This window comes from Nelumbo nucifera, chromosome 2 (genome assembly GCF_055504915.1).
Source record: "Nelumbo nucifera cultivar China Antique chromosome 2, China Antique-T2T, whole genome shotgun sequence".
In the NCBI taxonomy this organism is placed as follows: Eukaryota; Viridiplantae; Streptophyta; class Magnoliopsida; order Proteales; family Nelumbonaceae; genus Nelumbo; species Nelumbo nucifera.
In genome coordinates this window covers 61,218,881-61,507,238 of record NC_142650.1, presented here as the reverse complement: position 1 = coordinate 61,507,238, position 288,358 = coordinate 61,218,881, and the positions used below count along the sequence as shown (strand labels likewise).

At 37.9% G+C, this 288,358-nt stretch overlaps 5 protein-coding genes and 1 pseudogene across 12 annotated transcripts; 4 read left to right on the top strand and 2 right to left on the bottom strand.

Annotated features, from left to right (window-relative positions):
- Window positions 1–45,906: 45,906 nt before the first annotated feature.
- Window positions 45,907–57,372, top strand: LOC104586921 (serine/threonine-protein kinase D6PKL2). 2 transcript variants are annotated; one of them, XM_010244314.3, is made up of 3 exons: window positions 45,907–46,355; window positions 47,153–49,172; window positions 56,387–57,372. In XM_010244314.3, the coding sequence occupies exons 2-3, from the start codon at window positions 47,365–47,367 to the stop codon at window positions 57,234–57,236; spliced, it is 2,658 nt and encodes an 885-aa protein (XP_010242616.1). In that variant the 5' UTR covers window positions 45,907–46,355; window positions 47,153–47,364; the 3' UTR covers window positions 57,237–57,372. The 2 variants fall into 2 exon arrangements, with proteins under 2 accessions (XP_010242616.1, XP_010242617.1); XM_010244315.3 differs by having other exon boundaries at window positions 45,984–46,355; window positions 47,376–49,172.
- A 7,650-nt stretch (window positions 57,373–65,022) lies between these two features.
- Window positions 65,023–69,354, top strand: LOC104586922 (uncharacterized). Of its 2 annotated transcripts, none has more exons than XM_010244316.3 (5): window positions 65,023–65,304; window positions 65,449–65,584; window positions 65,698–65,765; window positions 65,884–65,970; window positions 66,064–66,289. In XM_010244316.3, the coding sequence occupies exons 1-5, from the start codon at window positions 65,134–65,136 to the stop codon at window positions 66,160–66,162; spliced, it is 561 nt and encodes a 186-aa protein (XP_010242618.1). In that variant the 5' UTR covers window positions 65,023–65,133; the 3' UTR covers window positions 66,163–66,289. The 2 variants fall into 2 exon arrangements, with proteins under 2 accessions (XP_010242618.1, XP_010242619.1); XM_010244317.3 differs by lacking the exon at window positions 66,064–66,289 and adding an exon at window positions 68,035–69,354 and having other exon boundaries at window positions 65,031–65,304.
- A 683-nt stretch (window positions 69,355–70,037) lies between these two features.
- On the bottom strand, window positions 70,038–85,192 carry LOC104586923 (neutral/alkaline invertase 3, chloroplastic-like). Of its 2 annotated transcripts, none has more exons than XM_010244318.3 (7): window positions 84,838–85,192; window positions 83,280–84,071; window positions 74,869–75,034; window positions 74,550–74,761; window positions 72,253–72,746; window positions 71,916–71,964; window positions 70,038–70,799 (listed from the first exon to the last, which is right to left on the bottom strand). In XM_010244318.3, exons 2-7 carry the CDS (start codon window positions 84,009–84,011, stop codon window positions 70,452–70,454), a joined length of 2,001 nt encoding a protein of 666 aa, XP_010242620.1. In that variant the 5' UTR covers window positions 84,012–84,071; window positions 84,838–85,192; the 3' UTR covers window positions 70,038–70,451. The 2 variants fall into 2 exon arrangements, with proteins under 2 accessions (XP_010242620.1, XP_088754309.1); XM_088898183.1 differs by having other exon boundaries at window positions 70,634–70,860; window positions 84,838–85,125.
- A 12,322-nt stretch (window positions 85,193–97,514) lies between these two features.
- Window positions 97,515–158,142, bottom strand: LOC104601384 (histone deacetylase 9-like). Of its 2 annotated transcripts, none has more exons than XM_088898187.1 (14): window positions 157,985–158,142; window positions 156,135–156,247; window positions 155,901–156,018; window positions 144,546–144,620; window positions 144,250–144,469; window positions 144,076–144,124; window positions 121,085–121,177; window positions 120,868–120,976; window positions 120,663–120,712; window positions 120,496–120,586; window positions 112,024–112,094; window positions 111,497–111,595; window positions 98,145–98,211; window positions 97,515–97,814 (listed from the first exon to the last, which is right to left on the bottom strand). In XM_088898187.1, the coding sequence occupies exons 1-14, from the start codon at window positions 158,118–158,120 to the stop codon at window positions 97,732–97,734; spliced, it is 1,374 nt and encodes a 457-aa protein (XP_088754313.1). In that variant the 5' UTR covers window positions 158,121–158,142; the 3' UTR covers window positions 97,515–97,731. The 2 variants fall into 2 exon arrangements, with proteins under 2 accessions (XP_088754313.1, XP_088754312.1); XM_088898186.1 differs by lacking the exon at window positions 144,076–144,124 and adding an exon at window positions 137,971–138,034.
- Window positions 158,143–162,580: 4,438 nt separating this feature from the next.
- Window positions 162,581–274,348, top strand: NRPC2 (nuclear RNA polymerase C2). 4 transcript variants are annotated; one of them, XM_088897649.1, is made up of 40 exons: window positions 162,581–162,696; window positions 162,780–163,234; window positions 163,452–163,516; window positions 163,680–163,761; window positions 163,962–164,083; window positions 164,221–164,313; window positions 167,691–167,763; window positions 168,905–168,995; window positions 169,105–169,157; window positions 173,202–173,266; window positions 175,798–175,903; window positions 175,994–176,104; window positions 178,959–179,018; window positions 180,613–180,651; window positions 180,752–180,802; window positions 180,888–180,986; window positions 194,727–194,786; window positions 194,863–194,955; window positions 204,239–204,340; window positions 204,434–204,544; window positions 204,668–204,784; window positions 208,335–208,451; window positions 208,535–208,615; window positions 220,447–220,551; window positions 220,646–220,726; window positions 220,823–220,954; window positions 221,076–221,120; window positions 243,207–243,284; window positions 243,842–243,981; window positions 244,100–244,184; window positions 246,147–246,271; window positions 246,354–246,489; window positions 246,582–246,712; window positions 247,905–248,030; window positions 248,124–248,179; window positions 256,401–256,471; window positions 258,168–258,252; window positions 258,335–258,438; window positions 265,242–265,370; window positions 273,728–274,348. In XM_088897649.1, exons 3-40 carry the CDS (start codon window positions 163,500–163,502, stop codon window positions 273,776–273,778), a joined length of 3,423 nt encoding a protein of 1,140 aa, XP_088753775.1. In that variant the 5' UTR covers window positions 162,581–162,696; window positions 162,780–163,234; window positions 163,452–163,499; the 3' UTR covers window positions 273,779–274,348. The 4 variants fall into 4 exon arrangements, with proteins under 4 accessions (XP_088753775.1, XP_088753777.1, XP_088753776.1 ...); XM_010244320.3 differs by lacking the exon at window positions 162,780–163,234 and having other exon boundaries at window positions 162,590–162,696; XM_088897650.1 differs by lacking the exons at window positions 162,780–163,234; window positions 265,242–265,370 and having other exon boundaries at window positions 162,589–162,696.
- Window positions 235,494–236,365, top strand: LOC148802263 (protein ZW2-like; annotated as a pseudogene).
- Window positions 274,349–288,358: the final 14,010 nt, after the last annotated feature.

Genomic DNA, 288,358 nt, shown 5'->3' with positions numbered 1-288,358 from the left:
TTCAATCCAAACATTTGAACCATTGACCTACAACTTGAAGGCAAAAATAGTTCAACCTTTGGGTTGGTTTTAAATTAATATTTAATAAATTAATAGAACAATATTTAATTAATATTTAAATTAGTTATTTAATGCTATAATTTTTAATAATTGATTGTTAATAATTATTAGAAAAATTTATGGTTTCCTCTTCCTTACAAATTTTTATTGGTTTCCTTAATGTATTGTCCCAACCCCACAGTACCCCATTATTTTGTGATAGATTCCCCCCCTTGTCCTAACTATACAAAGATATAAAATTTATGAAGTTGAGGAATCTATAAAAAACCTTAATTATTATATTATTGATTATTTAATTTTAATAATTAATTTTATTATTTTATTAAACATAAAATATAAAATAAAATAATTTTATTGAAATTAAGTAATTAGAAAATTTATTATTATTTAAAATGAATTATTTAAATTTAATAAATATTAATAATTTTTATTATAAATAATGTAGTATAATTAAATAATTATTAAATAATTTTTAATAATTAATATTCATTATTCAATAGTTGATCATTTTAACTATTATTTTTTAATAACTTCCAGTTATATATTTATTAAAAACATTATTTAATTATTTATAAGTTTTATCAATTTATTTATTTTTTGATCATTTTATATTCATTAATTCATTTTTAATTATTTTATTAAATAATTAAAGAATCTTTCTCATATCCAGGGTTAAAACAGTCAATTGCTATTCCAAAAAGTCAGCATTTAGGTTTCAGAATAATATCGTTTACATTCAGATATTAGAACTAAGAAATGTTCTCCAACTTCAATACGCCCTCTTAAACCAATTATTACAGTACTTTGAGATGTTAGGCCTCATTGGAAACGAATAGGCCCTAACAATTCAATGAAAAGGTAGGTCACCCATGTTTTAATTTTGAAACAAAGGGAGCACATATCCATGTTTCATTGGATGATAGTGAAAATTTGTGTTATCATGTTAGCAGCAGATTTGAGCTCAAATTCTAGGCATCAACTATGTTTCATTTGCAAATTCATCAAAAAGGTAAATGAAATCTACTCGTACGAGTAGATTCCCACGTGAGAGCAACCAATTTCCTATTAATAAATATATATAAGATAATTAGATATATAATTATGTAATTATATAAATATATAAAGTTATTATAAATATTGTTAATAACTAGATATCGAACTGTTTGAATGGCTTTAACAGTTTTTTATTTTTTGTCAGAACGGGCTGATCGTTTGGTTCGAATAATTGGACCATTCGACCCGATAACTGAACCCTTGATCAGTTCGGTCTTCGAGTCAGTTTTAAAATTATATAAATATTGTTAGATATATATAATTATACAAATATTGTTAGATAATTAGATATATATATATATATATATATATATATATATATATATATATATATATATATATATATATAATTATCTAATTATATAATAGTTATCATAAATATTGTTGATAACTAGATATCGAACCGTTTGAACGGTTTTGACCATTTTTTATTTTTTATTTTTTGTTAGAACGGGCCGATCGTTCAACTTGGTTTGAATGGTTGGACCGTTCGACTTGGTAACCGGCCCCCAGACTGGTTCGGTTTTAAAAACCATGATGTTATGTCATTTGAGCGTGTGACTCATACGACCTGAAAATGTAACCGTTTTGGCCACTGGTTTTTGGGTCGACGGTTCGATCGTTCGGTTTGAATGGATGGCCTGTTCTAACAACAAAAATAAAAAAAAAAGGCAAAAAACCATTGAATGGGTCAATGGGTTGATGGTTCAACCACTCGGGTCAATGGCTCGTTAACTGATTCAATGGATTTTGGCCAGAGATAGGGATTGGGGTAAAACAGAAGTGGTTGCATGGACGATTCCCAATTAAAAATATAAAAAATGGACGACCTGTTCTGATAACAAAATTACAAGCAAAAACTGAGTGTGTGAGGTCCATTAAGCAGTACCATACGTGTTATGTCACTCGAGCGTGTGACTCATACAACTTGAAAATGGAACCGTTCTGGCCACCGGCTTTCGTGTCAACAGTTCGATTGTTCGGTTCGAACGAATGGCCCATTCTGACAAAAAAATTAAAAAAAATAAAAATAAAAGACAAAAAACCATTGAACGGGTCAATGGTTTGACAGACCAGGTCAATGGGTCGTTGACTGATTCAACGATTTTTGTCCAGGGACCGAGATTAGGATAAAACAAAACTAGTTGCCTGTATGGTTCCCAATTAAAAAAATAAAAAACGGCCAAAAACCATTAAACAGGTCAACGGGTCGATGGTTCGACTGCTCAAATCAATGAACCGTTGACTGATTCAACGATTTTTTACCAGGAACCGGATCAATGAATCAACGGGTCGATGATTCAAAAGTGGGTCCTCTGCTAGTAGTTTTGTATTTCAAAAGTGGGCGAGTGAATGATTACCAAGTTTGTTTCACTTGCAAGTATTTTTGTTTTCTAAAACAAAATCAAATGTCACGTTAGGAAAACAAATATATTGTTTTTATTGATAGTTTGATATGCTAGTTATTTTTGTTTTATAAAATGAAACCATACATATTAGCAAACTCTCCCTAAATTTTTGAGAGGGATTGTTTTATGTAAAATCTATGGAGCATGAACTGCACCGTGAAGCAAACAATGTGGGCTAGTGGTAAAATGACACATCATAACTGTAATCTTTATCATAATGTTGAAGTCATAACGGTAAGATCCCCTTGTAAAACATGAACCAATGAAGAATAATTACATCATGTAACGTTTTTAATGTGATCAGTCCAAATTTGGACTTAATGAGCAACAAATATTTGTAAATGCACTGTAATTTGATTTTTAATATATATTAAAATAAAGAAGTCTCTATTTTTTTCTTATTCTATATCATTTTTGAAACAACTAATTAAACATTCTCCTTTCCCCTTTCCGTCCCTTACATTAAGCCAAGCCACTAAGGGGCCTATCTTATTAGGCCATGCCATCCTTCATCTCAACACTTCAAATTGTAAGAATCTAAATATTAAAAATATTCTAAAATCTCATTCTCTCACACATTTTCAATCACCTAAATCATCTCTTCTTCTACAATTTCTACTAAATTATTTCTCATTCACCTCAATCTTCCTCCTAAAACATCTCTTTATCTATCTTACACGAGGTTCAAAATATCGATATGGGGCATATCGGGCTATATCGGTATTGTTCTTTTACTTTTATTTTTTATTTTTTTTAAACCGGTTCAGGGGGGCCGGTTTAAAGCTCCTCCACCCCCTGAACCGGTCAGAACCCCGATACACCCTCTGTAGAGGCATATCGGGGAGCTCCCAAAACGATACGTATTGGCTGATATGGGCCAATACGTGCCGATACTTTGAACCTTGATCTTAAATGCCCAATAAACCATCTAATTCTAACATCTCTTTCCCTCCTCCATCTATCTATTTTTATCTCTATCTGTCTCCTCTCCACCTTCTAAATACATGCATTTAATTTTTCATCAATTTATTAAAATATTAATGTTTAAGTTAAAACTTTTTTTTTGAAAACAGTTTAAGTTAAAAGTAATAATACTAATTAGAATAATATTATTAATAATGTTAATAGTAATTAATTATTGGTAATTGACATTAGGATTTTGGTAATTATTAAATTGGAAAATTTTTAGAGAATTTTAATTATATTCATAATTTCCATAATTATTAATAGTTTCCGTAACTATTGGTAATTTACCTTGGTTTTTGGTAATTATTAGGAAATTTTAATTTAGTGATTTCCATAAAATAATTTTCATGTTTTTTGTAATTTAAATTAGTAAAAGTTAATTTTAAAAAAGTCCAATTTATTGAAAAATTTTGATATTTTCAATAATTAACCATTCATAAATCTAAAACTTTTTGAAAATTAATTTATTCATATCCATAATTAATGGTTAATTACTAAGTTAAAAATATCAATTTGTTTTGATATTTTCAGTAATTAATTATTTGAAAATATTAATAGTTATTGATATTTACTAAGAATTTTCAATATTTAAATATTAATTTATTGTTTTTATATGAAATTAATTATATATTATTATTACTATCTGAAATTTATAATTATTACCTGAAAATTTCTGTAGTTTTCAGAAAATTAATTTTCAGTAAATTTTATTGATGTTTAGGTAATTTACAAAATTATTGATTTTGAAAACTAATTTCAGTAATATAGAAGAATTATTTATTGATATTTTCATTACTTTGGTGTTTGGTAATTGAACCCGCTTGACCAGTAGGACTTGTCTCATGCAACTTGCTCAGCTTCATGATGAACATTAATTTCTTCACTTTCTGCATGATGAACCAACTTGCTCAGTTTGGGAAGGTTGCAAATATAAGTATGTACTATGCAAAACCTTGTATTAATTTGCACTGTAGATATTTGTATTAATACTCTTCCTAAATTGATCCCTATATATTTTGCAGTGCAATAGATTAAACTATGAAACGGAAGGATGGGTAATCAATCTGCACTAGCACACCTTAATCCTTTCTTCATTCTTTTGTTTTCATAAAGTGTTCACAGTGAATTCTGTTCAATTTACTTCATAAATCTAGTGGCTTCTCAAAATGACTCATAACGACATAACCTGAACTTGATTGGCAAAAGCAACTGATTTGATTAGAACTTATTTAACTCATTGGGATAAAGAAAAAAAGATAGATTCTCCTTTCAATTTTTGAAATTTACATGGTCAATTATAGATCTATAAATTCATTTCACTAATCAAATTCAGGGAGAAATTAATGTATCCTTTTTTTTTTTATGGTTTTCGAACTTTCGCTGACTCGGACGGTCGGACGTTCAATCTGAGAATCGTTTACGCAATTGGTTCCATTTTTTCCAATCCGGTCCTTAATAAAAAATCGTTGAATCGGTCAATAACCCGTTGATTCGGGTGATTGAATCGTCGACCCATCAACTCATTCAACGGTTTTTAGTCGTTTTTGTTTTTAATTATTATTATTTTTTAATTTTTATTGTCAAAACAGGCCATCCATTCAAACTAAATGGTCAAACCGTCGACCCAGAAACCGGTGAATAGAACAATCCCATTCCCGGATCATTTTTTAAAATATTGTTTTTTAATAAGAAGTGCGTTACTCAATTCACCTCGATTTTTTAATCGTTTGACCTGAATTAAGAATCAATTCAGGATGAGTTAGGTTAAATTTTTAATCTTCAGGATTTGTTCTTTTAAAGTCCTAAAGCACAAAACCCCAATTTCAGGGTTTGTGCTTTGAGGCGTTAAAAGTGCTTTTGGCTTTAGAGTGCTATACTTTTTAAAATTGACTTTTACCAAATTCTCAAAGCACTTTTTGGTTCATTTTTGTTTAGCATGGACTCAAGCTCAAAAAGAAAAGCTTATTCAAGCAAAAAAAAAAAAAGGATGATTATCCAAATGGATCCTTAGTTTGTTATTTGTAAGCAGGTTTTGCGAGCTAGAAAGTTACTTTAGGCTGTATTTACCATTCCTTATTTTTGCAGTTATGCCAAATGCAGCCTTATTCTGAAAATTCATAGTGTTGAGAAGGTGAACTGGAAGAGTACTTGGATATAGACCTAACCTTTCACATGTTTTGCACAAAATGGTTGCTTTTAGACTTGAACTCGCATTCACACATTTGTCAGCCTAAGTTTTTGTCATTCCATCTGATGCAATCTAAATGGGATAGACAAATAAAATACTGTGACCAATTCATAAAGGATCCGAACTCTACAGAAACTGCTAATATATATAAAGACAGAAGAAAATAAATGACAACCACCTCAACTCCAAGTTTCAATACATCCAAACAACAAAATTCCCAAATTGAAGAATCTGCTGGTTCTTGTCCATGAAGATCTTCAGCCTTTAATTTCCCTAGGAATGCCTACCATAGACTGAAAAAGGAAAAAAGAAAAAAAAAATCTGTTTCACTAACCTGTAAAACACAGAAATAAGTTACTGTTAAGCCAGTTCACGGCTATTGGGTGCTGGAACAAACACGGAGAGACTTGGGGACCGTTTGATAACTGCTGAAAAATTGTTGAAATGAAAGACTTATAGCTTTGTTGTTTAGCTGTTAAAATAATTAAATAATAAAATTTTTAAGGATACGGTGACACCCAATTTTAGTTTCAGCTATTAAGGAGCACATAACTTCATTAAAAATTTATTTCACTAAGGTTCAGTTTGGAAGGAATATAAATATAAATCCGTAGAATGCAAAACCTTGTAATTTGTATTATTTTATATATATTTACACTTTATATATTTGTATTTGTACTCCTTCTAAATTGAGTCTAAAAGCAATAAGTTTTTCAGTTCAACATCTTCAGCTGTTATTACACTGTTCCTGCATATACTACAACAAAAATATATCTTTTCTTACCATCTGGTGGTGACTCAGTTGATAAGGTCACTGGCTGATTGTAACAGTGACTTGGGATCAAATTCCGTCGTCAATGGGATTATAACTGTGTGTTTAACGCATATAAAAAAGGGATTTTTTTTGTACATAGCTGGCCCAGCAAACCGTCCGTCTTCACTTGTGAGGTTACATTTTAATTGATGATTTACATTAATACAAATCGATCTAAATAAAAGAAAAAGTCCAGATCTGTTATTCACAGGACACCACAGCCACACATCGGGAATATCTCTCCATAAATAATAATATGAGTATGGAAAATGTTCCTATGTGTGGCTGTAGTGTCCTGTGGTAGGAGTGGGCAGTGTTCTTATGGGTAGCAGATTCGAGCACCATACAATTAGATCAGTAGTTGGCAGCCTGATTGTTAATGGTGCAAAAGCATGGGAATGCAACCTATTTGAATGCAAATTCTTATTTATTTTTATTTCAGATTTTGCTTTAATTTTGTTTTTTGCATTGCAAAAATAGATAATAAAACTTAAAGTAATGTCAAGTCATCAGTGAACCAAAATTTGCATTCTTCTCGCTTGAATTCTCATGCAACAAAATTTCCTCCTTGTGTCATTATCCAGTCATCTGTTTATGGTCGATTAGCTGAAGCTTTGTACAAAGGAAGATCAGCTTGTATTAGATTCAACTTCCTTTTCTTTTATACTCCAGATATTTGCTTTTAGTGATCAATCATTCACTTTCTTTGTGGGTCCTGTAGCTATGGGATAAAATAGTTCAGTGAGGCCCCATGCAGCTGACAAGCTTTAAGCATAGACATTGACCCCGTTTTTGTATGCCTTACGGATTTAATTGGCTGAGGCTAATTCAAAGGGGGGGTTGCTGAACAAATTCAATCAAAACTGCTTTCCCCCTTTTTAACAAATATAAAAATCAAATTTAATTGAAATCATTCAGCAATCCAATCCGTTATTGTCTTCGAATCATTTGCAGATTTGCTTCAAATGATATAGGGCATGTTTGGTTTGCAGGAATAGGGGTCTGGAATTAGAATCGGAATGAGTCATTTTCATTCCAATTCCAACTATTTGGTTGGGTCGAATTAGAATTCTTCCTGGTGGAATGGCATTCTCCCATTTGGGGGGTTGCTGAACAAATTCAATCAAAATTGCTTTCCCCCTTTTTAACAAATATAAAAATCAAATTTAATTGAAATCATTCAGCAATCCAATCCGTTATTGTCTTCGAATCATTTGCAGATTTGCTTCAAATGATATAGGGCATGTTTGGTTTGCAGAAATAGGGGTCTGGAATTAGAATTGGAATGAGTCATTTTCATTCCAATTCCAACTATTTGGTTGGGTCGAATTAGAATTCTTCCTGGTGGAATGGCATTCTCCCATTTGAGGGAATGGTCATTCCCTCATTGGGAATGAAAACTCATTCCAGTTAATTTCAATTCCTGTTTAAATCAAACAGACTATGGAAATAAAGCATTCCAATTCTGATTCAGATGAATTTTGATTCCAATTTTGACCGTAAATCAAACGGACCCATAATTCCTTTTTAGTTTAAACTGCGTGATTTATAGTATTGTTTTTTTTCTGTGGGAAACCTGCTAATTAATGACCATGTTTCCCAAGAACTGAAATTGCATATAAAGGAAAAGGAAACAAAAGGAGGGAAAAAGAAAAGACGAGATTCCATAACGCTTGTAAACTGGACCCTAGTGTCACAACAGAGAAAAAGAAAAGACTTGATAGCATGTTCCACTTTAATCTTGCACAGAAATCTTTCTAAGCTTCCTTTTTAATGTCCCAACCCTCAGTGCTCTACTGAGATTTAAGCTTTGTTGTTTCATATCTTTGCCCTTAGGGCTCAATATATTCACAAGTGACTCAAACATATGTCTCGTCGTCACTTATCAACCGAGGGCTGGCTTGTTGGTGTGTTAATTGGTTTGTTCTAATGTTGATGTAAAATCAAATCTCGCAATTAACACTTTGGAGGAAAAAGGGGTTAGGAAGAAGTTATTAATTAATGGTGTATGATACCAAATACCTAAAAAAATGTCATCACTTCATCTTTCCATCCATTCTTCTTAAGAGACTGGATCTGCTCCTCACATGTGGCACCTCACACACGCTTCACACGTACATCCTACCATGCATTGAGAACATCTCCCGTACTTATAAATTATTTTTCATGGGATATATTCTCAATGCATAGTGGATGTGTATGTGAGATGCCCAAGTGTGAGGAGCAGATCCCGTTCCTCTTCTTAAAGCAAATACCACTATAAATAGGAGTGCAACTTAGGTGAATTCGAATTAATTCTAATGTCAAAATTTGAATGGGCTCAGCCAAATCCCCGAGCCCATAACAGTGTAAAATGTTAATTCAGACCAACCAAGTAAGGAGATGTTCCTATTACACACTAAGATATACATGTCGGGTGTATTCTGTGGGGCTCCAATGTGAACTCAGTTAATATGCCCTACAACCACTCTGATTACTCGCTTTGCGTGCAAGGCTGACGTGGAACGTTATTATTAATTAAACAGCTTCTAGCACAGTGATGAAGTGCAGCTATTGGTAGATTGTAGCTTTCACATGGACTTGTAATTCAACGACACCTTTACAGAGTCGTATGTCACAGGCCTTATCCTTGGTTTCTCTTGATGGGTCGGACCCCCAGGAGGCTGTCAAGAGCTGACAAGTGGGAGGCTGTGGAGGAGTTTAGCTGGGCTTTCGTTTTCAAAAAGCTACAGTGAATAAAAAGACAAGAGCTTTCTTCTCTTGCCGAGTAAAGCTCCTTCTTGTCGGTTTTGTTTGTTGGTGTTGCTTGTAAGACACAACACCACTGGGGGTCTGGGGGTCTTGTTTTTCTTTTTTCCACGTAGACGCTAGTCTGGTCCGGTCTGTTTCCACTGTCGTACTTTTGAGAAGAGTGGATATTTTCTTAATCTAGTGTGGTCCTTACTGGGATGTCAAGGAGATTGATAATTAATGAATTCGTTATTTCTTTTTCATTGGTTTTCTTTTCTTGAAGCAAATTTTTTTAAGTGGTTTAGTTGCTATCTTTGTTGTTGTTGGGATAAATCAGTAAAGAAGTTTATTGAGGGGCTAATTATAGTGGCATGAGGCAGAAGACAGAAATTAGGGCATTTCGTCTTTCAAGTGGTCCAAATTGCTCTCGAAAAAGTGGTGAAGGTGACGACCCTTTTTGGGCTGGGAGTCAAGTGAGGGTCCATTTGGCTCGCAAGAATAGGGGGTTTAGAATCAGAATTAGAATGGGCAACTGTTTGGTTGGTTAAAATGGAATTCCAAGTCTCATTCTGGTGGAGCGGCATTTCCTCATTTGAGGGAATTATCATTCTCACTTCCTCCTTGGGAAGGGAACCATATTCCTACTAGCCCTAAAAAATGCAATCTGGATCTCCTATACCCACAGGAACAGGAACCAACAGCTGTACATTGGGAACATCTCCCCATGCAAATACCAGAGATGTTCTCAATGTACAGCTGTAGTGATGTATGAATAGGAGATCCAAACACTAAAAAAAACACAAGTGATTTAAAACACCCCAAACCCTATTTTTATCTTTACCCGACTTCGATATTTCTTAGAAATTGTGTATTAAGATGAAATTTAATTCCAATTCTTGACCCCATAAGGTTGTATTAAGATGAAATTCCAATTTCAGGCCTAGCCCATAAAGAATTTACAACTTGAGTCCGGATGAACCGGCCCTAACATCTAGACTCATTTAACCGGGTTGGATGTGACATGGTGAGATGTGGTCATCTCACCGTAAGATTGGGATCCACCATGTATTGAGACGTTTGGACATAGATGATATTGGAACACGTTGAAACAGTTTTTTATTGAGAGGAGACCCGGACTGGTTTTATCTGCATGGCACATTAGTTTGCAACATTGGTCCAAGATGTAGAGCACTTTTTATAGGACATGGTTTTTACCCATGAATCATGTTTTTTAATCCATTGCTATGGTCTTATCAAGATTTCATCTTTGACAAGGATTTGATTTCATGATTTTAGTGATGGAGTAAAATCATGTGTCACACAGGGAGAGGCATGTTGACAGCCATGCCAGGGCTATCAAATGTAAGTAGCCAAAGGAGTCTGGATCTAATAGGCACTGGGCACAGCGTTGTAAGCACAGTGACTGAACACAATAAATATTTTTCACCTGTATTCAATTTTTTTTATAAGGAATCTAGATTTCCTACTCATTTTTTCTATCTATACTTTATCCGCCTGAATTGCAGCAGCCACACATCCTCATAGAGTAGAGGGCAGGATATCCAATTTATTTTTAAAGGGTAGACTGGAGGTATTTTAAAAGACAAGTGTCAAAAAAAACTTCCAATTGCTTTATAGTGTGTGCCTACCCGATCCAGACCGTAGCCAAAATATGATGTGTTCCATAAATTTACATCTCCCGCTGTAGTTTTTTGCAACCCTAACTACTTTCTTTCTTTCTTTTTTCCTTGGTAACGGTGGAATTTGACACCAAATCTCTCCACAATCAGTCAAAGACCTTACCAACTGAGCCAGTTGGCACCATCACGTTTAATGCTTTAATTGGGTGGTCACAAGGAAGTATTGCGACCACAATAGCATTGTACTATAGTGTACATATGCACGGTTGCAACACTTCCTTACGAGTTATGACCCTCCAATTAAACATGGGCATGCCATGTGATCTGTCTAATGTAAGGAAATTCTTGTGTCTGCGTATTCTATCTTGAATCCTTGATGGTTGAGTTGAACCACCAAAATTGTTTTGTTTTTTGTTTTATCAGATGGAGTTGGGGATAAGTTGGACCCAAATTTAATTCCTCCATATTTAAATTCGATCAAATCTTATTCGAATTGAATTTGGATTGTAATCATGAATTGAATAGCATTAATAAGTTAAGCTAAAATGATTCTTTCAAATCAACTTTACTAAAATCGAATCGAAGCAGATGATATCGGATCGGTTAGGGGATGATCCATGTTCAATACAAATACAATTTTAAAGGGATCAAATTTGAATCCATTTGCAGTTGTAGATAATAAAAAAGATAGAGAAGATATATGAAAAGGAGAAGACCATGTTTCGTTCAATTCTCATTATTTCTCGTCCTTACCCAAAATAAAATTTTCAATGGACAAGAATGGGTAATACCACTATGAATCAGACATTTTTTTCTACAAAAAGAATTCTTTTCAAACCAGCAAGTACCCTATGTTGTTCACTTTCATTCCTAAAAAAAAGTTGTATTAGCAATCATAAACCATTGGCCTAGGTCTCCAAAATTGTCGGCATAGATGTTTAATGGTGGATGGCCAATGGTCAATGTTCGTTGGCATAAGTTTCCGCAGCAGTCCGCCAATAAACATTTATAGTAGTGATTTTGTAGACATAGGCTGGTGGTTTATGACCGCAACTGTTAGTAGGCTATGATTATGAGCATGATGGGACATTATTATTTTTCATGCTGCTGCCCGTAGGCTACCTCAATTTTTGTATTATGAGTTGATTTTTCATTCTAAAAAAAAGAATGAAGCCCATGGTAGGGCTGTTCATAAGAAGACCCAACTTGACCAAGCCGATCAATCCGGACTGACCCAACCCGAGTCGGCTGGGTTTTCTTTAGCACCGGTCGGTTTTGGGTTGTAAAAAATCATAAACCGATTGTTCGGGTCAGTTTCGGTTTAAACCGAAATTGACCCGAACCGAACCGACTTAATAGTTAGTAGTTACAATCTACTTAGTTCCTACTTAACTAAGTTGTCTCTATCCTAGTTACAACCTAACTTAATTTCTAGTCTTCTAGTTAGGAATGACATTAATGGCAAGTATTGTAAGACAATTAGACAAGGAATTTTTTTGGAAAAGTTTAAAAAAAAAGAATCAAAGGATCCTAGTTTCTATGGTCTTTTACACCAAATAGGCAACCAATTACAATTAGAATTAAGTGTCATTTTTTACTTAGATTAGAAGGTTTCTTGAAATATACAAATTTCAGTCTTCTTTCTCTAATACAGTTTGACTTTCTATTTTCTTGATAACTTGATTGGGGGTGCTCCTGCTTCACAAAGTTATTGGCCTGTTTTCTCTTAATTTATGTGCTTTCCTTGCTAGATGATGTTGCTAGCTACTTCTCTAACGCCCAATCTACCAAATTATTACCATGGTTGAACTTAGAGACGAAGCCGATTCAAACCGACCCAATCCGACTCAAACCGACCAGGTCGATTTTACTTAACACAGGGTCGATTTCGGTTTCAATTTCAGGTAACCCGACCAGGTTGGGTTGGTTGGAAAAATCTCAATAAACCAACCTAACCTGACCCGTGAACAGCCCTAGCCCATGGCAAAAATTTTGTATCCATATGTTCTAATGTTATTAGTTCTTACTCAGAATGAGCATTAATTAAAAAGAATGAGGCCTTGAGCAGTGAATCAAACATGGCTGAAATTACCCAAGAAAGGATTAAAATCTCAGATCATCCCTATCAACACTAACAACCCCAATATTCTTTTTATACATCAAACGTAAACAGGAAAATTTACCCCAAAAAGGTGAAAGTAGGAAGAATTGGCATTGTATTTTTATAAAAATGGGTGTCAATTTTTCAGAATAAAGCGAAAAGGTTTTCTGAGCAGATTACCTAAACCACTTGATTGGAAATGTTCAATTTTGAAATCAGGGGAGAGATGATCTAGCCCCTATGGACCTTGATTTGAAAAGAAACCCCTTCATTAGTTGAGTCCATATCACCTGCCAACAAAACACGTTTCAACCCTTTACTAACATGATCTCACACCACACATCTCATACATGGCGGATCCCACTTTTATGGTGGGTCCTTGTCTTATGATAAGATGTGCGGTGTCAGACCAAGTTGGTAGAGGGTTGAAATGCATTTTGTTGGCAGAACTCAACTTTCATTAATAGTGCTTTCACCATCGTTCTTGTCATCGTTTCCTTTCTTCCTAAATGATCGACTTTTTTTTCCAAGTGTAATCCCTTGAATAAGGACCCAGCTGGCAATATCTATTTTACTTGAACTTAACCCGTAAATAGAGGCAAAGCTGATGGATTTGCTAATTTTTTATTGGTTCATGTTTCACAAAATATACTTTCATGTTTAATAAGTATTTACCATTACATTCAATCAACAACACTTTTTATTGCACAGTACAATAAATGCATACATCATAAATTTTATCTATAACTTATACGAGATTACCTAAATGCCCTCCTATTTGATGTTAGAGGATGATATGCACAGCTTACTTGTCCCTCGGTTTGGGCACATGTCCTCTTATTTGCAATATTTGGGCATTCATCATTCGCTTGATATTTTAGCATGTGATTCATTCTCCATCACATTGTTAATTATAAGAATTATTTGCATGGAATAATGGGAAATAAAGATGGATCCACTTGTATATATGACTCATATAAAGTGCAAAGGAAAAGGAGCCATCAAGGGCCTCATTGGTTCTTTCTGGTTAAATGGATTTGGATGTCTTGATTGAACCTGTGCCATTATGGGCTTTCTCATATAAAAATAAATAATTATTTAGTCAGTATTCGAATCCTTGGATCGATTAGTTTCAATCCACACTACACTCAAATGTAATTCATTTAAAATGTGGTGTGGATTGAAATAAGAAATGTAATCTCAGAAGCTTTTATCCACACCAAAATCTCGTAGATCAATCCACACCATGATAGGTTGAATGATTACTATATAATGCAACAGATGCCTAGAATATTTTATTTCAAGTTTTGCTAACGATACACTCACACCTACCCTGAGTATGATGTAGAACACCTCAAAGTGCGATGTAGGGTCCAGTAAATTCATATATACCACATCTTAATAAAGACCATGGTATCAAATATTTCCTTATTTAGTTATTTTAACATATGTTCTAGGATTTCATCAAACTTGTTTTTTGCATTATCTCATTTAGTTTATAGCAGTAATATGATTGTCCATATAGCTTTGTATAGGGTTAAAATTGTGATACTGCATATGCTTGTGGCTATAATTAACTCTTTTTTTACAAGCTCTTATGTTGCCAATCGAGGGGTGGCCCAATTGGTATGTTAGCTAGTTTATTTTAGTAGAGACGGGGATTCGAATCCCGCTATTATAAGTGTGACGGGCATATCACTAAATGCCAAAAAAAAAAAAATTATTAATATAGTTCCTGGTTATCTGAAACTGTTATATGTACAGATTGGGCAGATAAAGTAAAAGAACATGTATTCTAATTTCTCTTCCATAGAATAATTCAGGTGATGAGGATGATGATGATGCCATTGAATCAATGGTGAAACAGGATTCTTGTAGCCAGCCCCATATAATTGAGATGAGGCTTATATGATGATGATGGTTCTGAATGATAAAAACAAGGTGAAAAGGGTAGTTATAACGGTGAAATTGATTGATGTGATGATTATAGTGTTGGTAATAGCAGAGTTAAGGGATGAAGATGATGGCGGTGGTGATGGTGATAATCAATATCCAATGGGCCCAAATTATAACCAATTGCCCATTCTTCTAAGTTTGGCTACAGTTCCATGAAATTATTAGATTTGGGCCATGTTTGGGAGTGCTTAAAAATAAGTGCATATTTAGGTGGGAATCACACCATTAAGCACTTATTGGTGTTTGGGAAATAAGCCCGAAATAACTGCTTATTTTAAAAATAAGGGCTTATTTTTTAAGCCTAAATTTTTAGCTTTTTTTTTTAAGTTATCGTATAATAAGTATTAAGTACTTACTCAAATTTGTTCTTTCACAATTATTCCCGATAATTTTTTTAGAATACCAATTATACCATTCTACAAAAGCAATTTTACAAAAGCACTTTTATAAAAGTAGTTTTATGAAAGCAAAGTACTTTTACCATTTTACGAAAGCACTTTTATGAAAATACTTTTATAAAAAAAACTTTATAAAACACTTTTATGAAAGTACTTTTATAAAAGTGCTTTTACGAAAGCACTTTTATAAAAGTGTTTTTACAAAAGCACTTATACGAAAGCTTTTTTATAAAAACACTTCTATCAAAATACTTTTATTCATTCACTTTGGATTGGGTATTTTGAAAATTTAAAAGAAAATAAATGACAAAAGAGTCACAAGTGCTTATTGAAGAAAAAGACCACCAAACGCCCAATATGAAATAGAGTGCTTGCTTCTTAAAAAAATACTTGAAAAAAACTGGGTGCCAAATGCAAATAAATGATTATTCGAGTAAGCACTTGTTTTTTAAGCATTTATTTTTAACATAAGCACTCTCAAACATAACCTTGATTTCCCATTCTTAGAAAACTTGGATCAGGTTGAATTGAGCATCAGTTAAAATTTGAATGGGCCCAAGCCCAAACCAGAGCCGGATATGGTTGAAATTCTTCCACTTGGGTAATCCGGCTAAGAAGAAACGAACATTTTCGGTAAAGGAGTTGCACCAACTTAAAAGATATCCAAAAGATCATGCATCTAGATTTCTTGTAGTAAATTTTGATTGTAATGGTAGGATGCTAATATCTTATTCAATTATACATTCACTATATTAGGTCAGGTAGATAAAGACAAAAGGACATATGTATTCTCATTTCTCCTGTAGGGAATAATTTAGATGATGATGGTGATGAATAATAACAACAAGATGAAGAAGGTGGTTGTGATGGTGAAATTGATTGAGGTGGTGATAATGGCATTGATAATAATACAGTGTTGGGGATGATAAACCAGCTAACGCAGCAGCTGGTTTGGGTGCGGGAATTGAATTTGTATCTCTGTTGGAATAAACCAGCCATAAGGTAGCAGCTGAGCTATCCCTCAGTTGGCGCCAAAATAACCAATTGGCTTATTATCATAAGAGCCCAGATCTGCTACTCACACCTACCCAGTTATATATAGCTGCACATCGGAAACATTTTTTATACAGTTAGCTGTATGTTGTCATTCATGAGGAGAGATGTTCTCCATGAGTGACTAATATCTTGGGGTAGTATGGTGAGTATTCTTATGGGGTAGTATGGAGAGCATTCATGAGGGGAGATATTACAGAAAAGAAATGCCGTGAAAAGAAGAAATTTAGTAACAATTTTATGAAATTGATTTGATTTCTGAAACAAAAGGGAAGGAACCAGACAATTCAAAGAATAGAGCAACTCTAAAAATTATCAAAACTTGTTCTTCAAACAGTGGGTTGAGGGTTGATAACCCAAACCGCCAAATAATCAGCAGCTTAGTTTCTTTCTCTTAAATGTGTGAGGAACCCTAATTTGCTCATTGTATATTCTTTAAAGATTCCAAATGTTATTGATAGTTGTCCAAAGCAAGGTTAAAGTTTCGATACAGTCAGATACACCAAATTGGGTGTATATGTTCAAGGGGACGGTTAAAGCCCTAGCTATCCCCTGAAACAGATCTTACCCCAAAACTCCTTATATTTTGTCTATCGGGAATCCACTGATACGATACGTATATCGGCTGATACATAACACAATTTTGAACCTTGGTCCAATTGTCCAAAGTGGCTCAAATTACCAAACATTTTAATTGTCCAGAGTGAAACAATTTAAATTGTGCCATTAAAATGAATTACAGAAGTCCTAATAAAGACTTCATCATAGGGCCTCTTAATACATTAATTGTAGAAAAAGATAGGGATAAAATGATGGTAAATGAAATTTTTTATTTTGGAAAATGAGAAGAAAGAAATGTACGCACAATGGTAGGGGTGTTAACAGTTTGAACCAAACCATGGGCTTATTTTTGAAACTGAATCGAGGTTATCGATTTTTGGAAAACCGGTAACCGAAGCCGATTGGTTAACTGGTTGACCGGTTCGGTTAACCATTAGTTTAGTTCATTGATTTTTCGGTTTTTTATTATTTATAATATATATTATAGAAAAATATATAAATATATAATAAAAAGACTCGAAATATATATAATATTATATTTTAAATAATAAATATTATAAATATATATTTATATATAATACATATTTATTAATTTATAATGTATAAAAAATATAATATAAATATAGTAATATATATAGTAATATATATATATACAACGGCCGGTTCGATTAATCACTGGTTTTCTATTTTGGTTAACCAAAATCGAATCGATACCTTCAGTTTTTTTAAATACTGAACTGATCGGTTTGGTTTTGGTCGATTTTTCTATTTTTCTTGCTCACCCCTATACGATGAGGGTAGCCCTTCCCCATGGGGTAGGGATCCATTACCAACAAAATCCTCCCAACATTGTCCCAACAGACCACTGCAACCATACATTAAGATCATCTCTCTTGTCATTCATGAAGAGATGTTCCCAATGTACGACTGCAATGGCTAGTTGGGACACTGTTGGCACCCTGTGTTGGTAATTGATCCAAACTCTTCCCCAAACATTAGAAAAACACAAATAAAAAACAGACAATTTGGAATGTTAGAACAAGCTACAGTCTTACTATGGCCCAAGTTAGCCAACCAGTCTGCGACACTGTTAGCTTCCCTAAGAATTGGGGAGGATTTGATCTCCCTATGAATAACAATACAATGTACGAAAGATGTTCCTAATATGCGGCTTAGATGCATTGTGAGGTTGGATAATCGATGGTGGATCATCACGCCCTTCAAACCGTTAATAACAAGCTTTGAGTCACCTTATAATAATGCTTTTCCTCCTAAACATTCCCGCGACGATAGGCTTCATGAGCTGCCCAAGCTTCTGACGGGGAAACCAGGCCCAGCTGAGAAGAAAACTAAAAAAAACTACCTCTAGCTCTTTCAATGATCATCGACGACGGCATGCAAGCGCTGATGATGAACGAGTTTGTGCAACTCTTGGCTTTCCTTACCCTGGAGACAAGGTTGGAGCCACGAAGATTTGTCCAACTTTGTCTTAAGGCCCGGAAAGCCTGGGGGCTGAGCCCAGGCCTATATAGAGTTGGGTTTGGGCCTACATTTCACGCCTCGTGTACAGGCCAAGTTAGAGCTGGGTTTACATGGAGATCCTTATAGAATAAACTTGGCCCCGGTCCCACATGGGCAAGATTGCACATGCAGTCACGTGCCGCCCTTTGGAAATTAGTAAGTGTCCCATTGGCTTTATCATCCATGCTTCATTGCTTTATGATTGTTTTTCCTAGCCATAGTCCCTCATTTGCTTTATATATACCATACCGAGTTATCTCTAGTTGAATTGAATAAATCTCTGTTGTTCAAAGTGAGAGCTACAAGAAATTCAAAAGAAATGGCCAAATGGGTATCACTGTTTTCATCCCTGTCTTCTGATTTTCCCCCATTTTTGTCTACGTTCTCTTCTAAAGGTGGTGAAAGGGAAAAGAGAAGACCTGAATCTAATTGTCCGTCCCTAGTCTATTGCGCTATATTTCTGTAATTTTATTTTATAGGCAGGAAAACAACACTTTAAAGTATATATTTATAATAGCCTAGAATTCTTTCCTCAAGTCCCTTTTATCAAAATTAGGTCTCTTATAAACTTTTGCTTTTAAGCTTTCGGCTGTGGAAAATAAAATTAAGCAAAAAAGTGTTTTGAGTGTTTGGTAACAGTATACCAAAAACACTTTTAACCCCATAGAGCAAAGCCAAATGCCTGTTTGGGAGGGCTTCAGTGTAGCAGCTTTGGTTGGGTTTCACACAGAATGCCCATAAGCAATGTTTAGTGAAAATCCTGAAAAGCCATAATTATCCTGCTGCGAGAAAAAAAATATGGTTCTCCAATGAAGTTTCTCGTAGTGGCTTCTCCAAAGCAGTTCAATCATAGCTTCAATCCTCCCAAATGACCCCTAAAATTGGGTATCGTATTGTGCTTTTGGGCTTTAAGGGCCCATTTGGGAGGGTTTCTGCGTTATGTCGATTGAGCCATGATCGTTGAACACCTGTGTTTCAGACAAGCTACGTTTCTTGGGTTTGGAATGCCAATATTGACTTTTGAGATTTTCGCTAAACACAGCTTTTATGAATTCCGTGTAAAACCTAGCTCGAAACTTGAGAAGCCGCATCCTAAAAGCCCTTCCAAACCCTGAAACTTATCCAAATTCAACTTAAATTTGATCAGTGGGTTTTACTGGGGCTTTTTCAAAAGACACAAAAATCAAATCAACCATGTGGGGAGAAAAGCTCCCCAACCTATTCTTTTTCTGTTTGCCCTCGACAGATAGGTGTGGCAAAAGTTTGTTCTCTAAGCAAGCCTTTGCCAATCTGGGAAACTTCTTTACAGGTTGAACTCCTTTCTCAATTGGAAGGCTTGATCCAGAAATAATTAGCATCTTCTCTAAACCTGTTCTCCCCAGTGGGACACCTTGAATTATAAGACGTTAAAGGTAGGCTGCAACTTGCAACCAAAAGTTAGAAGGAAATCATGACATGATGACCTCCTTGCATGGAATAACAATGGGCAAAGCGGCATTTATACAAGCAAGTTCAAGACATTCGGACTTGGCTGTCTGCTTGCAACCGTAACTAGGTTCCGATGGGTCAAAGCTCTTACAGGGTTTCTATTTGTATCTCCAAGAAGCCAGATGTGCAACTCTATTCAGATTAAAGTTAATAAAAATTAGAAGTCTGGTAGCTTTTGCCACTATCAATTAAGGAGTGAACACAAGTAAAAAATAGTCTGTAACAAGGAAAGCAATTGAACTTCGATCTGAGTTTAAAACTTAGTCTGTTTGAAGTGCATATCTGAACTGAATACAAATTTTGCACTCAGTTCAGTTTTGTATCTTGTTTGTTTGTAACATAGTTTTTTTAAACCATCATTGATCTGAATGGTTGGACCATTTGGGCCCAAAAATCGTCCAGACAACCAGTTCTATTTCACCCCTGACCCAGTCTTTTTCCAAAAACTGTTGATTTGGTCAGCGACTGCTGACCCAATTGCAATGGTTTTCGGCTGTTTTTTGTTTTAATTATTTTTCTAAATTATAACTAGTCTTCTGTTCAGACCGGGCGGTCTAACCATTGACTTGGAAATTGGTGGCCAAAGTGGTTCTAGTTCCGTATTGTTTTTAACAGATTGGTTTGTAGTTTTATCTGATACAAAATATGTGATTTATTTATTTGTCTCGTCTACACTTAGTGTTCGGGCGGTTACTAAGCTGGCCCGCCACGTGGTTGACTCCGTGGCCATCCTCTTAGGGCCACATCAGCATCATCACCCAAAACCGCGTGAAGGACAGGTGCGGCCAGAAAGGAGTGTCTCACACAAATAAGGAAGCAGTCTCCGTTGAGGAAGAGGGAACCCTCCAAAGACCTTGGCCGACAACCCCAGAAGCCCTATTCAACCAGAACACGAACATCCAACTATAAATAGGCACGCCATGCTCAAGGTAAGGGACTTTTTGACTCACAACTCAATCAAGCACCCTTCTTGCATTCACTTCGGTCTTGACCAACCCACATACCTTGGTTCGTCTTGACCGACCTCTTTACCACTCACTAACTTGAGCATTAGAGTGTCTACCCAAGGAATAACTCATCTGGCCTCTGACTCTTCCTATGATTGCAGACTTCGGTGCGCGGTTTTGTCTTTCCACTACGGCCTCGTCCAATTGGCAGGACTATTTGATTGCAACTTCAGTTTGGAACACCTCATATCAGACATCATGAAATTGGCACTGTCTATGAAAATAATTCCTCAAGCCTCTGATTCTTCTTGTAATTACAGATTTTGGTATACGTATTCATCCTTTCACCTTGATTTCGTCCAATTGACAAGACTGTAACTTTAATTCGAAACACCTTGAATCGGACAACATCATTTACTAGTATTACAATGATGTTGGGTGGGCTGTTTTTAATTTTTAAGGTAACAAGGCACAATCCGTTCATCAATTGCAAGGAGAAAGATTGAGAGAGGGCCCTACAATCTGACAGCACAGCGAATGCTTTCCAACGTGGATAATTCAATGAGATAATAATTTGCAAAGCATCACTCTCCACGATGATATTATATCCATTAATAAAGAATTAGCAGATTTCATGGCCTCCAAAATAGTCATAGCCTCCATCTCTTTAGGGGATGAGCAGCAACAGTCATAGCCCGTCCAACAGTGAAGTCATCCCAGGGGATCAGCTTAATGGGCAGGCTGATTGTGCTTTTATCGAATCTATCTCATACTACATATAAAGGATAAAATCAATCTATAATTTGGTTTCATGAATGAAATATATGATAAAAATTCAGATAAACATGGATGACATAGTAGACATATGAATTGAAAATATGCATATATTAACAAATATAGCCCTTATCTTATATTTAGGGCGGAGCCAGCATAAGTTAAGGGAGGGCAAAAGATAAGACTGAATTTGGAGAGAGTATAAATACAAATATGTACAATATTTATATATATAAAATGCAAAATTTTTCACTCTACATATTTGTATTTGCACTTCTTTCACGGTTCAGTTTGGAAGAAGTACAAATGCAAATTTTGTAGAATGCAAAATCTTGTATTTTATATTATTTTGTATGTATTTACATAATACATATTTATATTTGTACTCCTTCCAAACTGAGCCTAATAAACAAAGATCATAAAAGTCAAAGGTTAATAAATATGAATGGGCACCAAAATATAAATGAATTATGAATAGGGTTTGTGGGGATTTTTAAGGCATAGAGGGCCATGGCTCCTCTCTGTCACTCCCCGGCTCCACCCCTTCTTACATTATGAAAATATTTAAAAATTAAAATATTCTTAGTTTTCATCCTATACTTCAAAATCCACATTATTAATGTATTACATACTTTTTATGAAAAATTTTCCTATTGTTTATATTTTCGAATAAAAATCTATATTCATCAAGGACTCCATGTGCGCAAGGATGGGGCTGTTGCTTGTGAGCAAGAATTGCAGGAGAATGGGAATGAAGAAGTGTATGAAAAGTATTTCTATCCAATCAAAAAGCTCGTTCAATTGGATGGATATATATTGTTCTTGATAGCATCTTCAATTTTAGCATGGAGGAACCATGTGGCCGATCTGAACAGTAGTCAGATGGTGGGACACCTGAATTGATCATATGTTTATTGTCTGATACGTACTAGAAGTTGAAGATTTGAAAAAGAAATGACTTAAAACTAAAAAGGAATGGTCCAAATGAATGAAGGATAGAATTAGAGCAGATCCAGGACAATTTTTGTCGCTGGGATTTGAAAGATATTCAGCTGGCAACACGTCCAAAATTGCATCACCACAAATTAAGTATCGTATTAATATTATTATTATCTACTAGCGGCATATATTTGCTTTATTACTTGGGGCATTGAAATGATACAATACCCAACTTGGGTGGGCCCAACCCGACCCTGAACCTACTTCAGGCCCGGGCCCAATTTGAATACATATGGGCTGTGTTTGGTTGAATAGTTTGGGTTTGACCTAGAATTTGCACTGGGTTCGGGCTTTAGTCCCAAATTCTAGGGTTATCGGATTGAGCTAAAAGCCTAAAACCCAACACAGCACATCCAACATGCACTAGATATGTCTTGTACCTTGCTCTAAGGTTTTTAAAAGCGGATCGGATAGAGAATCATTTTAGGTCCGGTTCCCGGGTCAAATGGTCTTAATGGATGGTCAATTATAACATAAAAAAAATCAAAAATTAAAAAACAGCCAAAAACCATTGTCCAAATCAACGGTTCGACTGTCTGAGTCAGCGATTCGTTGACCAAATCAATGGTTGTTGGCCAAAAGATGATTTTGGGGTGAAATGGAACCAGTCAAGTGGCAGGTTCTCAGTTTTTCCAATCCAACCATCTGGTCTGGTCTGGTTTTGGAAACACTACTTTGTACAATACAGTTGTAAGATACATGCACATAAATTATAGTTAGCAGTTTAACAGTGACTTTTCTTTAATGGTATCTTTGGTTGTTGCGACAGGGATGAGAAAATAGGAATAGCATAAGATTCTTATTTTCTCTCGTTTGTTTTGGTTGAAACAATAGGATGGGACAGAACTTACATCCCAAAAGTAGAGAAGCGGGATCTCACCAGATAGGTGCGACCCCGGTTAGAAACGAAAACAATGAGAAGTCGGTGAGAAAAAATGTCGAAGGCGACATCTCCATTCAAATGTCCCTACGATCAAATCTCCAACCACAATCTCCATCTCTGTTTCACATTTTTTGGACATTTTGTATTTTTTTTCTCTGAAAATGTTTAATCTCTGGTGAAGACATGTTATCTCCTCCATTTTCTTTCATTGAACCTTTTCTTTTTATATTTTTTTCCTCAAAAACCTCATTGTTTTTCTTCCTAGCTAAGCTTCAGAACCCCAAGCGCCTAAGAGTCCAATCACTGTTCTTCATCTCCAACGAAGGTAAGACCTATCCATGCTCCGTTTCTCTCCATAAACTATTTTTTGTATTTTTTCTCTAAAACTTCATTACTTTTTCTTCCCATTCATGATTTCTTAGCCTTTCGACAACCAAATATTGGTAGATCTGCTTAAACCTCTGTTCTCATCGTTATAGATCTAACAAGTTTGTAATTTTTTTCATCATATATTGGTTAGATTTCTTAGCCATCCCTGATTTCTTGGCCATCACCATCGTTGCAGATATGCTAAAACCTCTATTGCAGATTTGTTATCATTGAACCTCTGCTATTAGGTAGAACGATTTATTATTGCAGATCTAAACCTTGCTAAACTTCTGTCATCATCATTGATCATGGTTGAACGGGAATATAGGAGACAACCATGGGTGTTCATGTTCTACTGTTGTTAATGGTTGAAGAGGAATGAAATCAAGCATTTTGCAAAAATTTCTCAACAATCAAACACGGGAAAACAAATTTTGTAGAATAATTGGTCTAAGCAAATGCCAAAATGAGAAAATAAAATTTCCTTTCTCATCCGTAAGGGAGTGTTTGGCAATATGTATTTCAAAATAAAATAATTGCGTTTTAGCAAATTAAAGGCCTGTTTGATTGGTATTGGAATTGGAATTGGAATGGTCCATTCTGATTCCAACCATTTGACTAGGTGTAATCAGAATTCGATTCCCATTCTTGATGGAATGGCATTTCCACATTTAAGAGAACGATTGTTTCTTCCCTCTCCCTTGGGAATGAGATCCCATTCCATTTGGTTTCAATTTCGATTCCTATCTGAACCAAACAGTCTATGGGAATAAACCATTCCGATTGAGATTAAGAGGGAATTCAATTCTGACTGCAAACCAAATGGACGCTAAGTATTTTTTGCTGGAATCTAACTACAATGCATTTACTAATATTTGATGTACATTAAATCAAGATTTCAACCAATCACATTAAAAATGTCACATAATTTACTTAATTTTCATAAATTCACATTTCACAAAGTATACTTACCATCAAAATTTTTTAACACTTTTTGCTGATGTAGCAATTATTTTTTGTTTAAAACAACTAGTACATCAGAAAAAAAATAAAAATAAAAATAAATAAACAATACATATAGGCAGGAATCATTACATCACCACATCAACAAAGAACAATAGTAATTAGCATTGTACATCACCTCGTTTGCCAAGAGGTACCCAGATCACCATCCTTTTTTTAATTACAAATAATAATGGCAAAGCTAAGTGCTTAATAAATTTTTCTTAAATATAAACAATCGTTCAGCCACAAGAGATTTAATTATATAAAATTGAATCCAATGATGCATTTTAAAAATTTTATGCCTTGTTAATCAAAATTTCAATCAATTTATAATTCTACCATTCAATGGATGGGCCTAAAGCCCAGCCCAGGGACAACAATATCACAGTCATGCATGGCAGCCCAGCCCATGTGCACCCCTACATATAGGGTCCGGTCAGTTTTTATTTTATTTATTTTTTATTGCGACCTTTCCAAACGACGATTGCAACGAAATTGAAACCCTTGTTTCATACTCAATCTATTGATGTTACCTGAAATTTCCATGATGATTATCACCCTTGTTTAAGTTGCAAAAGACACTCCTTTTGTGATTTTTCTTTCCTTCGACACAAAGTAACAATGCTTTAAGATGGATTAAGCGTTCTCTTTACTTCTGAATGAAAGAGGGTGGAAACCAGAGAGGTTGGTTAGTAGAGATATCAAGGCTATCCTTCAGAGAGTTAGAGGTTTCAATTGGTGGGGTATATCCGAAAGAATCGAACTTATTGAACCCAAGGGTGTTGATGGATGAGTTTTGGATTGGATTCCATCCAAATCAAAATCAATTTGAAGGATTGGACAGACCAACAAGACATATTGAATTGGACCAGATCAGACTTAATGATCCAAAATATTTATTAGATTGGATTGGACTTGATCCATTCATAATGAATTTATATTGGATTGAGTTGGATTGAGACAATATCCGGTCTATTGATAGAAGATAAGAATATAGGTGTCAAATTGCCAATGGACCAGGTTTGGATTAAAATCAATTTAAATTAAAACAAATTTGAGCAGATTGAATAGTCCAGACATTGAATTTGACCAGTCCAAAATGATCCAAAATATTCATTGAATTGGATTGGGCCTGGTCCATTTGATTCATATTGGACTGGATTGGATTGGACCAAATCCAGTCCAATTGACATATTTGAACCGATTATGCTGGTTATTAATAATTGAATTTGGGACCCGTTCTTTCTATTTCGAATTGATTATATAGTTATAACATATAAAGAATTCCTGATTTTCTTACATATTTTTTACATTCCATGTTTAAAATACTAATTTTATCAACATATCAACGGTAGTTATTGATGTCAAGTATAATCAGGTCTAATTGGATCAGACATAATTATCCCAATTAACAATTGATGTGGTTTTAAATTAATAATTTATTTGAGACAGGTCCACTTTTTCCCAAATCAGACTGATCCATCAACAGCTATACAAGGGAACTTTGTTGCTTCCATCCCAGAGGACCCTGACCAATAGTTGTGTTAACATCTCTGTAAACTAATAATAATGCTCCAGATGCTCTTAATATTAAAGCAGATTTAAAATTTCCCCTGGAATTGGAGCCGCTTTGGCCACTGGTTTTTAGGTTAGTAATTTGATCGTTTGGTCTAAAAGATTAAAAATAAATAAAAGTTAAAATTATTATTCGGATTGATTAGATCAATGATTCAACCACCCAATTCAGCAGATCGCTGACCAAACGATAGTTTTTGTCTTTTTAACAAAGAAACGGTTCAGGAATAAAATAGAACCAATTGTCTGAACGATTTTTGGGCAAAATGATCCGACTGTCCTGATCAATAACACATTTCAAAACAATGTATTAAACGTTCCTGAAGCTTAGCCACCCTCAGGGGCGGAGCCAAGTATAAAGTTGGGGTCCTTTGGCCCCCCAGGAGACCTTTATAGTAATACAGTAATAAAGTGGATCCTACTTAACCCCCCCCCCCCCCCTCCCCCTTTCAAAAAAAAAATTAAAATAAAGCAAAACAAAACAAAACAAAAGGTCCATTAAAATGTTAAGGAGTGCTCTCTAACTCTCTAATGCCCTTCCACTTATCTCCTAAAATTATTAAAAAAAACATTATTTATTTTTCTTTCATAAAAAAACCCATAATAGACCAAAAACCTCCTATCCTATTTCTCTCCAAGCCCTATCTATTCTCTATCTCATTTTCTTATTTTTGTCAAGAAAATAGACGATAAGAAAAATTAAGTCAATTACATTGAAAATTAAATAATACTTACGGGAGAGTTGCCACAAAGTCTATAACCAATAGATATATTTAATATAATTTTTTGATTATTATAAACCAAAAATATATATCTATATAACTTGGCCCCAAAAGAAAATAGCTGACTCCGCCACTGTCCACCCAAAAGAAAAAGAACATCCTTAAAAAGCAGCCAAACATATTCCTCCGCAAATTGAATGTTAGGTGCCAATGTGGGTTCACAATTCACATCGGAAAAGCCATGTATAGGTGTTATTTTAGGAGTTGTTTGAGCCTTTGAGGCGTTGGCGTGTAGTTGTAATCTTTAGATCGATAAAAAAATAAAATATTGGGTGATTTATGGGCCATTGGGCTCCCTATCTTTCCAAAAGTTTTTAATGCATTCTCTGTGTTCTGGCCTCATCATAATAGAGTGGGCCCCCATAAGCTTTTAAGGCTTGTGCAGTGGCCCCCCAAATGAAGCAACCGGCTATGCCCCTGGCCACCCGATTAACGAGATCTACTGATGACACCATACGTTCCGTACACTGAATGATTATTGATTTGTTCTCGATTAGAATCCTGGAAAGCTCGCCTGACAACAAACACGACACGGGTCCTGCTCTGGTTTTCCAGCTCAATCTGGATTCTGGACTCTGGTGGTTTAAACTTAAATTAACCTTGAAATAAGCGGCTCACGGTGTCCGGTTAAGAAAGTATTCCCTTAACCCCTTCCAGTTTAGCCCGGTTAAACCAAAAGGTCTGGCTCGGTTTAAAACATTAATTGTTGTATATCTTCGAGCGAATCGGGTTGCCTGATTTGTTTACATCGGGTTCGGAGGTTCCAGACCATTCAAAATTGAAAAAAAAAACAAAAAAAAAAAAAAAAGAAACCCATCCCACCTAACCCAAGTTATAGCGCTAATCATTGAATATCCCACCTCCCACAGTCATACGGTCTACATCGACGAAGAGATCGCAAGGTCAATGTGCCGCGTATCTCACTACCACGTGGTAAGTTGATAACCCTCTATTGCGTTGACAATACTGAGACTGAGATCTTGAAATTTGTTTGTAAAGCTTAGCTTGGAAGGATGTTTAGGATAAATGGATAATGCTTAGCTAAGGAGCAAAGAGGGAAAGCCTCACTCAAGCTCTCAAAGCGACAATTATTTTAATTTTAAATTTTTAAAGGAATTTTTTGTTTATTGTTTCGAAATATTTATGTTGGCGTACGTCAATAATAAATTATTGTATATATGTCAATAGCTTCTCCTCGTGTTCCAACACTAATATATTAAAATAATATTGCCGAAGTGGCAGTGGCGCCATATCCCTTGGAAGTTGAACCTCAATTCACGAAAATGTACTTTAATTTCACACTGAATTACAGAGATTACCTTTCTTTAATCCCGAAAATGAAATAGCATCATTCCATAATGAAAAGGGTTATGCTTCCGCGTGGGAGCACAGTTCATTCTATGAGGTGTAGGGTATAGAAATACTCAGCCTCTCCTCATGAGCCGGATCTGAAGGTATAAAGTGGGACCTGGGGTCGCAAGGGGTGAAACTTGGGCGGGTTCGGATTGGCAATTTGTAAATATTACTTCGGAACAACCCGAGTTTCACTCTAATCACACGTACAAGGAAGGGGTGCAATTCGGGCGGTCCCGGGAGACTACATGCACATCCTACCATTCACTGATAACATCTCCCGTACTTAAAAATTATTATTTATGGGAGCTGTTCTCAATACATGATGGATGTGCATGTGGGATGCCCAAATGTAAGGAATAGATCTCATTTTATGGGTTAGATTTGAATTTTTGGTCTTTATGTTTGGTTTAGATTCAAAATTTTGGGCTTTTTAATTTTTCACACTGAACTTGAGCCAAGCCTTTAGGCAACCCGAGTCTAATCAGAATGCATCCAATTTTAATTCGGACTGGGTCCAAATTTAATAACTCGGGCTTGACCCAGGCTCAACCAAGCTAAACCTTGGGCCAGCCTACCTGACTTCCAGTCCTAATACAAAGGGGTTTGTCCGGTCACAATTCATTCTTTTATCAATTATGTACCTTAGTTGAATTACACATGGCAACCGCTGTTTCCGCTGATAAACTCCAACTAAAATGCTTTGCCACATGTCCTAAAATAATTTTTTTATGTATTTTTTTCCAAAATTAAAAAAGAAAATCAAATTTGGATGGCTATTATTTGCTTAGAGGAAAATGTCCAAAACAAGGTACATTACATGGCTAATAGGGACTAAGGAAGTGACTGCATGACCAACCCAAATTTCAAAGGGGCCCTACAAAATGGACAATTCAGGTCAGCCATGTGACCTTGAGCAGCAATGACGACTGCCCACGATGTCCTAATCTCTCAGTCTCTCAGACACCATTGAGCATCATTTTATCTTCTATCCACATGCCATGAAAGTATGGTCAAACCCTACCCTAAGATTGAATTGCGTCATGCCTTGTGAGAATTATGAGTTAGAATAAATTCACTCAAAACTTTGAGGGTCCATTCGGATTACAATTAGAATCGGAATTGAAATCAGAATCAAAGTCCATCAAATTTAGAATTGAAACGGTCTATTTTCATAATTCGTTTGATTTGGACAAGAATTGAAATGAGAATTGAGATCAGCTGGGCATAAAATTTCATTTCCAAGAAAAGGGGAACGATTGAAGGTATAACCATTCTCTCAGATGGAGAAATACCATTTCACCAAGAATGAGAATGAGATTCTGATTCCGCTTAATTAAATAGACTCTGATATATTTGAATTTATGGAAAGACCGCCTGCCGCCATGGCCCATAGTATGTTATTCTCAAAAACAGAGGTCAGACTGGAAGCAATTAAAGCTTATAACAAGTTGCTTCAGAGAAATTGCAAGAATGGTGCCATGGTAGGATAAAGGACAAATGAGAATCAAGATTTTCTTAATGGAAGCAGACAGATTAGGTTAGGTGAGACCGTGAAGGTCAATACCGATTAATGTTTTGATGTTTTAAGCCTATTGTTAATCACAGTCACAACCTTGATTTGGATTGAAAAATTATTGGTCCATTTCCGGGGTATTGGACAAATTTGATGATGTAGTAGTTGTTTTTTATTTTCAAAAACAAAACCTACTGTATTGTGGAACGATCTCGTTTATTGGTTATCGTTTTAGTATGATATTTTTGTCATGATGATTTTGTGAATTGATCCGTTGACTCGGATGGTTGAACCACGGAACTATTTACGTAAGGGTTATTCATCTCGGGACAGGAGTATAAAACACTGGTACTGATGCGGCTTAGAGTGAAGATGCCGAAACGATACGGCTTCAGGAGGAATTGTCACAGTAGGCGCAGGGGTGAAGATGCCATGCTGATCTGCCAAAATAGGTAAAGCACTTATGTTACTTGATCTAGGTTTAAAGTTCACCTTACACCGATCTCACACTATGTTTCAGCTGTACATTGGAAATATCTTCTTATGAACAAATATTTTTAAGTACAGAAATGTTTCAGTCTTTTAGATGCAAATCCAAACTCTTTACGGGTGTCTTTATTTATGTTTAAGAAACTTTTATTAATTTTAATTAAAAGATAAATTATCTAAAAATCACTATAACTTTTTAACATTTCTTTAAACTTATCACGACTAAAGCAATTTCTAATGCATTGATAAATATCAAAAGCCTCCTCTGATTCCTACCAATAGGGCATTCACTGAATGTTCATAAGCCCAACCTTCAAGCACCAGCTGAATTAGACCGAAGAGCTGTAATAAGGCAGCATTTAGCAGCAAATTAATATTGAATATATGAGTTGGTGTGCATAGGAAACCATTAATTGATCAACGAATAACAACGTTCATTAAAACAAAAAGAAAAAACAACCACATGATTTTAGGCTGGTCCTTGGATTCTGAGCCATCGAAATGTGCTTTGGGAATGGCGCTTTTTCCTTTTTTTTTTTCTCTAGCAATCATGAGACATATTTGTATGGTTTAAATGCAAATGAGGGTCCCAAGATATGATGCTGAGGACAGGCTGGGCAGCCATAAAGCATCCTAATGCCTCTAGAAAAATTAATCGGTTCATCGCCCATTGGTTGTGTGAGAGTGATGAGAAGGGTCATGCTCATAGCTTAAAAAGTAAGTAGTTAGGATCTGCTCTAGTGCTCTATTAGGCCACTTCACTTCTTTTGTTGGAAGTAACATCAATGAAATTGAAGATAACAATGTCTTTAAACCAATGTTTTAAAAACCGACTCAAAATCGCAACTGTTTTGGCCATTGGTGTTTAGGTCAGCACTCGATCATCTTGGTTCAAATTAGATGAATCGTTTTAATTTAAAAAAATAAAAAATAATTAAAACAAAAAAGCTTAAAATCGTTCTGGATTGAATAGATCAACGGTTTGACTATGCGGATCAGCTGATCGCTGACCAAGTCAATGGTTTTTTGTCAAAGAACAGATTATGGGTGAAATGAAACCAATTGTTTGGACAGTTTTTGGCCCAAATGGTCCAACAATATAAGTCAATGATAGTTCAAAAACCATGGTTTGAACTTTGAAGGGTCATATTATCCCGTGGAGTATCAAGAGCACCACCAAAGACCGTTATTTTGTTTGAAATAAATGGAATCTAAATATTCAATATTCTCATGTCTTCAAAAAAGCTAATTCTGCAGTGGATTGGTTTGTTAATTTGGGTCATGTTGTGGGTTCAGATGCACCCATGAATCTAAGAGAGTGTTCAATAACATGGTTTAAAAAAAAAAAACAAAAAAAACAAAAAAAGAATCAATCAATTCAAGGGGTGTAGGTGGTGTGGTAAGGCTAAGTGTGGTGGTTTCCTCAAAGGATGAAGGAAGGATAGGAGCAAGAGTAGGCTACGGATTTCTATCAACAGAGTTGTGTGTTTGTTTTGATTCACATCCCCTTTTATAAGGGGAGATCCCGAGGCTCTGAAGGGAAGGAGCCAAAAAGGATTTGACTCTTATTTGGAAAGGGGACCTTCAATTCGGTGTCGGTTGTCAGGGGGACACTGTTAGGGCTTCGTCATGTGTCGACTGTCAATGTCGTCGTGGGTGTTTCTGTGGTTCTAGTTTGGTACCTTCATTGCTATTGCAGTCATAGTGAACAATATGTACTTACATGGGGTGTTGACAACATGGTCGGTTGTTTTTAAAAAAACAAAAAACAGCTGCCATGTCAGCAAAATTAATATAATTGCTTTTGTTTTTAAAAACAAAACCAACTATATTGTGAACACCCTCCTAATCGGTCATTTTTACTTTCTATGTTTTAGTGATTGATGGGAGGGCTACCCCTATGCAAGGTTTAAAATATCATCACGTATTGGCTGATATGTATCGTATCGGAGCCTTTCCGATATGCCCCTACAGGAGGTGTTTTTGGGTCAATGAATGGTTCAGGGGGTAGACCGGCCCCTTTGAACCAGATTCGGAAAAAAAAAAAAAAACAATACTGATACAGGCCAATACACCCCTACGTATCGCCATGTATCGATATTTTGAACCTTGCCCCCATTTGTTCTTTCAAATTAAATTGAGGTGATTGTATCACATGTAGGTTCAGACAAACACCCCCTAATTTTTATCAAGTTCGAGTTCGACTTTTGTCAGGACAAGTTGATGCTCACATCATTCGAACAACCCCTTGCAACCTTGAATTGGAAATATCTTCCATGAAATAAATCACATAAATATAGAGATATTCCTAATGTAAGGCTGTAAAAGCTATTGAAGCTGTCCTGACTAAAGCCGAACTCAATTTTATCATCTCATTTACACTGCCAAATATAACTATTTTTATTATGACCCAGGATTTTTTACTCACTTTTCCTATCCATTCTTTACCCACCGTGAATTATAGAGATGTATGGCTCCGATTCACGACGAGTAGAGAGTAGGTAATAAAAGTTAGTAAGAAATCTCGAGTGTTTTATTGTGGCAACATACAATAACCACAAGAACTTAATGGCCCCACACGAGTGCTTGAGGCCAGGGGAATAAGATTAATAAAAATTGAATTCCTTTAGTTCTACTCGTAGTATTTGGCCGATCATGACACACAAAGCTAGACCTGTACATGTAGATCCCACAGGTTTTGCAGAGCATTTGAAGTTTTGAACTGCTTATGTCGACAGACATTGGAGGTTCGAAATTTGTCACGACACAATTATGAAAACACGAGCATTCGTAGTAATGGCAGGTTGGATGGGTGTGAAGTGAATTTTCACTCCAAAAGTCCTAACTTTTACAGCACGGCATGTCACGTGACACCACTGATCACTACTGATCCTTAATTTTAAATCCTTAAGCAGCTTTGGATGCTTTGATTCTGTGATGATGTACTTGTTTTAATCTTGGGGTCCGTTTGGCAACGGTTGAAGTGGCTAAACTATTACTATATTTTTCTATGAATAAATTATTAAGTAGGTTATTGGCTTTTTAAATTGCTAAATAGCACGTTGTGTTTATTACTATGCTGCCAAAATGTTTTATGGACAGAGTGTAATAAATACACTACAGGATAAAGCAATAAATCATTCAATACAGCTACTTTAGTTATTATAGAATGGCCGCTTAGTTTTTTTATTGCATTGAAATGGTGTTTTTTCTAGGGGTGTACGTGTTCATAAAAAATCGAAAAATCAAACCGAATCGAGAAAATCGAATTGCAAAATGTTGTTAATTGAATTGATTGGTTTGATTTTGGTTTGGGATTTTTGAAAAATCGAAGGACTGGTTCAGCTCTCGGTTAACTTACAAAAAACTGACGGTTAATCGAATCGACCGGTATATATATTTGTATGTATATTTTATATATATTTTTAATATATGTCACATATTTTCTATGTATTATATATAAATATATATTCATTATATATATAAATATATACTTATATTATATTTATAATGATTTATTTATAAATATATTATATATTTTTCAAATATTTATAATATATTATATATCATTTATTATTTATTTATTATATAATATTATACATATATATTATAAATATAAAAAACCGAAGAACCGAACTGGTCAAAATCCAAAATCGGTGAACTAGTTAACCGGTGGTACCAGTTCGGTTTTGGTTTGGAGAATTGGAAAAACAGGTACCACCGGTTCGATTTACAAAAAAGTGCCATGATTCTGTTAACCGAACCGTGGACACCCCTAGTTTTTTCTTTGCTATTAAGGCTCAGTTTGGGAGGAGTACAAATAAATATGTATAGTATAAATACATACAAAATACAAGGTCTTATACTATATATAGAGTGCAAAACCTTGCATTTTGTATTATTTTGTATGTATTTGTATTGTATCCTTTGGGCTGTGCTTAAAAAGATACAAATAAAGTATAAATGTGAATTAAAAAGTGTACCTTGGTCCATATAAATGTAAAGGTAGGTTAATTTTGCATTGACAAATTTATCTTATAGGTATTTAGACTCTATTTGTACTGTTTCCAATGGCAGAATTAGGCTCAGTTTAGAAAGAGTATATATACAAACCTTGTATTATATATATATAATTACAAAATACAAGGTTTTTCATTAGCTATAACAGATTGCAGGACATTTATGCAAGGCTTCACTCGAGTATAAGTAGGGATGGCAATGTCCTCCATCCCCAACAGGGACCCGATTTCTCCAACCCCATCGGTTAAGGTGGGGATTGAGGTCCCCGCCCCAACCCAACCCCGATTATATATGTATATATATTAAATATTATTTATAATTTTTATATTATTTATATATGTCAAAATATATTTAAAACATTATTTATATTTTAAAAATTTTATTTATTTTTTCAAAAAGTACTATTAGTTAAAATCATTTTGTAACTCGGATCCCTGCAAAGAACCCATCATCGTTCGAGATCGAAGATGGAGGATAATTATCCCCCATAAAAATTAGAGAAAGGACAGGAATTAATTTCTTCGGAGACAGAAAATATACTGCTCGATTTCGAATTGTTTAACTTGGTCTCATTGCCCTGATTTCTCCGTCTTCTTTTGTATATAAAGACCATGGCTTATGGTAGTTTATGTTGAATGGAATTTGCCTTAGTGGCTTCAAACAAAAGAAAAAAAATACGGGATAAACTTATGCCTGGGGAAGCGCAATTGCTACTTGCTTCCTTCTGAACTTATTAAATGCATGTGAAAGTAAATGCTCCCATTTGTCCAAATTCAAAGTTCTGTCTTATGGTATTACATAATTCGCTTTACAAGGGTCAATGGGAGTCAAGGGTGGGGACAGAGCAGGCTGATCATGAGGTCCCACTGGCTATACCATGGAGAATTTACAATCCCCTAGGCTTAATCTCTCACATATTTTGACCATCTCAACTTTTGGGTCATTGACGTCTAAATTCATAGTTAAAGTTTATAGCATTATCAAGGTTTTTAAAATCGGATTGGACAGGGAATTATTTTAGGACCAGTTTTCGGGTTGAGCAGTTTGAATGGACGGTCTGTACTGATAAGAAAGTAAAAATAATAAAAAAAATAAAAAAACAAGGTTGATAATTCAATTACATGGGTTAGTGATTTGCAGACCAAATTAATAAATTTTGACCAAAAAATAGTTTTAGGATAAAATGGGTGACCGGTTTCAGTTTTTTCGATCTGGTCCGGTTTTAAAAATATTGGTACCTACTAATCAAAATCTTAATTCTAGTACTACGCTTGGTGTACAAAGAGTAACCCTTGCTTGACTAGGTTGAAAATTAATGTGGATGGAGCAATCAATCCAAATTGTCTTTCAAAACTAATGGAATTAACATTATTGGTTTTGAAAATTCATCAAACCTCATCCTATTAAGTGAATACAATTTGTATATGATTTGATGAAATATGAATTTAATCCAATCCAAATTGATATTATCTGATTTGATTGATAATATTTAAACACTTATATATTTATTGAAAATTTTAGCCGACCCCATATAGTTTCGACTAGGATTAGATAATAGTGATGATGATAATGATAAGTTAGGAAAACTCTTCATTACTTCTACTAAACATGATGGGCTTTCTAGTTTTAAAGTTCATCCATGAACTTGGTTTGGAGCTGAGTGATCCGATTTGGTTAAGTAGGGTACTTTTTTTTAGTTATTGGCATGTTTTCAGCGATCATCTTAATTATAACTCTGGTATAGTTTGGATAAAAAAGTGTTAATAAAGAAAAAGTATATTTATATGTTGTTAATGACAAATGTTAATGAAGGTTAATAACCTAATAATGGATATGACACTAAAGCGGATTAGGATTGATGTAGCCGACCCCATATAGTTGGGAGATATGGCTCAGATGATGATCTTTGCTATATATTACTTTTAATTATTTGTATTTAAGTCCAAATCATCATGTGAAAAATCATAGTCATCATCGTTGTTATCATCATCATCATCATCAAAGTCTTATCCCAACTATATGGGGTCTGCTACATCAATCTTAATCTGCCATTCTGCTCTATTTAATGCCATATTCAAACCATAATGCAAAAGAAAAAAAAAATCTAATGCGTTAAAAGGAATTGATTCTGGTCGAAATACAAACTCGGATAATTGTTTGAATGTTAATTTTGCAATTTAGGCTGTGTTTGGTTGCAGTGCTATTTTATTTGCACTAATACAAATGCATGGAAGTGCAATGCAAATTCTCATTTAATTTTATTTTGTGTTTTACTTTATTATTATGTTTCATGTCTTCGTTTACTTCATTTGTACTGCAATCAAACAAAATAATCTAAAAGTTGAAACAAAAATGGGTCAGAATTTACATTCAAATCATTTGTGATGCCATAGTTTTGGTGCAAATTTATGCATTGCAACCAAACACAGCCTTAAGGCTCTATTTGGAAAGAGCGCAATTACGAATGGATCCTATGCATATTTGTATTTACACTAAAACTGAATATATTTACATTGGCACTTTTCTCAAATGGAGCCCTACCATTTTATTAAGGGAACAAACATATTAGCCACACTGTTAGAGAAGCCTAAGACATATAGATCTTTCTTTCCCACATGACAAATATGGTTGGGGACCAAAGAAACGACCTAATATGTGTTGGATTTTAATCTCATAAGAGATTAAATTCAATGGGTTTGATTGGTCAATTATATGAGAAATTGCACCTGCACACTTGATTGAAAAATCAGTTTTTCTCTTACAAAAACCCAGTTTTGAATTTGTCCGACATTGGATAATTATAAGTTTTGTTTTCAATATTTCAATAGGAGCTGATTTACACTCCTTAGAATTAGTAGATGAGAGTATGGGGATTCGATACCGCGCAACGCGCGCGCATGCGTGTGTGCGGCGCAATGAGGCGCTTTGCTCGCACCCGCGTGGCTCGCGATGGGCGGCTTTGGTTTTGGTGCGATGCTAACCGTTGATCACCGTTGATGAGATCAACGGTCAAAATTCGATCGGGTGTGATCAAGAGGCACAATTCAAAATTAACAGTCACTAACTGTTAACTAGTTTTTAAACAATCACGTTTGAAATTGTGACTGTTCAAGGTGTCTTCTCTAAACCAGCACCTATCTTTTCTTCATACCTCTTCTCAATTATTTAAGGAGCATGAATCAGACTCCAAATCACATAATTTCGAAATTCACTCACTCTCTCTCTCTCTCTCTCAGTCTGGTCTGCTACAGTCTCACAGAAGGTTTCTCTGGAGACTCTTCAACTTTGCTGGTTGTAGATTCTCGCCTAAGGCTCTGTTGTATCCTGGGAACGAATTTGCCTATAACCCAACAACAAACTCAGTAAACTGAGTGGGGGCAAATAACGTTCTAAAGACAGTGTCTTCAGACGCGCCTCAGAGCTTTTCCTCCAAAGTTACAGTGACCCCATCTTCTCCAACATTTTTAGAACGTTATCCTGTAATGGAGGCGGAAGCAAGCATGACTTCGATCAAGATGATGAACCAAGATCTTGTTTGACTAGACCAATTCGATGGAGCAAATTTCAGCCGATGGCAAGACAAGATGATCTTCTTTCTGACCACACTGAAGCTATACTATCTGCTGGACCCGAATCTGCAATCTCTTCCTGAACCCACTGACAAAGACTCAGAGAAACTAAAGAAGGAAAGAGCAAAACGAGAAGATGACTCACTTCTGTGCCGAGGACACATACTGAATGCTTTATCAGACCGGCTCTACAACTTCTACAAGGAACTTACATCTCCAAAAGAAATCTGTAAGGCCCTGGAATTCAAATACAAGGTGCAAGAAGCAGGTACGAATAAATATCTTATTGCAGAATACTTTGACTTCACCATGAACGACCATAAACCTATACTGGAGCAAGTTCATGAACTACAGGTGATAGTCAACAAAATTCGATCCCTTAACATCATCCTTCCTGAATCTTTCCAAGTGGGAGCAATCATTGCCAAACTTCCACCCTCTTGGAAGGATTACAGGAAGAAGCTTCTACACAAGGCTAAAGAACTTACCTTGGAGCAAATTCAGCAACACCTTTGTATTGAAGAAGAGTCTCGAATTAGAGACAGTAGGGATAAGACCCTGATCGGTATGCTGAACTCTAAGGTCAATTTTGTGGAGAACGGATCGAAGAAGACTAACCCTGCATTACAAGTTAGGAAGAAAGATGAGAACTTCAAGAAGAGCAACAATAAGAAATGATCATGTTATGTTTGTGGAAAAAAGGGGCATTATGCCCGAGTCTGCCGACATCGGAAAGGTGGAACCAAGTCTGCAAACATGGTAGAAGACAATCTCGTGGCCATGATTACTGAAGTCAACATGGCAGAATCGTCTTCTGGATGGTGGTTTGATTCAGGCGCCACAGTCCATGTTTGCAAGGACAAGTCATTGTTCAAGACATATGAAGAAGTGATTGATGGCCAGGAGGTACAGATGGGAAACCAAACATGTGCCAAAGTTGCTGGAAGAGGCAGCATAGAGTTGAACTTCACCTCCGGAAAGACACTGACTATCCTAAATGTTCTACATGTTCCTAACATTAGAAAGAACTTGGTCTCAGTAAATCTTGTTTGTAAGAGGGGATTTAAAGTTGTCTTTGAATCCAACAAACTAATCCTATCCAAGAATGGGATGTTTGTTGGAAAGGGATATGGTTGTAATGGTATGTTCAAATTAAGTATTAATGAAGGAAAAATTTCTGCTTATATTGTTGATTCTTTCTCTTTATGGCATGATAGATTAGTACACTTGAATTTTAAATCCATAAAGAACATGAGCAAACTTGGTATAATTGCTTACAGTAATGAATCAACTGAAAAATGTGAAATATGTGTAAAATCTAAAATGGCTAAAAAACCTTTCCCTTGTGTTAAGAGAAATTATTAACTTCTAGAACTAATCCATTTTGACATCTGTGAACTTAATGGTGTATTAACTAGAGGAGGTAAGAAATACTTCATAACATTTATAGATGACTTTTCTAGGTACACCTATGTCTACCTTATGAGAACTAAGGATGGAGCTTTTGACATGTTTAAACTATATAAGACTGAAGTTGAAAATCAATTAGAAAAGAAAATTAAAATCCTTAAAAGTGATAGGGGTGTTGAATACTTTAAAAATGAGTTTAATTCTTTCTGTGAAGAATTTGGAATAATACATCAGTGTTCTGCTCCCTATACCCCTCAACAGAATGGTCTGGCTGAAATGAAAAATAGAGCACTTACAGAAATGATAAACTGCATGTTGTTAAAAGCTAATACACCCTTAAACTTGTGGGGGGGAGCACTGCTAACAGCCTGCCATTTACATAACAGAATTGTTTTTAGAGTTAGTAACAAATGCCCATATGAATTATGGACAGGAAGAAAGCCTAATTTAACATATCTAAAAGTGTGAGGGTGCTTAGCATATTATAGAGTTCAAGATCCTAAAGAGAACCAAATTAGGACTCAGAGCTAAGAAAAGTATGTTTGTTGGATATGCAAAACATAGCAAGGCATATAGGCTTCTAAACTTAGAGTCCAACATAATAATTGAAACTAGAGATGTTGAATTCTTTGAAAATAAATTGTGTTATAAACCTACAGAAAATGACAAAGAAACTTAGATCTCAATACCTACTGATAATAATGAGATTGAAAGAGGAAATGACACAACTGTAACACCTACAATAGGACTTAGAAGAAGTCAAAGACAAAGAACAGAAAAACACTTAGGTTCAGATTTTATCTCTACTCAATCAATTGTATTTTTGGTGAGGCTGATAGAGAGAAGATTTTAAATAAGATACCTATTGTCCTAAACATTGAAAATGATCCAAAAACCTATAGTGAGGCCATGACCTCTAGAGATGCTGCATTTTAGAAGGAAGCTATAAATAATGAAATGTATTCAATAATGTCAAATAACACATGGGGTAGTAGATCTGCCTCTAGGATCAAAACCAATAAAATGTCAATGGATGTTTAGAAGAAAATACAACACTAATGGAACTGTATAAACTTTTAAGGCTAGATTGGTAGCCAAAGGATTTAGTCAAAATGAAGGAATTGATTACTTTGACACCTATGCACCAGTGGCTAGAACAACTTCTATTAGAACACTCATAGCATTAACATCCATTTATCACTTATCTGTTCACCAAATGGATGTTAAAACCGCTTTCTTAAATGGTGATTTAAATGAAGAGGTTTATATGAAACAACTATAAGGATTTGTTCATCCTGGAAACGAGAAGAAAGTCTGTAAACTGGTGAAATCACTATATGAATTAAAACAAACACCTAAACAGTGGCATGGGAAATTTGATTCTTGCATTCTAGCTTTTGGCTTTAAACATAATAGTGCTGATAGATGCATCTACTCAAAATTCACTGAAAATTATGGAGTAATTGTGTGTCTTTATGTTGATGATATGCTTATTATGGGTACAAATATGGTTGACATAAATGAAATTAAAAACTATTTATCCTCTGTCTTCAAGATGAAAGATTTAGGAGAAGTAGATATCATCTTGAGAATAAAAGTTAAAAAGCATAGTAGGGGCTATGCATTAAGCCAATCACATTATATTGAGAAAGTACTTGAGAAATGTAAGCATTTAGGATTTAAAGAATATAGCACGCCATATGATTCTAGTATAAAGCTAGTAGAAAATACTGGTAGAGCAATTGCACAACTTGAGTATGCTAGTGCAGTAGGAAGCTTAATGTATGTTATGCTTTGTACCAGACCTGATATTGCATTTGCAGTAAGTAAACTCGGTCGGTTTACAAGTAATCCCAGTGCAGAGCACTGGAAGGCAATTGGGAGAGTTTCTTGGGTATCTCAAGAGAACCTTGGAACTTGGATTGTTTTACTGTGATTATCCAGCTGTAATAGAAGGGTACACTGATGCAAGTTGGATTACCGGTAATGGAGATAATAAGTCCATATTTGGATGGATTTTTGTCCTTGGTGGGGGTGCAATCTCTTGGGCATCCAAGAGACAAACTTGTATATCTCACTCGACCATGGAATCCGAATTCATAGCCTTAGCGGCTGCTGGAAAAGAGGCTGAATGGATTAGGAATTTATTATTGGATATAAAACTTTGGCCTAGTCCTATGCCTCTAATTTCCATTTACTGTGATAGTGAGGCAACTCTGTCAAGGGCCTACAGTGGTACCTACAATGGTAAGTCCAGACATATAAGTCTAAGACATGAATTTGTTAGGCAACTGATTGAGGATGGAGTCATCACTATAACCTATGTGAGGTCAAGTAAAAATTTGGCTGGTCCTCTTACTAAGGGCTTGGCTAGAGAATTGGTAAGAATGACAACCAAAGAGATGGGATTAAAACCCTTTACTTAGTCACTTGTAATGGTAATCCAACCTGAACTGAAAACCATCAGTATTGGGTTTAATGGGTAACAACAAGTTACATCAATGTGACTGTTAACACTGACATTGAGAAATTTCCCATCACAACATAAACAACGTTGTCCGTTATGATGAGAGATTGAGATAAACTCTTAATGAAGTTCTGAAATGTGTCAAATAACGGAGCACATAGTGGAACTTCACCTATGTGAACATAGAAGTGGTGCCGCTTCTCATGAGGGTTTGGGTTTGCTCTCGGGATTGTTCATGAAACCAGGAAAGAAGCACATGGCCATAACAGTGCTGAGCAAAACTTGAAACTCTTGTAGAGACTGGATATTTTTGTGTGTATAGGTGTCTCCGGTCTGTCTTGAGAGTAATTGGTTTAAGGTCTTACCACCAATAACTTTGACAAGGCTCTGATATAACTATACTAACAAGATGTTTAAGTTGATAAACACCTTTTGTATGCATAATTGTGTCATAGTAGTTTGGATTGAGAGAGAACTATGTAATTGATCAATCAATGTGGGGGATTGTTGGATTTTAATCTCATAAGAGATTAAATCCAATGGGTTTGATTGGTCAATTACATGAGAAATTGCTCTGCACAATTGATTGAAAAATCAATTTTTCTTTTACAAAAACCCAGTTTTGAACTTGTCCCACATTGGATAATTATAAGTTTTGTTTTCAGTATTTCAATAGGAGCTGATTTACACTCCTTAGAATTAGTAGAGGAGAGTATGGGGATTCGATACCGTGCAACGCACGCACGCGTGTGTGCGGCGCAATGAGGCGCTTTAGAGGCGCACTTTGCTTGCACCCGCGTGGCTCGCGATGGGCGGCTTTGGTTTTGGTGCGATGTTGACCGTTGATCACCATTGATGAGATCAACGGTCACGATTCGATCGGGTGTGATCAAGAGGCACAATTCAAAATTAACAGTCACTAACTGTTAACTACTTTTTAAACAATCACAATGTTTGAAATTGTGACTGTTTAAGGTGCCTTCTCTAAACCAGCACCTACCTTTTCTTCATACATCTTCTCAATTATTTAAGGAGCATGAATCAGACTCCAAATCATACAATTTCGAAATTCACTCTCTCTCTCTCAGTTCGGTTTGCTACAGTCTCACAGAAGATTTCTCTGGAGACTCTTCAACTTTGCTGGTTGTAGATTCTCGCCCAAGGCTCTGTTGTATCCTGGGAACGAATTTGCCTGTAACCCAACAGCAAACTCAATAAACTGAGTGGGGGCAAATAACGGTCTAAAGACAGTGTCTTCAGACGCGCCTCAGAGTTTCTCCTCCAAAGTTATAATGACCCCATCTTCTCCAACAATATGTTCCTCCACACTCAATCCATAGGGAAAGTTTCTGGCCAAGCCAATCTATATGTCCAAAGTAAGCCCTTTTTGCCCATTTTTTTGATAAAAGAAAGGTGGAACATTGTACAATTAGTACCACTTGCATGATAAAGATCAAATACAGATATTGGTTTGGACTGAAGAGGTAAACAAATGCAAAATTTAATGGAATGGACGCTTCTACATTTTCACTTACAAAAAAGGAATGTGAAACAAAGGCTATGTTTGGTTTAAAGGAAAAGGTAGGGAAAGGAAAGGAAAAGTAAGAAAATCTATTCAAGGTTTGTAAATGTTTTCCTATCTTTTCCTTTCTTTTCCTACATTTTCCTTCAAACCAAACACAGCAAAAATGTTTTACAAAAGTTTCTTCCAACTGAAAACCAGTATTACTTTATTAATTGTTATTATTGTTTAAAACTTAAAAAAATAAATAAATAGTTTATTGTTTTATTTTTATATTTATTTTATTTAATGAATCATTTATCTATCCGAGTTTTGGACAGTATACAATTCTAAAAGACAAAGCTTCAATCTTAATAGCGAATATAGTCATTCTTTTTTTTTAGCAATTTGTATATGATGTTAGAAAGTTATGATACCCGAAGATCTTTGGCCAAACAGAACTCTATGTGATTTTTTTATGAATATTGTCTAATTGGTAATTTTTATGCCAATGATTCACTAATTGAGGTTATCATTCCACATCCCTCCAAATAGGGAGGTATGTTATTAAACCTGCATATCTGGAGGCTCTTTGTGATAGGGTCATTAGACTTCAAATGCACCCCTTAATCCCCTTTGAAGTGTAACATATTTTGGTAGAAACTGTAATGTGTAATATATAATACTACAAAAATAACCACCTTTATGATACTAATTAATTATTTATCTAAATCCATTCGATTTACGGTTAAAATTGGAATTGAAATTAAAATCAAAATCCCTTGGAATTGGAATGGCATATTTCTCCGCTTCTTTGATTCATACATGAATCAAACTCAAAATTTAAGAGATCTCATTTATTGCGAAACCGGTGGTTACCTCACCAAAGTTTGTAGGGTTCAATTGTTGGAGGAGGTGTTGAAGTGCTTTTGAACTGCCATCGATCCAAACAAATGGATCATTTGGCCCAAGAATCATTCAGGCAACTAGTTTCATTTCACTCTTAACTTGGTCCTTGATTGAAAAACTATTGGTTTGGTTAGCGACCTGTTATCCTGGGCAATTGAACCATCAATCTATTCAACCCATTTATGAATTTTGGCCATTTTTATTTTAATTATTTATTAAAATTTTAAGTTGAAATGAGTTGTCTGTTCAAACTGAACAATCGAATCATTGACCTAAAAAACTGGTGGTCAAAATGGTTCGGATTCCAGATAAATTTTTAAAACCTTGGGGTGATGGAAGAGAAGGAGGCTTTTTTTGGTAAATTAGAATGGGTTCTCATTGTCAGGGAGGGGACTGGCATGGCCATCACTGTTTTCAAAACCGGACCGGACCGATCGGTTGGATCGGAAAAACTGGGAACCGATCACCTGACCGGTTTTGTTTTCCTCCAAAACCGTTGATTTTGGTCAGCAAACCGCTGAACCGATCGGTTAACCGTTCAAACTGTTCGAACCGTTTTGATCGTTTTCTAATTTTTTTATTTTTTTTGTCAGAACGAACCGATCATTCAGGCCGAATGGTCAGACTGTTCAAATCGGTTCGTTTTTAAAAACCATCATGGCCATTCCCTTAAATGGGGGATTGCCATGTATATGAATTGATTTCTCTTTATGCCCAACCAAATAGTATGGGACATTCCATTTTCTTTTCAAACCCCATTTTCTCAAACCAAACATATCTTGTTTTTTAGGGATAATGTCTTTTTTTTTAAAAAAAAATCACAACTACTAAAATATTGAACAGATCGGACGTGTATTAGGCTTTGTACCTTTTTTTATTGGTTGAATATTAGGCTTTGTACTTATTGGACAATGGGAATGACTTCAGAAAATATAGAAAATTAGTAGAGTTCTCCTTACAATCTTTTATTTTATTTGGCATAGGAAATTGAAATCACACATTTCTGTGATTTCCTAAACAAAATTACCAATTCACAGGGTCACTAATCCAATAGACAGTGTACACTTTCCACGTCATATATCCACGTGGCAAAAATAAGTGGGTTGTCGAAGAACCATAATTGATCCCCATTTAAACTACCTTTCTACATTAATTATGAAGTGATTTGAGTAACAATCAACAATCCGGACTGTAATCTCCTTTTTTCCGGATCCTAGGTCATCGGAATGCGGGTCGTTTCAAATTTTAATCCGGAAAGGTGCAGGCTTAAGGACTATAGTACTAGTATGGTCCTGAAGACCACCCAATCTCATAATTATTTCACAGGCATAGCCGTAATAAAAACTCAAAATGATGGTAGTTTAGTAAACGCAAGATCCACCTAAATGATCGTAGCGGAGTCACTGACTCCTCCTCTTTTTCTTTTTATTAATATAATAATTAATTTATTTTTGTTTTTTCCGCCATTTTTTTTGCTTTGTTGGGAAAAGAAGGAAAAGAAACAGAGAGAAGAGGACTGGTGAAAATCCTCGTGAAGTGCAAATTTTCACCGCTTTCGCTTTTCCTCTCTTCCTTCTTCCTCCTCTGTTCTCGCTTTAAACTTCTTCTCGTGCCCTAATCCTGTTCTGTCTCCTCCAACTTTGAAGCTGAATCCTCATCATAATCACTCATTCACTCTCTCGTCACCATCTCTCCTGAAAATCAGAGATTCGAGCCCTACTTCTCCGTACCTCTCCAAAAACTTGAGATTTTTTCGCGTTTTTGTACATTTTTTCTCCTTACATTTGCTCATTAACTTAGCAGATCATCGACTCGGATCCTGTAGCTGGCGGTTCTGAATTCGTTACAGGTAGAAGTAGAATCCTTCTTATTCTTTTCTGATTAATACATATTTTTTGTTTTACTGATCTACTGTTGAGTGTTTCCCGTCTGAACTCATTTGGTGTAGCTTTAATTTTTTCTATGTATTGATTGAGTCTTTTTTCTTTTATTTATTTTCATTTTGATATTTACTGAACATATTTGTTCCTCGTTTTGTTATTCTTTCTTTTATGAATTTTGTTTCGAGCTCTATCAGTTCGATTCTTATTCATGTGGTGTGAGTTAGTGCGAGGCTGCTGTCGTTGCTGACGTTCCTTTTTGTTGTGTTTGAAATCGTACTTTTTTTTTTTTGTGAACTTTCAATCTTTTCGCCTGAGCTGGTCTGAGGAATTTGCAAGCACTTGATGACTTGCTTTATGCATCGGTGTTCAAGTTCAAGTCCTGATAAAATTCTTCGTGGTTTAAGTACACGGATATGATGTTAACGGAGTAAAGATTGTGCTGTTTGCCTAGTGATCCACATTTTTTCCTATAAAGCAATTAGGAAATGTTTTTTCTTTTTTCTTTTTAATTGGGGAATGATTTTACTATATTATTCTCTACAAACTAGTGTCTAGCCTGTCGCCTGATTGGATCCTTTGTTTGAGTTGGCTTGGCATTGGAGCCTTACCGAGTGCTTGATTGTTGTAAGAATCTTGCTCTTGTACGTAAATCTCAAATTATTGTTTAGTGTTTATTTTGTTTTCAAGCAAATGGATAACTTATACTGTTTAATAGAGATTAGATTTCAGGTTCTTTTTATCTGAATCACGTTGATGATGACAGGACTTGGATGGTATATGCTGAAGTGAGTGAAAGCGGTTGGACAGGGTTTTTGTGTACTGGATTCATTATGATAGAGAAACCAAATATAGTAGTTTTTTATTTTCTAATATCTGTGCTCCTTTATCTCTGAAGAGTTCATTAGAAATGGGCTAATATGAACTTGCGAAGCCTTATTCCACCTTTTGAATTGTTCCTTTATTTGATTGAATTCAATGGAGAATAGGTATCCCCAGATGATAGGTCCGTCTCCTGGTACATGTGAAATTGTTGAATTTAAGGAAGAATCAGATTCAGTTCAGTGTTATCGAGGAGCTAACCCATCAAGCTCAGGTTTTAAAGCTGATGGCATAGATGGAAAGAATCTCATGATTAAGTCCAGGCGCAATTATTTTCTGGAGGATGATCTTAATCGACTTTTTGAGGCAATTGACCTCAAAGCCTCAACAAGGGGTTTGGGTTTATCACTCCAGAAAGGTACAGGCCCTTCACAGAGGAATGCCTTAAAAAAGCCCATTAGAGTTGGGTTATCTCAGGCATCAGGAATTGGAATTTCAGAGCCTGTGTCTCTAAAACAAGCATTAAGGGGTTTATGCCTTTCCCAGAAAGCGGAATTAGCTGCTATGAAGCGGTTATCAAAACCAGCATCTGTGGTTTCAGAAGCTGGAACGATCAAGAGGTTGTACAGAGCAGTTGTGGTTGAGGCAAGTGAATCTGGTCTTTCCTTAAATGAAGGCAAGGGGAGTTTGCTAGAAATCTCCCTTGTGCCAGAGAAAAGCACACCAAATTCATCCGAGAAAGTATCTGAATCTGAGCAAACACTAGGGACAAAAGCATCGAACAAAAATGTTCATACTTCACCTCAATTTGCAGTTGCAACCACAGCAGAAGTAACACTGGTACAAACATCTCAAGATGAGATTGTTCCTGAATCAACAGAGGTCAGGGGTAAAACTTCAAAGGGAGAGCTGGATCGGAAGGGAAAGTTGAAATGTGCACCTCCAACATCTAGCTCTAATACTGGTAATAAAATTTCAGAAATAGAGGAAATTGTTCCTGTCTCCAAAGAGGTTGGCAGAAAAATTTCAAAGCCACAGCTGGGCCAGAAGGACAAGCGGAAAACAGAACCTTCTCCATCTAGCTCTAGTACTGGCAGTAAAATAAGCAACTCCACTAGCACCAGTCCATGCTTAGTCATCAAGCCAATCTTAAGAAACAAGAAATTTGTTAAGAAGAAAGGGGATCAAGTTACAACTTCTGCCTCTAGTAGTTCTAATACATGCAATGAAGTTGACAGTGATTTGGGTCCCAGTACAAGTAAATTGGTTTGCAGGACTCACAACTGTTCCTGGAATAATGTAAGCAAAGAATCTGCTTCTCCAGCATGCAGCAGTACTGGTCGCAGCACTGAGGTCAATTCGAGTAAAGTAGATTTCAGTGCAACTAAACCAGATTTCAATTCAAATACGTGTAACAGAAACAGAACAGTTTGTCCGAAGGGCAATGAGAGCTCAAGATCAAAAGGGAAGGGGGAGTTCTCACAAAGCTCAAAAAGTAGCATTGGTGAGTACAGCAGTAGCACCAGCATCAGTGAGGAGAGCAATTTGAGTGCCTCTAGTTCCGGAGGCAACAGGCCTCATATGTCAAAGGACCTTAGATGGGAAGCCATCCGTCATGTTCAGATGCGGTATGGAGGCTTAGGGTTAAGGCACTTCAAGCTGCACAAAAGGCTTGGTTGTGGGGACATAGGGACAGTTTATCTTGCTCAGCTAACTGGTACAAATTGCCTATTTGCTTTGAAGGTCATGGATAATGAATTTCTGGAAAGCAGGAAAAAGATGCCAAGGGCTCAAACTGAAAGGGAAATATTGCAAATGTTGGACCATCCTTTTCTCCCTACCTTATATTCCCATTTTACAACAGATAAACTCTCATGCTTGGTAATGGAGTATTGTCCAGGTGGGGATCTTCACGTTCTTCGTCAGAGGCAACCAAGCAGGAGTTTCTCTGAATCAGCAGCCAGGTAGATAACCAAAAGTGAACTTTTACATTTGGCACTTTTTTTCTAATTTGCTTTCATTCCCTAATAAAGGTCATATGTTGTATCCACATGAAATGATGCATATAAATGAACAACATGCTCTAGTTATCAAGTATACCATACCAAATACTCAAAATTTGGGAATTCTTTATATTGTTAGAGGCTTCAAATATTAAAGCTATAGCTATAATTTCAGAACTTCAATCCTCCCATAGTCCTTCCCCTTCTGGAGCAGCGTATTTTCCTTAGATTGAAGGGTTAGCTGAGCTGCAGTTTCATGGAAGCTCCACTGGCAACTAAAGACAGGATGGGATAGGTGCGGTCTTCCTCAGTTTAGATGGCAGCACCTCGCAGGCTTTCTCTAACCTTATCGTTGTTGAAAATTCGACCGAATTTAATGTGGTTGTACTCCTCATTGGCATTAGGGTTGTGATTATGTGAAATTATTTTCATTAAGTAAAACAAGAGGGGGGGGGGTTACAAACATATGATGTAGGTAGGGGATGGACACACACAGAAAAGGGCCTATTACAAGCTTTACAAACATATGGCTATGAAGATTTTCTATTATAGGCTCTAATTAACTTTCTGACCTGGCAAAGCCGTTCTCAGTTTAACTCAATAGAAGAGAAATGATCTTCGGGATAATGATCTTTTTCTCGAATTCCTTGTTTGTCTTTTGTAGCCTTGTATGTTACTGATGAGGAAATCTCTCCCTCAGCTTTTCTTTTTATTGATGAAATTAGTTTATCACCATTCAATAAATAAATAAAGATCTCATTCAGCAAGGAATGAAGTTTTTTTTTTTTTTGGGGGGGGGGGTTGGCAGTTGAAGGTGATTCTGCCAATGTTATTAGATGGATGGAGGAGCAATAGGATTTGTCAAAGTTCAAGGAGATTGGTTTATTATCTTTGTGAATTAGATGGATTACTAGGAGTTGGATTCAGACACCAAAGGACCAAGAGGATCTGGAGAAGGTCAGGCTTTTATAAATGACTGCAGATATATGCCTATAGTGTTTTTCCCTTTTATTTTGGGGGTAAATTACAGGGACCTCCCTGTACTTTTTTTTTTTTTGGGGGGGGGTGTGACATTTAGCCCCTGGTATTTATTTTCATATAATGTCAAACCCCCCCACACCCCACCCCACCCCACCCCAGATATTGCTAGAAATTACCAAACAGCAAGACGGCGGTGATGTCTGATTTTGATTAACAACAGAATATATATTCTACTATGTGAAATTCCAGAACATCACTTAGTGTTTTAGATCCATTATTCATTTGTGGATACCACTTTGACAAATTGTTGGTTTAATTTGGTACATAGCTTTGGATGGGCAAGACTAATCTATTTCTCTAGGAGACCACTATGATGGCTTTGACTTTTGGGTTGATTTGATACGTTATCAAGACAGTCTAGATTAATTGAGCTATTGGTATCACTTAGATGGTAGATATTAATCCACTAATCTCAGGAGACCATTTCAATGGCTTAGATCTTTGGATTGATTTGGTCCTTAACTGGATAGGTTAATTTAGTTGAAATCTCAGTACCAAGGTTCAAAGTATCATGCCCGATATGGGGCGTGTCGTATCTTTGAGCCCCAATACACCTGTAAACAGGTGTTTTTACAAACTCTTTTTTTATTAAATAATATATATATATATATATATATATATTTGAAACTGAAATTTGTAAAAGAAAAAAACTAAAAAAATATAAGACATGTCGGTTAAAGTACCGACACACCTCTGCCGATACACAAAGGTGTCTCGATACTTTGAACCGTGCTCAGTACATAATTTGGTTGGCTAAGATTGTTTGCAGATCTTAGGAGGTCATTTTGATGGTCCAAATATTTGGCCTATTTGTTACATCACTTTCTTTGGCTTAGATTTATGAAACTTTAGTGCTTTACTTGAATGCCTGAGATTAGTTGAAATCTTGGTATATGGCTTGGATGGCCAATATTAAATTTTTGCTCTTTGGTCAGCAGCTTTGAAATGCTTATCACAGCCCCCTACTCGAACCAACTCAAATTTAACTTCGATGGAAGAAGACTAGGAAATTCTGGAAGAGCAGGCATTGTGGAGTGATTAGGGATGGAGATGGGGTGATTACTTAGGTTTTATAGAACAAGGGGATGATGCAGTAAAGGCTGAGATGTTGGCTCCCCACTATGGTTTAAAGCTTGCTTCTTAAATAAATCCCAAAGATATCTTGGTGGAAAGAGACTCCTGCAAAGCTGTGAAATGCTTATCAAATAACAATCCAGGCCCATGGAAATATGGAAGCATTCTAAGAGATGTAAGGAAGATACTAGGGGAGATAAGAGCGCAGATTCAATGGATTCCAAGAAGAGGAAATGGCTTGGGAGACGGTTTAGCTAAACAAGGAGTAAACATGACTAATGTATTGGGGGGGGGGGAGGTAAAAATGGTAACTCAGCTGCGGATTAGCATGTACAATTAAATGGGTGTAAGGAGGCTGGTAGACAGGGGCTGCCAGGTTTTTTTGGCATTCTATTTATACAACATCTTCATCAAGGTTCAAAATTTTGACACAATACACTCCATATCAGGCATATCTCATTGTATCTTGAGCTGACCGAAACACCTTTTTTAAGGCTTTTCCAGAAACTTAGGTTTTTATACATCAACTCCCAAGGAAATTTCTTTTTTTTTTATGAATAACCCCAAGAAAATTTCAAAATAAAAAAATTAAAAAATAGTGTTTTATAGTATCAAAACACCGATATGCACATTCATGCATATTGGGTGTATTGATAACTTTGAACCTTGCTCTTTATTATATCTATAAAGTTAACAGTTATGACTATTAAAAAAAATCTTTGCTCTTAGGAGGTCACTTTGATAGCCTAGATTCTTTTTTGTTGATTTTGTACATCTTTTGGATGGCCTAGAGTAGTTAAATGTTGGTACATCATTTGGATGGTTGAGATTAATGCACTGGTCTTAAGAGACCACTTTGATGTCTCAGATCTTTGGGTTAATTCAGTACACCATTTACATTTTTTTTTCAAATTTTGGTAAGGTTCAAATTCAATGTTTGCTATACAACTTCTATTGCCTAGATTATTTGAAACCATTGCACATCATTTGGATTTTCAAGATTAGTGGACTGATCTTGAGACATGAATTCAGTATTCTATATCTTTGGTTAGAAGATGATGATAGGAAAGATCTCTTTCAATAATATTAAATGGGTACAAATAGGTAAAGAACAAAATTGTCCTCAAAAGCAAGATATGGACATTTTAGGATTTTAGAAATGTCTAAAGATGAACATGACATGCATGTGGGTTTATTTCAGTTTGTTCCCTTAACAAAATGGTGATCGAAGGGCTACTTGTCATGATATGAAAGTACAAAAGGCTAATTGCCACACAAAAAACATATGGGGGGCTAAGTGTCACACCTCCAAAGTACAGGGGAGGCCTCTGTAATTTTCATTTTGTTTTGAGCAGTAGGGTCAGGCTGACTTCTATATTTTGGCTTGTGATTTTATGTGCAAATGGGTCCAGACATCAGAAAACTCTCTAGCTGATTCTCTTGTTAGGGAAGGTTTAAATAGAGCTAAGCTGTATCAAGGGAACCCCATGAATTTTTGGGAGGACCGAGTGCCAATCACGCCCGCTTGTACTCATAACAGCAAATGAGAGGTCATCCTTATTGATCTCATTGAGGTGAAAGTTGCAAACTGGATTTCCACCAAAGATGAATTCAAAGGTGTATCGGCCGATTCGTTTTTTAGATGTTGATGATCTATTGCCCCACACAGGAGGTTTATTTTTCAAGAACGGGCTGGTCCTATCAGTGTGAGAATCTAGTTTAGTTTTGATGGGTGTGCTCTTGAAAATCCTTGATATTAGGCATAGGTAGGTTTTTTAAAGATTATGCTGGTCTTATTTATGAACTGCAGGCCCTATAGGTGAAGGAACTCTCTTAGGGTAGGTTAATGGCACTGCTGTTAGGTCTGAACTCTTAAGCCGGGTTACTCCTCACTCCTCGGCATGGAAGGTACTCATGGTCAAAGGTGACTATCTGGTGATTATTGATTGGGTTTCTTCTCCAGTGGAGGAACTGTTGAATCTCAAGTTCTTGATTAAGGAGGCCAGGGCATTAGCTTCAACCATGAATACTGCATTCAGTGTCTTGGCAGATTTTCTAGCTAAAGTAAAGATGGTTTAATAGACCTGAATTGTCACAGGAGCTCCATGCTTGGGTTTGGGTTATCAATATCATTATTCTTGTAATTTGTACTGTTATTTTTGTTGTCAGCTCATGCTGTTTGCAGTTTCTTCTGATCATCATGAATAACATCTTTTTCATTGTTCTTATGATAAAATAACCATGGGCTACAGGGATAGGGATTTTGGTATTCTGTTGTTTGGATGTCTTGTTGGAGAGAGGAGCAGGAGCTCTTGCAGACTTCCATTTCTAGAGGGAATCCTGGAAAATTACATCAAGTATGAACATTTAATTCCAATGGATGTTTACATTGCTAATGAGGAGGCAAATGACTTGTGAACAATCACAAAATCAAGATCATTAAGACGGGTTTCAAACATAAAAAAGGGCAGTCTTAATGAGGATTGTACGGCCCCTCTTTCTGCCCCTAGCCCCTCTTGTTTGGGGGCAGAAAGAGGGACTAGGGGTAGGGGCAGGGGACAAAGGCTAAGGACTCCAAATCTAGGGAAGATCAAGTTGACTGTTTACATTCATGACCATACAGCTGGCTGCAGCAATGAAGTTAAACAAGACAAATTATCAGGAAAAAAATTGTTGATTCATGGAATTATGGAAGGATTGATGAGTTGCATGAATTGGGCACTGCCACACTGTCATGGTTGGCTTCACACCACCAGAAAAAAGGGTCACACACTCACACTAACAAAATTAGAAAGTAGTGCTTTTTTTTTAATCAGCGAAAGTAGTTCTTTTCTTTAATCTTGTTTCTGAATGACTTGAAAATTCATTGATAGGAACCAAGAAAGGAAATATAAAGTCACTCAATCTCCAAAACAAGAACAATGGGGATTTCTGGAGACGTAGTCTTAATTGCTAGGCCCAAAAGATGAACCACACAAGATGCAAGATGCAGAAGTGACAGAATAAATGCCAATACATGTTTAAAGATTTATTAAGTAACCACAACAGCCATTTGTAATAAAATAAATAGCATATAGCAAGTTGTCTTGCATGTGACAGTCTAAAATTTGAAATTGTCTATAATTTTGTTTTCATTTTTGTTTTCCTCAAGTTTGGGAAATGCTTCCCTTTATTTATTTATTTATTTTAATTGGTACCTTCTATGTTCTTTTCTAAGGGTTCCAGTTGAATTATTTATTTTCACATTTCAACTGAAGCCGAAGTGGAGACCAAATCCTAGTTTCTTGCATTTCCACATTTCAGTTGAATTATTAGCTGCCAACAAAAAGTATGCCCGTGATACACTATATTGTGAGAAAGAGTGGTGTCTTTCCCCCTCCCATTTCTCTGATATGCAACACATATGGGAATTGCCAGATTCTTTCTTCATTGCAGTTTTGCTATTGAGATTTAAGGCGGTTACTCAAGATGTTTTATCATTCATAGGAGGATGTTCTTGTCAAGATCATCATGGGATTTGTTTAGGGACCTCTTTCTTTTCTTTTCTTTTCTTTTCTTTTAGGGTCCTCTTTAGAAACACTATTTCTTTAGGGTGTCCTTGCTTGTGGTCTCTTATGATTTGGACAAAAGTTCAACTTTGATAGGTGTTCAATTTGAAACCTTGGCCTATACAACACTGAAGGTGCACTTCAAGACATATCTAATAAAGAATAAAATTAGCAAGGCCCAGCTGATATGACAGCACTAATAAAAAGAAATAAAAACAGCCCATAACAGTCCACGTTTTAACAAAGCTTTTAAATCATTTAATCATTTTTATCCAGATGTTTTTTTGTGTGTGTGTGTTTGGGGGACTCTTTAGAAACACTATTCTTTGGAATGCCCTTGTTTGTGGTCTCTTCTGATTTGAACAAAAATTTAACTTTGATTATAGGTCTTCAGTTTGAAGACCTTGGCCTATATGGCGTTGAAGTGCACTTGAGACAGCTCTCTGAATAATCCTTTTGCCTTTTGGCCTCATTGGTTTTCATTTTTCAATAAGCAATTGGAGTGTGTATTATTAAGTACAAAAAAAAGAGGTAGAAGATGGCATTAAAGTCACAAAAGATCTTTATAGTGATTAGAGCTTAGGTTGGTCCTCAATACCTCATAGAAGGTCCTAGACGTCCTCTTCTCTTGATGTGAAGAGTGAGACTGATGGTGATCCATGCCTCCATGGTGTGGTGGCTTTAAAATACAGGAATAGTCCTTATAAATGTTAAAAATTATGAGATACCCCTACACCTTGGCATGTCAGTTCTCAACTTCTCATTCAGTCAATGCTTAGGCTTCCCAATGCTTTACCTAGTGAATTGGCCTAATGGTGAGCTTCTGGGCCTGATATGAGATGTGACAAATCCTACTTGTCTTGTAGCTGGCTACTTTGAGGTTTGTCACTGCCCATTTGTGTGTCCTGCTGTCTACTATCATAATTTCCTTTTCTTATATTTGAATCCTTTCACCAAAGAAATAAATTTTTGCTATAACAAATACTTTGGTTTTTAGACTCTTGATTCCTAGTCATGAGTTACTCTATTTACAATTTAAACTTGAAATGAAAATTTCCAAATCATTTCAAGGCTTAAAAAGTATATAAGCTTAGAAATATAAACACACACTAGTTGGAGAGTGAAAAATTGGTAGCTTCCAAGAGATCCAATATATCTTAAGCCTAAAAGACAAAATGAGTTGGGGATCAAGAATGTTCCTATGCCTTTGCAGTGTTACTGGGTCATTTTCACATTACAGACCTGGAAGTTCTCCATGCTCTTTTTAGTGTCTTCTCTATCAAATTCGGTGTTGGGGTGGTGGTTGCGTTGCACGTGCCAGAAAAGTTCAGCACACGATGACTATTTAACAAAAGCAATTCAAGAAAGCTCCTTGTGAGAATAGCTACCCATGACGAATTCTTTTCTGGTCTTTCAAGAAACTATATACCAAGACTGATGATTATTAATTCTCATCCTTGTTTTCTGATATTCTCTCCTTTTGGCACTAATTTCTTTCAATGATCTCTGCAGGTTCTATGTTGCAGAAGTCCTCCTTGCGTTGGAGTATCTACACATGCTTGGGGTTGTTTACCGAGATCTGAAACCAGAAAACATTCTAGTTAGAGAAGATGGTCACATCATGCTCTCAGATTTTGACTTGTCATTGAGATGCGCCGTGAATCCAACACTTCTTAGATCCTCTTCATCAATCATTGAGCCCACGAAAAGGTTTTCAGGTCCGTGTGCCGAATCCCATTGCATCGATCCTTTCTGCCTTCAGCCATCTTGGGCCCAAGTCTCATGCTTCTCACCTCGGCTTGTATCTACCACGGCAAAGAACAGGAAACTAAAATCTGATTTGGCAGCCCAGGTCAGCCCACTGCCACAGCTTGTGGCAGAGCCAACTAGTGCACGCTCCAACTCCTTTGTTGGGACCCATGAGTACTTGGCCCCTGAGATAATCAAAGGAGAGGGTCATGGAAGTGCTGTTGATTGGTGGACATTTGGAATATTTCTCTATGAACTTTTATTTGGTAAGACGCCTTTCAAGGGTCCAGGAAACGAGGAGACGTTGGCCAATGTAGTGACACAGAGCCTCAAGTTTCCCGAAGGCCCAATTGTGAGCTCTCAGGCGAGGGACCTGATAAGAGGGCTGTTAATAAAGGAGCCAGAGAATCGGTTGGGGTCGGTAAAAGGGGCAGCTGAGATTAAGCAGCACCCATTCTTCGAGGGTTTGAATTGGGCATTAATACGGTGTACCACCCCACCGGAGCTGCCAAAGTCCAGTGATCTCGGAGTTCCAGTTTTGGCCTCCCATAAGGAGAGCAAGTGTTTGGAGTTCAAGGCTTCAGGTGAGCATCTGGAGTTTGAACTGTTCTAGCATGGTCCTCTGACCTCTCTACTTTGTGAGCTGTTTGATTTGCTGGGTCTCCATAAAAGCTGCTCCTGGTTGTAATTGATAACGGAGCTTATAGTGTAAATTTAGCATATAAAGTTCGCGGGAAGCTTTGCGTCAATGCGTGTATGATAATTTGGGCCTGAAATGAAAAGGAAAAGAAAGAGCGAAGGTGAGGGAGTTCTTTTAAGCGTTCAGTTTTTCTCTTTCTTTTTTAGAGGCTATCAGGCTAAAATTCATTCATCAAACAAATAGTTACAAGCTCGCCAGCTCGCCCCAGAGAGGTAGCAATGAAAGCTTGTGGGGGGGGGGGGGTGACCAAGAAATAGCAAATCTCGTTAGCTTATTAACAGCGACATTACTCTAGTGTCGATAAATAGATCTGTCAGGTTTTCAAATGAGCTGACAGGTTGAACTTGAAATTTTAGTCTTACTGTACTAGAGTGAGCATGGGCGAGGAATTGTTTGAATCACTGGTTTACTCCCCTCTGGTTCGGCCCTAGAATCCTTATCTCATTCATAAGGACTGTTGATACTCATTTTTGTGACTACTCATCTTGGAATGGAACAGTTTCGTTTGCGCATCCAATCGTCATCAAATCGGATTACATTGGATTTGGATTGAATCTGACTTAGGATTAATTATTAGCCCTTTCCCTTCCGAGTTCAGCTTCAGTCGGGGTAAATTCTGTTCGGGCAGCCTTTACTGCCTTGCCTTGTATTGATCATACTTATTTTCTTTATATCATGTGAAGATATTCCCAATGTAAGGTTGGGAAAGGCTGTTAGAACGGTGAGGGCATAGATTTGCCCTGACTGAAGCCGGTCTCTTCCTTTTGGGTAAATGGGTCAGTGGTTCAATCGTTCAGGTCAAGCGGTCAATTTATAACACAGTAAATTTTCAAAAAACAAAAATAAAAAAAAAAACCCAAAACCCAGTAACCCACTGAATGCGTTACATTGGTTAATTATATTACTTTGCTCTGATTGTTTTTTTGTTGCTCTAAAGTAGTGTTAATTCCACAAATGGACTAAGGCCCTGTTTGGGAACACTTAAAAGAAGTACTTATTTAAACGAGTACTTCTTTTAAGACATGGGACCACACATTAAGTGGTTTTTTAAGTACTTATGGGTGTTTGGTAAAAAAGAGGGTAAGAAGTAATTATTAAAAAAAATACTTAAAAAAGTGACATGGATGTGGCTTTTTTTCCAGCACTTTTTGAAGAAGTGCTTCTTCATTGAATGGGATAAACCTGTCCCTATTTTTTCTTTAATGACAAAACTATCTTCACTCGATTTTATCATCTTCTTCTTCCATTCGGAACCCTATAACAACAGGCAGCAACGGCGTTTGATTGTAGGTCCATCGACAAATTTGGGTGTTAAAAATCGGGTTAGTATAAACCAACTTGAGCTTGCAAATTTTGGGAGAGAACTGAGATAGTGCGACTAGCCAAGAAGGCTGGGCCTGCCTGAGCTCATCAATGGTCGACCAATCCAAATTGAAAAAGGCGCGGCAACCATGAACAATTCCTCTCTGCTTACCTTACTATGATTTGCAGGTTTCTTACACCCACTTTCATATTAAAACCAAATCTGAATCCTAACAATCTTAGCCTTTCAACTTCTTCATCTGTTCCAGCAGAAAATGTTGTAAATTTGAAAATCCATAACCAAAGTTTTGAAACCTCACTGTCTTTGTTGATCCTACTGCAGAAGTTAATTGACTGGTACAAAAAGTCTCGATTATGCTTTTGAATTCTGACCTCTTCACCAGCTCCAAGTGAATAATCGTTTGTGATTTGTTTTCGTATTCTGAAAAATACGAGTGCCTAGTTCGTCAGTGTGAAGGTTCTTCTAATCTTGAAGATGCTGAGCGACTCCATTCTCAAATCATCAAGAATGGGTTTGTCGGTAATTTATTCCTATATAATACACTCATTAATCTATATGTTCGAACGAGTAATGTGGCATTGGCCCACCGGTTGTTTGGTGAAATACCGGAGAAATATGCGGTTATGTGGACTTTCTTGATATCTGACTATACCCATCAGCACATGCCTGATGAAGCATGTGCTCTTTTGCGCTAGATGAGGTGAAAATGGGAATCCGAGAATTTTGTGAAGGTTGTTAATCGGAGGAGTCTTTCTATTGTCCAATCTATAGTTCCGGTGAAGAAAATGAGAGGGAGAGGGAGAGATCCGAGTAATCTACAATGGAGGGTAAAATTATCATTTGTATCAATATACACATTTATGGGGAAAGTAGCTTACCAAACATCCCCACCCTAATAAGTGTTTAAAAACATAATAAGTGATTTTGAAAAGTGGGTTACCAAACAACCTTAAGTGGTTGTTAACTTTTAACAAGTACTTAATCATCAAACAGGGCGTAACATCCATTAAAAGATGATACACAAAGTCGTATCATACTATCAGAATAGTATGTGGAGTTTTCAAACTTTTTAACAAGTACTTAATCATCAAACAAGGCCTAACATCCGTTAAAAGATGATACACAAAGTCGTATCATACTATCAGAATAGTTTGTGGAGTTCTCAGACTTTTTAGCATTTGTAAGAAAGGTTGCGTTTGTTTGCGTGTAAGGCTGCATTTGGAAACAATGCAAATGGAGTGTAAATCTCAGTTCAAGGTAAATTTGCTCTGGTTCACTTTTGTTTGTATTTGGCAATATTACATTTATGCATTGACAAATGAAAGACCAATGCATATTTACATTGATAATAAGATGGCACATCAATAAAAAGAAGGGAAAATTCCCGGTAGGTACCCTGTACTTTAGGCCGAGTGCCAATTTAGTACCCGAATTTTAAAACACGATAATCTAGTACCCAAATTTTCATTTTGCGGCGATTTAGTACCCAACGTTAACTCACCGTCTGTCAATACCATCACGTGATATCAGGTGTGGGTCAAATATTTTTGAAATACCAAAACTAACCTTTATGAAAAAATACGAATCATTTCACCCTTTTTCCTTCCTATTTCCCTAATCCCCTTTTCTCTTCAATCTGGGTTGAACGAATGAGAGAAGAGAGGAGACTTCACTCAACTCCCCTTTAGACTTCAATCTGGGTTGAACGAACGAGAGAGGAGAGGAGACTTCACTCAACTCCAAACTTTCTCTTCATTCCAAGCACGCCCATTCCATCCCTTTCTCTTCAAACTCAGTTGGAGAAACGACAGAGGAGAGGAGACTCGGTTGTTCACGTGCAGCCCCTGAAGGAACAATGAAGAAAGGTGGTAAGCTTCACCCTTAACATCTATCTCCCCCAACTCCCCCAACATCTGTTCATCTATAACCGTGCACAGTTTTGATGGAGTTTTCATATGGACTCCACTCCAGAACTGCGCACAGACTTCATCTATAACCATCTTGCCAGAGGCATTAGAGATGGTGGGACCAAGGTTTAGCTTCAGAACCACGCACAATTCTGATCTGAAAATGTTCTACTGTTTCTTTGTCGCAAAATAACCCAGAAGCATATGTTATGATTTAGGGAGAATTCCATAAATTCTGGACAGAATACATACATAAGTGAATGGATGAGAGATCCATCTATGGATGGCCGAACCCTGCAGGTAGGTTCGGTGAAATTTCAAAAATTTCCTCTCCCCTCATCTAGGAATCACATTCCCTGTTTTAGAAAATCTGCATTTTCAAGGATCAATCTTGAACCCTATCTCCCAATGGAGGTGTTCATGCCCAAGGTAGGAACCAAAGACTGCTCCCACTGAAATGGCATAGTGTAGGTTGGAGCAGAATCAACAGTGTTCTTCCAAAGAACCAGATCCTTCACAAGAATCAGCTGGACGGCACGTGAGCATGACTTCCAATCAGCCATTTCACAAAGGACTGATATCAAGATCCAATCTTGATCACTCCTACTGTCGTGGAGATGCACTGGCAATGGCGGCGACGATAGGGAGAAATCAGCGCAGTCTCACTAGAAGCTGTTTTCTCTCTTCTGTAATCTCTTCTCTGTAGGTGAGAATGTGATCTCTTAAAGGCTGCCACCCCTTCCTTCTTTTATAACCTTAAAAGGATAAGCTCCTAATCCCATTAGGAGTTGCTGACCCTTATCCAATCTGCAGATTAGATCAACCCTCTCCTAATCTTATCAGGAGGTTTCCAGATCTGAATCTATATTCAGATTTGGACTCTCTAATTGGATAGGGTAAAACCCTATCCTATCTGCTAATCTAATCTCAGATCCGCCCCTTCATTTGACTGATCAAATCAGCCCAATTCGAAATGAGCTTTATGCCCAATACGTATATGTGCTCACTTAGCCTTACAAACTGTTGCCTAGTTGGGCTTCCTTGTATGGCGTGGGACCCAAGCATTGATCTACACATCAGCCACAAATATTCGACCTAGCCTTTGTTACAAGGCATAGCCGAATTCACTAGAAAGCCTAGTGAACCCCCTAAGCCCATCACATGGATTCTATGGGCCCAACACTTACACTAAGTGGTCCCTGGGCCAAGCCACCTTGTAACACCCAGGGATTGTGGGCAAATGAAAGATTAGCCCATCAGGTATTACCCTCAATGGTCTTACACTTAACCTCTCAGCCCATAATGATCATACACTGCCCGACAAGAGAGGACCTCTCCCTCGGCTGCAAGGAACAATGCTGCACTCTTTGCTTACTTTGATCCCAGGAATTAAAACATTTGCAAACATTTTGAAACCGTAATATATATATATATATATTATATCCATATATAAAATATATTTTACAAAACAACTCTCAACGATTGAAATCGACTGCTGGCAGTCTTGGTTTCCATCAGAGAGAGTACATCCCCGATCATTATCTTTGTCCGACAAAGGGGCTGATCTTGTCACTATGAACACCCACTCAGATGAATTCTCGGACTGTCCCAACATACCCAAGTTTTGACCCCCTCTAAGGATCTCACTGATTGACATATCAAAGACAGCCCAATCTGACACCTAGTGCAGTATCATAATTGAGTCTAGGGGTTAGGTGTAACTTTCCGGTTTTGCCCACTAATCACCAAGGTCCAGGGCAATACTGAAAATCTGGTCCGGTTCAGGGTTTCAAGTAAACCTACACTGCATGTACCTCAGGTTTCATCTTAGCAGCTGAGACAGGCCACCCCAACACTTGGTGGCACACCAGTGTCAGCCTTAGCAGGATAAATCTCCCCAGACTTATCCAATGGCTGTGAACATTCTAAACTAACACGAGGCTCATTATGTGTCCAGTTTAAGGGTATTACACAGAAACACACTACTATAACATGAATCAAATATGTACTTTATTCATTTACAATAAATGTCATAAGTACATCAATCTGATTGGAGCTAAGGGCATACAACTGTCGAACAACAGAATACATACGTAAGATGATGGATAGAATAGCAAGTTGGGTTTAAGTTCTCAAAAGATGATTAATTAATTCTTAATTCTTTATTAATAACCTAACTTAATTTGTTTATCAAGGGGAGAAAGGTTCAAGGAAACAAACGGCTTCGTCAGTGGTTGAGACTTGAGAGCCTCCTCATTATTTATTGGCAAGTCTTTTTTAGAAGATCTTGTAGCTCTGACAATCAAAAGATGCATTGAGCTTTTGACATAAGATATGGGCAGCCCAAAGACCATTTGGCAGACACGCACGTCTTTCCGTGCATCATTTTGGGTCTTTCCGTGTGATTAAAATGCGAAAGACGCGAGAAGCTTCATTTGGAGCTTCTCGAAATCAACCCAAAATGGGCTTCTTGCGTCTTTCCGGCGCCCCATCTTTTGGCGGCTAGATCTTCCATGTGTCAGACGGGAATAGATTGATTTTTGGTCTTCCCAGCTTGTAAACAACCGAAAGACCGCACTGAAAGACATGCCAAACGGGTCCTTAGTTACTTCTTTAGCCCCGTAACTCCTATCAAAGTTCTTTCATGTTTACGTCTAGTGAGAGTTCTTCCATAAGAGTCTGATTTAGGGAAGGGACACAAGACTCTTGTTTCTGGCGCTAGCAACAACACTTTGATTTAGGGACCCAAAATCCTTCAGGACCCAGAAAGGATTTAACAGAGAGACTGGATTTTTAATAATATATTGGAAACACATAATAGGAAAATTGTAAAATGTAACATGTTTGAACGATCCAGGAACCCGCAAGGATTCAAACACCGGTGCCGGCGCCAATGACAAGACTCTCATTTAGGAAAGGGAAACAAGACTCTTGTTCCCCTTGATAAACAAATTATGTATCTCATTCTGATTTAGGGAAGGGAAACAAGACTCTTGTTTCCGACGCCCGCAACAAGAGTCGTCTTCTCCGGAAATGACACTGGTTTCTTCGATTTCAACTTTTCTGGGGTCATGTTCAAGTGTTGATTTCAACTTTTCCAGCAGTGCATTTGCTTGACATCACCGGTGTGAGGAGTTGGTTTTTGGAATCTCAGGTAACTGCAAGTGTGAACAGTTGGTCCCACTTGCTGAGAAATTATAGTTGGGGTCATTTTTGTCATTTCGATCGGGAATCCATGCATTGCTCGAAATAGTTGATGGGTAATTAAGTATTTTTGTCTTCTAACTGATGGTGAGTTAATGCCAGGTATTAAAACGTCGTAAAATGAAAGTTCGGTACTAGATTGTCACGTTTTAAAGTTCGGGTACTAAATTGGCACTCGACCTAAAGTATAGGGTACCTATCAAGAATTTTCCCTAAAAAGAAGTAAATTTGCATTCAAGTGGGCTTTTGATAAAAAAAGCATATGCTTTATTGGAATTGGTGTTTGCATCCATTACAACTAAAAGTTTGTTTTGTAAGAAGGTAAATTTGTCCATGCCAAACTAACCCAACTTTGCAATTTTTATGGACCGTTTTACACTATATATTTGCATTCACACTTATTTGCATCATTTCCAGACGCAGCATAAAAGTCCATCGATGGAGTTTAACACCATCATTTAAAATTTATTAATAGTTGTATTTATTTATGTAAATATTATATCAATTTTATCGATGTTGTATTTATATCAATTATCGATGTAAAACTGTACATTGATTTATGATATAAAACTACACTCCATTCAAATGCCAATAAATACAAATCGGGAGTGGAGTTTTACACCCATCCTTATTTACACCACAAATAAATTTGAATTGGGAATGGAGTTTTATACCGGTCCGCATTTACAAAAGCAGCCAAAAGAAAAAAGGAACAAAATTAGGGCTGTATAAATGTTTTCACCCTAGAAAGCCCAAAATTTTGACACAGTCACAATTCAAGGACTGGAGCTGGTATGATCCCTAGGGTTGTCAATGGGTTGGGTTTGATTGAATAACAAATATTGGGTAGGGACAGGTTTTGGAATTCTACAACCCATATGGGCATGAACCGGATATGATATTAGGCTAAACCCAACCCTCCCTAAGACCCTAACCTGGTATATTGTTAGAATTTGGAAAGCATATGATAAGGTGAGGGTAGGGTTTTACATTTTGAGGGGGTTTTACATTTTGGTGAAAACTGAATTTAATAAGCAAAACAACAAACAAAAGACCATAACAGAAAAAGAAAAAAGAACCTACAACACATTAAAAAAAAAAAATCTTTTTCAGTAAATAGAATTTTGATTGAGTGAACATCGGCAGAGAAGAAGCCCTAGCTTCAATTCGTTCTTTCTTTTCATTTTGTTTGATTTGATAAGAAAGAGAGGCCGCAAGTGGCAACGATTATTGTTGGACCATATTTACAAATTTGCCACCACACTGGCACACTCGTTTGCATTTCCCGCTTTGCCCCCAGAGGCTGGTAGCCTGGGACCCCCTAATCTTTCCCTTCCTCTAAGCATCCATCGCGGGAGTGCGTCCTTCTGCAGCAATGGCGTCCACGCCTTCAACAGAGACTAAACCTTTCTCTGTTCTTTTCGTCTGTCTCGGCAACATCTGCAGAAGCCCCGCTGCGGAGGCCGTCTTCAGAGATATCGTCAAGAAACGAGGGATCGATTCCAAATTCAACATCGACTCTGCCGGTACAATCAACTACCATGAGGTACTTTACTTTGTCTGTTTTTGTTAGAATTGTTGATTTGATTCACGCTGATCAAGAGACAATTTTATGTTTACTTAATTGTTCGATGGAGGAGAGAGCGGTTTGGAATTTAATAGTGTTGTTGTAACAATCGAAATTGTTAAGGGTAACCAAGCGGATCCACGGATGAGGGCAGCCTCCAAAAGGCGTGGGATTGAGATAACTTCCATCTCGAGGCCGATAAGGCCATCTGATTTAAGAGACTTCGATCTTATTCTTGCCATGGATAAGCAAAACAGAGGTAATGAACTATCAAATATTACATTTGCTTCTGTATTCATTTTCCTAATTCTTTAGCATGGATGGCATTTAGTAGCGATTTTTTGGCTTCTATTTTATTTTCTGTGTCTGCAGAGGATATATTAAAGGCATTTAATAGGAGGAAATCCAAGGAACCTCTTCCAGATGATGCTAATAAGAAGGTTAACTTAATGGGTTAATTTTGTTGTTTGGATTACTTGATCTTTTTTTTCCTGGTAACTGTCTTATCAAGTTAAGAAACTTGTTACTCATTCGTTTTGTTGTTTCACGGTAGTGCAGGTTAGGTTAATGTGTTCCTACTGTAAGAAGCATGATGAAACCGAAGTTCCTGATCCTTACTATGGGGGACCTCAAGGTTTTGAGAAGGTAAACCACTAACTTGGCCTTACCATTCTATATGAATTCATCTTATGACTAATACAAGATTTTGAAGCTAAGATAGTTTTTTGGGTAAACCAGTGGAAATTCATTAAACAAGAAAAGGATGAGTATACAATAGGTTCAGAACATCAGAAGGAAAACAGCCAACCTACTCCCCTTTTACTGACCAAGACATGATGGGCAGATCATGGGCCTGTTGATTACAAGTTCTGCTAATGAATGACCAAACCACCGAATCTAAAAACAGAGACTTCTCTCTAATATCATGCAACATTTGACTATTTAAGGAAGGAGTGGATGGAATATCAGGTTCCATCTCAGATCCCCAGGTCGCTGTAATGTGTTATTTTCTGATGTTTTATTATCTCAATATCAAGCGACTAATCCATTTCTGTCAATCTATAAGCACATGGCACCTACTTGGTTGAAATTGTGAATGTTGCAAAGCTCATGTTGCGTAGGTAGATTGTGGAAAATAAATAAATAAATAAATTTGTACTTGTAAGTGTGCTTCTTGCACAAGACCTTGTTATCCCTGTGCACCATCATCATATGCCTGAATATGAAAATATGCCCTTGGCTTGGAGTACTAGTTTGAAACTTCGAATAACGATAAAACTGATGTAATTCATAGGAGCATTATATACTTGTAGGCTTGTGCTGCTGTACCTGGTTCCTTTTGAAAGACTTGTTTATTATCTTTTTTTTTTATCAGCAAAAAATTTTCATTAATAACAGAGAAATTCAGTTACAATAGATAAAGATTGCAGAGGGACATTCATCTAAACTGCAATCTCCAGCATCTAGTTACAATTCTGCCCAGTACAATGAAGATCTATTTGTCCCTTGTTTTGCTAGGGTATCCACCATCCCATTTGCATCCCATTTGACCCAACCAAAACGACTTGTTTATTATCTTTTCGATCCAAAATTACAGTAAGACCTATTACCTATGTAAGACAACCCTAGGACAAGAAGGTTATTACAATAAACCCCATGTAAGCTTGAGCTGCTCCAATGTTCTCCATCCAATTAGGTTAACCATTTTCCCCGCAGTTATCCTACCAAGCCAGTTCAGGTTATTATTATAATTTGACCTTAGATTTAATAATTTGAACTAATTCTTCGCCTTCTTAAGCAATTTTCTCCACTATGCTTTTTAATATGATAGATTTTAGTGAAGAGAAAAGATGGGGGAATGATTTAAACAGACCCATTAGCCCGAAGGTTTATGCCAATAGGTGGGGTTAAATAAGATTGAGTGGTGCCTGAAGTCTATAGTTTTAGAACCATTATTGCAAACCCCACTTGAAAGCATTCAAGTTAGTACAAGCCTCACGTGACATTTAAAAAATGGTTGCATAAGCTCAAATTAGATTCCATGGAGACATGTTTCAATGGCTGGCAACTTTTGCAATGTTTCACAGAAGAGATTTTGTTTCTGGTCTATCTATATGGGAAGTCAAGCAGTCGTTGTATAATAATTGAGAGATGACAGTAAAAGGGTGAAAAAAGTAACAACACAAAAGGGCATTGCCCAACGTTGGTCCCCCATCTAGGTTCTTGGGAGGGATGGACTAGATGCGGACCTGACCTTTGGCATTTTTTAGCACAAAGTGGCTGCTCTCAGATTCGAACCCTTGTTCTCATGCCTGTCAGCCTGAGATTGTTATTATCATTGTTATATTTTTTGCAAGCATGCAATTTTATTTGTGTTACTTAGAGATCCTTTGGAATAACATAAATAGAGTAAAATCGGTTCTTTTGGTAATGGCCAAATAGAGCAATGCATGCAATATTGTTATTATTTTTTTCCAACTTATTTATGCTTTTTTGACAAGTATGCAATTTTGTTTATGTTACTTAGAAATCCATTGGAAGAACATAAATAGAGTAAAATCAGATTTTATAGTGATAGCTCCTGGACAAGTTTTATGAGTTTTATTCTAAATTGGTTGTCTTTCATATTAGCAATTTCACTTCTACTGTTTTATTCGTCATGCCATTAATACTCAAACAATTTACTTCCAATTTGTGGTGTTATGGCAGGTCTTAGATATACTGGAAGATGCTTGTGAATCATTGTTAGACAGCATCCTCGCAGAGAACAGTCATACTTTACCATAATAGTTCTAATTAAGAGTATGCATGTTAGGGGTGCTCATTTGCAGCCCAGATTGGAAGCCTGGCTCGAGTTAGCTCGGAAATTTCTGGGCATGGGTCCAATGCTTAAAGCCCAACTCGGGTCTGGCCTGGCCTGCAATATATTATATATATTTTAATATACTTTATATATTAAAAGCATGCATGTTTGTGTTTTATTTTGTATTATATTATGTTATATATTTTATATAAATTTTGTTATGTGATATGTAAAACATATGTTGTATAATATTTTATATTTTGTAAAGTAAAACTTGAAGACCTTTATTTTAGCGTTTAACCTTTCATGGCTTATTTTTCGTAGTTGACTATTGTTAAATAAATTAATACAAAGCTTTCATTTTCATAATTCATCAATGTGAGATCTTGAATGTTAAATTGTTAACATCTTTGTTGAAATGAACAAGTTTAAATAGTTAGGTGTGTTAATTGACATTGAAGGTACTACATGGATGAATTATAAAAATGAAAGATTTGCATTCATTTACTTAACAATAGATAATTGTGCAAATTAGGTGGCCATGTGTTATGGTGCATGATTTCCCAACTTGCACGGTTGTCTATTGTTAAATAGATAAATGCAAAGCTTTTATTTTTACAATTCATTGATGTAGGATATGGAATGTCGACTTGCACGTTCAACTATTTAAGTTATGAACCTAATATTTAAGGTCTCACATTGATGAATTATAAAAAATGAAAGCCTTGCGTTCATCTATTTAATAACAGTTATCTAATGAAAATAAGTTATGAACAGTTGAACCTTAAGATAAAGGTCTTCAAAAGCAAATTGAACTTCTTTATATTTTATCTTATGGAATATGAAATATTATATATAATGCTGTCGCATAATAATATTTATATAAAATGTATAATACAAAATACAAAACATATTCATGTATGTTATATATTACATGTATTGCGGGGCTGTCCAGGCCTGGGTCGCACTGGAAGTATTGGGCCTAGGCTAGGCTAGAAATGATCACCACTACTGAATAGTATAAAATTGGCTTAAATTCCATTTTGTACAATGCTTTATGTTGAATGTAATCTCAAGAGCAAATTATATGGGCTTCACTTTGAATTTTGGTTAATTTTACCTACTGTTGGAACTTGATTCCATTATGTTTGAGCAATGGAACTTAAGATTTCGCATTGTACATTGATCCATGATGAATGAATTTTGTTCAAATGATAGATTGCTGCAATTCAAAATTTTTTATTACTTCCCACTGATAATTCGTTTACCACTCCCTTCCTCTCCTTCTCATAGCAACCCCACTCCCCACACCTGAAAAAAAACACTGGTGGAGAATGGAGCACAAGGCCATTAACCACGCATTAATATAATTCAGATTCTTGGAAATCCAACTTTGGAGTAAAATTTTTAAGTTGCAACTGCTCAGTTTGCAAATTTTCATCTAGAAATGAAGACTGTATTTGTTAAAGGTGTAAACACAGAACTGAAGTGAATTTTTTTTTTTTTGGTCGAACTGAAGTGAATTCATATAACGACAATTATGATTTCCAAAACATGTTGCATTCAAAATGGGAAACAAATTTTCATTCAAAAAGTTGATGCAAACGTTGTACTCAAAGCCAGTCAATAACCAAATGAGCAGCTAGATGCCTAGATGGAAGCAGATCCAGGTCTCTTGATATGTAATAATGTCGAATTCCCATGTATTTAGACTTGATCTGTTCCAACACTACCCACAGGACACTACAGCCGTATATTAGGAACATCTCCCATGAATCACAATACATAAAGTATAGGAGATACTCCCAATGGATAGCGGTAGTGTCTTTTGGGTTAAGTGGGTAGCAGATCCGAGCTCCTATTTGGAGTAGTCTTATTATAACTCGATACTGCACTGAACAGAACGAAATGGTGAAACAAGATCATGTAGTCCATATAGTTGGTACATGAATGAGAACTCAGTACTATTATACAGGTTTCATCCTTGTGGAGTTACAAGTTACAGCTTGGCCATGGATTCAGAACCAATGAACCCGCCAAAAAAAATATGAAACAGACGAATCGAAAATGTATACAAACTAAATTAACCCGTAGAACCAGCCACTGATGGTCGATGATGATCAAAATCCGGACCGAGTTAATAGTAAGTGCTTATCAATTATCATCCACTCCCCTAGATTTTCTCTGACACAAGTATGGACTTCATGACATGTAGTTCATACGATATATGTTATTGTCCCATGTTGGTAGTATGGGATAATAATGTGAAGTATCCCACATTGATAGAATGGGATGCTGTCGTGGGGTATATATGTGCTTGGGTTTAGGGGTAAGTTCTCTTAAGGCACGTAACAATATAGCTCTGTTTTGCCCCCTGCCGACCACGTTTCCTTCTTGGATTAGCATTCATGCAAGAAAAAGCATTGGCAAGATCCTTATCCTCTTCATTTATCAGCGCACTTGCTGCACTAGGATTGGCAAGGAGGAGCTTTGCCACGAGATATCCTGCAATCGACCATGTCTGGAGCAGATGTGCCTGTTTGCCAATGAATCTTGCACTTTTGGTGTCGTAGTATTCAGGCCACATATCCCTTGATATCCGCTTCTCTGCAACCTCCACAGCTTTCACTGCAATCTCTGATCTATTCATCTTTATGCACGCCGCTGTGAGCTGTGACAGGTTTCTCAACCATGTCAGTGATATACGACCTTTCTCTATCCAATGAGAAGTACTATGGACGTTCCAAAGAAAATAGAAAGGGAAAATCAAGGGTCCACATAAACTGAATGAATGGTTGAATGGGTATGGTGAAAACAGATGAAACAATATTTGGCAACATTGCCATCAGTGAGGATGCTATCCATACAGTGACATTCTTAGCATACCTTGTTCAAATGGCCTGATCCCGTATATGAGGTGTGTTTTAAAAGAGTGCAAGGTGTAAAATTAAAAAAAATGAAAAATGAAAATATTAAAAATAATATTAATTAAAAACTACATACTTAAATTTTAAACTAAATGTTTTAAAAAACCTATTAGCTCAAATTAAAATGCACAAACGTAACACACAATGCATATGCAAAGTGAAAATGTAAAAATAAAATTAAACATAACATATAAAACATATCCAAGCACTCAACAATTTTAAGCACATAAAACTTTCAAGCTCTTTATTTCTTTTCCAATTGCATTACTCTGATTCTGCGAGCCACTTGTTATCAAGCCCCTTGAGGCAAGCCCAAAAAAGTCCATGCTAGAGTCTTAAATTCTTAAGATCTACACAAAAAACTGGTTTTATAATTTAGTTTTAGTTCCTTATCTTTTAAAAAATGTCCTATATTAGGAAGGATGAAATGAACAAAATTAACAAATGGGAGGTTTTCAGAGCACTGATGAGCAAGCAAAGCGCAAGGTGCACCAGGCACACCAGACACGCCTTTCTAAGGTGGGTGCACCTGGGCCTAGGCAAAATGCAAGCCTTGAAATGCGCCTTGCTTTTTGTGCCTAGGCGCACCTGAGCATGCCTTTTCAATCACATTGAGGATCATTGTTTAAATAGAATTGCAAGTCAGTTCCCCCTCAGTCCCTCCCAAAATACAGTCAAAACACATCCACCTCTTCCTCATGGAATGATGACTAAACCATTCAATGAGGTACAGTAAGAACCTTACTTTATGGCTAGCATTCCTTTTCTCCCAATTCCATTATTATGTATATTTGTGTTTTGTGTGTCTTGTGCATGCTAATCAAAGTTCACATTAGTGAATTTCAAAACAGTTCACTGACCTGCCAGAGCAAAGTTGGCCAAGAACCTGCATTGTGGTAGGACCAAGGCCTGCATCAAAATTGAGAAACAACTCAACAATGAAACATAATAATATGCTAAATTCAAAGAAATGGCATGACAATTACATGTCTGGATCACCTACCAACAAAATATGTTCCAACACCCTACCAACATCATCTGACATCATACATCTCATACATGATGGATTCCACTTTTATGGTGGGCCCCAGTTTCATAGTGAGATGTGCGGTGTCAGATCAAGTTGGTAGGGTGTTGGTAGGCAGGAGATCCTAACTTGACAATTAAAACCTTACAGCAGATGAGCAGAGGCCTTACGTGTTCTTAGGATCACATCCGGTGATAATCCTCCACTCCTGGTCTTCAAGAGCAGGATAACATATCTTGAATGGCATATTCCCCACCAAGTCTGTCCATTTGGCTTCAATGAGATCCAATATGGCATGTGATTGATCCACTGTTGCAAGACTGCTAACTATAGACCACAAATTCCCAAGTGCAAAAAAACGAAAATCCATGTGGGCTGGCTGCAGATTTCCAATTAAATAGCCTCCTTTATTGGGCATCCAATCCACCAGCCAAGGAGGAATTTGATCAGGATAGATGTTGAACTTGTTGATAGCATCATATGAATACTCTTCTGTTTTGTAGCGATAGATCTCATTCAGTTTTCTCATATCCACCCAATAGTACTCTCTGATATGGAATGATAATGTGACCAGACGATTGTTTAGTGCTCGGATCAGATCAGCTGACCCATCCTCTGGAGCAAGCATCTCTCGGGCACAAAGAAGTGTTGAATAAAATAATGCCTGCAAGATTTGTAACAAGGACACCAAGTCAGTAAAGTAAATGTGCACATACGAATGTTAAAGGGTCATAATTTAACAATGGATATGGCATTAGACAAAAAGGTGCATCTTTTGCCATTTCAAGCACTATGTAGCATTTTGTAGAAATTTTGACTCCTTTTATCTCGCAAAATTTACACCATGTAGAAATAATTCTATACCAAACTCTAAATCAATGAACCTAACCCTATTGGAAACATGGATTCTGAGGAAGCAGAAATTAAATCTCTATCAATGGGTGTTTGGATTGCCAAGCTATCTCATCTTTCATCATTGGCTATTTTGGGAAACTTGGTTAATGTCTTCCGACCACCAAAGCACTTTGAAACATGTTGTTCATGAGGAACAAAGTTTATCTTTTCAACTTTTCCTTTGGCCCAATGTGAAGTCAGCATCTTGCTCTACTGATATCACTTAACCCACTTAAAGTTCCCAACACTTTCCACATAGACGGGAAACCAGTTTCTGTGGCAAACTTAAAGTCACTATATGAATGCCAAATAGTCAGATTGAGTGTGGTATTGCCATAATGTATTGTTTTCCTCAGATTCAGTGGAACCTTCTTTTTTCTACCCTTGGATCCCAGATAGAAGTCAAATGGTTAGTTGATTACCGAAGTGAATCATAATCTTAACTTGCAACTTTTCAGCCTATTCTTGGCAGCCAACATATCTACTTCTTTAATGCCATAGTGCATTAACCTTAGTAAACCAGTTGTCTTTGCAAGTCCTTGGAAAAATTGAAAGTTCAGGTAAGATGGATACCTTGGGAAATAAATATGGTAGTGGATGCTCTTGTTAAGCAATAGCTCTATTCCTTCTTACTTCTTTTCTAATTGGAGGGGATTTGTTTTCTATATTTTGCGCATCAGTTTACATTCTCTCATCTAATATCCTGCCATTTATCTATAATACACACACACACACACATTATCTTCACAAAAAGTAATCTAAACAATATTCAGCCAAAAGTGGTTTTATTTCAAATTTATTCTCTGGAAAACTAGAAAGGATTGGATCAGGAATGAAGGAATGAAGTCATCCTACCAATGAGTAGCCACAATAGGTGATAAAATGAGAGAAAGTAGACTAAGATGTTTGCTCACATGCATAGAAGACCATCAACAACACCAGTTAGAAGAAATGATATGTTACAAGTAGAAGGGGCTAGAAGGGCCAGGGGTAGACCGAAAAGGACATGGGTAGATGTAGTAGAAGTGATTTAAGCACTAATAATTTAACAGAGGATATGGCTTCGAATAGAACAGATTGGCGAAACAGGATGCATGTAGCTGACTCCATATAGTTGGAATAAGGCATGGACAGCAATGATGATAATGATGACTATCATAACTTGCACTATGCTGTAATGCAACATCCAAAATATTTGAACAGAATTTTAGTCTTTCTTCAATGCCCTTTCAACCAATAGTAATAAGTCATCCCATTTTTTTTCTTTTTATTAATTTTAACTAGCTTCTGTCTTAATTAATTCAAAGTACAATGCATACAGAAATAATTTTATCCTAGTCATTATTCCTGAATACATGTGGAATATACAGTAAAGCCTGAACGCTTATTTTGGGGGTCAGGGAGTTGTTGAAAGGTAATTCTTTGATTGAGAATACTCTCATTAACTAGATGTATTATAAGACAAAGAAAATGGAATATGAAACAACCAATCAAGATGGCCATCAAGGAACATATAGGAAAAAAATAACAATATTACTTTTTCCTTCTGAAAAGAGAGGAACAATCTATATACCTGAATTTCCAGAGGATGGCCATGAATTCCCATGCGTCGGTCTACCATACAAGAACCATCAGTCACCAGTAATGTTGGGAACATATCAAAACCATCTGCAAGGCATAACCTCAAAATCATCTTAATTCCAGTCTGTACATCAACTCTCTCCTGAACTGAGAGATCTCCAGAGCATTTTCCATATGCTCGTAGTAGTATAATCCACCACAGTCCTGATATTGAAAATGTTATGTATACAGAAAGTCAGAGACCCATCAATCAAAGAGTATTAAAACATGCTAACCCTTTTATAGAGGAGATCTGATTTTGATTTACTTACCAGAATCAACTGGTGCAACACGGCCAATTGCTGCCTCTCCAAAATCAGGATCCAAAATGTCCTCAGTTGCAGAATCGTCACCCTCAAGTGGAACAGTGCGCACCTTGAAGCTGGCAGGCATCAGCCCTTGACCAGGACTATGGCAATCCATTGTTTTCTCCCAGCTCTGTCAAATTAAGGAGTGATACTAAATTTTAAATGCAAATTAACTTAGTTGTATCTTCTAAAACAAATGACCAAATTGGTATTGTTGATATGGCACTTCAAATCTGTAAAAAGATTTTTGTAACAAAAAAAAAAATCTTTAAAATATTCAAGGATTCTCAGGAAAATAAATTCCGTATTTTCCTACAAAAGTTGCAAGATTATCCAGGTAACATCCAAGATATGTCAAGGCATCAACTGTTCAATTCATGAGAAAATTTGCTTTATGCCTAGGCTAATTTGTGGAATGATGAAGCAGAGCATAGTTGGGGTATAATTCGAATTCCTTTTTGCTGTTTGTTGGGACATTTAGAAAGAAAAAGAATAAACCTTTTTCTAAAGAAAACATTGGTTGATTAGAAGAATAATAGCTGGCATTTTCTCTGTGATGTTGGAATGGCTGTGATTTCATCCAAAGTTTGGTACTGCTGTTTTCTATTTTCTTTTGAATTGGTGACTTCCCATCACTTTTTATTTGCACTCCTTTTATTTTAATGAAAGTGCGATTAACTATAAAAAATGTCAAAGTTGTTAGGAGAATATCAATTGCATGGGCTTGATAAAATCTGGAAAAATGTTTGAAGGATGGGTTAGGGCTATGGTCCATGTATGATAATGAGAGGTGCTGAAATGGTGAAATCCAGCTAAATATCTGAAGGTAATCACTTCCATGTTTAAAGTACAGCAGTGGTTGATGACATTATTCTGACCTTGTCAGATAAACCTGAAAAAATCCATAAAAGATCCTGCAAATGGCCAACTCCAGTTTTCTCTTTTAATTTGGAGAAAGAAAGAACTACTTTATTAGCAAAAGCAGATGGCTTGATGCAGATTTGTAGCAGGGGTTACATCCTACCGATACAAATAACATGTGCTTTGACTGAGAGATTCATGCAACTCTGGAAGAAAACAACTGAGAGATCATTTTGATGCTGAATTAATGTATTATAGGTTAAACATGAAAGAATGAAATTGAAATGGATACGTGGGACAGGAAACCTTGACAGTAACTCCGCCATGTTAGCCCAAGTGTGGGGGGGAGTAAAAGATGATAGTATGGCATGTTCATTGCTTTCAACTTGTACCTGAAAGATTCAAAAATAAGAAGGGAAGTGCTAATGTTGCTATTACTTCAGATGTCACTACTAGCTCTAGGACTAGATCCACTTATTTGGAGCCATTGGTTGCTATTAGAGATACTTTGACTCAGTTGGAGAATGAAGTTGGAATTACCAGATCATCTCAGTCCACCACCCTGGCTCCAACTCCTACTTCAGCATTTATTCACTCAGGTACAACTGTATAAGGGCTACTGCTTATCATGCTTTAGCTCTAGGTAGCACTATCGCTTTTGGATTGTAGATTCGGGTGCCTCTGACCATATGATTAGTTTATCCTCTTTGTTCACCTCTTATTGGTTGTCTTCTCATAGAGACAAACCCTCTATTTCTGTTGGATTATTGTCCCTATTTTTGGCAAGGCAGATATTAGGATGTCTAATGCCATCACTCTTTCTTCAGTGCTTAATGTTCCCAAACTTGGTACTAATCTCCTTTCTGTTAATAGTCTTACTAAAACATAGAATTGTTTATTAACCTTCTTTCTTGATCATTGTGTTTTCTAGGATATGGTGACAAAAAAAGTAATTGGGATTGGTAGTAAGGCAAATGGAATCTACCTGCTAGATCATCCACCTATGAATAATAAAGAAATTAGTAATCTTGTATCTCAGTCAGCGAGTCAGATTATTTTTTGGCATAATTGATTGGGTCATTTGTCTTTTGGGTCTTTAAGAGTTCTTTTTCCTATTGTATTTGCATCAATTCAAGTGTCCAATTTGAAGTGTGCAAGTTATGAACTTGCAAAACATTGTAGATCAACTTATTCTCCGAGTAATAAAAAAAAAAAAAAACATTGTTCCATGTAAAATTGTTCATACTAATATCTGGGGGCCTTATCATACTGCTGCTAGGGGGGTATAAGTACTTATTACTTGTTGATGATTATTCTCATTTTCTTAGGTTTATCTTATACGCTCTTAGGATGAGGTTCCCATATTGACTTGTTTTTTCCATCAAATGGTTCCTTGCACAGTTTGGCATTAGGATCAAAATATTCCAATCTAACAATGCCAAGGAATACTTTACTAAACCCTTGACTTCGTATTTTTTCAAGTATGGGATTATCCATCATCAAAGTACATGTCCTCATACCCCCTGGAAGAATGGAGTTTTGAGAGGAAGAACAAACACATCCTTGAAGTTGAAAGGGGTATTATGCTGACTTTAAATGTCAATGTACATTTTTGGGTGGATGCAATTCAATTGCTGTTTATCTTATCAACGAATTTCCTTCTCGGGTTCTAGATATGAAAACTCCTTTTTTCTCTTGTACCCTAACATGGATTTATTCTCTATTCCTCTTAGGCCCCATTCATTTGGCGATAAGTTACTAGGGTAAATGCATTTGCCTAGGTAAGTGTTACCTAGGAAAATGTTACCCGGCAAGTACATTTACCCATGTTCATTTGCTAGATGGGTGAGCGAATTTCCTAAAGGATCCCTATTTTTTTGGAAAAAGCATTTAGTCCTACACAATTTGGCTAATTTCTCCCTCCATGGGTGAATAATTTACCCACCTCCCAAGTGGGTAAAACTTTCACAAGCAAGTTGCCAAAAACTTATCCATGGGAAAGTTTTGTTTCCATGGGACGCACACTTCACTGGTAAAAGAACATGGGAAAGTCAACTTTACCTCCCAAACAAACAAGGCCTTAGGGTGTTCGGGTGTACTTGTTTTGTTTAAACTTTGAGACCTCATTGTACTAAGTTTGATCCTAAGGATGCCAAATGCATTTTTCTTAGTTATGTATAAAATCAAAAGGGGTATTGTTGCTATTATCTTTCATCTGGTTCTCGTTTTGTCTCTATGGCACTTTCTTTGAAGATATTCCTTATTATTCTGGCGTTTCTTCTTAGGGAGAGAATGGTGAAAGGGTTATTTTTTTCTCTAAATGTTCCCTTGCCTATTCCAATCATTGAACGGGAGGGTGGAGCAAAGGAATTTTAGAAGTGTGAGGAGTTTCAAGTATTTTAGAGATATAGGTGGAAACAAGTTGATTATGGTCCTCATTAGAGGTGTAAACGGATCGAATTCGAAGCGAATCAAGATATATCCGAATTCGAATTCGATTGCATAAATAAAGATTCAAATTCGATTCGAAATCCGTTGAATATCTAAAATCAGTAACTGAATTCGAATTCGAGTGAATAATCGAATATTCGACCGATTCGAATTCAACTGTTTAGGTTTGGCATAAAACATAAAAATCTAATTCTAATAAAAATAAAGAAATTGGGGATAAATGAAAGATGAGGACATCTCGTTGCTCCAAACCCAAAAAACAAGCTACCTATTTCTGTTTGTGAATTAAAATACAAAAATATTACTTTAGAATCAAAATATGGTAGCTACAATTTTGACAAAACTGAATCTAAATTCGACAACCATTCCCATAGTAAAGATTAAGCAAAAGAAGAAATGAAAAAAGCTACAAACACTAGAAAATTTATAGAGGATGAAGCAAAAAAAAAAAAAAAAAAACAAGTCAGAATCTGGCCTTAGTTGATCGGTTGATCTACCATTGCTGCTAATGCTCCTTGTCACCGTCGGCAACAATCGCATCTTAGACAAAAACGACCTCAATGTCGACATCATCTTTGTTGAAAATCTGCTAATAATATTTGTGAAGAATGTTGCAGCAGCAGAGGTTTCTCCAAGTTGTTCATTCACCATTTTGCTTGTGCAAAGATATTAGCACTAAACTTTGTGAATGAATGTTGCAGCGGCAAGATTTCTCAACTTCGGTTGCCATTTTGGCTCTTCAAAAAATACACAGAGGAGAAGTATAGAAGAAGGCAATGATGAGGGTTAGGGACTTTCGCTTGGGTTTAGAGTTGGATTTTCAAATTTCAAATGAGAAAGGAGATTTCTTGGACAATTCGTTGATATTTTGGGGAAGGGGATTTGTTGGAGGATTGGACAACTCGCTGATTTTTTGGGGAAGGAGATTTGTTGGAGGATGCGCTAGATTTTTTAATGGCAGAGAAGATTTGTTGGAATGTGTGTAGGAAAAAATTATTTTACCTTTATACCCTTGAACTATTAAAGAAACATAGATACAATAGGGTTATGCATGTAAATTTATATAATATATTAATATATGTAATTACAATCGGTTCGGATATATATCGGATCGAATCAAGTCAAATTCGAATTCGATCCGATTAAATAATCGGTATGAAAATTAAATTCGAATTCGACTGTTTATTTGATTCGAATATCCGAATTCGATTCGTTTAAGTCGAATCTCGAATTCGGAATCGAATTTCCGGATACCGTTTACAGGCCTAGTCCTCATGATGTGTCTAGGCCAGCTCTTTTCTCTTTTGAGATGCCTAATCCACATACTTTGCTTCTTTGCCTATTGCTATCACTTCATTACCCACTCCTTCTAATGACCTTACTATTTTACCTTATGACTCCTCACATGCATAAATTGAGCCTCCTTTTCCTCCAAGTGATCTTGATCTTCCTATTACTGTACGGAAAGGGAAGCGTAGTTGTACTACATCTACTACCCATTGTATTTCACAGTTTCTTTTGTTATGATCTTTTTTCATCACCCTATAAATCCTATTTAGCATTTGTTTCTGCCATCCCCATCCCCCAAAACATGCAAGAAGCTCTTTTAGTGCCTGAGTGGAATGATACAATGAAGGCAAAGATAGATGCTCTCACTAAGAATTAGGCTTGGGAATTGGTAGACAAGTCAAAGAGTAAGAAACTTGTTAGATGTAGACGGGTGCTTACTGTGAAGTACAATGCAAATGATTCAATTGAAGGGTATAAGGCTAAACTAAACTAGTAGCCAAGATGAACACCATCAAGGTACTATTGTCTCTTGTTGCTAGTTTTTAATGGCCACTATTTCAAATGGATGTCAAGAATGCATTTCTATATGGAGATTTCAAGGAAAGTCTATATGGAGTTGCCTCTTGATTTTTGTGGTGCAAAGGTAGGGAAAAAGATACATCATTTAAAGAAAATATTATATGGTTTAAAATAGTCTCCAAGAGCGTGGTTTACTTGCTATGGAGAAGTTTGACTTGATTATGTGCAAGCTAAAACTAATCATACTCTCTTTATTAAGAGAGGTGGATCATCATTGACTCTTTTTGTGGTTTATGTTGATGATATTGTCATTACAAGCAATAATATTGCTAAGATTGAGTCTCTTAAGCAGTTCAACAAAGAATTTGAAGTGAAAGACTTAGGGGGTCTATGGTATTTCTTGGGAATTGAGGTGGCCCAATCTAAAGTATGTTCTTGATCTCCTAAAGGAAACTAGGAAGCTTGGTGTTAAACCTTCTAATACACATTGAGTTGAATCATAAGATAAGTGCAGAGGGTGGTGAGCTTCTCGAAGACAAAGCTATGTATCAATAGCTTGTAGGGAAGCTTCTCTTTCTTTGATTGAGTTGCCCTGAGATTTCCTATGGTGTCAATATTGTTAGTCAGTATCCTCTTGTGGTTGAGAGGATACTTGCTTACTTGAAGAGGTGTCCAGGCAAAGGTATACTTTATGAAGATAGAAGTGCACACTAATGTTGATTGGGCCAGATGTGTTGATGATAGGCGACCCACTTCAGGGTATTCACTTTTGTAGGAGGAAATCTTATTTCATGGAAGAGTAGAAACAAAATGTTCTTGCTTGTTCTATTCCCAACTGGAGGGGGAGTGTAGAGATGCAGTGGACAATTCATAGATATTTCTGTCTTTTTTTCTTATGCTTATATTGTTGTTATTATATGTTTTATCATTGTTTAGGGTAGAATATTTTGATCATTATACTTGTTTTGTTTTTGTACTCATATAAATAGCAATCTAATGGGGCGGCAAAATAGATTCTTTTTTCTACTCCCTTTCTCTCATTCCTCTTGTCTTTCTTCTACTTTCTCTCTACTTTTCTTCTTCTTTCATCACCTGTTTATTTTATAAATAAAAGCTGTTTACACTTGGTTTGACAAGTCAACTAACAGTAAGGATCCCAAGTCCATGAGCCTTAGCTTAGTAGGTAAAAGCTAACCCTACTTTGCAAATTAACCCAAGATATTGTCTGGATTAGAATGGTTGTGAAAATAATATTGAGTTTTTGCTCATTGTTGTGGGGAACAATTGATGTTCAGAAACATGTAGAAGAAAATTGAAATTGATGAAGATATTTCAAATTGAAATTAAGAAGGCTAAATGGCTCACCAGTAACTTAGCAGTTTTTGTTAAATGGGAAAGGAGATTGGCCAATGGACTGGCTGACCCTCCAGCTAAACAAAGGGTTTATAGGGATCATTTATTTTGGGCTCAAATGTAACTTGTACTTTTTCTAGTTTTCTGTCTTTTGGATTAGGTGAATCTCACACCTCTCCCTGGGCTGTTTGTACTGTTATATATTCTGTTTCTAATAAAATTACTTATAAAAAAAAGGACTGCTTTGGAGACATCAATAAGGACTAATGGTTTTCTAAGTCAGAGAATTCATTCATATAAAATAGACAGGCAATTATTACAAGGTGAATTCTTTGACTATAGACATGAAAGATGACCTCTGCTAAGGGAAAACTAGTGGTAAAACAAAGGGATCTTGCTCATGGCATTTGCAGAAACTGACTCTAAGATTGGCTCTAGAAGTGGTTCTCCAATTCCAATCTTAATCTCAGTCAACCCGGATTTATCATCTATAAGAGCCAGGCTATATTTCCATTACTGTCAATCTAAAATGAGCTGATTGCCGTTACAGGCACACCCTCTTCCTTTAACAGGAAGGGCAGCAGACACCTTCAGCCTACACTTATTCAGTATGATATTCTCACAAGATATAAAAGAAATACAAAGGAGAGGGAGTTAGTTGATGCAATGCAACTCCTCTTCCCATTGTGGAGAATGAGGAACAAAAGGGAGACTATTAAGAATTTCGCAATTGAAAAGGTGGATGTTAAGAGAAATAGACATAGGCAGTCAAAAACCAAAGAGGTAGCCAAAGAATTGAACTCGGTAAAAATTACAAACTTCTTACGGTACCAACTCTGAAAAGTTAATCATGTAAAACGAGGATTTTCTTCTTTCTGCCCTTGAGTAGTAGGACTAACACTGTCATTTTCAGAAAATATCAAGGAGAACTAAATTCTTTTTTTATGCTCATTACTTCCTTCATAGTTTCTGAGGTTTGTAGTCATGGTCTGGATGTAGAGCATGTGAACATTTTGTCTGTTGGTTATTTTTGGTCTAGGAGGGACTCTACAATGTTGAAGAGTTTGTATGTTGGGGTTTTTTTATTGTCTCTGTTGCTATTGGAGGAATGTTTTGTTTTCTGACACAAAGGTCAGGTTTCATGTATCGGAATACCATTGGTGGCACACCTAAGTTACATGAAAGGTTACTACAGGCATCTCTGGGTTTTGGTTGTTGTGGAATTCGTACTTGGTGTTCAGTGATCCTTCTTTTCTTTATTATTTCTTTCTTCTTGAATAAAAACACAAGATGCATGGCCATTGATCTAGACCATCCAAATGTGGGTCCACCTTTTGGATTACAATGACAAAAAATCATAAACTACTCATAACATTATCCTTGTGGAGATCTTATTTTGCATAGTTAGAACTCTTTCCAAACAGTATGGAGTCTGATCTATGTCAAGGATGCAACTAGCCATTTTATTATCTGCAGTTTACTCTAAATACATAATTTTGTCCAGGCAGACCTACCGGTGCAGGCCATTCCCCAATCCAAGGGTTGGTATAGCATTTTAGTGATCTGGATTCATGATTATATACCACAATTATGAATTGTCACATGTAGGTAAGTGGAGAAGACTGAATAGGGAAAATGTACATGACAATGTTGTTATAAAAAGAGGCCAATGACATTAGCATTGCATGATAAATACTCTCAGAGTGATCAGTAGAACTGTAGAAGTCAAGGATTTACAATATTCTTGTGTACTTCCTGTGAATGAAGAGGACCTCAATAGGGAAAATTACCACAGGAAGTTTCAAAAATGTAAAAGAAAGAAAATTTATACCAATATAAAAATCATAATCTTAAACAGAGAAACTGCCAGAAGTAAAGAGTATTTTGGTTGGATAGTTTACCTGTAATTGAAGTGTATGAAGGATGAAGTTACGGACAATGTCATACTCTCCCTTCAAAAGAAATGCTATTCCAGAAGGTATGAAATCACGGATAAAGACCTGATCATAGTTCAGTACATTGGAATCGGTTGGGTCCTTGGCAGCAATTGTTCCAATGGGACTACCACAGTAATAGACTACAGATTCACGTAGAAGATTCCATGCCTCATCCTCAAGAGAATCTATGCCAACTTTATGCAAGCTATCTTTGACCTTTTCAACTGAAGCTAATTTACCATTGGAACCAGAACTTTCACTTTCATGTTTTGATTGTTGAACCTCTTCAAACTCTAGAACATTGGGAACATTCATAACACTATTGAGTGGGTTAGGTTTCTGAACTGCATCCAATAGCCAGTTCACATTTCCATCCTTTGCAGTTAACTCACCAGTACTTTCTGTACGTTGGCATTGGCAATTCACAGACATTGATTGAGAAAATACAATATTTCCATGGGAAACATGCCCTATACCATGGACAGTGGAGATCTTTGGGTGATTTTGTAGCACCATTGAACAATTTAGCAATTGCATATACACTGAAACCCTTCTCTTTCTACGCCTTACATGGGATCTAGAGAGAAAACTTGAGTCTAGTTTTCTATTACATGTATCAGGGAATAAAGATTTGGGTATAGCTCCTGAAAAAACTTGCAAGGACGCTTCTGAAGTGCTAGGCAACACAAGCGACATTTTAATATGTTGTTTGTCCAAATATCCTCCCCTTCCAAATGACTCCAAGGCTTCAGATGCCTAAGAAAAATGCTTCGAGTCAAAATAAAGAGAAAATATAAACCACCAAAAGTGTACTTCAAAGAGCATACTAAATTATTCAAACTTATATTGATAAAGAGAAACCCAATACTACAGCAGAACCAAATTTTTATTGCACTGACAAAAATTTAGTATTACCCAAAAAAAAAAGAAATAAATCAACAGAAGGCAACTCAGGAGACGTGATCAAGCCAAAGTATATGATTTTTAATCTCAACAGACATTATAGTAAGAGAAATTTCAGACAAACAAGAAGGACAGCGTCTACATGAAAAATCCGAAAACCACAAACAGTTTATCATAAAGAAAAGAGCCTCTAAAAGAAGATTCAGGTTCAAAATATCTGGACTAAGTCGCATCGGCTAATCATCAACGACACCTATGCATCAGTTTACTAGAGCTATATTTTATAGGCTGGAGACATGTAGTTGCAGGCTTGCAGCAAAAAGAAAAGAAAAAAAAATGTTGACACAAGAGAAGAAAACCAAGTTCTACTTAATGATGTTAACAGAGAGAACAGGGCATACAGGACCAGTATTAATCAATACCAACATTCATTGTTTACCAAAAACAGACACTAATAAATTTAACCTACTGTCCATCCAGCAAGTTCAACAACTCTTAACTAGGCCTTCTGCTATGTCAGATTCTACAACAACAAAAATAACAGAAACCATTTTCTGAACACAGACATCAAATTACAGTGAAAGCTGAGAAATGAAAGAAACTCATCCTCAGCTCTTACCGACTGCAATCCAATCCGACGAATTCGATCCAGAAATGAGAAACAGATCGGAAACTTGGGTTCTCTTAAGCGTCTTCAACCACAGAAAAAATGCTGAAAGCATGAAGAAACCCCACCACTTGTTCAATGATAGAAAAAAACGAAATTTGAGAAAAAAACGAAGATTTGCAGCCAGAAAATGCCGGGAAAGAAATTTGAGAAGACCGTTTTGATCGTTTTGACAGGTGTTCTGCTTCCGCGTGTGGCAAACGGAACTCCAAAACTTCCAGTCCAAGCCTTTGCTTTTCAATTTTGAAGAGTAATGCTAAGCGTACAAATTTTATTTTTTCTGTACGATTTACTAATCACCAAATACCACTCATTTTGAACATTGTGTCATTTTCGGGTGGGTCTATAAACAGCTGCGTTCCATACACACACAGTATTCCAAATGTACGGTAAAAGGTTTTTCCAAAAAATGTACGATAGTCATTTTGCTAGAAAGCAATTTTGTATAATTGCTTTTGTGTAAATTTCACTGTCCAACAAATTTGTATAAATTTATTTACTAGAAAGCAATTTGATATTGATACCACGTCGACCCACTAATCCAAACTCCAAATAAATGGATACCGTAATCTATCTGAAATTGCAGAGTTCATTGGATTTTCCAAACAATGTCCCACCTCTAAATCTAATGGTTTTGCTCATGGCCCGAGGTTTTGGACTTTGGAGGGTCTGGTCACTGGTCGGACTGCCATTGGTGGACCGTGGACGTCCGTCCACGGCTCGGCTCAACTAGAGAAGTGTTGAGCTGGCTAATTGGATGGTCACTGGCCAGCCCATAATGTTATGAGTGGGCTGGAATGGAACCATCAACCCGTTGATCCATTCACCCCGTCTCAGGCCAAAAACCGTTGAATCAATTAATGACTTATTGACCTGAGCAATCGAACCATTGATACATTGATTTGTTTAATGGTTTTTGGTCGTTTTTTTTTTATTTTTTTAATCGGGAACCATCTAGGCAACTGGTTCTGTTTTATCCTAATCTCGGTTCTTAGCCAAAAATCATTGAATCGGTCAATGACCCATTGACTCGGGTGGTCAAACCGTTTGACCCGTTCAATGGTTTTTAGTCATTTTTTTAACTTTTATTGTCAAAACGGGTCATCCGATCAAACTGAACAGTCGAACCGTTGACCCGAAAACCGATGGCCATAACGATTCCATTTTCAAGTCGTATGAGTCACACGCTCAAATGACATAACACGTAAGGTACTGCTTAATGGACCTCACACACTCAATTTTTTGCATGTAATTTTTGTTGTCAGAATGGGTCGTCCGTTTTTTTTTAATTGGGAACCGTCCAGGCAACCAATTCCGTTTTACCCCAAACCCGGTCCCTGGCCAAAAACCGTTGAATCGGTCAATGACCCATTGACCTAAGTGGTCAAACCGTTGACCCATTCAATGGTTTTTTGGCTGTTTTTTTTTTTATTTTTGTTGTTAGAACAGGTCGTCGGTTCAAACCAAATGGTTGAATCGGTGACCCAAAAACTAGTGGCCAAAACGATTTCATTTTTCGGGTTGTATGAGTCACACACTCAAATGATATAACATGTATGATACTGCTCAATAAACCTCACACACTCAATTTTTTGCTTGTAATTTTTGTTGTCAGTATGGGTGGTCCATTCGAACCGGACGATCGAACTGTCGACTTGAAAACCGGTGGCCATAATGGTTCTGTAATTTTTTGCTTGTAATTTTTTGTTGTCAGAATGGGCCATTCGTTCGAACCGTCGATCCAAAACCAATGGCCAGAACGGTTCCGTTTTTGGGTCATATGAGTCACGTGCTCGAATAACATAACACGTATAATACTACTTAATGGACCTCATAAGCTCAATTTTTTGCCTATAATTTTTGTTGTCATAATGGAATTTCCGTTCGAACCGGATGATTGAACCATCGACCCAAAAACTGGTGGCCAAAATGGTTCCGTAATTTTTTGCTTGTAATTTTTGTTGTCAGAACGGGCCATTCGTTCGAACCGGATGGTCGAACTGCCGGTTGTTAGAAGACTCAGAACATTATTAACAACATTTATCAATAATAGTGAGTAATTATACTATTTAATTAAATAATCATTAATGATAGTTCTAATAATATTATTTAGTTATTATATTAATATTTTTAAAAATATAATTGAATATACTTGAATCTTTTCTAATAGAATTATAAATTTTAATTATTTTATTTTTATTTTTTAAATAAAATAAAAAACAAAAACAAAATGATTAACATTATAAAAAATCATGGTGAATGAAGATCCCGTGGGGACGGGGATGGGGAGAGGCTCTCCTTCCCTGCCCCACCCCGTTGCCTTCTGTCAATCATTTCCCCGTTTGTGAATCACAATATACAATATATTTAGAATTAGATGGGGGAATTGGGGAGATTAAGATGCCCATCACATTACTCCGTTTTTGGTCTTTTATATCATTTGAATGTACGAATGTTAATACCAAAAGAATGTCATTTTTAAGGCCTTGTTTGTTTTCAGGAATTTATTTTCCTGGGTAGGTGCACTTACCGAGTTAGTGTTTTCTAGGTTGTATCTTCTGGTACCATTTTTTATTATTTAATTTTTTTTTTCATTTACCCTCTATTTGGAAAATTCAACTTATCCAAGTCTGAGAAAAGTATAAAACCAATTTTATTGTAGATCTCACACGTTTTTGAAATAAGAACACGAGTAAATTGGTCATAGAAACCATAATCTCATTGACTAACTTTTTCCCTTGACCTAAATTCTAATGCAAATCACTTAAAATTAAAGAACCTTTGCCTAGTTATTTTGTCCCCAATATAAACTCATGCTGCAATCATGCGGCTCAAATTTGCAGGAGTGCAAGAAGTTAGAAAACACAAATGCATTTGCCTATGTAACACGCATCTTTTTTGCATGTGACAATTTACTTTGAACTTTTGAAGGAAGGTTGTATTTGGCTTTAGCACATCTTCAATTTCTTTATGGTCCCCTCAGGCAGGACCACTAACGACCAAGTAGCTAAGATGATTTATTCAGTGTCCCTCCAAATAGACGTCTGAGTTAACTTTTACTCAGAAAATCATGGTTTTCAAAAACGGATCGGATCAGACGGTTGGTCCGGAAAAGCCAGAAACTGGTCAAATGACTAGTTTCTTTTTTTCCCTAAAATCGAATATTTACAAAAAAGCATTGATTTAATCAGCAAACCATTAACCTGGACGATTGAATCATTTAATGGTTTTGACCGGTTCTTATTTTTTTATTTTTTGTCCGAACGAACCAACTATTCTACCCAGTAACCGATCCCCTGACCGGTTCAATCTCCAGGTCGGTTTTAAAAACTTTGGAAAAAATAGTTGATTTTCACATAGATATTAAAGCCACCACATGGAAGATTACAAACTTTTCTAAAACAAGAAGGCGTGGCCCTGAATTGGACTATTTTCTCTTTTATAATAAGAAAAATCTACCCTGTATCAATTGTATCATGCAGTAAAAAGATGTATATTAATAATATCTTTTATTAACATCTTATTAAACGACAAAAGTATATTTTATAAAATATGAATTAATAAAATGTAAAACACCGCCGACATGATTAATTGAAATCTAAATTTAATCAGAGCAAAAGTTAGGATCTCTATTATAATAAAAGGTCATGAGTAGACCAACTCTCTCCATCCCTTATTCCCCACGTGACCAACTCAGCAAATGATTTAGGGCCCCCAATGGGATTGACAAAATATGTGGTATACGAATTGACTGCTGAGGTGAGGTGGAACCCAATCAGACATGAGCATAGGTTTCGAGCCCTCATGTGAGGGACCTCTTACTAATCAAAATCCATAAAACACAAACAAATCGACTCCGTTCAAAGTAAAGTTTGTTAGATATTTTCTTCTGTGGTGGAAGTTTGTTATGAATTTGGAGTAGAGACCCGAAACTTGATATTTGTGTGGTGAGAAAGAAAATCTTGATATTTGATATCTTTGAAAGAGAAATAAGTAACAAAAGTACATACCGACCACAGCATCAGTTCTGGCTAATAGGTAAAGACTTTCTTTTCATGTAATATTTTCAGCCCAAATCGTTCCTAATTTGTACAGCTACGAAGGAAAGTAAGAAATAGACAAATTTCAACTTATTTGATGGCCTAACCCTGTACCGAAAACTGACCCATTGAACATTAAGTAGGGGAAAGAACAAGAAAAAGATTAATAATAGATAAAAATCAAAAGTACTTTTTAAAAATTAATGACACGGTTTTTCAAATTGACAAACTCGGTGATAATTAGAGAGTATGACATTAGGGAAAACTAGATTACCAAAAAATAATGAAAAATGACAAAATTGTCTTAAAATAAAGCTTTGTTTGGCATGTCTTTTCGTGCGGGTCATCAGTTTTTTAGAAATCCAATAGCTAGTGTTTTCGTCTCTCATTTGGTTGGGGGAAGATCTTTCTACCGAAAGACCATGCCCCAAATAAAAAGACACAAGAAGCTAGATTCAAACTTATTTTGGAAAGTTAGAAATGGAACTTCTCGCCTTTTTTCACATACTCAAGTCTCATCTTCATATGGAAAGATGTATTTCCAACTAAATGGTTTATGAGCCACCAAGATCTTTATGTAAATGTTCACACTATCTTTTGACCATCAAATCTTCAGAAAGATCTTTTAAAAAAGACTTGTTAAATGGCACCAAAGTTATTAAACATTCTCTTTGCTACAAAATTACAAATTTCTGCCCTGGACCCAACCCACTCCTTACAATGTAAACCACCCGGTCCAGCTCTTAACCCAAAACAGTACCAACCATGAAATGTTACAGCCTACATGAGCACATCACATCAATGTAACCAATTCATTTCATGCACAACCAATATAATTATTCTCACCATTTTAGACATGGTTGTAGCAGCTTACCATGCTTATCTATAAATATCCATCATATGAGAATAAAGGATATCATGATTTCATTACCAAAGAAGAACTAGCACTAGGAGTGCTCACGGGGTATTTTTTTGAACAAAACCGGTAGTACCGATTTTTGGAAAATCGGAACCGAACTGAAACCAATCACTTTTTTTGGTGTTTTTAGTTTTTATAATATATATAATATTATATTTTAAATAATAAATAATATACAATATATTATAAATATATATATTTATATAATGCATATTTATTAATTTATAATATATAAAAAATACATAATAGAAATATATGTATACCGGTCGGTTTGATTAACTGTTGGTTTTTTATATTGGTTAGCCGAAACCGAACCGACCGATTTGGTTAACCGATTTTTTGATTTGGTTTCAGTCAATTCGATTTTTCAATTTTTTTTGCTCACCCCTAACTAGCACCATTCCTTGATGGCAGAAGAAATGATCCACTCATATCAAAGAACTTAATACTATTTTGGTATTAGAGTTGCTTGATCTAGTGGATGACCAAATGGAAAACTATAAGCAACGGTTGAGTGTTGTTGAGCGAAGCCAAGCAGATCTAGCTAGAGGTCAAGCAGAGTTAAGTTGGAGAATGGATGAGATACTCAATAAGCTCAACATCCTAAGTCCATCAAGTGGTGATCCTCAACAAACAGCTCCTCCAACTGGCGCAAGGTCATTGCAGTTAAGAACTAAGGGATTTGAACAGGGAAGTGGATTTCAGGCAAAAAATTAGAGGAGGGTCAAGGTGGAGTTACCCCGGTTTGATTGCACAAATCTAGATGGGTGTCTCTTGATCAAATAGTATTTTGAGTTGCAAGAAGTTTCAAAGGAGCAGTAGTTCTTGGTGGCAAGTCTTAGGTTTGAAGGCAAGGTGATAGAGTGGTATTGCTGGTTTAATGACTTCCAACCAGCAAAGTGAAAAGGATAAAAAATAACTTCTATAAACATATGACAAAGAATTATTGGCAGTGGTGCTTGCGGTTCAAAAATTGAAACCCAATAAGGTGCCAACCAGCTAGCTGATAAGGTCTTCTATTGGCCGTTGTGGAGACTTGGGATTGAATCCCGCTTACACCTGGGTTGGGGAGTTATGGGTTGGGGGATGGACTACCCCTATTGTTGGCAGTGGTGCTTGCGGTTCAAAAATTGAAACCCAGTAAGGTGCCAACCAGCTAGTTGATAAGGTCTTCTATTGGCCGTTGTGGAGACTTGGGATTGAATCCCGCCTACACCTGGGTTGGGGAGTTATGGGTTGGGGGATGGACTACCCCTATTGTGTAGCCCTTCAAAAGATACTACAAATAAAAAATGGAGACCCTATATCATGGGTAGTAAGTTTACTAGACCATAAAAGTTTAGATTATTTGTTGGAGCAAATGTTACATACCCTAGTTCAACAAAAAATAATCAGTGGATTGTTGGGATATGAATTTGAAATCAAATGCAGGAAAGGAAGAGATAAGTTAGTGGTCGATGCCCTTTCTAGGCGGGCATAAGGGGAAGTACAAGCCATTTCGAGGCCCATACCTAGCTGAATTAAGGATCTCAAGAAAGAAAATGACCAAGATTCAATGCCATAATAAATCATTAAGTCCATATAGGAGGGCAAAGGATTTGGATCAAAATGTGATTTTAAACAAGGCTTGGTATGGTAAAAGGGATGTGTAATGCTTAACCCAAACTCTTAGTATAGGCACAACTCAGCTCAAACTCTAAGGTCTCATGTTGGTCGTTGTGGAGACTTAGGATTGAATCCCACTTGTACTTGGGTTAGGGGGTTATGGGTTGAGGGATGGGTTATCCCCATTGTGTAGCCCTTGAGAAGATATAAAAAATTAAAAAAAAAAAGTGGAGACCCTATATCATAGGTAGCAAGTTTACTAAACCATAAAAGTTTAGATTATTTGTTGAAGCAAACGTTACATACCCCAACTCAACAAAAAATAATCAACGAATTATTAAGATATGAATTTGAAATCAAATGCAGGAAAGGAAGAGATAAGGCAGTGGTTGATACCCTTTCTAAGTGGACATAAGGGGAACTACAAGCCATTTCGAGGCCCATACCTAGCTGGATTAAGGATCTCAAGAAAGAAAATGACTAAGATTCAAAGTCACAGTACATATCATTAAGTTCATATAGGAGGGTAAAGGGTCTAGATCAAAATACGAGTTCAAACGGGGCTTGGTATGGTAGAAGGGATGTGTAATGCTCAGTTCAAACTCTTCGTATAGGCACAAACTATTTGAAGAATCACATGCAACTCCAACCGGGGGCACTTTGGATATTATAACACCATACAGAGGCTTTGGAGCATTTGTTATTGGAGGGGATACAGAAAGGAAGTCAAGCAATGGGTATAGGAATATGACACGTGTTAAAGAAATAAAACAAAAAAAATTTGCCAACACAGGGGTTACAACCATTAAAAATTCCAAAAAAGGTGTGGAATGAAATATCTGAATTTTATTAAGGGGTTGCCAGTGTAAAATAGGAAATCAATCATTTGACCAAGTACAATCAATTTTTGGCCATGGTCCATCCTTACACGGCCTAAGATGTGGCGCAAGTGTTGTTAGAGGGGGTCTTTAAGTTGCATGATATACCCATTTTGGTGGTTAGTGACAAGGATTTGGTCTTCACAAGTATTTTATTATGAGTAATTCTTTCGCTTGTAGGGAACTAAACTCAACATGAGCATTGTTTTCCATCCGCAAATGGATGGAAAAACAGAGGTCTTGAAGAGAACCCTTAAAACATATTCGCTCTACCTTACAAGTCTAAACCCTCATCAGTGGATTAAATGGCTTCCCCTTGCAAAATGGTGGTACAACACCACCTACCACTTGGTAGTCGAGTCCACTCCCTTCCAATTGGTTTATGGCACCCATCCACCCATTCTACTCTCTTATGTGTTAGGTACTACAAGGGTTCAAGCAGTTAAATATGAAATAAGGAAAAGAGACCAAATGTTGGAAGAATTTAGGCATAGCTTGACTATGGCTAGGGGTAAAATGACTAGGATGGTGTTTGGTATGGCTTTCGTTTATTAAATAAATGGTGCCGTTTCATCGCCATGTAGGTGCTTGTCCCAAATTGTTATTCGGTAAGCTTGTTTATCTTATAAATGTTTGTATTGGTTTGTGCACAAGCTAATCATTAGGGGAAGCTTCATTTTAACATTTCCCCCAACACAAAGGTGTTTATTTACCATTCCGCTTATGTGGTGCCTAGCTATCAACGAACACTATAAAAATGTTCATCAACCACTTTTTCCCAGTTTTGAAGACAAATTAAGTACAAATATTTATTTAATAAATGGAAGTCATACCAAACATCCCCTAGGTTTTTCTTCGGCTCCAACTTTATAGGCAGACTTCCATTACTTCTCGAAAATCCAAAAAGTTATCTGCTCATTTCTATGAATCATGCAAGGTGATCCACCGCATAGACCAGTGGCTTATAAGTTGCAACAACTAGATGGGCGTAAACTCCACCCTGTTTTCCATGTCTCGTGGCTGAAAAAGAAATTAAGCTCACACTGCCTTTCCAACCCAACTTGCCTCCACTCACTGAGAACGAAAAATTCAAACTTCATCCCATAGCCATATTGGGCCATAGACTAGTGAAGAAGGGAAACAAGGCAATCTCAGAGGCATTAGTTCAACGGGAGGGCATCATAGCGGTGGACGCTAGGGGTGAGTAAATGGGAAGGTTCTACCTAGAACTGAATGGAATCGGCCTTGAACCAACCTTACCCAATCTATTACAAGGTAGGGTCTGGTTCCAAATTCTTGGAACCAACCCCCACCCAGGCCGGTTCCAGGGTCTAAGGGCTTACCCTACCTGAATGAACCTTGATTGTCATTGGTATAACCGACCTTGATAAAGCCTACCTTGTAACCGAACTTGCCTTGAAATAAACCCTAAAGTACTCTTGGAGATATGAAGATTTGAACCCAAATGCTAATGGTTACACAGGCCATGCTCTCATTTGACCATTGAGTTACTTAAGTTATTTGATCATTTGTTTTTATTTTAATATTTAAATGTGTACAATAAGTAATGTAAAAATTAATATATACAAAATTTAAATTTAAATTATAGGTTTTTAACCATATAATGATAATCTACATATTAAGTTACTCAATTTAATCAATAAAGATAATATAAATTTTAACTATATATAATCTACACCTTTATTGAAAATCATGTTTTTAAAGAGTATGTTTCTTTCTTTCTTTCTTTTTTTTTTTTTTGAACGAGGGAATAAAGAAAAAACATGTTCTACGGGTAGACCCAAGAACCAACCCTAAAACCTCCAAGGCTAGAACCAACCTTCACAGGGTAAGTTCTAGTTCCAAAAACTTGGGACTAACCCCTACAGGGTAGGTTCTAGGTTCTGCCACTGAACCTAACCGACCCAACCCATGCTCACCCCTGATGGACGCTACATGGAAGAGATGGGCGGTCTTCAGAAAAGCAATTTCTTGAATAAGGCCTAGCCTAGTGGGGAAGAATTATATGAATCCCAGCCATAGACTCAGCCCACTCCCTGCAACCAATGAATCGTTATAACCTATTTGAGCATGTCACATCATTGTAACCAATTCATTTCCTACATAGCCAATAATTGATTATCATTATTCTCAACTTTTAGACACTAATTTGGTTATAATGGCCTATCATGGCTTATTTATAAATATCCATCACATGATAATAAGTATATCAAGATTTCATTACCAAAACCCTAATAGTTCATCTTCAACCTTTATGATGGTGCAAACCAGCACCATTCCTTGAGGGTGGAAGAAACAATTCCCTTGGATCAGCGGAGAGCTTGATACCCTCTTCTCTTCTCATCCCTTACATTTTGATACATGCGGAAGAGAAACTTATACTCATTTTATCTCCTAGCTCATTTTCACCACACAAGCCATCTTGTTTTGTTTTGCTTAGGTTCTACAACATTAGAAATAAGGGGGCATTCTTTTTGGATTTTGAGAGGGGGGAAAGTTGGTCAATGGGATTTTGATTCTCATTGACCAAGAAATCCATGTTCATTTTTCAGATTTATGTGGGGACTAATGAAAGTTTATTTTCCCGTGTATCACTTACCCGGGTAAGTGATACCTATCTCCTATGTGGATAAATTAACTTTCCCATCTAGGGGAAAGTTGCCAATACTTGAATGGGAAAAAATGCCCCTTTTGATAATGGATTTTTATGGATAATTGCCTAATTTGCATGAAAAATAAAAGAACATGGATAAATGCACTTACCTGGGTAAGCCTTTTCCTGGGAATGGTGCCGATTTGCACCATCTGGACCAACTACTGACATCTAGAAATCCAATCTGGGAATGGTGCTGGTAAATGCACTTACCAGGGTTGTCGATGGACTGAAAATCCAATATCCAATCTGACATCTAGACCAACTACTTATATTTGGATATTAAGTCCTGCATTCATTTAATAATCAAAACATTTTCAGATATGGCCCCATCAGATCCAATCTGAGTCTAATTATATTTAATATAATATTTCTGTGTAATATTCTATATTTATATAACTTTTTATATGTGAACTTAAAAATAATTAATTTTTTCTTTCATTTTAATGATAATAGAACGGAATTGGACGAAATCCGAACTCAATATTTCAGGTTTCAAATTTGGATTAACTGAATCTGACCCATTTACGGCCCTACTGGAAAACACATCTAACTAGGAACTAGAAGGTGTCAAATTCTAATTAAGGTCTCATGCAAAAAAGCTTTAAGTCCAGTATCATCATTTGGGAACTCTAATCCTTCAAGCACTAAAGAGCTCGAATGCAGCCTTTATTCATGTACTTCATCTTTGTCACTCACCCCTTGCCTTCTTGATTAAGGTGTTGTTTGATAAATCTTTTTAAGAAGATCTTCTGACATCATAGATGGTTATAAGATTTAATGAAATTTTAGAGACTTGTTTTTAAAAATTTGGACCGTTTGGTTAATGTCTTAGTCTACCATGATCTACATAGCTGTTAAATGAAAGATTTAAGGATAGAAAGACAGGAATCTTCATTTAATTTGAAGCTTTTAGATTTTTTACCAGTTTGGGCTTTCATAAACTTTTTAGAGCATAGGTCTTTCTGACTTCCTATCTTTCATTGCCAAATAGAGAAAGACCAAAGTTTAGTCTTCCAAGCTTTGAAAAGCCTAAAATACCACACAAAAAGACTTGGCAAACACCTCCTAAATACCCTACAAATTTCAATAAATAGTAGGAAAAGTGGTCAAGTGGTAAAGATTAAGGAACTTGTGGTGTAGACCATTAGAAATTCTTGGTTTGTCACTTATGCAGTTATGCTGACTCATGAACTATGAGGAACCAGTTATTATTTCACAAGTTGAACAATCAATTTGCACTGGATTATCATAAATGAAACGGCAAAACAATTTTAACCCCAACCTATGATTTCATGGAAAATTAAGTTTGTTTTTAATAAAAAAGAAATCAAGAAACAATGACTTTTCTAATATAAGAGCCCAGATTTCCTATTCACTTTTCCTATCCACTCTCTACCCGCCGTGAATTGCAGTCACACATCTCTCAATTTATAATAGAGATGTGTGGCTCCAATTCACGGCGGGTAGAGTGGGTAAAAAAAGTGAGTAGGAAATCGCCTCACCTAAAAAAAGGCCTGTTAGGTTTGTGGTTGGAATTGGAATCGAAATCACCTATTCTATGTTTATTTCGTTCAAACCAGAATCAGAATTGGGCTCTATAAGATATACACGCCTTCCAAGGAGGATTCACATCGGATATAGAGAAATTGGTTCGAGATTTTTTTGTCACATATACAAATCTGGTATAGGTTTCCTTTCTTTTCCCTACCTTTTCTCTCAAATCAAACACAGCATAAATGCTTTAACAAGGCATATTTAAGTAGTTTTGCAAACGATAGGGTATATTTAAGTAGTTTGGTCAAACCACAAGGTATATTTAAATAACTAATCCTTAAAATAAATATATAGAAATTAATGTAGTATCAGTTGGCCGAACCATGGTTCAAAAAGCTGAGCCGAAATAGGGACCTAGCTCAACTTAATGGGAAGATATTGCTGATGCAAGGTTGCAAGAGGATGTTGGCATGGACTTGCCTTGACCGAATCTCCAGTCCTGATCCTTGTCACATACATTAAGCTAGAAGCAGGCCTCCCGTTTGGGAGGGCTTCAGCGCTGATTGAGCTGCTTCACAGAACCACTTCTTAGAATCCACTGAAAATAGCTTCACTAGAAAGTTGATTTTGCAGCTCATATAATCCTTTGGCTTTTCAGGTTTTTCATCAAACACAGCTTCATGGCTTTCCGTCTGGGGCCTACCTTGCAACCCCAGAAGTTGTTGTGTAAAAGCCCTCCCAAGGGCACTATGTATTTTGTTTTTGTTTTTTTTTGAATAGTGACTGGATTGCAGAGTGAAGTCCATAGACTGGATGATTGGTTGATTATGTAATTTAATGCATTATCTAACCAATCATCCAGTCTATAGACTTAACTCGGCAATCCAGTCACTATTCAAACAACAAAACATAAATCATATGCATAGTGTTATTAACCAAGTTCATTTACGGCCTAAATGATCACTTTAATGGAAGTGGTACGAGATAAAACAGTTTTACATATGCACAAACACATGGAACACATGAAGGTTCAGTTCGAATCCCTCCTATACGGAACATCCATATGATATATTGTGTTTTACATGAAAATTACGTGAATGGAACACAGTATTTACAATAGAGGAAAAAAAGATCTCTGACCAGATTTTGGTCTCTAATAACTTCTCCCAGTAAATCAAAAATCTATCCCCTAAAAAAATTGAAGATATAACTAAAATTATGCAACTGGAAATATTATGTATCATCCATGTGATCATTATCATTGTCACCCTCATAATATTCATCATCTCGTTGGATCTGCTTGTCTTGAGTATGCTCTGAAATACAAGTATTCAGAGGTCAACAACAAGGGAAATAGGCAATAAATTTCCATATGAATGGTAGGCAGGATCTCCTGAAAGCAAGACTCGTGTACACACCCTGAGAGCACGGCATCCAACTGTAGATAGGTAATATCTCCCCATGAATTCAACATACAAGTACAGGAGATATTCTCAATATGCGATTGGATGACATGCTCTCAGCGTGTTACAGAATTTTTGCTTTCAGGAGATTCATGCTCTATGAATAGGAGTTTCTGTCCAATACATATTGGCAGAGAGAATTCCATGCACTAAAATAGCAAGTAATAGTGACATATCACTTACGATCCACCCGTTCATCAGGATTCTGCTCATCTTCATCAAAATCAGGGATGTAGAAATCAGGTGGAACCTGCAACAACCATGGGCATAATTTGTCAGCCACCATTGGCAAAAACATTGCATATTCTTTTTTCATACTTTCGCTGCAAACTATTTATGCTGCATTTGGCATTCCTTATTTTAAGGACTTACCTCCTTTTTGCAGTTAAAATGCCCCTATGAACACTGAGTTTTTAACTGCAAAAAGGAGGTTAGTCCTGCCAAATGCAGCCTTTGTATGGCTATGGCTCTTTTATCTCTTCTCCTTCGTTTGCCCCTTCCTCCTTTTCTCTTCTGGGGATCAAAGGGGTAATATCATTGATGGGGTGACACAGACAAGCCACATCCAGAAAATAAGTACCTCCAAGTGAACCATATCCAGAAATAGGCCAGTTATTTATTAGACAGTTAGGATCGGAAACTAAGGTGAGAAAGCAACCCAAGACAAGATCCACCAATTGGTAGGTCAAGATTCACTTTCAAATAAAAAATCAGATACTAGATTACCAGTAAGAAAGCATGAAACAACAAGTCCTGAAAAAAGAAACCAATCATTAGGATCACAGACCGGACCAAGTTGAGGGCTATGGCTAATGAAGAATGTGACTCCATGAACTGATAGGTCCATGTAGGGATCATAAAACTGCAACAAGCAACTACTTTGATATATCTGCTACAGAGAATTAGTCTTTTGCATACAATCCACTCTAGAAATGTAATGATAATGATGGGGTCCCTTAACCCTTGTTGAGGGATCAAAATCAAATAATAGCTCCTTGTATTTCTTTTGCTTTTTATTTTTTGACATTTTATTTAATTGTGTGGATTTGACCATGATAATCTCCTTTAGATGTCCTTGTTTATTTATTTATTTTGCTCCATGGGGTTACACAACAGGGGGTAGCACATCCCCCAAACCCATAAACCCCACCAACCCTGCTGCAGGCGCAATTAGATTCCAAGTCTCAGCTACAACCAGCAGGAGACCATACCGACCAGCCAATTGGCACCTTGCTTGTTGGTTTTGGGTCATTGTAAACTATAGGTACTTTCAGAGAATTATTTTTAGTCAGAAGAGTGTTTTTATTGCTAACAACGAACTTCATTGAATGTGATAAAAGAATAGTATGTACAGGAAAAAAAAAAGAACCTTGGTTCCCCATTTTGGGCTGGCCTTCACCACCTAACCCCTACTATTACTTTGCTATACAACTATAACTCATAATTTTCATTTTTTACCCCCAATACATTCTTTCCCTATAAGCCCCATGCTTTGAAAATGAATCAGCCATACAGTTTGCTGATCTAGGTACCCAAATAACTGAAACAACCAACTCCCTTGCTCTTTGCTTGATTTCTCTCAGCATATGCCCGTATTGCCAAGTCCCTAGGGTGTCATTCTTTAGCCAGCTCACTAGTCTTGGAATCTCCTTCCACCACCATGTTACTCATGTTCAGAATTTTACGGTTTTACCCAACTTTATGCCGTGGAGTACAGCTGTCAATTATGCTGTAGTGGAGTCCCCAACACCATTGAAACCTGAATATAATCATATCACAACCCCATGGTTGTCTCTAAATACACCTCCAATACCTGACGACCTGAATTCCCCAAACTGCACCCATCAAAATTGAGCATAGCCTGATTCAAAGCTGGTGGGTTCCACTCCGTTTCAATGTTGTAAGACTTGGACTGGAGTACTGGACATGAAACCAGAATGCTCACTGGGTCATGGTTTTAATGATTAACCAGGTGGTTAGCCCATTGTAACTGTGATTTGACTAGGACCTAGAAAGGTTACTGGGTCACCAGGTCACTAGTTCAACCAACCATCCAGTCCAGTCTGAGTCTTACAACACTTCTCCTTTTGTGTTTAGGCCCTGGTTGAAGATGAACAAGCAACAATTTACCATCCCCTAAGGATATCATCCTTCAAGTAGAGAAGAAAAATGTCCAAAAGTTAAATACAATGCACAACTCTAATGGAAAAGTTTTCTATAATAGCTTCCATAGATAGCTTTTTCCTTTTAAAAATACTAGCATTCCTTTCTTCCCGAATGGACCAAAGAATCCTTTGGTCTATTAGGGCAATCAGAATGTCCAATCCTATGTAAGCATATACAGTTATAATAGAATTTTTAGGGTCCTTTGCTTGAGGGAATCTTTGAATTGGGGAGCATCCCAAACGGGATAGCTTCCCTTTTTTTATGGTTAACAGTAGAAAGATCTTATTGAGATGAGTAAGAAGATCCAACCATCCACAACCATAGGTACAAAGAAAACAGCATTTTTTGGGGGGTAAGGGGTAAAGAAAGTATTTATTTTATTAATTTATCACCAAAAAGAGAAATCCCTGTACAACAAGCAGCCATAAACAGGTAATATACATCCAACTCCCCCTGCATATTGCTGATCACCCCTATTTTCTCGCTTAAGATGCTCCTTGCATTCCCATCCCATTCCTGGATTACCCTACACAAGATTATCCCTTGGGACCTTTCTCTTGCTAGGGATATTTGCACTGTGCTAGTGTGCTCTATGTGTTATTACTACTTGTTAGCCTATCCCTTTATGGAAGGTGTTGTATCATATATATGAATTTTATTTTTATTAAGATGATAAAACTAAAGTTGTCAAATGGTTGAGTCTGGATCAAGACAGGGTGTATCAGTCCTGAACCAATTAATAATTGGTTACATATAATAGATCCAGAACCATCCCATTTATTAATCGGAACAATTGGGTCTGTCTGATGCATATGTACTTGATATCTATAATTACCTATGATAATAACAATTTTATTTTTGATAATATAACCTTAATAAAAATGATAGAAAAATAGTACATTGTTTATAGTTCATAAAATAAGTATTTTTAACCAAAATTATCTTATATACTATTCATGAAATTTACCCTTTTGGACATGCATATAGTAGAAATCACTGATTGTAATTTTAGATAAATTCCTTGTGAAGAGAAAGAAGAAGAAGGTGAAGAGTTTCAGCAGTAGAGAAGAAAAGGAGTAGGATGTCAACCAGAATTGAATTAGTTCTGGCTGCCAACCTCTCTTTGTATTATATACTCAACTTAAAAGAATAAGAAATTACAAGAATGCCCTTAGTAGGGCGGCTACTTAAGTAGCTGAACAGTTACAACTTAAAAACATAAACTAATGGGCCTAAAGCCCAACAACATCCTAACTTAACAACTTAAAAATAAGAAATAAATAACTGGGCCCAATAACTAGAAATCGGCCCAACTCAACACTCCCCCTCAAGTTGGGAGTAAATGTCACACATTCCTAACTTGCATAGATCATGCTCCAGCTTGTTTCTTGCAACACCTTTTGTGAGAACATCAGCAAGTTGTAGATCAGAAGCAATGTATGGGAGACAATCTTCCCCAAAAGTCGCCATTTCTCTAATGAAGTGTCTATCCACTTCAATGTGCTTTGTCCAATCATGTTGAACTGGGTTATGGGCAATGTTAATTGCTGCCTGATTATCACAGTACAACATCATAGGTTCTTCTGACTTTACACCAATCTCTCATAACAAGGAACGGATCCAGAGAAGCTCTAAAACTCCATGTGCCATGGCCCTGTATTCTGCTTCTGCACTTGACCTTGCCACCACTATTTGTTTCTTACTTTTCCACGAGACTAGGTTACCCCCAACAAGGGTGCAAACTCCTAAAGTAGATCTCCTGCCATCAAGGCATCCTGCTCAATCAGCATCTGTATAAGCCTCTAGCTTTAACTGTCCATGATCAGCAAATAGTATGCCTCTGCCTGGGTATCCCTTCAGATAAGCAAGAATCCTATCAACAACCTCCCACTGCTGGACTCGTGGCGCATGCATGTATTGACTCACCACGCTCACTACATAGGAGATGTTTGGTTTTGTCATACACAAATACAGCAACCGCCCCACAAGTCTCTGATATCTCCCAATGTCCTTTACCAGCTCACCTTCTGATGCATTAATTCAGTGATTCTAATCAAAAGAAATACTGACTGCCTTTGTTCCAAGTTTCCCTATTTCTTGTAGAAGATCTAGAACATACTTCCTCTGAGAAATGAAGATTTCATGTTTTGATCTTGCAACTTCAATGCCCAAGTACTAAAGCTCTCCAAGATCCTTAATTTCAAATTCCCTGTGTAGATTCTTCTTCAAACTGTCAATCTCACTTAGGTTCCCTGTGACAACAATATCATCCACATAAACAATTACAACTAACACCAAGGATCCCCTCCGCTTCACAAACAAGGTATGGTTAGATTGAGTCTAAGAGTAGCCAAAAGCAACCAAAGCCTTCCTAAACCTGTCAAATCATGCTTTGGGTGACTGCTTTAAACCATAAAGTGACTTCTTAAGTCTACGTACCTTTCCCTTTTCAGCATCACTACAGAAACCAACAGGAAGATCCATATACACCTCCTCTTGCAGATCTCCATTTAGAAAAGCATTCTTCACATCAAGTTGAAACAAGGGCCAAGAGTATGTGGCAACAAGAGAAAGAAGTATCCGAACAAAAGTCACCTTTGCAACTAATGCAAAGGTTTCTAAGTAGTCAATGCCATAGGTCTGTGTGTACCCTTTTGCAACAAGTCTGGCCTCATACCTTTGTATACTTCCATCTGCCTTATATTTGACTATGTAAGCCCATCTACATCCAACAATCTCCTTGCCTTCAAGTAGATCCACAATTTCCCATGTTTTATTCTTAATTAAGGCTTCCATTTCTTCCTGCATAGCTGTCTTCCACTCAGGTTTAGAGAAAGCCTCGCTGACACCCTTGAGTATAGACATAGAGTCAAGAGAGGAAAGGAAAGCACGGTAGGAAGGAGAAAGTCCACTGTAGGATAAGTATTGTGAAATACAATGAGCAATAGGAAGGTTCAGGTTATCTGTAATGGGATTAGTAGAATCAATGGGAACTAAAACAGTAGAGGGATCAAGTGGAATACCTGAATCTGTGTCAACTAAATCTAGAGTCTCTAAGGAACTGGCAGGAAGTGATGTGAGTTCTGCTGCATTGGAATCAACCTCCCTGTGAAGTCTCTGTCGTGAGTAACGCGGAGAAGCAGGACGCAAGGGAGGTGGTAAGGTAGCCCTGAGAAGGATTCTTCGAGAAGAAGGATGTGGATTCAAAAAAGGTAACATCCATTAGTAACATACCGACTCCCAGAGACTGGATCATAGCAGCAGTACCCTTTCTGATTTTTTGCACATCCAAGGAAGACACTTCTTTGCCTTCGGATCAAGCTTCAGACGATGAGGACCAAGAATATGTGCAAAGCAAACACACCCAAACACTCTGAGAGGAATTTGGAACATCTCCCCCTCAGGAAAAAGGAGACTAAATGGGGTGCTGAATCCAAGTATATGGGAGGGCAACCTGTTAATCAAAAAGACTGTTGTGAGAACTGCATCACCCCAAAAACAAACTGGAACTGTAGATGTGATCATCATGCTTCTTGCAATCTCAACAATGTGCCTATTCTTCCTTTCTGCAAAACCATTCTACTGTGGACTGTAGGAACAGTTGCTCTGATGGACAACACCATATTCTAATAGATACGAAGCAAGATGTTTTTCAAAATATTCCCTGGCATTGTCTAATTTGAACACCTTTATTCGTATCCCAAACTGTTTTAGCACCATCTGATGAAATTTCCTTACCAAAGATGGTACCTCGTCTCGTGATCTCATTAAGTAAATCCAAGAATATCGAGAAAAATCATCCACAAATAAGAGAATATATTGATAACCACCCATAGAAGGAACATGAATAAGGTCCCCACACATCAGAATGAATAACATCAAAAGGAAATTAACATCTTTTATTACTAGCTTTAAAAGAATGTCTACAATGTTTTCTAAGTTGACAACCTTCACACTCCAAACTTGACAAATTAACAGACTCAAAAAGCTTTGGAAACAAGAAACTCAAAGAAGAAAATGACAGATGACCTAAACGATTATGCCAAAGCATAATCTGACTCACAAACCCCGACTCACTATCCCTGCTGACATGATGACCTTGATGAGGAGGAAGCACACCAGGAGGTAGATTCCATTCACTTCACGACCACTCCCAATCGTCCTCTTTGAATCCAGATCCTACAAAATACAATGACCAAGACAAAAAATTACTGAACAGTTCAGGTTCTTAGTCAAACTACTAACAGATAACAGGTTAGTACTCAATCTGGGAACATTAAGGTCAGAGGGAAGGGAAATGGAATCACTAATCTTGACAGACCCCTTCCCAACAATGGGAATATGAGATCCATTAGCTGTGGAGACTCTGTCTCTGCCAGAACAAAGCTGGTAAGAGGAAAAGATAGTGGAACTATGGGTCATGTGCTCTGAGGCTCTAGAATCTATAATCCAATGAGGCCCCTCTTTACCTGTAGTAGAAACATAATTTGCAATGGCATGTGAACTACCTGTGTGAGCAAAGAAAGTAGAGTGTGCTCCACCAGAACCACCTGTACTTGGTTGTCCATCTGTTACTGAATTAGAACTGATTGTATCCCGTAGATTTAGGAACTGCCCATATCTCTTAACTTCATCCCTCACTGCAGTAGCTGCAACAGACTCTAGAGTAGCTACAGTGGGAGGGGTCGGTATGTCACCAGTGACTGCCATGTGAGCATTTCCCTTCTTGTTTTTGAGTCTATTTGGCACCAGATGAGAATGAAGCTTCCAACAAGTATCTCTTGTGTGTTTAGGCTTCTTACAGTAGTCACAAATCAAATCCTTTTTGTCTTCCTTCTTGATTTCACTGCCACTCCGGTCTCCACTTTGTTTAGGTCTCACAGTGCTAATCATGGTTGATTGATCAAAACCGGAATTTTTTATCATCACATTTTTCCTGCTCTCTTCCCCTAACACAAAGGCATATGCCTGGGAGAGAGTAACACTGTCCCTGGAAACAATGTGTTGTCTTGCAATATCATACTCGGTAGCTGCATCCTTAGTGGTTTCCCAAACAACTGTCTCCAGATGGTCAATCTCCTGCCACAGGGTGTTAAGGCTGAAAAGTAAACAGCAATAGGTTTATCTCCCTGTCTTGTAGAAATAATCTAATTTCTCAACTAATAAGCCCTAGCAACATCCTCCCTCTATGAATAGGCTTCTGTAACCCCATCCCATATTTCCTTAGTTGTATTTGCCTACAAAAAAAAATTACTTATATGGGACATCAAATTACACAGCCAAGTTATCACCATATAGTTTTCCTGTACCCACCGAGAGATGTTAGTTTTGGATTTCACTTCTTCACTAGTGCTATACCCTAACTTCCCACGAGCACCAATAGCCATCTTTGTAGATTGTGACCATTCCAAGTAATTTGAACCATCCAACTTAATTGTAGTAATGGTTCCAACCCCAAAAAGGTCTCTGACACCTCCCACTGGTTCTATTTCACTCCCGAGCTTGCTTTCAACTCCGTTACCGTCCATAATTATCAAAAAGGGGGTAGAAGGTTATTGTAATATGCAAGAATGTCAAATAAATCACTTTAGGTACCAACGACACCCTTATGGTGCCCTAGATGGCCCTCCCACAAAAGATTCCTTTTCTGCGGGACGGGAGAAGAGAGAGAAGAGGCAGCTGCTCTCCAAAAACCTCCAAAACAGGTAAGACTTGAACCGCCCCCCTAGAAAATCCAAGGAACCCTAAAAAATTAGGGCGCTACTTCCTAGGTCAAAATTGAAGAGTCCAACAGAAACAAAACTCTCCCACTTTCTCCAGTTTCTCCTGATTTTGATGGGAAACCCTAGACCAGCTATAGGGGACGTAGGCTATAAGCCGAACCACGTAAATTTGTGTGTTCTCTATGCTTGCTTCTCTTTATCTCTATTTTACTTTCACTTTGGGTGTCACTCGAATATGCTTTTCTTAGGTTTTTTTTTGTGACAAACTGGTATCAGAGAACTATTTTTTTTTGTTTGGCACTTGCAATGTCATCAATGAAGTTTGGTATTGAGAAGTTTGATGGTAGCACCAGTTTCAGTATTTGGCAAGTGAAGATGCATGCAATTTTGGGACAAGACGGACAGCACAAAGCTCTGTACAGGAAGAAGAAGAAACCTACAACTATGAGTGAAGAAGAATGGAAGGAGTTAGATATTAAAGCCCTAATCACGATTCAGCTGCTTCTATCAAACGAAGTTCTATGGGAAGTTGTTCTTGAGAAGACCGCTGCGGGTTTGTGGCTGAAGTTGGAGTCTCTATACATGTCAAAATCTCTTGCCAATAAGCTCTACTTAAAGTAACAACTATTCCTTTTTATATGGATGAAGGTACACCTATCAAATCTCATATTGATGAATTTAACTCTATTATCATGGATTTGCAAAATACTAATGTTAAGGTTGAAGATGAAGGCCAAGCCCTTTTGTTACTTTGTTCCTTACCACCCTCATATAAGTCTTTCAGAGAGTCTCTCATCTATGGAAGAGACACCATTAGTACAGAGGATGATAAAAAATCATTACTCTCTAAAGAAGTGAATAATAAAGACTTGACTATAAATAGGGGTGATAGTCAGGACTCTAGATTGCTTGCAAGAGGAAGGTCTAAGGATATGCGCTCAAATAGTAAACCTAAGTCTAGATCAAAATCTAGACATAAGAACTTGACCTGCAACTATTGTCACAAGAAAGGACACATTAATACAAAATGTTATATGTTGAAAAACAAAACCAAGAATGAAGAGGCTAGTGTGGCTGAGGATGAGAATGTTGATGTTCTCTTAGTGACAAATGACAAAACCAAATCCAAGGATGAAAGGATTCTGCGTTCGGGTTGTTCCTACCATATGTGTCCCAACAGGGACTGGTTCTCCACCTATGCATGATGGTGTTGCGAGAACATTGGCAAACGTACGGCATGTACCGAGCTTAAAGAAAATTCCCATCTCTCTTAGCACTCTAGATGCTAATGGGTGTAAGTATTCAGCTGAAGGTGGAGTTTTGAAAGTCAGTAAGGGTGCTCTTGTTATGATGAAAGGCATGAAGATAGGAAGTCTGTATGTGCTATAACGTACTACTATCACAGGTTCAATTGCAATTTTTACCTCATCCCTATCTAAGTCTGACACCACCAAGTTATGGCACATGAGACTAGGACATAAGAGTGAAAGGGGACTGATTGTGAAAATGAATTTAATGAGTTCTACAAAAATGAAGGCATTGTAAGGCACACCGTACTGTTGTCAAAACACCACAACAGAATGGAGTTACAGAACATATGAACAGAACTCTACTAAAGAGACCAAGGTGCATGTTGTCAAATGCTGGTCTCTCCAAGGATTGTTGGGCGGAAGCAATTAATATGGCTTGTCACCTAGTAAATTAAATTCCATCTACTGCCATTAAGTGTAAGACTCGAAAAGAGGTATGGTCTAGCAACCCTCCTAACTAGTCAAATTTGAAAATATTTGGTTGTCCAACATTTGCACATGTTAATGAAGGCAAGCTTGAGCCTAGGGCCAAGAAGTGCATATTTCTTGGTTATGTTTCAGGTGTGAAGGGATACAGATTGTGGTGTCCTGATCCTAAATCAGAAAAATTCATAGTTGGCAAAGATGTTACTTTTGATGAGTCTGTTATGCTTCACCCGATAAAGGAGTCTTCCATTTCTTGTTATGCTTTCACCTCAGTTTACATTAGTTTAGGTGCCCATTTCTACTGAGATAGAAGAATTTGTACAAGAGGAAGAAGAGGAGCAATATTCTATTGCTAGAGGCAAAACAAGGAGAGAGGTTAAACTACCTCAAAGATATGGTTATGCTGATCTGGTTGCCTATGCAATGTCAGTTGCAGAGAATGTTGATGTTGTAGAACCTAATACTTATGCAGAAGCTATCTCATTTGTTGATTCTGCTAAGTGGTTGACAGCTATGCATGAAAAGATTGAATTCTTGCATAAGAACCAGACTTGAGAGTTGGTAAGACCACCTAAAGGAAAGAAGATTGTTGGATGCAAATGGGTTTTCAAAAGGAAAGAAGGTACTCCAAGTGTAGAGGATGCTAGATATGAGGCATGAATGGTTGCAAAAGGCTACAGTCAGGTATAAGGTGCTGATTTTAATGATGTTTTCTCACTAGTTGTTAGACATAGCTCCATTCATGTTTTTCTTACTTTAATTGCCATGAATAATTTGGAATTAAAACAGTTAGATGTTAAAACTTTTCTTGCATGAAGAACTTGATGAACAGATTTATATGCATCAACCAAAGGGTTTGTTGTTGAAGGGAAGGAAGACCATGTTTGCTTGTTAAAAAAAATATATATATTTTTTTTTATCAATAAAAAAATCTCTGTATGGCTTAAAACAGTCTCCTGGACAATGGTATAGAAGATTTAACTCTTTTATGGTGGCTCTTGGGTATTCCATATGCAAGTATGATAGTTGTGTTTATTTCAGGAAACTTGCAGATTCTTTTGTTTAGTTGTTGCTTTATGTTGATGATATGCTTATTGCAGCAAGAGAACTAACTAAGATCAACAGATTAAAAACATAGTTGAGTGGTGAGTTTGAAATGGAAGATTTGGGTGCAGCAAAGAAAATTCTTGGCATGGAAATTCAAAGGGACCAAAAAGCAGGGAAGTTATATTTCACACAACAGAAGTATTTTGAGAAGGTTTTAAAGCATTTTGGCATGAAAGATGCTAAACCAGTAAGTACTCCTCTTGCAGCACACTTCAGACTTTCAACTAATTTATCACAACAGACAAATGAAGAAGAAAGATATACGTCAGATGTCCCTTATTCCAGTGCAGTTTGGAGTATTATGTATGCTATGGTTTGCACACGACCTGACATTTCACATGTAGTTAGTGTGGTGAGCATATATATGTCATGTCCTAACAATACACATTGGAAGGTAGTGAAGACTATGAAGTGGATTCTCAGATACTTAAAAGGAACATCAGATTCTTGTTTGGAGTTTGGGAGGAGCAATGACAGTTTGATGGGTTATGTTGATTCAAATTATGCTGACAGGAGGAGGTCACTCATAGGTTATGTATTTCCTATTGGCGGTTGTGTTGTTAGTTGAAAAGCTACTTATTGTCTACAGTTGCTTTATCTACTACTAAGGCCGAGTATATAGTAGTAATTGAGTCAGTTAAAGAAGCTATTGGGTTAAGAGGTTTGTTTGGTGAACTCAATTTGGGTCCAAAGGCAACTGTCATCTATTGAGATAGTCAGAGTGTTATTCATCTGACCAAGGATCAAATGTACCATGAGAAGACGAAACACATTGATGTGCAATACCATTTTATTCGTGATGTTGTAGAACAAGGAGATAGCATTGTGAAGAAGATTGGTACTACAGATTCAGATTATAGGTCCAAACCAAATATGAAGAATTGTGTTTGTGATGGAAGCGTAGGGCTTGGGCCGCGGTATGGACCTGATCCATATTCAGATTATAGGTCCAAACCGAATATGAAGAATTGTGTATTTCGGGGGTTTTCTCTCTTGTATACTTAAGTCTTTGTCTTGTGAGAGAAGAGGGAGACATTGGGTGTATTTGGGGTTTAGGGTTTCTGTGAGTGAGGTTGTGAGTGCACAACTCTGTATTTCTTCTCCTGCTGACTACATAGTGGATTTCTGCTCCTCCTTCACCTGTGGACATAGGCTATAAGTCGAACCACGTAAATCTATGTGTTCTCTATGCTTGCTTCTCCTCATCCCTGTTTTACTTTCATTTTGGGTGCCATTCGAAACTGCTTTTCTTGGGTTTTTCCACGATAGGGCAGTGCATGAGCAGGTGGTGAACAGTCTCATCAGACAGCCCACACTGACTACAGCAAGCATTCAATATTACACCCCTCCTAGCTAAGGTATCCCCACTCTGAATCCTTCCTCTCCCAACCAGCCACACAAAGAAAATGAAAGGGTACCTTAGACTTCCACATCCAAGACAAAGCAACGTTATCAAAGGACCCCAGAAGTGTAAAGTAGCATGATTTGATTGACAAAAGAAGTAGAATTGGTTTTAACCTTCACCTCATACAATCTGCCCAGCAAGAAGGAAAGTCAGTTCCCAGTCATTTAAGTTTCTGCAAAACTGGGAGACCAGACCAAATGGCCATTAAACATCTCCACATACCAACTGCTTCCTTAAAACTCTTTTAATCTCATGAATGATAAAGAGAATGAAAATGGTTCTAGGAACCCTTATATAGATGCCTTAAAGTGGTCTTTAGGAACCCTATAATGATTCTAGGGATTATCTCTCCTTTTATTTCTTCTTTTTCTTTTTTACCAGTAAAAATCAAACTTTATCGTTTGTACAAGTAGACAAAAGTGTGCCTAGGAACCCTTACATAGACTTGGGTTGGATCCAGCCACCTAAACCTCTTCACCCTTATTTACAATTTCCACACAGTTTTCTAGGAGAATAAGTCCCCAAAACTCATTTCTTTGCACTCCTTGTCTAGCCAAAATATTGGCTAGCAGACAGACAAGATCCTAAATTGTCATTTTTAACCCAACCAACCATCACCTTGAAGTCTCCTTCTACCACAATAATCCTCTAGTTGAAGATTTCTCAATCTCAATCCTTGCAAGTTGTAATGCTAAAAGTTCAGCCCTTGTAAAGGATTACTCGATCTCAGTTCATTTTCTTATGTCTTTCCAAAGAAGTTTGTTTGGTGCTGTTTGGAGGTGAAATGGAACTAATTGGCAAAAAGAAATTGATTTTTCATTGCAACCAAGTAATGGAATTCCTCTCATTCTCTTTATTTATGGCAAACTCATACTGCTTTTTCTCTCTTAACTGGAGTTTTCAGCCATAAATAACATCTGAAGATGGATAAGTTCATCAGACATCATGATACAATAAACCTCATATAATCCATTTTTTGCAAATAGAGACAAGTATTAATTGTCTCTTTTTTTTTTATTGGGGCGAGGGGTGGCAAGTATAAGACATCAAATTATTCATTGCACCAAGAACCCATCACATTCTTGGGTAAATGCAATGTTCCTAAGTTGATGACAATACCAAGAACCACGAAACATGGCAAGATCAGCCAAACAAGCAATTGGGATGTCTTCCAAAAAATCCATAGTTTTTAACATTAATTAAGGAACATGGCATTTACCTAAGAATGATGCTCTTTAATTCCATACATTTTGTATATGGAGTTTGCTTTTGGTATATCACATTTTGCCAGCCAAAAGATGCAAAAACACCAGGAAATAAAAAAATGATAGAAAAAAAGGAGAATGAAAACACAATAAAGAAATTGAATATTTTCAACCTCGTCATACACAAATTTACCTCTTGCATTTGTACACTTGGAGCATGTTGGATGCAACGTAAATTTTCCAACACTTGCATTTTGATTGTGCCAAGATAGGACTTGCTATTTAAGTTGTCCTGCTCCAACAATAAAAAAAGTAATGAGTTAAGATGTCATTAGCAAACTATCTTAAAAGAAAGTCAATCTCATTGTATCCCAAGTACAAATGTTAACCCCAACTTTTGTACACAATAAAGTCAACAAATTAATTTTCCAAGATTTTTTTAGAGAATTGATTAGGGCACATCCCATTTTTATAGACCAGGCACGTCCCCCGTGAAAACACAAAGAAACCCTTGTTTATATTGATAAAAATCAATAATACATAGGGGTATCATTGTCTTATAAAACATGTATCTTTTGGCTAATCATTAGGGGCATTCCCCTTCATCAATAGTGAGATGTGCCCAAATCTTATTTACCCTCAAACAACAGGTGGAGGGGAGTAAGATTAAAATTGTAAACCATTTCATTCCAATGACTTCATGGGGAAAAAATTGCCTACCATGTTTCCAGTTGGAATCTTCAATGAGTATTCTGGGGCAAAATATTCAATATATGCATTATCTGGTATTTCTGTAAGAAAATAAAAGAAACAAATAGAGTTTTCAGAATATAGTGTATCACAAATAAATTATGTGAAATTCTTCACAAAACACTAACCTGCATGGATTATAAAAATATATTAACTGAAAAGGCCAATATGTCATAGTCTCACTTGAAATGAGAGACAAGCACAGACCACCAGTTACAAGATCCAGAATGGAATGGAAGCTTGGGGTAAAATATGTCATTTGAGATCTTTATTGGTATTGAAAGAAAATTGTTTGATTATGCAATGTAGTCTGCACAATCAACGTCCAAAAAGGCAGAAAGAACATGTGAGATGGAATTTAGAAATGCCCTTAGCAAACTCATGATTGATGCTCCTTAAATAGTGTTAGTCCTTCCCCTTCCATCCCCTCATCCCCTCAAAAGAAAACCACAAATTTGCCCCTGATCATCCCAGCATCCACTGGATCTCCATTGTACTTAAGGTTTTCTACTGATTGCATGGAAGGAGAGAAAATCTAATAAGGCAACCTTTTGAACACATTGACACCCATCTGAATGAGCAGTTCAGATTGCCCAAGAAAGCTTTAGCTTCTCCAATCAGAAATCTAAATAGACAGGTACCGTTCTGGAATCTACATTCTACGATATACTCAGCAAAATGTTAACATATAGGTTGCAGTTTGGATTTCGTCATCTCTAGAATTTATTCAAGTTTCTAGGAAGGTTTGAGGAACAATTGGGGAGATATTGTGGCAGTTTCATCTTGTATCTTGGATGGCTTATTTCATTTCTCCTCCCTAGAAATTCTGTTTTGTTATTTTGTTTGCAGGCGATTCCTTTTTCCTTTTTTAATGAATTTCTTTTCAGGTTTAAAAAAATGACTTGGCTAATGAATTATGTTTTACTATTCCACTTTATCAAGTATCATTACCTCTATAGAATCATCTATTACTACACCTACCAATGTCCTTTTTGACTTGGCTCTTTTATCAACTTGGATGAAATCACTTCTTCTTTGGTCTTCTATGCACATGGCAAAACCATCTTAGTCCACTTCTCCCCATTTTATCACATATTGGGGTTACACACTAGATTCCCACAAATACACCCATTTCTATACCTATTATTTCTACTTTCTAAATATTCATCTCAACATCCTCATCTCCATTAATATTGATTTTATGGATGTGTTTCTTAAAGATTGCCCCACAATTTGTTCCATTCAAAACTACAGGCTTTTTACCCATCTTATAAACTTCCCTTTTAATCTGAACTGTATTCTCTAATCAAACAAAAACCCAGATGTACCTCTCCACTTTATTCATCCCTCCCTAATTCTACAGGCAACATCCTCTTCAATGTCCCCTTGCCATGGATTATGGAAAAAAGGTAATAGAAAATTTGATATCCAATAGTTCCAATGGATAACCACATTATTGGAACTGTTGGTATAAAGTTCTTACATTGAGAAATATGCATGACTTGAAGATGACAATATTGAATAAGTAGTCAAAGACCATTGGCTCACTTCTATGCGAGGTATGGAGTCCAAAGGTTTCTACCAAAAGGATCTCACGATAAAGATAAGAGAAGGCAGAAGAGGAACGATTCTGCTAGTGGGCGAAGCTGTGCCTTGGTTTCAAAGTTTTCTGGATGGAGCAGTCCATGTAAGCTGGTGTGATTCCTGGATTGCTTCATTCAGACAGCCGTGGAGAGAGTATGTTGCAGAGAGAAGGAAAAATGCCAAAGGCTGGTTTGTAACATTGGAGGAAAAGTTCGAGAAAAAGAAGAAGCAAACCATCATCATTCCTGAAGGCGACAAGAGCAGGATGGACTGAGATGGCTAACATACTACATATGAGACTGAGTCGATGACGGTGAAGACACAGGAAGAGAAGGTAGACGGTGGACACAGCAAAAAGGAGGAAATGATTGAAAGAAGGAAGAAGCTGGAAAAGTTGGGTTTAGAAGAGCCAGCTGAAAGTCAAGATAACCCAACGGTGGCATTCACAATATCAGAACCAAAATTTTCAGAGGTAGGGGAGAAAGGAGAATGGGAGAAGAAAGTAATCCTCTTTACGATGAAAGAGGTCAAAAATTGGAAAGGGTTATTAGAGGAGGTGACGAAGAAACTCAGGCTTCACCGGACTGTTATTCTAATACCTTTCAGTGAAAATAAAGCAGTACTAGATGTGGGAGAGGAAACGGTTGAATTTACCATTTCGGAAACAAAGGAAGGAGTCGTGAGAATCGAAAACTGGTGACCAATGGCTAATGAGGTGACCTCTGTCGATGGGAGCTTCAAACTGAAACTGTTGGGCCTACCCTTTCATTTATGGCAAAAATCCATCCTGGAGAAGTTAGTTCGGGCAATGGGGGGTGTTCTCTTGTAGCAGGTTTGAAGCCGGAAGCCGTGTCATGAACACTCCATCTGTGCACAAATGGTTACTGGTACAAGATCTGGGTTCTCTCAGAAGTTGAAGCGTCACAATGGTATGGGAAGGAGAAGCTCGAAGAAGATGATGATGTGGCGAGGTGGGTCACACTTGGCGAGAAGGAGAAGACATATGGACACGTCGACAACATTTCTGGGGAGGAAGCCTTTTCTTGAGAAGAGAAGAAATTTTCTTCGGAAGCTGAAAAGTCAAGTATGGGAAGCCGAGCATCTTTTATGGAAAAGGTTTCAAATAAATTTAATTTTAAAAATAAACGAAACACTGTAGCTGGTCCGTCCTATGCAGAACTGGTCAAATGGGGAACTCGGTCAGACCAAGGGAGGGGCCGATTTAGAGCAGGTTTGGAACACCATACGACCCGATCGGACTAATACTGGGTCGGTCTGGGTCGAACCGCAAGAAGACTATTGGTGTTACTTGCGGTTCATGTGACTCTTTAAGTGGTCACGTGAGTCGGGTATCAAAGGTGGAGTTGGTAGACCTTAGCAAGGGTCTATCTTCTTCCCCACAGGCGCCGAAACCAGCTGCAAGTGTACAGTTCGATGGTGGACAAAACTCATTAAGGCAGAACATGCGATGGCTTCCAATTGTTAAACCTAGAGAAGGCGACCAAGAGAAGAGGGGAGAAGACAAACCAAATCCCACATACTCCAGGAATAGTAGAGAGGAATTTGAAGGAGAAGATGACGGCTAGGTAAGCTGTGATCTATCAGAGGATGACATAGAGACGGATTGGGAAGCAGGGACCCAGACTGATGACTGTAAAGAACAGCTGGAAGACACATTTAGCACAGCTATTCTTTTCGTTCAGAAGGCAGAAGATGTTAACGAAGTGCTGAAACCATCTACAGACAGTCGGATAATTAACGAAGCCGAGTGCCACCTGGATGCAAGGGAGGAAAATCGAACCTCAGGTGAGAAGGATTCAAGCCAGAATTTGAATGAGGGGCAAGGAACTAGCCGGAAGACAGCGGTTAATCACCAGATCTCAAACATGGATATATCAGGTGGGGATGAACGGCAGAGCCTCAGAAGTACTGGCAGGGGTGAATTAAGTCTAGGTTGTGGCCTGCAAAGTCATCCTCTGGTGCTGACTGGTCAAACCCAACCAATTGTTGATTGTCCAATCCTTCTAGACCCAGGTATTGCTGTGTTTTCGGATTTGGTTACTAACGCCCGCTCTGCTCTTGATGTTTGTCTCATTCCAGTCCTGCTTCCTTGCCGAATGGCCCTTGGATTAGAAGCTCATAGAGGTGGTGTTGGTGGGGAGATACAGGAGGGGATGAGAGGGAGCTGAGGATGTGGAACTTAATAATAAATGAGCTGGATAATTTGACTAGGGTGGAATTGGAGCAGGAAGAGGTGGTAGAGAGGAAGAACAGTGAATCCAAAATAGTTGAAGGAAGGGTGGAGCAGGAGAAGGAAAGCAAGAGGCACAGAGAGGACGGACATATACAGACTAAAAAGGGAGATGAAAAAGAGGACTCTCTAGCTTAATTTGTTGAAAAGCTAGGGTGCAAAGTGAAATCTGAATGAGCTGAAAAGGTATTTGGAGATTAAAAATGAAGCTGGAAAAAGGAGGAAAAGAAGGCTAAGTGAAGTTGAGAAGCTGAAATTGGATGTGGAGGGGGATAAAGAATTTAGTGAGAGGAAGGGTGGGGGAAGAAAAGGAGGCTCTTAGGAAAGAAGGTTTAGGACGGGGCAGACTATATTGGAGTAATGAAGATTGTAAGTTGGAATGTGAGAGGCTTGGGGAATGCAAGAAAGAGAATAAAGGAGGTCCTAAGGAAAGAGAACCCAGATATTTTTTTAATCCAGGGATCTAAACTCATGACAATTGATAAAAGGGGGGCTAGAAGTGTGTGGAGAGCAAATGGATTGAGTTGGGTAATGAGTCCATCTTGGGGCTCATCTGGAGGGATAGTCACTTTGTGGAAGGATGAAGTGTTGGAGGGAGTGGAAGAATTAATGGGAAGATTCTCAGTTTCTATCAAATTCAAGCAAGTGACAAATGGGTTTGAATGGGTCTTAACTAATGTCTATGGCCCTACTGGCTACAAGCAAAGGAATGATCTCTGGGATGAGTTGGAAAACATTAGAGGTCTGTGGGATGGGCCTTGGTGTTTAGGAGGGGACTTCAAAGGAGTACTACAAGTATGAGAAAGTTTAATGAGTTTATCAATGCCTTTGAACTCAAGGAACTGAACCTCTCACATTATAATTTCACCTGGTCTAATCTCCAAGTTGATCCAATTTGCTCCAAACTAAACAGATTCTTATTTACCACAGGTTGGGAAGAGCACTGGGGAGATTTGGTGTCAAGGGCCTTGCCAAGAGTTACCTCTGACCATTGGCCAATTATGCTAAGCAAGGCAGATTTTGGAAATAGTGGTCCTTCCCCCTTTAGATTTGAGAATATGTGGCTTCTGCATCCAGATTTTAAAGAAAAAGTGAAGCAGTGGTGGAATGAAATTAACCCGAGGGCAAACTGGGCAGGAATGAAGTTCCACTGGAAACTAAAAGAGCTGAAAGTCAAAATTAAGGAGTGGAATACTCTTCACCTTTGGGAGGATAGAAGAAAGGAAGCAACGGTTGATAAGCCAGATCAAGGAATTAGATGCAAAGGAAGAACAGGGATGTTTTGGGGAAAAGGACAAAGAGGTGAGGTGGGAGTTGAGGAAAAATCTGGAGGATACAATTTTTAAAGAAGAAATTAATTTGAGGCAAAAATCTAGATACCAATGGGTGAAAGAGGGAGAGAGGAATACAAAATTCTTCCATGCTATAGCTAATGGCAGAAGAAAGAAAAACTCCATATCTAAGTTGGTGGTTGATGGTACAATTTAACCCAACAGAATGAGATTGTCGGAGCCATTGCGGAATACTAATCTATATTCAGAAGGCCTCTAAATGAGAGATTAAGGATCGATAGGTTGGATTGGCCTAGGCTCCCCGATGATTTGATTGAGTGGTTGGAAAGAGAGTTTGATTTGGAAGAAATAAGGGAGGTCATTTTCTCTATGGATAGATCTAATGCCCCGGGCCCTGATGGTTTTACAATGGCTTTTTACCAATATTGCTAGGAGATAATTAAGGTTGATATCCAAAGTGTTTTCTCAGAAATCTTTGAAGGAGGGGTGATAAATCCAGGCCTGAACTTGACCTTTATTGCCTTATATCCAAAAAAGGAGGGAGCTTGCCACCCTAAAGAGTTTAGACCCATAAGTTTGGTACATAGCCTCTATAAGATCATTGCTAAGGTGCTATCCCGAAGAATTAGAGAGGTGCTTCCCACAATCATATCCCCTAATCAAGGTGCTGGTATGCAAATTGGATCTGGAAAAGGCTTATGATTTGGTTGATTGGTCCTTATTGCAAGAAGTATGTGAGTCTATTGGTTTTGGGCAGAGGTGGTGCAAGTGGATAAAAGGGTGTATGAAAACGTGCCACTATTCTATACTGGTGAATGGCAAGGTAACAGATCATTTTCCAGCTACTAAGGGTATTAAGCAAGGCAACCCCCTCTCCCCCTTCCTATTTACCTTGATTGCTGAAGTGTTAGGGAGGCTTAATGAGAAAGCAGATGCTAGAAGATTGGTAAATGATTGGAGAGTGGGGAGGGACAGGGTTCCGGTCACTCATTTACAATTTGCTGATGACACAATTCTATTTTGTGGTGGGGAGGAAATTAGGTGGGTTAGTAATTTAAACATGATGATCAAGGTGTTTGAACAAGTGACTAACCTAAAAGTAAACTTTGATAAGAGTTGTGTGATAGGCATTAATACGAGTGTTAGAGAGGTGGAAGAAAGGGCCCAAGTTTTGGGTTGTGAGATTGCTCAATGGCCATTGAAATATTTGGGGCTTCCACTAGGGGATAACCCTACCAAGAGGAGCTTTTGGAACCCAATGATTGATAGATTCACAAAAAGGTTAGCCTCTTGGAAGAAAAACTACCTATCTCTGGGTGGCAGGATAACTCTGATTAAGCCAACCTTGGCAAATCTCCCGATTTACTTTCTGTCTGTGTTTAGAATTCCTAAGGGAGTATGTAGGATTTTGGAGAAATTAATGAGGGATTTCTTACGAGAACCAGGGGAGGAGAAAAGGGACCATAGAGTTAGGTGGGACTTGGTTACAAAAGCCAAAAGTGATGGTGGTCTGGGTGTGGGTAACTTAAAGAAGAAGAATGAAGCTCTTTGGGGAAATGGTTATGGAGATTGAATAAAGAAAGGGAGAATTTGTGGGCTAAAATAATCCTAAGTATTCACGGGCAAGAGGCAGACGGCTGGGACACGGGGATCTCATCTAGGGCTACAAGGGCATCTCCTTGGAAGTCTATTCATGCCATCCTTCCTTCATTTCTTCCTTTTATCAGGTATGATCTTTATTCTAGTATGTTTGTGAGATTCTGGGAACATATTTGGGTGGCAAACATTCCTTTGAAAGAGCAGTTCCCCTCTCTGTTTTCCCTCTCAAGGTTTAAAAATGAGCCTGCTACCTTTCTTACTTTGTCTGATTCCGCAGTTAATTGGAATCTGGGTTTTAGAAGGGCTCTCAGAGATTCTGAATTGGACACCATCTCTAACTTGCTTAAGATTCTGGAGGAGGTAGTTATTAACCCCTCTAGAGTGGACAGTAGGGTGTGGTCTCTTGTTCTGTCGGGTACTTTCTCTTGCTCTTCTTTTTTCAAAAAATTAACACAGTCCAATCTGATCCTTGGTTCTCCTTTCCTGGTCTCAGAAGTTTGGGGTAGACCAATTCCTCCTTGTTGGGAGGCTATCCTAGAAAAGTGTAACACTTGTGACCTACTTCAAAAGAAAAGGCCTAATCGGTGTTTATCCCCACACTGGTGCATCTTATGCAAGAAGAATGGTGAGAGCTATTATCACTTATTAGTTTCTTGCCCCTTTTGTTTCAAAAATCTGGGTTTGGCCTTTCTCTCTTTTTGGTTGCAGATGGCCTCCCCCTCCAAGTGTGCAGGGCTTATTTAGTACTACATCAGTGAGGGGTTTAAAAAAGAGAGGTAAACTCTTGTGGAGATGTGCTAGAGCAGCTGTTTGCTGGAGTGTGTGGGAGGAAATAAATCAAAGAACTTTTCATGAGAAAGAAAAAAGCAAGGAAGCCATCATTGAATTAATATATGTTAGGGTGGTTCATTGGGTCAAGTCTATGAAGATATTTGAAGGCTGTTCAGCAGGAGACATCATTCGAAAGTGGGAAGAAGTGGCTAGGTCTGCTCCCTTGACTTCTTCTCCCAATCCAGCTTGGACTCCACCAGCTTCGGGATACATTAAATTAAACTTTGATGGTAGCAGTGAAGGAAATCCAGGTCCTTCAGGTATAGGTGGAGTGTTTCGGGATGAAGAAGGTCAAATTATTGCCGAGTTCTCAGCACCTATAAGCTGGGGGGATTCATTGAGAGCTGAAATTTTGGCAGCATTGCAAGGGATCAAAAGAGCCAAGCAGTTGAACATCAGAAATTTGTTGGTGGAAGGAGATTCAAGGCTGGCAGTTAACTGGTTGCAGGAGAAAGATTCTATTTTGTGGAAGTTCTCGAATGAAAAAAAAAAAAGAAAATTAACCAGATTACTTGAAACATGCAAATTCAGGTTAAATGGGCCAAGAGGTGTGCCAATTCTTTGGCAGATTTTTTTGCCAAACAAGGGGTGGGAAGAGAAAACCTTTTTTGGGTTGTGTTGTAATATGATCCTTATTGTTAGGGAGGGTTAAGTGATTTTACCTCTCCCTTTATACTGTATCTCTCTTTAATATTTTTAATAAAAGTTACTGTTATTGATCCAAAAAATGGATAACCATATTATATAACATTCAAGAAACTTGAAACAAATCACTCAACACAAATATTAAGAGTAGATACAAAATGCCATAGGCACATTCACTCTATAAATACCATGCAAATCCGAAGAGAATTTGGAAAAATCATATTTCAAGTTTCAACTTACCATTAGGAAGCTCTGTATCTAAAAGAACCCCAGTTTCAACAGCCCAGCAACGAGCCACATTCTCTTTTGTGTATCCTCCGCCTCCAGTAACCTGCAATAAACCAAGGTTCAACACAATATGCTAAATGGATAACTTTATCAAGCAACTGTAGTTGGCATAATCTTACCAATAAAGGCAAATTAAATTTCTTCACAAATCTTACACATTCGGAATGCCCTGTTGGAAAAAAGATTTTTACACCCTCAAAGTGTCAGGATTAGAGATAAATCAATTTCAACAAGTGTAGCAAAGACCAGAAACGTGAAACAAAGCTCAGCACTTCACTCTGAAGTAAATGATAAATAGAGAATAAATTTCACGTAGAGTAGCACCATCAATTGAGAGGTTAAAGCAGCCCAAGCGGTCAGAAGCTAGTGAATCAGCCCCACATTGCAGAACTATTACACCTGGCAGATATGTTTCAACAACCTTGGCAATAATCTACATGGTTGGAGTATATATTGTAAGAAAAATCTACAATTACTTTGTCAAAAACAACCATAACCATGTAAGAAAATAGAACTCAAAATATTCATAATTACAAATTACAGTTTTGAAAAGTCGAGTGAAGCCGGCATCATCTATTCCATCCTTCAGTGGAACATTTATGGAATAATATTTCCCTTCTCTTTCTCCTATTTCCTTCAAAACCAAACCAAAAAACAAAAACAACTAATCAGATATTCTGTTTCAAATAATAGTAAACAAAAACAACCCAACTTTACATTAAACTACAACTGCAAAGTGAACATTGAGACAATTTGTCTTGACGCTAAATTGCTGACTCCATCTTTCAGTACAAGGGATCATTTGGTAACAGCTTAAGTGGCTGAACAGAATGACTTGTTGCATTGCCTTTTAGTGAACAAGTTAAAAAGGAGGTTATGAGATCCTTAATGGCTGAAGCTGAAATTGAATTGGTCACTAGAATTATAGCTTTTGCATGGCTTACAGCATTAGAGAGTATTCTATCTTTGGATCATGTGGAAGGCAGAGATCATCAGCTTCCAAGTATTCGTGTGATGTGTAAGAGAAAGAGGAAAATGTTAGACACTTGTATATTTTTTGAGGAATTAAATAGTTAGACAATTGGTGAGCTCAAGAGCGCTTCTTGTCATTCTCGGTCACAACTTGGTGGAATTAGACATTTATATATTCAATGTAATTGGGAAGAATTTACACAGGATTTCTTCTTTGATATTTTAATAGTTAGAAATCAAGTCCATCTGATGCAAAGACAGTTTTTCTTTGTGGCTGAGGATAGGAAGAGCAAGAAGGCTAAAATTTTATGGAGCATAGTATCATTCACTGTTTGCTGAGTTTTTGTAAGAGAGAACCAGGCGCAACTTGAAGATAAATATTGATCAAGAAGGAATTTGAATACTGATATTGCTACCGGTTGCTGAATACTCTTTATGCTATGTGGTGAACCCAACCACCAATGGAGTGTATATCTAACTTTTCTTTTCTTCTAATAAAAGCTTACTTGTACCATAAAAAATGTGGTCCATCATAGAAATCATTAATTGCTGGAAATTTTATGGAACTTGGAGGCAAGATGGGAAGAGGTGGTACTTATTTGCAAAATTGGTTTTAAAAGGCACACCATCCAATGGAATAAGAGTGTGGCAGTAGGAGCAGGGATTGATGACAAGGGGATTTAAGGACTGAGTACTATGTGTAGAGTATGATAGAATAATTTCAATGGGTGTCTTATGCTCCCAATTGGAAAAAAACTACGGACTGTAGGCATTTGGCACTAATAGAAGAGCAAAAGAGACAAATATGAACATCTTTATGTACTTTTCTATTTTTAGATAGTTGAGGAGTATTTTGATCATTTCATATATTACATATGGTCCAGCCTAATGTCTTGATTTTTCTAGTGATTGTTTATTTTGCATTTAAAATTTCATAAGCATTGGAAGTAGTTTAGGAGTTATCGAGTTTTCTTTCAGCCAAAGTATGGTGGTGGAAATTATGTAATTTCTATTTTTCTTAGTTCAAATGGGGTTGGCTACCTCTATATGTATGTATATTTTGAGTGAATAATGTATGGAATGATATTGGAATGCATTTTATGTACATTATGCTTATGATAAGTAATTCTCATAAACCATAAAATGATACTAGTTCCTGGTCGAATGATTCCAGGTTTTCTATCTCTTCATTCTCTCTATCTTTTCCCCAATTCTGCAAGCAGTCATTACAACCACCAACATCCCACAAATTCTTCATCAAAAGTGTTCCTTCAAATCCCTAAAAACTGAAATTGATCCATGTACATTCTTCTCTAAATTTACCAAAAACCAAAATTTTCCCAATAAGTAATCTTCATCCTTTTGCTCCAAACCATCTCCTGTTGCTTCCATATTTGGACATCCCCATAAGTTTTTTTTTTTTTTTTTGATAAATGAGAATAGTTTTATTAATTCAAATAACAACAATTTTATCCCCATAAGTATTAACGTCCATCCTGCCAAATTTTATCCCAAAACTCCATCTAAAACCCTAGTTTCAGGAAATATGATAGTTTCTTTCATGAAAGACCAAACTGATCGACCTGTAGTCTTTTATATCCTCTGCTTCTTTCTTCTTCAGAATGAAGGTTATGAAGGTTCCTTTCACCGCATTCGCTACATCAGCACTAGAGTGAAACTCAGAAAAATTTGCAATTACATCAAGTTTGATGAAAGACCAACACTTCTTAAATAATTCAATTGGGAAGCCATCTGGGCCAGGAGCTTTGTCCCCAACTAACTCATTTGTAGCATACCAAATTTCCTCTTCTCAGGAGGAGGAGGCTTCAAGGGAAGCACTTTCTTGCTCTGAAATCTGAGAAAAAGTCAAGACTATCCAAGCTTGGCCTCTCCAACACATTTGCTGAAAAGAGGACTTTGTAAAACAGCACTATTGCACCTGAAACTTCCTTGTCTCCTTTGAAGTGAGCTCCCCCAATGTTAATTTGTTTGATAGTGTCAATCCTTCTCTTTGCATTTGCTACCTTGTGGAAGACAGAAGTATTGTTGTCCCCTTCTTTTAACCACTGTACCCTTGACTTTTGTCTCCAAACCATCTCTTCCATGCGAGAAAGGCAACAAACCTCTTCTCTAGCTAAAGACCTTTGCACAGTTTCTTCCCCTGATAACAGGGACTTTTCCTCTTTAAGATCCAGGGCATTAAGATTTTTGATTCACTGTTGCTTCCTCAACATAATACACCCCATCTCCTTTTTACACCAGTCTTTTATTTTCTGTTTAAGAAATCTTAATTTATCCCACAGCACAAAATCAGGCTTACCTTCGAAAACTGCTTCAGGTCACCGTTCCTCTAACTTTTCTATGAAGCAGCAATCCTTGTGGTGCAACCACAAGGTTTGATGTCACTTTGATAGGCATTGAAGCAGCAATCCTTATTTAAACACATAATTTTTGATAATTAACAATACAAAATTTTATTCCTTGTAAAGAAAAGAGCTAACCGCAAGGATCAGACATATACAAAAGCTGCAAGGGTGCTGACCAACATTCAGGTAGAGGAGATTATATCAAAGTAATTACAACTGTGACTCTAGGGGTCATTACTTGGTGTAATGGTAATATCCCGGGCTGCCATGCGCAACAACATAGGTTTGAGTCTGAGAGCGGTCACTTTGTGAAAAAAAAATGTCAAGACCACAGATAGCAGGGACCAGTATTTGGTAGTGACCTTTTTAGTTACAACTATGACCCTCCCAGACAGCCACAAACTAGATCAGAAACAAAGAACCTTGAATTGGCTAAACTGTCAGCAGCAGTATTGGCACTCCTTGGAACCCAGATGAACAAGCTGTTCAGTTGTCTTTCCAACACATTAATCTCTCTTATAATGAATCTGAATGCCCAAGGGACTTCCTTTACTGTTTTTAACCACAAAATGCTAACAGTCTCATTCAATCAATAAATTGCTAAAATTGTTCATTGCAGCTAACTTTAGTCCTTGTAAAACTGCAAGCAACTTAGCCCTCAAAGAATTACCAATACCCACAGTTCCTGAATAGCTTAATATAAATAGGTTTCAAGGCACCAAGGCAAGGCAAGGCGACAGGGGGGCACCTTGTCGCCTAGTCGCCCAGGTGATGGATTTTTTTAAGTAAAAACATGTATCCTAGGGTAGTTCCCTAGGTTCCATAATCATATTTTCTTAATAAATATCCATAATTTTCATAAGAAAAGTATAAACTTCATGTTAAAGTATAGAAAATCAACATATTCATGAGAAGAAAAAGAGGAAAGAAAAGAAAAATGAAAAAAAATAGGGGCTGAACCCCTATTTCTGTTATAGGAAAAGAAGAAAAGAAAAGGTGGAAGAAGAAGAAGGAGAAATTAGTATATAAACACACAAAATTAGTAAAGAAAAAGAGGAAAATGTATTGATTGGACAACATTTTATGTTCTTTCTTACTTATTAGTTCAGGTTTTGAGGTCTTTGAGGGTTCAATACAGCATTTAGCAATGTTTGTGTTGATTAAACCCTAACAAATAAGAAAATAATAAAAAGAAATTAGTATATAAACACACAAAATGAATATTTTAGTTTAAAAATGTCTATTTTATAATTATAACCTCAAAAAATTAAGAATATAAAAGTTTTTAATAACACGCAATAGAAAACTGATTGGCGATTAGGCAAGGTGAACCTCCAAGGGCGCCTTGTCACCTAAGCGCCGCCTTGACAACAATTATTGCCATCCTCATCTCTCACAATACCTCCAATTCCTGACAGAAAGTTGGCCATGTGGAAGGAATATTTATCAAAAGGTGGTTGTTATGCAGGAAAGAAGAAGAGAGGAAGAGAGAATAGAGAGAGAAGAAGAGAGATGAGAGATTTGAGAACCTAAAGTCTTGCTGGCGGTGCCAGCTTTTTGTATATATACTAGGGCGACAGGATATAAAAAATAAGAGAAGAAATTTACAATAGTACCCCTGCGATACTATACTTAGAGAATTAACAACTTTTAACACTCCCTCAAGTTGGGACATAGATGTCAATCATGCCCAACTTGTCACATAAATCATGATCCTATGAGTGGTGTAACCATTTTGTAAAGATGTCTGCAAGTTGATCTTCAGAGCTGACATAAGGAGTACACACTTCCCCTGTGACGACCTTTTCTCTGATAAAGTGGTTGTCGATTTCAATGTGTTTAGTTCTATCATGCAGCACTAGATTAGCAACAATGTTTATGGTTGCTTTGTTATCACAGAATTGGGTCATAGGTCCGTCAACTGGAAAACCCAACTCACTCAACAAATTTTTTAGCCACATAATTTCAGCCACTCCATGAGACATTGCCCGATATTCAGCTTCAGCACTAGATCTAGCTACCACATTCTGCTTTTTGCTTTTCCAGGTAACTAGATTACCTCCTATAAAGGTACAGTAGCCACTAGTTAACTTCCTGTCATTCAGGGATCCTGCCCAATCTGCACCAGTATACACTTCAACTTTCAAATGTCCATATTTTGAAACAACAAACCTGCACCTGGGAACTTCTTAAGATATCTGAGAACTCTTTCTACTGCTTCAAGATGGGTAGTCTTAGGGGCATGCATGAACCGGCTAAGAACACCCACTGCATAAGCTATGTCTGGTCGAGTCATACAAAGATATAACAATCTTCCTACAAGTCTCTGGAACTGTTTCACATCCTTGATGGGTTCACATTGACAGTCACCTAGTTTGTGGTTAGGATCAATAGAGGAATCAACTGGCTTCACTCCCAATTTTCCTGTATCCTAGAGTAGATATAGGACATACTTTCTTTGGGAAATGAAGATACCCTTTTGTGAGCGGGCCACTTCAATCCCAAAGAAGTACCTTGGAGGACCTAGATCCTTCACTTCAAACGTAACAAGAAAATTCTTCAACTTTTGAATTTCATCCTTTCAATCACCAGTGATAACTATATCATCAACATATACTATCAGTGCTACAATTTTTCCTTCCCCTCTTTCCACAAACAATGTGTAATCAGATTGACACTACTTGTATCCTCTTTGTTGTACTGCTACATGAAACCTACTGAACCATGCCCTTGGTGATTGTTTCAGCCCATATAATGATTTCTTTAATCTGCACACTTTTTGTTCATTACCTTGAGCCCAAAAACCAGGGGTTGTACCATGTATACTTCCTCTTCAAGGTCACCATTCAAAAAGGCATTCTTGATGTCAAGCTGAAGAAGATCCCAGTCAAGATTAGTAGCAAGGGAGAAAATGACTCTAATGGAGTTCATCTTAGCAACTGGTGCAAAAGTTTCTGCATAATTTACTCCACACACTTGTGTAAACCCCTTTGCCACTAAACAAGCTTTATACCGCTCAACGGTACCATCAGCCTTGTGTTTAATCATGAAAACCCATTTACATCCAACTGGATCCTTCCCTTCAAGAAGATCTACTAGTTCCCATGTGCCATTTTTATGTAACGCAATAATTTCTTCATTCATAGCATCTGTCCATTCAGGTACCGAAAGAGCTTCTGCCACATTCTCAGGGACAGGAAGACTGTCAATGAAAGAGAAAAAGGCCTGAAAGGAGGGTGAAATGTTTTCATAGGAGACAAAGTGGGAAATGGGGTGTTCAGTGGTGCAAGATCTAACACCTTTCCGGTGAGTAATAGGAAGGTCAAGGTCATTAGCAACAGAAGTATCAATAGCAATAGGGTCAAGAACATCAACAGGAACCAAGGTACCTAAATGGGTTGGTTTCTGTATGTCTGGTATTAAATTATTTTTTGAAGGTCTCCAATCTATTTTTTTCTTACTGTTGAACTATTTGAAGTAAAATGGAGAATTGGAATACCGAGATGAAATTTACCGGTACTGTAGGACTGGGTGTTGGAGGTAGTAGTGATATTTTTTGGTATGGGATCATTACTACAGTAAAACTTGATGGTACAAATTATTTGGAGTGGACACAATCAGCTAAGATGGCTATTGGTGCCCGTGGAAAATTAGGGTATCTCACTAAGGAGGAAAATAAACCTGATACAGACTCTTCCCGATGGATGCAAGAGAATTACATGGTAATGTCCTGGCTCTGTAATTCTATGTTACATCATATTGCAAAAAAAATTCTATGAGTTAATATTGCTAAGGAGATTTGGTGCAAGATCTAACTCAAAAACCCTATGCTCTCAGAAGCAAAATGAAGCCAGAGCCTATCAGTTAAGAAATCAGGTGATATGTATAAAACAGGGAGAAAAACCTCTTGTTGTGTATTTCTCCATGCTGAAAACCCTATGGCAGGAAATAGATTACTTAGAAACTGTGGTATGGGAAAATGTAAATAATGCAGCAACTTATCACAGACAGGTAGAGAGGCATAGGGTTTTTGAGTTCTTGGCAAGGCTGAACCCTGAATTTGACATTGCTAGGCAGCATATTCTTTCTAGGGAGGGTGTGACACTCTCTCAGGCCTATGCTTTTGTCTTTGGAGAGGAGAGTAGGAGGAATGTAATGTTGAGACAACAAAACCTAAGCCGAATGGAGACAGGGGGAGTAGTGAGACTAGAAGGGAAGATAAGAAGGACTTGGTGTGTGATTATTGCAAGAAGCCTAAGCATACCAAGGACACTTGTTGGAAGCTTCATCCAAATCTTATGCCTGCTCGGATAAGAAACAGGAAGGGAAATGCAAATGTAGGCACTACAACAGACTCTTCAGCCCCTCTCTCCCAAACTGATTGGGAATCCATAGCGGTAGCAGCAGTGAGAACAGAATTGGAAAGGTTTGGACAGCTTATGAGTAAGAAAGATTCACCCAACTCTAGCCTTCCAGATGGACAATAGAATGCAAGAGCCAACTACACCACTTCCTTTGCACATACAGGTAGTTAATATGCAACTGCAAATCTTGCATCCACTTCAGGTAAGGAGGGACCTCCCTGGATTATAGACTCAAGAGCATCTAAGCATATGACTAATGCCCCTACAATTTTCAGTTCCTATCAGTTGTGCTCTGGTAGAGACAGAGTCTCTACAGCAGATGGTTCACATATGCCCATTGCTGGGAAGGGGACAGTTAGAGTGACCAACGATATAACTTTGTCTTTTGTTTTACATGTCCCTATACTTCATACCAACCTACTGTCTGTTAGTTCTTTGACAAAAAATTTGAATTGTTCTGTGACCTTTCTTCCTGGTAATTGTGTTTTGCATGATATGGAGCCAAAGAAGATGATTGGGATGGTCGTGAGGTGAATGGAGTCTACCTTCTGGATGAGATTCCGAGACATCAGGGTCATCATGTTAGCAGCAACAATAGTAGGGGGTCAGAGTCAGTGAACCAAATTATGCTTTGAAACAATCGCTTGGGACATCTTTCTTTTAGTTCTTTGAAATGTCTTTTCCCAAAGTTGTTTGAGCCTGTTCAATTATCTACTTTGGAGTGTGAGAGTTGTCAGTTAGGAAAGCATTGTAGACAGTCTTTTAAACCAAGTAATAAAAGAAGTACTTCTACTTTTAATATTGTTCACACTGATGTATGGGGGCCATATCAAATCCCTTCCATGGGAGGATTCCGTTACTTTCTCTTGTTTGTGGATGATTATACACGATATTCTTGGATATATTTGATGAAATCACGTGATGAGATTCCTAACTTAGTATGACAATTCCACCAGATGGTTCTCACACAATTTGGAGTGAGAACTAAGGCTTTTAGATCAAATAATGCCAGAGAGTACTTTGAGAAGGACCTAACCACGTATCTCTAAGAACATGGTGTAGTTCATCAAAGCGGTTGTGCATATACACCGCAACAGAATGGAGTTGCTAAGAGGAAAAACAGACACATTGTGGAGGTGGCAAGGAGTCTTATGGTTTCCTGTGCAGTTCTAGGGAGATGCAGTTCTTACAGTCGTACATGTGATTAACCATGTTCCTTCATGGACTTTGGGGTTTAAGGTGCCATTTAGCCTCCTTTTTTCCAGATGGAGAGATATTTCATATACCTCTGAGGGTTTTTGGTTGTGTTTCTTTTGTTCACATTCTTGGCCCTCATCGCAAGAAGTTGGATCCTAAGGCCAAGAAATGTGTTTTTCTTGGGTATGCTCAGAACCAAAAGGGGTATTGCTATTATGACCCAATGTCAAGGAGCAGATTTGTCACTATGGATGTTACCTTTTTTGAATCCACATTCTTCTTCTCAAGTGGTTCTCCTCAAAGGGGGAGTTTTGGGGAGGAGAACTCACAATTTGTTCATCTTCCTGTTTTTGTGGTGCCTCCATCAGTTCAGCCACCACCTGCACCATCAGTTCAGCCAACACCTACACCTCCAGTTTCATTACCTGAGCCACTATGGGCAGCCTCACAGCATTATCAGTGCCAACAAATGATGGTTGACTCCACATATCCTCGACCCACACCACTCTCTGTCAGTCCTTCTGAAACTCCAGATTCAGCAGATATAGTTCCAGGTATTCCTCTTGAGCCGGAGCCTGTTATGTTTTCTGATGATAATTTTTTGTCCCTAACACCATTGTTGCATCTAATCCCACTGACCTTGATCTTCCCATTGCAGTACGTAAAGGGAAGAGAAAGTGTACAGCCCACTGCATTTCACACCATCTTTCCTACAGTGCCTTATCGCCCTCCTACCGTGCTTTTCTTTCTTCCCTGGATTCTGTGTCTACACCTAGGAATGTTACTGAGGCTCTCTCCAAACCTGAGTGAAAAACAGCCATGCAAGATGAGATGGATGCTTTGGTCAAAAACCAAACTTGGGAAATAGTTAATCTCCCCCCAGACAAGGAGACAGTCGGATGTCGATGGGTATTCACAGTGAAGTATACGGCCGATGGCAAGATAGAGAGGTACAAGGCAAGGTTGGTAGCAAAAGGGTATACTCAGACCTATGGTGTTGATTATTTGAAAACCTTTGCACCAGTAGCTAAGATGAGTTCAGTTCGTATCCTTTTATCTCAAGCATCCACCTATTCATGGCCCTTGTTCCAGCTTGATGTCAAAAATGCTTTCCTCAATGGTGACTTATAGGAAGAGGTATATATGGACATTCCAGCAAACTTTTATAAAAATGTTGGTAAAGGAAAGGTGTGCAGACTTAGAAAATCTTTGTATGGGCTGAAGAAGTCACCTAGGGCTTGGTTTGATAGTTCAGAGGGGCACTCATCCGTTTTGGATACATACAGACACTGTCCTGATCACACCCTCTTTGTGAAGAGGAGAGATGCTTTGGTGTCAATTCTGATTGTGTATGTGGATGATATAGTGGTGACAGAAAATGATCTGAAGGAGATTGATGATCTCAAAAAATCATTGCAACAAGAATTTGAGATCAAAGATCTTGGTGAGCTCAAGTACTTCTTAGGGATTGAAGTTTTAAGATCCAAGCATGGGATATTCATTTCACAGAGAAAGTATGTACTTGACCTACTGCGAGAGACTGGGAAGCTGGGACCAAACCAGCAGACACTCCTATTGATCCAAATCACAGAATTAATGGTGTGGATGGTGAGTTGGTAAAGGATGTGGGGAGATATCAAAGAATGGTGGGCTGACTACTGTATTTGTGTATGACACGACCAAATATTTCTTATGCTGTCAGTGTTGTGAGTCAGTACATGCATGCACCTCGGGTTCAGCACTGGGAAGCTATTGAGAGAATACTTGCATATTTGAAAAAGCACCCTGGTAGAGCCATTCTTTTCTCAAATCATGAGAATCTGAAGCTAGAATCCTATACAGATACAGACTGGGCATGATGCTTAGATGACAGGAGGCCTACATCAGGAGTGTGTACCTTTGTAGGTGGAAACTTGATCTCCTAAAAGAGTAAGAAGCAAACGGTTGTGGCAAGGTCAAGTGTAGAGGTTGAGTATAGATCCATGGCTCATGGTGTCTCAAAACTTCTTTGGGTTAGACCTCTTTTGATTGAGATTGGGGTGAAAGCAGAGGAACCTATGATGTTATACTGTGACAATCAGGCTGCAATCAATATTGCCCACAATCCAATTCAGCATGATAGGACAAAACACATTGAAGTTGATGGACACTTTATAAGAGAAAGGGTAATAACCGGAGAAGTTTGTTTGCCTTGTGTCTCTTCAGAGTTTTAACTAACTGATGTTCTCACTAAAGGGGTGGCAAGGAACAAGATTGAACATGACCTACGCAAGTTGGAAATGTGTGACATTTACTCCCAACTCGAAAGGGAGTGTTGAAGATTAATTAGTTTTATGATGTTTTTCAGAGTAGATGTTTTATGTTAGTTGTTAGATAGGAGGTGGGGACCACAGTAGTTATGTGAGTCCAAATTTTATTATGTTTTTTGAGTGTTATATATGTTGTTTTATGTTTTGCCGCCCTATAAGGGCATAGTTGTCTTTGTACTGTTCTATTACTTTAGTATAAATAATAAGTGAAGGGGGGCGGCCAAATTATTGCTCTCTTTTCTTTCAACTTATCTTCTTCTCCTTCTCTCTTCAAGAAACTACTTTCTTTCATATTTTTTAATTCAGCAGATTTCTACCAACATGATTGGCCTTTGGGACGACAAAAGAAAACACGAAAGGGAGGAGGATCAAGAAGACGAGGGAGCTAAACCAGTTTCTCCTCATTCCTATACTCCCCCTGAGGAAAAACAAGGAAGAAAGGCTCACCCTCAAAGAAGGAGACATCCATATAAACATAAAATTTCCGAGAAACAAGATCAAAGCACCAGTACCCCTTCTGAGTGAAAGAGTACCCCAAGAAGATGCAAGGAATAGCACAAATATCTAATTTTCCAAGAGTGGGTGACAGATTTTGAACAAAACAACGACAACTTAACACATGAGGAATGAAAAGAAGGGGAGCCTTAGGAAAAAGAAGCTAATGGGGCTTTGCACTCTAAGCAACGAGAGGGCATACGGTTGATGAGATAGGTAGCACAAAGGACAGCCTCAAGCCAAAAACGTTTTGGGACACTCATATGAATTAGTAACCCCAAGCCACTTCAAGGTGTCGGTTCTTTCTTTCAGCAACACCATTTTGTTGTGGTATTCGGGCACAAGAGCTATAGTGAAGTGAACCACGCAAAGCAAAAAACTTCGTGAGATCACTATGAAAATATCTTTGGCATTATCCGATTGAAAATTTTGGATTTCAGTTTGAAATTGGGTGAAGATCATCCGCTGAAAAAATCTTGAATAATTTTGGGTACTTAATCCCTAGTTCACATGGGATATACCCATGTATATCTAGAATAATCATCGATAATGGTAATAAAATACTTGTAGCCACTCTCAGATGGTAAAGTAACAGGGCCCCAAACATCATAATGAACAATGTGGAAAGGAAATTCATATTTATTTTTCTTTGAAGAAAAATGAGTTCTACACTGCTTACTCAATTAACAATTTTGACAAGTAAATTTTGGCACTGATACTGACTTAAACAACTCTGGAAACACAATTTTTAAAGACTCAAAAGATAAATGACCAAGACGACTATGCCATAAGTAGACCTGACTCTTACAAGACTGGCTCTTAGACTCTGTAACTTAAAGAGCAACCTTATTCTCCAGCATGTAAAGTCTATCCACCATACATCCTGTATCAATCGTCCACCCCGAGGCCAGATCCTGAATCACACGGTAAGAAGGGAAAAAGGTCATTGTTCACTGAGCAGTTTAAGGAATTAGTAATACTACTAACAAAGAACAAATTAATGGGAAATTTCGGGACATGTAAAACATTAGAGAAGGTAAGGCCAAAGGAAAGAGAAATGGTTCCTTGACCAGCTATGGTAGAGTATGATCCATCAACTAGTCTCACCTTGTCTCTTCCAAAAAGGAGGTGATAGGTTTGAAAGTAAGAGGACTTACCAGTCATGTGTTTAGACGCTCCAAAATCAATGATTCAAGGAGTGTCAAGGGTATGAGATGCTACATGGAAAGCTATGACAGAGTTATCTAATGTAGACGCAAATGAAGTTGAGGAAGGAGCATCCATATAACGAATTGCTCTACCATAGAGCTCTAAATGGTCACAGAAGGAATTAATAATATCCTCCCTTGGATCAGATCCAGAGGAGTGTGTCTGAGTCACAGTAGTAATAGGGGACTGATTCTCCTAAGTAGCCATATTTTCCATAGTGTGCTTTCTTGTACCTTGCTATCTTGACTTTTTACTCAGCTCTAAACCTTGCTTCTTACTCAAATCTTAAGCCCATTTCAGCTTCCCATGAAGATCCCAACATGTATCTCAGGTGTGTCGGGATTTCTGGCAATGAGTACACCATAGTTTGTCTTTGTCATCCACCTTTTTTTGAAAATCCCCCTTCTTAATGGTATTTCGCCCACCAGTAGTAACACTCCCTTTCGTTGCCAACACAATTGCATCCCCTCTAGAATTGTTCAGCAAATTTCTTCTACTTTCTTCTGATTGTGCTAGAGCATAAACTTCCTAGACGGATGGAAGATCCTTGCTACCAAGGATCTGGACTCTGATAGATTCATATGCAGGATTCAAGCCATGTAGGAAAGCAAACACTCTTTGCTAGGAAACAAGTTTTTTGTACAATTTTGCATCTTCATCACACTTCCAGTCCACACTCTGATAATGATCTAACTCCTTCCAGACAAAGGTCAAGTCTGAATAGTATACAGACAAGCACCTCTCCCCCTGTTTACAAGTGAACGATTCTGCCTGTAATTGGTAAATTTTTGCATAGTGACGCAGTTCAAAATAGGTTGATTTTGCTTGTTCCCATATCTCATTTGCCGTTTCAGCCCACATAAAATTCCTTCTTATTTGAGGTTGCATAGACACTAAAAGCCAGGACATGATCATGATGTTTTCCTGGTTCCATCTGTCATACTCAGCACTCCCAGAATTGGGTTCTTTGATTCTCTCAATTTATATAACCTATCTTTCCCCTTGCAGTAATGTACAACTTGGTCCCTCTTGACTACTCTAAATAATTTAAGCCATCGAGAGGAATAACAGCCATGAGAAATGATAGGTCCACACCCCCACTCATTCCATTCTGCATTGAGGAAACACTGGATGTAGCAGAATCTTCACCGCTCAGGATTATAGATTCAAAAACTCTTAAAGTGGGTACAAAACCATAAAGAAAAAGGTCTAACACCAAGGGAGAAAGGAACCCCTTTTTGTCTTCGGAAACACAACCCTTTTTCTGTCAAACACAGGTGCTGTTACAGCACTAACAGGTCATCCCTTGACCTACAGAATCAAACTGGTTGCTGTCACATTGCATACAGGTCATCTCTTGACCTACATATCAACAGAGATGCTGTTATAGCAAGTAAAGGTCACTCTCTGACCTTTAGTTCACCATAAAAGTTGCTATCGCAGCACACAAAAGGTCTTCACAACCTACAGTTTATACAGGGGTCAATCGACCCCACAAATAAGGAAAGAAAGAGGTGCTGATCACCTCACATCCAACCAGCAGACCTAGTACAGGTTCTGCCCTGGCGCACGACCAGAAAAAAAGGAGAGAGGTTACTTCAGTGCACGAGAAAACCTTGATCTTCAATCAGCCAAACAGTAGATGAGTGGCAGATCTGGAAATCTGGTGCGAAGGAAACTGTTCACTCGATCTCTCCTTTCAGATCTGGTAGTCCCGCTCTGATACCATGTTATGCAGGAGAGAAGAGAGGAAGAGAGAAGAGAGAGAGAAGAAGAAGAAGAAGAAGAAGAAGAGAGAAGAGAGATCTGAGAGCCTAAAGTCTTGCTCGCGGCACCAACTTTTTGTATATATACTAGGGCGACAGGATATAAAAAAATAAGAGAAATTTACAATAGTACCCCTGCGGTACTATACTTAGAGAATTAGCAGCTTTTAACAGTGGTAAACCTCACATTGATAAGGAGTGTTTTATCTTCATTCCCTATTTATTATTGCCTGTGGTTATTTCAAATCCCTACCAGTGTTGCAAAGCTTTTGCCTTTTAGAAATGAAAATGAGGACCTTTTTATGGGCTGGTTGGGGGAACAAATTCAAATCCCATTTGAGGAATTGGAAAGCTGTGTGTAAACCAAAGAAATTTGGTGGTTTAGGCATCAGGGGTATCAGGAATATTAACAGGGCTCTCTTCAGCAAAGGGTGTTAGAGATTCAGTAAGGAAAATCGAAGTCAATGGATAAGGATCATAGATAATAAATATGGGCTCCAATCCTTGATTGGAAATACTTGTACAAATTTGAATTTGTTCCCCTAACCAGCATCTCCCCAAGAGGTGTGCTCTTTGAAGTAATACCTTTAATGTCCTCCCTGATTTCCTAAAGGGCATACTTGTACAAAGTCGGCAAAGGTAACCACAACAAATTCTGGCAATAAATGGTGTGGGGATCTCACTTTGAAGGAAAGATTCCCTGTCATTTTATATAGCTCAAAATAAGGAAGCTGTAGTTGAAGGCTGCTTTGATCTGGACCATCTGGTGAACGGAAAAGCAGTTTGGGGCCACACATTTGGAAGAAATCTCAATGACTGGGAAATAGTTCTGCTAATTCAGCTGCTAAGTCTCATTCAAAGCACAAAGCCTAACTCGCTATCTGAAGATGAAAGAATATGTCTAGGGAGAGTTCAGGCAAGTTTTCAGTTAGTCTTTCTAATAGTAGCCCCTTGGGAGGATAATGATTTGCCCTGAGCCTTAATCTGGACTCTGGAGCTCCCACATACCTTCAAAAATAGCCTTCTTGGTAATTGGTATGGTCTGCAGCCCTTGAAAGACGCTCAACTACATACCAGCTGTCTAGTAGAGGACTAGAGGTAGAGGGATGCCTCTACTCACGCAGCCCAGCATCTTATGTTCTTTATGTAATGAGCCCCCTGAATCCTCAAAATCACATCTTTGTTCACGGCAGCTTTCCTCAGCAGCTGACAATGACAAGGTCCTGCTTTGATCTTCACTTTTGCCAACCTGAACCGGTTCTTCAACTTCCAAAAGGGTGGACAATCAAGGGTCTAAATATAAGGGGGAAATTGTTATAGAAGACTGTACTGGCTGCCATTTTGTGGACTATATGGATGGGAAAAAACCATCGCATATTTGATAAAAATTTTCAGATTTAGATAAAGTTAAAAGCAATGTTCAGAGAACCGGGCCGAGCATAAAACCAGAAAAGAGAGGTTCATGGGTCAGTACATATACTGCAGGTCAATAAATATTATAAATAATATATTTTACAAACATTATCATACCTGAATGTGATAGATAGATGGCCAAGTCTTTAATTTGTATGGTAAATGACCAGGGTTCAAGTCTCTCAACTTACATTTTCTTTAAAATACGTGTATAAAAGCAAATATATACATTAAAGAGACATAAATGATTACAACAAGTGGATTAATGGTTACATGCCAACACCATTTTCAAACTTCCATTCATTAGAGATTGGGTGGTTCACCGGTTAGCAGGTTTTGACAGATTTTTCACAAGTTGCAGTTTTTGGGCATGATAGGGGTCCAGGCCATGGTTCAAGTGGTTCAACCGGCCGATCTGGTCCGGTTTTCTAAACAATGGTTAAAGGTAATCTTATAGGCTTATTGTGTTCTTGGTTGGGTGTACACTGTACAAAGGATATTTCATGGTGACCAGCTTAATTCTTTTTTGTAAGTTTGACCTTTCTTTGGGTAACTTCTGAGGTTTTTCATGGTGTTCACTTTATTTCTTTTTTGCATGTTTGGACCTTTATTCGGGTAACTTCTGAGGTTTTATATTCCCATTGTACAGATTCTCTTTGTATATGGTCTGATGTAATTGACTTTCAATATCAATACAATACTTTACATACAAAAAAAAAATCTTAGGTGATAAGATATCATTTTCTTTGATAAATCTTAGGAGATATGATATCTTTTTTCATAACTATCTCTTTGCTTCAACTTAATCACCAAAACACCATCCTTACATGATTCAGCACTCCCATATGACTTCTTGTCCCCAACTTCTATTGAAAACTTCCAATCTACTCATTGACATCTGAATTTGTGGGTTTGAGATTTATCTTTCTTTCCTTCTCTTCTAATTCTAAGAAAACTTTTCTGCAAAAATCTTCACTTCCTGAAAGAAGAACTCCAACTTCTTACCCACTTCTGTTTCTCTGTTTTTATAAATACCACTTCTATTTCTTTTTCAAGCACACTATTCAAATCACTTTCTTACTTATCTTAAACATTTTGTCATAAGTTACATTATCATCTCAAAACTCCTTTTCACCACCTCCTTTTCCATTCAACATACTTCCTCAACACAATCTCTAATCAACATATCCATTAGCTCAACAATGGGATTTGTTCAATAGTTCAAGTATGGCTCTTTACAATCTATTTTTTTCCTATAGTGATATCTTATTAAAACCGTATAAAAGGAAAAATAAAGAAAATTAATAATCAAGTTAAACAAGCATAAAAGGATCACCTTAACATCACCAGTTCCAGGAAAGAACATATCCCCATATTTGTGAAAACTGACAGTCATCACCCTGTCATATGAAACTTTGTCAATGTAAATTCCAAAAGAATGAATGATCCCATTTGTACTATGAAATTCAGTCCACATAAATGAAAGCCTCTTTATCTGATTAGTCCATCCAAGAAAAGAAAAGTAAAATACAACTAAAAATAAGTTATTTAACAGATTGTACAATATGTCAATATTGTAAAGAGACTGGGCCGAATGGGTCCTACTATCTTCTATTGTAATATTTTTTCTATTTTCCTGTTAGCTAATGGGCCTGTTATTTCTTTTTGTCTAATCTCTTTATGTTACAGCCTACCTAGCCGCCCACTTAAGGGCATACTTGTAATTATTTTAACATTAATTTTTAGTAAAAGGGATTACAGAAGAGAGGGAAGGATTATTCAAACCTTTCTTCTTCTTCATCCTCTTTTCCCATCTTCTTCTCTTGTACTGCTGCTCTTACTTTTCTTCGTCCTTTTTCTCTATAATTTTTCAAGTGTACACCTATTTTTAAGGACTGGTTTACATCTTGGTATCAGAGCAGCTTTCTTTCTTCCTTCTTTTCTTCTTCCTCTTTTCCCATACACCCTTTGATTAAGAGAGTGTATGGAGAGATAGGCTCTCTATAGCTCAGAGGATCTCTAGCCTAGTTGGTAGAGGGATTGGAGAGTTTAAATTTGGCTGGATATTGCCAAGAAGTGGTGTTGTTCTGTTGCTGCCCAAAACCCTAGCCGACTAGAGACTTTCGAAGGTACAGGTAAAAGTGAAGCTTTGGATGTGGCGCTCTATGCTTGGGAGGTGTCTTTTGACTCCTAAAGGAGGGCGGTTCAGGTTTGGAAGAGATTGGGAAGCTCTGGTAGGAGCGACTGCATCTTCTCTCTTCCTCCCCAACAGCTGGACGGAGTAAAACCCTAGTTTTCAAGCATCTAGGTTCTGGTTTGACTTCAAATAAGTTTATATAGACCAAATTTCTGGTTCTTTGATTTTCGTTTGATTAATGGAGCCATATGAAAGTGAGTTCAAGCAAGTGCCGGTTTCTGGCCTCGGCTCAGTAGATTCCGTTTTGACTGGTGTGACCACAATCAAGTTAGATGGGACAAATTATCTTGCTTGGACACAGCCTACAAGAATTTATGTCTGTAGTAGAGGAAAACTCGGGTATCTCATAGGTAGTAAAGTGAAACCCGAAGAAACAGACCCTGAATTTGAGAAATGGATGCAGGAGAACTATACAGTCATTGGATGGTTGGTCAACTCTATGCAACCTCATATAAGTCAGCATTATCTCTGGATGTCTTCGGCCAAGGAGATATGGGACAGTGTTACTGAGACCTATTCACAGAAGTTGAATGTAGCCAGAGTCTACAACTTGAAAAGTGACATGAAGAACCTAAGACAAGGGGAGAAGAGTGTAGCAATCTACTATCCTATACTGAAATCCCTATGGCAAGAAATTGATGTTATGGAGACAGTTGTATGGGAGAGTAAGAATGATGCTTAAATGTATAGGAAGTTGGTGGAGAGAAATAGGGTGTTTGAATTTCTTACTGGACTCAACCCTGAGTTTGACATCATTAGGCAAAATACTGGCCAAAGATAAGGTTACTCTTTCCCAAGCATACGCTATGATAAGCAATGGGGAGAGTAAGCAACAGGTTCAGTTACAGAGTCCACCTACAGAACACTTTGCACATGCTGGAATAAAGCCAAAGGTTCCTACTGAGAAAAAGAAGCAGATATGTAAATATTGCAAGAAACCGAGGCATACAAAGGACACTTGCTGAAAGCTTCATCCTGAACTTCTTCCGGACAGGTTTAAAAATAACAACAGTTCTAAGAAAGGAAGGCAGGCAGAAAAGCCTAAGACAGCTAATGTTGCTACAGTACCTAAAGGAGGAAATAAGGAGAGTGAAGAAAAATCAATCATTGAGCAGTTGGCAGCAATGAAGGCGGATTTTGAAAAGTATGGGAGGCTTCTAAATCACTTGGAAGCTATTGTTTCTTCATCTCACTCTTCCAGCAACACATCATCATCATCAGCATTTGCTCACTCAGGTATTTGGGCTTCTACAAATCATGCTTCAGTTTCAGGTAATCATAAAATCCCTTGGATTATTGATTCCGATGCATCAAACCATATGACCAGCCTGTCTAATCTCTTCTACTCATACCACCTTCTCTCTCTAGTAAAGAGAAAATATCCCTTGTTGATGGGTCTCTTGCTCCCATTTCTGGTAAAGGGATATAAAGACCTCTGACACCCTTTATTTATCCTCTGTCCTTCATGTCCCTAAACTTAATAAAAACCTTTTATCTGTTAGCAGTTTAACTAAATCCATGAATTGTAGCATAACCTTTTTTCTCACATATTGTGTTTTTCAGGACCTGCAATCTCAGAGGATGATTGGGAGTGGCCATGAGGCGAATGGAATATACTTGTTGGACACACCGGATAGAGCTTTTGGACCACCTCATGGAGTTGCCTTACAGTCGGTCTTGTCAGAGTCTATTGACAAAGTCTTGTTATGTCACTTTCGGTTTGGTCATTTGTCTTTTTCTGCTTTGAGTCATTTGTTTCCATATATGTTTAAGGGAGTGTCTTTATTGAGTCTTCATTGTGAGTCGTGTGAACTAACAAACCATTGTAGACATTCTTATTCAGTAAACAATAAAAGATCTCTTTCTCTTTTTCATATTATTCACTCTGATGTGTGGGGGCCATATCATTTGCCAACTATGGGGGGTTACAGGTACTTTATCCTTTTTATTGATGACTACTCTCGTTACACTTGGATTTATCTCATGAAATCTAGGGATGAAGTACCAGCTATTGTGCAAAAAATTCATGAACTCATCCTCACCCAGTTTAACACTCGGATCAAAATATTTCGTTCTAATAATGCTAAGGAGCATTTTGAGAAAACCCTCTCTGCCTATCTTGAAACTTTTGGGGTTATTCATCAAAGTTCTTGTTCCTACACTCCACAACAGAACAGAGTGGCGAAAAGGAAGAACTGACAAGTGGTTGAAGTTGCCAAATCCCTCGTGTTTGCATCCCATGTTCCTATAAAATTTTGGGGAGATGCTATTCTTACCGCTACCTTTTTGATCAATCGTATGCCCTCCCAAGTTCTTAACTTCAAAACCCTCTTTATCCTTCTATTCCCGGATGAGGATCTTTTTCTCTTCCTCTCTGTGTTTTTTGTTGCAGTTGTTATGTGCATGTTCACAGCCATCAAATGTACAAATTTGAACATAAGGCTCGTAAATGTGTTTTTTCTGGGATATGCCCCCACACAGAAGGGATATTATTGTTTTGATCTAGTTAGTGGCACCCACTTTGCATCTCGAGATGTCACATTTGATGAGTTAACTCCTTTCTTTAGTATTTCTCTTGAGGGGGAGACATCTAAAGATCCCTTTGTTATGTCTCCAGCTGTTCATCTTCCCATTCCTCTTGAGTCCTCTCATGAGGTATCCATTTCTCCCACTGGACCTACCTCCAATATTCCTATTCCTCCTCCTCCATCTCATTCTCCTGTAATTCCTTCTCATCATGTTCTCCAAAGGTGATACCAAAGGCACAGATTTAGACATGGGCAAGTTGTTTCCACTCCTACAGAAGAGCCCCTTGCTCCTCCCATCATTACTGAGGTAACAAGCCAGCCTTCCCCTGATCCATCTACATCTTTCCCAGACCTTGACCTTCCTATTGCTCTCCGCAAGGGCAAGCGGAAGTGTACAACCCATTGTATCTCCAAACACCTGTCTTACAGCCTTCTCTCTCCCATTGTATCTCCAAACACCTGTCTTACAACCTTCTCTCTCCTTCCTACTACTCTCTCCTTGCTTCTATTTCTTCCCATGTGATACTCAGGTCCGTACCGGAAGCCTTATCTAAACCTGAATGGAGGGATGCTATGATGGCTAAACTAGATGCTTTGCATAAGAACCATACCTAGTATATCGTTGACTAGCCTGAAGGGAAGGAACCAGTGGGTTGTAAATGGGTGTTTACCATTAAATATCACTCTGATGGATCTATTGAGAGGTTTAAGGCTAGGCTGGTTGCTAAAGGCTACACTCAGATGTATGGTATTGACTACCTTGAGACATTTGCTCCTGTAGATAAGATGACCTCAGTCAGGGTTTTGTTATCTCTAGTCGCTACTTTTGATTGGCCCCTACACCAGTTTGATATTAAAAATGCCTTCTTAAATGGAGACCTACATGAAGAGGTCTATATGTCTTTGCCTCCATGGGTGTATGGGAAGAAAATGCAAGGCAGGTATGTAAACTACAGAAATCTATTTATGGTCTCAAACAGTCTCCTCGGGCTTGGTTTCAGAGGTTCAGGGCTGCTCTTGTCTCTTTTGGTTACACACAAAGTCAATCTGATCATACCCTGTTCTTGAAGAGAAATGGCTCTCTGGTGACCTTTTTGATAGTAGTTTATGTTGATGATATTGTGGTCACGGGTAATGACACTCAAGAAATCAGTAAACTCAAAAGATTCCTTAACTCTGAATTTGAGATCAAGGATTTGGGAGATCTTCAGTATTTTTTGGGCATTGAAGTTGCTAAATCTAAGGATGGTATCTTCATTTTTCAGCATAAATATGTCCTTGACCTCTATGCCGAGACTGGTAAACTTGGAGCTAAACCAATCTCCACTCCTATTGATCCCAATCATAAGCTTTTTGCTACAGATGGTGACATTTTATCTGATAAGGGGGTGTTTCAAAGACTGCTTGGGAAGTTGTTATATCTTTGCATGACTCGGCCAAATATTTGCTATGCAATAAGTGTTATTAGTCAATTTATGCATTCTCCCAGAGATGCTCATTTAGCTGCTGCAGAAAGGGTTCTGTGTTACTTGAAATGTACTCCATGGAAAGGTATTCTATTTGCCAAACATGGACACATGAAGCTGGAAGCTTTCACTAATGCTGATTGGACAGGATGTATTGATGATAGGAGATCCACCTCAGGTTATTGTGCTCTGGTCGCTAGGAACATTGTGTCGTGGAGGAGTAAGAAAAATTCTGTAGTTGCTAGATCTTCAGCTGAAGCAAAATACAGGACAATGGCACATGGTGTGTCAGAATTACCGTGGCTACAATCCCTTTTAAAAGAATTGGGGGTTGACTATGAGAAGCCAATGATGCTCTACTGTGACAACCAAGCAGCTATCAATATTGCACATAATCCTGTTCAACATGACAAAACTAAGCACATTGAGGTTGATAGACATTTTATAAGGGAAAGAGTTTCCTCAAGATAAGTTTGTTTACCATTCATTACATCAGAAGAACAATTGGCTGATATCTTGACCAAAGGAGTTCCGAGAGGGAAAATGACACACTATATAAGCAAGCTGGGCATGATTGACATCTATGCTCAGCTTGAGGGGGAGTGTAAAGACACTAGGCCAAATGGGTCCTAGTATCTTCTCTTGTAATATTTTTTCTATTTTCCTGCTAGCTAATGGGCCTCTCTTAATGGGCCTGTTATTTCTTTTTGTTTAATCTCTTTATGTTACTGCCTAGTTGACCGCCCACTTAAGGGCATACTTGTAATTATTTTAACATTAATTTTTAGTAAAAGGGATTAGAGAAGAGAGGGAAGGATTATTCGAACCTATCTTCTTCTTCCTCTTTTCCCATCTTTTTCTCTTGTACTACTGCTCTTACTTTTCTTCCTCCTTTTTCTCTCTAATTTTTCAAGTTTACACCTATTTTTGAGGACTGATTTACATCTGATATAGCAATCAGTTATGCATATCTTTTTTATGTTAAACATGCATGAGTATCAGGTTTACTGCCACCCAATAGTTTCTCACCAATTAGGCAGTCTGAGTACATCAATAAGGACTACATGTATCATATATGAGGGAAGAATAAACGTGTGGTGTCCTTGAGAAGCATAAAATATCTTCTTTTTGTCATTCTCAATTTTCAATCCAGATTGTCAATATCATGCATTGCCACATTAAATAGTCCCGTAGGTTCCAAAACTGTAATTTAGTTGACCACATAAATTATACACTTTATTTGTGCTTACTTCAACACAGTTGAGACAATCCATATTGCTGAATCCATGGTCCTGGAATCTGCAAGACATTTAGTATGGCATCTAATGAGCTAATTCATGTTTACCACACCATTTATCAAATTTGTTCCAGATTATTGTGGGTATAATGAACTCCATCCTATCCTCAAAATAAACTATTAGTACCTATCAGTGAAATAAAAGGCTTCTTCAACTCCATCTCCATGATGCACATCTATATCAATATATAGAACCCTAGCATGATACTTGAGGAGTTCTAGAATCCCCAAGACTAAGTCATTAATGTAACAAAAGCCAGATGCTTCAGATTTCTTTGCATGATGCAATCCACCAGCCCAATTTATGGCAATATCACAAAGCTGATTGTTCAACCTCCGTGCAGCATCTGTTGACAACAGAAATTCGGTTAAGTAAAACTTCATACAACCTTTTAAAAGCAATAGTGACAAGTTAAGCCGTACCTATTGTTCCCCCAGCATAAATTTGACAAAACTCAAACAAGTTGTCAAACACTGGGCAATCTTCTCCAAGGTTATCTGAAGGTAAAAGGAAAAGAAATGTTTTAGTGATAAACATGAAATCAATAGCGAAAAACTATAATTTAACTGGAACCAATTAAGGCCAAAGTTGAGTTCAGAAGGTAATAATAAACACCACCAAAGAGGAGAAAAATAACATTTATCGAATTCTAGAAAAGAGTTTATCAAGTCACCGATTTGCTAGCATCCTGGCAACAAAACTACAACATATTTAGTATGACCGTATGACAAAGATACAGGAAAAGTCAACTATACCAATTGAAGCTAAAAAGTGCGGGGAAATGGAGTTCCAAGTCGGCAGCTACTTGGAGAAGAAGGCTGGAGTTTGAAGCTAAAAAGTATGTGTTTGAAGCTTGCAGAAACAAGAGACAGGCGTGCTTGAAGATCAGAGAAGAGAAACAGACAACCATCTTTCTTTGCAGGGATGCAGTGTTTTGGTTGAAGGGTTTCGTGGATACAGTTACGTACAGCAAGACACAAGTTGGATGGAAATGTCAGCTGAATAGGGGAAAGAAGAGCTTTATAGCTGAGCTAAGAAACAACAGAAAGGGGTGGTTCACAGCAGTCACAGAAACTTTTGGGAAAAGCAACAGGAAGGTAGTGTGTATTCCGGAAGGAAACAAGAAGACAGGGTGGAAGTGTTTTGCAGATAAGTTACAGGAGTATCTGGTAGTGACGGAGAGGATTGAAAAGGTGCAGCAAAAAATTCCAACAGAGAAAACAGAGGCGGGGGTGGAAGAGAGTGTTCTGGTAGAAGAGGGAGCGCAGAAAACTCAGAAGGTAGTGGAGGAATGTTTTGCGTGCTCTGTTAAATCAAGTAAACTGGAGTTCGAAGTGGACAAGCAGGATTGGAGCAATAAATTTGTGTTGACGGCTGGAAGGAAGGTCACGGACTGGCAGCTCGTTGCCGAGGAGATAAGGAAGAACTGGTGCATTAGAGAACCTGTTCTTATGATGCCCTTCTGTGAAAACAGAGCTATCCTTGACATAGGAGAAGCGAAAATGGAACTCTCTGCTATTGAAACAAAGGAGGGATTGATAGTCGTTGAAGGATGGCGTATGTCTTGTAATGAGCGAGACATTTCAGTAGCTTGTTTCGGCATCAAGCTTCTTGAGGTGCCATTCAATCTCTGGAATAAATCGCTCGTTGAAAAAATAGTCCACACGATGGGTGGATTAATGGAGGATTGTAGTTTCACAGACTTGAAGGCGATCAAGGCAAGAATCCGAGGGATCAAGCCGGAGGAGGTGCCTCGGTTGGTTACTTTCTTCTCGGAGGGACTATGGAGGAGGATTTGGGTCCTGACGGAAGTGGAAGCGTCGCTGTGGAGAAGTTGTTCAGAGGAAGAAGAAGGTGACATGGAGGAAGAAGGATTACATGGCAAAGTTTTAGTGGGAGGGGAGGGGAAAGAAAGGGGGGGACATTTTAGGGAAGAGGAAGAGTCGGGTTCGAGAGGGGTTTTGGGCGGCCACATCGAAAAAGGAAACAATTTAAAAACTTTTAAAATGAACCATCAGGGGGTCGGCCCATCATATGCTGATGTGGTGAAGAATTCAAGTGGCCCGAGCCGTCAAATGGCTCAACCTAAGCCGGTCAAAGGTGTGGGTGGGATGACAGCTAAACCGGGGGCTTGTAGCTTTCCTAGTGACCCACGTGATAAGTGATAACTTAATGTATCACGTGGGTCGGGGCAGAGGTGTGGGAAAGGGGATGGGCGGACCGAACAGCGAACCGGGGGGAAATGCCCCCGACCCACGTGATAACTTAAAGCCTCACGTGGGTCGGGAAAAGGGCTTAGATTGTGGGCCGATGCTAGACAATGCCCATGGTCTATCTTCTTCCACATTGGCGAGTTCAGAAAGGAGAAAGTTGCAGAGGCGGAACGAAGGTGACAGGGAGCTGCGATGGGTACCTCACCGGAACCTTGAAGCTTATTGTTCTGTGCATCGCCCCTCAGAGAAGCCGAATCCCAGGTATGTAAGAGAGAGAACTGATGAAAGGGAGGAATGGGATGAAGGCTGGGTACATTATGGGGTAAACAACGAAGAAATGGAGGACAGTGTGGATGAGGATAGCAGCATCGGAAGTGTGAATGATAAGGGTGAGTCCGATATAGGTGACATCGGCGGGCTGCACATCACCAGTTTATTCCAGGAGGACTTGGAGGAGGAATGGAGACTGAACCCAGACGGCCAGAGGAATCTGACAGGTGATGGAGGAAGAGTTGAATCCTGCGAAAGTAATGGAACTGAAGGCAGGAATCAGACGGTTGCGCTCCCAAGGCTTCCGATTGTGCAAGATGAAGAAAAAGGGGTAAACTTGGAGAACCTGAGCAGAGAAGGGAACACAACAATAAGGGATAAACAATGGGTAGAGAGGACAGATCGCCAAACTAGCCAAAGGACAGAAAGGTCTACCAACCAACTCAGGGAGAGACATTGACCAACCCTTTGAACAAGAAAGAGTGGACGGTAACAACAGTCTGCATCCCCAATCATTCTTCCAGTTGAATTCAGTTTGTGCTACTAATGTGCTCTCTGTGTCCTATGTTCCAGATTCCGTTCTTGTCCCATGCTCAACAGCCCTTGCATGTGCTTCCAACCAAGGTGGTGGGTTCTCAAAGAGTGTGATGAGGAGAGGGGAGGACTGTGGGGAGAGGCTGGAAGGAAGATAATGGGAATGAAAAAGTTTTGGAAACTATTGAGAAAGTCTTTAAGGAAGTTGAACAAGAGTTGAGACAGACGGAGAATTTAGAGGAGAGTAGAGGAGAGGGATCAGGCGGAAAGGAAGAAGGAGAGGAAGGGAGAATTGGAAGGGAATTTGTAGAACAGATAGTGGTGGAGGACTCTAAGAAGGAGGACACCACAGCAGAATTTGTGGGGAAGTTGGGGTGTAGTCTGGAAGACTTGAATGTACTCAAAGAAGGCTTATCAAAGAGGAAGAAGGAAATCAAAACAAAGAAGAGGAAATTAAGTGAAGTTGAGAGATTGAAAAGAGATGTGGAAGGTGACAAGAAGTTCAGGGTAAAGGGAGATAGAAGGAAAAGGGGAAAGTAGTGGTTAGGTGAAGAAGTGAACTAAAAAATAAGTGAGAATGTAGATACTTAGTTGGAATGTGAAGGGAATAGGAAGTGCAAGGAAAAGAGCGGCAATAAAAGAGGTAATAAAGAGGTATGACCCAGACATCGTACTATTACAGGAGTAAAAGAGAATGGAGTTTAATAATAAGTGGGCAAGGAGTGTATGGAAAGCCAGGGGGATTAGTTGGGTGGCTGCTCCCTCGCGGGGTGCTTCAGGGGGGATAATAACAATGTGGAAGAGGGAAGTGGTGGAAGGCTTGGAGGAATTGATTAAAAAATACTCAGTTTCTATGAAGTTTAAACAGCAAGAGGATGGCTATGTGTGGGTGCTCACAAATGTCTACGGACCAAATGACTACAGAGAGAGAAAGGAATTGTGGGAGGAATTGACTGATGTTCGAGGGCTGTGGGATGGGCCCTAGTGTGTGGGTGGAGACTTTAACGTGACCAGATACTCTGAGGAAACCAATAAGACTAATCAGAGGGTGATAGCTAGCATGAGGAAATTTAACAGGTTTGTGAGTGCCTTTGAGCTTAAGGAGATACCTTTAGCCCATAAGACATTTACATAGTCAAATCTCTAATCTAGGCCCATTTGTTCCAAGTTGGATAGGTTCCTGTTCTCTTTGGATTGGGAGGAGCACTGGGGGAGTTTGGTATCTAGAGCTCTCCCTAGGGTGACATTTGATCATTGGCTCATAGTAATCTGCGAGGAAAGGAGTGGAGGACCTGCCCCCTTTAGATTTGAAAATATATGGTTGCTCCATCCGGGATTTACCAATAGAGTAAGGGAGTGGTGGTATGAATGTAACCCAATGGTGGAATGGGAGGGGATGAGGTTCCATAAGAAACTACAATTTTTGAAAGCAATGATTAAGGAGTGGAATCTTTTGGAGTTTGGGAGGTTAGAAGAAAGAAAGAGAGGTCTGATGGACCAAATTGAAAGTCTTGACTCTAGAGAAGAAAGGGGAGAATTTGGAGAGGGAAACAATGAACTTAGAAGAAGCTTGAGAATGCAGTTAGAGGATTGCCTACATAAGGAGGAAATAAGCTGGAGGCAAAAGTCTAGGTGTAAATGGCTGCAAGAGGGAGATAGAAATACCAAGTATTTTCATTCTTTGGCAGATGGGAGGAGAAGGAGAAATTTTATTTCCAAATTGGTAGTGGATGGAGTTGAGTTAACACAACAAGAGGAGATAGCAAGGGCATGTGTAGAACACTTTAAATCCATTCTAAGAAGGCTTGTAAGTAGTGGGGTATGGGTAGAAGGATTGGACTGGCCAGAGGTAGGGGTGGACAACAGGAGAAGGTTGGAAAGAAGGTTTGATCTGGAAGAGATCAAGGAGGCTGTGTTTGCTATGGATAGAACAAAAGCTCCAGGGCCGGATGGGCTTACAATGGCTTTTTATCAGGACTGTTGAAATATTTTGAAAGATGACCTTCTGAGGGTTTTTGAAGAGTTTTATAAGAGAGGAATTGTTAACCCCGATGTGAACTCCACTTTTATAGCTTTGATTCCCAAAAAGAAAGATGCATCCCTTCCAAAGGACTTCAGGCCAATCAGCTTGGTAAATAGCTTGTACAAGATTATTGCAAAGCTGTTGTCTTTGAGATTGAAGGAGGTACTGCCAAACATCATTGCACAGAATCAACGAGCCTTTGTGAGTGGAAGACAGATTACTGATCAAATCCTCATTGCTAATGAGAGTGTGGAGAGTTTCAAGAAGGATAAAAAGAAGGGAGTGGTTTGTAAATTGGACCTGGAAAAGGCTTATGACCTGGTGGACTGGGAATTTTTTAGGAAAGTTATGACTAAATTTGGGTTTAGGGCTAGAAGGTGCAAATGGATCATGGGTTGTGTTCGGAATTGTCATTAATCAGTGATAGTGAATGGGACAATGGTAGATTTCTTTCCAGCCATTAGGGGTACAAGACAAGGAGACCCCCTTTCTCCTTTCTTATTCATACTAATTGCTGATGTTTTGGGGAATTTGATTCATAGAGCAGATTCTAGGGGACTCATTAGAGGTTGGAGAGTTGGAAGGGAGGAAACCCCACTCACTCACCTACAGTTTGTTGATGCGATTTTGTTTTGTGAATGAGGCAATGTGAGTGTCATCAGGAACATGAAAATGGTGATACAACTCTTTGAGCAAATGTCAAATTTGAAGGTGAATTTTGGGAAAAGTTGTGTAGTGGGTGTGAATATGGAGGAGGAGGAGGAGATTAGGGGGAGTGCAGAAGTGCTAGGGTGTGAAGTTTCGGAATGGCCGTTGAATTATCTAGGGCTGTCATTAGGTGATAACCCTAAGAGAGAGAGATTCTGAAACCCAGTGGTGGAAAGATTTGAAAGGAGACTTGCTTCTTGGAAAAAGAATTACCTCTCTCTTGGTGGAAGGACTACATTGATTAAGGCCACGCTAGCAAACTTACCCGTTTATTTCCAGTCAGTATTCAAAATCCCAATGAAGGTTTCTAGTAGGTTGGAGAGGGTGATGAGAGATTTCCTCTGGGAACCGGGAGAGGAGAAGAGGGATCATAGAGTTAGTTGGGAGGTGGTGACTAGGAGCAAAAACTATGGTGGTTTGGGGCTCAGGAACATTAGAAAAAGGAATATGGCTCTATTGGAGAAGTGCTTGTGGAGATTTCCATTGGAGCGGGAGAAGCTTTGGGCTAGAATAGTGGCAAGCATACATGGGCTGGAGCAAAATGGATGGGATGCTGGAATTAGAACTAGGTCCACAAGCACTTCTCCTTGGAAAGCCATTCATGACCTGCTACCAGTTTTCACCCCTTTTATCAGGTATGATTTAAATTCAGGTAACTCCATAAAGCTTTAGGAACAAACTTGGGTGGGGACTGCTTCCCTAAAAGACCAGTTTCCTTCATTGTATGCTCTACCTGATTTTAAAAATGAGCCAGTATGTTCTTTCATCACCCCTTCTTCTTCCATTTCTGGGTCGGGGTAGAACCTGGATCTGAGAAGGGCGGTGAGGGACTCAGACCTTGAGAGTATTTCGAGTCTCCTTTAACTTCTTGATAATGTCTTCTTAGACCCCACTAAGGTGGACTCTAGAATTTGGACCCCTACCCCCACTGGCTCTTTTTCTTATGCTTCCTTCTTTAAAGTCTTAAGCCAATCCACCAGTCCTGTTACCCCCCTTTTACCTGTTTATGAGGTTTAGTGCAGACCAATTCCTCCCAGGGTTGGTAGTTTTTGTTGGGAAGCCTTTCTAGAAAGAATAAACACCGGTGATCTGCTCCAAAAGAAGAGACCCAATACTTGCTTGTCACCTCATTGGTGTGTTCTTTGCAAAGCGGAGGGGGAGACTAGTTTTCATTTACTGGTGTCTTGCCAATTTGCAAAGTCTATTTGGGAGTGGGCCTTTTCTTTTTTTTGGTGCAGCTGGGACCCTCCATTAGACATGCAGTGTCTTTCTCCCCTTCTTTTTTCAGGTGGCGTATGAAAAGGGGAAGGACTATGTGGAGGAGATTGAGGGCTGCAGTATGCTAGTCATTATGGGAAGAAAGAAATTCCAGGATCTTCTCAGAAGTGGAGAGAAGGGCTGAAGAACTGAGGGCTATAGTCCATATTAGGGCTGTCCAATGGCTGAAATCCTTAGAGTTATTTACAGATTACACAGTGGATGACATGTTGAGGAAGTGAGGTGATATTGCAAACTGTACACAGGCCAGATCAGTAATGAGTGTGCCCTGGACCCCACCACCTGTTGGATTCATAAAACTAAACTTTGATGGGAGTCGTAGGGGGAATCCCGGACAGTCAAGGATTGGGGGTGTCTTTAGAGATGAGAATGGGGTCATTTCTGCCTTGTTCTCAGGCCCAATTGGAGTGGATGACTCTCTTAGAGCTGAGATCTCTGCAGTTATGGAAGGAATCCAAAAAGCAAAGGAGATGAATCTCAGAAAGCTTATAATTGAAAGGGACTCAGAGGTGGTGATAGGGTGGCTGAATAAAGATAACAGTGGCTTATGGAATTACAGCAATGAGAGGAGAAAATTTAAGTGGCTGGTGCGGGAGATGGAAGTGAAGATGAATTGGGTTAAAAGATCAGCTAATTCTTTAGCTGATGGATTAGCTAAACAAGGGGTAGAAAGGGACTCAATGTTTTGAGCTAAATTGTAACTTTATTGTTTCTTCCTTTCCTTTTCTTTTCTTTTGAAGGCTTAAGTTGTATTTGGAAGATAAGAGTGTTTGTCTTCCTCTTTGTAATTATTTTAATGATGAGTTAATGAATTTGTTATTGATAAAAAAAAAAAAAAAAAAAAAAACTACATGTCCAAAAAAATGAATGTGGCAGAAATGCAAATGTTGAGATGGATTAGTGGGAAAACTAGAAAGGGTAGAATTAAAAATGAACTCATCCAAAAGAACTAAAGAATAGCTCTAATAGGTGATAAAATGAGGGAAAGTAGACTAAGATAGTTTAGGCATGTGAAGAGAAGGTCAACTACAGCATAAGCAAGAATTGATCTATTACAACTTGAAGGGGCTAGAAGAGATAAGGGCAGGCCAAAAAGGACATGGGTTGAACAGGACGGAATGGTGGAGCGATTCAACATTCAAGCAGCTGGCTACCCACCCATCACAATATCAATAATATTTGGCTGTAAGTGCCCATTTGCTAGGTAGTGATACGAAAATGTTTCGGTGATATTTCAGATTTCATTGATAGGTTATACATTTAAACTTCAAAATTTTAGAACATTACTAAAAACCTCTCAATATTTCATTAAAGTTGTCATAATTTTTTTTAAAAAATATGTTTTCCTAAAAGAACCAGCAAGGAATTACTGATTGGATAATTGGCTGACTACATTGATATGATTCGCTTACTAAGTCACTAGAATTCAAAAGAAAAGGAAAAATGCATATAACTATAAAAGAATATTCTTAGGGCTGTCAATGGGTCGGGTCTGACCTGACGGACCCAAACCAATTGGGTTGATTCTGGTTCCAGGAACCACAACCGATGGGTCGATTTCAGTTCCTGATATATTGTCCCGATTATTATTGCTTCGGAACCGGTTCCACCCAGTCCCGAACTAACTCAGATCCAACCCAATCTATATATATTAAATAAATTAGTGCGTGTATATATATAATATTTTCAGTAGGTTTATTATAATCTGGTCAATCGGGTCAGACCTGATTGTCCCGAGAACCAATCAGTTCAGTTCTGGGTCTAAAACTTGCAGACCCTATCAGGTCTGGTTTGGTTCCAGGTCTTTAGTATTTCTTGTTGGATCAGTTCCAGTTCTACTTGGATCCAACCTAGACCCAACCTGTGGACAACCCTAAGTATTCTCAATCTAATCAAAAACCATATGGTAACAATAAAGACAAAAGTTATGGCAAGCAATTGACATATATAAAGAAGATTGCTAAAGACCAAAAGGGAGACAGAGAAACATACCTATTACAATCGCTTAAATTTTTCCTATTTGATTTATACGGTTCTTTGTTATGGTTTTCTGACCTTAAATATGCAATTATATTTCTTCTAATGATCTCTTGAAGATTTATTAACTAACTTAATTTTTTTTATCAATAACCGAAATAATTTCATTAAATTAAAAGGATGGAAGTACAAGGATGAAGATAGGGAGAGATAAATTCTCTTTATCTCTCCCTTAATTAGAAACATGATTACAACAAAGCCCAAAACAGTTAGTTTCTTCCCACCCCTTGTTTAGCAAAAGAATCAGCAAAGGAGTTAGAATCTCTTTTTACCCATCATAGAGTAACCTCCACTTCTTGTAGCAGCCTTCCAATTCTCCTTCTCTCATAAATGTAACCCCACCAACCAGCATCCTTTTGCAACCAATTTATAACCTACTTTGAAACACTTTTGATCACCAATTTATCAATATGCAATTCCTTAGCTTTTTAAACACCTTCCAAAACAGTGATTATTTCAGCCCGCAATGAGTCACCCTTACCAATTGGACCAAAGAATAGAGCAATAATTCTCCTTCATCATCCCTAAGCACTCCTCCAATACATGATGGACCCAGATTCCCTTCACTACTGCCATCAAAATTAACTTTATGAAATCACCATGAGGTGGGGATCAAGATGGTCTAATAACAGCCTTAAAGGGAGAAGAACAATCTACTTCAAACCATTTACTTCCTCATCAAATATTCAAATCATCAGCAGGAAAATCCTCAAAGAGTTTCAAGAACTTCACCCAATGTACCACTCCAATGGCACCGATTTCAATTAAGGCACCCCTATTCCTCTCATTCCTTGAAAAGGTTCTCTGATTCCTTTCTTCCCAATTCGTCCAGCATACAAATGCCCTTGTACACCTCCAAAGAATTCTTCCCCTCTTCTTCAACCAGCTAACAAAAGTAGAAGCAAACAAGTTTTGTACATTTGGTGGGGGGTTCCACCCACACCCGAACAAAGAGAGAAACCATTCCCAAATTGAAGAAGTGAAGGGGTAGGAGATTAAAAGTGATAGCAAGTCTCACCCTCGGCCTTGCAGAGAGAACACCAATGGGGGGGATAAGCATCAATTAGGTCTTTTCTTTGGAGTAAATCACAAGTTTAATTCTTTCCAAAAACATTTCCCAGCAAAAAGCTCATATCCTAGGTGGAATACGCTTGCTCCAAACCTCCTTGACAGGAAAGGATACACCAAGACTATCACCGAGCTGTATAAAGGACCTAAAGAAAGATACACAAATGAAGGAACCACAGGAAGAAAGAGTCCAAATTCACCCATCCCTTCTAAATGGATCCAAGAACCCCTTCAAGACTTTAGAACAATGACAATACATTACTTATTTTAGACTCACGGAGGCGTCTTCTGAAGCTCAGGTCCTAGTCAAACCCAAACCTAGACTTAGAAGGAACCAAGAAAGAAGAAATGAGCTCTCCCCTATGATTGGAAAGGGCGAAGAGAGATGGGAATTGTTCCTTTAATGGCGAATTGCCTAGCCAAACATGTTCCCAAAATTTGACAAGATTTCTAGAATTTTGAACACCGACATGTAAACAAGCAAATTAGCTAATGTGGACTTAATCAATGTGATCCCTTCACCCAAAGATAATGCCAATTTCTTTGTGAATTGTGAACGTGTCAACCACTGGGTTCCAGAAGCTGCTACCTCTAGGATTATCCCCCAAGGATAAACCCAAACCATAGGTCATTAAGAAACCACACAACCAAAAATTTTTGCTCCCTCTGTCATCTCCCTCTCTTCTATATTCAAACCCACAATACAACTTTTGTCAAAATTGGTTTTCAAATTGGACATAACTAAATTGATTTTCAAATTGGACATAATTAACTTAATGCTTCTAGAAACCTTTCTTAATTTTTTAGATCTTCCAAATATCTAAGCAAAATTTCTCCAACTCTACATGGTGAAATGTTCATCAATATTGATATTACGAACCATGGTTGGGACAAGGCTTAGATGATTACAATGACGATGATTTATGCTATATACGCATGCAAACACACCATGGTTCACAATATCCCCAACATATCCAATTTTGCTAAGTGGTGATATGAAATTTTCAAGAAATCTTTTTTCCCAACTGTCTCTAATATTTTGCCAATATGTCGAAAATATTTCAAATTTCATAGATAGACTATATATTTAAGATTTAAATTTTTAGAATATTATTATTTTGATATTTTATTAAAAATCATCATAATTTTTAAAAGTATTTTCCTAAAAGAACCAATGGAGAATTTGTGATTGAATAATTGGCTTACTATTTTTATACGATTCACTTACTAAGTCACTATAATTCAAAAGAAGAAGAACAATGAATATAACCACAAAAGTGTTCTAAATTTAATCAACACATATAGTAACAAAAATACAATAGTCAAAATGGCAAGTAATTGACATAATTAATGAAGATGAGATGGCTAAAAAACTGAAAAAAGAGGTAGAGAAATATAAACGTGCAATTATAATTTTTAATAATTCCTTAAAGGTTTATTAACTAATTCCATGGTTCTAGAAAATATTCCTGTTTTTCTAGATTTTCTAAACATCTTAGCAAAATATATTCAATATATATCCATCTCTACATGGAGAAATGTCTATTGACATTTCTACACACACACAGAGATTATTAAATTACATGCATACATACATCAATACATACAGAGAGAGAATAGAGAGCTTCATCAAAACTGAACCATACATTTTGCCAAGTCATTGCTGAAGAGATGTTGAGTATCAGGAGTAATTCGGTGTAAGAATTCAACATAATCTTCTGAATGGAATTGAGCAAGTTCAACAGGGTAAGCCTTGTGAGGCCGCTGCATTGTTGAACAGAAAATATAAATAAATCCCAGTACTGACTGTAACTGTAATAACGAATGTCATATATACAAATTTAAAAAAAAAAAAAAAAAAAAAACACTCAGAGACTAACATATATTTCCATCTTCTTGTGGAGCTCATATGACAGGACAAGATGGTGTGCCATACAAAGACGATGTGGCTTCATTGGATGGTTTGGCCCAAAGTAAACATTGCCTACATCACCTGCATCACAATACATGATTAAGCTTCCTATGAGCCTTTATTCTGAGCAAATAATATTTAACCAACAACCCTTAATGTACATTTGAAAACGTCAAACATATTTACCTTGTACTTTTGTTTAGAAGCAGAATATAATCACATAAACTTAATGAATAATCAATTTATAGTAAATTTAAATATATTAATAAAAAAAGGTAAATCTCCACGTAGAAGAAAGGGCTTTGTGGCCAAGCAAAAAGATGCAAAAACCCTACATAAGAGAGCAGGAAAAGGAGGACCAATATAAGCATCCAAACAGTCCATCCTAACCCTCCACATCCCAAAAATGTATGCTCTCCTAGATAGTTGGGGAGTATTAAACTGGAGTTATTGTTTGGATGTGGGGAAAGGGGGTGTTGAACTAAGATTGAAGGATTTCTGTACTTTGTTTTTATGGGTATGATTGGTGTTCTTATGGATTGCCAATTGTGTAGGGGGTTTTGGTTGGGCCAAACAGGAGATTGGTTGTCATTCATTGATCTTTACCCCTCTCGGGTGATTTTTTATAACCTAGTCTCGTATCTTCTTCTTTACTAACGAATTTTATATTTTACTGTCAAACAGGATACACAAACAACTGTCCTCTAACCATACAAACAACCTCTACACGGAAAGAAAACCAACAAGTAGATGGCACATTCCCCTGTTCCATCTCCTCCCCCCCCCCAACTATTGCTAGAAGTTTCTTTGTCTGCCTTCTTTATAATTCTCTTGCCAGTTGCCACTAACTAACAATTCTGAATTTTCCAGATTCAGGTTTTTCCCCTCTCATCCTCTTGAGGTCTAATGCTCCAGCACATTTTGCTCAAACAAACTAAGAGTATTCAAAATGGTAGAGTATTCTTGCTTTGCTATGAATTTTCTAAAGCTGATTCATCAAATACCATGGAATCTTCCAAGCATGAAATGGAGCTCTTGGATTTTCTTAGCTTCAAGGTTTTCTTAATCTGGAAGATCCTTCACAAAAACATTTACACTGAGAAGATATCCACCCAAAAGAAGTAATGGAATCTTCTTTTTGGTAATTTGATTCAACCTTCTCCAATCTGTGGTTGTAGTCATCTGAATGTAATAAAGTGATACTATCACTATGATCAAAGAATAATAATGTGTTGTTTTTGGGAAAAGGATGCCTCTTATGTATCTGGGTTCTAAGCCTGCCACAATTAATAGATTATTTTTATTGTCTTCCCCGTGGACAAGGGCACAAGGCATCTTGCTAAAGCCAAAGTGCCAAACCACATAAATTTTTGCGTCTTCATGTGCTTGGCTATTTTCTATTTATTTCCTCAATATTTAACTAGCCATCAAAACCACGACCGCCCCTCCTCAGAACAAGAAAGATAGAGTCGAGGGGAAACCTGATAGTGTGGGGTTGATCTGGTATGTTCTGTTTTACTGCTTTTACATCTTTACCTGAGAACTCATTGTTTATTTCATGAACAGCACATCATTCAGCATACTCATAACTATCAACTCCGATGAGTTTGAAGGGGAGTAAAGAAGATATTATTTTTATTTAAAGAATCACCACTAAAGAGAACCCATGGGAGACTAAAAAACGTGAAGCAGGAATTCTAGGGTTTTCTTGTTAAGTAGCCGAATGGAATTGCAGACGAGTTCACGTTCACAAAACTAGAATTCAAGACTACTAATGACGCGTGGACTGATAACTAAATGGAGAGGGGAAAAAATTACCATCGTAGAAGTAGGCTATCCTGTCCCTCGAGGGCATTTTAGCCGGTGAAAAACGACGACGACCTGGGGATATCTCGCCCTTGCCGGGATTCCCAACGGCAGAAACAGAAAATTGTATGACATGAAGATTTAACATAACCGAGCCAAGGCTTTTCGCCCCAACGGTCATGAACCGGGTTTCACTAAGACCAAATAACTGGCGGTTCATGATTTAGCTAGAGGTGTGGCGACCCGTGCTTTTGGCGGGCCGGGCTTGCTACATCTGGGAAACTTTAGAGGTCCGGCATGGAACGGCCCATGGCACGGGCCCGGGCCGTGTTGTGCCATGGGTGAGGTTGGTCCGTGGGCCATGCTGGGCCAAACTGTGAGAGGTATATTTAAAAAACAAAGAAAAAATATTGAAAAATTTTAATTAAATTAAAAAAATAGATAAAATATTAAAAAAATCTTAAAATTTTATTTTATATGAATTTTGATGCATACAATTGTTTATATATGCAATAATAAAATTGAAAATAAAATTATATTATATATTATTATGTAATATTTGCGATGAGTCCATAACTTATTGCATGTTTGCGATGAGTTCATAATTCACTGTAAATTTGCGATGAACTCATATTTGAAATATGCCGCGATGAACTTCAACTAGCGCAAAACCACGATAAACCTTATGCATACATAAACATGCAATAAAGGTTATGTGAGTGCGAATCTGTGATGATCTATAAGACACGCACGAATTTATGATGAATTTCGGATGCGCACAGAGGTTCAAAGAACTCGAGACCGTTACAAAACCACGGAATCACAATAGATCGGGAATAAACACCGATCACACATGCGTCTTAAAAATTACACATGTAGGTTTAATAAAAACATACCCACCGAAATGCAACGTCATTATAAAAGGGCCACAAAATAAGTAGCGTACGTAGAAAATCCTTATGGGAAATGAAACACTATTTTCAAAGAATATCACTATACACGTGACAAAACCCCAATAATGCTCTCTTAATAATAAAAAATATATTTTCCTAACACGAAACGTCTCAATTTAAGTCATTTTCCATATATAGCATTGATTTTTTCTCTATAAAATGAATGAGCAATTCTCCCTTAGAGACAACAGGTAATATAATTTTGACCTAGGGTTTATCACAAGGAAAAAACTCCCTTATCTCCTCTTTCCTCTCTTCCCCATGTCCTCTTTCTTTTTCATTGTCTTCACTATACCGTCAAAGATTGACCAAGCTCCGCATTACCATGGTACTTGCAGGGTGTGAGTTATTGTCATTTTTGTTGGCACCAAATAACTTTATTATAATTACTAATTACCAAATCATTAATAAATATTCAAAATTAAGTTACAAAACTTTAGCACGTTAACAAAATCCACTTAATGATATTACAACAATTCCAATTAATTATAATTTGGTAAATTTATATTATTTTTGATTATTTCAAATATTTTTATTAAAATAATGGCATTGATAAAATATTAAATTAATTAACAAATAAATTTAAATTTAAATATTAAAATTTAATAAATTTTAAAATAATAATACAATTTTAATTTTATTAATAATTAATAAAAATTAACAAAGATCATCTAACCAAAAAATAATATTTGGATTGGACTCAAACTAGCACAACCCATTTGGGAATGTCACAAGGTTTCTTTTGCTTCAATTTCTCCCAACAAAAACAATATTTAGATTTGCTCTTTTGCTTCAATTTTACTCCCCTCCATTATCATATTGGATAATAGTTGTTTTGTGGCTCTGCTAGTACCATATAAAGTGAGGACACTTACCTTGTTTAGGTGCAAGTCATAAAAATTAAATTTGATTATTTAATATGAACCTGTATGTTTATTTTTCCTTGCCTTTTCCATTAGATTGAGAAAAGTTTGCATTTAAAACATTTCCTCAACATAGGCCAAAATACAAGTGACCTTTAGGATTCGTTTGGCTTGTGAAACGGGGATGAGAAAGTGAATATTCCAAAAATATTCATTTTTTTATTTGCTTTGAGGGAAATATAGGGATGGATGAGAAAAAACGTGAGATGTAGGATCCCCAAAATCGTGTAATCAGGATTGCACCAAAACATGCGACTCCGGTGGGAAAACTCATAAAAAAAATTGGGCCTTTTTTTAAACAAAGAGCTTTGATATACTTTTTTTCTTTAACTTCTACATATCCCAACGGTTGGATCTCTGGCGATTTTTTTTTTTTTTCTAGCCATTTCGTTCAAAGTTAAGATTAGATCCATGACCCATGAGAGTTTCGGAATAACTAGAGTTGTGAAATGGTTCAACAATATGACGGTTTTGGAGATTTGCTGGGGGGGAAAGGGTGAAATCTATGATTGATACCACCAAAGATGAAGGTATTTCAGGTGATCGGCCCCGATGAATCCGTGATTACCCCCGATGGATCTTATTTCAGGGAAGCTGGAGAGAGAGTTACAGTGATGGCAAATGTGGACAAAGTGGTGGATACAATTTTGGATGTGGTTATGGTGGTGCAAGCAGTGGTGGGTATGGTGGCAATAGTATGGTTTTAATGGGGGTGGTGGTAGAGGCGGAAACGGTGGAGGCGACAATGGATGAATAAGGTATGGTGAAGGTAGAAAAATGATGGCAATGACCATGATGAGGTATGGTCTTCAAGCAGCATTTTCACACTAATGGATGCAACAAGTGGATCTTTGCTTCCTTTGCTCATCACGACGATGCCTATGAGATGGAAAAAATGGGAACGCAAGGGTGGATTTTGTTTTGTGTTGGTCATTTTTCCTACTATTTTTCCCATGTAAAATCAAACAATGGAGAATTAAGGCCATGTTTGTTTCTTTGCTATGAGTCTCATTCTCTTAATTATTGCTAATTATAGGTAATAATGGGCAATAATGAATAACATTATAATGTTGGGTTACAAAATTATTGACAAGGGCCACATTATTTTTAAAATGAAAAATCAGTCCCATAGCACAAAAATTGACTAGCATGCACCATGAAAAATAATCATGCCCCATTTTGCTCATTTCATTATTGGAGGAAACTCTACCTATAAAGCTTTTGCCATAGATGTTTACTTTTGCAAATGCACTTTTATGAAAAGCACTTTTATAAAAATACTTTTATATGAAAGTATTTTTATGGAAGTACTTTTACGAAAGCACTTTTTATGGAAGTACTTTTACGAAAACACTTTTATTGAAGTGTTTTTACAAATGCACTTTTATTGAAAGCATTTGTACGGAAGTACTTTTATGAAAGCACTTTTACGAAAGTACTTTTATGAAAACACTTTTCTAAAAGCAATTTTTACGAAAGTACTTGTACAAAAACACTTTTATAAAAGCACTTGTATAAAAACACTTTTATGGAAGCACATTTACGAATGAACTTTTATAAATGTCATTTTATATAGTACTTTTATGAAAGCACTTTATAAAATTACTTTTGTGAAAGTACTTTTATAAAATCACTTTTATGGACTTCTGCGTAAGTACTTTTATGAAAACACTTTTATAAAAGTATTTTTATGAAAGTATAAAAGAACTTTTAGGAAAACACTTTTATAAAAGCACTTTTACAAAAATACTTTTATTAAAACATTTTTATGGAAGCACTTTTACGAAATAACTTTTATAAAAGCAGTTTTATGGAAGTACTTTTACGAAAGGACTTTTATAAAATCACTTGTATGGACTTCTACGTAAGTACTTTTATGAAAGCACTTTTATAAAAGTATGTTTATGAAAATATAAAATAACTTTTAGGAAAACACTTTTATAAAAACAATTTTACAAAAGTACTTTTATTAAAAACATTTTTACGAAAATACTTTTATAAAAGCACTCATATGAAGGTACTCTTAAAAAACATCTATGCCAATTAGTAAACATTGACTATTGGAGACGGGTGGTTTGTGAATACCGATAATGAGCAACATAAGACACTTGTTAGTCTGAAAATAATTAATTTTTAAGAAAAAAATATCTGGTTCATACCAATATTTTTATCATTCTACCTATTTTTACTCATTATTTTTCATTTTAGAATTTCATATTAGGTAATAATGAAAAAGAATGAGAATTGAACCAAACATGGTCTAAATTTTAACACCTTCCCATCCCATCCCATCTTTTTCTTACCCCACCCAAATCTTCCCCACAAACCAAATAGAGCTTTAAATAAAATTTCACTCCGGACTCTATCCGAATCCACATAAACCGAAATTGGAGTTAAAAGAAATCAAATTTTAATATGAGTAAATCCGATTCGATTAACCTTTTAAATGAATCAATAAAAATTCGGCATATAAGTTACTTAACGGCAGTTAACTATTCGATTGGGTTTCCTTCTGAATTTCTTGGGATATGTTCCTCACAACGACCTCACACATTTCACCGTGTATCGGCTGATTAATCAGGAGATGTTTCCGATACACGGCTGATACATGCTGTGAGGTTCGCGTATCGTGAGAACGCGCCACGTGTCTGTTGGCTCGTGCGCTGGCTTCATGCGTGCGAAACAAATTAAACGTCGTCTATCCTTAACGCCGTTAGCTTCTCATACAATGTGTTTCGTTCCCCTTCCCGCTTTCTTTTTCTCCACACCGAATCGAACCTGTTCACTCTCTCCCTCTCCAACCGGCGTCGACGAACAATCATCACCGACGTCCGGAGAAAAACCTCAGGTATTGATCTTTCATTTTTTTTTCTTCCCCAAACATTGCATCTTTGACATGAAAGACCTGACCCTAACCGTTTTGGATGGCAGTCGTATTCACTGTCTCGGCATCATCCGCGACTGTTTTCTACAACTGACGCCCTCCCCATAAATCCTCCTCCTTTTTCTTCTTCCCCATCCCTGTTAGTCAGAAGGGCTGCCCTCCTATCACTCTTACTCTTCTTCTTCCTCCCTAGTAACCTGTTTTCTCCAGCCAAACCTGAGAACCTCTCCCTACACATCTCTTTCTCCCATTCTTCTTCTTCTTCCTTTCCTCTCTCCCTCCACACCTTTCTACTTCTATCTCATTAGTTGAGAAACTTCAGCGAAGCCACCCACACCGAACCGGGGAGGTAGAGACGATCCCATCCTCTCTCTCCTTCTATCTTCTTATTCTTTTCCACTTTGGTTTACCTTCCACTGCTGTTGTAACTAAACCAACAAAAAGCCTCTGCCGCCATTAATGGTAACCCGTGTTGTTATCTCGGACGAAAACCAGAGAGGAGGTAGGGTTTATTGTTAACTGCCCTTAAGTCTGTAAAAGGTGGCCAATTTTTTATTTGAAGGTCCATATAAAAGGTGAACCGAAGGGTCCATAGACCTTACCCAAAAAAAGGGTCATATAATGCGAGCGTGATGTTGGATTGTGGGTTTTAGCAGGGCTTTTATTTATCACGTTTTTGGTACTTGTGTTCAATTCATTTTCATTGTTTTCTGTAATAGCGGCAGAACTCGCGAAGCAATCTCAGAGGGGCAGACGAACAATTAAACATGGTCGTCCGGGAAGAGTACGTTATTTATCTGAAGTTTCTAGGTTTCCTGCATTTTTGTTTACTTTTGTTATTTTTATTTACTGCATAAGGGAGTCAAGGACGCAAACAATTATAGTTTATTTATTATTATTTTTTTGTTCTCATTTCATTTATTAAAACTCGATTTCATCGTTTATAGCTTCCCAGTCGATAAGCAATTCATAGCTTCTCCAGTGAAGTCGGCGGTCGACAAGTTCCAGCTTCTTCCTGAGTTCCTAAAGGTACCATCGGCAGTCGTTAGAATATAGCACTTTTTTTTTGTTCGTAATATTATAGCGAAAACTGGGATTTGATCCCTGGTTATAGTCCAATTTAATTGTACTTGTAGTCGCCATTTTCTTTCTTTTTTTTGACGCAAGATTATTCATTGTTTGTCAACTTACTATTTCTTCATATTTTCTATTTACTTCTTGAGTTGCAGGTGAGAGGTTTGGTGAAGCAACATTTGGATTCGTTCAATTACTTCGTTAACATTGGAATCAAGAAAATTGTTGAAGCCAATAATCGCATCACAGCCAGTTCTGATCCCAATTTTTACCTCAAGTATATATATATTTTTTCCTCAATTGTTTTTGGCCTAGTTTTTTTTTTTTTTTGGATTTTCATTTTCCAACAGGGATTTATTTCTGATAAACTGTCAAATAGGTGAAACTACAGCTTCTTTATTTGTTGTTATTCAGGTACACCGATGTCAAAATTGGAACGCCCTCTATCACTGCAGATAATGTAACTGACACTCTCACACCGCATATATGCCGTCTGTCCGACATGACGTAAGTTACCACTGTCTCTTAACTCCTTTTTTATTGCTTTTTTTTTTGTTTACAAACATCGAAGTTCTCTTTTAGTTCCCATTTGTTGAGTGGCACTTGTAAATGCACATGCAAGTGTGGGAGAGAGATGAATCAAATGCTGATACAGGAAAATAAATGGGATTAGATTTTTGGCATAGTGGCCTGGATGTGAAGTCAAGGCAAGTATCAACATTATATAGTAAAGATACATACACCAGTTCTACCTTCCCACTTGTGTTGCTTAGTCATAAGATTTGCTCACTCAATGGGTTTGGTTTATACTGACATAACTACAGTTTTAGACTTAAATGAGACCAAACATGAAAAGTTTCTTGACTCCCCCCTCCCCCCTAGGAACTTATTCTTAAAAAAAGCTTGGGCTGTTCAACATACATACATATATCTATCCATCTATACACATTTGCTTCATTTTAATCAGCTTTATTTAACATACATTTTCATTGTCTCAAGGCAGGACTTATCAGGGTTCGTCCTTACCACAAATTTAAGAGAAGCAACTTTTTGGAAGTAGCCTCAGTCAGGAAGGCACCGCGGTTATATTCAATTAATCAAAATTTTGAAGTCCTGTCAGAGGAGATGGGAGAAAGGAATAGGATAAAGTTTACTAAAGGGAATGGAGAGGAAGAGAGTGACACTGGGAAGGAGGATGTGGAGGAGATGACTGTTGATAGAGGGGGAAAAAGGTGAGAGGAAGGGAGTTTTAAAAAATTGAATGGAAATGAAAATTCAGGTTGAGGTTGAAGAGTATATCACTGAGGAGAGTGTGGGTATTGATCGACTGGTGGACAGACAGGTGGCAGTTGGGAATTCTATTGGTCTTTTCTTTTTTTTTTTTTGGGGGGGGGGGAAGTGATGGTGAGGAAGGCAATTGAACACTTTGAACAAAACGGGAGGGAGGAATACTCTAAGAGGAAAGCAGTTAGGGAGGGGGTAAGATTTGGGAGGAAGGTGAAGGGAGGGTAGTTTTTTTTTTTTAACTGTATTGTAAAGTATTTTATTAAAGCAAAAAGCCAACAAAGAACCCCTGTACAATGAGAAACTGAACAGAGGATATACAATTTGCTCCCTACAGCCCAAAACCCAAAAAACAGCTAACTTTTCCTTACAAAAAGAACTTCCAAATCAAAGAAAGAACTTGGATGTCTATTTCTAAACAAAGTGTGAACTGCCAACCAAGAACGAGCCATCCCCAGAATTTTACGTAGGATTTCTTCCTTTGAAGCCTGAACCCCTGCAGACAGTCTCCTGTTTCTTTCACTCCACAGTCCATAACATTGCTGAAGATGCTCCATGTTACTTTTCCAGCTCTACTTAAACCTTCTAGATGCCATGCCTCAATGAAACCCATCACTTCAGCTGGGAAGCACCATTTTACATCAAACACACCTACTATCCTTAATTAGATCCAATGAGTAAATTCGCATTGAATCAGTAAGTGACCAGAAGACTCCACATTACCATTGCATAATAGGCAATCCAAATCTGCCACCTGTAGACCTCTCCTGACTAGACAAAGAAGGCCAGTTTAGAGGGGACAGCTTTAATCCAAATCCTGTCACTTGGAAATGGTGCGGTCTTCTCCCTTGCTACAGATTTGAAAAAGGATCTTACAGAAAAGTTACCCGGCTTCTCTAACTTCCACAATCTTTTGTCTTCCCCTAGACCAGACGTTTCTGAATCATATAGAATTTGGAGCATGCTGATCAGTGATGGCACCTCCTAGTTGTTCAGGTTCCTTCTGAATTGGGGGTTCCATATGCAGTGTCCATTCTGTCTTTCCAAATACTCAGCTACAGTAGCATTCTTATTTGTGGCTATTTCATACAAATCAGGAAATAAAGTCATTAAAGGTCCTTCTTCACACCAGAGATCCTTCCAGAACAGAACCCTCTGGCCATTTCCCACTTTATACTTGATGCCCTTCAGAAACAGATGTTGTACTAGAGTGAGAGGAGGTTGTGGGTGAAAAGGGAGAGGGTTGAGAGTTTGGATGAAGTTTTTTTTTTTTTTTTGTGTTGGATGTTCAGACTCCACCCATTTTATCTTTAAAGATTTGTTTCAAGTTTGTTTTTTTTCCTTTTTTGGATTTTGTGGGGTAGTTTGGGGTTGTAAAGTTGTATTCTGGTTATTTTTGTTTGGTTTTTGGGTGCCTTGTGCTCCTTAGTTTTGTATGAAGGTGTTGCCTTAACACCTATCTAGGATGTACCTTTTTTTTTTCCTCTTTTAGTGAATCTTTTTTACTATAAAAAAACTACCCAAAGGATAGCCGTGGTTGTGCCATCACGATTATGCTAATGCAAGGCAACCGTGGACGTATAACCACAACTATACGTCTATACCACTACAGGGTAACCCCAATCACAAACTAAAGGCTAACCGTGGCCATCTTCCTTGGATATAGTAAATCGTAGCCACTAGACATGGGCAAACACTGAGCCACAACACATAAGTAAAGTGTTGAGCATGGTGCAAAAGTAAAGGTTGTAAAAGACAAAGGCACTGTACAGGCATGTGAGAGTTGCAGAAATGCCCTGCACATGACACATGGTAGGATTATAGAGGAGAAGGTAGTTACAGTTGTGCATACTGGTAACTGGTCCCCACCCTATGATCTGATGCGTGCCCCTAGCGAATCAACTTGGGTACTTGAGTTAACTGCCTTAAAAATATTCTGGAATCCTTCATTCGATGCATGCATGAACCCTCCTCCCTTAAAAATATTCTGCCTTGGTTCTTACTTGGAAACCTGGATGTTTCAGGAGTAGTATGTGTTTTCAAAAATTAGACAGTGTGCTTATTTGATGCTCTCTGGCATTATTGGGTTCAGTGTTCCAATTAGACTTAAGATTTGTTCTCCTTTTTTGGGGCTGGATTTATATTCCACCTGGGGTTTTCTCAAGTAGAGGTAGAGAAAGATTCTTAGGTGGTCATCTTTTGGATGAGAGACATAGATGAAGGGCCCGCCTGATGAAATAATAATTTTTTTTGAAGAATTTTGTTAAATAAAAAAGGCAGTACATTAGAAGATGTACAAAGAGGAAACCAGAGCAAGACCATTTATCTTTCTGTAACTGTTTAATGCCATTATTATTTTTTTCCTCTTTGGTAGGTTTTCACTTTGCATGACCATTTATCTTTTTCTGTAAAAATGTTACAAGAAGAAAAAAACATGTATAGTATATGGATCTTATACCATATGTTAGATTTCCTACCTGATGGTTTCCATTTTTTGATTGGTTACTTGTTGGTATCCATTATCAATTTTTTCTCCTGATCAGTGTCCATGATAAACATCTATCTCACATTTTGTTTATATTCTATGTCACTATTTGTAGGTATGCTGCTCCTATAATGGTCAACATAGAGTACGTGAAAAAATTTTGTGATCAGATTACTATTGAGAAGAAGGTATTTAGAAATCATTAAGTTAATTATTGGAAGAAAACATAAAAGTTTAAGTTATACTTTGACCCCCGAGGATTCTGAGACTTTTAAAGACATACTCTGCATACCTGGCAATTAAGTGACACCTGTCCTTGTATTCTACAAAATAACATTATAAAACAACAGTCAAAATATTAATGCAGCACATCCTCTACAGAAGATTCACACAAGTAAAACCTGTTAGCAAGCTGAATGCCTTCACTTCTTAGATGATCCTGAGTGGGTATGCTATTCAGAATCACCAACCAAGCAAAAGCTTTGAATCCCTGTAGAAATTGTATTACCCCAAACACCCTTAATGGAAGTTTGCTCTACCTGGTTTCTTGCTAAAGCTTTGTAAAACGATTCACCGAAAAAATGCCATTCTTGCGTTCTTTCCACCATCTTAAGTCTGACCTATCCAAATACAACGCTATAGCTTGAACTTTCTATGTTTTTGGCACCCTCTGCTTTTGGTAATCTAGTTTCACTGATTTTCATGGTATCCAGCACCATAATAGAATGGTTTACTTACTAAGCATTACCAAAGAAGAAAGAAAGAAAGACCGTCTCTTGTATACTTCTTGGATGGGCTCGGTCAATTGGTTTATCTGGTTATACCATTACCAGATTGATGGTTGGATCCTGTCATGCCAATTGGATGGTATACATCACTGATGGATCTTAATACAACATTCCTACAACTTGGATTGAAGCGAGAACAGTAAGATTAACACTAGCTCAAAGTCAAATTGTCTGTGGATTCCTACATGATGTTTGATGTCCAAGATTTTCCCCTTGATAGGGCAACTTAGTAAAGCATCTTGGATGTCAAGGTTATTTTTGTTTTTTTCGCAGGGTAGATAATTGAAATGTTTGTTGGGAGCCCCCAAGGGTTGTATCTCTAGTTGTCAGAAATCCAACGGGGTCAGAATGTAATTTGCTTAGGCTCAGTTTTGAAGGAGTACAAATACAGATATGTATAGTATAGAATCTTTTATTTTGTATGTATTTTGTACTGTACATATTTGTATTTGTACTCTTTCCAAACTGAGCCTTGGGAAAAAATTGTTGAAGTTACCCATGCTTTTGTATGCTATTCAGTTAAGGCAGTTCATGTTTGCAGGAAAATGTTGTTATTGGAAGAATGCCTATAATGCTAAGGAGTTGCTGTTGTGTCTTATATGGAAAGGATGAAGCTGAACTTGCTCGCCTTGGTTTGTTACATATGGAATTTGAGCTAAATAGCTGTTTGGTCATACGCTATTTTTTTCATGTGTGTACCTTCTTTTTTGCATTCCCTTTATTCTCCTATTTGTGCCCTAGGTGAATGCCCACTTGATCCTGGAGGGTATTTCGTTGTCAAAGGAACAGAGAAGGTAATTTGTTGATTTCCACCTTGTGAAACACTTTTTCAATATTTTCTTAATGGATGATAAAATCTTGTCAAAGAATGTGCATAGAGTTAAACAATTAAGCATAAAACCCCAGTTGCAAATTTCAATAAGGAAAATGACAATTTTGAGCCTTAAATAGGGCATTCTACACACAAAAAGTGTAAAAGCATGTGAACTTTGTAGATGGGGTCCGAAAAATTGGTCATTTCCCTAGACATCCTCCAGTTGACACCATCAACAGTTGAATGGGCAAATCTTGGAAGTTTGAATTTGATGGGTAGGGGTAGGGGTGCAAATGGATTGTATCATGATCCAATCCTAATTTGTCAGATTCTGAATACTCCTGTGGGATTTTCGGGTCAGATACTAGGGTCTTATTGAAATTCAGATTGAATTCGAATCACCCCTATCCGATCTGATATATATGTTATTTATTTATTTATATATACAATATTTTTTATTTATATATATGTTTATATTGCATTTTTTGTAATTTTTTAATATTATTTTTAATAAAAAATAGTTGAAGAAAATACTTGTATTTTTTTGTTTTCTTTATATAAACTGTTATATTTTTAAAAATTTTCAGAAACTAAATCAGAATGGATCATTTTCGGATATTTGACATTATTAACGGATTCAAATTCAAATTGATGTTTTGTAAGATCCGATCCGATCTGATCTACTATTTGTACTGTTGGATTGGATTTGAATATACCCTGATTCAAATTCGATCTGATCCAGAAAAAGTTTAGGGGAAGATTATGTGTCTCCCCCTTATGTCTGTCCTCTTTGCCTCTGTGATGGAGAGACAGCTGAAGTGCTGAACACATTCTTCTCCACTGTCTTGTCACAAGGAAGGTCTGGTGCTATTTCCTGAATTTAGTGGGTTGCAGGTGGATATTTTCGGAGAAGGTGGTGGACCTACCATGGCAATGGCAAGGAAGAGGGCTAGGAAAAAGTGGAAGTCTCAACTAGAGTATAGTGACTCGTGCGGTATTGTGAGGCAGAGGTCATGGCTGCACACACAGGAATTTGTTTTGCCAAACAGCTAAGTTTATCCTCTCTAACCATTGATGGAGATTCTGCAAATACTATAGCTTGGTTAAGGGAGAAGGAAGGAGGGCCTTGGAGACTAGCGCACTTGCTAGCTGAAGCTAGGGATATCTTGGGCTCATTGAATGTAAAGCTGGTCTGGATTCCTAGGGAGCTGGACACTGTTGCTGACAGCCTAGCATAATCAGGGGTTTTTAGAGAAAGTTTGTGTTGGAATGTTTACAGTTTATTTTTTTATGTTTGTATTCTTCTGAGTTAGGGTCTGTTTGGTCTAGTTAAAGTAGTATTTTTATCATTGTTTATGCACTCTAACTACAACAAGGGCATAACGGTCTTTTCCCTTTTAATTATGGTCGCCCTATATATGATAATGTAAGATGGCGCCGCCAGCCAGATTTGAAGACTCTAAAACCTTTATCTTTTCTTCTCCCTTCTCTTCTTACTTATTTCTCCGCTCTTCTGCTAATATGGTATCAGAGCAGTTCTACTGGGTCTGAGAGCAGATCGAACAAGTTCTCTCTTTCTTATCTTGTTGTCTTCTTCAACTAAGATCAGAAAAGGCTGACCTACGACTGGTACAAACTTGTTCTATTTTTTTTTTCTCTTGGTCGTGTACCAAGATAAAACAAATGAATCAAGACTGCTGAATGCTGTTAGAGAAGCTGTGAGGTTCTAACCTCTTTTTTTTTTTTTTTTAATGGATCGTGTGATCCCATACCAGAAAACAGAAAACCTATAGGTTGTGGATGACCTATTTTTTAACCTATGTGGTGTGATTGTACTGTTTTATAACCCCTCGTGGTAGTCGATGTATTTGGATGGTCTGGAAGTTGGTGAATTGTGACTGTTGAGGCAGTACAGCACTAAAATCAACCTAAAATCTTGTTCTTTTTGGAGAATTAAAGCTGGTCTGTATTCAGATTGTGCCCAGATTGCAGTGTTTGCATGTGGGCTGCATCTTTGGTGTGTTTCTAGGACTGTTTTTGGTGTTAGGAGTGATCATAAGGTGTGTGTTGAAACTGAAAAGTGTTTGAATCATGCCCTCTGAGAATTCTGCAACTTCTGGGATTTCAGGAGGTCAAAATGGAATGAGTGGGGGGATGGATATGAGTTTCCCCATGGCTGTAATTCCCTTTGATGGACTAAAATACCTTGAATGGTCTAGGGGAATTAAACTTTATATTATTGCTAGAGGGAAAATAGGGTATATTAATGGTAAAGTGAAGGAATCAAAGATTGGAAGTGCTGAACATGACAGATGAGACCAAGAAAATAGTATGGTGATGTCATGGCTATTGGTTTCCATGCTGCCACAAGTAAGGAAGACATTTATGTGGGCTGAAACAGCTTGTGAAATATGGGAACAAGCCAAATCTACCTATTTAGAGCAGAGGCACTATGCAAAGATTAATTACAAGCTGAATCCTCCACTTGCAAGCAGGGGCAGAGGAGTCTCTTGGTATACTACTCAGATCTGACATCAATATGGAAGAAACTAGATCATTATCAAAATGCGAATTGGAAGCGTGATGAAGATGCATAGGCCTAGAAGTCGCTTGTTTCCCAACAGTGGGTATTTGCTTTTCTTTTAGGGCTGAATCCTACATATGAGTCCATGAGGGTATAAGCGAAGTGGAGAGAACAAATAGCAATCAATAGCAGTGAAATGGAGAGAACAAGTGAAGAAAACCAAACTTTATTGCTGAAACAGAAAAATAGTTCAATAACAATATAAACAGTGCATGAACTTTTTTTTTTTTTCAAATTTTTAATCAGTAAGTGCACAAACAATGTTAGGAACCTTTATAGTCTCCTAAAACCCTACACCATATCAATATTGACTACAAAAATTAGGCTTGGTTGTTGAGTGCACTTAATGGCATCAGACTATCAATTAGACTCCCCCAAATACCCTTATATTCAAGAAATAGGGTAAAAGACAAAATTGATCTCAATTTTCCCTAATTGAAAGAACTACTATAATTCATTAACTACTGGCCCAATTGACATAAAACTTTGACCTCCCTTAATTATAGTCCTCATTTTGTCAGATTAACTTGACCTCCCTTAATTATCCAAAGTTAACCAATAGTCAGATTAGAAGAAATTAAGTTTGCGATTTCTACCCAGAAGTTAGACTGTTGATATTGGTCAGATTAGAACAAATTAAGTCTAAGATTTCTGCCCAGAAGTTAGACTGTTGACATGAACAGTCTTCTCCTCCATATTTCTCTTATTCTTCTGAAATTTTGTCAAGGATTTCTACCCAGATGTTAGACTGTTGACATTGTTCAGATTAGGAGAAATTCAGTCTTAGATTTCTGCCCAGAATAAGGTAAAGTAGTATGGTCTCCTAAAAAAACCTCAAATGGAGAAGGATGATAGCACGGTCTCCTGAATAAGGTAAAGTAGTATGTTAAAAACTGCCATACTATATGAAATAGATTGTTGGCAAAGGTTCAACTCAAATCTCCTGCACATAACTCAAAGACTGACCTGCAAAAAACCGCAATTCTTGCCATTCTGCAATGAGTAGTAAAGTTGGGGTGCTGTCTCCTCTTGTCATTTGCTGCAATTGTTTGGCATATTAAAACATTGCTATTTTTTTTGATCAGTAACAGGAATAAATTTATTAATTAACAAAAAGAACAAATACAACTTATAAGTAGCCTCAGCTACAACACTGCGACTTAAGCCTTGCCAAACTAAAACTCTTTAGTTCTTTAACCTTATAACTGAGCCCAAAAGCATTGTTCCCTGTTAACCCCTTGTTTTACTAATTGATCTGCTAAACTGTTTGCCAATCTTGGAATCCACTGAATTGATGTTTATTCCTTTTCTTTAGACTTACATCATATATATTTATATTTTCTAAAAAATTTTCTGAACAATTTGGTAATTGAATTTTCCATTGTTTTGCTTTGCAAATGCTTAATGGGGGTAGGGCTATAATGCTAATGTTTTTTGTAGGTGATTCTAATACAAGAACAACTTTCAAAGAACAGAATCATCATTGATACTGATAAGAAGGGATGGTATGTATTTACTGATTTACGTGCTTATTTAATTTTGAACATGTTCTGTTTCCCTCTGCCATTGAAGATATAGAGTACCATAGGAAAACTGATTAATTTATTTAAAATGAGTTTGTTATGTATTGATAATGCCATACTATGAGAAATCTCTAGGCACAATATCAACAATGAAGCGGGCAATGAATACTCTTGTACCTGAATTGTTAACTGTTTAGCATAACTGCTGTTACATGATTTACCACCATCATCAGAATTGGATAGTTGATGGTGCTGCAAGAATATAATGATTTTGGTTCATATAATTTTGTCATAATCATTAGGTTAGCTCGTCATAATGTTATATTTTTTGCATTTGGCAGTGGAAACTATATTAATTTTATGTTGTGCTAAATGTGTTATAAGAAATTGTTAATTCTGGTAGTTATTTTTCATGATGTGAGAATTTTTATGATTAGCAACAACCAAAGCATTTTTTTAATATACAGAGGGGAAACACCTTCTATGGGGCCCTCGTGTACTGGGTTGCCCTTTTATATCAGCAATGCAATGCCATACATTCCCTATAGTAAAACAGCAAAATGTTAACTAGCACCTAAAGTTATAAATGGCGCTTCAGCCTTGAGGCTGTACACATAGGCATGGAACCCTCTCTAACAGATTCTATCTCCCTACCACATCCTTGGTAAAAAAATCAGCCAAGGCATTAGTTGATTGTGGAACCCAGATGAACAGCTATTTTGAGCAATGCCTTAACTTCTCTATATAGAAAACTGAGAGCCCGTTGCCCTTCTTGTTCTTTTTTTGTTTTTGATCAATAACCACATTTCATTAATTAATCACAAAAATATTGCAAGGATGAAGATAAACTTTCTTATATTCCAGCTGGAGCTTGAGCTCCCAAGACAGAAAAAGGAAAAAATTACACTTGAGCCATTCTTGTTATTCTTTCTGAAAAAGATAAAGTAAATTGTGTTAACTGAAAAAAATACAATGTGGACCCCTGTACAAAGAGTTTCTGTACATTAACCTAACCTTTAAGGACCCCCCAAGAAATCTATATTCAAAAAAGGGTGTAATAGATCAGTTCCACTAGAACAAGTACGAGTAGATAACAAAAATTTTATCATGCCCACAGCACAGGTAATAAACCTCCTCCTCTGGGCTGCACTTCTGTTCAAAAACTCTACTATTCCTTTCATTCTAGATTGCCCATAAAACTCCAGGGGCACCACTGCCCAGCATGCATTGCATTTCTTTTGATCAGTAAGAATAGATTTTATTAAAATCAACTTGAAGATTACTACAAGGTGGGATTATTATCCACCCCAGCAACACCACAGCAATACAAAAGTTTGCATTTTGTTACTGGCCAGTGCAAAAGCTCTGGAAACAGAGACCTGAAACCACTTTTCTTTTCTTTTCCTTTTTTTTTTTGCATTGCAAATTCAGTACAGCAATGTCAAATCATTTCTTGAAGGCTGTTACTCTAATTTGATGCTTCCCCGGTTCTGTGAAGGGACTCCTGAATGAGTGGCAAGTACCCAAACTGACTAAAAAAAGGGAATTTGTGCTAATCACCTATTCCATTGGCAATCATTCAGGCTTTATGGTTTGAAAGGAATAACAGAATTTTTAATCAGAAGTCCTCATCTGAAGCAGAGGTGATAAATTTGGTGGTTGTCACAGTCAGGGACTGGTTGGCTGTTCATAATGTTTTTAAAGATGACACCTTTTCTACTTCCTTTTTGAATGTGGATTCTTTTGAGGTCCTTTATGGCTACACATGTACAGAGGATTATATACTTTGATTAATACAATACATTATACTTCACCCTTTCTCAAAAGAAAAAAAAAGATTCTAAAATTTCTTTCATTCTATATGGCCGACAAGAATTGACACAGAGTATACAATGCTTCAGTCCCCCAATGTTATTTTTTATTCTCTTAATTGTAATATGAGCACAATAACACATGTATCCTTAGTAGGGCAGCCGGCACTAAAGACAATAATAAAAAAAGAAAAAATAGGCCCACAACTAAGGCCCACTACTTATAAACATAAAACATATACATAACTAAAGAAAGGAAAGAAACTAAGGCCCATTCGGCCCATCTTCTCTACAGAAACTGAACAGCTTTATGGACTTGGATGAGATGTTGGTGTCCTTTGACTTCCTCTGAACCAATAGAATAAAGTTTAACAAATCTCAAGGGTTCAAGATATTTCTTCAGTCTTTAGAGTTTTATTGATCAACTGCATATTATTAAATGGAATATTTGTTCATTTTTTTATATGGAATTCATAGAATTGTGAACAACTTGATTTGTTGTTATGGCTTATGACTTGACCTAAAAGCTGGGTAATTTTCTTTTGTCAACTTTATTCTTTTCAAAATTAGAGTGTTGTTGCCATTATTATTATTATTTTTTTTTGTATTTGAGAAAAAGGTAAGCAGCCTTATTTGTCACGTTGTCATATGAATATGCATATATTCTATGTTAACCTTTTTGTGGTTTTTTATTTTCATCAGTTTAAATGCATCCGTTACTAGCAGCACAGAAGCAACCAAGAGTAAAACAATTATTCTCATGGACAAGGGGAAGATATATCTACGCCTTAATGCATTTGTTAAAGATGTGCTCATTCATGCACTATCCCATTGGTTTTCATTTCTTTGGAGTTTTTTATAATAAAGTTTGCATTTAATATTTATTGGTGTTGTGTAGATTCCTATCATGGTGGTCATGAAGGCTATGGGAATGGAAAGCGATCAAGAGGTGGTGCAGATGGTTGGAAGAGATCCAAAATATGGTGCCCTCCTTCTGCCTTCCATTCAGGTATCCATGATCTACAGGAAATATATTCTAGTTTGCTAATCTGTCCTGGTATTAATCAATTTCTCTTTTGAAGTTAATAAAGATGCAATGTTCAATGAAAATTTGCAATTTCTTTTTCAGTCTAATTCCATGGCAATAGAAATCTGTATCTTTTTAATTTTCCGTGTTTGTCTTGGTTTTGCAGCTATGCAACTTTTATTTTGCATGGTTTTAAATCTTTTAAAACTATTCTAAAGTCTCTACTTCATTGTTTTAGAACTGGGGATATACTAAAGTTTGTCATAAGAAGCTTTCTGTGTGGTCAATGGTCATAGGAAACTTAAGATCCTGTCAATATAATAAAGTCCTTATCAGTCTGTCTAGTGACCTACTTGTGTATCAATAATGAGTATCAGAGACTCTGGATTGGATTGTATTTCGCAGTTTACCTTAGAAGTATGGGCAACAGGTCACTCGTACATGCTTACAACTCACAGCGGTTCTTGAATAGATGTTCTTAGTCTGTCTAGTGAACTACTTGTGTATCAATAATGAGTATCAGAGACTCTGGATTGGATTGCATTATGCAGTTTAACTTAAAAGAATGGACAACGGGTAACTTGTACATGCTTACAACTCACTCACAGCGGTTCTTGAATAGATGTTCTCGTCATGTGCTTTTGCTTTGTTCCTTGGGGAAATTCCCTGCGGGTCTAGAATTTGTCTGGTTCATTCTAGATGAAAACCAAGTGAAACATGACTCTAGGGGGAGAGTTTCTTGTTCCTATCAATCAAGACAATATTTGTTGCATCTTTTTTGATAGTAAATAAAAATTCATAAAAAAAGAAAAGGATAACAGTAGCTTGGTTATAAGATATCATCCAAGAATATGAAAGATAATTCAGTTCTTCCACAGCCCAAAACAGAACATAAAAACTGCTCATTTATCCCCAACAATCCCATTAGACAAACCATTAGAAGAATGCTATAACCATGACTGGACAGTACAAACCAAAAAGCCAGATCATCCCAATTCATCTGCTAGTACATCATTCACCTATTCACCGCAAGAATTTACTTCAGCACCTTAAACATCGCTCTTCTATTTTAGCCATTGTTGATCACCTGTGTCTTCATTGCACAGTCTCTTTCAAAATCTGGGAGCATTTCCTCAAACCGGCTGGCATTTGCTGGGTTATGCCTCACTCAGTCAAAGATCTATTGTGGTGTTGGATGCTGCTAGGTCTGAACAAGAAAGGGAAAGATGTTTAGAAGACCATTCCTGCTGCTGTCCTTGAAACTATTTGGGTGGAAAGAAATAACTGAGTCTTCTGTAACAAAGAAAAAAGTGTAGACGAGTTAATTTGTTGTACTGTGAGCGGATTGGTCTCTTGGGTCTTTGTAGTCAAAGAGTTTAAGCTGCAAATCTTTCTCAGTTGCTTAGTCCTCAGTCTTCCTGGGTAGATTGTTTCTTTTACCAGGAGCATGTGGTACTATGTTTCTCCTTCTTTCAATAAAAATTTTACTTTACCTTTCAGAAAAAAATGTCACATATGGCATCTGCTTACTCTCGTTTATCCTTCCCTTTTTTCTTATTCTTGTAGAAATTGGGAAGATAAAGATTAACATTGAATATGTAGGGACATCTATGTCACGTTTATTACCTTTCTCTCAACAGATGTATGAACCCCTTACACTAGATCCATGTAACCTACCCTAATTAATGTTTCCTATATTATTGTCCTTTTTTTATATTTACTTCTCCTTCTTACCATAATTACTCTCCGACTTCTTGACATACATATTACCCTCCCTTCCCACTTCTCCCACTCTCTTTCGTTCTAACTTGAACTCTCCGATCACCAGAAGTTCCTTTTCTCACACTATCTGATGACTGTAACCTTTTCTCATTTAACCATGTCCTCCCCCCTTCCATTTCACTGTGTTCATCCTCATTAAACACCTCACCTCTTACCAATATCTCGTTATTAATTTCTTTAAGTTCATTTAATTTAACCCCTTGACCCATTGAGACTCACCTGCCTGCCATGTCATAGAAAGAGTTAAGTTTAATATCTGTTTCTATCCAGAACCCATCAGTTTCAACCTCCGGCACCAACCCTTGTGTTTCCATCTGCAGAAAACCAGAAGCCGCTCTATCTCCATTACCCGTAGTTGTAATATCTTTACCCTCCTGATACACTTTTTGTTTCCAATAGTTCCCCTTCTATCACCAATTCAATGTTAAAAGTTCTCTAAAAGATCTTGATAGACAATGGAACAGACAAAGAATCAGCCTCTATTAAAATTCAAGGTGTTTGCCAGTGATTCCACTGCCCACACAACGTTTTGCAATCAATGACCATTTATTTGTTATATGCTATCCTATTCTTCAAGGACCTGAGAACACATTGCTTATAAAGGATTCTCTGCCACCAGTATGTATAAGAATCCCTGCAGATGGGTTCCAGCTATCAATCCTAACTCAGGTTAATGCCACTGTTTTGGCTCCTATCTAACGCCTTTTCAGCTTCTTATTAGAAAAAAAAATGTAAAGAGACTAGGCACTTTCTTTTGTCACTGGTTGGGTCTTTTTTGTAGTTATTTTCTCTTTTGTTTATTGTACTGTTGAGTGTTGATATTGTTTTTCCTCTTTAAGATGGAACCTAGCTACATATTTAGAGTGTGAATAGAAAAATCTATAATCTAGTGAACTTCTTGGTAAAAGGCGATCAGTATTCTCTCTCTCTCTCTCTCAATTTGGATTAACACTATTTCCTTTTGCTTTTTGTTTTATTGCAAATAGGCAAAACGTTTGATGTGTTTTAGGCCATTTTTTCTCCATTAACGAATTGAACCCTTGCCTACTTGCAGGAGTGTGCGGGTCATGGCATATACACACAACAACAGGCTCTTGAGTTCCTTGAAAAGAAGGTCAAAATTTTCTATTCATATATTGAATTTAACTTTTTTTTTCCTATTTGTTCATCATAGACTGGCCATTACTCAGAAAGATTTCATGGAGATGTGTATATATGATTTTAACTAAATATGGGATGAGGATCATGAGATAATGAGAAACTAAGTGGCCATTTTGTGTGGGAACTTTACTTTTTCTTTTTCTTTTATTCATTCATCATGGATTGGCCAGGGCTCACAAGGATTTCAAGGAGATGTTCGGATCTGATTTAAATTAAAAGTGGGACTAGGATCATGAGATAATGAGACACTAAGTGGTAGTGGCCGTTGTGTATAAGGCCAGAAATGTTGTATGGAATTTTTATTTATTAAATGGATCTGTGCGGAGTAAAGTATTGAGATTGTCAAGAAGCAACATGTCCAAAATGAGTGTAGTAGAAATGCAAATGTCAAGACAGATTACTGTGAAGATTATAATGGATAGGATCAGAAATGTACATATCAGTAGGAACTAGGAGTAGCCCCAATAGGTTTTAAAATGAGGGTAAATAATTGTGTGGAACACCTATCTTAACAGAATCCTAACCAGGGATAACTTGACCAGGAGGGGTGTGCCGTTAGAGTCCAATAATTGTGTGCTTTGCGATGGGCATGTTTGGAGAGTTGTTGGTCTAACCAAGAGGGGGAAGGCAGCATTTGAATATTACTCCTGCAGCAGCCTTATGGTGCATATGGCAGGAGAGAAATGCAAGGATGTTTAAAAACAAAAGCAGCTCGGTAGATTCAGTATTTCAGAAAATCTTGGTGAAATTGTTTTCCTGGCTGGCCATGAACAAGCTTTGTAGGGAAAGAAATTTCAATTCCTTTTTGTATATGACAATCTTTTTGCAAAGAAGAGGGCGGGGATTTAGGAATGTAAGGATGTTGGTCGTGTATCCCCCATTTTTGTATAGAAGCTTGTTATACTTGTTTTGGTTTTTCAATGAAATTGCGCAAAGGCAAGGTGCATTCTAGGGAAGGTGCCTTGCCCAGGTCCTAGGTGCAGCCCTTTCAAAAGATGCACACCTGGTGCGCCTCAGCCCAGGCGTGCGTCTTTTGATATCATTAAATATCTTCTTAAAAAGCAATTAAATCTATGAAATCATTATTTCTTGTGTGAAACTAAGAATTTAAGACCCTAACATGGACGTGTTTGGGCTTGCCTTGAGGGACGTGGCACCAAGGCAGCTCGTAGAATTAGGAATGTAATATGTCACATTAGCTACTTGAAGTAATGTAATTGAGAAAAAAAGAGATTGTGGGTTTTATATGCTTGAAAATGTTTTATATGTTTGATTTCATTTTTAAATTCTCATTTTTAAATTCACATTGCAAAGAGGTCTTTGGGCTGTTTAGTTGCACTTTTGTCAAAGGAAGATACTGGTTCCTGGACAAGGTTCATGTTGATTGTTGCATGTGAATATGGTTTGTGGTCTGAGCTAGTGCTTAGAGAGTTGTATTTGATTAAGATCAGTTTAGATTCCTTTTTCCCCATATCTGGTGCACTGCACGTTTATTAAATTTACTTGTTCTACGCTAAATTTGATAATACTGTAATTTGTATTTGCAGGTGAAGAAGTTCTCATTTTCAAATCCTGCACTAGAAAAGGTATTCTAGTGGCTTCCTTTTTATGCCTTTCTTTTGCAAAGCATTTTGCATTTTGTGTGCATCTTTTTCTAATTGCTTTTTCTTATTTTTCGTTCCACAGGAAGGCAGAGCAATGGATACACTTCGTAATGTATTTATTGCAAATGTTCCAGTAAGTCTTGTTGTAGAGTATACCTGTTCTGATTTTAGCCATATTTTCCAATTTTCACTCTGAACTTTTGTTTCCTTCCAAAAAGGTTCGTCAGAATAATTTTCGTCCAAAATGTATATATGTTGCGGTAATGATGCGGCGTATGATGGAAGCCTTTTTGAATAAGGATGCAATGGATGATAAGGTAACGTGCAAGATGCCATTACAAATGCATTTTCTTTCCCTAGATATTTGTTTTTATACTTTCATTATATCTGGATATTTTAGTTGTACATTCTGTTCAATATTATTTGCATTTGTAGAATGTTTTGTTTTCATTTGTTTTGAAATTACCATATCAGCAAAAAAAAGTTCTTGAACTGTTTTTTTTTTTTTTTATTTTAAGAAGCAAAAACAAGTTGGTTTGTTTTCAAAAAACAATTCATGCCTTTGAAATCATAAAAAATTATGATTTTTAATACAAGAACACACGTTACGAGTACAGATATTATATTATTAATGAAAAATGACAAGATATATTGTATGGTTTAAATCAAAAACATGTTTTTCAAAGTATAAACTCAAGATTTTTTTTTTTGGGTTTCAATTTTAGAAAATCAAACACTTTTAGAACCAAGAACATGTTTTCCTCGTTTTTTTTTTCTTTTAAGAAAAACTTGTCTTCGAACTGGATGGTTTTAATTTGTTTTTTGAACTCGCAACAGGAAAAACAATTCACATTGAAGAGCACACCTTAAGTTTACCATAAACAACATTTAGATAATGCAAAATATTTGACATTGATAGTAGAAAAGTTTATTTGGGGGGAAAGGAAAATACAAAGCTTTAAATAGAGTGAAATAGTCTCTCATGGCAAATTTGATGTTTGGAAAATATTTCGGTTCTCCCAAATGTCTTTCTTTATTTGTTTTAGCCATTGAGGCGATGGCTTTGGAATTAAGTTTTCCATACGGATAGGGGTCTGCAAATGGAAATATGTGTGGCTTCTTTCAGACCCCAACCATGTAGACATGTGGGGCCACATTTGGAAAGCTTGTTTCAAGCTGGGTCTCGATTCTACCAGAGTTTGAGCAATTTAATAGTGCAGATTTAGAAGAAAATTTCTGGGATGTTCTTGAGATCTCAGCTTGTAATGTAAACATGTTTTCATAGCTTCAGTTGTTCAGATGTTACCTTGACACCTACTAATGTTGTATCTTTCTTTTTATTTAATAAAATTTTCTTCTTTACTCTTCAAAATAGTAGACATGTGGGGCTACATAATACAGAATCACAACTACAGGTGAGATGCTAAGACTAAGAAACATTTGCAGATATGGGGGTTCCATGACATTAAATAGTTGGGACTAAGCATTTTAGAGCCCAAAAATTTACAGGTGAATGAGCGTTATATTCTGAGTGAGAGCAGTGCATGTGAGGCCAACCCTGTGGTATTCATCATACTGTTGCATCTTCAGAACAAAATTACTTGTGTACCTTAAATATGAAAGTTAGGAAATAGGGGGTGGCAGACTGGCAATTAATAACACGAAATTCTATGAACAATGCCGAACATCTTTATCTCTTGATTTGCAGTAGTTGTATTCACATATGAAAAGAACTAAAAGATTATTGACAGATTTGAGTTCTTTATTTCCTATAAAAAATGATGAGTTCTATTAGCATCCACCCTATTGGTTTTTTTTTTCTTTTTTGTCTTTGTTCCCAAATTTATAGTTAAGTATAAATATTAATGGGATGGGACTGACAGAACATCTTCTTTTTTTTTTTTTGTGGCCAGAACATCTTTGATACCATTTCCTCTTCTGTTATATTGTTCTTTCTTCTCCTTCAAGAACCTTCTTGTACTTCTGTTTCATGTTTCTTATCAATTTTCTTTATTTTTTCTTTCTACTTGGCATTATAGCCTTTTTTTAAAGCCTTCTTAAGGACGATTCTGTGTAGTTTTGAGATCAGCTAACTGCTTGGAAGCTTAAATGAGCTGTTTGATCTGCTCTTGAAGGCCCAATTCTTGGATTTTTGGTGGACTGTTGCTCTTCAGTGCTGGATCTAGGATAACAACCCAAAATCAGGAAGAGTTGGAGAGAAAAGTAATCCTACTAGCATCAAGACTAGGATTGTCAGTCTGTAAGTGAGGCAATTGAGTTTTTCCCAGTTTCTGAAGGATTTTACAGAGGGTGATTCAATTGGAAGCAGTTTCTAGTGCATCTAGTGAGATTGGCACCCTGCTTTACAGTTCCCATCTAACCCGGAAGAACCGGAAGTTGTCAACAGGTTTTTTCTTTTGTTTTCAAAAGGTTCTCTATAATTGTAGAAGAGGCTGATTTGACATTGTAGGGTTTTTGGGGAGTTCGATTGGCTAATCTCACTTTCATAGGATTCCTGGGTCGCTGGATCTTTGCTTTGGACCAAATTGATTTGGTCCAGGGTCTTTTCTATTATTTTTCTTGGTGTTTTATGCTGTTTGAAGTGCTATGGATGCTATTGATTCTTATCAGAAGTCACCTTGTGATCTTGGGATGAGTCTAGGGGGTTCTGGTGACCTCTAGAGTGCAGGATTGATTACTACTGTGAGATTGGATGGTGCGATTTATCTAGAGTGGTCCCAATCTGCACGTATGGCTATTGGTGCACATGGGAAACTGGGACTGGGATACATCACTGGTGATGCAAAGAAGCCTGAGGTGACTGATGCTTCTTATGCTAAACGAACTTAGAGAACTACATGGTGATGAGCTGGCTGCGCAAGTCTATGTTGCCCTATATTAGCAGATTTTTTTGGTGGGCAAATACTGATAAGAAATATAAGGAGATTTGGCTTTTAGAAAAACAAGATATTTGTGGCCTCTCCTGACATATTTCATGTCCAGATTGGAGGAGATATGATGACGATGGAAAGGTTTCTGCTGGCGACAATGTGGAGGAAGATAATGGTCATGGAAAAGAAGAGATTTCTTCTGGAAGAATTCGGTGGAGGATCAGTGATTAAAATGAGATAAGATAAGAGAGCTTTAGTAGTTTTGGGGAGGGAGGCGGTTTGCTGGTTCAAAGGTTTTCTCGATGGTACAATCCTTGCAATCACAGAGCTTGGATGGAAAGGAGGGTTGGTTTGTGGCAAAAAAACTTCTTGGTGGAGAAGAAGAGTTATAACAGGGGTACCTTTATTCAGCTAACTGAGGCTTTTGGAAATGGAAAGAAACAAGTGATTTGCATACCAGAAGCCAAAAGGAAGCAAGGTTGGATTCTGTTTGCAGGAGCTCTAGTTTAATTCGATAAGTGGTTGGGATTGTTAAGAAAAATGAACATTCCTATCCAAGTATAGGAAATGTCAGCATAGGTAGTGATTTAAAAGGTGCGCCTCAGCACGCCTGAGGCGCACAGGCGAGGAACATTTTAGGGTATGTGCCTCGCCCAGGTCCTAGGCACAACCCTTTCAAAAGGCGCACACCTGATGTGCCTAGGTGTGTGCCTGGTGCACTCAGCCTAGGCATGCGCCTTTTGAAAATTTGACACTTTTTTCCTTTTCTTGAGAACCCCCTATTTGGTAATTGTTGTTGCCATGCCTAGGTGTGTGCCTGGTGCACTCAGCCTAGGCATGTGCCTTTTGAAAATTTGACGCTTTTTTCCTTTTCTTTAGAACCCCCTATTTGGTAATGTTGTTGCCATTAAAAATGGGTTATTCAATTTTTTTTGATTATCATCGATTGGTTGACCCAAAGTGTAAACCATCCTACATGGAAGTATTAAAAAATGGGGTTAAAGGGGGTGGGTTATAGGTTGAACCTTGGTCGAACCAGCGAGTTGAACCAGAAACCAATTTCCACCAACATGATGACTTAAGTGGCACGTGCATTGGTTTTAGTAAGGTGATGGTGGACGATAATCATGCTCTGTCATTGTCCCCATCAACCCATGACAGTCAAACAAGCACAAACTCTTCACAGTTGCATGGGGGAATCAGAACATGCCTAATCCTCGCTATTATAGGACTAAGGTGGATTAGAAGGATGATGACGAAGACGATCAGTGGGTTGACTGTGGAAGGCCAAAAGTTCTTAAAGAAACTCCAATTATTGAAAAAGGGGTTACAAGAGTGGATTGGGAGAAATTTGGAAGATTGGAGGAGAAGAAAGCTGATTTGATTTCGCAGATTGAGGCAATTAATAGCAAAGAGGTAGAAGGATCCTTAGGTGAAGGTGAATGTGAGTTGAGATGGTCTTTGAAGAAAGAACTATGGTAGACTTTATTGAGGGAGGAAATATGTTGGAAATAAAAATAAAGAGAGAGATGGATCAAAGAAGGTGATGGAAATACAAGGTTTTTCCATGCCATTGCAAATGGAAGGAGAATGAGGAGCATGATTACTTCTGTATTGGTGCGGGAAAATGAGATTATAGGCCCAAGTGAGATTGCAAAAGCATTCTTAGAGCATTTCAGGCCTATTTATAGAAGACCCCAAGTCGAGAGGTAGAGGGCTGAAGGCATTGATTGGGAGACTTTAGGGGATTCTCAAGTCCATGTTTTGGAAAAAAAGGTTTGAAGAGAATGAGACTAAGGAAGCGGTCTTTTCCATTAATAGATCAATAGCACTAGGACCCGATGGTTTCACAATGGCTTTCTATCATGACTGTTGGAACATAATCAAAGGAGATTTGCTCAGAGTGTTCAATGAAGTCTATAGAAGAGGAGTGATAAGTCCGGGTATGGACTCTAATTTTTTAGCACTAATCCCAAAGAAGAACAATGCCAACCAGCCAGGGAATTTCAGACCAATAAGATTAGTCACCAATATTTACAAGGTGATAGCAAAGGTTTTGTCTTTGAGTATTAAGAAGGTGATCCCCCTACTTGTTTCTCAGTCGCAAGGGGCCTTTGTACATGATAGACAAAGCCCTAAGTAAATTGATTTCGAGAGCAAATTGTCTGCAACTATTCGTGGGTTGGTCAGTGGGGAGGGATAACGTTTGAGGCTGGTAGGGAAGGAGTAGAAAATTTGAGGCTGGTTGTGAAACTCTTTGAGAGGATATCTAACTTGAGGATTAGTTGGTCTAAGAGCTTATTGGTTGGTACCAACATTGAAGAGGATGAATTGAGGTTTTTGGAAAATTCCCTTGGCTGTGAGAAAGGAGAGTGGCCATTGAAATACATGGGCTTACCCCTAGGAGACAATCCTAGATTTGTTTGTTTTTGGTCTCCGGTTATGGAAAGAATCGAGAATTGCTTGACAGGGTGGAAAAGGAACTATATCTCATTGGGGGGGGGGAGAATAACTCTAATCAAGTTTACCCTAGCAAATATTCTAGTGTATTACATGTTAGTGTTCAGGATGCCATAAGGGATAGTGAGGAAAATAAAAAAATCATGGGGGATTTTCTTTGGGAGCTAGGGGAAAAAAAGTTAGATCGTTTGGTTAGATGGGAAAGGGTAGTGAAATTGAAGGTAGAAGGGGGTTTGGGAATTGGTAATGTTTGGTTAAAGAATCAGGCCTTGCTTAGCAAATAGCTTTGGAGGTTTCCAAACGAAAATGAGAAATTATGGCACAAAGTTGTTGCAAGCATTCATGGCATGTCGAGCAATGGATGGAATTCTGGATGTCTCTGTAGGGCTACTTTGGCTTCTCCCTGGAAGGTTATCCATGATTTTCTCCCTACTTTCCTAAATCATATCAGGTATGACTTGTCCTAATTTTGACGGGTTGTTTCTTGTAAATTCGTTCTGCACTCGTTGGTTGCCACCTCCTCTTCTCATCCTTTCCCAATCAAAGAAATTTGGTGCCCTCCCATTACCCCTAAAATCAATGCTTTTTGTTGGGAAGTATTTCATGGTTGTATTAATACCTTTGATGTACTTCAACAAAAAGGACCAAGTTGGTGCTTGGCCCTCAACTGGTGTGTCCTGTTTTAGTTGATTGGTGAAACTGCTTTCCACCTTCTAATATCTTGTCCTTTTGTCTGTTTCATCTGGAATCAGTTTACTTCCTTTTTTTGGTGCAGGTGGGCTTCTCCTACTGGTATAATGGTATTAGTGGCACGAAAAGGAGGGTTAGGATCCTATGGAGGTGTAGTAGAGCTGCACTACTTTGGACTATTTGGGAGGAAAGAAATGCAAGCCTTTAGGACTGTCTAAAGGTTTCGACAGACAAGAAGGTCAAAATGGCAAAGGTCAAGGAATAGGGCTGAGCGGTCAACTACGAGAGAAAGTTTTCAATAAGGAGGGTAGTAAATCTTATGCTCAGGTGGTAAAAGAAGGTGAAATCTCGAATTCAAATTCAAATCATAGAAGGAAGGTAAAGGAGTCAGACCGGGTTGAACCGGAATTTGGGGTAGGGGGCACTGAGCGTGACTTTGTAAAGTCTCATGTGCCAGAGATTATTAACTCGACTAGGCCTCAAAATTTTGTTGGGCCTGCTAAAAAAATAAAAGGTGGGCCGCAGATCAAGTTGGTCCATGCCAAGGCTCAAGTAAGTGGGTCACGTGACTCACTTAAGTCACACGCTCTTGGGAAAGGAAAAGCTCCAATAGACGGTAAGAACTGTCTATGTCCCTCTTCCTCGAGTTCGTTCTATCAGGGTTGCGCGTGAGTAGCAATATCAGCCCCAACCTACCTACAATGGGTTCTGACCAAGAGGCCCAATATCCTTTCTCTGGACCGGCAAAACCCTAGAAGCTTGAAATGACGCGACTTAGAACTTTTTGAAGATAGTGAAGACACAGATGAAGAAGGTGGCGATGATGAAGTCTCGACTGATACAAGAAGTTTGGGAAATATTGGTTTGCAAGAAAACGTGGATATGTTACAGGAAGGAAGCTTCAGTACAAAGGTTCTTTTCTTAGAAGAAATCTCTCAAGAGGAAGAAGGGGAGATGAGAAGGATAGAAAGCACGACTTCAGATGTTGAGCTTATCACACCCCCCTTCCATGAGGGAGCAACTACAACCTCTCAGAAAACAAACAGAGTTAGTATAAAGGCGCAAGAATTTTCGGTGGACTGTGAAGATAGGCCAGAAAGGAACAAGCACAGGCTTCTCTGGTGGTACGACTTGACAAAGGTGAAAATTTAACTTTAACCACCTCATTGCAAACACCAACGAAGGGGACAGACTTGGCACTACCTGTAATTTCTCAGATACAAGCCTTGTTTCTTCTTCATTCTCCTATTCTGCGATCAGGTATGGGTGTCCATTCGGTTTCTGTTACTGATGTGTGTGTTCAGCCTGTTGTAGATACTCTAATATCCCATCTTGAAGGAGCAGATGTGGTGGCTAAAAGAAATTCCATTGCTGCAAGCTAGATTCACCTGGTCTAACTTTCAAGATAATCCGTTGTGTTCAAAGCTGGATAGGTTTCTATTCAACTTAGAATGGGAAAACTACTGGGGGAACTTGGTCTCTAGAGCTTTGCCTAGGGTTACATCAGACCATTGTCCCATCAAGATTGGGGTGGGATCCCTAGTTAGTGGACCTAAACCATTTAGGTTTGAGAATATGTGGTTAACTCATCCTGGGTTTGAAAGCATAGTGAAGGATTGCTGGAACGAGGAGTTAAGGGGAATAAAGTGGAAAGGAATTAAATTTCATCAGAAGTTGAAGAGATTGAGAATCAAATTGAAGGAGTGGAATAAAGATCACTTTGGTAGGGTGGAGGAACAAAAGTTGAGCTTGGTCACACAAATTGGAAAATTGGATGAATAGGAAGCCCAAGGGTTGTTGAGTGAACAGGATAGAGAATCAAGAAGGCAATTGAAGAAGGACTTAGAAGAGGTTTTACTGAGAGAAGAGATTTGCTGAGAAGTGAAGGCACAAGTGGATTAATGAGGGGGATGGGAATACTAGGTTCTTTCATGAGCTGGCAAATGGTAGAAGGAGGAAGAACTTAGTAGCTAGACTTGAAATAGAAGGGCAAGTAGTTACCAACCAAGAGGATATAGCGAGGACCTTTGTAGATCATTTTAAATCCATCTATAGTAGGTCTTTGAATGAGAGGATGCCTTTGGAAGGTTTGGAATGGCCGAGATTAGAGGAAGAAAAAGCAAGGTGGTTAGAAAGGAATATTGAAGAAGAGGAGATCAAGAGGGCAGTGTTTATGATGGATAGATCTAAGGCGCCAGGTCCCGACGGATTTACTATGGCTTTCTACTAAGATTGCTGGGACATCTTGAAAGAAGATTTTTGTGCTGTTGTTGAGGAATTTCTAGAGAATCATATAGTAAGTCCGGGAGTCAATGCCACTTTCTTGGCCTTATTCCCTAAGAACTCAGATGCTATCCGACCTAAGGACTTTAGGCCAATTAGTTTGGTAACTAGCATTTACAAAATCTTGGCTAAGGTGTTGACTTTGAGGCTTAAAGCAATTCTCCCATCCTTAATAAGCCAAGCACTAGGAGCCTTTGTACAAGGGAGACAGATAGCAGATCAGATCCTAATTGCTAATGAGTGCATGGAGGATATGCGAAGATCTAAAAGAAAAGGCTGTCTGTAAGTTGGATTTAGAAAAAGGCCTACGATTTGGTGAACTGGCACTTTTTGGTAGAAGTATTGAGAAATTGTGGATTCGGGAATAAGTGGTGTAGTTGGATTTATGGATGTCTAAGTTCCTGCCCTTACTCTGTAATTAAAGGGTGGAGAAGATGTGATTAAAGGGTGGAGAATAGGGAGGGATGGTATTCCGGTCACCCATCTCCAATTTGCAGATGATATTCTGATTTTCTGTGACGGGGATGATATTGAGAGAGTGAGGAATCTCAAGGAATTGGTTAGAAGCTTTGAGAGGTTGTAAAATTTGAGTGTCAACTTCAAAAAGAGTTGTGTAGCTGGTGTTAACTTGGAGGATAGGGAGGTGGAGTTCATAGCAAGAAGTTTAGGTTGTTTTATCTCGTCTTGGCCTATGACTTACTTGGGGCTTCCGTTAGGGAGAGTAGCTTTTGGTGTCCAGTTGTAGAGAGGTTCCAAAAGAAGTTAACTTCGTGGAGGAAAAACTACTTATCCTTGGGGGGTAGAATCACGTTGATAAGAGCCACACTTGCTAACTTACCAACCTATTTCTTGTCTGTGTTTAGGATACCACCTAGGGAAGCTAAGAAGCTAGAGAAGCTGATGAGAGACTTTCTTTGGGAGCAGGGGGAGAGTAAAAAGAGTCACTTGATAAAATGGGTGGTGGTTTGCTGGAATAAAGAGGAAGGGGGTTTGGGTTTAGGGAATTTGATTAAAAAAAATAAAGCATTGCTGGGGAAGTGGCTATGGAGGTGGCCAATGGAGAGAGAGAGAGAGACTTTGGCCTGAGGTGGTGGGTAGTATTGATGGTCGCTCAGAAAACGGATGGGATGCTAGAGTATCATGGTGGGCAACCTTGGCAAACACCTTGGAAAGCTATTCATGGCATTCTTCCTCAATTCCTTAGGTTTGTCAGGTATGATGTTTGCAATGGTAACTCAGTCCTATTTTGGGAGGATACTTGTGTGGGAGAGGTTCCATTGAAGGACCTTTTCCCTTCTTTGTTCTCCATTTCAAGGTACAAAAAGCATGTTATGTCAAAGTTTTTTTCCATTATGAATAACCCATTAACACCAAACTGGGACTTTGGGTTTCGTAGAGGTTTAAGGGAAGAGGAAATCGTGTCTCTCACAAATCTGCCAAGTCTACTTGATACAGTATGTTTGAACCCTTCTGAACATGATACTCTGATTTGGACACCCCAGCAGAGTGGATCCTTTTCATGTGCTTCTTTTTTTAAATCCATTACTCAGTTTACCCCCAACCAGTCTTTCCCTTTTAAGGAAATTTGGTGCAGGCCTGTTCCCCCTAAGGTTATGGCTTTTGTGCTGGGAAGTGCATTATAGGAAAATAAACACCTTTGACACTCTGCAAAAGAGAAGACCTTTTCTCTGCCTCTCACCTTCTTGGTGTATTCTTTGCAGGTCACATGTTGAGGACTGTAACCATATACTAATATCTTGTTCATTTACTGCATAGTTATGGGAGTGGCTCTTCTCATTGTTCGGGTGCTGGTTGGTTAGGCCAGCAGATGCAAGTTTGTTCTTTCATCCTTCTTTCTTCCCTTGGCGGCACAGAAGAGGAAGAATTATGTGGAGGTGTGTAAGAGCAGCGCTGATTTGGTGTATGTGGGAAGAAAGGAATGTCAGAATTTTCCAAGAGAAGGAGAGAAGCCTAGAAGAGATGAAGGACTGCATTCTAAATAGGGCGATTTTATGTCTAAAATCACTGGATTTATTCCATCAATTCTCATTCATTGATGTGTGGAGGAATTGGTTAGTAGTGGCTAATTGCTCATCCAAAAAAACTAAAGTGAGCATGGCTTGGGAACTCCCTCGTGAAAGATTCTTGAAGCTGAATTTCGATGGGAGCAGTCTTGGTAATCCTGGTCCGTCAGGGGTGGGAGGGGTACTGAGGAATGAGAGTGGGAATGTGGTCCTTATTTTCTCAGGACCCATAGGAGTTGGAAACTCTACTAGAGTGGAACTTGCTGCCGCTATCCAGGGAGTACAATTAGCAGTGCAGATAGGTGTGGAACAGATGATAATAGAAGGGGACTAGGTAGTAGTGGGGTGGCTACAAAATCCAGAATCTGTAGTGTAGTGTTTTAAGAATGAAATTAAAAAGTTCAACTGTCTAACAAGAAGCTTGACTGTAAGAATACAATGGGTGGGGAGGCCAGCAAACTCTATGGCTGATGGTCTTGCAAAGCAAGGGGTAAATAGGGAAAGTTTGTATTGGGCTCAATTGTAGACTGAATCTGTCTTCTATCTTTTGTCTTTATTCCTACTGGTAGGAGAGGACGCAGCTCGTGCCTCTCCAAAGGAAACTTGTTGCTTTAATGAAATTGTTCCTTTTTAATTATAAAAAAATAGCTATAAAAAAGTAAAAGAAAAATGTAAGTAGGCATTAGTTGAAACAATAATATTGAGGGTGGCACATTGGGCAAAAAGCTTGAAGTTGTTTTCAGTTTTTAAGGTTAAAGATTTCTTTAGGGTTTGGGGACTTGTTGCTGCCTCTTCATCTACAAGACAGCAGCTTTTTTAGGTATGGTCTCCTCCAATAGATGGCTGGAAGAAGCTGAACTTTGATGGGAGTTGTGTGGGTAATCCAGGCCCCTCAGGCATTTGGGGGGGGCATTAGAGATGAAGATGGAAACATTATTGCATTGTACTCCGGTCCTGTGGAGTAGGGCGATGTGGAAAGGCAGAGTTTTTAGCTGCAGCATATGGGGTTGAGAAGGATAAAGAGTTGGGTATTAATAAACTGATCATTGAGGAGACTCGAAAACTGTGATAAAATGGTTGCAGAAAGGGGAAGGGGTGACATAACAGCTGAAGAATGAACTCCATGATTTAAATGGATGTCAAGGAGCATGTCAGTCCAGGTGGGGTGGGTGAAGAGATTGGCAGATAGCTTAGCAAAACAAGGGGTTCAAAGAACACATATGTTTTGGACACATCTGTAATTCTGTTTTGTGTCAGCTTACTAAAGCTGATTTCTTTCACAACTTGTTGTATCCTAAGTTTTTCTAATTAATGAAACTATTTCAGCGTTATGAGTGTTTGAATATCTATAAAAAAAACTGAGTGTTTGTATTTTTGACTGGACTCAACAAAGATGAATGATAGCTAGCTGAGAACAAAAATAAATTGTTATCATCAGTCAAGCCTCAGAGCTCCAACACTAATTGGTGTTGCATTTCTTCACATATTTAATCCAAGTTTGCTGTGTAGTCTTTCAGAAATCTTCAACCTCATTCCAAACCACCTTGGAACTTTTTAATGTCTTTTTCCCTTCACACATACCTCACCTCATGTGCTTTTCTTGTTCATGTCTATCATATGGTTCTCTCCTATTGCAAAAGGGTAGATAGTAATAAATAGAATTACTGGAGGAGGATCCTATGCTGTTTTTATTTGTGAAAGGGATATTTGGAGCCTCGAGTAGTTCCAAAAAAAAAAAAGAATTTTGATCTGATTGAAACATCTAAATGAATTGAGTTGAATCATTTCTTGTGCTTATGAGGTAATGGATATGAAAATCTCTCTCTAAGCACATCTATGCTTTTTAATTTTTGCAAATATTGGATTCCCCCTCAATGGTCTACTGGAATCAGACCTATAGTAGGCTAAGTATCAGAGATTAAGGCGATGGTTTGTTGACGATGGAAGAAAATAAATGAATCTATAATAGTTTGTTAAAAGGGTTTTGGATAAAAAACAATTAGAAATCAGCTGTTGTAGATTAGTATTCATACAATGGAAAATCTCAACAGCAACTGAATATATGATAAGAAAGAATATTTGGGATGGCTTGAGGCCTTTGCTTGGCTCCTTCCCTTGGACAGCATCTTGACAGTGAAGCACTTGAAGGAGATAGTAGTCTTCAAAGGCTTCTTTTGATCCCCATCACCGCTTTGGTGTTTTTATCATAGATTTTGAAGGAGAGGTATAAGAACTTCTGAAAACCGCTTGGGAAATTGCGAAAAATGTGTTGAGATCCCATGCTTTCAGGAATGTAAACAACAGTGTTTGTTGCTACTAATGGTCAATTGATGTGATGGCAAATATGGTGCTATGGGATACTGAGGGGCAAGGGAGAGCATTGGTGCAGGTGGTAGGGTTTCATAATAGAGTTCACATTAATGATGAAGGAGTTGCAGCAGGAGAGCCATTCTTTTGTAGCTGCTTGGTTGGAAGTTTTGAAGATTTTGCCTCGAGCATAGGGAGGTTGAAGATTGAGTGTCAGTTTACTAGTGTTATAGCTATAAACCAGGATTAGGTGGCTAGGTGGCGGCATCTTGTTGTTTGTTCTTTTGTTGGAAATGGAAGTGTTAGATGCTCTTGACCATAGAAGATCTCTGTAGAGTAAAAAATTACATATTGAGAGATGTTTTTCCTCTTATAGTAGCTGATGATTTTGAGGGGTTATGCCTGGTGGTGGGTCAACATTTTCTTTGTATTCTTGAACATTTAATGCATCCTGACATTTACTAGGATGGGGAATGTTTTTGGGGGTTTCAGTATGGTAGATACTAACACTCTCTGCTAGAAAGTATTTGATACTTTGTCTCCTTTTGCGTGTAGAAACCTTGTGTGGAATTTCCAAAACCTTGGATTTGGTAGGTACTAAAGAGGTGTATGTTGCTTGGGTGGTGGTGGAAGGGGAAGCTCTGGAGGTATTTGGAACTACATTCTTTCTTGGTTATCTGAGTGGGATTTTTAATTGGAGTCGTGGGTCATTTGGTTTTGGAGGCATTGAATCGTTATCCTCTCCATTGTCCATTGAATTCCCACTAAAGCTTTTAGATGGGCTGCAATTCCTTAGTTATTGGAGGAGTAGACCTCATATCAAGATGAATAACTTTGGAAGACCTAGCTAGAGTGGCAATGACATGATGCTCATCTAGATCTAGGCTATCTTGTATGTATTGAGCATTGGCCTTGTGGAGAGGACAGGCGTGTGAGGCTTGTAATGGACAAATCATGTGTGAATGCTTTTTCAAATTGTACTCTATGATGCCCACATACACAGAATTGAGCATAAATATGGGAAAGGAAGATATGACTCTTCATTTCCTAAAATCCTGGACATGGATACAGGTATTGGTACTGGTATCCAATGTATCGTATATCATGAGTTTATATCTAGTTTTTGAAGCAAAATGTCATTTCTCAAGATTTATCTTGCCAAATTTAATTAAAATTTCTATCCTGTGTGGATATTTTTATAGTATAATTGTTAAAACATAGCACTTTATATATTTTAAATGTGTTAATGTCTTTATGCTATAGATTACATCTAGAAGCATCTTTGCATTATCCAGTATCGGGTCTGATAGATATTGGATACAATACCAAGTATGCTAGGGATGTACAGGGATCCGAGAATCACAGATTGTGCTCATGATAAATATTTTTCCTTGTATTGCAGGACTATGTAGGGAATAAACGGTTGGAGCTATCTGGACAGTTGATATCTCTTCTCTTTGAGGTAATTTAATTCATTTTATATTTGTTCCAACCAAGTTTGTAATATCACATATTTCTTACGAGATGTTATTTTGTAGGACTTGTTCAAGACAATGAACAGTGAGGCCAGGAAGAGCGTTGATTTGCAATTGGCAAAGGTTAATCGGTCTGTTCCAGTTGATATTGCTAGAGTAAGTGGGTGAAGCTTGTTTATCTTAACTTTTCTGATCAGACAGCTCAGTTCTTAGGCTGCTTTTGGTTGCAGTGCAATTTTATTTGCACTTAGTACAAATGCATGGGAGTGCAAATGGAAAATGGAAAATTTTGTTTAATTTTGTTTTGGGCTTTTACTATATTCTGCTTCATGTCTTAATTTACTTCGTTTGTACCGCAATTAAACAAAATAAGTTAAAATTTGAAACAAAAATAAGTCAGAATTTACACTCAAATCATTTTTACTTCCACACTTTTGCATCAGTGCAAATTTATTTGCATTGCAACCAATCACAGCCTTAATTATATTTTTGGGGTGGCATTAAGCAGATCAGCTATCCATTGATCAAGTCATTGTCATATAACTTAATTTTAGCATTTGGAAGGGGCCGAGTAGCTTGGCCTTGAAAAAAACATATGGTGTTACTTTTATGATAACAGACACAAGTTTCACATATGATGTTACTTTTGGTATTTGCTTTTCTTGATACACTATGGAGACACTCTTGTACAATATTCCTATATTTTATGTTTTTTTTTTTATAATTTTCACTCGTGAAAGAACAGATATGGGGGGGGGGGCATTTTATGCTTTGTTTACATGTGGAGATATTTTTCTTTTTAAATGGCAATCATCTGCTCTCCACATATTCCATCTAAGATATGCTTCTGTTTTGACAGCATACCATAACAAAATCCTCATGGCTGACCATCTTATATTACAAGGCAGAGACCTAATCTGTGCATTATGTGTGAACAGCTTCCTAAATTTGTTTCTGATTGAATATGTAGGTCAATCAACCAGAGGTAGTTTGGTCCTTTTTGTAATTTGCATACAATCTGTACTGATAAAAAACAAAAAAGAACTATACACAATCTGTAGTATATAAATAGTGTGGGCTGGATGAACATCTTCCATGTGCATATCTGGGAGAAAGCATGAGATGGTTTGGAGCAATTGGTTCAAAATCTTTCGAGCTAGACATTTGGAGAGGATGTTACAATAACAGAGAGGAAGAGGAGCCTGGTCAAAGGTGTTACACAAAGGGGGTTGGGTGAAATAGTTGAAGAATTTCTTCCAAGTGGCTTTAAACGAGAGTGTAAAAGAGGGAAGGTTCTCATTAGTTTAATCTGCTGGTTTCAGTTGGAAAAGCTGAGATGCATCTGCATCCTGGAAGAAACCAATAAATCTGGTTGGAGAACTTTTGATCACCTGTTGAATTTACTATTAATGCGCTCAGTTTTTCATCCTTTTGGGTTTCTGTCTCAGGAGGATTTCCTAAAGCTTGAGGCTGGTCGTAGCAAAGTGGTCTCAATAAGTGGTTTCGCTCATATTTTGATTGTCAGTCGAGAAGGGCCTTTCAGGAGAAGAGAGATAAATCGCCTGCCAACCACCCAGTTTGTGAGCATAGACTCTGTGCTAGGAAATGGTGAGATCGACTTTGATTCAGAGGGAAGCATATATGCAACTGAAGCAGAAGTTGATCTCTAGGAGGTGGCTTTGGTTGGAACAAAAATTCCAAGGTCAAGAGTCATCGGGGAGTGTTGATATGCTTCAACCTGTGCAACTGGTGAATCTCGAGTACGAGACAAGCTCTGATCCTGAAAGTCTTGGAAAAGGACAAAGGAAGGAATTATTGGCTTACGTTAATTGTTTTGTGCCAGACCACCCCTTGAAACGAATTCTTAAGCCATCTTGCTTTTCTGTTGGTTTTTCTTCCTTTTTTGGTCACCCTAGTCCACTCTCTTCTTGTGTTCTAGGTTCAGGAGGAGTTCTATCCCAACACCAGCTTTGCCTAACTTGTAGAAAAAAAGCAAAGTCTCAATTGAGGCCAGTGTGTGTTGTTAAAGACACAGAGCAAAGTTTTTTGTGAAACAAAATGGATAACTTGGACAGGAAAGGAGTTACAGATGTGGCAAAGAAATTAGGGATGAAAAGTTCTGAGATAGAAGGGGAGCTGGGAAGAAATTCTCACTATAACTCAAAGCAAGAGTAGGATGGTCTTGGAAAGACGAAGGGATATGGCTTGAAGAAAGGCCCAAATAGCGAATTGAAGAGGTTACAATTGGGGATCACCTACCAGGCAGCACAATCTCTAACTAGTGCTAATAGAACGTTTGGTAAGGGAATGACGACTGGAGTTGAACAATGAAAATCTTAAGATGGAATGTTAGAGGGTGGGCGGAGAATTGTATAGGGCTCTTGTTAAAGAAACAATAAAAAGAGGAAATCCAGGAAGCTCGTATGTGGAAGGAAGCGGAGTTAGGGATTGCAGTGGATGGTTTAGAGTTGGGCATCCCTTCCTTCATTGGCTTTGTCTGGGGCTATTATTGTAATGTGGAAGGAAGAGGAGGTTTCAGGGGTTGAAGTAGATAGGGGAGAGTTCTCTCTATCTGTGCCCTTTACTAATAAAACAGATGGTTTCTATTGGAATTTGACAGGGGTCTATGGTCTTCCAAATACCTCTGATAGAGGTAGACTGTGGGCGGAGTTAGATTCTTTACATGAGCATGAGGATATTCCCTAGTGCCTTGGGTGAACTTAAATGTTACTAGATTGCAAGGTGCCAACCAGCTGGTTGGTAAGGTCTCCTGCTGGTCGTATCTGAGACTTGGGATCTGTTAGCGTAGGGGTATTTCTGTCTTTATACCTTGATTGATGTTGCTGATCTGTAATGTTGTGTTGAAACATGTGCTCTTAACTTAAGTAAGGGCACATAGGTCTTTTTAGTCATGTTTTAATAATAATATAAATACTTACTGGCCGACTGGGAGAAGTCAAGTTGACTCTTTCAGTTCGAACCAGAATTCTCTCTTCTCTCTTTCTCTCTTTCTCTCTTTCTCTCTTTCGGCCAGTAAGTGCTAGGGTTTATGCTGGTTTCTTTGTGCATTTTGAAGGAAGAGATCTGATCATATAGTGATGAGATTTCAGGTAGTTGTAGGAGTAGGGTTTGTGGTGTGAGCACACTTTTCAGCAACAACAAGTGCTGAAATCAGTGTGACAGGTGTGATCTAGGGTTTGTGGTGTAAAGAGCACACATTCCAGCAACAATTAGTGTTGCAATCAGTGTGACAGGTGTGACCTAGTGGTGTGTAGTGTGCAGATCTCAATGATAATAGAATTCAGCAAGTGTGTAGAATTGGTGATAACATAATGGGAGACAATAATGATTATAAACCTAGTGTGATGGTGCCTACAGACTACCTGAATGTTCAGATGACCTCCATTAAGTTAAATGGAGAGAATTATGTGCCTTGGGCTAAATCCGTTGAAGTCTTTTTGAAGGCAAAGAAGAAGGTAAAACACATCAAAGAGGAGAAACCCTCCTCTGACTCTCACGAGTATGAAGACTGGGAGCAAGAGGACACTCAGATCATCACATGGTTGTGGAACAGTATGGAACCCAGGATTAGTGTGAACTTCATGTTCCTTGATACTGCCAAAGATGTGTGGGACCATGCGAAGAAATTGTATTTGGGGCAGGACAATACAACCAGAGTTTATCATCTTTATCAAGAGTACTTTAATCTGCAACAGGGCAATCAGAGTCTTGAGGAGTACTTTGCCAACATGAGGAACATACGTAATGAGTTGAATGTCTATCATCCACTCACTTCTGATGTCAAGATTCAGCAACAACAGAGAGAGCAGCTTGATGCGACTAGATTTTTGGTGGGACTAAAGTCTGAATATGAACCATTACGGACTCAAATATTAGGGGGATCAGCTCTTCCGTCCCTAGAAGAGGTATTTGCTCGACTTTGGAGGATTTCTATCGGATCTACTGAGAGGCCGTGGTGGTAGAGGTGGAGATCGGGGAGCTCAGTCTGGCCGTGGTGGTGGTAGTGGTTCTGCATATGGCCAAAGTGGCAATGGTGGGTCTACTCATAATCGTGGTGGTGGTCGTACTGGGAGCAGAGATTCAGGGGGAGCCCGTGGTAGAGGACGTAGCTTAGGCCCGAGGAAGTGCACTCATTGTGGTATGGATGGACATGCCATCAACTATTGTTATGATCTACATGGTCCTCCCTCAACCTGGGCCAATCATGCCGTGACCGGTGACTCAAGTTCCAGCTTTAGACAGGAGAATCATTCATCTGACCAGTTGCCTCCTACATCCACAGATGGTCCCATGAAGGAGATGGTGAGTGTTCCCCGTGATGAATATGAGAGGTTTATCCAATCACAGCAGAACACGACTTTTGCTCACTCAGGTATGGCTTGTCTGGCATCTACATCCAATCCCTGGATCATTGACTCTGGAGCCTCCGATCACATGACTGGAACTCCAGGTGTGTTTTCCTCCTTATCTCATTGCTCAACATCACAATCCGTCACCCTTGCTAATGGTTCCACATCCTCAATTTGTGGTGTTGATAATGTTGACCTAGATCCTGTATCCCTCTCATCAGTTCTGTATGTTCCTAAATTGCCTTTTAACCTTATGTCTGTTAGTAAGCTGACCAAATCATTTAACTGCTCCATTACCTTTTATCCTACTATGTGTCTTTCAGGATCTCAAGACGGGGATGAAGATTGGTGGAGGGCATGAAGCAGGTGGACTGTATTATCTTGACGGTGGTGGTGGTAGAACTTCAACAGCTCTCCAGTCATCTCTTTCTCCTCTGCAGTGGCACTGCCGGTATGGTCATCCGTCGCTCAAAGTCTTGAAGTCCTTGGTTCCGTCCTTGAGTCAGCTTTCTGTTTTGGATTGTGAGTCGTGTCAGTTTGGGAAACACCATCGTGTTCCCTTTAGTTCTAGGGTTGATAACCGTGTGTCAAGTCCTTTTTCTTTAGTTCATTCAGATGTTTGGGGTCCTTATAAAGTAATGTCATATAATGGATACAAATATTTTGTCATTTTTGTGGATGATTTTTCAAGGATGACGTGGCTCTATTTAATGAAAGAAAGAAGTGAATTGTTTACCATTTTTCAAAAAAATTATGCTGAAATTCGTAACTAATTTGGTACCCACATCAAAGTTTTTCGTTTTGATAATGGCCGCTAATATTTATCCTCATCATTTCAGGAATACCTGGACCAACATGGCATTATACATCAGACCTTGTGTACCTACACCCCACAACAAAACGAGGTGGCTGAGAGAAAGAATCGCCATCTCCTTGAAACAGCAAGATCCCTAATGCATCACATGCATGTTCCCAAACCTTTTTGGAGTGATGCAGTGCTTACCTCATGTTTTCTGATTAATCGGATGCCCACGTTCATCCTTGATGGTCAGTCTCCGTTTTAGGTCTTGTTTCCCAGTTTGTCTCCGTTCCCTCTTACACCGAGAGTTTTTGGGTGTGTTTGTTTTGTCCATAATTTGGGTCCCGGGAACGACAAGTTTGATGCCCGTTCTCTCAAGTGCATCTTCCTTGGCTATTCTCGGACCCAGAAAGGGTATAGGTGTTACCATCCTGGTTCTCGACGGTCCTTTGTGTGTGCTGATGTCAGTTTCTTTGAGTTTATCCGTTCTTTTTGGGGTCTGGTGATGCTTCTTCCTCCTCATCACCTCCTCCTCTTCCACTTCCCGTTGTCGATCCTCCTCCCTTTGTTCCAGTCGTGACCAAATCCTTGCCTCCGGTGCCACCACCTGTTGAACGCCCACCTATTCGTCATGTGTATACACATCGCCCACGTGCACCAGCTACTACTCCTCTGGCTACATCTCCGTCGACGGATCCGGCACCAGACCCCCACTTAGCATTTGAGATTGATCTACCCATTGCTTTCCGGAAAGGTAAACATACTTGCACCCTTCATCCCATTTCTAATTATGTTTCTCTTACTCACCTTTTCGCTTCCCATCGCCAGTTTGTTACCTTGTTATCATCAGTTATTATTCCTAAAGATGTCTAGGAAGCCCTTGCCTCTCCAGGGTGGTGCCGTGCCATGGAAGAAGAACTCTCAGCCCTTCATCATAATCATACTTGGGACCTCACTGCTCTTCCTCCTGGGAAGCAAGCTGTTGGTTGTAAGTGGGTTTATACGGTTAAGTATCTGCCTGATGGTAGTGTTGAACGCCTGAAAACGCGATTAATTGCAAAAGTGTACTCCCAAATCTATGGCATTAACTACACAGAGACCTTTCACCGGTTGCTAAGATAGGGTCAATTCGTGTTGTGATCTCTCTTGCAGCCATGTATGATTGGCCACTATATCAGCTTGATATCAAGAATGCCTTTTTGCATGGTGACTTACTCGAGGAGGTCTACATGGAGCAACCTCCAGGGTTTGTTGCTCAGGGGGAGGATGGTAAGGTGTGTAGACTAAGGAAGGCTATATAAGGACGGCTATATATGGGCTTAAACGGTCTCCTCGAGCATGGTTTGGTAGGTTCATAGAGGTGGCGAGATCCAAGTATGGGATTAACCTGTGCCAGAGGAAGTATGTGCTTGATTTGCTGGAAGAAACAGACTTGTTGGGTGCCAAACCAGCTGAAACACCCATGGACACAAATACCAAGCTAAGCAGTGATATGGGTGAAGTGTTTGAAGACCCTTGCAGATACCGACGACTTGTGGGCAAACTGAACTACCTAACCATTACTAGACCAGACATCTCATTTGAAGTATCTAAAAGGGGCCCCGGGTCGCGGTCTGATATACAAGAGTGGGTGAAAACTTGAAATAGAAGGGTATTTTGATGCTGATTGGGCCGGTTCTATGTCTGATAGGCGGTCTACTACAGGCTATTGCATGTTTTTGGGAGGTAACCTGGTGACATGGAAAAGTAAGAAGTAGACGGTTGTGGCAAGAAGCAGTGCAGAAGCAGAATATAGGGCTATGGCGCATACCGCTTGTGAATTAGTGTGGCTAAGGAACCTTCAGTAAGTAGGGTACAACATTAACACTCCAATGAAGCTCTATTGTGATAATCAGGCTGCAGTTCATATCTCCTCTAATCCAGTGTTTCATGAAAGAACCAAGCACATTGAGGTTGACTGTCACTTTGTGAGCGAGAAGGTGCTGAATGGAGAGCTAGACACTACACATGTTAATACAGGAAATCAATGGGCTGACTTATTTACAAAAGGCTTGAGTCGGGGAAGAGTGGACTACATATGTAACAAGCTGGGAGTATATGATGTATACTCACCAGCTTGAGGGGGAGTGTTAGCGTAGGGGTATTTCTGTCTTTATACCTTGATTGATGTTGCTGATCTGTAATGTTGTGTTGAAACATGTGCTCTTAACTTAAGTAAGGGCACATAGGTCTTTTCAGTCATGTTTTAATAATAATATAAATACTTACTGGCCGACTGGGAGAAGTCAAGTTGACTCTTTCAGTTCGAACCAAAATTCTCTCTTCTCTCTTTCTCTCTTTCTTTATCACTTTTTCTTCTTCTACATAACTGAACTCAGTCAGGCCGAACTCTAAGGCAGACCTGAATTATAACAGGATCAAATCTCACCTGCACCTGAGTTGGTGGATGGGCTTCCCCCCTTTGTGTAGCCCTTCAAAAGATATAAAAAAAGAACTTCAGTATTACTAGATTTAGACATGAGAACCCAAATGGGAGGAGACTGGCTAGAAGCAAGAAGGATTTTTCGAGGTTCATTGCCAGACACAGATTGACAGACATCCCTGTCCATAATGGGAAGTTTACATGTTCCAACATGCAGGCGAATGTAATTAGTTGCAAACTGGATAGGTTTTTGTTATCTACAGCTTGAGAAGAGCATTTGCCAAATACTTTTTAGGAGATTAAACCCCGATGCGTCTTATGATCATTGGCCATTAGTCCTTCAAATTGATTTGGTTATTGGGCTAAAATTGCCATTCAGATTAGCGAAGGTGTGGGCCATTAACATGGATTTTCAGCAAAAGGTGCTGCAGGAAGAAAGAGGAGAGTGGCTAGAACACGAGAGTTTTATGAGCAATAAGTTGGTTGTTAGGGATAAGGTGTTGGTTGTTGATGGGTCCCTTGTTCCAATTTTGGAAAGGGAAATATCAGAAATATCAGCCACTACTCATTGAGAGGGTGTTCGACAACATGGTTTGTTTTTGAAGACAAAACACCTGCTTCATCAGCAAAATTATATTATTTTTGCTGATGTGGCAATTGATTTTGTTTTTTCAAAAACAAACTAACCATTTTGTCAAACACCCCGATATTTATTACTGATCTTGTTTCCTATACTTTGATTTGAACTGTTGTCTTACATTTTTCCTTGACTGTTATGTGACTTGAACTTCTGTCTGACCCCCCTCGACTGTTGTGCCTTCCAAGATCTAGTTTTCACGAGCGTTGCTTTTGCCTAGGCTTCTGGAAAATCAAAGGAGATTTGTGGAAGATTGAGAAAAAAATAGATAGTAAAATCATGGAATTTGTTAGTGGGTCGGTGATTTTCGTTTGTCCCTTTCCGATATTGGGCTACAACCTTATTTATTGTGGTAAATAAGGATATACTTTTATTATTGCTATTTATATAAGCAGTAAATCTCAATTGAAAAGAGATAGATGGCTTTTAGAATTTATCACATTATTCATTTAAGACCAAGGATTGAAATGTCATTGTCGGTGGAAGTGTTGGTCATCCAAATATAAGAAACATGTCGGAAATGTCGAAAATATCATGTTGAAATATTGTAAAAATTATGGATATAGTGGAGACATTGTGAATTATGCAAAATATAGAATGGTATTTTATGAAATGATAAAAGAAGCATAGGCACACCTTTTTAAATTATTATCTTATTCCAAATCATTAATCAAAGCTAAGAAACTGAGGTTATAGACAAAAGAATATGTTCTGAAGTTGCCCTGTAAACCTTATGATTCAGAGCTTCATGATAAAATGAATGAAGGAAAAAATTCAAACTCGTAGAAAATGTAAATGGTTGTAATAGAAACTAAGGTTATAGAGAAAAGAATATGTTGATTCTGGTAAAATTTCGTGTTGCTACCTATGGAAATGGAAATATGTCATGGAATTATTAGTGACATTAGGGACATTTTAAACCATGTTTAAGACCAAAATTTGGAAGAATTCTTTCAATTTGCTTGCTATGACGTAGCTTATATGCATGTTTAATATATACCAACTGTTTGGATTATCTGACAGACCTACATGATTCTGTATTAATTTCGAGGAAATAATTTTTGCTTTGCCTATTTCAGGAATTTTAGACTGGTAGGATATACATTTGGTATTTACATTCTTTTTATAATTGTGGAGACTGATCTATAATTAATTTGATACTCTGGTGCTTTTTATTTTTTGCTTTTCCCCCTTTTTGTTGGTTTTGGTAGTATATTGTGAAAGATAGCATTACCTATGGCTTAGAAAGGGCAATTTCTACCGGAAATTGGGATCTCAAACGATTCAGAATGCATAGGAAGGGAATGACACAGGTTTTTTTTTTTTTGTTTTTCCTCCACTCTTTTTTTTATTTACTATAAGGTTTTCTGTTCATGAACAAGCAAGCTGGAATCATTATTTTGTAGGTGCTTGCTAGGCTTTCATTTATTGCAACTTTAGGCCACATGACCAAAATCTCGCCACAATTTGAGAAGTCTAGGAAAGTAAGTGGACCTAGGGCATTGCAACCTAGCCAGGTATGGATGGTTCTCTTTGCTACAACATAGTATGTAAGTTACAGGTATTTTGTAGGTGGTAGCACTTTTGTTACTTCGACTCTGATTAGTTTCTGTTATTACATTTATTTTCTATTGGTTAAGTGGGGTATGCTTTGCCCCTGTGACACTCCTGAAGGTGAAGCTTGTGGGTTGGTGAAAAACTTGGCTCTGATGACTCATGTCACAACTGATGATGAGGAGGGTCCATTGATTTCTCTGGTTTGTTATTTTCCTTTCATATATCTTCCAGTCGAACCAATAATCTGTTATTAAACCTTCCGGATGAAAGCTCCATGTTATATTGCAAATTCTGATATTTGTTTCTGTATTTATATGGATGTGTCAATTGAATAATTGTAAGACATTATATAGCTTGTCTTTCTTCCTTTGCTTTTGGTAGACCTGGAGGAAAGACCTTGAAGGTCATTTTGATCAGGTTCAGTTTTTGGTTAGGTAGTTTAGATCAAGGCTTTGGTTGGGTTTGTGTTATTGCTAAAGATTTCTTACATTGAATAAGGATAAGATTTATGAAAACCAGCTCAAGTTACACTTATATATATTCAACGGAATCACCCTATATGCCTGTTTTCTGGAGTAATGGATCTCTCGTCTTTTCTAGGTCTGGAAATTTTGACCCTAACCCATCTGACCCACCTGCTTAAAACCCATCCATACCCACCCATTTGAGTAGTGGGTCAATATGGGTCAAATCACCCATTGGGTCAAGTAAACAGGGTTGGGTCATGGGTACCCAAGGGTTAGGTTAGGGTTTGAAAATGAGAGAATCGAGTAACCCTCTACCTCAACCTCTCCACCTCTCTGCCTCCATCTCTTCATCTTTCCGTCTCCACCTCTTCTCTGCCATTGACCATGCATTCATGTCCGTGTTGGCCATTGCTGTTGATTGCCACTAACGAGTTCTAAACCAAGTTGCAGATCAAGTTCGCAACGGCCGTCACTCCGTCACTGTCTACTACTGCTAACAAGTTGTAGTTCTCCAAGTTGAAAATCAAATTCTCAGCCGTTGTTGCCGGAGAGGTCCCATTAGATAGCTAATCAAGTTGTAGATCTCCAACTATTGCTATTGGATCTAACAAGAACTCCAAATTGCTTCCTCCGCCGCTTTTGATAAGTGTTGGTGGTTTTGAGAATGGATTGAAGCACCTAATTTCCCGACCTACAACTATTATATCGTCGTTGCTGTTGTCCTCTGACACATGGTTCTTTACATTGGAGTGGAGGTGGAGCAAGAACTGAAACATCATCATCTTGATGCTCCATTTTTTTTTACATTCTTAGTAAACGAAGGCCTTACAACAATGTATTTTTGACTTACACAGTCGAAGAATGCCCTCCTCTCAATTTTGGATTTTCTACATTTTTCTATAATCTTTTGTGCAAAAATTTCCGTTTTTTTCTTTTGTTTGTAATTTTTTCATTTTCTATTATGTTCTGTTAATTTCTGTATTTAAACATTTTCCCCAAAATTTTCCATATCCTTATTTTTGGATCATATATTTATATATATATATATATCTATTTGAAAAAGGCAAAGTATAGTACATTGAATTAATCACTGATCAAGGTCCTTTGTACAAAAAGAAACTGTACAAGACAAACCCACTAAAAAAATCCACCCTCAAAAAAGAAGATGAGAAAGTATCATTTCTAAATACATTATGGATGAAATATATTTTTTGAAAATTTTTATTACTTTGTGTTTTATTTATTTTTATCATTTAGTGTATTTCTACGATTTTGACTTTTTTTGTTATATATATAATTTTTATCATTTTCTGTATTTCTTGGCATTAGCTGAAATATATAATTTTTGAATTTTTTTATTTTTATGTTTATGCATTTTTTTTTATTTTTGGCTGAAGTATATATGTTTTGTTTTATAATTTTATGTGTTTTCTGCAATTTTTATCATTTAAATTATTTTCTACAATATCTATATTTTTCTTGTTTTTATGCAATTACCATTTTCTTTAATTTTTTGTATTTGTTTTTTTTTTGCATTTTGAATTTCCTGCATATTCTTGTATTTTTTTAATAATTTTTTGCTATTTTCTACGTTTTTTAAATTCCTCTTTTACAGTTTATTTAAAATTTTTATTGTTTCTTTTCTTTTTTTGCAATTTCTGATGTTTTACACAAAATGTATATTTTTTACCATTTTTGTGTTTTAATGTTTTTTATTTTTTATTTGAAAAAATTGAAATCTTTATGTTTTTGCGTTGAAATATATGGGTCTCTGTTTTTACGCAGTTAGAATTAAAAAGAAAAGAAAGGTCTGTTTTGAATCAGAGGGTCAAATGGGTGGGTTAGGGCCAGTCAGGGTCAAAGTGAGTTGTGACCTGGTTCAGGGGTAGACAGGCCTTAAACCGACTCTTCTGAACCAAGTTGAAAAAAAAACTAAAAAGAAAAAAAAGAAACGAGCCTCAATTCGGTCCGATGCACCCCAATCAGCGTACCAGATGCGAGCCTCAATTCGGTCCGATGCACCTCAATCGGCGTACCCTCAGACTTGAACCTGTGTTCTCATGCTTGCCAGCCTGAGATTTTACCATTAGACCAAGTTATGGCCCCTTGTTTGAACAGACCAATCCCTAGATAAATTTAATTTACCTTAGCTGGATAATTTGTGGTTTTAAGAGAGTGAGAGGATTTCTTAGTAATACTAAGTATATATCATTTTAATATTTTCTGTAAATTCTTTATTGAAGTGACTTTGTCGCTGGTCCATATATCTAAAATACTTTCCCTTTGAATCACTAAAGCATATGTTACCTATAAAAAACGCAAGAAAAGAATGTACATAAGATTTTTCTTGTGTTGTTTATAATATGTAGGCAAAACTGTACATATTCCTTCTTTATCGTTTTGATAAAGTGCAGACACACATGTGCTTTTTTATGAAGGTGGCCTTGTTATTTTATGATAGGATTTTCTTCACAATAAAACTCTTGGGATTCAATTGATAACTAATTTATCATAATATTTTAATTGAGAAAAAGAATTGAGTTATGTACAATATGCTAGATATCCTCCATCTTCAGGCTAGCGAGTAGCTATCCAGCCCACTTCCATACTGATAACATTGAAGTTGATCCAAAACCAATTGATCGTTGTATACCCCTTCCTTCCTTGGCCATTATATACACCAAGCTATTTGCAGATTTTTGAATCTAGGAGAAAGTTGTTTGAAGTTCCCTGCCAATAATATGATTACTTTCATGATAGCTTTATGTTGCCATAGTCCTTGTTTGTTGTACTGTAGCCAGACCTTCACCACCTTAGTCTCCTACTATATTCCTGCAGCTAATTACTCTTCCAATTCACAGTCCTCCACCAGCAGCTGAGTCCCCATGACCTACTGGTCCAGAACATATTGCCAGAATGATCAATGTTTCTCTAAATGCGCCTCCTATGCCTCAGGGTCCCACATTTTCTCTATTGTAGCCATTAAAGATCTCCAATAATAGCTCTCAAGTGACACCATAGACATAGCACTTTGTGAAGTTATGCTAGAGGTTTGTTTTACACAGTGAACTCTCTTAAATGACTTTATATCAATGAACTTATCTTAGTTATTTGTATGAATTTGAAAAATAAGGAGCATAGTTGCTTGACATATTGCATGTTTGTATATTTTTTATGGTTAATTTGAATTTTCCTTTTGATATGGTCATGTAATTTGTGGCTGTGATTTCATATGGTTGCATGTACTCTTTATTTACTATGATGTTTATTTTTCCTGCATCAGTGTCACAGCCTGGGTGTTGAAGACTTGGAACTGCTATCTGCAGAGGAGATTCATACACCAAATTCGTATCTAGTTATTTTTAATGGGCTTATTCTTGGAAAGCATAGGCAGCCAAAGGTATATAATGCCCTATAGAGGTGATTGCTGTCTTGTTCTGCAGGTTCGGCTTCCAGTTAAGGTTTCTTATTGTCTTCTTGCAGCAATTTGCTAATGCCCTGAGAAAGTTGAGGAGATCTGGCAAAATTGGAGAGTTTGTAAGTGTCTATGTAAATGAGAGACAGGTAAGTTCTTGCAATGGTGTTTTTTTTTTCTTTGGCTAGTTGTTCTCTCTCTTTCTCTTGTTTTCTTTTTACATTAGTATAATTTGAGAACCGTTTTTTATATATTTTAGGGATGTACCACTCTTCCTGGTAGGTAAAATTATAAACATGCAATATAAACAAACTAGGATCAGATTCAAATTCGGATCGGATCCATTTCTTTTGTACCCCTACAGGGTATATGGTCTTGTGCTTTCATCCAGCAAATTACAGTTTGACAATCCTCTTCCACAATCACATCTCTCCACCCCTGCTGCTGTACCAGTTTTAGACCTTGAATTAGTGCTAGCAATTCTGCCCTTAAGAAGTTAGCCTTTCCTGATGGGCCTGTAAAACTTAGTATAATATTAGTATAATACCATTCTGGTATCTGATAGCACCCTCCACACCCAAAGGTCATGGCTGTCCAAGGCAACACCCATCAAAATGTAAGTTGATTAAACTTGCTTTGGGAGGAGACCAATCTAGTAGTCTTTGCTTTTTGCTAATCTGAAAAACAACCATTGTTTGCCATACCCTTAAAAAGTCATTTATGGATGCTGCCTTAAACTTATCTGCACCGGCACCCAATGTGCCACCCTGATCAAGGTGAGTTCTATAACCTCTTCATCTGATTTGTGATTCTCAATAAGTTTAGCATTCTTTTCACACGACAGCCCCCACAGAACAGCAGCTCTCATACACTGCCAAAGGACTTTGTGTCTCCGAGTAGAGAGACGCAGGAAATCTGTCTTGAACAAGTGCACTACCTCGCTTGGTGCATACCAATTCTTACCCACCATAGAAAGAAAGTGCTTCCATAACTGTAGTGCAAAAGGGCAGTGCAACAACAGGTGGGTGGTGGACTCCCCACTCTTTAGGCATAAGACACTTGGAGGTCTTACCGATTTGGTTTGCAGCTTCCCAACAGAACATCTTAACTTTTGAGGGGAACGGTCTGGACCACAACTTTCTAGCAGGAAGGGATTGAGGATCAACATAGGGAAGTGAAGTTTTAAGGAAGGAAACATAAAAGTAGGAGCCTTTAACCTCAGGAGCCCATACCCTCTCATCACACCCTGCAGGGGAAAGCTGGACATCTTGGAGTAGAACAAGTAAAGGAATTAATTCATAGGTTTCATGGTCTCTAAGAGGTCTGCTTAACCCTAAATCCCAGACTAGCCCATTCCTTTCCCTGGTTGACATTTCAACAATTGTTTTATTTTTGATAGTGGATAGGCTGTAAATTCTAGGAAAAGAAAGGCAAAAGGTGAAAATACCCCCACCACAAGTCTTCCCAGAACTTTAATTCTTGATCTGAAATTGCATCATATCGATGTGTTGCAAAAAATTGGAAAGTTAGATTCATTTTCCATGGTCTTCTTGCATTAACACTTGTAGCTGGACCTCTGTCCCAGCCATTTGGGTGCTCTCCATAAATACTTTTAACAAGAAGACACCACAATGCCTCACTTTTTTTAGGGAATCTCTACAGCTGTTTGCCTAATAAGGCCTTATTCTTCTCTAACAACCGTCCTAATCCCAAATCGTCCCCCTCTCTAACATCCATCCTAATATGTCCTTACTCTTCAATTGATAATTTTTATGGTCGCTACCTCTTGAAAACTGACAATAAATAGGTTGGAAGGTTGAAAGGGTAGATTTGATTAAAGTCACCGACCCCCTTTTGAGATATAGTGCTTTTTCCAAGAAGCTAAATCTCTTTATCATCGCATCCCAAAAGCTCCCCTCCCTTGGGTCCCACCCCCCACCCCCCAAAGGGAAGCCCTGAGTATTTCAAAGGCCACTCTTGAATTGCACATCCAAGAATAGAAGCACATTCCCGTAGATTTTCTCTAGTAATTTGAATTCCCATCAGATTATACCTTGCTATATTTACCTTCAGCCCCTAAACCGTTTCCACCAACTCCAAAATTAACCTAAGAGTTCTCACATCCTCCAAACACCTAATTCCCCCAAGATTCAAGTGTCATTTGCAAACTGCAAATGAGAAACCACTCGAAAAAAAATCCTCTCATCCGTTCTTTTCAGCAACTTACTAATGATCTCAAACACCAAGGTGAATAACAAGGGGAATCTTCTTGTCAAACCCCTCTTGTGTGGTCGTCAAACAACCCAATACCATCTGATCCACCTTTATCCAAATCCCATCTTTTTTTTGAAGATTAATAAAGTAAAAAAGCTATTGCTAAAATAAAAGATTACATCTTAAGTATGGTGACAGGATCATAAGAAGTCACTGCCAAAACAAGAAAGAACCAAGATAAAAACATAACAAACTTCAAAGCAAACAATACAACAAAAACCCAGATTTTAAGAATTCATAGAACACCTAAATTCTGCCCTGAAGTATTCTTTCTTTATTCCTTGAAATTCTGGCATAATCAACACCCAACCAATCACTGAAGAGCTGATCCATGCCACCACCTCTACCATTCTTTTCTTCTTATTCTCAAATATTCTTCTATTTCTTTCCTTCCATACTTCCCAACACACAGAAAATGGAATGCAGCTCCACATCAATTTGACCTTAGTATCACCCTGAATTCTTGGACAGCACCCAAAGATTTCAGACTGATCTGAAATTGACCATATATTCACTTTTAAACAGCTTGTAAAAGTAGAACCACATTGGGAAAATGGACAAGAAATTAGCACATCTGCTTGGAAATTGAAATGCTCTACTCTTTAAGATATCTGAGTCAGTAGGCATTTTAGGTACCTCCAGCTCAAATCCCATCTTCCCCATCACCCATTGTAGGTAGCCCTAGTCCATGTGGTCATAGGTCTTCTCCTAATCCAATTTAAGCACAAAGCCACTTTTCCCCGACTTCGTAAAATCTTCCAAAGCTTCATTAGCGCCCAGGGCTTGGTCTAAAATCTGTCTGTTTTGCACAAAAGCTCATTGTTCTTTTGAGACCACAAAATGAAGTACCTCCTTAAGCCTCACTGGCAACACATTTGCCACTACTTTGTGTAAACTTGTAGTGGCACTAATGGGTTGAAAACCATTAGTAGAGACTGCACTTGCAGATTTAGGGATTAAGGAAATAAATGTTGCATTCATCCCTTTTCCTACCTTCTCCATCTTGAAAAATTTGTGAAAAACCTTCATTGGGTCATATTTTTCCCCACTCATCCCCATCACGACCCTCTTTACTTAATCCAAAGTAAAAGAGTCTTCTAATTTCTCAGCCAACTCCCTAGTTATTCTTTCTCAACCCAGCTCTTCCACAATTGGTCTGGTTGGGCAAGGTACTGCAAACAATCTCTTAAAATAAGAAATAAAAGCTTTTTTCCTCCTCCCATCATCCAACAAGTGAAAAATCTTACTATTTCCATCCCCCTCTTTTCACCACTTGCATCTTATTTTTTGTCTCTAGCTAATCTCTTCCCTCCTCAAAGTTAACTCCAAATCAGCTTTCATCTCCAATCTCTGTTTCTTTTTTCTTCGCTCAAATCCCTCCCCTCCCCTCTTCCCTTTCTTTTTTTTTGTCTAAAGCTTCAATTTGGTCCAAAACCTCTACTTTATTTCCTCCAAGTCTTCCAAATACTTTATTGTTTCCAAATCTTTAACTTTCCTTTTATCATTTTTAATTTTTGCAAGAAATGAAATGCTGCACAATCTTCAACCTTACAATCATTCCACCCGGTTTCAATATTTTTCTTGATACTAGGGTGTGTTAGCCACATGTTTTTGAATCTAAAAGGGATTGGATGAAAGTTCAACTTTTTTGATTCCAAAAGCAAGGACCAGTTATCTGAAGTAGGTCTAGCCAAAGCTTTAACCACAACTGCTCCAAATAGATCTTCCCACTAGGTTAGAGCATGCAAATTGTGCATTTTGCAAAGGTAAATCCCTTAACATACAGTCACCAACGAACTCATTAAAATTTCTCATGCTTTTCGTGGTTTTTGATGATCTAACATTCTCTTCGGAACAAAATTTTACAATCCCCTTCATAACTACTAATATTATACAACCCACCCTCAAGTTCTCCCTATCCCTATAAGAAATTGCTCCATAAACATTGGTCAACCACCACACAAAATCCTTTTCATTGTCCTTAAATTTCATTGCAAATATATTACACCCCACCACCACTTCCAAACATTCCACTTGATTTTCCTCCCAAGCTATTCCTACCCAAATGCTTGTCATCCAAACATTAGTGACCAAATCAATTTTAGTTTCTTGCAAAAGTATCATGGGTGGTTTAATTCTCTTTAAGAAGTCCTTCACCACTCTCCTCTTCCTTGCACTCCCTAGACCTCTCATGTTCCAATTGTTCATCTTCGTTGACCCTCCAACAGCCCTTGTTCCCCACCAATCTGTATTCCCGATTTCCCTCTTTTATGTGAAGTCTTCTCAATTTTAATTCAAGATGAAGTAAGTATTACCAGTTTGGACCTTCTCTTTTGTGACTTTCACACCTTTGCGTCCCCCTTCTGCTTTGCTAGTTGAATTCCCAAAGCCTTCGAAAGACCTCCACTCCATTAGTGATGTTCCCCACCATCTCCTCACCCTTCCATCTTTTTTGCACTACAGAAGCCTCTCTTAGATCTTCTAACCGCCCTCACCCTCACTTACCACCTTTTCTAAATGCCCTTCATTTCTTGCCCCTTACTTCAAATAATCCAACATCAACCTCTACAATGCTTTCCCCTAGTCTTTCCTCTCCCCAATCTCCTCAGTTGACTTTCCTAAGACCTCCCACTCCCTTGGACTGCAAGGAACAATAGCATCTAGTCCATTGGGCAAAAAGTGATTTTGGTTTTGATTTTGTTTTTGATTTAGACTTACTTCCTGATCTACTAACTTGCAACCGCAACTTACAATAGGTGAGGTAAGAGAAAAACAAATAGTGGGGGGATTTGTACTTCTTTAATTGGTTGTTTAGAAACAAATAGTTGATCAAGGGTTGTCATCATAGGTTGAGGGCTTTCAACCACTTTAAAAATTGCAATTGGTCCTCTTTTTCTATCCCCAAGAGTTTGTCCTAGCCAGCTAGAGTGATTTGAACACCCTGGCGACCTGAAAGTTCACTGAACCACCCTCTTCCCTTCCTTTACTCCTCCAACCTCCCCCCTTATTCTTCCAATCACCTTGCCTCCACAACCTTCCTTAAGAAGAAAGGTAAGTTGATCAAACATTGATTTTGATATGCGTAAGTTTGCTCCTTGTTTGAATATTTTCCAATCTCATCTTCTATTCGTTCAACACCCTGTGCAATTGTATGGCTTGACTAACTTTGTTATCTCCAACTATAGGACCATCGGTCTCTCCAACCCTACTGGTTGCACTGCCCCCACTTTACCCTGCATAGTTGTTGTTGGCTCTAGGGAAGAGGGGTCATCCACTATAATGATGGATGATCAAAGTAGGAATCTGCTGAATTAAAAAATATGAAAGAAAGTAGTTTCTTGAAGAGAGAAGGAGAAGAAAAGAAGAAGAGAAGTTGAAAAGAAAAGAGAGCAATGATTTGGCCGCCCCCTTCACTTATTATTTATACTAAAATAATAGAACAGTACAAAGACAACTATGCCCTTATAGGGCGGGAAAACATAAAACAACATATAAAACACTCAATGTGCATCTCCCCAGAACTGCACAGGAACTGAAGCACACACCATAAGACTCTTTGCCACCTCCACAATGTGTCTGTTTTTCCTCTCTACAACTTCATTCTGTTGCGGTGTATCTGCACAACTGCTCTGATGAATTACACCATGTTCTAAGAGATACGTGGTTAGGTCCTTCTCAAAGTACTCTCTGACATTATCTGATCTAAAAGCCCTAGTTCTCATTCCAAATTGTGTGATAACCATCTGGTGGAATTGTCATACTAAGTTAGGAACCTCATCACGTGATCTCATCAAATATATCCAAGAATATCGTGTATAATCTTTCACGAACACGAGAAAGTAACGGAATCCTCCCATGGAAGGGATTTGATATAGCCCCCATACATCAGTGTGAACAATATTAAAAGCAGAAGTACTTTTATTACTTGGTTTAAAAGACTGTCTACAATACTTTCCTAACTGACAACTCTTACACTCCAAAGTAGATAATTGAACAGCTCAAACAACTTTGGGAAAAGACATTTCAAAGAACTAAAAGAAAGATGTCCCAAGCGATTGTGCCAAAGCATAATCTGGTTCACCAACTCTGACCCACTACTACTACTCCTTCTTATCTTCCCTTCTAGTCTCACTACTCCCCCTGCCTCCATTCGACTTAGGTTTTGTTGTACCAACCATAGTTGACTGGTCAATCCCAGGCTGTCTCAGCATTACATTCCTCCTACTCTCCTCGCCAGAGACAAGCATAGGTCTGAGAGAGTGTCACACCCTCCTTAGAAAGAATCTACTGCCTAGCAATGTCAAATTCAGGGTTCAGTTCTGCCAACAACTCAAAAACCCTATTCCTCTCTACCATTTTGTGATAATTTGCTGCATTATTTACACTTTCTCATACCACAGTTTCTAAGTGATCTATTTCCTGCCATAGGGTTTTCAGCATGGAGAAATACACAACAAGAGGTTTTTCTCCCTGTTTCATACTTATGATCTGATTTCTTAACTGATAGGCTCTGGCTTCATTTGGCTTATGAGAGTAGGTTTCAGTCACTCCATCCCAAATCTCCTTAGTAGTATTAGCCCATAGGAAATTTTTTGCAATATGAGGTAACATAGAATTACAGAGCCAGGACATTACCATGTAATTCTCTTACACCCATCGGGAAGAATCTGTATCAGGTTTCTTCTCCTCCCCAGTGAGATACCCTAATTTTCCATGGGCACCAAAAGCCATCTTAGCTGATTGTACTCACTCCAAATAATTTGTACCAAGAAGTTTTATTGTAGTAATGATCCCAGACCCAAAAATATCACTACTACCTCCAACACCTAGTCCCACAGTACCGGTAGATTTCATCTCGGTATTCCAACTCTCCATTTTACTTCAATTAGTTCAACGGTAAGAAAAAATTAGATTGGAGACCTTCAAAAAATAATTTAATACCACACACAGAGAAACCAACCCTTTCGAAAGAAGAAAACCCTATTTGGAGGGAAATCCCTCTCCTCCCCACGCCTCCCAACAGAGAGAAAAGTGAATCGATCACTCCGGGAGGCCTAGAAAATTGTAGAAACCAAACCGCCCTCTTTAGGAAATCAAAAGAAAACTAACAATACCTGGGCGCCCAAGATCCGATAAAAAACAAAGAGTCCAACTTTCCTGGGACTCTTCCCCGTACTCTAGTTCGTCCTGATTTTGATGCCGAACTGTAGATCACCTTTCTGATGTCTAGATCCCCCCCAAAACTCCAAGAACTGGGCAACCTATAGCAGATCGATCAGTCCTTTACTACTTCATGCAGTCGGCTGATCTAGGGCTGCATGGGAATGCTTGAAGAAACCCTAGCCGATGCTCTGATACCAAGTAGGAATCTACTGAATTAAAAAATATGAAAGAAAGTAGTTTTGAAGAGAGAAGGAAGAGAGAAGGAGAAGAAGAGAAGAGAAATTGAAAAGAAAAGAGAGCAATGATCAGGCCGCCCCCTTCACTTTTTTTTTATACTAAAATAATAGAACAGTACAAAGACAACTATGCCCTTATAGTTCGGCATAACATAAAACAACATATCTAACACTGAAAAACATAATAAAATTTGGACTCACATAGCTATTGTGGTCCCCACCTCCTATCTAACAACTAACATAAAACATCTACTCAAAAAAACATCATAAAACTAATTAATCTTCAACAATCAACTTGAAAGGTGAAGCATTCCTAACTTCATTGCAACCAACCTCAAGTTTTGGAGTGTTCTAGTTTCATGACACACCTCCACAAATTCCCCACAACAATCTCTAATAACCTTCAAAATCGACAACTTCCAACGGTGAAATGGAAGTCCTTTGATTCTTACTTCCAAATGATGGGGATTAGCTTAAGGCATATCAAAAGGGAATCAAACCTTCTCTTATGCTCATTACAAATATATGGGGCCCACATGGGTGTTGGGTTAACAAGGGATCGACTTGGGTAGACCTAGAGTCTTTAATCCACCTTAAGATGTTATTTGTTTTTTTTTAGGAAATGATGATGGGGGAAATGAGGATAATGACACATTGTTTTGCAAATCATTCCTGGTAGAGTGCTTTGATTCTATTCACGGTCCTTTCGAGGAAGTGGTGATTTGAAAGTTAGGTATGGATTTGGGTATGAGGAGGGTGGTAGTGATGATGCGTTCACATCCAAAGAGGTAGTTTCCAAGAAATCTCGTGGAGCAAGGAATATGCACATTGTTCAAATTACCAAGGTCTTTTCTCGGCAGAAACTAAGTTTGGTGGGGGCAAGACCTACAAAAAATCACAAGAAGGTTTATAAGAGGGTGGAAGACAACAATGCCAACATTCGTTAGTGTTGGAGGTCTGGACTTTCAAGTTAATAATAGTTTGATTTCTTAGACCAAAATCTCTCGGCATGATAAAGATAATGGAATTGACTCCAGTTCTGAAGCGAGAGATCCTAAAAGAAGCCTTGATGATCAGGTGTAGAGGTCTGAGAAGCTTCCTATTAAGAAGGTTGTAGCGAAAAATGTAGTGGTTGGCAAAGTCCTAGCTTGCTTTTTGGGGAATGGAGGAGTTTTCTACGAAGGCCTTTGAGGAGTTTGAGTGGAGGAGGGAAGAAACTATGATGAAAGTGGTAATTGGGGAGGGAGGAGAGGTGTTGTATGAAGATATTGACAAATAAGACTTAGGAGTAAGTGTTTGAAGGGGAGGATTAGGAGTTGGTTGCCTGGGTCCTATGTGGTCATGAAGCTCGTGGAGGTGGGCTGGGCTGTCCAAAAATGCTTCCTTTGGGTCTTCGTTTTATTGATTGTCTTTAGCATTGTGTCGTTGGTTGTAAGTTTGTTTTAGTGTTTTGTTATCTCTCTTGGATGATTTCTTTTTTTTTGATCAATAACACAATTCATTAAATTCATTAAATATTCTCAATAATATTTACATCTCTTGGATGATTTCTTATCACCTTCCTTTTGTATTCTCTTTTTCATTTCATGAATTTTTATTTATCTTTCAAAAAAAGCATGGAAAAGAAGACAAAAGGAAGGAGAGGAACAAAAAGAAAGGAGAAGAAGCAGAGGTTCAATGGAAAAGGTGAGAACAAGGTCAAAGCGTTTTGGTCTACAATATTTCCTTATGAACAGTTTTCTTGAGAATGGAGATTCACCTGAGGGTTTAGTTTTAAGGAGATGTTGTTGGGAATTAAGTACTAAATTCCCTAAGACCCTCATGTCTCTCCCTCTAGAGCCAAGATTGGGAGAAGCTTGAAGTGAAGCCTCCTAAAATTTGGAACTTCAATCAACTAGGAACTGCAATAGGCAAGAAAAACACAAGAAATTAGCACTAATTAGTCTAAAGTTAATTAAGGAAACGAAATAAATTTGTTAAGAAATTTGCCTCTTTAATTTAACCTTGATAGAACTTAACTGAAGCTACTCCAGAGAATTGAAATGGTTAGTGTGGTCCCGTAGCCCATGGAACATTGTTTTGGAGTTACTTAAAGTGCTCAACAACCAAAATGTCAGAAGAGGAAGATGAGTGGATATTGAAGTGGGAAGACAGTGGTAAATTCAATGGCCAAAAGCCTTCTCCCAGCTGTCTAGGGGCGGTTTCCTAGTAGACAGATCTGGATAAATGCAATCCCTTAAAAAATCTGCTTCCTGCTCTGGACTGTATCTCTTGGGAAGGGCCTAACCAAAGACTGCCTGATAAGAAGAGGGGCACAGATTCAAGACCCTGCCTGCCCGTTGTATAACCAGTCCTCTGAGAGCCTAGATCATTTATTCATCAATTGCCCAAAGGTGTATAAGATCTGGCTTTATTTTGTTATAGCTTTGAATCTATCCTGGGTCTGCCCAAAAAATCTGAGAGAGTTGCTTTCTGGTTGGTGCCCACAAGGTTTAAGTGCAGATGGTAAACTAGTTTGGAGCTTGATTCCTGTGGCTGTGGTGTGGACAATTTGGGTTGAAAGAAACAAAAGAGTTTTTCAGGGTCTTAGTTTGCAGACTGATTAATTGATTAGTGTAGTGGTGGGGAGGTTGAGTTCTTGGTTTGTTGCTGCAAGGGAGCCTTCCTAGCAGCCTACTTGTAACGTCTTGCACTCTGTATCTGTAGTGTATGTGAATATTAGGTTCTCCAGGGGGTTGTGGGTTCTGATGATTGAACTCCCCACTCTTGTATTTGGCTAGTTTCTTCTAATAAATTTGCTTCGCATTTTACAAAAAAAATTAAAAGATGGTTTAAATGACTCATAAAAAATGGTTTACATATGAATTTACTTATTTAGGTATTTAATTCTTTATCCTTTCATAAGAGTTTATTAAACATTGACTGTATTTTGTTAAATTATTTGGTTTATATCCTGTAGATTCAGAGTCGTCTTTAAGGATAATGATGGCATCATTATTGCATTCTTGCAAAAGGTTGATTATTGAAATTATTGCAGCAATTCGAGGGATGCAACTTGCAAAAGATATGAATTTGGATAGATTGATTATTGAAGGGAATTCGAATGCGGTGGTGAGTTTGTTAAGTAAACCGGAGGCTGTGGTATGGACCTATAGGGAGGAAGTGAAGAGATTCAAATGGTTGTCAAGTAATATGAACATCAGAAGACATTGGATGCAACAATCAGCAAATGAGCTGGCTGACTTCTTGGCTAAACAAGACGTTAATAGGGGGCATTTGGATTGGGTTCAGTTGTAATCTGTCTATTATGATGTTAGAGGTGCTAGTGGCACCTTGGTAAGGTGTTAATAGGGGGCATTTGCATATATTGCTTTTTTATCTTTAATAAATATTTGGAAGTTATCAAAAAAATATCTATATACTAGTAAACTAAATTCCTTAGAATGGTATATTTAATGAACTGGGGAATATGTTGAAATATATTCCAATAATAGTTTGTGTCTGTAACCTTGAAACTTTTCTATTACAGTGTGAAATTTTTGGGAAATATGTAAACATTTTAAAGCATGCATATACCTATAAAAACTTATAGTGATGCAGGTTGGTGATAGTCTTGGATGACCAGAGGACTGATCTGGTTACTGCATTTCCTCTGTTAGGAATTTTTCCTTTGAAAACAGGCCAAACCTACTCCAAAAGGTGAAAATGTTGTCAAGAGTTCAAGCAAATGCTAAGATCTTGCTGTATTATCTGGGAACAGAGGCTGAAATGTCTATGAGAAACTATAGTATATTGTAAAAAGAATGGAGCCATAGATACTGCTTGAAACGTGGTTTACCATAACAAAGACATCATGATGGGTTATCAACTTGCAATGAGCTCAAGGGCTGTTTGGTAATGGCTGAAGTGGCTGAACTGAATGATCTATGGCTGTGTTTTTGATAAAAGGAGATCAACTAACTGCTCACATATTTCCTTCTTGTTTACTTCCAAGAACCATAAGCTATGTGTGTGTTATGGAATGATAGCAGGGTTCATGTATACCAATAGACGGGAATGGATTTCTCTTTGGGCTTTAGTTTGTTAAGAAAATTTGGGCTGCTCCTTTTAACATCATACACGAGTTTCTTCTTTGGTTTTCCCTCAAGAGCTCTTTGATGATGATCAAATTTCTTCCTGTTGCATCACATAGAGAACAGTTGAAATTTGTTAGTATTTTTATTTGTTTTGCATTTTCTTATTATTGTAACATCCTTCCATTTACGTATGCATTCAACTAGATGATAAAATCTTCAAATTTATGGCAGCGGTGCGTTTACATTGCTTCAGATGGTGGTCGTGTTTGTCGTCCATTGGTTATCGCTGATAAGGGTGTATCAAGGATCAAAGAACATCATATGAAGGAATTAATGGTTTGCCATTCTATAGCTGTCTATAAGATTTAATTACTTGAGTTATAATAACGCTATAACTTACTCCTAACTGTTGTCCTGAATACATTTCAAGGATGGAGTTCGCAGTTTCAATGATTTTTTACGTGAAGGATTGATCGAATATCTTGATGTCAATGAGGAGAACAATGCATTGGTTTGTTGTCTATATTATTTCCTTTAGTACTTAATGTTTTTATTCACATACATGTTTAGTAATGATTCAGTGAATAAGCCATTCTTTATCTTGTAGATTGCTTTATATGAAGGGGAGGCTGAACCAGAAACAACTCATATTGAAATTGAGCCTTTTACCATCTTAGGTGTATGTGCTGGACTAATACCTTATCCCCACCATAATCAATCACCAAGAAACACATATCAGGTTTATCCGTTGTCTTTTCTTGGCCTTTGTGTAATATTTCTTTCATTATCTAGAGATATTTTATCCTGGTGATGGAACAATGATTCTGAATGGTCTTAACATAATTGTCTTATCTGTGTAGTGTGCAATGGGAAAACAAGCTATGGGCAATGTCGCTTACAACCAGGCAAGTATTTTTCCATTGTTTTTACTCAAATCAGTCTGCTATTTGAAAAAAAAAATCAACCTGTTTGACGTTTTTTAGATTCAAACACTTCTTGGTACCTTAAGGCAATGTATATTTTGTAGTTTGGTTGTGAAAAAGGAAACCTCCATAAAGTACATAATAGCTAGGTTACATTTATAAAATTGCTTTGGTACCTCCTAATTTTTCAGGGTAAGATTGGGTTGCAACTTGCAAACATGCCAACATTATGATGAGTAAATTAGAAGCAAGATATTTTGTCAATTAGGAATTTTTGGTGCAGAATTCTTTAAAAAGAGTTGTGATATGAGGCCTATTTTCAAGTGGAAGAGAATTAGTAGAAGAATAGGAAGTAAGAGTGTTGTTTGAGAGAACAATTGTGGAAGAGTCTTTTTTTTTATCCTTTTCAATTTTGAAAAGTGAAATTTCATTAAAAGACAAGCTTGGGGAGGGGGAGATTCCCTGCCGATGAAATATAACAGATACAAAGACTCAAAGGTCCACTATTAGATATTGCATAACAATGTCATCTGAGATTATACTGCCCCACTGATCTGAAACCAGCAAAAGGGTTGGTGATGGATGCTCACTTTACAAGCAAGCATTCAACCTTCCCATATATATTCTCAACAGGGGTGGACTGAATCTCAAAAGTTTTGCTGTTTCTTTCTCTCTAAACAACTGACTGTTTGGACTTAAATCCTTATCTGGAATGCAGGATGTGGAAAGGGGAAGTATTTGGATTTAAATCCTGATTAGTGATTACTTTTCCATAGGCTGTAAGATAAGTGCACCTCTGATCAATATTTGCACTGGAAGAGGCCATGGAAGTAATGGTTACAGATGCTGTAAATCTTTCTCACAGAACATGCTTTGAGGATTGGTTCTAATGACAGCCTGGGCTGTAGAACAGGAAGTCAAGTCATTGGTTATATGGACTCCTCTTACACATGGAAGCCTGGAGGATGGATAGGTCCCATTAGTCCCTGTGTCTGTAGCCCTTCTTGCTTGACACTAATAAGCATACCGATAAGGAAAACTCCGTGTATATCTCCTCTAGGTCTTCCGTTAAGAGATTTGTATGGAGTTCATTTGTGCCACTGAAACAAACATCTCCTGATAGTCTATGACATACATCTAGATGTACCTCTTTGTCTTGAGCTGAGCCTTATGTCAATATAAGGCAGTGCAGGTTTATCACTTAACCTGACCCACAGAAATCTCTACTCTTAACTTACCCATTTGGTGGGGCGGGGACGGGGACGGGGACGGGGACGGAGATTATTAGGAAAACTCGGTCGGGATCGGGGTCGGCGATGGGAATTGAGGTCTCCGCCCGCCCGGACTCCGATTATATATATAAAATGTTTTTTATATTAAATATATATTATTATATTTTTTCTATTTATCAAAACATATTTAAAACCTTATTTATAATTTAAGTTTTTATTTGTTTTCAGTAAATTTGTTTTTTTTTTCAGAAAAATACTATTATCTAAAAATATTTCGGGGATTCGGGTCCCCACGGGTAACCCATCTCTGTTGGGGGTCGGGGATGGAGTACACATTTTATCCCCGAAGGAGATCGTGGACGGGGATGGGGGTTAATTTCAGAGTCGGGGTTGGGGACAGGGAATATGATCCCCGCCCTGAACCCACTCTGTTGTCAATCCTAGCGCAAGGCGCAAAGGTCAATTTGCGCCTGAGGCGCAAGGCGAGGTGTGCGCCTTTTTGAAGTAAGGCGCAAAAATACAAGAAATGCTAAAAAGTAAAAAAAAAAGTCTGAAATTTCAAGAAAATGCCAAAAGCATCAAAAAAATATAAAACATAATATTAATAAAAAGGGTTCAACTATGATATGGAAAAGATATGATATCCGAAAAACACCTGACCAATCAACTGGAATCACAAACTTGGTGGCACATTAGGTGTTATTTATCAAAATTCATGGGTGGCTTTTGATTGGTCAAAACTCTTTCCATACCATATCTTTTCCATATCATAGATTTTCCCTAATAAAAAATTTAAACCTAAATTTTAAAATAAATGTTTTAAAAAACCTATTATCTAAATTTAAAATACATAAACGTAAGATATTAAGCATATTCAAATGGGAACTTAAAAAAAATCAAACATATAAAACATTTTTTTTTATGAATGATAATAAATTTATTAATTCAGAAGCAGATTTAGAGTGAGTTCATACAACATCCTAGGGAGAGGCGTGAGATGCAACCCCTCCTTGAATCTTACAAGTAAATTAGGAAAGAAAAGCAAGAATCACAACTGAGCCCAAAACAATTCTTCCCTATTTACCCCTTGCTTAGCTAACACATTTGACAAAGTATTTGCTGATCTCCCCACCACTTTGGAATCCCCCTCGATTGTTAGGTGTTGCACCCTCAACTAGTTTGCAAATTGCACCCCTTGTACAACAGCTAAAAGTTCTGCTCTGATGGAGTCCCCAATTCCCAAGGGACCTGAGTAGAGCAACAAAATCTCTCCCTTCTCATTTCTCAAAGCACCCCCCATTTCGGATAATCCTGGATTACCCATGCTACTTCCATCAAAGTTCAACTTCAGTGAGCCTTCGGATGGAGGAGACCAGCTTGTAATTGATTTGTCCTTTAGGGATGAACACCTCGCTACTGCTGACCAATTTCTCCAAAGGTCATTAAAGGAGAATTGGTGAAAGATTTCCAAGGTCTTCAACCAAGGTATTGCCCTATTTAACACACAATCTTTCAATTCCTGACTGCTCCTTTCCTTTTCTTGAAAAATTCTAATATTCCTTTCTTCCCAAAGAGTCCAAATCAAGGCAGCACGAGAACATCTCCACATAATTCTCCCTATTTTTGTAGGCCAATAAAAGGTAGAATGGTTGAAGAGCATGTGAACTTCTGCTGGCAGACTCCAACTACTCCCAAACAACAAAAATAGCCAAGCCCAAAGGTTTGCAGAAAAGGGACAAGATATTAATAGGTGGTAACAATCCTCACCGTGAGCTCTATAGAGGATACACCAATTAGGAGAAATGCAGAGGAAATGTCTTCTCTTTTTTAGGTTATCTAGAGTGTTTACTTTCCCATGGAATACTTCCCAACAAAACGCCATAATTTTTTGGGGAACTGGCCTGCACCAAATTTCTTTTGACGGAAAGGGTTGGTGAGTAGAAAGTTGAGAGATGGATTTGAAGAAAGAAGCACAAGCGAATGTTACATTGGGTCTAGGAGTCCATACCCTCTTATATGGCTTGGAGGGATCCAAACAAACCTGATTAAGACAACCAAGCAAGACAGAAAGAGATTCAATTTCATCATCCCTAAGTCCTCTATGAAACCCAAAATCCCAAGTAGGATCTAAGGGTGTTCCCAAAGGTGAGACAAATTTTGAGACCACCTCTTTTTTGTACAAAGAAACAGATGATAGCGAAGGGAACAGATCCTTTAAAGGTGTGTCTCCTACCCAAATATCCTCCCAAAAATGAATAGTGTTGCCAGAACAAACTTCATACCTGATAAAATTGAGGAATTGAGGAAGGGTGTTGTGAATGGCCTTCCAAGGTGCTGCTAGGTTAGCTTGCCTTGATACACCAGCATTCTATCCATTCTCTGACCTCCCATGAATGCTTCCCACCACCTCATGCCACAATCTCTCTCTTTCCATGGCCATCTCCACAACCATTTCCCTAACAAAGCTTGATTTTTTCTAGTTACCCTCCCAAGTCCCAAACCCCCATCTTCTTTACTTCTACACACAATTTCCCAATTAACCAAGTGATCCTTTTTTTCTTGTCCCGACTCCCATAAGAAATCTCTCATCAACTTCTCAAGTTTCCTAGCTTCCCTAACTGGTATCCTAAATACAGACAAAAAATAGGTAGGTTAGTTAGCCAAGGAAGCTCTTAGTAGGGTAATTCTCCCTCCTAAAGAGACATAATTCCTCTTCCATGAGGCTAATCTCTTCTCAAACTTTTCTATCACTAGGGTCCAAAATCTACTCTCCCTAGGATTTGGCCCTAAAGGAAGCCTTAAATTTGACATAGGCCAAGCAGAGGTGGAACACTCAAGACACTCCGCTGTAGCCTCGACCTCCCCTAGGATTTGCTACCTTTTCGCTAAAACCTCCATCACAAAAGATCATTAGGTCATCTGCAAATTGAAGGTGGGTGACGGGGACTTGGTGTCTCCCTATTCTCCAATCCTAATGGCATCTTCACTGTCACCCTTAGTAATGATCGTACTAATCACATCAGCTACTAAGGTAAAAAGGAAGGGTGAGAGTGGATCCCCGTGCTTGACACCCCTGCAAGCTGGAAAAAAGTCCCTCACCATACCATTTACCAGAATAGAGTAGTGACAAGTACTGATACACCAAAAAATCCAACTACACCACTTGTCCCCAAATCCACAGTTTCGCATAACCTCTAATAGAAACTCCCAGTCCACCAAATCATAGGCCTTTTCAAGATCCAATTTACAAATGAAACCTCTCTTCCTAGACCTTTTCATTTCCTCCACACACTCATTCACAATTAAGATCTGATATGTTATTTTTCGCCCCTAAATGAAAGCCCCTAGGTTTCACTAATGATAGAAGGGAGGACTGTTTTAATCCTTAACGAGTGCACCTTAGCCAGAATTTTATAGAAGGGAGCATTGTTTAGCACTGTGAACCCTAGTTGAGGACTGATGTCAGCAGTCCTAGTATTGGCCGCAAGGAGGGACACTCTCTTTACAGTTGCAGTACTCGAAGTTCAAGTGGAGATGCATAGCACAATAGTTGAGAATCCTTAGCTTCAGGTCGGTTACCAGCCCAGAACTCCTTGCTTGCTGTTGTAACTGAACTGTTTCAGAACTGTGACAGTCTCGACAAGTCTGAAACTGTGTCGAGTGCTGTCAGAACCTGCTGTGATCATTTCGGCTAATCAGAATCTTCTCCAGAACTGGTTCAGAACCTTCAGAACTGCTTCGGCTAGTCTTAATCAGTGTCACCTGCACAGTGGCTGCAGTCAAGATGTCTTCAATACCCAGAGATGTTTCTTCTAGAGATAACAGGCCTGCGGCAAGTGGGAATTGTCACCAGCAACAATGATGACAACTCACAAAATACACCAACAGTGTCTTCTTCTCCTATGGGACAGGTTTTTGATTCCTCTGGAACTGGTACTTTGGGCTTCACTGCTAGTGAGGTAGAGGTCCTTAGCAGGGCATTAGCCCGTGTAAGAAATAATTCTTTTGCTTCTACATCTCTTGCCAGATCAGGTACAGTCTCTGCCTTCAATGCCATTGGCTCTATTGACTCTACTTCTTGGGTTATTGATTCCGATGCTACTGACCAGGGTAAGATGAGAGTTGCTGACGGGTCTTTCTCCACTATCTCTGGAAAGGGAATGGTTGACCTAAGCAAGGACCTCTCTCTTAAATCAGTTTTACATTTTCCCAGTCTTACCTCAAATCTTTTGTCTGTTTCAAAACTTACCAAAAATTTGAACTGTAGTATAACCTTTTTTCCTACTCATTGTGTCTTCCAGGACAAATTGACAAGGAGAACGATTGGGTGCGGTCATGAGTATGGAAGCCTCTACTACCTTGATGCAGACATCGTTCAGCCTTACAAGCATCTGCTGCTAGTAGTCCGGAGAGTGTGGAGTCAATAGCTAAGCCGCATCTTTGGCATGTTAGGCTAGGTCATGTGTCTTTCTCTTCATTAGAAATGTTGTTTCCCGAATTGTTTAAGGGCATTCCAAGTCAGAGTCTAACCTATGAAGTATGTCAAATGTCAAAACAATGTAGAACTATGTATCCAATTTCTAGTAATGAAATTTGTGCTCCTTTTGATTTGGTTCATTCTGATGTCTGGGGCCCTTCACCCATTGTTTCCTTTGATGGCTTCCGTTACTGTATCAGTTTTATTGACCACTACTCTCGTTGCACATGGATCTACCTGTTAAAAGGACGGGATGAAGTACCACGGATAACCATGGCATTTTGCAAGATGATTGAAACACAGTTTAATAAGAAGATTAAACAATTCAGGTCAGACAATGCTGCTGAATACTTTGAAAAATCTTTGAACTTATTCATGGAAGATGCTGGCATACAACATTAGTCATCCTGTGCTTATACTCCTCATCAGAATGGGGTTGCTGAGCGCAAGAATAGACATCTATTGGAGACAGCTCGAGCCTTACTATTGCAGCACAAAGTCCCCAAGCAATACTGGTCTCAAGCTGTACTTTCTGCATCATATCTGATAAACCGGATGTCATCTAAGGTGTTGGGTATGAAAACCCCTTTCTCTGTTTTGTGCCCCACTCTTCCAGACTTTCCCCTTCCTCCTCGGGTCTTTGACTGTATATGTTTCATACATGTGAAGGATCCAAAGAAGACCAAGCTAGATCCTAAGGCTACAAAGGGAATATTCTTGGGGTACTTTCCTACACAAAAGGGTTACAAGATTTTTGAGCCTGTTTCCAAGAGAAAGTATGTCACCAGAGATGTGGTCTTCTTTGAGTCTCAACCCTATTTTCAGTCTTCTCAGAATCCTCTTCAGGGGGAGACTAGTTGGATGGAAGAGGCTTCTCATTCTCCCTCCTTTTTTGTTCCCATATCTGCCTCGGGTCTTCCATCCTTTCCTCCTATTCCTTGTTGTGACATTCTGGGTCAACCCAGTGAGGCTCCCACTGTGCTGGTTACCTCTCCTGATGCTGCAGATGTTCCTGAAGGCTCCAGTAGGCAACAAAAAGAGATACTTACATATAACAGAAGAAAAAGGGGCCCTCAACCTCATGACAGCAACCGGTTGCACTCGGATCAATCTGTCTCTACAATCCAAGGTAATTCCAACTCTCATACTTCTGATTTGGATCTTCCTATTGCTCTTCGTAAGCCTATCCGCTCATGCACCAGCCGACACGCCATTGTTAATTCTCCTGCCTATCACTCTTTTGTGTCATCTCTTTCCTCTGTGCGTGTTCCTTCTAGGTACTCACAGGCTGTGTTTGATCCAAGGTGGAAAGAAGTTATGAATGAAGAGATGAAAGCCCTAATGAAAGCAAGAACTTGGGAATTAGTGGATCTGCCAGAGGGGAAGACCACTGTTGGGTGCAAGTGGGTGTTTACTGTAAAGCACAGGGAGGACGGGTCCATTGAAAGGTACAAGGCCAGACTTGTGGCAAAGGGGATTACTCAGAAAGAAGGGATTGGCTACAAAGAAACTTTTGCCCCAGTAGCAAAGCTCAACACAATTCGGGTTCTATTGTCACTAGCAGCAAATTTTTCATGGGAACTTCATCAGTTGGATGTGAAGAATGCCTTCTTAAATGGTGACTTTCATGAAGGGGTATTTATGGAACCTCCACCAGGCTATGGCTTTGGTAGAAAGGTGTGCAAACTGAGGAAAGCATTATATGGGTTGAAGCAATCTCCCCGTGCATGGTTTCAGAGGCTCTGTGGGACCATGAAGAAAGTGGGGTACACTCGGAGTGGTGCAGACCATACCTTGTTCATAAGGAGACAGGATAGCAAACTTACTGCACTCATTGTTTATGTGGATGATATGGTAATTACCGGGAATGACTTGGAAGAGATAAAAAGACTGAAGGAGTTTCTAGTTTTTGAATTTGAGATCAAAGACTTGGGTCATTTGAGATATTTTCTTGGGATTGAAGTTGCCAGGTCAAGAGAGGGAATCTACATATGTCAGCGGAAGTATGTTCTTGACCTCTTAGAGGAAACAAGCATGATGAGGTGTAGTCCAGCAGATAGTCCAATAGAACGGAATCATGGCCTGCAGGAATCAGTAGGGGAGGACTACTGTGATAGAGAGATACCAAAAATTGGTAGGGAAGCTGATATACTTATCCCTCACTCGGCCAGATATTGCTTATGCTGTGCATGTTGTCAGTCAATTTTTGCACTCTCCAAAGATCCCTCATATGAAAGCAGTTGAAAGGATTCTCAAGTACTTGAAGATTTGCCCCGGAAAGGAAATTCTCTTAAGGAAAAACAATAGAATTGAAATTAAAGCTTATACTGATGCAGATTGGGCTGGTTCTATGGGAGACAGAAAATCAAGTTCAGGATATTGTACATTTGTGGGAGGGAACTTGGTCGCATGGCGCAGTTAGAAGCAGAATGTTGTGGCTAGATCAAGTGCAGAAGCAGAATACCGAGCTATGGCACACGGGGTAGCTGAACTCTTTTGGCTCAGAACTCTTCTTAATGAGCTTGGTATTAAGGCTAAGGGTCCTCTCAGGCTCTATTGTGATAATAAAGCTGCTATCAACATTGCCAACAATCCCGTGCAGCATGACAGGACAAAACATATTGAAATTGATCGACACTTTGTCAGAGAGAGAATTGTTTCAGGAGAACTCTATGTGCCTTATACTCCATCAGAGATGCAAATTGCAGATGTATTGATTAAAGGGCTGACAACAACAAAGTTCAGGGACATACTTGGCAAGCTAAACATGATTGATATCCTTGCTTAGTTTGAGGGGGAGTGTTAGCCCATACGTTAGTTCAAGTTATTCTGTAACTGGGCCTGTGTTAATGGGCTTAAGCCTGTTTAATGTTTTAAGTTACTGGGTGTCCCATCACTAATCAGGGGCATTCCAGTAATTACTTGTATCTTGTACTACATTCAAATATAAATAATAACATGATCGACTGGCTAGTACAGTTCGACATTCCTGCATCTCTTCTTCTTCTTCTTCTCCTTTTTGCTACTTCGGCTACAGTAGTTTAGCTTTCACTTATGAAACTTGATCCCCTTCCATCTTACTCCCCTCTCCTCCTCACCCCACCAATCCTTCACATATTTTCGAATCTAAAAGGTTTGGATCCTGTAGGAAAAAACTTAGTACCTATCTGGATAGGACAGTGATCGGAGGTGATCCTGGGTAACACTCTAGCAACCAAGTTTTCCAAACTATTCTCCCAGGCAAGGTTAAATAAGAACCTGTCCAACTTCGGACACAAAGTGGTTTCCTGAAGGTTGGATCAAGTGTAACTGGCTTGCAGTAGAGGTATTTCCTTAACTTCACATTCTTCAATAAAACCATTAAATTTCCTCATGCTTGTTGTAACTACTTGTTGGGGATTACTGGTTTCATTAGAGAATCTAATGACATTAAAATCCCCACCCAAGCACCAAGGGCCATCCCATAGCCCCTTGATTGCGAATAGTTCCTTCCACATCTTATTCCTCTCTCTATAGGAATTAGGGCCATAAACATTGGTTAAGACCCATACACACCCATCCTCTACATTCTTACACTTAATGGAAACTGAGAATCTGCCTATCAATTCTTCCACTACTTCCACCACATCCTCCCTCCACATTGTTACGATCCCCCTTGAGGCTCCCCAAGGAGGTCTACATTCTAGACCTCCAGAAACTCCTCACCCATCTCCCATCTAATTCCATCATTTTGGATTCTTGTAACAGCACAATATCGGGTTTTTCCCTTCGGAGTAGGTCTTTGATCACCCTTCTCTTTCTTGCACTCCCTAACCCTCTTACATTCTAGCTAATAATTTTTGTCGAGACAAAATAGCAAAAAGCCCATGAAAAGGCCATAATCTCCTCATTTTAGGCCCTTCCTTCTATCCCCTCTACCACTAAATACTAAATCTCCCTCAATGTCTGAGATTAGCCTTTTCACTTCAGATCTTTTTTTGTTCTTTGTTCCTTTTTTCCCCCACTTCCTAATACAACAATCATCCTCTTTCTTTTCTCCATTCTTTCCAGCCAATGTCTAAGGAAGAATTTTACCCTGCTCAAACTTATTTTGGCTACAGCATCTCTCTAAGAATCCTTCCTTTTTTTTAGTACCTCCATCATTGTACAGATCAACTCCCAAATTCTGTCTGCCTCCCCCTTACTACTTCCTTCTATCACCCTCTCTCTTCCTTCCACTATCACCCTCTCTCTTGCATCAGAACCTCCTGGATGGGAAGCTGGAATATCTGTTACAGGCATAGCAGACAAGTCAGTACCTAAAAAAGAATTGACACCCATACCTGGTAGGACGGGGGTAGGACTAGAATCACTGGAATTGAGTTGCTGATAGGCAACAAATGGTTTTAAGGCCTTTCCCCTTTTTGGACAAAGTTGTGATGTAGACATAGTGAAAGAATCACTTCCTGACGACCTACCCACTTGGAAATCCTTTCTCTGTGTTTCCGACACTGGAATACCCACATCCATCCTCACGGCCGATTCTTGTCCCTCTCCACCAACATCCTGTAATTCATTAGACTCAGGGTCAGCTCCCTCGACGAAGGGAAAAAGAGTTTTAACATCTTTAGGACCATTTTCTTCGCCATTTCTTGTCTTCCCGCCACCTGCCTCTTCAATCTCTTCCTCTAAATACAACAGCTGTGTATGCAAACTTTCTATTTCAAGTAAATCATTGATGCTTTTCGGAGACAAACTTCCCAAACTTAAAGTTTCGTCTCTATCAGAATCGTCACTGCTGTTTTGTTCACTAAACCAATCTTCAAACCCTGTTTTGTTCAAATCACTAGGCTTCAGGTATCTCGTGTTGCGCCTATCTGGTGAGAGACAGTTCGCCAGGTTGGATGGGACCCACTGTAGAGAGCCTCGCGACTGAGAGTCTTGAGATTTTGTGCCTGAACTGTTCGACCGAAAGGAGGGATTCGGGGTAGAAGAAGATAGACGCTTAATCTCGTCTATCAGCTCATCCCTCTTACCGGTCACGTGCTTACTTAAAGGGTCCCTTGGCCCATCTGTCTTGTAATGGGCCTTGGGCTCAAAACTTGTAATATAAGAACCCAACTTTAAAGCCTTTACCTGAGTTGCCTTCTCCAGCCTACCAGAAAAGGGATCCACTCGACTGGGCCCATTTTCTAAGTCTTTTCCTCCCACGTGACCTCTTAACAAATCACGCCCCCCTATTTTAATGGTCAAACCAGCAACCCTCCCTGTCTGAGGTTGCTGGTTCAGCCCTCTCCCTTTAGACACTGGTAAATTTTTGTCTATTTCCCCCGACACCACCTTTGCAAAAGAATTGCCATTTGTCATAGCCTTTTCTTGCTTTCTACAGGTTTGACCTTCCATCTGCCCCAAAGCTTTTTGTCTTCCCAGAATTTGTTAGCCCTTTTTAGTGAAACATTCCTTCCCATTTGAATTAACCAATCTCACAAGTCCACGCAATGCTTCTTCTTCCTCCTCCCCTCCTACCATACGAGCCTCCTTCCACAGCCCTGCTTCAATGGAGGATGCTAGCCACACAGAGACAAAACTCTCCTCTGTTCGTACCTCTACCTTTCGTGGAATGTCTTCTGGTTTCACACCACTTAGCAGGATTGCTACTGAATAAAGATCACCCCAGAAAGCTCCTTTCAAGATTCCTCCACACAATACTGCTATAGACTCTGCTACTTGTTTCCACAGATGAAAAGGCAAGCCTATTACACGCACCACCACACCATCTTCGACAAATAAATCCTTGGAGTTGGATGTTGGATTCCATTTAAAGACTGTGAATGATCCGAAATCAGCCTGAACATTGATAGCTGATATTTCCAATTCATTCTCTACTGGATCTAGGAGGGCTTTACTATTATCGTAGGGGGTTACTATGAAGACACTCTTCAGCTTCAACCTGGTTTCCAGTAAATCAGCTACCCTCCTCCAGTTATTAACCTTTTCCTTGGCTTTTATCACAAACTTACTATCCCACTCTTCTCTCTCTAGACCTCCCACCATTCTGCATTGGCCTTTTGTTTTTGCCTTGACCACTGACCCTTGTTCTACGCTGCTGTTGCTAAGATATGCCTTCTCCTCCCTTATGGAGGATTTTTTTATCATTTGCTACTCTTTGAGCAACCAGTCAACTTCCCCCCATCCTTGGCTCTGTTTTCCTGCTGGTAGACACAGCGGTTGCCTTCGTCCCTCACCAAAAATTTCAGCCAAAGCTATGAAGAAGCCTTTTCTATTCCTCTTACATTCAACAACATATCTTCTCCCATCTAATGTACTAAAATCCTGCCAGTTTATCTGCTTCCCTTTTGAACAGGCTCCAGCTATGAACTCTCTTAGCCACTCGATCACTTCTAATCCTTCCAGCAATATTGTACCCTTTTTCGCTTCCCTTACCTTCAGGTTGACCTTCTCCTTGATTCTCCTCCACTGACCTGCCTGCATGAACTCCATTTCTCTAATCTCTTGTTTTGAAGTTTTTTACGACCATTCCCTCTTAAAGAATTGATGGATAGAAAAGGGAAAGGGATTTTACATCACATTAGCTCCTTGAAGTACTGCAATTCAAACATATAAAACGTTTTCAAGCATGTATAACCTCTAATCACTTTTTTCACTCAATTGCATTACTTCAAGTAGCTAATGTTATGTAAAACATATTACAGTCCTGATTCTACGAGCCGCCTTTGTGCCACGCCCCTTGAGGCTAGCCCAAACAAGTCCATGTTAGGTGTTAAATTCTTAGTTCTCTCACAAAAAAAATAATGAATTTATACTTTTTATTGCTTTTTAAGAAAATATTTTATTAGAATGAATGAAAATTTCAAAGCATCAAATTTTCAAAAGGCACTCTGTTAAAAAAAAAGCAAAAAAGCAAACCCTAAAATGTGCTTTTTAGGGTTCGGTGAGCGAACGAATATTCAAAAGGTGCTCTGTTAAAAAAAAGCAAAAAAGCATCAAATTTTCGAAGGCACACGTCTATGCGCACCATTCATGTACCTTTTGAAAGGGCTGCACCTAGGACCTAGGTGAGGTGCATACCCTAAAATGCGCTTCACCTGTGCACCTACGCGAGTCTTTTAAATCATTGGGAAGAAGACTTAGAGCATTGTCTTTTTCTTTTTCTTGAGGAAGGAGATGGATCCTATGATTTGATTCATAAAATCTAATAAATTCAATTAAGAATCAGTTCCCTACTTTGTCATTTTTTGTTTATACTCCATTTTGTCAAGGGAGACTTGTTTTAAAGTCCTTACTAGGAAATGATTTGTTCACATAATTTAAGAAAAGACATTGGATTTATTTTCTATCATATGTACGTTAAAGAGCCATTGTATGTGAATTATTTGACTTTAAAGTCAAACTTGATCCTTTTTTTTCAATAATTAGTCAATGTGATCGTATCATCTTAGGCTTTTATTGTCCAAGCAGTAAATTCTGTTGTTTTAGGTACGTGTATTGTAGATATGGATTAAAAACATGGTAAACTACCTTCTTGTATATTTAGCCTTTTAGTAATCTATACTCAGCTTTTTCTTGTTCTTCCTTCTTTGCCTTTGAATCTTAATGGGGATCTTGGGTTTCGGAGGGGTTGAGGGGTGAGGAGGCTTATTGGTTTCAGAGCTTCTTCTCCTTGATAAAGTTTTCTTAGAGCCTACTAATTCTAATAGATGACTTTGGTGCCCAAGTCCTGAAGGCATTTTTTCTTGTGCATCCTTTTTTAAAGCTCTTTGCTAGTCCCCCTCCTCTTTGTCCTTTCCTTGGAAAGAAATTTGGGTTCAGCCGATTCCCCCTAAAAGTAAGGCTCTTTGTTGGAAAGTGGCTCTTGGGAAAATTAACACTTTGGATTCATTGCAAGAAAAGACCTTCTCTATGTATTTCCCCAAATTGGTGCTCTCTATGTAAATCCGACGGTGAATCTTGCATTCATCTTCTAATTTCTGGCTCATTTACTAAAGAAATCCGGGATTAGTTTTTTTCGTTGATAAATTAACACTTTGGTTTCAGAGCTTCTTCTCCTTGATAAAGTTTTCTTAGAGCCTACTAATTCTAATAGATGACTTTGGTGCCCAAGTCCTGAAGGCATTTTTTCTTGTGCATCCTTTTTTAAAGCTCTTTGCTAGTCCCCCTCCTCTTTGTCCTTTCCTTGGAAAGAAATTAACACTTTGGATTCATTGCAAGAAAAGACCTTCTCTATGTATTTCCCCAAATCGGTGCTCTCTATGTAAATCCGACGGTGAATCTTGCATTCATCTTCTAATTTCTGGCTCATTTGCTAAAGAAATCCGGGATTAGTTTTTTTCGTTGTTTGAGTGTAGGTTGGATATGCCAACAGAGATTAAAATGCTGTTTGATCCATCAACCTTTGGATTTTTGAAGAGAAGGGGAAGAATAATGTGGAGATGCACTACAACAGCAGTGATCTGGACATTATGGGAAGAAAGAAATGCAAGAATCTTCCAAGAGAAGGAAAGAAGTAAACAACAGATTATGGAGTGTGTTATGATCAGGGTTATATATTGGTTGCAAAAATTGGACCTCTTGAATTGTTTCTCTTTCGATGATATCTGGATGAATTGGAACTTCATAGCCTTTAGTGCAGTACAAAAAATTAAAGCAATGTCGGTTTGGATTCCTCCCATTGAAGATTGGTTGAAACTAAACTTTGATGGGAGCAGCCAAGGCAACCCAGGTCTGTCTAGCATAAGAGGGGCTGTAAGAGACAAGGAAGGAAATTTAAAAGCCATACTTTCAGGACCAATGGGACATGGTGTACAAGAAATGAAATGAAGTTTAAATGGATCACACAACAGATGATTATAATTAGGGGTTCTTGCCGATAAGGGCAACTTTTGACCCCTAATATCAATAAAAATAATTTTTTTTAATATAATCTCTAAAATAGGTTACTTTTTTTTAAAAAAAATATCAAATCAGGGCAAAAATCCTATTCACCTCCTTCCTTCGAACGATTCACGCGAGCAGGACCTTACAGATCTCATCGTGAGGGTCCTGACACACTACCAACAGTACTTGGAGGAGAAATCCAGAGCGGCTCACAGGGATGTGTTCCTCGTGTTGCTGCCCCCCTGGTTCAGCTCCTTAGAGCGGGCCTTGTTCTGGATCGGCGGATTCAGACTTGGACTGGTGTTCCGGCTCGTTGCCAATTCCGTTGGGGACTTGTCGCAGGACCAAGTGCAGAGAGAGGAGAGGATGGAACTAGCGAGGCTACAGGAGAGCGTAGTGGCGCCACCCCTGTCTGAAATTCTGAGGTGGGGAGGCGGGGAATGCCAATTCTGTGCCTGAAAGCATGATAACTGAGTTCGAGATTTTGCTGGAAGTCAGACTTGCTACAAGCAAACACTGCAACCAAAGTGATTCAGATACTAAGCCCTGTTCAGACTCTGAGCTTTTTAGCAGCCGCAGCGCAGCTTCAGCTCAGGATTCGATGGTTGGGGTTTCAAAGAGACGCCAAGCGAGAGGGTAAGTAGAAACTGTTAATACCCTTTCTCTCTCTCTCTCTCTCTTCTTCTTCACATCTGAGTTGTTTCAAACTCAGAGCAGAACGGTGAGATCCCTCTGCAAAGAAGAAGAAGAAGAAGAAGGTGGGGGAGATCGGGGGTGGGGAAAAGTTTGCAAGGAGGAAGGAGGCAAACAGTATTTTTGCCCTCATTTGATATTTTTTCTCAAAAAAGTAGCCTATTCTAGAAATTATATTACAAAATTTATTTTTATTGATATTAGGGGCCAAAAGTTGCCCTTATCGGCGAGAATACAGTGGGTGGGAAGGGAGGCCAATGAACTGGCTGATTCTCTACTAAGCAAGGGGTAACTAGGGATCAGATGTAGTGGTCCCATTTGTAAATCTGCTATATATATTTTTTAAAAAGTGAGGCTGCACCTCGTGCCTCACGCTGGGATGCTTGTAACAGAAGTAATCCTTTTCTTCTAATGAAATCTAATGATAGTTATTTATCAAAAAAAAAAAAAATCTATATTCAGCTTTTTGACAAGTTTGTAAATGATTTAAATATACTGTACTACTAACAATTCGATTTGATTTAACTTTTTGATTTATGTATATGATTTAAATATTCATTGTCACCAAACCAGTTTGAAAGAGAAGAGCAAGAGTTCTTAGGTGTGTATGAACAGATTACTCGACCCCCACCCCAAAGAGCCATATATGTTAAATAATATCAAGAATTACATAAGAGTCCTTGGAGGACTAAAAGATAAAAAGTAGAAAATACAAAAGCGCCCTTAGAGGGGCTGAAATAGAAATACAAAGAATATGAAAAGAACAGGACTATGTATAGCAGGGACTATAGTAATACAATACATTAGAATTCTTCACACTCCCCCTCAAACTGATGCTGGAACATAAGCATCGGTTTGCCCACAAGAAACAGATGTCTAGATCTTGTCATGGGCTTCGTAAATATATAAAAAATCTGGAGGTCTGAAGCTACATGAGGAAGAGAGATGGAGCCAGCAAGAAGCAAGTCTCTAATGAAGTGACATCCACTTTAATATGCTTAGTCCTCTCATGGAACATTGGATTGGATGCAATCTTTATGGCACTTGTGTTAGAGTCTACCATAAAGACACACCACCCTGCGTTAGCATAAGCCCTCAGCTGAATCGGAGAGGTGGAAGGAAAGAAGAGTCCTTGAGATTCAGCTTCACGAACATTACGAATAATTCGATGTACAACTGTCATGTGGGGTTGACGAGGAGCTCAAGCAAATTAACTCACAACTTGAACCACATGAGAGATGTCGAGATGGGTTATGGTGAAATAAATAAGAGAACCAACAAGTTGCCGATATTGAGTAGCATCAGGTAGCAAGTTGCTCTCTGTCTTAGACAACTTAACATTGAGCTCCAAAGGTGTGTCAACTTGTTTGGAGTCCATAATACCAGCAAGTTTAATAAGATTAGAAGCATATTTTTGCTAACAAACAAAGTAGCCGCGATTACTATGTTGAGCCTCCAATTCCAAGAAATAAGTATGGGAATAGAAGAATTGTGATTAGAAGAATATTTCATATGAAAGGAATTATGAAGAAGAGATTTGAGTTCCTGGATTCCATCCTCATCATTTACAACAGAAGAATTGTGATACCTTAAGATCTTTGACAGACAAAAAGAGAGTGATCTGTGGTACTCTTTATTTCCTTTACCACCAACATCCTGAAATTTCTTAAACCATGCTCGGGGAGCCTATATCTAGGTGGAGGTTTCATGTACACTGTTTCCTTTACTTCGCCATGAAGAAAGGCATTCATCACGTCAAGCTGATAAATAGACCATGAAAGCCCGACTAAAAGAGCCAAGAGAACATAGACTGTAGTAATCTTGGCAACTAGAGCGAATGTCTCTTCGTAGTTAATGTCATATTCTTGGGTATAACCCTGAGCAACAAGATGAGCCTTGTACCGGTCTAATGAAACCATTGGACTTCAGCTTAATAGTGTAGACTCAACGACTTCCAATGACAAAATGCATCTAAAGGGGGAATCACTAGATCCCAAGTGTCATTGTCATGTAATGCATGTATTTCTACATCCATAGCTTTTCTCTAATGAGAACTGGTATTCGCTTGCTGATACGAACAGGGAATATCTGTGGTAGATAACACAGTAGACAAGGAGCTATGGTTTGAAGGAAAACCATAGCGATTAGGAGGTCTAGAAATATGAGAAGAACAACGAAGGGGTAACAATAGCAATGTAAATAGAATATGGGGGAACATCAATTATAGGAGTATCAAAAGAGTGATGATTTGAACCAATTAGAGGTGAGGTTGTAGGCATAGGATCTGGAGCACATAACCTTTTGTGAGAGAAGACGAGAAAATCCTTCACACCAAATAAAGGTGAGACATCTTCTGAATCAAAATTCTGCAAAACAGAGACGAATGTTGCAGATAATCTAGCAACAAAGGAATATAGCCAACAAAGGAACACACCAAAATTCTGCAAAATATACTCAAGAAAAATAACATTTTGAGATACATGAATCTGACAAGCTGAGGGATCATACCAAATAAATCCTTTGTGATCTGGACTATAGCCAACAAAGGAACACATGGCAGATTGTGTATATAACTTGAAACATTCATAGGGCAGAAGATGAACAAAGTAGTGATTTAAATGGTGCACGCCTGATGCTCCTTGTACCTTGGCCCAGGCTTGTGCCTTTTGAAAACTTTACGCTTTTCTGCTATTGAGACTAGCAGTTGGGCTGAGGGCTCTTCCCCTGGACCCCCGATTGCACCCCTCGAGGCAAACCAAAATAAGATCATCTTAGGGTCTTAAATTCTTAATTCTCACACAAAAAATAATTATTAATTCTCCGAGAACCCCCATTTTGCTAATGTTGTTCATTCATTCATCTTAATAAAATATCTTCTTAAAAGGCAATTAAAATTATAAAATCATTATGTTTTGTATGAGAATTAAGAGTTTAAGACCCTAACATGGACTTGTTTGGGCTTGCCTCAAGGGGCGTGGCCAGTGATTTAAAAGGCGCGCCTAAGCGCACAGGTGAGGTGCATCTTGGGGTATGCGCCTCGCCTAGGTCCTATGTGCACCCCTTTCAAAAGGCGCACGCCGCACACCTGGTGTGCCTAGGCTTGTGCCTTTTTAAAATTTTGCGCTTTTTGCTTTTTTTCGGATGGGCCGGGGGCTCCACCCCTAGACCCCTGACCATACCCCTCGAGGCAAGCCCGAACAAGTCTATTTTATTGTTTGAAATTCTTATTTCTCACATGAAAATATCTTCATTCATTGCAATAAAATATCTTCTTAAAAGGCAATGAAAGTTATAAAATCATTATTTTTTATGTGTGAAATAAGAATTTCAAACCCTCACATAGACTTGTTCGGGCTTGCCTCGAGGGGCGGGGTACAAAGGTGACTCATAGAATCATGAATGCAATATGTTTTACATCACATTAGCTACTTGAAGCAATGCAATTAAGGAAAAAAAAAAGAGATTTTGGGTTTTACATGCTTGGAAATGCTTTATATGCTTGCTTTTATTTTTATTTGAATACGCTTTACATGTCATGTTTATGTATTTTAATTTTAGATATTAGGTTTTTTTAAACATTATGCTTAATATTTTTTATTATTTTTTTAATTTTTCGCATTTTTTTTAATTTTAGTTTTTTTTTTGCAGTTTCTGCCATGCTTAAAAAGGCGCACGCCTCGCCTTGCACCTCGGGTGCAAATTGGCCTTTGTGCTTTTTTTGCACCTTGCACTTTTAAAACACTGGGCATGGCACAAAAGTGACTCGTAGAATTAGGAATGTAATCTGTTTTATATCACCTTAGCTACTTGAAGTAATGCAATTGAGGAAAAAAAGAGATTATGGGCTTTACATGTTTTTTTATGCATTTTAATTTTAGATAATTGGTTTTTTAAAACATTAATTATAAAACTTAAGTTTATATATCCTATTAATATTATGTTTAATATTTTTTTATTTTTTTGCATTTTGAATTTTTTGAATTGTCTGATTTTTTTTTTTAATCTTTTTTTGCGTTTTTCTTCAAAAAGGTGTGTGCCTCGCCTTGCGCCTCGGGCACAAATTGGCCCTTATGCCTTTTTTGTGCCTTGCACTTTTAAAACAATGGGGCAAAACAAAGGCGCGCCATAACATTGAGGCATATTATGCTCGACCACTCCATTTTGTTGAGGTGTATCTAGGCAACTCTGTTGAACTTGTATACCATGATTTTTCAGATAAGATAGAATGTCTCCATCGGTGTATTCTCCCCTTGGAGAATATGCACATGAGACTGAAATTGGACTCGTACCATGGCAAAACAAAGTACTTGTGTCCGAGCTAAGAAACTATAGATGAAGCCTAATCATCACTATGTATGATCTCAAATGGTGAGGTGGCATGCTCAGATGTGTGAGAAAAGGGTAAAGAGTGACTCTTACCTAAACAACAAGAAGATGATGAACTAATTGCTTATATTCAGAATGGTGAGGTGGCATGCTCAGATGTGTGAGAAAAGGGTATGAGCGACTCTTACTTTAAATGTTCAGAATGAGGGGGGCCCAATTGTTTATGCTATAACTCTTAAATATTTTTTCTTTGTCCAACAAAAGAACTAGAAGAAGATGAACTAAAGTAAGCAGAAGATGATGCTTGAGGATTCTCGAACTCCAACACAAAAAGTTGTCCCAACCTACACCCCTTCCCTTTCACCTTCCTGGTGTACCAGCCCCACATCAAACAACCATCGTGAGAAAATATAAGTGTATGATCTTCATCAACAAGTTGTCCAACAAAAAATCAGATTAGTAGTAAGGTTAGTAAAAAAAAGGGTTTTGGAAAGGGGAAAGGAGGCATTAAGTGAAAGCTTAAGGGACAAGTCATTACAACCAATGATATTCAATTTTTCACCATTGGCATAATGATATGTCTATGGATGGTCTCAGAAGTGTTATTTGGGGGTTCGAGGTAGGCACCAATCATATGATTATTTGCTCCTGAATCAATGATCCAAGTGTGAGACTGAGAGCAACATTATCCAGAGAACTCACCAAGCAAGCCGATAGAAGAAAAGGCAGAAGAGATGCCAGTGGTTTGCCCATCAGATACTTGATATGCACGTGGCTGGTTCTTTTTCTGAATACCCTTAGATAACCTAACTGTGCAGTCCAGAATTATGTGAACATGCTGTTTACAATAGGTGCAAACATTCCTCTTCTTCATCTTCTCAAAATGCTTTTGGAGATACTTGACATTTTCTACGGAGTCTGAGGATTCTATGTAGATAAGTTCAAATTCTTCCCACAAGTCAAGGAAACCAGCATAATGTTCTTGTATCTTCCTATCTCCTTGACAATAAGAAAAAATCTCAGACTCAATCTGATATTGTCTTGACATATTGGATTGATAATATGCTTTCTCCAAGTATGCATGTGTCTCATAGGCAATATGTGTTCTTCTCATGGGTACTGCAATATGAGATACCATCCAACTGAGTATCCAAGAGACAATTTTCCCATTATCAAGCTTCCATTGTGAACAGGTCTCCGCATCTGTCTCATCCGGCATAGTGACCTTTCTATTCAAATATCCCTCCAGATCGTTTCCCTCACCAAAGAAATTGAAATGGAACTTCCACATGCTGTAGTTAGTTCCATCAAACTTTACGGGAATAATAGCAGCCTTCTCAGCCTTTCCAGATTACAACCACAGTTCAAAACAAGATTCACAGTACTGAAATTGATGCTAATGAGTAGAAGAACTGGTGAATATTGTTCAAATCAATGGCTGATTGTGATTGCATTGCTGAAATCATACTAAGGAGAGTTTAAATCGAAGGCAGTCAAACAAGGACTGTACACACCTAATGGGATCAAAACCCTAGCAAAAATAACTCGGACTTCAATTCAGATAAAACCCACCGTGAGAGAAGTCTAGGGGGGCACCAACCATAGAGTCTTGAGCTGATTGAACCAGCCGATTTGATTAAATCAAATAAATACTGACCTGTTGGGTGTCTTTTCCAGAGAAAACTTATTACCTTCAGTTGATCAGAGCAGCCCTCAAACAATCTTCAAACTGAGTTTAATAGAGGCCAAACAATCCCTCAAACTGTCCTCTAATATCCAGGAAACAAGAGAGATCCACAACTGGTAGGCACGACCTGCTCTGGTACCATGTCACCAAACCAGTTCAAAAGAGAAGAGCAGGAGTTCTTAGGGGTGTCTGAACAGATTACTTGACCCCTATCCCAAAGAGCCATATATATTAAATAATATCGAGAATTACATAAGAGTCCTTGGAGGACTAAAAGATAAAAAGAATAAAATACAAAAGAGCCCTTAGAGGGGCTGAAATAGAAATACAAAGAATATGATAAGAACAAGACTATGTATGGCAGGGACTATAGTAATACAATACACCAGGATTCTTCACATTCATAACATTGGGCAGGAAGTCTTTTTGAATCAGTGATATGGTAAAATCCAAGGGTAATGGTGGCTTCAATATTTCCGTACTTATTTGCATAATCTTCATCCTTAGGGTCAGATATGTCATTTTTAATGACTTGCACTGTCTTATTTCCTGAAATCCTTTAATACTTCTGTGTTGTTGCTTTCAAGTATCATTTCTTTTGCCTCGATTCATTTTTTAATTACTATTTCTCTCATCTTAGACAAGGTACAGTATGATATTGGTCTGATTGCAGTAATTTATTTGCTTATTCTCCTTCCTTTTCTTCCTGAATATTGTTTATGTTGTTGGCATAGTGCACCTCTTGCCATACTGATATGGTCTGAATCTCCATCTTGCAGCTATGCCGGATGGACACATTACTTTACCTTTTAGTCTATCCTCAGCGACCACTACTGACAACAAGGACAATTGAGTTGGTTAGTATTCTCTAATTCATCGCATGATAGATTACTCAAAAATCTTGGTTGTGAAAAATAGCGCCCAAATGGAGGTTATGGTGGCTGAAGGAACTGAACCTCAGGAAGAGATTGAAGACAATGGGGAATTAATGGCTTGGCTAGTAGGGGTGAGGGAGAGAGCTTTTCTAAACCAGTATTGGTGGGGGAATCAGGTGAAATTTAGAATTTCTGAAAAAAATGAGAAATACGTACCACAAGAGGAAAGGAAGAGGCTGCATAGATGGAAATTGTTCTCCCAGAGTCCTGTGATTATTAGCCTGGTGAAGGCTTATTTGCCTTCCTTTTTGTTTTCTTTTTTATTGGTGGGAACATTTTACTCGAATATCTGATTGATGGGGGTTTATAGTTCATTTATGCCATGCAAGGTGGTTTCATAGGTAGGCTTTTCCTCTTTCTGGGAGGAAGATTTGTGATATTCTTTTACTTTTGTTATACTTTTCTTTAATATTTATTAATACAGTGTTAAGTGTTCCAATTAAAAAATCTCTGTTGTGAATCTGACCTTATAATCTCAGGTTGGTTATGATAAGCTTGGGGCAGGGCAGAATGCAACAGTTGCTGTTATGAGTTATAGTGGTTATGACATTGAGGATGCAATAGTCATGAACAAATCATCTCTTGATCGTGGTTTTGGTCGTTGTATTGTAATGAAAAAGTATTTCACCATATCCATAATGTTGCTTTCATTTTGTTTTACTATTTGTATCATCACCATCAAATCTCTATTTTCTGAATGGTTGTATTAACTTTTGCTATGGTTCTGAGATGAACAGGTTATCTGCTATCAATCAACGGTATCCTAATGACACATCTGATAGAATAATTAGGCCTCAAAAAGTGAGGAGCAATGCAGAAAAGGTACTAGCTACACATGTTGATACAGATCTTCCATATTTGGTCTTTCTAATAAGCACCTTTGGTTTCTTTGTTCCATATGGAATATTTTAATGTGTCGAATTCCATCTATATGAAATAGGTTGAAATTCTTAAGGGATGATATTATCATTTTGGAATCCCTCTATTGAGAGAGTCCAGGAACCTCTAGATTTCTGTTTCCATTTCCACACTCTCAATTTAAACAGTCTAAATTTTTGTTTGCGTGACACACTATTATATTAGTTTTATTATAAAGTGGAAACATGACCTATATGATCTCTACAGAAAACAATTCTTGAAATTGTTATGGAGACAATTTTTAATCTTTTGCTATCTCATTTACTTAATATCTTTGGAGAGGGATAATGTGGAAAATACAGGCCACTTGAGAAAAAAAAAAAAAAAACTGTTTATGAAACTCCATGGAGTGTTCAAAGAAACATAATGCATGATAAGTCAAAACCAAAGAACTATATGGAACAAGAAAGGTTAAAAGGCTTAAATAGGAAATGTCAATGGCATCTATTTTAACATCATGCTATTCAACAAAGACTGTAATAATTCATGATAATCCAAGGAATGAACGCATGCAGGTTCAGGCCAGGTGATAACTCTATATTGCAGTTCTGATAGTGTGTTCGTAATGTTACTTTTTTTATGAAGCTGATCCAATGAGCCTTAGAGACTTAGGTATTAGTTTAGAGCAGCATGGGCTCTGAGTAACATATTGGGCAAATGGGTACTAAGATAATGCAATTTCTTTTCTTTTTCTTTTGTTTTTCATTTGATAGATAATTCCGCCAATGCAATTGCTGATAGTTAAGCAAGCATGCCCCTGGAGGATGGGGGAGACTGAAGAGAAGTAATGTTTGTGGGCCCTAATATAGCAATCTTGTTGTATTGTTTTGTGAGGCTTGGGCTTTTCTAGACACCCGAAGGGCTTTTAGTTATCTCCATATTTTTACACTAGTACATTTATCTTTTTACCATTTAAAAAGGAAAAGTCACTCAAAAATCTATTAGAAGATTCATGGATTTATATCTCAAATTCCAACTTAGCAACAATTAAAATATAGAGCTTTATGTCTCTTATGGTCATACAACTGCTGGTGTCAACCATATGAACCAGTACTGTTTTTTTCCTGCACGAGTCAATCTAGTTCTCTGGTAGTACTAGAGAACTTGCTGACTCCTTGGCATGACATGAGGTTACTAGGGGTGAGATGTATTTTGTGAATCAATTTTACCATATTAGGGAACTTTGTCCGTGTAATATGACACAACCTTTAATTTCTTCCCATCTGTTTTTAGTTGTATTTTTTCATCAATATGATTCATGATCTTGTTACCAGATCAAACAAAAAAGAAACTTTATGTTACTGTTATGGTCTGGAGAAATTTTGTTGATACCCTTGTATCATTGTATGGTTATTCTTTTATTATCATCTTTACATTGCATTCCAAGTAGTCTCCTTATCTCCCCAACAAAAGGGAGGGGGGGGGGGGTGTGGTATCTCCTGCGTTGTAGATCCTTTTATTTAACCCTCATGGAAGTACAAATATCAGCATAGCTATTATAGTGTGTCTTAAGAGATTTTAGCATATCCAGTGTTCCCATTTATTCAGTATGCAATAACTCCAGAATTTGGATAAGAAACTGAGTTATTATAGGGCTCTTTTCATTCTCTTTTGTTTCATTTCATACAATACCTTTGTGTTTCTTTCAGCTTATTATCTTTACTTTGTCCTGTTCTATTCAACAAAGAAATGCTGCATACATTCATATAATATCCCCCCTTCTAGATGTGGATAAAGCAGCTAGCAAATGAATATTTTTATCCTTTGTCTTGTCATATCTTTATCTGCATTGGTCTTCTTTTCCTTTTTAATATCTAGTTACCTTCTGTGTTTTTAGATTTCTTACATGATTTTTCATTTGTATAGATACTCGATGCTGATGGAATTGCTGCACCTGGGGAAATAATTAGGCCACATGATATCTACATCAATAAAGAAACTCCAGTCAATACGAGGGACAAGTTTACATCTCCAACAGGATTACCAGATAGGTTAGTTGTTTTTTTCTCTGCTGGATCCTACAAGAAACATTCTTTAAATACCAGGTTTACTAACCACTCTTGTAACATTCAGTGCTTACAAGTCAACTAGACAAACATACAAAGGTCCTCAAGGGGAGACAGCTGTAGTTGATAGAGTAGCACTCTGCTCGGATAAGGATAATAATTTGTGCATCAAATTTCTAATTCGTCATACCCGTAGACCAGAGGTTCTTTTCTTATTTCAGCTTTGACTATCAACTTGGAAATGTAAAGTTTTGTCTCAACTGTCCAATTGATGATATTGATTTTTCGCACTTAGGTTGGTGACAAATTCAGCAGCAGACATGGACAAAAAGGTGTTTGTGGCACCATTATCCAACAAGAAGATTTTCCTTTTTCTGAACGTGGCATCTGTCCTGATCTGATCATGAATCCTCATGGATTTCCGAGGTGAAATCTTTTCGTTTACCTCTGTTCAACTCATTTGGACATTTTTTGTGCTTGCATGATAAACTAGAAGTTGACTTTACTTCTGAGAGTCTTTTACTTATACCTTCTTTTTTCCGTGTCAAAACATTGTCTAAATGCCTTGATTTAAACTTTGGAATCTTATTCATTTGCCCTTGTGAACATTACAAGAGCATTCTATTTGATTTTGATTTATGAAAGGCATGTTAAAATTTATTGAAATAGGCTGGCACTTGTTGAAGGTGAGGTTTGGAAATAGAAAAGTTCTGTCATGTATCCCCTGTTCATACAGCCTTAGAACCTTCAATTGTCAATTCTGGTATTGATAAAAATATTACACCTAGTCACCCATAGTTTCTTTATTACAGGACTTAACTTGTACTCCAATAATCTGCATAGGAGATGGAATTCATTGCGCCTTGCCATTGTAGGATGCATGTGTATAATGCCAGAGTTAGGTTGAGGAGAAGAAGAAGAGTTGAATAGGTGTGTCTGAACTTGGAAAGCTGTATTTATATTAATATGATGAAAAGGACAATTCTGTCCTTATACAAGAAATAAATTACAAGAACTAATATACACAAGTATATTACAAGATAAAAGAAAAGGAAAAGACAAACTATCCCTCATTGTCTCTACACTCACCCTCAAACTGATGCTAAGTAATGAGCATTAGTTTGTCCATAGCTTGCTAAGCAAGCCCTTGTCATAGCTTTAGTCAATAAGAGATGTTAGTGCTACTACAAGGTTGAAAACTTGCTAAGCAAACAAACCTACAAAACTTGGAGGTCGAATGGGACTCTAAACTGGTTATCTGTTGGACTACCACAAGGTGTAATGTTCCTTTGATATATGGACATACTCTGAGGGAAGTAGATAGCCTGGAAAGGGAACTCAAATGCCTTTTTTTTGGATCAAAAGGACTGCAAATGGGATGGCCGACACAGTAGCCAAGCAGGGGGGTCTATAGGCAATAGTTGTTTTGGGCACTATTATAGTCTCTTTTTTGGGCTTGATTGATATTTTGTGATATATTGTAGTTCTGTAACTTGATTTCTCTCTTAAAACCATTTTTCTGTTGATATACTAGGATCTTTCATCTCCTGAAAGTTGGTTGTCTTGCATGGCTTCTCCTTTTCGATCATTATGTTTATTTTTCTGTTATTATCATCAGCCGGATGACAATAGGGAAGATGATAGAACTTCTTGGTGGCAAAGCTGGGGTTTCATGTGGTAGATTCCATTATGGCAGCGCATTTGGTGAACCAAGTGGCCATGCAGACAAAGTTGAGGCTATAAGGTGCTTGTTACTGTTTCTTTCTGTTGTTACTGCTGAATCTCATGTGCTATTTCTAGTGGTCTGTTCTTAATGTGATTTCTTGCTTTGTAACAGTGAGACCCTTGTGAGGCATGGCTTTAGCTATAATGGCAAGGATTTCATCTATTCAGGTTTCTCTATTTTCTTCTTGATGTTTTCATATCTAAAATAGACAACAGCATAGGGATTCACTAGAATGTAGTAAATGAAGAAAAGGGCATGTGGAAGAAGCAACTGCTGCCTACCGGGAGGTTGGGTTATTCTCTTCTTAGAGGGGACAGGTAGCTCAAGTGGAGCAGATTTATGACATCTTTATGGTAATGAGATGTTTACCAGCATCTCTGCTAGATCTGTTCCGAAGCTGTAACCTGGTTGATCTAAACAGGAAAGGGTTACTCATCTGGAAGACCATTTCTTCAGAGACTATACAAAATATGGAGACTATACCAGAATTGCCATTCACTCTCCTACCACTCAATCTAAGGCTACCTGCTAATTGTTTTTAAATTCTTTCTGTACAATGTCCAGTCCATAATGGAAAATTTATAACTTCTGTTGGACTTTACTGTGATGTCTCTTGAATGAAACAAAAAAGAAGGCAAAGTAAAGGAATAGACCTTCCCCTAGACGAGCCAACAGTTAAGCCTTTATATGGACCTCTAAAACGATCCAAAACCCAGCACCTATAGGGTATGTGCGTTGAGAGGGCCAAATGGCAATATGAGGCCCTAAAGTTAGAACTTACAGTTCTCAGACATTAACAATTGGCTAATTATCAACCCCTAGTATTAATTTGAATTAACTTCAGGGGAACTTTGGAAATGCCTATAGAGTATAGACATAAATCTATTAAATTTCTAGTTTTAGTAGACACTTCAGAATAACCAAATATAGAATATTCTCGTGACAAATTTGTATCCTGTCTGCAGATTGGATAAGACTTATTCAAATCAGGTCCAATTTGTATGACCAAATTTCCAAAATACTAGAAGTCATGTGCAAGGTTTAAAATGTCGTTGTGGTGGAAATATTGATCATCCAAATATAGGAAATATGTTGGAAATGTCGGAAATATCCTATGGAAATAGTGTAAAAATTGTAGACATGGTGGAAACATTGTAAAAGAAGTTGTCCGAAGTAACAAAAGAAATTGTAGACATGGTTTATTATCTTTCTCCAAATCATTAAACAAACCTAAGAAACAAAGGTTATAACAGAATATGTTCTGAAATTGTCCTATAAACCTTTTTTTTTTTTGAAAAAGGTAAAGTAATTTTATTCAATGAGAAAGCAAATTACAACAAGACTTAGGCCAACTAGATCTTCCTGGGCCCAAAACATATTACAAGAACATCCATGATTTAGTACAAAGGAGAGAAACATTCTGACTTTTAAACTCCTCATTCACCGACACCCAGGAGCAAATCTTCCCCACCACTTTCTGCACAATCTCATCTGGACTTTTTGATTTGTAGAGAACACTGATGTGGGCCCCACAGCTACGGTCCCACTGTGTTCGTAGGGTAGAAGATGTTCTAGTCTACCTAGGGTTAGCTATTGGTCATTTAGTTGTTTCAGTTATTTATTTCAGTCTTATTTTTTGCTCTATTTGTTATGTAAAGACTAAGGGCAGATCTGTCCTTTCCATGTAATGAGCATAACCTATAAATATTAATTAAAGTGGCGGCGGCAGAACATTAAGCTTCTGCTCCTCCTTTCAACTCTTGTGTTCTATTGCTTCTCCTCCCTCTTCCTCTTCTTTCCTCTTACCTTTCCTCTTACTTTCGATCCTGAAATCCGTTAGGGTTCAAGACTGATAACAGTCCTGAACTTCTACTTGGCATCAGAGCTAGGGTTTCTCATGTGAGTCTAGTCCAGCCGACCACATGAGAACCATCTAAGGCTGGAAGCTGAGAAAGCAGAGTTCGTTGACTGGTTCTTGGAGATCTCCAGAGGATTAGCAGCTGTTTGAAGAAGTGCCACAGTTGCAGCGAGTTGGTGATCAGGAAGAATCAGAGAAGGCTAGGGTTCGGGTAACCTTGGTAGGTAGCGAACTGCATCCTATTGTAAGTCTTTTATTTTCTGAGAGAAGTAATATCAGAGAAGATAGGTTGGACCTATCCAGCAAGGGTGGCCGAACCACTCTAGGTTTTTTCTCTCTATTCTCTAGGGTTTTGTCTTATCCCTGCGGCAAACCCTAATAGTTCTCCTCAACATTGATCAGTTTTAGGGTTTCATATTAACCCTAATACAAACCTTATCCTTACGGTACTGTCTGGAGTGTACGGCTTTTAGGACTGATTAAAACCTCAAATTGGCTTCAGCATATCAGATTGTTCTTCAAACTGTTTTTCAGTTTTCTTTTGGGGTTTCGAACACTTCTAAAGGGGTGAAAACAGTTCGGACTGTTGCTGTTGTGTGTGGATATTGATTTCAGATCAGTTTTATACATGTTACATGCACATCTACTGTGAGTACAGATTGGTTCTATACTGATTTTGTGATTGTGGCTGGTAGTCCTAGTGCTGGTTTTGACTGTAGTAACCCTAATTTTGAGACTTCTGGTTCTTGACCGAAATGGAGTTTAAGAATTTGGCAGAAGGCAGTTTTGGGAACAGCAATTATGGTGGTGGTTCTGAGACAGGTTTTCAGATTACAACCGTAAAGTTTGATGGATCAAACTATTTGGAATGGGCCCAATCAGCCATGATGGCTATTGGGGAAGGGGCAAAGTAGGGTATCTCTTGGGAGATGTGGCAGAACCTTCCAAGGGAGACCCTATGTATACCAAGTGGGTCCAAGAAAACTACTTGGTTATGACATGGCTTTGTAATTCTATGCAGCCCCATATAAGCCGAAATTACTTATGGGCAAAGACAGCCAAGGAGATATGGAATGTGATGAAAGAGACTTACTCCCAACCCTTTAATGTTGCCAGAGCATATGAATTGAAATGTGAGGTGAATTCCCTTAAACAAGGAGAGAAACCGGTGTCGGTCTACTTCTCTACCTTGAAGTCCCTATGGCATGAGATTGATCACTTAGAGACTCTTGAGTGGGAGAGTCCCAAAGATGCTCAGATACATAGAAAGCACATTGAGACAAACAGAGTGTTTGAGTTCCTGGCAGGACTGAATTCAGAATATGATATTGTGAGGCAGCAGATTTTGACCAGAGATAGTGTGACCCTCTCTCAGGCATACTCCTTAGTGCACAGTGAAGAGACCAGGAGGAAAGTCATGATGCAACCTCAGCCGCTTACACCTGCCTTGGTAGCTGTCAAACCCAAAACAGAGGGTGATTCAGAGAGGGACAGAAAGAAGGAAGATAAAAGGGATGTGGTGTGTGAGCATTGCAAGAAACCTAAGCACACAAAAGAAACATGTTGGAAGCTGCATCCACATTTGGTTCCGGCAAAGTTGAGAAATAAAAAGGGTAATGCTCATGTGGCTATGACTACTGATTCAGCATCCTCATCTGGCACAAGAGGCACACCATTAGAGACCTTAGCTGCAGTTCGGGCTGCTCTAATACAATTGGAGAAGGAAGTTGGCAGTTCAGCTCAGTTACCGCAGTCATCATCAGCCTCGGCCACATCGGCCTTTGCACACTCAGGTACTCGAGCCTCAGCCTACGATGCCTCTGCTCCAGGTACTACTGAACCTTGTTGGGTAATAGATTCAGGTGCATCCGACCATATGACTAGCTTGTCCTCTTTGTTTACTACTTATTACTTATCTTCTGGTAGGGATAAAGTATCTATAGCTGATGGTTCTCTTGTCCCTATTTCTGGCAAGGGTGACATCAAACTGTCGGATACTATATCCTTGTCCTCTGTCTTGCATGCTCCTAAACTGGATACTAACCTCCTTTCCGTTAGTAGTATTACCAAACACTTGAACTGCTCAGTAACTTTCTTTCCTGACCGATGTGTTTTTCAGGACCTGGAGACGAAGAAGGTGATTGGGACTGGCCGTGAGACGAATGGGATCTATCTGCTCGGGGAGAGTTCTCGTCGGGAAGAGTCATGGATAAGAAGTTACTTGTTTCTCAGGTTGTGAGTCTGGTTATGCTTTGGCATAACCGATTGGGTCATTTATCTTTTCGGTCCTTGAAGAGTCTGTTTCCTACTTTGTTTGAGTTCGTTGAGTCATCTCGGTTGAAGTGTGAAAGTTGTGAGTTTGGTAAACATTGTAGAAACTCTTATTCATTGAGTAATAAAAGGAGTAATAGTTCTTTTGATATCGTGCATACTGATGTTTGGGGGCCATATCACATTCCTTCTATGGGTGGGTATAGGTATTTTTTGTTATTTGTTGATGACCACACCCGGTTTTCTTGGGTTTATCTTATGTGTTCACGAGATGAGGTGCATGCCCTGACCCAAAACTTCCACCAAATGATCCTAACCCAGATTGATGCCAGGTTCAAAGTGCTTAGATCTGATAATGCAAACGAATACTTTGCTAAGCCATTGGCATCGTGCCTCCTTAATCATGGGGTTATCCACCAGAGCACTTGCCCTCGTACACCTCAGCAGAATGGGGTTGCAGAAAGGAAGAATAGGCACATCTTGGAGGTGGCTAGAAGTATTATGTTTACCTCCAATGTCCCTATTCGCTTCTGGGGTGATGCTATCTTTACGGCGGTATATCTTATTAATCGGATTCCTTCCCGGGTTCTTGATATGAAACCTCCTTTTTCCCTTCTATACCCCAATGAGGAGTTGTTCACTATTCCACTCAAGACATTTGGTTGTACCTGTTTTGTTCAGCTTCTCGGTCCCCATCACTCCAAGTTTTAACCCAAGGCCTCCAAATGCATCTTTCTTGGTTATGCACAAACTCAAAAGGGTTATTGTTGTTATGATCCTGTCTTAGGGAAGAAGTTTGTATCCATGGATGTCACTTTCTTTGAGGAGACACCCTACTATTCTCAGGTCTCTCCTCAGGGGGAGAGTAGTGAGCGTGGAGATTTGGGTCCTTTTCTTCAGGGGGAGTGCAGTGAGGACAGGGTTAATACTTTTGGGGCTGTTCCCTTACCTATTCCAATTGGTGATGAGGGCTGCAGTAGCGAGGGTGGTTAGAGGGATCGGGAGTTGAGAGTCTATCACAGGCGATGCAGGCAGGTTGATCCCGATCATCAGCAGTCCCGGCCAGCTCCAACCTCTTCTGCGGCTCCAAGTCCAGATATTTCAGTCCCAGGGCCCCCAGAGACTCCTTCCATTGTTGCTACCTCACCCTCTGCAGATGACCTTGACCTTCCCATTGCCATCCGTAAAGGAAAACGGCATTGCACCACATCTACAGCCCACTGCATCTCCCAGTTTTTGTCCTATGATCGCCTATCTCCCTCCTACAGGTCCTATCTCACCTCCATTGCTGATGTCCCTATTCCGAGAATAGTGCAAAAAGCCCTATCAGTCCCGCAGTGGAGAGGTGCAATGCAAGTTGAAATGGATGCCCTGTTGAAAAATAATACCTGGGAGCTAGTTGACTTGCCCAAAGGAAAGAAACCAGTTGGATGCAGGTGGGTATTTACTGTGAAGCACAATGCGGATGGTTCCATTGAGAGGTACAAAGCTCGGTTAGTTGCAAAAGGGTTCACTCAGACTTACGGTATAGATTACTTGGAGACATTTGCCCCGGTAGCCAAGATGACCACTATTCGGGTTCTATTATCTCTTGCAGCAAGTTACACTTGGCCTTTGTACCAAATGGATGTTAAGAATGCCTTCCTGAATGGGGACTTGCAGGAAGAGGTTTACATGCAGTTGCCTCCTGGATTCTATGATATTGAGGCAAGTAAGAAGGTTTGTCGGCTCAATAAGGCATTGTATGGTTTGAAGCAGTCACCTAGAGCTTGGTTCGACAGATTTAGACTAGCCCTTGGGAAGTTCGGTTATGTGCAGGCCCAGTCAGATCATACACTGTTCATCAAGAGGGTGGAGTCATCACTGACACTACTTGCAGTATATGTTGATGATATTGTGGTGACAGGAAATGACAACCATGAGATTGAGTCCCTCAAACAGCTCCTTCATCAAGAGTTTGAGGTGAAAGATCTGGGTACACTACGGTATTTTTTGGGTATTGAGGTTGCTAGATCTAAACAGGGGATCTTTGTCTCTCAGAGGAAATATGTTTTAGATCTCTTGGCTGAAACTGGAAAGCTGGGTGTCAAACCTGCAGATACACCCATTGAACAGAACCACAGGATTAGTGCAGAGAGTGGGGAGCTGCTTGAAGACAAGGTTATGTTCCAGCGGTTAGTGGGAAAGCTCCTATATCTATGTCTCACCCGGCCAGATATCAGTTATGCCGTTAGTGTTGTTAGTCAGTACATGCATTCTCCTAGAACCACGCACCTTCTAGCAGCAGAAAGAATACTAGCATACTTGAAGAGATGCCCGGGTAGTGGTATACTGTTCAAGAACAATGACCACATGAAGGTGGAAGTCTATACGGATGCCGATTGGGCTGGGAGTGTTGATGACAGAAGATCTACCTCTGGATATTGTGCTCTTGTGGGAGGTAAACTGGTCTCTTGGAGGAGTAAGAAACAGAGTGTTGTCTCCTGATCCAGTGCTGACGCTGAGTACAGGTCAATGGCTAATGGAGTGGCTGAAATTCTTTGGCTGAGATCACTACTTGAGGAGTTGGGTATTGAGTATGAGAAGCCCCTGATGCTGTATTGTGATAATCAAGCGGCTATTAATATAGCACACAACCCAGTGCAGCATGACAGGACTAAACATATTGAAGTTGATCGACACTTTGTACGAGAGAGGGTCTCATCACAAGAAGTGTCTCCCATACATCACCTCCAACATGCAGCTGGCAGATATCCTCACCAAAGCTGTACCACGAAAGAAGCTAGAGGCAGATCTATCCAAGTTGGGAATGATAAACATTTATTCCCAACTTGAGGGGGAGTGTAGAGAACACTGATGTGGGCCCCACAGCTACGGTCCCACTGTGTTCGTAGGGTGGAAGATGTTCTAGTCTGCCTAGGGTTAGTTATTGGTCATTTAGTTGTTTCAGTTGTTATTTATTTCAGTCTTATTTTTTGCTCTATTTGTTATGTAAAGACTAAGGGCAGATCTGTCCTTTCCATGTAATGAGCATAGCCTATAAATATTAATTAAAGTGGTGGCAGCAGAACATTAAGCTTCTGCTCCTCCTTTCAACTCTTGTGTTCTATTGCTTCTCCTCCCTCTTCCTCTTCTTTCCTCTTACCTTTCCTCTTACTTTCGATCCTGAAATTCATTAGGGTTCAAGACTGATAACAGTCCTGAACTTCTACTTGATTGATTACAGAAAATTCTATTGTTTCTTTCCATCCAAACGGACCAAAGAACAGCCTGCGGAATAGTATTCCAAACAAGCCTGCCTTTCTTGCTAAGACCCTCCAATCTCCAACTCATAAACAGCTCCTTCACAGACTTAGGCATAGCCCAACACACCTCTTGTTTCTTGAAGAAATGTCCCCAGATTGAAGAGGAAATCGGACAGTGAATGCACAAATGATCTATAGATTCAGCACCCATGCCGCATAAAACACAGGAGGGATCAGGAATCTGAACACTCCTTCTCTCCAAGTTGACCCTAGTTAAACATTTATTCATACTCATTAGTTGCTAATGATAGAAAATGTTAACAGTTTTTATAGATCAACCAATAATCTATTACAAAAAAAAAACTAATATTTAACTTAATGTTTGAAATGAATATTGAGCTAGCTCAAAGTGGTAATCATGTAAGTTAGGTGGGCAATAGTATTGTTAATCCACATATCTACAATATTGTCGTCAACTTATGTTATAATACTATCTCTTGTACTCCATATAGTGCTGGTAAGTATTCATTGGGGAATATGTCAATTCCAGTAAAATTTCGTGTCATTACCCATGGAAATGGAAATATGCCGTGGAAATATTAGGGAATGTAGGGACATTTTTTGACCATGAGTGATTGGATAACTTATTACACATTAGTTATAGTCCCTATCAGATACGATATATTGCCTTGCTATTATCTTCTGCATCTTGGCATTTTTTCTGCTGCATCACTTATAAAACGAAACTCATCTTGGCATGCATCTTAATTTGAGAAAAAAAAAGGATATCCTACCTTTTTTTTGTGTTAAACAGTATGATGTGTTGTTAAACACTTCCTGATGTTTCTCAATTGCTTATAATTTTTGATTTACAAACAATTTTTCAATTGCTTCTAATTTTTTGCTTTGCACATTGTTTCTAGTAGTAACACTTTCATTTTCTTGAGAACTGTTTAACAGGTGTCATTATTGCTCAATCTGTACGTATCATACTTCTTTGTTTGAACTTTCCAGGTATCACAGGTTGTCCACTGCAAGCATACATATTCATGGGTCCAATTTACTACCAGAAACTTAAACACATGGTAAATTCAACAAGTTTCCACTTTAACACTCCAAAATATTGTGTTTGACCTTTGAAGCTTGGCTGCTGGTTGATTACATTTAATGGAATTTTCTAATTCGTGTAATTCAAAGTCTTGCTATTGCTAGAGGCTGGATTTTCTTTTGGGGAAGTGAAATGGCATGATCATGTTTTATAAGTAACATCCAACTATTACAACATAGTTACTATATAATATTTTATTTTGTAATATCATTATCATCTAAGCCTTGTCCCAATTATATGGGGTTGGCTACATGAATCCTGTTTCTGTAATATGATGAGATTCTTTATTAGTAACAAAAACTCTCATAAGTGGATAAAAGGAGTATAGAAACAAATGAGACGATTACAAATTGGTCATGCCCACCCAAAAAATACAGTACTGACCAACCCAAGCTTAAATCAGATGTTCTGGCTCCAAACAGATCAACCATATTTACTTACCCCAGCTGAAGAATCAGCAAGAAGTTTGATTTTCATCTCCATTGGAACGAGATACACTGACCACAGTTGCATCTGTACACCATTTAGCCTCTAATTGGTGTAATGGTAAAATCTTTGGCTGACAAGCATGCAAAAATAATGCCAATCCATTCCACCCTTCCCAAGACCTCTAATAGCTGGGACCAACATTTATGACCTTTTTTGTAATAAAATGTTTTCGAGTGTATTTCTCAAGTTATTTCAGAAACAATGGCCAAGAATATAGAAGCCATGAACTGCTAAAGCTGCCTTTGCAAAATGGCATCTGTTCTGGTTTATATATCTAATTTTAGGGAGAGAATCTCATAGAACATAACAAATCTTTAAACGCCAGTAGAAATTTAATAGATCCTAATTTATCTGAGATCATAATAAAAACAAAGAGTTGTCGCCAAACTATGATTTGTCTAGTAGGACTGCAATCAGTCCTAGATATAATGTACAATAAACAAAGAAAAAAGGTATGAGAATGAGAGAAGGAGAAGACGAAGAGAAGAAGTCGAAAAGAGTGTGGGCTATAACTAGAATTGTCGCCCCACTCAGCTATTTATATTAATAATTAAAATAGAGGGAAAAGCCAGAATTACCCCTACTGCTTACATAAGCAAAGAAAGAAATAAGAAATAACTACCAACTGAAAATAACCACTAATCATAAATAAACAAACAGTAGTGGGGACCACATTAATGTTCTCTACACTATGAAACTCAAAAGAGAAGCTGCTGAGAAGTATGTGGTTACACTAACAGAAAGAGATCTGGTACCATGTATCTGGAAATTATCGTTTACACCAACAGAAAGAGATCTACCCACCGATGTGATGTTGCAGCAGAATTAGTCTATCATTACTAACTCATCCCACCCTATCACCACCTGTGAATCTCTTTACACCAGCATAGAAAACCTGGCCGAGGCCACACAATCCTTGTAGAAGAGTGCCTGAACAAATCAACAAAAAGTTCTATCCATGTTCTCTAGAAAACCCTCTAATAAACTGTTCAACAATAGAAACTTCAGGGGTGTGGACCCCATATCCATTTCTCACCCCATTGAGAATTGTCGTACAATGATGGTTTCCATAATCATTTATTTAAAATATGTTTTACTCACTATTTAACAAATAATGTTTTGTGGAAAATAAGGAACCACATATTTTATCATTTTCCATGTTTGTTTTAACTCCTTGATTTTAGGTTCTAGATAAGATGCATGCTCGAGCTAGAGGACCACGTGTCATGCTAACTAGACAGCCAACTGAAGGGAGAAGCCGTGATGGAGGTTTTACATAGATATTCCTTTCTTTTCTTCTGGCATTCCATTGCAGATGAGTGCTTGTAAATTAATTTTTTGACACTTCCAGGACTACGACTTGGAGAGATGGAACGTGATTGTTTGATTGCTTATGGTGCTAGTATGTTAATATTTGAGCGGTTAATGCTCTCCAGTGATCCTTTTGAGGTTCAGGTATTAAATGCATGTCCATGAAAACCTGTTCTCTGGTAATTTTTCTGCATTAATTGATGAACAACATCATTTTGCATGTTTGCAGGATTATTTGCTTAAAATAATGTGGTTATTTCTATCCAATACCATTCAAAAAGGAAAACTAAGTTTAGTTGTTGTTTTGTTGGGTTACATTTTCCTTGCTTCATTCAATAATAAAAAGTTCTGTTGTTAATTGACTGTTAGTTCTTTTCTTTTACTTAGATTGTGCCACAGAGGTATATTTGTAATTTTGGCCTTCTTTTATTTTGTTTAAGCTGTCCATGCTATAAGTATAAAACAGGAGCATTGCCAGCTCTGATTTCTTTGGCTCTTGAACCCCTCTTCTCTCTTCCTCTCTTCTCTTCTTCTCCTCTCTATTCTCTGCTTTTTCTGGATAGAAAACATGGTATCAGAGGAGATTGTTGAGAGATGGAAGCACTTACATTGCAGTTTCCTGTTCTTTTACCGAGAATTCTGTTTTTTGGACTGTGAATGGAATTAAACCTTGACCGCCCTTCTGTTTCTTGGGTTGTGTGCCTCCTTGCATGTGCTATGAAGGGATTGTGTGATTCTTTCTTGAGTAGGTGGGGGTAGTCCTCTATTGCCGCATGTAGTGTGTGGATTGCACGTGTTTGAAGGTTGAGTTTTTGAACTAGTACAATGGCTATAGTTGGTGTTCCAGTAATTCTCCTTAGTTTTAGTAGTTTGGTTGGTTCCTGTTGTGTGGTGTAATCAATTCCAGCAGCTCTTCTTAGGGTCTTAGTGTTTGTTCTAATTGAAACTGATGAATTTTTTTCTTCTGGTGTTAATCTACCCAAGGAACAACTAGTGTAGGGGCTGATAGCTTGAAATTCCCTAGGCCAATCACCCTTCTAAATGGAATAAAATTACTTGGAGTGGTCTAACGGTATCAAATTCTATGTTATAGCCAGGGGGAAAGCTGGATATATTAATGGGATGGTGAAGGAACACAAGAGTGGAACTGTTGAACATGATAGGTGGGATCAGGAGAATAATATTGATAATGCCCTGGCTTATTGTGGCTATGAAACCTGATGTGAGGAAAAAATTTATGTGGACTAACACTGCTAGTGAGATATGGGAACAGGCAAAATCAACCTGCTCAGAGAAGAGGCATTATGCCAAGATCTATTAGTTACAAGGTTAGTCCTCAACTTGGAAGTAGGGGAATTGTAGTTTATCAGCTTACTATTCAGCCCTCACATTTGTGTGGAAGGAGTTAGATCACTACCATGCCATTGATTGCAAGCCTGACGATGATGTGCAAAGGCCTATAATAAGTTGGTCTCTTAGCAACGGGTCTTCGCCTTTTTGTTGGGACTAAGCCTTGTGTATGAACCTCGTAGGGTCCAAATTTTGGGGAGTAATGAGCTGCCCTCAATCGAGGAGGTGTATGCACTTTCAATCTTGGAAGAGTAGGCATAATATGATGGTTGTAGCTGAGGGAAACCAAAATGGGTAATCAAGAATCAAGAACAAAATAAGTTCTAGGGACAAAGGAAATACAATGCAGCTAATGTGGCAGCTTAAGATACTCAAAGGCTACTGGAATTACTCAAGAACGCCATGATGGTTTTGACCCCAAGGAGGATATCATTGACTCCTATTGTAACCACTTGGAATCATATGGTAGGGCTTTACAACAAATGGACAGTGTGAACAGCACTATGTTTCTCTACTACGACAAGGCAGCTATAAATATTGTAGCTAATCCTGCCCTCCTTGATAGGACGAAGCATGTTGAAGTGGACAAGCATTTTATAAGGAAGAAACTGGATAAAGGTGAAGTTTGCAGTCCTTACGTCAACTCAAAGGATCAACTTGTAGATGTTCTTATCAAGAGGCTTCAGTGTTTGCGGCACAATGAGCTTTGTCACAAGTTGGGCACGATAAACATGCACAGCCTAACTTGAGGGGGAATGTTTTTTAATTGATTGTTGGCTCTTTTATTTACTTACATTGTGCTACAGGGGCATATTTGTAATATTTGCCTTCTTTTGTTTTTTAAAATTGTCCATACTAAAATAATAAAACAGGGGTGCCACCAGCCATGATAGAAGGCTGATGTTGATCACCTATAGCCTGTACTCAGGTTCAGCTTCTGCAAGAAAACATAGAAAGAAAGGGAAAGGCAGAAGAAAGAAGAGAGGAAGAGAAGAGAAGAGGAAAGAAGAAGAATGAAAAGAAGGGAGCAGTTCTAATCTATTCTGCTGCCCAGATTTGATATTTATTGGTTTCTATCATAAAATAAATTACAAAGACTACTATACCCCTGCTGACTAAGATACTACTTAACAAAATATAATAGTAACTAATGTAGGCCCAACTAACAGGCACATGACAAGGCCCAAACAGATAAATTAAAGAAATAACTATTATTGTTTCTCTACACTTCCTCAAGTTGGGAATAGATATTGGTCATTCCCAACTTGCATAAATTTGTCTCTAACTTGACCCTTGTAACTGCTTTGGTGAAGACATCAGCAAGCTGCATATCAGAGGCAACATACGGAAGGCAAACTTCTTGGGAGGCAACTCTTTCTCTAACAAAATGTCGATGCACCTCAATATGTTTGGTTCTATCATGCTATATGGGACTATGAGCAATATTAATAGCGGTTTGGTTATCGCAATACAGCATTAGTGGCCTTTCATATTCAACCTCTAACTCCTCAAGTAGTGATCTATAACACTTCAGTCACCCCATTAGCCATAGATCGATACTCTGCTTCAGCACTAGAGTGGGCAACAACATTTTGTTTTTTTTTTTACCTCCAACAAGAGCACAATACCTTGAGGTAGATCTCCTATCATCCACACAACCCGCCCAATCTGCATTAGTGTACACTTCTATCTTCATATGACCATTATTCTTGAAGAGTATACCTTTGCTTGGATACCTCTTTAAGTAAAAAGCAAGGTTTAAAATTTCGATATGATATGCCCGATACGGGGCGTATCATATCGTATCTTTGAAAAACAGATACAAGATACGCATGGAAATCGGACGTCTCGTCTTTTTTTCATGCGTATTGGACCCATATTGGACCGTATTGGGGCGTATCGGGGGTGTATCGGTAGCGTATCAACGAAAAAGATATGGCCAAAAACTGGAAAAAAAAATAAAGGGGAAAAGCAAGCTTCTTTTCCTTGAAATAAGCCTTCTTTCACCCCCAAGTGACTCTAAAACTCCAAACCTCATTCCTAGAGTGCTAGATTCGCAAAAAAATGTAAGAAACAAGTGTGAATCGTTTTTTTTATTTTTTGAAAAATTTTCAAATTTTGAAAAATATGGAAAAATAAGTAAATTTGTTCAATTTTTATAATATCTTGTGATTCCTTTTTTTCTTGAATGTTTAATTTTATGCTGATCTACATTTCTTACATTCAAAAGCATAATTTTTTTGTTTTATTAATAAATTTATGGAAATTTCATGAAGATGTAATTTTGAAAATTTCTATCATATACATAGAGCAATTGAAATTTTTTTGAAAATTTCTTCTTGGGAGGCAATTTTTTATGGATTTATGTACATAGAGCAATTGAAAATGTAAAGTACATAGAGGTTTGCCTTCTTGTCGATGCACCTCAATAAAATTTCTTCTATCATATACATAGAGCAATTGAAATGTAAAATACAATTTGTTAAATGTATTTCTTCTTGTCGATGCACCTCTATGTGTTTTGAAAATTTCTTCTTGGGAGGCAATTTTTTCAATTAATAAAAATTTTGAAAATGTAATTTTTCTCTTCCTATAAAGACTAAATATGTTTTAGATCTATGGATTTATCTATCATATTCATAGAGCAATTGAAATTTCTTATTTAGTATTTTTTTATTTTTTATATTTTTAGAATTAAAAAAATCAGTAATAATTAATTATATTTTATCATTTGATCAGAACAATTGAATATATTATAATTCTATGGATGATCTTTCATATCCACAAACTAATTGAAATTTCTTATTTAATAATTATTTTTTTATTTTTTATTTTTAGAAATAAAAAATAACTAATTAATTAATTACATTTTATCATTTGATCACAATGATTGAATATATTATAATTCTATGGATGAGATCTATCATATCCACAAAACAATTGAAATTTCTTCTTTAATAACTATTTTTTTAATATATTATATAATGTTTATTTATTTTTTATAATTTTTGAAAATAAATATTGATTATATTTTCACTTAGAAGTTGTGCCAATGCATGTTTTTTGGTTGGATAGGAGAGTTGAGTTTTTCCCATCCCATAAAACATTAACACTTAAGAATTATAATTTATAAATTATAGTTAAGCATAGGTTTTTTAATGAAATTATAATTACCTACAATATATTTCTTCATAAAACCATTAAAGTATATTAATTTAATGTATATACACCTCATTGAGGTCTTATATTTAGTATTATTGATGTATTTTTATGATTTATTAAAGTATTTATAGTGTTTCCAAGCATATCTTAGTTTTTCTCCGATACGCATGCATATCCAAGGTGTATCCCGATACGTCTCTTAAAATTGCCTTTCCGATACACTTGGCGTTTTCGATACTTTGAACCTTGGTAAAAAGTATCTGTTCAACTACAAGAAGATGGGATGTTCTGGGAGACTGCATATACTGATTGACTACACTGATAGCATAAGAAATAACTAGTCGTGTTAGGCAAAGTTGGAGAAGCTTTCCAACCAGTCGTTTATACATGACTTTATCTTCAAGTGGCTCACCTCCTTTATGCATTTATCTTGTGCTCAGCTTAATTGGTGTGTTTGATGGTTTAACTCCCAATTTTCTAGTCTCTTCTAGGAGATCAAGGGTATATTTCCTCTGTGAAATGAAGATGCATGCCATGCTTAGATCTAGCCACTTCAATTCCCAGAAAATATCGCAAATCACCCAGATCTTTCACTTCAAACTCCTTACTAAGTAACTTTTTTAGGGAATCAATCTCATCATTGCCAGTGCTTGTTACCACAATATCAACATATACAACCAAGAGAGTTAGGGCTGAACATGTTTTCTTAAAAAATAGGGTGTGATCTGATTGAGCTTGTATATAGCCAAATTTTTCCAAGGCATGTCTAAACCTGTCAAACCATGCCCTTGGGGACTGTTCAAACCATACAAAGCCTTCTTAAGTTAGAAAACTTTCTTTCCATTATCTTCATCATAGAAACCAGGGGGCAACTGCATATATACTTCTTCCTTGAGATCACCATTCAAAAAGGCATTCTTAACATCTATCTAGAACAGCAGCGATGAAAAGTTTGCAGCAAGTGACAACAACACTCTGATTGTCTTCATTTTGGCAATTGGTGCAAAGGTTTCTACATAATCAATACCATAAGTCTGTGTGTATCCCTTAGCAACCAGTCGGGTTTTGTATCTTTCAATTGAGCTATCTACATTGTACTTCACAATAAATATCCATCTGCACCCAACCAGTTTCTTCCCTCTTGGTTGATCTACTAGCTCCCAAGTATCATTTTTGATAAGTGCATCCATCTCTACCTTCATTGCCTCTCTCCACTCAAGTACCACCAGGGCTTCATGCACTATTCTAGGAATGGGTACAGCAGCAATGGACACCAAAAAGGACTTGTATGATGGTGAGAGGTGGTCATAAGAAAGAAACTGAGAGATGCAATGGGTAGTTGGTGAGGTGCAACGATGTTTCCCTTTGCGTATTGCAATAGGAAGGTCAAGATCATCTGTGAGTGGTTGAGGTTCAATGGTGGGTACAGAGGGTGTAATACCTGAATCTGGAGCCTCAGAAGTGACTAGATGTGGCCTGGACTGCTCATCATTGGAACCAACTTGCTTCCACAATTGTCTGTGAAACACCCTCAACTCCTTGCACTTCTGACAGCTCCCCTCACTACTCTCCCCCTCAGTGATAGGTTCAGTTTCTACAAGAAAGCACAGAAAGAAAGGAAAGACAAAAGAGAGGAGAGGAAGAGAAGAAGAGAGAAGAAGAATGAAAAGAAGGGAGCAGTTCTAATCTATTCTGCCGCACAGATTTGATATTTATAGGTTTCTATCATAAAATAAATTACAAAGACTACTATACCCCTACTTAACAGAATATAGCAGTAACTAATGTAGGCCCAACTAACATGCCCATGACAAGGCCCAAACAGATAAAATAAAGAAATAATTACTAAACTGTTTCTCTACAACTTTGGCTCGCAAACCCCCTCTTCTCTCTTCCTCTTTTCTGCTCTCCTCTCTGTTCTCTGTTGTTTCTGAATAGAAAACAAGTTCCATTAATGATCAAGGGGAGAATAGACAAAAGACAAAGGCACTAAGGAGAGGTAAAGGGAACAAAAGTATCAGTCAAGCCTTAGACAGCCACTCCATGGTAACCAGGTCATAGTGCACCACCTGCAACAAGTATCATGATAAAAGGAAATCCCCACAACTATGGGGGGATGCCACTAAAAAATACAAGGAGATCCTTCTACAAAACCACAACTCTGAGAACAAACTGACCCCAAAACCAATGAACCTCTACTGAGAATAATGACACGAACATGGACAACTAAAAGGGAAAATTGGAAAGATAATATCACGATACATACCCCTCTCATTAACCATCAAAGAGAGGTGATAGAAAACTACCCCATGCCTCTTTTGCAATAACTTCTTTATTCTCTAGAAACTACAAGTTTGTTATATGGTTATCTTACTGAACCTTCCTTTTTGTCATTTTTTTTGGGGGTGGGGGGTGGGGGGGGGATTGGGGGACAGGTCTGCAGGGTTTGTGGTTTGTTAGGATATTACAACCATAAGCTGAAAACAGGTATCTGTTCCACATGCAAAAGTGGAGATCATATATCTAAAATGAAGTTGCCATATGCATGCAAGCTCTTATTTCAGGTAATTTTCAATTCATTAATTCACTCTGCCTAAATGTATATTTGCATATATGTACATTGTTTTCATACTCCCCTTCTATGAGCAAGGACAGTCAACAGGGTTAGATGGATGGTTTGGCATTTTTATGTGTACCATCCCTTGGAAGGAAACCCTTTTCATTGCAGACTTCAAAGCCCATGCATGTAGTAGAGGAACTAGATTTGTGTGAGTGAGGTTATTACATACACATTTCATGTATTCATGCATGACAGTATAAAGGAATAGGCAACATTCACATTCTGATAATTCCCTGTTATGTTAACTACTTGTCTTATATGAATATAATAGAGAAAGGTCTTGTTAGAGGCACAGTTTTCTTACTTGCTTTTTGAGAAAGTTGAATTAATATCATTGTTCAATTTTTTGATACATTATTGTCGTTGTTGTATTAATGCTTACCTGTCATCATGTAAATGTTTCTGAGTGCAAACCATATCCAAGAAATCTTTTTTTTTTTTACAAATATAATGATTGGGATAAAAACTTCCTAGATACAATTTTCTTTCTTGTTTCTTTTCTGTAGATTTTCAAGACTGCTATTCAGTCTTGATCACTAAGAGATTTTAGGTTCGATGAGAAGGGAAAGTGAAGATGTAGAAGAAAGAGTGATGGAAGAGCAATAGAACACAGATTTTGAGGAGAAGAACAGAATGTCAATATTCTGCTGCCGCCACTTTAAGTTAATATATATAGGTTATGCTAGTTACATGAAAGGACATATCTGCCCTTGGTGTTTACATCATAACTGCTAACAACAAAATAACCACAGCTGTGACTAGATACATTCTACCCTACGGACAGGGTGGTACCACAGCTGTGGGGCCCACATCAATGTTCTCTACACTCCCCCTCAAGTTGGGAGTATATGTTCATCATTCCCAACTTGGATAGATTCGCCTCTAGTTTCTTTCTTGATACAGCTTTAGTAAGAATGTCGGCTAGTTGCATACTGGATGTGATGTAAGGGAGGCATCATTCTTGAGATGAGACCCTTTCTCGCACAAAATGGCGGTCAACTTCAATGTGTTTGGTTCTGTCATGCTGTACTGGATTATGTGCTATATTAATGGCGGCTTGATTATCACAGTACAGCATCAGGGGCTTCTCATACTCAATACCCAACTCCTCAAGTAGAGATCTTAGCCATAGGATTTCAGCCACTCCATTGGCCATGGACCTGTATTCTGCTTCAGCACTTGACCGGGAGACCACACTTTGTTTCTTACTTCTTCAGGAGACAAGGTTTCCTCCCACAAGGGCACAATATCCCGAGGTAGACCTTCTGTCATCAACACTCCCAGCCCAATCTGCATCAGTATAAACCTCCACCTTCATGTGATTGTTGTTCTTGAAAAGTATACCCCTACCTGGGCATCTCTTCAAGTAGGCTAAGATTCTTTCTGCCGCAAGAAGATGTGTGATTCTAGGAGAATGCATGTACTGGCTGACAACACTAACAGCATAAGTAATATCTGGCCGAGTGAGGCAGAGATATAGGAGCTTTCCTACCAGTTGCTGGAACATAACTTTGTCTTCAAGAAGCTCCCCACTCTCGGCACTAATCCTGTGATTCTGTTCAATTGGTGTATCTGCAGGCTTGACACCTAACTTTCCAGTTTCTGCCAACAGGTCTAGGACATATTTCCTCTGAGATATAAAGATCCCCTGTTTGGATCTAGCAACCTCAATACCCAAAAAATACCGGAGTACACCAAGGTCCTTCACCTCAAATTCTTGGTGAAGCAGCTGTTTAAGAGACTCAATCTCATGGCTATCATTCCTTGTGACCACAATATCAACATATACTTCCAACAGTGTCAAAGAGGACTCCACCCTCTTGATGAATAGGGTATGATCTGACTGGGCCTGTACATATCCAAACTTCACAAGTGCTAGTCTGAATCTATCGAACCAAGCCCTAGGTGACTGTTTCAAACCATACAAAGCCTTGTTGAGCCGGCAGACCTTCTTACCTACTTCTGCATCATAGAAGCCAGGAGGCAAACGCATGTAAACTTCTTCTTGCAGATCTCCATTCAGAAAGGCATTTTTCACGTCCATTTGGTATAAAGGCCAAGTGTGACTTGCTGCAAGGGACAAGAGAACTCGAATAGTAGTCATCTTGGCTACCGGTGCAAATGTCTCCAAGTAATCTATGCCATAAGTCTGTGTAAACCCTCTTGCAACTAACCGAGCTTTATACCTCTCAATAGATCCATCTGCATTATGCTTCACCGTAAATACCCATCTGCACCCAACTGGTTTCTTTCCTTTTGGCAAATCAACTACCTCCTAGGTGTTGTTCTTCAACAGAGCATCCATCTCAACTTGCATTGCATCTTACCATTCAGGGACGGATAGGGCTTCTTGCACTGTTCTTGGAATAGGGACATTGGAAATGGAGCTAAGGTAGGACCTATAGGTAGGAGATAGGCGATCATAGGATAAAAAATGGGAAATACAGTGGGCTGTGGATGTGGTGCAATGTCGTTTCCCTTTACGGACTGCAATTGGAAGGTCAAGATCATCTGTAGGGGAAGTCTCTGTGGGCTCTGGGACTGAAGTATCTGGACCTGGAGCTGCAGATGAGATTGGAGCTGGTCTGGACTGCTGATGATCAGGATCAACCTGCTTGCACCGCCTGTGATAAACCCTCAACTCTTGATCTCTCTGACCACCCTCACCATTGCAGCTTTCCCTCAACTCCTGATCCCTCTAACCACCCTCACCATTGCAGTTCTCATCACCCAATGGAATAGGTAAAGGAACTGCCCCACTCTCACTGCTCTCCCCCTGAAGACAAGAACTCAAACCCCCACTCTCACTACTCCCCCCCTGAGGGCCAACCCGAGGATAATAGGGTGTCCCCTCAAAGAAAGTGACATCCATGGAGACGGGATCCTAACAGCAATAACCCTTTTGAGTTTGTGCATAACCAAGGAAGATGCATTTGGAGGCTTTGGGTTCGAACTTGGAGGGATGGGATCCGAGAAGCTGAACAAAGGAAGTGCAACCGAATGTCTTAAGGGGAATAGAAAACAAGTCCTCACGTGGGTGTAGAAGCGAAAAAGGAGATCGCATATCAAGGACCCTAGAAGGGACCCGATTAATAAGGTATACCGCCGTGAGGATAGCGTCCCCCCAGAAGCGAATAGGGACATTGGAAGTAAACATGAGGCTTCTAGCCACTTCCAATATTCTTCCTCTCGGCAACTCCATTCTGCTGAGGTGTATGAGGGCAAGAGCTCTGGTGGATAACCCCATGATGAAGATAAGATGTCAATGATTTAGCAAAGTATTCCTTTGCATTATCAGATCAGAGAACTTTGATCTTGGCATCAAACTGGGTTAGGATCATTTGGTGAAAATTTTGGGTCAGGGAAGGTACCTCATCTCGTGAACGCATGAGATAAACCCAAGAAAAGCGGGTATGATCATCAACAAATAACAAAAAATATCTGTACCCACCCATGGAAGGGATATGATAAGGCCCCCAAACGTCAGTATGCACAATATCAAAAGAATTATCACTCCTTTTATTACTCAATAAATAAGGCTTTCTACAATGCTTAGCAAACTCACAACTTTCACACTGTAGCTGAGATAACTCAATAGACTCAAATAAAGTAGGAAACAAACTCTATAAAGATCGAAAAGACAAATGACCTAATCGGTTATGCCAAAGCATAACCGGACTCACACTCTTAGAAACAAAAGACAACTTCCCTACTGACTCTCCCTGACTGAACCGCTCCCCGAGCAGATAGATCCCATTCGTTTCACGGCCAGTCCCAATCACCTTCTGCGTCTCCAAGTCCTGAAAAACACATCGGTCAGGGAAGAAGGTTACTGAGCAGTTCATATGCTTGGTAATACTATTGACTGAAAGAAGGTTAGTATCAAACTTAGGCACATGCAAAACGGATGATAGGGAGATAGTATCTGAAAGCTTGATGTCACCCTTCCCAGAAATAGGAACCAAGGAGCCATTAGCAATAGATACCTTATCCCTACCAGAAGACAAATGGTAAGTAGTAAACAGTGAAGGCAAGCTAGTCATGTGATCAGATGCGCCTGAGTCTATTACCCAACAAGGTTCAGTAGTACCTGGAGCTGAGGCATGATAGGCTAAAGCTCGAGTACCTGAATGGGCGAAGGCAGATGTGACAGGGGCTGATGGAGGCTGCGGTGGCTGAGCTGAATTTCCAACCTCCTTTTCTAGCTGTATTAGGGCAGCCCGAACTGCAGCTAAGGTCTCCAAAGATGTTCCTTTTGTGCCAGATGAGGATGCTGAATCAGTTTTCATGGCTACATGAGCAGTGCCCTTCTTGTTTCTTAACTTCGCAGGAACCAAGTGGGGATGCAGTTTCCAACATGTCTCTTTTGTATGTTTGGGTTTCTTACAATGTTCACATAGTACATCCTTCTTGTCTTCCTTCCTCCTGTCCTTCTCTGAATCACCCCCTGATTTGGGTGTAGCCGCTACAAAGGCTGATATGGGTTGCATCATAACCTTCCTTCTGGTTTCTTCACTATGTACAAATGAGTAAGCCTGAGAGAGAGTCACATTGTCTCTAGTCAAAATCTGCTGCCTCACAATATCATATTCTGAGTTCAGTCCCGCCAGGAACTCAAACACTCTGTTTGTCTCGATGTGCTTTCTATGGGTCTGAGCATCTTTGGGACTCTCCCACTCAAGAGTCATGCCACAGGGACTTCAAGGTAGAGAAGTAGACCAATACCGGTTTCTCTCCTTGTTTAAGGGTGTTCACTTCACATTTCAATTCATATGCTCTGGCAACATTAAGGGGTTGGGAGTAAGTTTCTTTCATAACATCCCATATCTCCTTAGCTGTTTTTGCCCACAAATAATTCCGGCTAATATGAGGCTGCATAGAATTACACAGCCATGTCATAACCAAGTAGTTTTCTTGCATCCACTTGGTATATGTCGGGTCTCCCTTGGAAGGTTCTTTCATATCTCCCAGGAGGTACCCTAATTTACCTCTTCCACCAATAGCCATCATGGCTGATTGGGCCCATTCCAAATAGTTTGATCCATCAAACTTTACGGTCGTAATCTGACCACCCATCTCAGAAATACCACCATAACTGATGTTCCCAAGACTGCCTTCTGCCTGAATTTTAGACTCCATTTCTGTCAATTCTCAAAACAGTACTTGAATCACCAATCACAATCAAAACAGTATAGGCTTGATCTGTATTCTCTGTGTATGTGCACAAAACCAAAGTAATTCTGATCTGAAACCAACTAGCCAACACAGCAGTAGCTGTCCGTAGATCTCTAACCCCCTTAGAACTCTGAGAACAGCTTTAAAACAAAACTGATATGCTAGGGAAAGTTAGGGTTTTAATCAGTCCTGAAAGGAAGCAATTCAGTCGCACAGTCCAAACTATATAGATGAGCTTGCAGTAGGGTTAATAAGAAACCCTAGAATCTGATCGGATCTACCAATCAACTTAAGAGTAGCTCTAGGTAGATCACAGAGTTCAGTCAACCACTGGGGCTTGCCGCAGATCACTTTCAAACCCTAGAGTAGAGAGAAACACAGTTCGGTCCAGGGTTTGATGTAAAACCCTAGGAAATCGAAGAGAGAAAGAGCTAGAATGGTTCGGCCTTCCCCTCCAGATAGGTCCAACCTATCTTCTCTGAAAGAACTTCTATTAAAAAGTAACAACTTACAAGGAAAAAATAGTTCGCTGCCTTCTAGGGTTACCTGAACCCTAGTCTTCTCTGATCCTTCCTGACCACCAACACTCTGCAACCCTAGCAAGTTTCCAACAGCTGCTAGTACCTCTGGCGATCTCCAAGAATCAGTCTGCGAACTCCTCCTTTTCAGCTTTCAGTCCTAGGAGATTCTCATGTGGTCGGCTGGTATTAGACTCACATGAAAAACCCTAACTTGGCTCTGATACCATGTAGATTTTCAAAACTGCTATTCAGTCTTGATCACTAAGAGATTTTAGGTTCGATGAGAAGAGAAAGTGAAGAAGATGTAGAAGAAAGAGTGATGGAAGAGCAATAGAACACAGATTTTGAGGAGAAGAACAGAATGTCAATATTCTGCCGCCGCCACTTTAAGTTAATATATATAGGTTATGCTAGTTACATGAAAGGACATATCTGCCCTTGGTGTTTACATCATAACTGCTAACAAATAACAACCAATATAAAACTGAAACTAGAAATAACAGAACAACAAAATAACCACAGCTGTTACTAGATACATTCTACCCTACGGACAGAGTGGTACCACAGCTGTGGGGCCCACATCAATGTTCTCTACATTTTCTTCATAGTAAACCATAGTCAGCCAGATTAAACAATCTGACTATCAACGGCAACACTCTTCTGGATATTGCATTTAGAAGGGAACCATAGTTTTGGATTAAACAATCAAAGTTTTTCTCTTTTTTCCTTCAGTCTTGACATATGCATTTGTAGGGTGCCAATTGCTATATTCATCTAAGTTGAACAAGGCTGTGGATGGCTTGTTCCCTATATATTTTTGTAAAGGTAACCCACCATAATCAGCCAAATAAAGGCACTCGATTGTAGATGGTTTCTTTCCCTCTAGATCCACAATTTCTTCTTTCACAGATGAAATTTAGAAACTAAGTGAAAGAGAGAAGAAGAATACAATAACAAGATTGCAAGATTGTAATATAAGGGAGAAGACATATTCAAAGAGGATATTTGCATAGAAACTTTTTACTTGCCTACCTGTAGGTATCATAAAATGTTAGTTTTTTTTTCTATTCTCTTGTTAGAGAATCCCAAGATAGGTATCCTGCCCTCCCATTTAATAAGAGAAAGAGGCAGGCACAGTCTCAATCCACGTAATGGTCTTAAACAGGCCTTAGGTAATTGGATTGCATGGGCTAATAATTAAACCTATTACTTATCCATCCAGGTGTATCCTATTATAAATTTTCACTTTCGCCATATTTTGTGATTTAAACAGTGAAAAAGACTCTCAAGGCAAGGGTGCCTCTAGGCTTTCCCTCATTGTCCCTCATTGTCCCCAAGGTTTTAAAAACTGACCTGGAAACGGAACTGCTTTGGCCACCGGTTTCTGGGTCAGTGGTTCGATGATGCTGGTCAAACAGTTCAAATGGTTGAGTCATTTCTAACATGTATTTAAGATATTAGCCTTTAGATTAGAGAAGAGATAGTGACTGAGTGAGACCAACCAACCCTCAAGCGTTCTCTTGTTTCTTTTTCTTTTTTTTGTTATTTTAGTTTTTAAAAAATTATCTCAATTTTTTACTATTAAATTATGAAACGTTACCTGGTTTTAAAAAATTATCAGCAGTTTGCTGACCAAGTTTGTAGTCTTTTTGGGAAAATCCGTGTTAGGTGGAAAACGGAACCAGATAGGCAACCAGTTTCCAGGTTGAGCAGTTTGACTACTCAGGTCAACGATGGTTTTAAAACTATGGTTATTCCCTTGATGAGTACCAAGGCAGGAGTGGCTCTAGGCATTTCTTCATTCTGCCTTTGATGGTTCTCATTAAAACAGTGCATCCAGGCAATCTTCACAAGAGATTGTGGCAATTGTTATTCTGTGTGTTCAGTATCTGTTCCATCCTTGATTGTTGTCACAGCAGTGGTGCCTTCAGAGGTCACTTGCGTGTTCTCCTGGATACAGTTTTAAGCTTGTGAGTATCTTCAAACCATCATGAGTATCTGGACCCTTAAGTATATCTAAGCAAAATAGAGTCATTTCTGTTCTTTTCCCAAACACGTGGTTCAGGTATGAAGAGTCTAACTTATCTAAATTCCTGGGAGTTTTTCATTTATGCTTCTAATGAAGGAAAATGTAGCTACTTCATAGGGAATATCATGTCTGCTCTGCAATATTTTTCCTTGTTTGTCTTTCATGCATTTTAGATGTTTTAATGCAAATGACTTAAATTCCCCACAGATTTATTTCTTTCCTTCGCAATTTATCTTACCAAGTAGTGTGATCATCATCATTTGAGTATTTTTTTTCTCAAGCCTACAATTATTTTAGGTCCACTGCATACCTAGGACTGAGTTGAATTTTTGGTCCTGATTCAATGTTTTTCTCCTTTTCTTTGGGGAATGGATTTTTTTTTCTTTTTTTGTTATACTTGAGTGAACATTACATGATTAGTTAAGTAGACTAATCTTGCTGAAGTAGAAATAGAGGTGATAGCCCTTCAATCTCACTCCTTGAGAAAGCTGAATGAATCATTTTGCCCTTGACCTTTGCTAAGAGGTGTTTGTATACCACTCACTACTGAAAGCACGTAATTTTTCATATTTTCAGGAACTCCAATCCATGAATGTGGTCCCTCGTTTAAAACTAACTGAGGCATGATTAGCATGGATGCTGCTCTCCAGTATATCAAGTGCGGTAAATGGGGTGTCTGGATCAGGTGAAAGATGTTCTGCAGGATACCAGATCAAGGTGTGCAACACGAGGACCTCATCCTCAGATCTAAAGAGAATCTATTTGGACATTTTCTCGCTATAAAGAGTGGAATCCAACGTTCATGGAAGTCTGTTATAATTCCCAAGGTGCAAAAATTATTAAGAAGAGTTGTTTCTACTTTGAAGCCCTTCTGCTGCATTACAATGTCCAAGAACAGGTCATGTGTACAGGTTTCCTTAGTTCAGTTCTTTCTTATATTTAATATTATTAGAACAAAATAATAGATCCTTTCCCCCTATTTGTTTTTATCTCTTGCCCATTTTGGTTTCTTTATTTCTCTCTTTTCCTTCTTTCTTTATTTATTTCTTTGGTGGGGGGATGCAATGTGAAGGGTTGTAATGCGTAACAACTCTGGGCATTTTTTCTTTGTTCTCCATTTGAAACAATTAAGTGAAAGCTCTGAACATTTTTCAATTCTTTTCCGTTCTCCATTTGAAACATTGTTCTGCGTCCCAATTCCTCCATTGTTATGGGAGTTGTCATAGCATCGTTTTAGTTCCAAGCTTATTATGTAGTAAGTGCTTTAGTCATTTGCTGTTAAACTAATCATCAAACGCTTGGTGCCACAGTGCCACCCATACCAGATTAAAACATGCATCTGTTAATATGAGGGCATCCTATTTCAAAATGGAACCAACCAGAAGCGAGACCCGAGCCTTTTTACGGTAAATACACAATTAGCTAATATTGTTAGCTTTGTTTCCAGGGCTTTTACAACTTGACCTCCTACTCATGGAACCAGGATACTCAATTTTATGATGATAGTGAACAAATGTCTATATAAAGAATTTGCATGATTAGATAAATTTTTATCTGATTTATGTTTTGCATCAAGGATTGCCCTAGTAAATCTGCTGCCCATTATCTGAATTTATGTAGGGCCTGTTTGGCATGTCTTTCCGTGCAGTTTTTTGGCTGTTTACAAGCCGGGAAGACTGATTTTTGGTCTATTCCCGTTTGGCTCACGGAAGATTTAGCCACCAAAAGACTGTGCCATAAATACACAAGAAACCCATTTTGGGATGATTTTGGGAAGCTTCAAATGAAGTTTCCTGCGTCTTTCGCATTTTAATCTTGTGCGGAAAGACTACAAAAAGACACATCTGCCAAATTGTCTTTGGGCTGCCCAGGTCTTATGTCAAAAGTTCAATGTGTCTTTTGACTGTCAGAGCTACAAAATCTTCTCAAAAGGACACGCCAAACGGGCCCATAGTAAATCAAACTGTTAAAATCTCTTTTAATCAACCTCTTTGTTCAAGTGACTTGAGAGTGTGAATTCTATTTCCAATCTTGTGTGGAAGTTATGCGCTTTTTCCTTTGCCTTGTGTTAAGTGTAATTAGATTACTTTGCCCTAATGTAGGCTTAGTTTAAAAAGTATACAAATACAAATTTGTACAGTGCAAATACATAAAAAATAATAAAAAATGCAAGGTTTTGCACTCTACATATTTATATTTGTACTCCTTCCAAACTGAGCCAAGCCTATGTCTCAGTTTGGTCTTCCCAAACTGAAATAATTGGGGTGAGGCTTGGAAGATGATGATGATGACTTCTAATAACGTTCTCAAAAAAGTTTGGAAAGTGACAATTTGGAAATATGGCAAATACTTTTGAATTAAAGCATGCAAGGCTTTGTTTGTTCTCACGTAGCAATTGAAGGATGTTTTTTACCGAATGCTTTTGCCTCATTTTGTTTTTCAAAAGCAAAAGTTTACCCAAACAGAGCTTAATCTTTGCAAGAGTTTAATTCTTTGAATGGGCAGAGCTGCGAATGCAATGCAATACAGACCAGGTAGTCCTTAAACCTGAAACGAAAAGATGAATTCTAGTAAGGGTGCAAGATGGGCTGGGTTAGGTTGGGTTCTGGTGAACCCTAAGTTCTGAACCTCCCAATTCTATCCCTAATCCTTGTTATTGCCTAAAATCTCTCTACTTCAACCCAATGCAACCCAAAACTTCGATACAGCTCAGAAAGACGGGTGAAGCCACAACATGGACTATAATTTATAACCGAATTTATGTTGGCTGCACAGTCCTCTGTTTCTTTTAATTTCTAAGTACTTCAGTAAATTAATTAAAAATGCAGGCCTTGTTCTGTTTGTTCTAATAAATAACAAACTGGGAAAAAATAAACTGTATACGAGTGTACATAATATTAAAGGAGCTTACAACTCAAATTTAAGAGGAAAGATGGGAGGGAAGTTTACATTTCAGAGTTTGGCGGCAACAAGAAAACAGCAAGACTGCAAGAGAGTGGAGTGCAATATGCAGAGGCCTATTTGGGATGCAAAATTTGCACTGCTAATGAGTACAAATTTGACAAAAATGCAAAGTCTGTATCATGTAAGAGTGCAAATCATGATCACAAATAGACATACAAATCTGAACCAGGTATCAAATTCGGATATGGTTCAAATTTGCACTGCAAGCAAATAGAACCTTAGGCTCAGTTTGGAAAGAGTACAAAGGCTCCATTTGGATGCAATGCAAATACAAATATGCGCTATATATTTTTCGCAGAATCAGTCCAAATGTATGCAATGTAGGGCCGGATGTCTGGGCACCCTATGCACTCTCACTTTTGTTTTGAAATACAAATTTCTACCGAACATATTTGTTCATGTTTGGCCTTTTTGATGGATGCAAAAATAAAGTGGCCCAACCCTCGAAACCGCTCTAGCCAATTTTTGTGCCATAATCGGCCATTTAAGGCACCAAATTTAACCGTTGGCTCATTTTCACAATTTTTGATGTATAATGACCGTTTTTTTATTTTTTTTGATAAAATGCTAGTGTATAATGACCATTACAACTAAACATTGTATAAAATCACTGTTAAAAATTATCTGTTGAAAGTCCACTTTGGCTGAACATATGTTCCAACTTTAAAGCAACGATGGAGTCACAATTAACTTAACTATGCATTCTACCCTAGTTATCTCCTCAAAATCAGAGGAATTTAAAGCAAGCAAGAACCTTAGCAAGACCTACTGCAAATTCCATTTCCTCAAACTCTTCATTCTGCCTTTGTCTAATCATGTATGGTCTGTGACAAGTTCTCCATTCAATAAGGTAAAACTGGTAATCTACCACTGTCTAAAAATAAAGAAAACATGCAAATTACAAGAAAAATTGCAGAAATTTCAGAAAAATATAAAAATGCATAGAAAAGAATAAAAATTATAGAAAAACATAAAGTAATTCACTAATTCCATATGCTTTGAGGAGTAAATAGATGAAGAAAACTAGAAAAAGTAAGAGAGAGAGAGAGAGAGAGAGAGAGAAGGGAAGAAAGTGGAAAAAACTTGATTAATCATTCTCTTACAAATCAGCTACAATATAAACCCCTGAAACTTTGAGCGCTCAAAACCTAAACTAATAAATATATTATAGTTACTTCAATACCCTTAACCCCATGACATCTAAACCTCCCCCTCAAACTAAAGCAAATTGTTTCAGTACGTTCATCTTGGTGACCATCTTAGAGAAGTTTCACATATTGGTATTAGACAGTGTATGCCCTTAGCTCCAATTAGATTGATGTACAAATACATTTATTATAAATAAATAAAAGTACATTATAGTTTCATGTTAATGTTGGTAGTTTATGTGAAATTTACCCCTTAAACTAGACACTTATGAAACTCGTGTTAATTTAGAATGTTCTCAACCCTTAGATAGACTTGGGGAATTTATCCTGCCAAGGCTGACACTGATGTACTGCCAAAGAAATAGGGGCAGCTTGTCTCAGTTGTTAGGGATAGACCTGAAGCACATGTAGTGTGTTTGGTTGCCCTGGACCTTGGAGATTGATAGGCAAAAGTATAAAGTTACACATAACCCCTACACTTGATTATGGTATTGTACTAGGTGAAAGATTGGGCTGTCTTTGATATGCCAATCAGTGAGATCCATTGAAAGTCAAAACCTGGGTATGTTGGGACAGTTTGAGAATTCACTTAGGAGGATGATCATAGTGATAGGATCGGTCATTTTGTCAGACAAAGTGAATGATAGGGTTTACGCTCTCTCTTATGGAAACCTAAATTGTCGGTAATGGATTTCAACTGTTTTTGAGATTTGCTTTTGCAATATATATATAAGTGTTTGCAAAATCTTTTAATTCCCATGATCCATCCGAGTAGAGAGTGTGGCACTGCACTTTGTAGCCAAGGAAGAGGTCATTTCCTGTCGGATAGTGTTTGATCATTATGGGCTGAGAGGTTAAGTGTAAGAAACCATTAAGCGATTATTACTTGATGGGCTTTATCTTACTTAAGTCCATTATCCTTGGATCTTCATAGTATGGCTGAATTCAATGGTCATTTAAGTGTAAATGTTGGGCCCATTTTGAGCCCATAGTGATGTGTTCAGGAGTTCATTGCGTTATGTAGTGAATTCAATCAGGCCTTTTTACAAAGGATTGTTCGAACCCATGTGGGCTTATATGAGGTTATTGTGGGCTCCAACGCCATACAAATCAAACTTAAATTGGCCAAGCAACACTCTTGGGTCGTGAGCCATATAGCTAATGGGCCGAAGGCACATAATTAATATGATTAATTAAGATGTCACATGAAACTTGTCATGTGACATGAGGCGAATATGGGTTTAGAAATGGGTATGGAGCTCCCATCCTCTTAAGAGGATAAAACTTATATCTTAAAAGAGTCCAGGTCCAAAAACAGTTGTCAATTCTGCTCTCTCTTTCTTCTTCTTTTGTCTCCCAAGAAATCCTAGTTCGACTACAGCTTTTGGGACTGATAGAGATTAGTTTTCTCTCTGATTTTTGCAAGAAAAGTTCAAAGAAATTTGGTGCTCACCTCCCTAGTTCAATCCAAGCAATTGGATTGTAGTTTTGCTGAAAATTACATTGCTGAACTGGCTTCAAAATCAAGCTGCGCCATCTTCAGTGAAAGTTAGTTTTAGGAATTGATTTAGGCGTGAACTTCCACCTTGGGATCTACACTTGTGGTATCCATACCAGGTATACATCTCCCTCTTTGTTTGGTTTCAAATCTGGTCCAGTTCAGTGCTTTCTAGAACATCAGGCAATAACCAATATAGAAAAAATGCTTGGTCCTGATGACCAAGTGCCTCCAAGACTAACTTGCCACATGGTGGGTGAAACTCATATATTAGTAATGAGTTTCTATAAATCACGCAGTGAAGCTCCATTTAAATGGATGAAATTCATTAACAAGTACAAAAAGCCGCACTATAGACATGAATAAATTAGACATAGCGATCAAAATCCATGCATGTGTGGGGTTACATGCTAAGGCAAATGAAAGAATAAAAAATATGAAAATGGAGAGATACTGCATCCGTATCAAGCTATTAAGGGGCACCCTTGGGGTTGGTTCCTTGTTTTTAAGAAACCCTTGAAACTTATGGATCATTTTCTAGTTTTTAGGAAACCCTCTATAATCACTCAAAAGAACATTCTACCCCTTGACAAGCATAAACCCTCTATAATCACCAGAGAGAGAGAAAGGTAGCTCTGGTGATCTCCACAATTTCTAAAATCCAAGATAGGTAAATTTGTTCCCATTTTGATATTTGGTATCTCATTTTTTAGGTAAAATCCAAGATTGTAGAGATCACTAGAGCTACCCCCTTTGTTGGCCTCAAACTATAATCTTTTATATTTTTACAAATAAAAAATTAAAAAACATAAATTAAATATAAACTATTACATATAACAGATCTAAAATATATTTATACATTATTTATTATTAAAATATATATTTATACACGTATATGTATAAATATATATATGTATATATATATATATATATATATATGTGTGTGTGTGTGTGTGTGTGTGTGTGTGATGACATAGCATGGTCTGAACCGTTCAACCTAGTTGATCGAACCAATGACCTGCAACCCGGAGGCAAAAACGGTTCGGCCTCCAGGTCGGTTTTTAAAACATTGATTGATAATACCTGCATCACATGCATCACGATTTAAATTAACAAAGCTTGTAGGAGTGAGAAACCGACAATTTATTCTCCAATCTACCAACAAACTATTTATTCCCCTAGCAATAATCGTTCTTAGAGAATTATCATAATAGTTAGTAGATATTACCAATCAAAGATTTCACATCTTTTTGAAAAAATAACTGCATTTCTTGCATGCCAAATGTAGTAAAAGAACAATAAGCAGCCAAGATTTTCTATGTATGCATTAATGGCCGACAACCTATCTAGAGATTCACACCTCATGGCTAGTAAACGAAATCCTCTATGGTGAAAAATAATGGGATTTTTGGACTGCAATCCCTCTCAAAAATCTTTTTTGCAGCCCGCTCCTAGTCTACTATTAGTCTCCCCTCCCCCTATAGACCACATCCTGCCTATGAATTTGACATCAATCCACGGGAAGAATTCAGTCCACCCCTAGAAACCCTAGCTCCACCTAAGGGTGGACTAAACGATAATAATCCCAAAAATAATTTGTAATAAAAGGCCAAGTTCTTCTTGTCATAGCTTCATTAGTGGTGATTTATATTGGAGAATGTTGTGGAGAATGGAGGTATAAGAAGCTCCTGCCCAAAAAAAAAAAAAATCCTCTGTTTGAAATGCATCTCATGCATTACCAGTCCAAGTAGAACTACAGATATCTATTAAAAAAAGTAGAGAAATGGGTACATCATTATATGATTGAAGCATACAGCTGACATTTGTTCTACATCCAAAGCATTGTGGTGTGGATTGTGCTTGTAAATCTGGTAGAGAACAAGGATGGTCCAATTCTGAAGATCGAAAAGAATGGTGGTAGTTTTCAGAGGTCAGTGGAAGAAAGAAGAAAAGGGAAGGGAGGAGAGAGAATATGGGTTCTTTCTCCTCTATAATGGTTTTAATGCATTTTTTGTGTTAATGGGTATTTTCAATCAGTTATTAATGAGTCTCCATATGGATATGGGGTTATAGTGGTTTGAATCTTCTAAAAAAGGCATAAAATGCCAAAATGCCCATAAAGTTTATTATTGAGGCTGGTTTCTAGGAAAAAAACAATACAAACTTTATGACCAACAAAAACAAAGTGAATTTAAAGTTGCAGTTTTACCTTTAAGTGATTGATATGAAGGGCAAATTTGGAAAATAAATTGTTTTCATAAAAGAGATTGGAAGGGCTTGGGGTAGTGATTCATATAAAGAAAAAATTTTAAAAATAATATTTTTTTGTTAAAAAATTGCATCAGTATTTTGGACATTTTCATGCCTTCTTTAGAGAACTAGTAAATAAGCACATGTGTTGCACGTGATAAAATTTTCTTCATATTAATTACTTGAATTTTAGATATATCATAGGTAAGATAAAAATTGGAAATTAACAAAATTAACTATATGATTGAAGATAAACGTAAATATTAATTATTAAATTATGACATCATGGGTTTTTTTTAAGGTTAGATCATTGTCCAACCATCTAAATAAGAAAATAGTTTTTCTTTTGGATTAGTTTCAAATTAGAGAAAATTATAGTCAGAACCAGTTGTACATTTAAAGTTAGGCTACAAGTTGGTTCATAAACCAACAAAACTCTAACAATCGGCTCTATATTTCAAATTATAAAAACTCTCGCCATGTCATCGAAGGCTTATGTGGCTATTGCCAATATGGGACTCTTAATCCATGTTAGACACAACAAAAAGCTTATACTAAAATTGCCCTTTAATGTTGGGTGATTGGAAAAAAAAAAAGGTTTTTAGTCTCTCTCTCTCTCTCTCTCTCTCTCATCTTTATCTGCTCAACGACTATGTGATTTGAAAATAAATAAAAATGATTTTTGGTTTCTATATTTATGTTCTCTATATCAATTTCTCTCATTCTCTATCTATCTATCATTCTCCCTCAATCTCTCTCATTCTCTTTCTCGGTCGATCTCTCATTTTCTCTTAATTTCTATTGTTCTTCCTCAGTTTCTCTCTTGCTCCCTTTGTTGTTTTTTTATTTTTTTTTTACATTAATCAAATCGTATAAAAGAACATGATACCAACTTGGTATGGTTCAAAAATTATTACACCAATTTAATAAAAAATCACAAGAAGCTCTTGGCTATGAAATTTACACCAATTGGAGAATAATAAAGATTGAGGGATAATGAGATATTGACCGAGAGGAAGAGTGAGGGAGAAGAATGAGAAAGATAGATGGAGAACAATAGAGAGAGAGAGAGGTTTTGATTTGGCTATAGATCAAAGATGAGAGAGTGGGAGAACAAAGGGAGCGGGAGATCGGGAGATGACTGTGAGAGTGAGAGTGAGAGTGAAGGGAGGGAGATCAAGAGACAAAGGGAGTGGGAGAGAAACTTAAAAACTATTTTCAGTATAAGTTTTTTGTTGTGTCCAACATGGACTCTAGTCCATGTTGGCAACAGCCACATAAGCCTTTACTGACATGGCGGGTGTTTTTATAATTTGAAATGTAGAGCCAATTGTCAAAGTTTTGTTGGTTTCTAGACCAACCTACAACCTAATTTTAAATGTACAACCGACTTTGACTATATTTTTCCCTTTAAATTATATATTTTATTTACATTATATAAAATATTTTTTATTTATCACACTTAATTTTTGTTTGTCTATGGTATCATTTGACTCAAACCATTAACCCACCATCTAAAAATGAAAATTGTTTGATTTCTAGGTTAATATTAAATTTTGTATTACATTTCCATCATTGATAAAATTATTTCTTATGTATAAAACTTATTTTTGTTCAATATAATGAGTGCACAACATTAGAGTACCCGCCAATATTTTATTTTTATAAATATACAACATTAGATATATGCCCAGAATTTTCTCTATCTTTTTTTTTTTATTTTTGTGATTCTTTGTATTTTTTCTTATTAAAAATTTTATTATTTGACTATGACATCATTTCATTTCTAGGTAAATTTTGAATTTGGCATTCCAATTTCAGCATTAAAAAAAACACTTCTTACATTCCATAGTTATTTATTTTAATTTATATTATTTAATTATAGCATTATTTATTAATCTATTTAATCCCAAATGGTTGAATTGCATACCCACCACTGGGAGGGAAGAAAATGGTTTTATTTTCAAATTACTTTTCAAAATATTTAATTTTATATTATTAAAATTAATATTGTGGATTTAATTACAAGGATTTAATTAGAGAATAGGAAAATATTTTTATTTCCAATTGATTTTAAATTTTACATTCCATTTCCATAATTAATAAAAATATTTCTTATTTATCATACTTATTATTGTTTAATATGTATGTTAAAAATGTTCCCAATTTTTTTAATTTCTTTTTTTTCATCTTATCTATTTTTTAATTTTATTATTTAGTTGTGGCAACCTGGATTAACCCATTTAACCCAAAATGATTTTATTTCTTACCACCACCTAGATGAAAACACTATTTTTGCTATGTAGATTTTAAAAGTATAAGCTTTTATGTTATTGAAAGTATCAATTTATTAAGTATGGATTTATTTAATAGAACTTAATGATGAGAAGAAACAAAAAAAATGATTTGGATATATGATTCGATGACAAGTTAATAACTTAAATGTTGGATTTGATGAGAGAGAATTGAATGCATTGAATATCTTTAAATTACTTCTTTTCATCTCATTTAATATCAATAACCGATTACCATATTTGCCCTCATTTTTTTATCAATAAATTTAAATATAGAGGGGTAAATTTTGTTCTTAGAAAATTCCAAAAATATTCTTGAAGCCATTTGTGTTTTTTAAAGTACTATAGATTCTACCAGAAGGGGTCTACTTGCAACTATGTCAAAAGGTTTAGGGGAGGTGATTACAATTACCAAGCTTCAAGGGAGGTTTTATCAACAACCAGAAACTTCAAGGGAGATTTCAGTAATCTACCCTATCCTTAGATATCTTTTTCTAGAAAGTCTTAACTCTTTTAGCAAATAATTGATTTGACTGGTTTGGTCTAACCCAAATATATGCAAGGTTGGCTGGGTTGATGTATTTATATAAACCCATTGTTTTACATTGCTCAAATTTAAGAATGACCCCCATCCCACATTATTTGGTATCAAATTGGATTGCATGGTGGTAGAAGTTTGATGTTGGTGATCTTGAACAAGGGGTTCGACTATGATATGGAAAAGATATGATATCCAAAAAACATCTGACCAATCAACTGGAATCATAAACTTAGTAGTGAATCAGGTGTTATTTATCAAAATTCATGGGTGGGTTTTGATCGATTGGTAAAAACTCTTTCCATACCATATCTTTTCCACATCATAGATTTTCCCTACTTGAAAACACTCCTTTCAATTTGCATGAGGTGATTGAAGAAGATCCATGACCATATTTCATCTTTATTAAAATTGGCTAGTCTCCCTCTAGGGGAAACACCAATTGCTACTAATGAGACACAAAGTTCTATTATTGCTTGGCCAATTCATATAGCTTGAGCCATTTCTCTCCCATTTAAGGGCTTCTTGTTGATAAGGCCATGGCTCTCTTTGAAGGTATTAAATTGGCCATACAGATGGGTGTCACTAATATCTATATCGAAAGAGATTCTTCATGTTTGGTGCAACTATTGTTGATGGATGGAGTGGATCCTATCATGGAGTAGCATTCACATAATTGTGGCTGATCATGTGAATGTTTGCATTTTAAGCTTTTAAATCAAAGTGATTCTATTTGTTTTTAAGCTATAAGTTTAAATACAAAAACAGGAAAAAAAGAAAATACAAAAAAAACACTAATTTTTGCAAAGAAGGAAAAAAAAAGAACATGAGATATGCTTCAACATGCCTACTTTTTGTTATTTTTATAATAACTTATCAAGCATTAATATGCGTTTTAGTAATTTTACCTCTGCCACAGATTGCAAAGTCACCACCTATCTCAGTATCTCTCTCCCTCTCTCTCGTTGAGTTGTAGAGGTTGCTACAATTGCAACTTTTTTATGTACAATCTTTCCATTCCTATTATTTACACTTGTGGAATTGTTTTCACTTGGTGATTAATGGCAAAAAATGCTAGGGCATGGAATTGTTTAGTCTATTCCTATAGGTTCTACGTGTTGGGAAATAATTGGCAAAATTGCAGTTAGGGTGGTTTTTAGGTTATAGTATACAATGCACATGGGTAGAAATAGTCATGATGATAATGATCTATAAGCATTAAAAAAAATAAAAAAGAGGGCTAGTAAGTAAGGGGAGCAAATAGGTAGATTCTACAAAACCGAATGGAACCAATCTCAAAATAGCCTTGAATTGACCATACCCAATTTATTTCCAGGTAGGTTTAGTTCCAAATTCTTAGAATCAATCCCCACCTAGACTAGTTCTAGGGTTTAGAGCTTGTCGTTGTTGCAACTTTTTTATGTACAATCTTTCTGATCCTATTATTTTCACATGTGGAGTTGTTTTTCATTGGTGATTACTAGCAAAAAATGCTAGGGCATGGAATTGTTGACTCTATTCCTATAGGATCTCTGTGTTGGGAAATAATTGGCAAAATTGTAGTTAGGGTGGTTTTTAGGTTAAAGTATACAATGCATATGGATATAAATAGTCATGATAATGAACTATAAGGATCAAAAAAATAAAAAAGAGGGCTAGTAAGTAAGGGGAGCAAATAGGTAAATTATACCCAAAATGGAATGGAACCAATCTTGAATGAGTCTGTATCTACTGACCACAACAAATTGTTGCCCACATTCATCTGGTTGCACATATGAAGCTTCAGTTGTGTTGTGGTCACCTATATTCTTAACGGGTGGTCGGATGAGCATAGCTAGCAATGTGTTGTGGTCAGCAAATCTAAACTCATCTGAACTAGCTTTGAATTGACCCTACCCAATCTATTGTCAAGTATGTCTAGTTCCAAATTCTTAGAATTGACCTCCACCCAGACTAATTCTAGGGGCTTACCTTACCTGAACCAACTCGGAGAATGAGCCTTGGTTGGCCTTGGTGGAATCGACTTTAGTTGACCTCGGAGGAACTAGCTTTAGAACCAAACTTGCATTGAAATAAAGTTTCAAAATACATTGAGGATGTGAGGATGTGAAGATGTGAACCCAAGCACTCATGGTTACAAAGACCAAGGTTGCACTTGACCATTGAGTCACTTAAATAATTTGAGCATTTTTCTTCAATATAATATTGAATGTGCATAATAATAGACTATCATAATATTTAAATGTATAAAATTTAAATTATAATGATAAGTTCTAAACTATATATTATGATAACCTATAGATTAAACTACTTGATTTAATAAATGAAGGCAATATAAGTTTAGAACTTTATTATTATTATTATTATTATTATTATTATTATTATTGAAAATCATTAACATGTTCATTTTTTTTTTAAATTTGGGGGGGGGGAGTAAAGAAAGAATAGGATCTATAAGTAGACCCTGGAACCAACCTAGAACCGTTAGGGCCAAAATCGACCCTATAACCAAACTTGACAGGGTAGGTTTTGGTTCCAAAAACTTGGAACCTTGAACCAATCCATGCTCACCCCTACTAGTAAGGACGTTTTGTAAACAATTGAGGGCACCATTTTATAGAACATTACAACAGAAGCGGTCCTAGTTATAACTAGTATCTGGTAGGAATGGCAATTGGTTTGGGATCATATTCCCCATCACTAATCCCAATTTTTTGACAAATCCCCATCCTTGACCCCCAGTCCCTTGCGGAGATAAAAGTTACCCTCTATCCCTGATTCCTAATGGAGATGGCTTCCTTGTGGGGACCCAAATTCCTCATTTTTTTAATTAAAAATATTTTTTGGAAAATACATTTATTTAAAATAAAAGGAAAATTTTAAAATATTTATATATTATATAAATAATATTAATATAATATAATAGATATTTAATGTAAATGATATCTAATAGGGTAATTTTCCGAAACCTCCCCTGAAGTGTGATAATTGCAATCACCTCCCCTAAACTTTTTTGTACAGTTGCAAGTAGACCCCTTCTATTAGAATCTTCTAAAAAGAGGCACAAAATGCCCAAAATACCCATGCAATTACTATTGAGACCGATTTCTACATGAAAAAAAAACAATACAAATTTTATAAGCAACAAAAAATAGAGAAATTAAAGTTGCAACTTTGCCTTTGAATGATTGATATGAAGGGCAAATTTGAAAAAAAAAATCAATTTAAGAAAAAAGAGATTGGAAGGGTTAGGGCTAGCAATTCATATGAGGATAAATCTAGAAAATGAACATTTTTATTAAAAGTAACTACATGGGTATTTTGAACAGTTTGATGCCTCTTTTTATAAGGTTCTACCAAAGGGGATCTACATGCAATTATGCCAGAAAGTTCAGGGGAGGTGATTGCAATTACCAAACTCCAAGGGAGGTTTCAACAACAACCAAAAACTTCATATGAGTTTTTTTATTTGATACATATATATAGGGGTAGGGACTTCACTCCCCATCCCCGTCCTTGTCCCGGTTAGGGATCCCTATTAATCCCCACCCCCGACATCATTGACACCACATATGGTCGGTCCCACTTTTATGGTGAGATATGTGATGTCATATCAAATTGGCAGGGTATTGGAACTTCTTTTGTTGGCTTTGCCAAGACAATCTCCATCCCTAATATCCAGGGATGACAATTTTCCCCTTCCCCAATGGGTACCTAGCTTGATCGACTGAATGGGGAAGGAGATGGGTGTTATAAGGGAAATTGGATTTGGTCCTCACAAGAACATACACTATTTGCCAGTTCCTTGTACCTTGCATTGGGAATACCTCCCCATGAAAAAAAAAACATACAAGTACAGAGATATTCCCAATGCATGGTTGTAAACAGTTGTGCGGCAAAGTGAACACGGTCTTGTAAGCATTGAAATCGATCACTTTAAAAGGGATACTCGACCATAGATGGGGGTGGGGAGACGAGGAGTAAAGTCCCCACCCCAACCTTGATTATATCTATATCTATATATTAAAATGTAAAATGGAATGTGCCAAGCTAGTACTTTCCTGCTTCTTGGTTTATTGTCTTTTTTTTTTGTTTCTTTTCAAAGGCACCTATCTTTTTTTTAATTTTTTAATTTTAAAATTGAACAAAATAAGTCAAGGGACCAATCACCTTTAAGACTTTTAACACACCATTAACTCTCTCTCTCTCTCTCTCTCTCTCTCTCCCTCTCTCTCTCTCTCTCACACACACACATCTTTCCCATTAACTCTTTTAATAATCTCTCATCATTAATTATGCCATTAACTCTCTCATTCAATAACTCATTCCATTAATTCTCTCGTGTCTCCATTACTCATTAAATTGCATAAAATTCATTAACTTTGACGCTGTTTGGCAAGTCTTTTTGGGAAGATCTTTTGGTAGCTCTAATAGTCAAAAGACGCATTGAGCTTTTGCATGAAGATTTGAGCAGCCCAAAGTTAGTTTGACTACTGTGCGTCTTTCCACATGAGA

What these genes read in the sequence shown, in the direction of transcription:
- LOC104586921 (XM_010244314.3), top strand. Translation starts at nt 47,365, where the DNA reads ATGGAGAATAGGTATCCCCAGATGATAGGTCCGTCTCCTGGTACATGT. An exon ending in TTCTCTGAATCAGCAGCCAG is followed by an intron (nt 49,173 to 56,386) that starts GTAGATAACCAA and finishes TGATCTCTGCAG; the next exon opens with GTTCTATGTTGCAGAAGTCC.
- LOC104586923 (XM_010244318.3), bottom strand. Translation starts at nt 84,011, where the DNA reads ATGTCGCTTGTGTTGCCTAGCACTTCAGAAGCGTCCTTGCAAGTTTTT. An exon ending in TGTTGCACCAGTTGATTCTG is followed by an intron (nt 74,762 to 74,868) that starts GTAAGTAAATCA and finishes TTTCAATATCAG; the next exon opens with GACTGTGGTGGATTATACTA. An exon ending in GCCATCCTCTGGAAATTCAG is followed by an intron (nt 72,747 to 74,549) that starts GTATATAGATTG and finishes CAAATCTTGCAG; the next exon opens with GCATTATTTTATTCAACACT.
- LOC104601384 (XM_088898186.1), bottom strand. Translation starts at nt 158,120, where the DNA reads ATGTTAAATCTTCATGTCATACAATTTTCTGTTTCTGCCGTTGGGAAT. An exon ending in GATAGCCTACTTCTACGATG is followed by an intron (nt 156,248 to 157,984) that starts GTAATTTTTTCC and finishes ATTGTGATGCAG; the next exon opens with GTGATGTAGGCAATGTTTAC. An exon ending in AGATACAGAGCTTCCTAATG is followed by an intron (nt 112,095 to 120,495) that starts GTAAGTTGAAAC and finishes ATTTTCTTACAG; the next exon opens with AAATACCAGATAATGCATAT.
- LOC104586922 (XM_010244316.3), top strand. Translation starts at nt 65,134, where the DNA reads ATGGCGTCCACGCCTTCAACAGAGACTAAACCTTTCTCTGTTCTTTTC. An exon ending in GTACAATCAACTACCATGAG is followed by an intron (nt 65,305 to 65,448) that starts GTACTTTACTTT and finishes GAAATTGTTAAG; the next exon opens with GGTAACCAAGCGGATCCACG. An exon ending in CATGGATAAGCAAAACAGAG is followed by an intron (nt 65,585 to 65,697) that starts GTAATGAACTAT and finishes CTGTGTCTGCAG; the next exon opens with AGGATATATTAAAGGCATTT.
- NRPC2 (XM_088897649.1), top strand. An exon ending in TTGTCAAAGGAACAGAGAAG is followed by an intron (nt 169,158 to 173,201) that starts GTAATTTGTTGA and finishes TGTTTTTTGTAG; the next exon opens with GTGATTCTAATACAAGAACA. An exon ending in TGAGGAGCAATGCAGAAAAG is followed by an intron (nt 244,185 to 246,146) that starts GTACTAGCTACA and finishes TCATTTGTATAG; the next exon opens with ATACTCGATGCTGATGGAAT.